This window comes from Anomalospiza imberbis, chromosome Z (assembly GCF_031753505.1).
Source record: "Anomalospiza imberbis isolate Cuckoo-Finch-1a 21T00152 chromosome Z, ASM3175350v1, whole genome shotgun sequence".
Taxonomy (NCBI): Eukaryota; Metazoa; Chordata; class Aves; order Passeriformes; family Viduidae; genus Anomalospiza; species Anomalospiza imberbis.
In genome coordinates, this window is record NC_089721.1 from 67,432,416 (window position 1) to 67,720,773 (window position 288,358).

The 288,358-nt window shown below is 39.6% G+C and overlaps 4 protein-coding genes across 10 annotated transcripts; 2 read left to right on the top strand and 2 right to left on the bottom strand.

Moving 5' to 3' along the window:
- Positions 1-48,229: 48,229 nt before the first annotated feature.
- TMEM252 (transmembrane protein 252) lies at positions 48,230-51,428 on the top strand. Its single transcript, XM_068177384.1, has 3 exons — positions 48,230-49,468; positions 49,890-50,148; positions 51,066-51,428. The coding sequence occupies exons 1-3, from the start codon at positions 48,989-48,991 to the stop codon at positions 51,269-51,271; spliced, it is 945 nt and encodes a 314-aa protein (XP_068033485.1). The 5' UTR covers positions 48,230-48,988; the 3' UTR covers positions 51,272-51,428.
- A 6,340-nt stretch (positions 51,429-57,768) lies between these two features.
- On the bottom strand, positions 57,769-126,147 carry PGM5 (phosphoglucomutase 5). The gene is made up of 11 exons (XM_068177475.1): positions 125,836-126,147; positions 119,334-119,496; positions 116,545-116,691; positions 112,290-112,415; positions 110,035-110,225; positions 108,983-109,137; positions 82,766-82,881; positions 73,979-74,114; positions 72,864-73,047; positions 69,511-69,645; positions 57,769-59,296 (listed from the first exon to the last, which is right to left on the bottom strand). Exons 1-11 carry the CDS (start codon positions 126,094-126,096, stop codon positions 59,207-59,209), a joined length of 1,704 nt encoding a protein of 567 aa, XP_068033576.1. The 5' UTR covers positions 126,097-126,147; the 3' UTR covers positions 57,769-59,206.
- Positions 126,148-137,867: 11,720 nt separating this feature from the next.
- On the bottom strand, positions 137,868-164,131 carry LOC137465395 (zinc-regulated GTPase metalloprotein activator 1A-like). Of its 5 annotated transcripts, none has more exons than XR_010994636.1 (15): positions 163,975-164,131; positions 162,842-162,928; positions 161,891-161,987; positions 160,553-160,644; positions 159,418-159,477; positions 158,325-158,362; positions 150,158-150,204; positions 149,349-149,435; positions 148,460-148,504; positions 145,914-145,970; positions 143,155-143,206; positions 141,183-141,251; positions 141,016-141,081; positions 139,056-139,166; positions 137,868-138,388 (listed from the first exon to the last, which is right to left on the bottom strand). XR_010994636.1 is itself a non-coding variant. In XM_068177420.1 (15 exons), exons 1-15 carry the CDS (start codon positions 164,084-164,086, stop codon positions 138,315-138,317), a joined length of 1,113 nt encoding a protein of 370 aa, XP_068033521.1. In that variant the 5' UTR covers positions 164,087-164,131; the 3' UTR covers positions 137,868-138,314. The 5 variants fall into 5 exon arrangements, 4 of the variants coding, with proteins under 4 accessions (XP_068033521.1, XP_068033523.1, XP_068033524.1 ...); XM_068177420.1 differs by having other exon boundaries at positions 139,056-139,185; XM_068177422.1 differs by lacking the exon at positions 163,975-164,131 and adding an exon at positions 163,598-163,634 and having other exon boundaries at positions 139,056-139,185.
- Positions 164,132-172,096: 7,965 nt separating this feature from the next.
- Positions 172,097-260,059, top strand: DOCK8 (dedicator of cytokinesis 8). Of its 3 annotated transcripts, XM_068177417.1 has the most exons (48): positions 172,103-172,302; positions 189,059-189,161; positions 193,413-193,588; positions 196,583-196,654; positions 199,947-200,070; positions 200,821-201,033; positions 201,445-201,530; positions 202,664-202,730; positions 203,282-203,431; positions 204,063-204,143; positions 204,972-205,131; positions 205,752-205,885; positions 206,107-206,200; positions 207,352-207,514; positions 214,763-214,880; positions 216,517-216,587; positions 217,255-217,393; positions 218,915-219,016; positions 219,763-219,858; positions 220,966-221,200; positions 222,145-222,309; positions 224,074-224,249; positions 225,827-225,922; positions 226,840-226,935; positions 227,730-227,879; positions 230,233-230,346; positions 231,278-231,433; positions 234,102-234,241; positions 234,832-235,001; positions 236,309-236,454; positions 237,127-237,309; positions 238,008-238,143; positions 238,743-238,830; positions 240,529-240,625; positions 241,312-241,446; positions 243,444-243,596; positions 244,656-244,814; positions 245,567-245,667; positions 246,095-246,287; positions 250,837-250,980; positions 251,815-251,946; positions 253,568-253,702; positions 254,256-254,345; positions 254,792-255,028; positions 255,678-255,821; positions 256,749-256,855; positions 257,716-257,883; positions 258,480-260,059. In XM_068177417.1, exons 1-48 carry the CDS (start codon positions 172,250-172,252, stop codon positions 258,541-258,543), a joined length of 6,312 nt encoding a protein of 2,103 aa, XP_068033518.1. In that variant the 5' UTR covers positions 172,103-172,249; the 3' UTR covers positions 258,544-260,059. The 3 variants fall into 3 exon arrangements, with proteins under 3 accessions (XP_068033520.1, XP_068033518.1, XP_068033519.1); XM_068177418.1 differs by lacking the exons at positions 172,103-172,302; positions 189,059-189,161 and adding an exon at positions 190,303-190,467; XM_068177419.1 differs by lacking the exons at positions 250,837-250,980; positions 251,815-251,946; positions 253,568-253,702; ... (4 more) ...; positions 257,716-257,883; positions 258,480-260,059 and adding an exon at positions 246,352-246,682 and having other exon boundaries at positions 172,097-172,302; positions 246,095-246,319.
- The last annotated feature ends 28,299 nt before the right edge of the window (positions 260,060-288,358 follow it).

The window sequence follows — 288,358 nt, forward strand, 5'->3', positions numbered from 1 at the left end:
GGCACAGCCCAGATAAAGGGTCCTCACCTCAAACATGCTTGTCTTCAAACAAGCAGAATTGGCCCATTTTCTCAGGGCAATCATGACTCCATGCATCACCCACAAGGCACTGAATTGGTCAGTAAGTCAGTTGCCCTTTTTTCCTCCCAGGCAGCTCATTTACAATTAGTCATTTACAATGCAAAGGGGCAAGATGGGGCAAAGGCTCTCACAACTTCTCTACTGTCTAGGAAGCCCATGCATGCCTGTCCTTCAAGGGGAGGAGGACAAAGACAGTGCCACCATTCCTGGGTAAAGGCAGGTTCCAGAGGACTGGGGACAGACACTGGCACAGCCTTGGTCTGGTCTCACAGCATCTGGCATGGAGCATGCTGCTCAAGCTGAGATAAAGATGAGCCCAGGAATGGGTTCGATTTTGCCCTTTTGGTCAATGAGCATTCAACTCCAGTTATATGAAAGCCTCCTGCAGAATTGACTTGCAGAATTTTAATTTTTACAGAAATTAAATGCATGGATTCAGCAGTGGATTATTAAAGCAAGTGGGAGACACCAACACAAATTTGACAAAACCCACTTCTACACTGGTATTGCAGGAGCTTGGCTGAAATGGATCCTTGCTTCACAGAATTGTCACTGTCTTCTGATACTGAAAGGGAGAAAATAACATATATTTTTGAAATGCATTTTTACTTTGCTACCTAAGGGATATCAAGAGACAGAATGAAATCTGCTGCCCAGCCCCTACAGTACCAGCAATTTGGAGAGCTGACAATTTTCAGGGGCAGAGTAATGCAGAGAAAACAAAGCTTACAAGTTAGTAATCAGTATAGATATGATTGGCAAAATTTGCCAAAAGTCTAAGTGGCCATATTACAAAACAGATCAATTCTGCATTTATGCTGACTGTAGAATGATTCCCCATGGTTTTTGACCACTGAGCCTTGGCTCTTGCTGCTGCAGGCCCAAGTCTTCTAGAGCACCCAGCTATATGGTACCCAAGAGAGAAAGCAGAGGCCTGAAAGGTGGGAGTGGATTTCTTCTCCCAGGTTTAAAAAAAAAAGAGATTTCTTTACTTGGGTGAAAGTCAGATGTGTGAACCAAAGCCTGACAGTGTTGTTCTAAAAACAGGCAGAAGGCTTAAAGAGTCACTTTAATGTGTTTTATGGCCTTTGATTTTTCCTGCATTATCAAATTTTTATAGCACCAGGATTTTGTCAACTGTATGTGATACCAAGACAGGAAGTTCTGCCAAAGATTTTGCTTGAAGGTAGGGGAAGAAAGAAGAGAGTGTTCTTCAATTTAATATCTGTGATGAGCAGTTTATAAAGTCTGAATATTTAAAGCACTTCGCATTGTTCCTGCATAATTCCAGCCTTGCTTTAGAAGCAAAGACATGACTGATCATCTCAGTTGCATTCAAAAATTTCCATTTCTTGACATCAGCTGACATTTTGTGAATTATTTACAGTGGGACACTAAAGCATACATTCCATGTCTCCTAAAAGCTTAACTCTTCAAGGCAAATGTCTAGAATTCCTGTCATTGGAAAATCTCATCCAAAGACAGCATGCAGAAGCCAAACTCACCCTTATAGCCCCTCAAACCTATTGCTGCCATTTTATCATTCTGCAGATTCAGACAATGTAATTAAAGCACACTGAGCCTTTGAAAATTAGTGAAAACCAAAGACTACTTTTTTTTTCTTAAGGCATGAAACTGCCAGGCTCTCAGTGGGAACTTTTGAAAGACGGATACAGGCTCTGCTGTGAACATCCTCACCAGCTGCAAGTCCTCAAAACTGCTGTACTGAGGAAGACAGTCCAGTCCAGCAGATCCCCACAGTCATGCTGCTAAATGATTTTCAGGAAATGATGTTGAGCTCCTCTGGGAGATGTGGGCAGCATTACCATCTGAGGCACTGAAATACATGTGCACAACAACAACAGAAACCCAAATGCAGGCTTAGACATGGCACTGAGTAAGGATATCTATTCAATGGGGTAGGCAGGGGTTAAGGACTAGGACTTTCATTCACAGAATTACAGAAACACAAAATGGTTAAGATTGGAAAGGACCACTGGAGGTCATATAGTACAGCTTCCCTACTCAAGCAGGGTCCTTAGGATTCTGGACTGTATTCAGGTGGAATTGGAGCATCTCCAGGAAAGGAGAATCTGCAGCCTCTCTGCACAATCTGTTCTGGGGCTCAGTCACATGCATAGTAAAGAAGTTCTTCCTCATGTTGAGGTGAGACTTCCTGTGCATCAGTTTCTGCCCTTTGCCTCTCATTCTATTGCTCAGCAATATCAAAGAGGGACTGGCTCCATCCTCTGACACCCTTCCTTCAGGCACTTACATACATTAATAATAAATCCTCACAGTCTTTTCCAGGCTAATCAGGCCCAGCTCCCCAAGACTTTCTTGGTAAGAAAGATGTTCCAGTCTCTTTATACTGAGGAGCCCAGAACTGGACACAGCACTCCAGGTGTGGCCTCAGCAGGGTGAGTACAAGGCTGAGTACAAGGGCAGGATCACCTTCCATGACCTGCTGGCAGTGCTCTTCCTAATGCCCCCCAGGATACCATTGGCCTTCTCGGCCACAGGGACACGCTGCTGGCTCAGGGACGGCTTATTGGCCACCAGACCCCCAGGTCCTTCTCTGCAGAGCTGCTCCCCAGCAGGTCAGCCCCAGGTGCCTGAGGTTGTTCCTCCCCAGGTGCAGGACCCTGCATTTGCCTTTGTTGACTTTCAGATGGTTCTTCTTTGCCCATCTCCCCAACCTGGCGAGGTCCTTCTGAAGGGCTGCACAGCCCTCCAGAGTATTGGCCATTCCTCCCAGCTTTGTGTTCTCAGTGAATTTGCTGAGCAGGCACATTCCACCTTTTACAAGTCAAGGATGAACAAGTTAAACAGTTCTGGGCCCAATATTGAACCTTGGAGGAAGGAAGGACCCCACCAGTGACAGGGCTCCAACTGTGCCACTGATTTTGACCCCCTGGGATCTGTTGTTCAGTCAGTTCTTGATCCACCTCTCTGTCCACTCATCCAGCCCTCATCTCTGAGTTTGTCCATGAGGATATTATGGGAAACATCATTAAAAGACTTTCCAAAGTCCAGGACATCCATCTGCTACTCTACCCTCATCCATTCATGTAGTTGGTTCATCATAGAAGGCAATCAAGTTGGTTAAGCATGACTTCCTTTTGATGAATCCATGCTGACGGCTCCTGGCCGCCTTCTTGTCTTCATGTTCAGAGATGGTCACCAGGATGAGCCATTCCTTCACCTTTCTAGGGATTAAGGTGAGGTTGCCTGGCCAGTAGCTCCTTATGTCCCTCTTCTTCCCATTTTTGAAGACTGGGGTTCCATTTGCTTTCTCAGAGTCCTCAGGCACCACTTATCTTTATGACCTTTCAAAGATAATAGTGAGTGAAATAGCAATGAAGCTTCAGTTCCCTCAGCATTTGTGGATGCACCCCATCAGAGCCACAAGTCCAAACTTGTGGATGTCAAATTTGATGTAGTGGTCTCTAACCCAATTCTTTTCAGCCAAATGTGAGTATTCCTTCTTCCAAGTCTTCTCCATGGTCTCCTGAGTCAGGGTTTCCCTAGGGGATGGGCTTGGCAGTAAAGAATGAAGCAAAGAGGCATTTGGTATCTCAGCCTTCTCTACAACCATGATTGTGAGTGTCCCTGTTCCATTCAGTAGCAGACCCACAATTTCCCTAGCATTTATTTCATTACTGATATATTTGAAGAAGCTCTTCCTCCTGTCCTTAATCAGATTTAATTGCAGCTATGCCTTGGCCTTCCTCACTGCAATTCTGCATATGCTGACTATATCCATGTATTCATCCTTGGTATCCTGTCCCTGCTTCCACCCCATGTCTGTGTTTTCCCTGTTCCTTGTTCAACCATGCAGGTCTTCTGCCCCTTTTTCTCAGTTGCTAGCCCATGGGGATGGATGTACCTTCCTTGAACCTGGAGGAAGGAATCTTCCAATACTGACCAGCTTGTCGGACTGACTTTCCTGCAGGACCACTCCCATGGCATTCTTCCATGAAGTTCCCTGAAGAGGCTGAAATTAGTTCTCCTGAAGTCTAGGGTTGCAATGTGATGTTCTTCATCCTTGCCGGATACTGAACTCCACAATCCACGGTCCCTGCAGCCAAGGCTGCCTCCAGCCTTTCTTTTTAATTAGTATAAGATCCAATAGTACACCTTTCCTTGTTGGATCCCTCACAGCCTCTACAAGAAAGTTAACATCAGGGGTGACCTGAAAGGAACCTCAGGGATTGTTATAACAGCCTTGCTGTGTTTTTCCTTCAACTGACATCAGGGTGGTTGAAGTTGCCCACAAGAATCAGTACTCATGACTGTGAAGCTACTTCCAGATGTCTGCAAAAGAGCTCAGCCACATCCTCCTCCTCATCAGAGGGCCTGTAGCAAACACTCACTGTAGTGTCACCTTTTTTAGTCTGCCCTTTAAACCTAATACATAAAATGTCACCTTGCTCATCATCATCCCCAAGGCAGAGCTCCAGCTGCTTCCCTGCAGTTCTGTTCATCAGGCTACAGGCTAAGCCTGGGGGGAGCTGAGTTCCCCATCCCTTTTCATGGTAACTCCACTGTAGCATTCAATGTGAATATTAGGATGGTGTAGGTGTTCGCACAGCTCCTTGTGTGTCTCACCAGTAAGGATCATAAACACAGACCCAATTGTCTTTGTGCTGCTTTTCTGTAAGAATAAGTGAATATTTTCACAGGAGGAGATTTGTTGTTAATATTTGTGCCTGGAAAAGAGAAAATCGAAGAGGACAATGCCCAAACATGCCTAAGCACAGATTTCCCTATTCAATGCAAGACTCAGGCACATAGAAGATTTAACACAGCACATTTAACTTCTTTATGTCATCCAGAAAATCCATGTGCCACCTGGGAACTGGGCAGTGACCTTTTAGATCTTTGTGGATGTACACAACTCTCCCACTTTCAATACAAGTGAAATCCTAGACTGGATGCCCTTGTTTAAGCACATGCCTTAGAAAAAGCATATTGTGGGAATCATTCTGCATTAAATGTAGATAATTCAAAAATTTCTATGCCCTACAGAAGACATGCTGTCCAGGGCAACAGCAGCAAAGGACAATAGTTACATTGATTTTTTTGGTGATTCAGGAAGGGCTGAGGTTCAGCCTGAGCTGAAACAGTTGCTTTCCCTTGTATTGATGGGCTACTATACCAAAAGAACAGACCCAGTTAGGCAGATTGCAAGTCTTATCCCACTGACGTGAAAGTGAAGGCCATTTAAGAGTATTGTTTATTTGGATAACACTAGTGCTTTGATGAATGCTTGCAGGGATGTAGGAAATCAGTCATGAAGCAGCTATTTGAATCTGTAGGTGACTAAAGTTGCAGGACAGCCCTTTATCCAGATATCCCCTTCCTTTCTTTTCAAAATGCCTGTTTTCCAGTTGATAGCATTTGCTTAAGTCTCAGCTTCTGACTAAGGGGTTTAATGGCTGAAAAAGTGCCTAAGGGTCAGAATATTCCAGCTCAGTTCATCCTTGGATCACTGCATTGAACCAAGACTATAGACAGGAGCCTGACCTCTCCAAAGTATTTTACGCCTTATAGAGAAATGCAAGTATTGTACTTGATGTATTGTTTAAAAAATTAATTGATTTTAAAGAACTCAGAGTCTCTTGGATGAAGCCACTAATGGCACTGAATGTTGTTATTGCCATTCTAAAATTTGCTGAAATAAAATTAATGCTATAAAGAGCAAAACCCTACCTAGCAGTCTAACTAGGGGATTTTTTTTGTGGTTTTTTCTTGTTTGTTTGTTTGTTTTTTTGGTTTTTTTTTTGTACATCCTGTTCAGAAAGCCTACATGAAAAAGTATGAAACTTATACCCTGCTCTGATGAATCAGGCAATGTGTTGAGGATATTCTGTCAACTAAAGGCCACATTGTCCTATATTCATATCCACACAAAAAAGTGTGTGTGTCTATGTGGTTGTTACCTCTCACCTAAACATGCATTAAAGAGCACATGGGTGAAATGAGGTAAATGCTTGTATAGGTTCAGCACAAGTTGAAGACCAAGCTTTCCATGTGCACGTATACAAAAGAAATCTTGTCTTCATCAGTTTCAGAAGCTTTGCTCCATTTATTCTTCTGCAGGAACAGCAGAAAAACACCTTGTGTATAAATATACTATAATACGCAGACATATAAGAAAAAGGGAAATGGCAGTAAAAAATCCCAAGCAATTTGGTCAATAAAGCATTCTGTGGTATCTCTGGCAGTCTTTCAGAGCACTACAGAGCTGGTTTAACTGGTCAGCCACCTGTACAAAACTTCAAAAACATTTTCTGCTATAAACCATATAATCCGTAGGCCAGTTCCTTTCTGATAGAGCACAAGCTGTGACAGTCCCATATTTTATGCTCAGCAAATCTCCTGTGTTCCTGTAGATCAATCCATCTGGTATAAATTAGAGTCTCTGTGAAGAGAAGTATTGGCTTTTGGTGTTTTTTAATCATCAAAAAGGAAAATGTAAATATACTCTTTGTATTTTTTATTCATCACAGAAGAAAGTGTAAATATACTTTCTCTTTGAAAACTGAACATGGAAAAAATATGGCAATGCACCAAAGGAAAAGCACAGCATTAAAAACAAACATGAATGTATTTTTTTTCCTGATGTCAGACACACCATACAACCAGAGGGCGTGTCATATCTTTATTTTCTCTCAACAGCACAACTATATTCTGCATATAAAGTCCTGAAGAGAAATTACTAATAGAGAAACTCCACGAAGTCCCATACTAGCCTACTACAAGGTGTTTTGATCTGCAAAAGGGGCTTTTCCCAACATCACACAGCACAAATTATCAGATGCAGATTTAATGGCCCAAGCCCTAGCTGCTGCTACTCATGAGAGCAGGATTTGAGCTGTGCACACGTTACTGTACATGCTGAAGCACCAGGCAAAACATCACTCCCCTACAGCTGAACTATATAAAGAAGAGGCATATATATAAGGCATATCTTGTGCCTTAGAAAAAAAATAAGCTTTTGCTGACAAATGCAGCCATGATTATTTTTTGTTGCAGGACAGAGATTAGCTCAGTTGTTTAAAGCATGGTGATTGCATCAAGATTGCAGGTTCAATATGGGCTATTCCCTTAAGAGTTGTGGGTCCCTTCCAAATCAGAATATTCTGTGATCCATGATCTATATCAGAGAATTGCTAAATAATGATTTGAAAACAATGTTAAATGACAGTTTTAAACAAACTCTTTATCCTACAGGTTTTCTAGGCCTAGAAATAGAAAATATTACCTGCAGTTTTATTTTACTCATAGCATATTTTCTCAGTCCAGCAGCTCATGAGAAGCACAACATTGATACTGCTGGGGTAAGCTGTAGCACTTGAGACATTCCCAGATATTTCACTGATAAATGCAAACAAGAATCCCCCAATATTATTGATTTTTAAGGCTGGATACAACATCCCTATTACTAATATTTGTGCCATCATCATAAAAATGATTATCATCTCAGACATAATTAATGCTAACAACAAATTGGTAGCATTGCCACAGATTGCTAAAAGGTATAACTGAGGATCCTGTAACTGACACAAGGGGCGGAGGCATTGCTCCCCTAGAATGGCTGCACTAAGAGCTGCCAACACTGCCACAACATTTCACTGAGGGATTAATGCCTTTTTCCCATTCAGGAAATGTAATTGCCTGCTCTCAGAGTCTGTCACCCAAACAAAGAGGCTGTCCGTGCAGAACAGCTCTCAGAATGGCTAGCCTGGGACCTGCGTGTTCCCCAGGGAGCAAGGCTGGCTGAGAACACAGTGAAGCTGGAGTAAACCAAGGGAGTGGGCTCAAGCATTTACCATGCATCCCTTCATGAAACACATGTGGGGGGAAAAAAACCCTCACATGAACATGCAGGTTTCTCAAAATTGTAAAAGGTTGTCCATGCTAGAAAGCCAAATTTATCCTCAGCTGCATCCAAAGCAGTGTGGCCAGCAGGGCCAGGGAGGGGATTCTGCCCCTCTGCTCTGGTAAGACCCCAGCTGCAGTGCTGCATCCAGCCCTGGGGTCCTCAGCATAACAGGTTATGGACCTGTTGGGGAGAGTCTAGAGAAGGGCCATGTGTGGATGTGACAGCCTGGTCAGAGAGCGAGAAAATTAGGTAAGTTTCCCAGAATCGGCTTGTGAGACTTTAGGGAGTTGAAGATAAACAATGATAGCTTATTACTATAAACAACCTGCAGGTGGTGCTTTCCTACTCTCTGTTTTCTTGTTTTTCTCAAAGATTGTTTATAAGAAAGCTGTTCTGTTAATTACCGATCAGGTGAAATGTATTGATTAATTGACCAATCAGGTCTATCTGTATTGGAACAATGTATAAAAGAGGCTCCAAATTAGAGACATTGGGTGCTGTGCAAACTAGCCTCCTGGTGAGTCTGTGTTGTTTCTTACTCAACAGTGACAGCCATGAAGATGATCAGAGGGATGGAGCACCTCTCCTAGGAGGACAGACTGAGAGACTTGGGATTTTTCAGCCTTGAGGAATACAGGTTCTGAGGAGACCTTCTAACAGCCTTCTAGTACCTAAAGAGGGCTACAAGAGAGCTGGAGAGGGACTTTTTACAAGGGTAGGTAGTGACAGAACAAGGTGGATGGCTCAAACTGAAAGAAGAGGAGATTTTGATTGGATATCACTGAAAAAAAAAATTTACTGTGAGAGTGCTGAGACATTGGAACAGGTTGCCCGGAGAAGATGTGGATGGTCCATCCCTTGAAGTGTTCAAGGCCAAGTTGAATGGAGGCTTGAGCAACCTAGTGGAAGATGTCCCTGCCCATGGTGGGGGATTGGAACAAGGTGATCTCTAAGGTCCCTGCCAATCCAACCCTTCCTGTGATTCTCTGCATTTGTTTTTCTGAAGGTTATAAAACCAGATAGGGTCAGCAAGAAATAAAACCAAAGTAAAAATGTACTAAAAATTGTAGAAAGTAATTTTATGTATTAAAAGATATATTTCTGTCTGTATGTCTCATATTTAAGATTTCCTCCCCACTGCTTGTGGTAATTACACACACATATAGCAAGTTGCAGAGCTCAGGGAAAGCTGCATTTCTTCACACTACTCTCTGCTAACTAGGGTTTTGCAGGTTTTTTGTGTCAGTGTCTAACAAACAGTGTTACAATTGCCCAGGATTCTGGTGAGAGCAGCAGAATACTTCTGCAATGTCACTCAGTGTGGCCAGGAATGGTTTTAATTTTACGGATGAACATTTAACTTATGCAGTGCCCTTTAAATCAATGTACTAGGTACATGCATTAATAATTAATATTGAAACGCAATATAAAATGTGACAATGCTGTACATTTAATCCAATATAGTTATTCCAAAGCTGAGTTTGGCCCATTGTATTGACTTTTGCAGATAAAAACAGAAGCACAAATAACCCAGAAGCTGAGAAGAAAAAAAAGAACCAAATATGTTGCTGTGGGGAAAATATATAAAAAAACTGAAAAAATATAAGTGTATGAAAGATTTGATTAAAACCTGAAATACAAAACATTTATTTCAGTGTAAATACAGCATTTGGAAAGTGCTTGTACAATGCAATAGCAGAATTTGCCTTAAACGTATGTGTGTTGAAGAAGAAAGGCAAAAAACAGCTTGTGGTAAGGTGGGGTGAATGTCAGCAATAACCAGGTTCACTGCAGAGAAATACGCCTAGCAGTTTAGAGTCTTTTGTTTTAATAAGCCCTCTGAAGCTGGAATTTTCACAAGTGCTTTCAAATTAGCTCTGCGCGTTCTTTGTTGTATAAGGATAGCCTGTGTGTGCATCTATTACCCACATGATGAATGTCAAAAAAGGCAAAATGCAAATTCAAACTGCAGCCAATTAAAACTGGACTGGAAGACGTGTCAGGGGACTGTGGAGCAGCCGCAGCTCCCTGCTCGTTACTGGGGAACTCGTGGTCTGTGCTTTCAGCTGCAGACTTGCACGCATCCCCCACCCCCAACAAGTCGCAAAGCAAACACAGCATGCACTGAGAGCTTGCCTCGCCAGGCATCACCAGGGACCTGGTTTGCCAAGTGCTGCACTGGGAGAAAGTGCAGACCCCAGCACAGCTGAAATGTGAGATCTTTTCTGGACAAGACAGTCCCAAACAATGAGTGCTCCCCACCTGCTTGAATGCACAGCTCTGCGAGAAAAATAGTGAAAAAGCCTGCTTGTACTGAGACAAAACAAAATCAAGTAGCTTAAACCACCTTAGAGTCAATGTGGTTGTTTTTGTCTTGAACCCTGTAATCCTGTCATTGACCCCCTGCATCACCACTCACCTTCATTTTCAAGCTTAACACTTGCAAGCAGGATCTGTTTTGATACAGTGAATTACTGGGAGACAGAAAGCGTTGCCCTAGTCAAGAAACCAAATAGTCATATCCCTCAGCTATAATACAATTTACTTCCCACAGAGTTAATAATCCTTCCATGTAAAATTATATATACAAACTTCCCATATTGTGTTTCCTTACCTTATCCCCAGGCATCACATAATATTTGCAACCCCAAAGAGATAAAACATTGCAGCTCCTCCAAAATGTTCAGAAGTTAACTCACAAGAGTCACTGTGGTCTTTACACTTTGTTCTGGAGCTCTTCGTGACACTAAATTGTTCACAGACAAACAAGAGTATGATAGCAAGATTGCAGAACAGAGGAATAGCAAACATGAACTAATCACTCTAAGACAACACAGCAAGCAGCAATTTATTTCAAGAATGGTTTAAACGAAAAATCTTCTCTGCTCCAGACATAATACTTGATCTAGACAGTATTTTGAATTTGGATCACAATAGGTGGAAGAAGAAACCTTTAGGGAATAAACAACCCTTTCCCTATGGATATTTCATATCAACATCTTTTCCTCTACACCTATATTTTGCAATGGTCCAAGCTGTGTTGTACAAGTGGCTTTTCTGAGAAAGGAAATTGCATTGGACAAATAGTCAGAAGCATCCAGGGGAAATCCAGGCAGATTTCATGCCCCTGCTTTACGATTCAATGTTCCCAGGAAGCAGGCTACTGGTGCCTTACCTTGTGGCACAGAGGCACTGATGTCTCATGTTCAGCTGTGAAAGTAAAATTTGCATCTCTTTCACTCACAGCAGCCAAGAAGAATTAGGTACAAATTGATAAAGGCATGCTTAACCTCTTACTGGAAGCAAACACATCATTGCTGTTTGCTCATAGCAGCCCCTACCTTCAGAAAAGATCATCACACATTCACATCAATATATCCAGCTACAGCAAAAGTTTCTGTGCCTTTGTAATGCTGGACATTGCTGTTCTACAGGTGGTAGTAGAAAGTAAATAGAGGAGTACTGGGCCAAATAAAGAGGCCAGAAGTAGAAGCTGGAGGTTGCTGAGAAGGGACAGTGAGAAGACAACGAGATCTGCCTTCCTGGAGGCTACCAGTGGGAGCAAGAGGGGTTACTCGTTGCCGCAGAGACATTTCAACAAAAGTGTCGAAAAGTATCGCTTTCTCTATCCTTCATGAAACTTTGACATTTCCCTTGCTCAGGAATAAGCACTGTTTTTTGAGTGTACCATGGTGGTGCCGTGGGTGGTGCTCCAGCACAGGTTTATCCCATCTTTGGCCTGTCCTAACTGAAATGGAAGATCAGAGTGTTCACAATGAGATAAGAGCCAAACTAGAAGAGAACACCCATGTACACCTGCAAAGCCAAGGCTTCAATATACTTAGTACTCGGGGTGGATGCTCCTGGGGTGGAAAAAAGCTATTTTTTATTGTTTGCAATAATAATGTTTCCACTCCAATCTCCACACCTTTCAGGACTGATTTGGCTATAAAACAAAAGACGCTATCTGACCCTGCTCTCTTCCCACAACTTCTCTGCAATTTAAGGACTCTGCTGTGTGGCCTCCAGTCCCTTGCTGGAACCAGCAGCAGCAGGCCTGGGGTAGGGACAGTCTGCCAGGTCTCACCAGGTCCACCATCGTGGCGTGATGCTGGGGCTCTAGAGGAAGGATGAAATTAATGACACGAGGGCCTCTTGACAAGCAGCAGCTATGAAACAAAGTTAGTACATTGCTGTAGAACCATGGAAAGCATTTCATACACTGTCTGTATGAAACCCATATTGCCATTTTCCCAAAGCAAAAGCTCTTTTTATGAATTTTGCAGCTCCATAATGTCACACAAATAATGCATTAATCCTAGGTATGCTGGTTTTGTCTATGGTAGAGTTAATTCTCTTCACAGGGGCTGGTATGAGGCTGTGTTTTGGTCTTTTGTTGAAAACAGCCTGATAATATAAAAATGTTTTTGTTGATGCTGAGCAGTGCTCAGCCTGCTCAGCAGGCTTTTCTGCTTTTTGTACTGACACTCTGGCAGGGAAGCTGGGGGTGCTTGGGAGGTTGGGAAGAGACAGAAACCAGGACAGGTGACCCAAATGGACCAAAGGGATATTCCAGACCATGTGACATCATGCTTAGGGTATAAAGTGGGAAGAAGAAGAAGAAAGGAGAGGACATTTGGAGTGACAGAATTTTATCTTCACAAGTAACCATTATGTTAGATGGGGCCCTGTTCTCCCGGAGATGGCTGAACACCTGCCTGCTCATGGGAAGCACTGAATAAATTCCTTGTTTTTTTCTGCTTGCATGTACAGCTTTTGCTTTATCTATAAAACTGTTTTTATGTCAACCCATGAGTTTTCCAGCTTTCATCCTTCTGATCCTCTCCCCAGGAGGAGAGGATTGGCTGCTGGTGGAGGAATGAGTGGCTGTGTGGGCTTGACTACTGGCTGGGGCTAAACCATGATATTGGGTCAACTACTGGCCAGATACCCTCTTCCATAGGCCTTCGCTGGTGCCCTACCCCAGACCATCAGCCCCTTATCCATTACACTGCATTTTGGACAAGCTTCCAAAAGCAGTGACACAGGCAACATTCCCGCTGCACACAGAGACAGAGGTTTTAACTAACAAGTTTGTTGTGTACAGTTATTGTTTCTATTGATGCTTTCATATATCCTAAGTTAATATATTTTTCTCCTGTCTAGTACAATGACCTGTATTAAGTTTTTTCATGCAAATCAAGCATCTACTTATTTCCCTCTGCATGTGCTGCCTTCAGCAACAGATTGATAATGAGAAAACATAGACAGAGAGAAATCATATGATTAGGCCTTCATCCCAGAGGACATTGTAGTATCTGTCCTGATTTTCTTCCCTTTATTTCTGTCCTTAAGCAAGGATATCTCCTTTCTCAAGGATAAAGAAAAGAGAAAGGAGAAGCAGGGGAAAAGGCTGGCTTCCTGAAATTTGGCCCATTTGAGAGTTTTTATACTTAAGCTATTATTAAAATAATTTTGTCTACTCACATACAAGGCTACAGTCACACATAGCTGCTTGTCTTGGCTACTACATCTAATCAATCTCCCAAACTGTCCTAACATGAGGTCATGGTGTGTGGTATCTCTTGGCTGGACATGCCTGAGCACTCACACTTAGTGAGCATCATGTTTTAAATATGCCCTTGTGTCCATAAAAGGGAAAAAATAGTTTCCTAACATGACAGTGAAGCCTCAGAAGGATATTCTTTATAGGAAGAATTTGAAGGCAGAGGAAAGGTTAATGAAATGTGTGAGGCAACAGAAAGAATTTTCTATTTGTCTCCAGTGCTAGTTGGGTATTTACACTGAAGTGAATAAAGAAAATTAAAAATTAATAAAGCATTAGATACCAGACATTGAATCAGAATTGTGGCACTGGAGCAATGTTGTCTGGATAATGAAACATTACACAAGCTAAAGATCTGATTGCTGTTGGAGTAGAACATGGATTTCATAGGAGACTTCTCTCTGCAGCACTGCTCCTTTTGTTCACAGTTTGCCTAATTCGGCACTTTTGTTAGTGGGAAAACAGTCTCATACCCTCATTGTTGCTATTTTAATGCACGAGCTTGCACTCCTCAGAGGGCTGGGGGATAGACAACACACACCTGTCGCTGCGTAATTAGGCATGGTGACTTCAGCAGGAGTGATGTAACCCTTGCTACTCATGGCTCATGTCTCCAGTAGCATCCAAGGGCAGGTACCAGCCAGGGAATCACACCTGCCCTAAATAATAAGGGATGGGCCAGTCTGTGCCTGGGTACAGGAGCTGCTGCCTCCCCAGTGTGAGTAATACAAGACACCTCTTTTCTGCTGCACATTGCTGGAGTTGTGCCGTGGATCTGTGCAAGTACAGCAGCACCTGCAGATTAGAAACTTATTCAAAAATGTAAAATGAGAGTTTATATTTCCTGGTACTTCTGTGTTCCCAGAGGGCAGGGAAGATACCTAAAAACTAAATACATGGCTCAGTAAGACAGAAGAATTGAGAAATACAAAGCCATGTTTGATGGGAATGTATGTTTGGCACCTCCTACTAAGGTTTTTCACACCAGGAGAAAAAGGAGGAAAAAGAACATGGCCGGGAACACCTTCAGTCTGGAAACACATAAATCATAGAGCTAAGTGGCTCACAAAACCACCTTTCTTTAATGCTGTTGACAAGAAATCAAGGACTTATCTAAAATAATAACTTACAAACAGTTTGTAACAATGGCTGTTCAAAATTGTTTTGCTGTGTTTCATCCAGCTAATGAGCCTAAATCACTGCTTTGGTCATGGCAAGGGTTAGACTCAGATTGCTGTTACAAATTCATCCATTTAATAATTTCAGAAACAGTTTCCCAACACTGTTGCAAATTACTGACATAATTCCTGCATTTCTGCAGTGTGGAGCATAACCTCCATTTTCAGAGCCAAGCAGTGCTGCTCAGAACCAGTAGTCAGAAGCCACAGCAGTTCATCTCAAACCCCACAGCCTGGCTATCACTACCCTCTACCTTGGGGACCGCCACTGGATGAACCAGTGGGACAGCTGGAGAGCAGAAAGATGGTGTTTCCAGTGTCACGTTGTTTGTTGACTGATTTCCTATGCAGGCACCACAAAGATTACCAGATGGTCACGGAGAGGAGAGATAACACACACACACCTGCTCCTCATTGCCAAACAACCCAAAAACCCAGAAGTGCAGATGTTTAGCTCAGGGGACACTTGCCAGACTCACAGATTGGACCTGTAGGGGGTCTTGGGGTCCCAAGACTGAGAAACAGTGAAACACTGCTAATATTCACATGAGCTCAGATTAACAGAGGGCCAAATATAGAGTGGGATCATTCACAACAGAGACCCAAACCTGCTGATAATTCATGGACTCCAATATTTCTGGCAGTAATTTCATTCTCTGTGTTTTATATAAGATGAAATCTTGTGAAAATGGAAACCTTATGATTTTCTGCTTCTTCCCTCCTATGTGTATATAAAGAATGGCATACTTTAAATTGTGAAACCATTTCTTAAGCAGTTTATCTCATAAAACTCATTATGCAGCTTAAGTTTAAAAAAGAGAATATTTTCATTATAGTGACCTTCTTTAGAACTGCTTTGAAAATTACTGAAAAAAGGCATTATCCAGGAGCTATATGTTCCTCCCCAAAGGGAAAGAGCTTCGCAGGATCCAAAACAATAACTGAACTACATTGTGAAAGATAAAAACTATAATTATGGTAAAACATTTAATTTTAAAAAGCCATGAGTTTTGGCAATGTTAAAAGCTTTCATTATGCAGGGCACACACCAGCTTCCCATCAAATGGGATTATAAAAAGCCTTATTTTCTGGAAAGGTTAATTTATGATTGCCCATATCAGAACCTTTTCATGTGTGTCTCAAAGCTGCTTCATTCATTGCTGAATACTGGTTTAGATCAGAAACTCATCCACTATCACCATTTTCAAGCTCCCACTCCAAACAATTGTAATAAAAAGGAATGCAAAACCATTTTAGATTCTGCTTTAAGAGACTGATTTTTGGATATACTTAACATGCTTATATTAACTGAAGCTCATTTTAACTGAAGTAACTTCAGGATCTTCTCTACTAATCAAGTGGTAACCCCTGTTACTGGCAATGCAGTTGTTGCAAGATGCTTGCCTTGGCCATGAGGCAGACATGAGGGAATGTGTGAAAGTATTTGTTGCACATCCATCTTCAGCTTTGCAGGAACTGTGCATCAATAAAATCACATTTTCTTCAGTACTTGAGAATTAAACACTAGCAACCCTACTGGTAAAAATGGCTAATCATCAGATTAGTTAAAAAAAACCCAGAATGCCATTATTAATGTATCTGATCACACAGAAATACTCAAACTGAATATATGGTTCTCTCTATTAAACCTCTGTATAAATACTTCCTTCACAAACATTTCTCAGTGCTTCATTCAATATTTCTACCATACAAAGAACTAATTAATATTCTCACAGATGTAAAATATTTAGAATACTTTTTAACTTCTGCAGAATTTTATTTTTGTACAGGCATAATTATAATGAAATATTTTTGCTTACTTATTTTTCTACATGCTAAACATAGCTGGTTTTGAATTCCAAAAAATAAACCACTCCAAAAGTCCATTTGAAGACATTAGTGCTACAACCAAAATATAAAACTTGTTCATATTTTTCTTGTCCTGAAGTATTTAGAGCTGAGCTTCAATTGGCAAATGAGTAACCCCCTGTCTTGGGTCACTGTCTCCTATTTAGTTAATTTATTTCTTAGGATGGAAACTCTTCTCTGACAAGAAACTGAGTCTTAGAGCAGAGCTAAATAACACATCTGAAATGAAAACTCCTGTTTGAGATTTTGAGGCATTGGACCTCTGCTAATGCATCTGTAATGCTCATAATGGAAAGGTATGAAAAGGACAAGACTTACGGGGTGGGTCAATGTGACTTATGGGTGCTAGGGTCCTGTGGATATGGGCATGCAGTTGAAATGACTCAGAGAGAAGGCTGCCAGGCAGGAGCAGGCAGGACTGTGACCATTGCTGCAGCCAGCTGCCTCCAGCAGGCTCACAAGCTTCCAGAGAGCTTCCCAGAGGTCGGTGCAATTATTTCCCAGGTGCAGCAGTCAGAGAGCAAGGGAAAGCTGGCACCAGAGAGGCTCACTGCATTGCATCACTTTCCTGTTAAACTGCTGTCATACTGCTGGACTGTAAAGGCAAATTTGAAGCAGAGGAGATGGAGTAGTAGTTTGTGTGGAGGTCTTTGGTGAGGTTTAGTAGCTGAGGACATACTTTTGTCCTTTTGACGTTTTACTCTTTTGTATGGAAATAGCTTCAATCTCAAAAAAAAACCTCCAAAAAGAACCCAAAACCAAACTATCCAAACCAAAACCCAAATAGCAGCACCCCAATATCTGAAAAGTATTTTCCAAATAGTTCCTGCCTGCCTAAAACAAATCTCTGAGAAGTAACCTGTATAATTCCACCTTTTGGCATCTCAGGCTTTTTGTATCCCGTACATTTATTCTGATTTACTTACTGCTTGCATCAAGCCAGTATTAGTCTGGTATGCTTAATGTAGAGAACAGAGAGAGTGAGAATCACCTAATGTTAAACATAAGCTCTATTTATGTGTTTTCAAGTGATGAAGTTAATCTGCGTGTACATCTTGAGTGTGACAGTCACTAGTCTGCCACAGCAGTTCAAACCAACCCCTTTAAAGAAGATATTCTACACCTAGAAGGTGCAGAGAAGTGATTCTGCACAGATCTATGAAGATAACAATAATTGCCATAAGGCTTTACAGAAACTTCTCAACCATAAGGTACCATGAAAATGGAGCAGATGATAAAAGACATTCCAGCCTAGCTTCTAGCAAAGCTTGTGAATGGGTTTTTGCTAAGAAATGTGAAAATGCAGAAGATGATGGCAAAGTAACCCAGAAAGTCTGGATTATAATGCTATTCATATTCTTACCCTTGGTGATAAATTAAGTACGTTTTATTCAAGATTTTCACATAGCTGTACTATATATTTTGAACATAAAAAAATTCACATATTGCCTCCATATAGTACTCCTTCTTAGCAGAGGATATACTGGAGTCTCATCTCACGTGTACAGTTATTTAAATAGGCACAGTTTGTCTAAAATGCTGAAAATAACCAAATTTTGCCTATCTGGGTTTTATTATAGAATTAAAAATAAATGATCCCAGGATTTGATAGGATTTTTGATTGCTGCTTTGGAGGTTTTTTTTGAGACTAGAGTGCTACATTATGAATTTTTTTATCTGTAAATAGTGTGCTATAGCTAAAAAGCTTGAATCTTGACAACAGATTATGTTTTGCAGATGATTTTGGAACACAGCATGAGAAACACTATCTATTTAGAGATTAATAGAAAAGTAGAGTGAAATTTACCTCTAGATAATTGTTCAATTTAGTTGATAAACTATGCAGCAAAATACACCATAGATAGTCATAATTTAATCCTAAAGACTGTAACATATTCTGAATTACTTTTATTCATCTGCCAGATGTGTTTCAGAATGATAAAAAATTCATTTTGTCAAATGTGAACATGCCTGAGTACTAAAGCATCCTCTCACAAGACAGTTATGACTTCTTCCTGCTGCTGAAAGGCTAAGCATGTCTATCACCTATTATATTTTACTTCTGAATACCAGGTCAATTGGAAAAATCTGATTTTGCATGCATTAACGTACACAAACCATGCATTCCTTGGAGAAAAAGTTGGGGCCCAAAGGTTGCTTCAGTACATTGATTTGTTCCAGAGTTAACAAAGTATTTGTTTGGGAACATCTTGTCAAGTGGAGACTGGGAAAGTGATTTCACTCTATCATATATCCAATCTCAGGTCTGATTGCATTTTATGAACAGAATTAGCAATTGAAACAGGTTACTCTTGTTTTATTCTATCCCATTTTTTATTTTGTAGAAAAAGATGCTGACCTTCCAATGTCTCATGTTTGCCATGAGGTTTGGTAGCACTTTTTTATATCCATAATATTGTAGGCTGAGAAACACAGTAGTGTTTGTGTATGCATCTTTTAAGACCTTTGCACCATTTGTATCCATCAAAGTTCCATTTTAAATAGTAATATGAAAATCATGATGACTGAACTTTCATTTCTGAAGCGCAGAAATTATACTTCAGTAAAGATGTATTTTAAGACAGGCAGCAAGGAAGAATTAAGAATTCATATTAGAACCAGTGACATGTAAAATATATGCACTTAAAATGACAGACTGTCCTCTTCCCTGTTCCTGTACCATCTTCTGTACTCAACAACCAGGACAGATGTAGTCTGAATTCAATCAGTCCACAGTAGGAAAGTGAAAATTCCTCTCCATTGTGTAGGGATCAGGCTGTGATCACCTTCCTTCCCCAAGAGGCATCAGGCTTTACCCCGTTTCCTTGGCTGGGGCACAAGGCCTTTCCTCCACACAGCAGACTGCAACTGCACAGGCTCCACCAACAGCATGTTCCCTGAGCTGTGGATTCCTCCCATTTCTCCTCTCCTAGTACACCATGCTGCTAGGCTGGAATTGCTGGGATGTTTGCAAACCTTTGTCTCGGAATATTTCATTGTCTGTACAGATCTTCTCTGCATCAGATGGCATGTTCCCATTTTCCCCCAAACCCTGTGGAATAACACCTTGCTTTGAAATAGAAAATGCTGCACCGGTTGTACAGACACTGTACTGGGCAACAACTGGTTTCCAATAACTGGAACTGGTAAAAAATATTGCCCAGTACAGTGTCTGGGCAAAAAATATTGTTTACCTGAAAGAGAGCCCAATAGACTTTTAACTACAATTGTGGATCTGGCTTATGGGCTTTGGAGTGCTCAACTGGCACCTATATTTTTCTCCCATGTGAAGAATCAGTAAAATTGTACCCTCTGCAAACTTTACTCCTTGAGTCTTACCACAATTTTTCCTTTAACTGTGATCTTTCTATAGGCAAAACTGCACATGTCAGAAGCTTGTGAGAGGCGAACACTGCTCTACACATCTTCTAGACTGAACATAAGAGAGGACACTGCTTGTTATTACCAGACAAAATTCATTAATTTGTGAATTTTACAGACAAATTTTCCTATGCAAATTTTATTATTACAGGCTCTTTCCTTCCATTATTTAGGAGATTGTTTCTAATGGGCCAGCAGCAATTCTCACTGCCACAGCAATCACAGCCACAGTCAGTAATGTATTTTCCCAGACTGAATTTTAAAAATGTGCTCCTGAAGGGAATGTCTTTGAATAGCTTAGTTGCCTTATTTACTTGCTCTAAAGTTAAAGCAGAAATCTAGGCCTTCCTTTCCTGCTTTAGATATAGTGTCATTTTGAAAAAGCTGTTCTTTTCCTGGCAGAAGCACACAGTGCATCAATAAATTCTTTTCCTTAGAGGTATGTGTTACACCTAATTGAAATATACTTCTGAAACATGAGGTGGAGGGCCCTCGATGCTGGGGACTTTTCTTCTCTGTTGTTTTTCCCTACAATCCAGGAACAAGTAGATCACTGTGGCTAAATCCAACCACTACAGCCAAGCACAAGCTGTTGTTTTTTGTTTGGTTGGGTTTTTCTTTTGGGTTTTTTGTGGGGTTGGTTTATTTCTTTGTTTGTTTGTTTTGTGGTGTCCCTTGTATTTTGAGCTACACTACTCCCCAGCACTGCAGTGTATGTTCCCACAAAACAGCTACCAGCTCCTGCGTCCCTTGGAAATTGAAAATCAAGCTGTGACTCAGCAAAATGCCAATCAAACTGGAAAATAATATAATATGCAACCCAGAGTAAACTGCAAGTAACTCAAAACCCACAGGACAATAAATGTGGAAGAAAATCACTACTTTTCTATGGAAGAATATTCTTCATTAGAATGGCGTCATTCGTCACTAGCTGTTACAGCAGTTAAAGTAAAAACAGCTACAAACACATCAATATCTCAAATGATACTGTATTATTCTTTCTTCCTATACGCACAACAAGCTTAAAATAGATAACTTTATTAGTGCTTGATTTTTACAATGCCTTGCTCCTGCCAGCCCACGATTTCACTCTCTAAAAGCTTTTTAAAAGGCAGGCTTCATTTGAGCTTGGCTTTGGTCAAACTGACAGTTACTTTGTGAAATTCCCAAGCTGGTGACTTTAGTCCTTTCCTGATTTCAGACAGCTTCTAGGTAAAGAGAGTTTTAACCTTCCCCTTACCTGGCCACCTTAGTGAAGCAGGATGGACCATCAACAAAGAGGACTCGTGCAGGGTGCATGGTTTACCTTTCCTCTTACAGGTTGGTTAAGAAAACTCTGAGCCTATAGTGAACCCTGGAGGGAGCACAGTGGAAATATTTTTGATCGCACTGATTAATTTCTGAGGACCCTAAGGAAGCCAAAAGAGTTTCCACACAAACTTGGAGGTGCGTGGTTAGACCAGCCTATTATTCCCAGCCACAAGCTTCTTCCACTGATTCTTTTCATGAAAAACAGCACAGACCTCACTCCACGCAGCAAAACATGAACTTACTCCTATACACTATCTAATTAGTCTCATTGGAGAGTGAATCTCAAAATGTCATCTCCTGCAAGTCATGATGACCTATATCAGCTAAGAATCTGCCTTCTAAAGGCTCTCAAGAGGACATTAAATGGATTCCAGTATGACATTCTCCATCACAGCTGTGTGTTCAAGGAGAGCTCTAGTGTAAAGGGTGAATGGGGAAGTTAGTGCAAGGCTCCAAACACTAAGTACTTCAATGTCCAAACATCTTCTAGGATACTTCTATTTCAGCAGTACCCAAGTCAGAACTGTGAGACACAGTAATTTCTCACCCATATGCAGAGCAATCTGCAACACTGTGCACACAACCCCTGCTTTTGTTCACTTTCTTTTTAGTTATTATTTTTTCCTTAAAGTTTTGGGTGATGAACTCAAAGATAAGAGAAACACCCTACTCTATCCAGAACTGGCAAAACAAAACCAAGAGCATGAGGAAAGCATTTACAAGATTGTTCCATTATTTTTTGACATAATGTTCCAGAATGGGTCTCATCTCAGACCATTTCCATACTACCCTGGGGTGACACATAGCTTCCACCAGCCTCCATTTTGTACTAGCAGTTGCCATAGCCAGATACCCAAGTCAACAACAATTGCTGAAAGCCACAGCTGGGCTCCTGTCCCTACTGCCCAGCTGAGTCTCTTTGGATAACTGCTCTTCAGAGTTTGCCAGACTGTCAAGTTTTGCTCCTGCCCACATGCAGAACAGCCATGTTCTTTTGGATCATTCTCAGAAACATTGAAAAAGGACTCTGCTGCTGTGGTTTCGTTATAAAGCATACACCTTGTCAGGAGATGGTGCAGGCAATGTTACATTTGCTGTAACATTTCCCATGATTCCATCATTTCAGAAAAACATCACCGGGAGGCTCTCTCTAACTTCTCTAAAGCACAGGCAGCAGGACTGAGCTGTGCCTGCAACTCTCATCCACCCTGAGTAATAGGATGGGGAAAAGGAAAGGAAGCCCTCCCCTTCCTTCCCACCTGGGTCCCCGTCTGCCTCAAGCCCAGTAACACACTCAGCTGCTTCTTGGTGTGCCCACAGCAAAACTGCTATTTTACATCCATGGGAGATGGAACTAAATCAAAGAGCCCAAACACAGCGCTGAATCCCCCAGGACCATGGTGTATACTGGTCTGAGGTCTTTCTTCCATGTGCCACCAAGGCTGAAGACACTCTGCTGCAATCTAATCCTAAAAAAAAAATGGTAATATGCTTCTAAAATCAGCTAATTTCTTCTCCTTGACTAGAGAAATGAAGGCAATTATACAATTTTTAGAAAGAGAGAGCAAAAAGGAACTTTGATACCCCAGGCAGCAATGCTAAAGCAGATGGTAAGATGTGCTGCAGGGAGAGATAACCACAAGGATTATAACAGCAAACCATGAGCCCTGACTATTATCAAATAACTATTGAAGTAGAAGGATCTGTCTGAAATCCAGTGACATACGGACTAAGGCTGAAATTTATGAAAGCAATGCTTTGTTGATGCTTCCACAAGGAACATAGACACACCAACCACCAGAAAAAAACAAGTCTTGGCTGCGTAGATTCAATAGGCTGCATTTAAAAGGATTTTTGGTGTCAGGTTCAAACAACCAGTTTGAAAAATTGGAGACCTATTACCTCAACAGCTTGTGGGAAATTAGCCTGGATAATGTCCACTTATGTTAATACTTGCACAATGCCCTTGTGAAATGCAGAATGTCCACCCAAAACCTTCTGGACACTTGTGTGGGGGATCAGCAGCAGCAGATGCTTTTCTCTTTTGAGCCAAAGGCTCAAAGCATTAGCAGCTAAGCTTTGCCTGGGCTTCATTTAAATAAAAGAGTGATTTTTACTGGAATCTGCATCTATTGATGCAGGTGAAACACTTTACTGAGATGGTGTTGCTGGCTGAGGTATTGCTGCCTCAGTAAGACATGTTCTGTTCTGGTTTGAAAAGCAAAACCAGTGAGAGACTTCAAGTCAGAAATACAATTTATTAGGAAAAGAAAAAAAACAACTAAATGCATGCAATAATACAAAAGGAAAGAAAACAACCGCTGACAGAGTCAGAATACAACCTGACACTTGGGTGGTGGTGGGAGTCCAGACTTGAATGGCCTCAGTCTTCCTAAAGTGGCAGATATGGTTCTGTCAGATCTTGTAGAAGGGTGTAATCTTCCTCTGATGGTGCAGTGGAGAAACCCCAGCTGTTCCCAGTGGGAAGCTGCCTTGGGTCTCAGGGACCCAGATTATATTCAGTCAGGAAATGCTTGTCTCCTCCCTCTGGGCGAAGCATCCCACAATGGGATGATGTAATTTCAACAGTCATGCGGTGACACTGAATGGGCCATTAACAACAGATATCTTCCCAGGGGGAAAGATAAGAAGATAAGAGATAAGGAGGAGGTAGAAAAGGTAAGAAGAAACTGCTCACAGATGGGAAATTAATAACATCTTGCATTTCAACCTGGGACATGTTCGTAGCTAGGAAAAGGTTGGTTTTGCTTGTTTATATAGATTTTTAATGATATTTTTCAAATAAGCCTACCGCAGACATCGCCTGAAAAGGTCTTCATAGAAATGCATTAACCTGAAGAAGTTTTTCTGGTCACTACTTATTAATTTTTCTCCTGGGATGAGCGTGAGAAGAGCAGGCCCACGTATCCACCTCCCTCTGGTGACTATACACCTGAGATAAGAATAACTGTCTTGAGCAAACAGGAGCAGAAAAGGCCATGCACTGCCATATGAGTGAGTTGTACCATTTGTAGGATTTCAGTGCCTGAGTTAAAAAACAGAGCAAGAATGAGAAGACTAATAACAAATTAAATTTATATCACAAATTAAGACTTCACAAAGTATCTGCATTTCCTCATTTGTTCCTTCAGATATTTGTCTTTTCCAAATCATACTTCTAACAAATATTGTCTACCCCAAAAAGTCAGAGGAGACAATGAAACTGTTCAAATGTACCCTGTCATATTCAGCATACAGAATATGCTAATATAGCAATACAGAATACACATGAATTTTCCTTTAACAATGTTCTTTAAGCAAGGCTTTGTAATTAAGTATTTTATCCTCCTGGTGTGTAAGATTGTATTACATTAGCTCAGGTTAGATGTACAATTAAATCATTGGGACAGCCTCTCCAAGCACACTTTTTGGCCTTCTGCTCTATAGGCTTTTCTAACAAGACCCAAGTGTTGTGCTCATTAGGGAGATTTCTAATGGCATTCACCCCAAACCCTTCTAAAGTCCCACTGCTCTATGCTGGTTTTGGATCCCTTTATTCTACATACCTCTATATCCTTTTTCATGTTTGTCATGCTTGCTGGAGCTGAAAGCTACCCTTCCCAGAAACCAGGCATAGATGCATTATTTGATATCCTATGATATGTATATTTTATATTTTCATTAAAAAAACAAAACAAAACAAAACAAAAACCACCCAAAAAACGCATTACAAGCAGCGATTTCAAACCTTGGTGCAATTTTTGGATGTGAGTTTCAAGCAGATTGGCTGCAGGGTATGTGCACAGACACACACACACTTGGATGGAAAAAATCTGGAGTACTGTAAAGACTTGCTATTTCCATCTGAGAAGTGAATATGTTATCAGAGATCAAGACATAAATCTTGGGAAACAGCTAGTGTGGTTCAGACTTACAAACTTAAAGCCAGGAAATCTGGCGTCTGCCCAACAACAATACTGGCTGATTCTCAACAGGAAGGGAAAAGACTCATAAAGATCAAGGAAACTTTGGAAATGTTAATTAAATGTTGAAGTTAAGATTTTAAGTCAATGCACTTGGCCTGACCCCCTGTTTGCATTGCTGCCTCTGCCTAGCAAGAGACAGCCATCTGTCATGCAGCTGCACCGGCTTTCCCAGGCCTCAACACTTCTCCACAGGGAGACAATATTCATCACCCAGTGCCCACCTGAAGTCCCTGATGGGATGGGGGACACAAACACCTTTGCCTCCTTCTTTTCTTACCCGCCTTGTCTTGGGGTGGCTGGGACAGCTGTCCCGCAGCCTGAGGACAAGTCCTGCTCACCCTGCTCAGGTAAGAAACATTAACATGGAGAGAGTTTCCAGGCTCTGGTTATATTCTTGAAGATTTACCATAAACCAAAGGGAAAAGGAATATCAATTCCCAACTATCAGAGACTCCAATATATACATATGGGGAGACCTTATGATATTTCAGTACTTAAAGGGGAGCTGTAAGAAAGATGAACTCAAACTTTTTAGCAGGGTCTGTTGTGACAGGACAAGGGATTGAGATTTTAAAATGAATGAGGTTCAATTTAGATGAAATTTAAGAATTTTTTTACAATGAGGGTGGTAAAACATTGGCACAGGTTGCCCAGTGAGGTGTCCCTAGTCATGGCAGGGGGTTGGACTAAATTATTTTTAAAGATTCACTCCAACCCTAACCCTTCTGTGATTCTATGATTACAAACAAAAATGTATCCTGTGATGACAGCTTTGCTAAGTGCAAATAATGAAATCCAAATGGAAAAGGATCCTAGAAGTCCACTATTGCAATGAGACATTGCAGTGCCACTGAAAGCCCCATTGCAAAAGGATTATCTTGCTCAAACATCACAGATGTTTTGGAGGTGGTACAGGAGCACATTAGCAAGAAGATTGCTCATAGAAGACAATAATAGATGCACAGTTTCTTACTTTCTTGCTCAGCTTGTCAAGGTTGTGTACTTTATCTAAAAACAGATATAATCAAATAGTATATTCACCTGCAATTGTTATTACAGAGCCCACTTACATTTGTTTAGAATAGATAATTGTAATATACCATGCTACATTGTCCTCCATTAAACATATCCACAGTCATTGTCATCACCTCGCAAATACACATACTACTTTATTTAAGAGTTTGACATAGGAGGAATGCATAAAGGAAGAGTGTGCTAGAGACAAAACAGGCTTCACTGTTAAGCCTGTACCTGAGAGGAGTCTGATCAAACATGCTTTCCCATGTTCTGTATTAACTGGCTGACCTTGAATAGTAAGATAGTCTCTGGGAGTTTAGAAATCTTATTGAATAATTAGTCATAATTTATCAATTTACCACATCAATATATCCATTCATTTCATAGATTGGTAGAAAAATCTGGAGGTTTCTAATCCAAATCCCTGCTTGAAACAGAGCTGATACCAAAATTTCATTAGATCTTTCAAGGCCCCACCCAAAAGGTTTTGTATATTTCCAAGGACAGAGACCCCAGAGCATCCCTCAACAGCCTATTTTAGTGTAAAGACAGTCAAAATGAGGAACCCTTTCCTAGTACATGATCAGAATTTCCCTTGGTGCAAATTGTGTCCTTTTATCCTTATATCTTGAAAAAGGCTCTGTAGTCACATCCTCTATAACTCTCATTAGGTACCTGGAAACAGCAGCTAGATCCCCATCTCTAGATCCCCTTTCAGGCTTCTTACTCCCTGGTGAATGCGGTTCACCTCCCAGGAAAGCCAAATTCAGATGCGTTATGCTGCTCCTGGCCCCTTGCAGAGTGCTTACTGAGGTGAGAGGAAACACATTTTCATTCATCTAAACCATCATTTTTAAGCCAACTCATAATTACAGCTGACAATCATGAAGATTGATTTTAAAAATCAACTTTTTTCCTCAATAACCATGATTCCTATTCTGGCCCCACATCAGGAGTGGCAAAATAACCAGAGCACAAAACCAGTTATTTTTGCTGCTTCTAGCACAGCCAAGCCCAGGAAACAGAGTTTCTCTAGGGACAGGACCACCCAGTGAGTCTGCCAGGCCAAGGAGTTGTGGTTACAGATGGAAATAACAGGAGTCTTCCATGGTATGGGGTTTTCAGAACAGCTTGTGCTTTTTCTACGCCAGTACTGATCTAGTCCTCCTTTTGATTGCCTCACAATAGGAAGATGCTGAGAAAAAAACCTGGGCACTTGATTCATAAGCATTTTGGAGAAAGGACTGCCTTCCTTAAACTTCCAGTACACCAAGCAAACTGCCAGATCTTAAACAAGGGATTCATAAATAAGTAACTGTGTTACTATGTGTATAAGAAAATACTACATATATAAATAATCCTCAAACTTGTCTTGCATTTGGAGCCATCAATGGCTCAGCACTCGTCTCAAAAGAAATCCTGTTAATTTTAACATTGAGTTATGAACACAGGCCTCTTCCCTGTTTAACTTAGGACAGATGAGGCATCTCTGCATCAGCTGTTCACACTGCTGCCTGTGTTATAAATGCCAGGGTGATCAGATTTCTCCTGCTTTTTTAGATATTTCCACTGTAATTTCCTAAAATGATAAAAACATTTTAAAATTATGCATTAGTATTACTAATGATAATCCTTCTTAAAAGAAGATAAAAAACTGACTAAACTGCTTTTGAGATAGCTCTGTTCCAAGCCCTTCTGTTTGCATTGTCTGTACTATTTGCTGACCATGCAAGTGGGTGAGAGCATTGAGAATAACTGCATGCAGGGAGCCCTGTCCTGCCCCTACTTGTATGGGGCTGGGCTGGCTTCCTGTACCGACGCACTCCTGGGAGGCATGAGGAATAGCCATATGCCCCTGTTGCACTTACATCAGGGGCTTCCCACTCTCACACCCTGAATAATTACTCATATTATTCTTTGCAAAGGAAATAATTTCTTGGAATGACAATAACATACATCTATGCCTTATTCGGCACATGACAGGAAAAATCAGGCTTCTCAAAATGGGAACTAATTAATCTCATATCCACTGTAGCTCTTTCTTTCACTTGAGCTTTTTTTAAGCACAGATGAGTGCTAAACCATTAGCCTACCATACAACAGTGCAGAACAGACAGCATTGTAGGTAACCACAGTGTGTACTTGTGGCCAAGAAGGCAGTGGTGTCCTGGGGGCCATTAGGAAGAGCATTGCGAGCTGGTCATAGAAAATGATCCTGTCCCCCTCTTCAGCCCTGCTGAGGCCACGCCTAGAGTGCTGTGTCCAGCTCTGGGCTCCTCAGGACAAGAGAGACATGGAGCTCCTGGAGCAAGTGCAGCGAAGGACTACAAAGATGATTAAAAAACACAAGCATTGGTTTTTAGAGAAAGAGCTGAGGGAACTGGGCATGTTCAGCCTCAAGAGATGTTTGAGAGGGGACATCATCCAGGCCTATATCTGAAGGGTGGGAGGCAAGAGGAGGGAGCCAGCCTCTTCTGGGTGGTGCTGAGCAATAGGACAAGAGGCAACAGGCAGAAACTGATGGACAGGAAGTTCCACCTGAACATGAGAAAGAACTTTATTGTGCAAGTGACCAAACGCTGGAACTGATTGCCCAGAGACATTGTGGAGTCTCCATTACTGAGGATACTCCAAAACTGTACGGACACAATCCTGTGTCATGCACCCTGGGAAGCCCTTCTTGAGCAGGGAGGTTGGACCAGATGACCACAGTGATCTGTTTCTACCTGACTTGTTCCTGGGATTCTATGATTCTGTAACCTTTCAAAAATATTTGTTTTCCAACATCACCATCCACTCATGTTTTGTAGTGTAAGCACCCACTTATGTAACAAACAAACATGCTCATGTGTTAGTATTTTTAATTAAGTCATCCAGAGATCTTGAAGAATTAGGCCAAATTCTAAATTCTGGTCTCAAAAACCCATGAAGATACAGGTCCAGTTAGGGTTTTACTTCAGTTTGCACTTGAGATTGGTCTGTATCCTAAGATCTGTTGCAGCTGAAATTTCTACTTTTTCTCTAACTGGCCCTTATTACAGCACTTTGGTCAACATAGGGGCAGGTTGCTTGATGAGGTTGTGAAATACTCACATCCATCTGTGGAAAGGTCTGGAGAAACCCATGGTTGGTATTGAGTGGGGATTTGACCACAGGCCCCTGGTGTTCTCCAACCTGAAGTCTGCTGTGGCTCTCAATATTGCCTTCCGATTTCCCCAGTTCCAGCTTGATTCCCAAGGGAACTTCTGTAGTCTCCTCTGATATGCACTGAAATGAGCATCACTTGCTCTTTTGTGTGGTGTCCCATTGGCATGTGCCCAAACTCTGTAGCAAAGGCAAATCAGCAACTTCTGGAGATGGCAGGGCTCAGTATCCTTGTTGCCAGCTTTTTGGTCAAAACAGACGGTGGTCAGGGTTAAGACAACAAGCAGAACTGTTTGCTTCTGGGTTTTTTTAAATGTGGGAGGAACATTTATTTTAAAAAATAATGCTGTCTTGATGACTGCATTAGACTAGATTTCAAGGAAGAAAAACATCATCTTCAAGCTGTAACAACCCAGGGCCTAAGCTTGCTTCTTGCTTTCATTGTGGTCAGAGCTCAGCCTGGAGCTGAGGGCAGAGACCTCCCCTATCTTCATGCTCTCTGGCTTTGCTTCTCTTTCTTTCCCCTTTATTCAGCTTCAGACACTCACACACATGTTACTGAAACTGTTATGGTTGCCATAATACCCCTTTCCTGCTCAACTACCTCTGCCTTTTACCCTTTCAAGCTCCCCATTAATAACCCTCTCCATCATGACCCTATTGTAGTCTCCATTATCAGAGATACTGCTAAAGGCTGTGCTTTACTCTGCAGAAATTGAGGAGCTCTTCTCACACTCACATGCCACTGTCTCTGGTTATTCATTTTGATCTTCATTTTCCACGGCCTCCACTCCCTTTACAAAGTTACCATGACAAGAAGTGCAGATAGCGTTTAATCTGAAGCTGTGCCACTCAGTCTGTTCCTATAATGGAACTAGGGTCTTGTCAACAGTGATATTCAGGGGAAAAAAACATCCCTTTATTTCCCCTGGACAACTAGAACCTGTAGAACAGATATTCCAGGGAGCTACACACAATGATGCTTAGTTCAGAAAACAGTAATTACGGTCTAGCTGTATGAAATATGCATAATAATTAACTATGACAGCTCTTTATGGACTGAAGAAACTGGGCCATATTACTGTTGCTGTTGAGCAGGACGGGAACAGAAATGACTCCAAGTCAAAAGCAAGAGAATGAATTCTTCTTCTGATTTATTTCAAATGCACCGCTCTATATATAGAGAACATCGTGCAGACTAATTTCATTGGTCTTAGAGTAAAAACATCTCACACCATTGGTGTGCAGTGAAAGATGCAAGGTGGCAGAACCTATCTATAAACAATGTGAACAACATTAGAGATTAGAGAATTGTTTACATTCCTTCCCAACTGTCTCCCAGGCTCTCGCCTGGTTACAAACCCCTCTCTTCTTCTCTCTTGTGGTGTTATATTTTAGTTGAATGGTATGCTCTGTCTCACCCTTCGAAAATGTATGGTTTATTCCAAGTCTGTGATCCTCCCCTGCAGTATCCTGTGTCTGTAATCCCAATCCTCATTGGCCCAATCTGTTCCGCGCCCACTTTGAATCTCCCTGTTCAGTGTGCCGGGGGAACGTGCTAGGTGCTCTCTCTCTCTTAGCCAGCTCACCTGGCTGGTGCTCTCTCAGCCCCTCTCTCCCCCTCCCCTTTCCCCCCTCACTCCCCTTTCCCCCCTCACTCCCCTTTTCCCCCTCTCCCTCAGAAGCCATGCTGCCTCCCAGGGTAGGACCCCCAATAAACCCTCATCTAATGAGCACCCTCAGAAGCCGTGTGCAGTCTCCTTGCCTGCCTGCTGCTACCGGCGAACTCACAGCCTAGGGGGACACCCCCGGGGACACCCCTGGGGGGTTCCCCCCCGAAATGCGCCACTACACTCTCTGACTGAACTGAGAATATCCACATATTACAGTGCTTTTTATTTGTTTTCCTAATCATCAGTCAAGTCCTGGATAAGGTGAAAAATCAGTTTTCTGTTAAACTATTCAGTTTGTTTTCTATTCAGGCTTTATTGAGCAGCCAGCATTAAAATTGCACTCCTTAACTATGCTTTAGATAAGGGCACCAAAAAAAAAAAAAAGATACTCAAATTATTACATTTTGCAAAAGAACTTTAATAACTACAAAAATGTGATGTTACTTAATTTGGTAGCAGCAGAAATACTTGCAACTCCATATTATTCAGTTTACAGTTACATTTCAAAAAATTCAGGGTGCCATTTACATACTAACAGGGTGCCATACTAACAAGGAGACATTCAAAAGTGGCTCAAAAGGGCCAATTATTATATATATTTCAAAATGAAGTATTAGTTTCCATGGGCCTACATGCTGCTGGTGGCCATCTCTTCAGCAACAACCACCTCTAACGTGCAAGCTAGCTACTTGTAAAGTGGCAGCGGTGCTTATCTGGGAGTCTTCCAGCAGTGATGGAAGTGATGCAGTTTCAGTGTGATTCCATACAAGCTAAGCTTAAGGTTCCTTTTGTCTTCTTCACAATTTGTCAGATGCAGAATTAATTCCACATTGTTTTATTACTTGAAGTCCAAGTAAGGCTTCAGAGATGCTGAGTGGGGCAGTGAAAAAACTCTAGAATCATAGAATCATTTACGTTGGAAAATACTTTTAGATCAGCAAATCCAATCATAAAGCCAGCACTGCCAGGTCCACCACTGATTCATTTCCCTAGGTGCCACATCTACATGTCTTTTAAATAATTCCAGCCATAGTGACCATTTCCCAGGCACCTTGTTCCAATGCTTGACAGCCCATTCTGTGTAGAAATTTTTCCAAATATCCAATCTAAACCTTCCCTGGCACAGATTAAGGCCATTTCTTCTAGTTCTTTCACTTGTTACCTGGGAGAGGACACCAGCCCCATGAAGCCTCCTTTCAGGCAGTTGTAGAGAGTGGTAAGGTTCCCCTGAGCCTGCTTTTCTCTAGGCTGAACATCCACAGCTCCCTCAGCCCACCTCCTAGGACTGGTGTTCCAGACCCTTACCCAGCTCCATGGCCTTTCTCTGGTCTTGTTCTAGAACCTCAATGTTTTACTTAGAGTGAGGGGCCCAAAACTGAACACAGGATTTGAGGTGTGGCCTCACCAGCTCTGAGTACAGGGGGACAATCCCTGCCCTGGTCCTGCTGGCCACACTATTGCTGGTACAGGCCAGGGTGCCACTGGCATCCTTTAGCTAGCAATATGTTTTACAGAGAACAATGGATACTAAAGAGGAATAAGTCTTTGGTGCAATGAAGTTGTGTTTGATTTTTGGTGTTTTGATAGCAATCTGAGCAGAGGTATCTCAGTGATAAGCTACCCCATCTCATGGTATCATTTAAGCTAAATGAGAAAGTTGAACATTTCAAAAGTGATAACAATGGGGTACTGCATAGAAATTCTTCAGCATAACCATACCAAGTTATATGGGGCTTTCTGACACCTGGTTTAGTGGAAGATGTCCCTACCTCTGGCAGGGTACTGGAAACAGACTATCTTTAAGGTAATTTTTAACCCAAGCCATTCTGTGGTTCTTTGATAACCAGAGGTCATTAACTATGGGCCCTCATTTTGATTCTCATAAATACAGGCTGGAAAGACATAGATATTTTTCTGCATTGAACACAAATGACCACAAAAGCACAAGTCATCAATTCTGTGTGCATACAGATCACAAAAAGGCCTGAGAAATGCCTTTTTGTTAAGCTATAAACCACAGACCTCTATGTCTATTGACATCCTTTTGAAACCTTAATCAAGGAATATTATCACTGCATTTGCTGCCTTTCTAAATATGGATTATTCTCCTCACTCTGGAAGAGAACTCTTTGGCAAGAAATGTACAAAGTGTGTACTAAGACCACACCACTCTTTTACAAAGACATCATATTTAATCCACAGATATGAAGAAGATTAATTCTGTTCACCATAGCACAGACTTGTAAAGCCACAAGTAATAACCCTTATTTAAGGGGAAAGATCTGATCTAACTGTGCCTTATCCAGGCTCACAGCATACATCTGTTGTTTCTATCATATTGAATATACAGGGTGAGTACTATCATTGTGGTAATAGGTTACTTCAATCTAACCAAAGAACTGTAAATACAACATATATTTATCAAGTACTGGAAAGGTGTCCAGATTAGCTCAGAGCAGTGCAACATTTAAATGGTGTTATTGTTCACACTTAATTTAACACCTGACATTTTAATTGTGCCAGAATTACATCCACAGCCTGCTACTGCCATTCAGTGGAAGTTACTGATATGACACTGGAACAGCACACAGAGCAGGGTGCCAACACTGCCAAATAGGGAGAGATCCAGAGAGAGAGGTCCGTGTCTATTTCAAGGTTTTGAAAAAGTTTTAAAACATACCCAAAAAAACCACCACAGTTTGTGATAAGGTCTATTGCAAACAAAGAGAGTGTCCTACCACCAAGAGGTTTTCTCTCTCCCAAGCTTTCCTTGCCAGAGGGCTGCTCATGACCCTCATTTCTTGAAAGCCAGGAGAGTGCATGTTTCTCTGTTGGTATGGTAGCAAGGCCCCACAATTAACCAAACTTTTTTTATTTAAACTTAATTGGTCTCAAGAAGGTCCTACAGCAATTTAAAAAACCTGTGGCTTTCTTTTTATCTTACCCTCAGTAATGCTGTAGATCAGACACTGCTTATTTCCAAAACACCTCAAATGTCACGGAGAAAAATATTTTTAAAAGTTGGGTTCTCCAGCTTGTAGTAGAAGCCTCACTACATACCACAGTTCTTTCAAAACCCACTTGAAATAAAAGGTTTGCAAATCAAAGCTGCTGCAAAGCACACAAATCTGTGCAAGAAGACTGGGGAAGAGGGTACTTCTGTGACTGGGAAAGGTACCCTTGCAGTTAATCCATATCACAACAAATTATTATTAAATGATTGCCACACTCTTCCTAGGTTTGGCTTCAGCTGGAGCTAATGTTAGTGCACAACTTTGTGTCAGGTTCAAAAATGATTTTGCAAGAGCTGTTGTTTATCAAGACAGTCAAGACAATCACAGAGGACAAAGGTGTTTCCTAATGAGCATGTGCTGTATATCACAGCGAACTGCAAGTAATGATACATTGCTGTGGTGATGAATGCCCCCACTCACTTACTCATTTGAGTAAGTGCCCAGCAAGGCACTGGCCTCATTAGTGGGGGTGTCAGGATGGTGAGAGATGGTCCTTGCCTTGCCTTGCCCTTCTCTCTTTTATAATGATTCTACTATGCTGCCTGTAAATTAATTTCTACTATATTCCGCAAGTACATGGCACTGGCCTTATCAAAAATATAAATCTTAGGCATTGAAATCATTCTAGTTTGAGGTCAATTTGTCCTAGCTTCATATATAAGTTTTTCTACAAGCAGCACCTTTCCTTCAACAGGACAGTAACTTCCTTAGAAGTTCTGTATGTCAGCCTAAAGATTTCCACACGTGTAAGTCCCAGCAAAATAAGCATTTAAAAGTTTACCCTGCACATATAGGTACATGATTAAAATCATGTTTCCACCTGTGCTAAATGTGAGCCTGTGTTCACCTAAGGAGGTCTAGGATAGAGTGTTAGCAGTGTTATTGCTATTTCAGCAGCTCTTTTAAATGGAGTAACAATGCAGAGTTTGAAACAGGTACTGTCCCCTCTTCCCATCCCACTGCTCTCCTCATCAGGCAAAACCATCAGCAAGTAAAAACCACCTTCTGGATGGGCAGTGATGCTTCATGCCTGTCCATTTCAACAACAAGGCATTCTGCTTTGCATTGATCTTGATCTTGTAAAACACATTGTTAGGTGTGCAGCTAACACATGGTTAGCTTTTGCAGAAGGCCAAATCCTTAAATCACTTTGCATGGATAATTGTCCTCCAGGAAAGAGAGAAAGATTGACAAACCATGACCTCACAAGTTAGCATGTATATCACTGCAGCAGTATCATGAACATTTTTACTGACTCCTCAGGCAAAAGAATGAGGGAAGATATACTCTTTTCCAGAAAGTTTGGGATCCGAAGCACCTGACTTTCAGAGCATAAAAGCCTGTGTGCAATTCTGTCTTATATCCACAGGTGTCAGTGAAAGACCAGCACTTCTGACATTTGTGAGGCAAAAAATCACTGAGTTGGCTTGAAATATAGAAGTTTAACATAGCTTAACTACATGACTGTAGGCTCATCACCTGTAAAACATGCAGTTTTAAAAAGACTTCAAGAGACATTTCCTGGAAAGGTCAGAAAAAGCATTCCTAGAATGAAGCAGGGCTGAACAATTCAGCAGAGCAGTTCCTTTCCACACTGATCTAATCCTTTCCTTTGTAGCATAAAACCCCATCTCTTTTCATTTAATTCCACAGGATAGACACCTCCCATTTCCCTATCCCTTAGCTCCTTCCCTATCCCAAATTCCTAGTGTGTTCTCTCTTCATTTCCCTGGACTCTGCAGGTCTAGGCTCACGTACTCTGTCAGCACTGGATAGCTCTGCCTCATTTGTACTGCCCATCCACCCACCTGGTGCCTCCTGCAGCCCTTCAAATTAAGGCTTCCCAAACTGTTGTTGCTACTCTGAGTGCTACTGGAGGAGTGAAGGAGACAGGAAGCCCCTTAGATATGGTTGTTTCACAGTCCCCACACCCAGCCCAGGCTCATGGCATACCTGGCTCTTGCAGTCGGGAAGGCAAAATGGGTCTTAAGGAGAACTGTTGTGGCAAAGAGAGGGAACTGGTCCTAGTAGCTGTCCCCAGGAACATGTGATCAGCTAAACAGCTGCATTTTGCTTGGGGTCTGCCTGTGCAAAGTGCTGTGCTATTTGCATCTTTGTGATCTCTATTCAGGCAGGGCTCCTTCAGGAGATGCAGGATAGGACATCCCCTTGCAAGAACTACCTGGTACCATTTGGGGATAAACACCTCTTACACATGTTACAGTTATAAAGCATCTCTTTGCAGTGAGGGAGAAAAAGGTGCATAATCCTTCCCTAGGAGATCACTGCTCTGTATGTGAGCATACCCCTAGCTCTGTGAGCAAGTATTTCTGACAGGAACACACTGTGGTGTAAAGTCATCCTCCCTTGTCAAAACAGACCTACAGATCAAGCTGGAAGACTGCTACATGGCTTCTCCAGTCATTTCGTGATGCATCTCAGAGTGACCTTGGCTTCAGATGAGAGCAGTGCTGCTACCAGCTGCTGAGGCTGGCACAGTCCCAGCCAAGCCAGGGCAGGAGGAAGCTCCTTGGGCCAGCACATTCAGCTGCAGGATGAGTCTGAGCTGCTTTGACTCTGACAGACCTGTCTGGAAGGGACGACAGTGCAGCTCTTCCAGACAGCCAGGAGCTAGGATTGCAGTGCTTGCCAGTTCGTGGCCCTTCAGAGGTTTTAGCACTGCAGTTCTAGAAAAACTAATAAAAGGCATGTAAGCATCATCACCCATCCTGTGGAAACTCTCACTTCTGTGAGATCTTACTTTCCTTGATTTAACTTTTTAAATTTAACTTTTATGAAAAATGCAGAGAATTTAAGAATTAGGAAAGAAATGAGATGGATGTTACCAGTGAAACTCATGAAAAATTGCAACTGCAATGCTGTTAGCATGTTAATTGAGAAGAATAATTATGTATATGGTAATTTCTGAAGTGTGAAACTTCTACCTTGCAGAAGGGGATAAGGTGCAATGCTTCAGTCATGCAGGTTGCTTAAAGAAATGAGAAAAAAGTCCTATAGAAAAACATGGGAAATTGTTCCCTGAATGAAGGAAATAGCATATTAAGAAAATTTCCTGTTGTGCAATGAATGTGAACATAAATTCTTGATTTAAAAAAATCAATATAATATATAAATGTGTTTATAAATGCAAATATAAATATTATGCCACTGTGAAAAAATAATGTTTAAATCTGAAGCATGGTAAAAGTTTCCCAACAAAAATGACTGTTAATGAGATTTTATGTCAAGTGTAAGCAGATGTAGAAATACATTCTGCTAACTACTGTATCTTTTGAAAACTCTACTTAACTTTCAACTGTTCAAAAATCCTTCTGATTTAATTGGAAGAGCAACCAAACCAATATTACAGTCTGCACAGATTTACATTAATCTGCACTATTTATTGTCAGTGGTTTCATGCCTAATGATTTACAAACAGTTCTGATTACTGAAAAGCTCTTCAGCTGTCATTCTTCATCATAATCTCTAGAGCATCTACACAGAATTCAAGGGAAAATTCATAATTAATGTATTGTATTGTCCCATTGAGCTAATTTGAGGTTTAGTGGGTTTTTTTTTATTTAGAAGAAAAATGTTCCATTAGAACTAGCTCCAACCCTGTTAGTCTTACAGACTACTCCAATCATGTGTTAAGAAAGAGAAACAATTTCCCTATAACTTCTCTCTGAGGTTGTGTCTGAGCCCTGCAGCTCTGGTCCTTCACAATGTCCAAACAGTGGCCACTTATGTGCAGGTGTTGAGCTGAGCCATAATGCAAAAGTCTGAATCACCAAGCTGTGCACAGCCCTTTCTCACCACCTGGCTGAGTTCTTCTAGGATTTCTAGGGTTCTTTGCACTCATTTTGAATATTTGAAGAATAAAACAACATTTTCATCTGAAGTCATACATCACCATGTGGTTATCTGGCAATTTATATGATTCATATGTCTATAGTCAGTCAAGTGTAAGGAAACATCTGGCTTTTTAAGCTGCTCATAAATATCAAAATACAGCTCACACACCACTGCTTGGGCTGGATAGTCAACTTGGTTTGATGTCAGCTGTGCCCCGGGCACGTTCAACACAGTGTTGCAGAGGAGCAATGCTGTGCACCAGAATGGAGGTACCTGTCAGGGCCACGGCTCGAGCAGCCTACATGGCAAGCACTGCCTGACCAATCCAATGGCTTTCCAAGATGGGGTGACAGCACCAGTGGACAAGGGAAAGGCTACAGATGTCATTTATCTGGGCTTCTATAAGGCCTTCAACACAGTCCCTCACAATATTCTTCTCTCTTAAACTGGAGAAAATGTATGATCATGTTGCTCTCACTTATATTCTGCATTTAGTGTGACATCTCTTCTGCTCAAAGGGGGTTTTCCTCAATTCATGTTTTTGCAGTGCCTTATAATATTCTTATGAGGCCAAATTATCAGGTGAGAAATGGCATGAGACAGAAAGGTGTCAGCAGTATGTGGAACTATGGGTTAAGAAAAGAGGATTTCAGGCTAGTGGGGAAGACAAAGAGATTGACATTTACCCATAAGTTTTACTTTTGTGAAGAATATTACAATCTTTTCACATTGTTATTTAAAAGGTGATGACAAGGAAAGTCATATGGAACCTAAAAATATACATTTACTTCCATAAAAATGATGGAACTACTTAATTATCCATTTATTTCACTCAGTACAGAAGATAAAATACTCCCATGATCAAGTTTTTCCAATGTCAGGGCTGAAGGCACAGTCTCTTTCTTTTGCCTTGACCCGGAGCATCAATTTTAATGTCCATCTTGTTAAGAACAAAATCTTAATTCAAATGAGAAGTCTGGGGGCTGGGGAGTGGGGGTGGTGTTACAAAGCTGTATTTTACACACAGATGAGTAATTAGACTGCAGTGGGTATGGTGGTTCTCCTTTACCACTGCAAGATGACTCCCTTTCATCAGGTAAGTTTGCAAACAGAGCACAACAGAGCCTTAACATTAAATTTGTTGCTAGGCGTTCAAGATGTTTTGAGTTATATCAAAGGAAATAGCTTCCACAGTGAGATCACAAGTTGCATGGTCCAAAGTTGTCTTTGTTATTGCACAGCTGGGGGAGAGATCATTGAAGTTACATTACAAGAAAGTAACAATACAAAATTTAACTATTTATCTTTAATCTTGTGTAGGTATGCTTAAGACAGTAAAGATGGATGCAGACCTGGGGAACAGAAGCACTGCCCAATGGCAAAATTTAAATTGTGTATGAACTGACATAATATTAAAAAGCCTAAATTTTAATACACTCATATGCCCTTCCCTCTTTCTTCCTGACTAAGATCTATATGGAAGTCTTCTAGTTTTTGTGCAGACATTCTATGTTTGAGGATACCAAGAAATTTCAAAGACATCTCTCTTTTCTCTTAAAAAAGAGAAAAGAGAAAATGTTTGTTTACATTTGCTGGGCATCATGAGTCTGACGAACAGCAGAGTTAAAATGCTGCTTATCAGAACTCTACACATATTGAGGTGTTTTGTACCTGAGAATTGAAAGGAAAGAGCAAAGTTTCCAACAGCCAAACCTCATAAAATGTACAGGTGTACTTTTTGTGAGAGCTTTTTCTTTGTCATGCTTCATGTAGAACATCTTTGCTGGCCAGTAGAAATGATCCAGGAGTAAATCAGACATTGAGATTAAATGAAGCTTAAAACAAAGCAAATTGCACATGAACAAAATACTGAATGGTATGTACAGACTTCATCAGCTTTGGCAGTTGCATTCTCAAGGCTTAGAGATAAAGGGAAGAAATATTTCCTTTTTCAGTAACCATGAACAGGACCTGTAGAGTTCAGGAGAGTGGATTGCAAGCAAATAGGATGGAGTCAGTTAGAAAAATGAAAAACAGTGAAAAATGTTGAAACTCAACTGGATATATTTTGTCTCTAAAATGTATTTGTCTTCATTAAGCAAATAACACACTGTAAAGGGGGGTTAGTCTGCAAGGTATCCAAAGTGAGTTGCCATATAATAAACTCTTTCTTTTCAGTAATCTCCCTCCAGGAGATGTAAAGCTGCTTTAGTTTCGCTGCTTCCTCCTGCTCTCACTGGGATGAACAGGAACTCTCTACCTAACTTTTTCTCATATTTCCTATGCTCCAGCTCCAGCTCTTACCACGAGTCAGGTAATCATCCTTACCACGAGTCATTAAACTATATTGATACCTGTTTTATAATCAGATCTTAAAATTGGACACTTACATTCTGCTCAACTTGAAATGCTGCATGTTTTAAAGAAGAATGCAGCATCTTTAAAGAAAGAAGTTGGCTTTGCAAAAAGGATTGGGTAAGGGGCAGGAAGAAACTGGGAGAAAATGGTGAGCATGAAAAGCGGGAAAAAAGAGAGAGAATGAGAAGCAGAGAGCAGAACTTCAATCTGAGAAATAAAAAATTCTAATCAGAATATAGGTAGGAACTGTTTCCCCTTTGGGGTATAATCAACAAGTACACAGTTGCCAAAAGGTGAAGTTGTGCCTTTTTTCCTGACCCAGCTGCCCAATTCTAGCTTTTCTTTCACTTGATGGAGGAGCTGAGCAGCTCTAAGTTGAACTGGATGAGTGGAAAAAAAAGGAGAAAAAAAAAAGTTATTTTCTCTGATTCACACTGTGGCCATTTGAATGTAAGTAAGGATCAAATGGGAAGGGAGCAAAAGAGGGGCTGGGAAGGACAAAAGGCAGTGACTGTGAGCTAGGAGATAGGTACATAATCCCTTGGATAGTGGTTTATGCTGACTGAAGGGCTGCAGCATCATTCCAGAAGTTAAAATACATGTGCACCATGTTCAACAGAAGCTGAGAAGTAAATGCACAGGACTGCAATTCTGCTCCATCTTTCAAGGTTAGATTATTGAAGGCTTTGAATGACACACAACCCCAAAAAATCCAGGAGTCGAGTCTGGATAAAGAATCTGTTCTGGCCATATTAGAAAATACAGACTCTTTAAGCAGCTACATTTTTGATGGAGAAATCTCTGAAGCTGTACTTCTAATATATTTTTAATAGCATTCTATGGGTTCAGTGTTTGAAATGTGATGGTAAAGACAACAGATATCTGGAGCATGGGACATCATACTTATGAGACCTAGCATGGTTCAGGTGGACAGAATCATTCGTCAGTGATGGTCATCTGGGAAGAGGAAGCTGGGAAGGTGACTCCAAGTGACTTATCTGGGAAAATGAAGCATTAGCCATCAAGCTAGCAGGAGGTTCCTGCATGTGTGTGGCTAAAGGTTCACATTTTTTCTTTCTCCAGAGAACAATCAATCAGGAGCAGAAGTGAGTTAAATTGCTGACATGATGAGTTGGAGACCAGGTTCACCTTAAACTTTGCATATAAAATACCTCCAAAAAGCCTTTTATGCCTTCTTGTTTTGGAGGCAACATACTGGGAAGGAGTTTGACATGATTTCTCTCAAAGACTACACTATTGTTTAAATTAGAGTATGTTGTATAAGTTCACAAAACAGTAATGTGGTTCAGATGAGTCTCCCCATTGATTCATTCACACCTCCATGATGCAGTCCAGGCTATATTTTAAATATGCACACATCAGCCTGTGCCATCTCTTTGGCCAGAAAGAGGGTCTGCTCTGTCACTCCACACCCATGGAAGGTCTTCAGTAGAGACTCTTATTTCCTGAAGAACCTTCGTGACCACTCTAATGGATGCCTGGTCTAAGGTGGGAAGTGCCCTTCAATCTTCTCTAAGAGGAAGTCCAGTGATCTACAAAGGAAACAGTGTTTGCACATGCATTGTGAGGGGCTGAAGAGGTTCCTGTATCATGTATAGTAGAGGATCTCCAAATAGTGAGAAGCAATGTCAGTACAGTGTTCTGTAGCAGCCTGCAAAGAGAATGAAAGTGCTTCCCAGAGCATGGAATAAGGCAGCTTTTGCAATGGGACTGCCAGCCTCTGCATGCACATGTGGCTCATGCATTTCACATCCTGCAGTGGCTGCAGACATTTCTCCTTGAATCATCAGGGAGATATCAGTCTCCTGCACTCCATTTTCCTGTAAAGCAGCAAACTAAATGTAGGTCTCCTTGCTCCATGCATTACTGAGCAGTGTTGTGTAGGTATTTCCTGCCAGTATAAGCAGTCTGGGTTATGAACTGAACGTTAAAGAGCCTGGGGGTCTGCTGATGTTTCTGGGTCCACTTGTCAGAATGTAGACCTTCATCTCAAATACCCACCTCCTAAGACAATTATTATTCTGGCTTTTTTTTGTTTGCTTTTTTTTTTGTATGTGTGTGTGTGTGTTTAGCTGACCAGTTAGTTCTCTGTCAGTCAGGCCTGTTCATTTGCACAGAATTGTGCAAACTTTGCACAGTGTAAGCTTCATACATGCCACAAGCTGTAGTTCTTGTCCATGTGCTTTTCCAAACAATTCATATTTCTGTTAACTGCTCCTTAGGCCAATGTGCTTAATTCTCTCTTTTTAAATTGTTTTGCATTTTCTTGTGATATCCACCTTCTTCATTTTTTGGCAAATCAGGTATGCTGCTTCTTTACAAACCTGCCTGCTTGAAAGGTAGACTGTTGACATTTACTGGAGTATTGATTAACTCATTTGGTTCAAATCAGAAATGAGTAGACCTCTGCAAGTAAAATTACATATCAAAGCATGCACTGCAGTTATGGAAATAAATACCAATAACTATAATTTCTAACACCAGATTCACTCTGAAAATAATTTTGAAAGTTATTTTAAGATCTCACTACATGAGACCATTTGTCAATTTTGCATAAAACTCAAAGAATTTCTCTAACCTAGAGCTAGACTTTTGTATCTATTCCAGTTAAAATTCTTAAAAGTTACACCTATGATAATTAAACTCTACTGATGTACAATATTTGAGTGTAGTGTTCAGCCAGCCTGCTGGAATGACATCGAATAAGAAGGTCAGTTAGTTTTCAGGAGGTTAAATCTAATGGTGTTAAAATATTTATCTGTATTTGAAAGCCAATAGAAATCCTTGTTTTAATATTAAACAGTCCAGCACAGCCAAACAGCTAGCTCTAAGCTTTTTGTGCTTTGTTAGATCAAGAGCTACCAGCAGCTCCTTCAAGGTTCACTTTTGATCTGCTTTTGATAAAACTGCTGAAACCTTCAAGCCAAGATAAAATACCTGACTTAGCCCCTGCTGTCAAAGGCAAATAGGCATCAGTGCCAACGGGACTGGTCTTCAGTGCTTCCCATACCATAAAACTAAAGACATTTCTTAAAACTTAAAAAAGTGCTCAAGGCAGTCCTTGCCTTTCCTAGAGAAGAACAGCACTGTTCATATGGGCGGTATCCTATGTTCTCATGCTTATCTGAGCCCTACATGGAAGTATCTATACAGGCTATATGTCTTACTTTGACTCCTTATACAAAAACATATTTTAGTCCTAGACCTCAATTTAAAAATCCTTAGGACAACCATCTTCTGGAGAAAAGAAGTATGTCGCAGGAGTAAAAATTAAAAAGAAGAGTGACAATTTTTGAATGGAAAATAATGCTTGTTCACTTTCTCCCTAAGTAAAAATTTTCCCCAGACATTTTACACTGCCATTAAACCATATAATCAGCTAATTACATATAATAGCACTATTATTTAACTGGTAATTTTTTACCAATTTATGATTGGAATTCTGCCAAAATCCTCACACATGAAATGGTAGAATACAAATCTTTCTGTAAAATGAACATTTCAGCTGGCACATCACTACAGTACTGACACATGAACAAAAGGGAGCTTGTCTCATGTACAAAGGATGCTCATTCTTTGGGGTCAAAGTTATCCATATTTGCTAAGCAGTGCTGTAAAATTGTTTCCTACTCAGAAGTCATGCAGATACAACTGTGCTGGAAGCACCACAAACAGTTGGAACAGAGCAGAATGTAGAGGATGGCCCTGCACAGCCTCTAATCTGCTCAGCCAGGCTGTCACTTTCTTTACCAACAGCTCTGATCTTTATGCTTAAGTAAACAGACACCAAAGCCTTCCATTTTGTGGGCTTTGTTATTCTTGTTTGGTTTGGGTTTTCTTTCATTTTAAAATTTCACTGTACACATGATAATTTGTTTAACTCTTAATTCCACAGAAAGAAGCATAATGTCTGATTCAATAGATGTTCATAAGCAATTCATAGCTTTCCCAAGCCTCTGGATATCAGTCAAGACAAGGTATTTTAAAAGATGTAAACATGAGAAAAATAAGCATGCCAGAGCCTGTATTTTCATTGCCAGAGCTTTTCACTATATCTGCTTGCCAAGAGAAAAAGAAGAGCAGTGTCTACTGTATTTTTTTTTCCTGACACATTCTGGTTTTGACATATATAAATTAAAAGGGAAGGCCTCAGATGTCTTGATAATCCATTGTGTTAATTTCAAAGTTTTACAAAAATGTACAATTCTGATAGATACATCAATAAATAACCTGATAGACCACAGATAATTCCATATTCATTAGGGAACTGTCCCATTTATGTGTAATTTTTTCTGACTAGCCAGTTCACATAATCACTTTAAACTATTTAAAATGATAAAGCTTTAAACTATTAAACTTCAAATTATTGTTAGTTATCACAATTGTTATCAAACTTACTGTATGTCATTATTTTAGTAAATAACTAAAACAATAAAATTTGGAAAGAATACCTGGGAAAAAAGAATATCTGAATCACCAAAAATAAAGTTTAAATATTTGTTACAATATCATCTGTTAAACCTCAAAATTTTTGCAGTGATTTTAAAACTTAGTATCTTAATTCTCCTTATTTTAAGTATTTATTGCTGTTTTCTGTCACTGTATCTGGAGTAAACTATTCTCAACCATTTGGGGAAATCTCTCAACAAAAATCCTGCAGTATATTATTTTCAACCCAATTAGTTAATCTCTACTCTTTTTAAGTATTTTTAGAATGAATTATACCCAGTTTCCTTTATGAAATTCAATCATTCATTCTCAAATAGGAGCCACACCTTCTAAAATCGCAATACCTTTGGATACAAAGAGTAGCCCTGTCTGTGTTCATGCATCTTGTTTTGCCTAGGCATCATCACATTCTCAGGTTAGAAACTGATCTGTGAAATACGATTTTGATGTTCATATTGCATTGACTCTCAGTCATTCTTAAACTTTTCTATGCTCTCAAAACTGTCACTAATTCAGGTATGATTTAGAATAGAGACTGCATCTGCAGAGCTTAAAATCATTTTCCATTACCTCAGATACATATTTTTAAGGAATACTGGAATTACTAAAGAAACCCATTGGCAAATCTGCTCTGAATTATTGACAACAACATAAAAAATCCTTTGAGTGAGTTTTTACAATAAATCATGTCAGCTAAGGGTGCTAGAAAGTCACAGAAGAAAAAATCAAAACTGGTGTAAATTCAGAGTTTTATTAAAAATAATTCATTTCAGACCAGAGTAAAACATATAATCTTCAAATTTCTGGTAAAATATCGCTTTTTAGTAGCAAATGTGACCTCTAATATGGCATTCTCTTATATCATACATGTACTGTGATATGATATGCAGCTGGCACTAACACACTCCAAGTATTTGCATTAAAAGGTCTATTTTTTAATTTTCTGATTATCAAATTTTCCATTTTATTAGTAGTTAAAAAATAAGTTTGTGTTTCACAACTCTCATAAAAATGTGTATAATATCACAAATTTCTTTTTGAGTAGCAGCATAATTCTAGAAATTGGTTTGTTGAAGCCTTACATGTTTCAACAGGATACAAGATAAGCAGTGACCTTTCTAAGTGAAACACAAATTGCCAAACTATCACAATCATAAAATCATCCAGTGGAACACCCCTTAAGTTCATCTTCAATCAGACTTCCTAAGAACTGCTTTTTCTCCATATGGACTGCTACCTTTTGACCTTGATCTGCAGCCAATTCTGCTCAGTAACCTTTACACCATGTTAGTTATTCCCTTTTCCCACCTGATCTCATTAGAAACAACTTTCTTCCTGTTTTGTAAGAGAAATAGGAAATCTGCTCATCCAGTCTGATGCAATCCAAGATACTCACTGCCAATAAAACAATCAAGCTGCAAAATGTTAGGGAAATTGGAAAAGGCCAAGAATAACATTACAGAAAATCTGAGGTGATGGAAAATAAGAAAAATACTGCAACCCTGATAATTAAACAGCATTATGGTGCTATTGTCACCTTTTTTTTTTACCCTTTCCTTTATATATCCGCTGGGTGAGATACAGATGCTGTTTTCAAGGATAATATACCCATAGTCTGTTGCCATAGATGAAAATGACCTCTTGGAGAAATCACTGAACTTCTGCAGCCTACAAAAAAACCCTGCAAATCTCCAAATGCAAAACAAGAGGTAGATATATATCTTCCCCATAAAAGGGGCTCCTATATATGTTGTCTTCTTTCACAGCGTTGCAAGGACTAACCCCTCGTTGTCTGTGACCCCCATCCTCAGCTGCTGGGCAGTGCTGAGCTAGCTGTTCTCTGGTCAGAGCACCTTGCAGCCCCTCCACTGGCCTGCTCCCGCCCCACAGGTGGATTCTGCCTTCACCATCCTCTGGAGCCAGCAGCTGCCACTGACAGGAGTTGCTTACTTCTCTTTCATTTCTTAGGGTTGTCAGAGAAAATTAGTTTTTCTCTGACAAAAAGATTATCCTGCTATCCAGTTCTTCCCTCTAAGTGAGGTGTAACTTAGTCACTGGCTTTTGATTCTTCTGAGAGTTACAATATTTATTTAATCTTTTTAATTTCCTCGTTAAGGATTTTTTCAGACTATCCCTTTTTATCTTTTTTCCTAGTATAGGAAGGGAGTATATTTGAATTCTTATATTTTTTTCACATAGAGAGAATACAATTTTCCATCCAGGATTCCCTGTAACATTTAACTAATCTTTTATCACCACAGATATGATGCTATAATGTTCCAGGTATAAATTTCAATGACCAAACAGTCAAGTGAGTACAGAAAAAAAGAAGTAAAAATTATTTTTATCAACATCATTCTTTCATAAATACTGTCTTGTAGCAGAAGGAATAGGATTATAGCAGATGTGAATTACATTAATTAACTAAACTTTAGGTAGCAGTCATGAATAACTCAGTACTTCTATTTAGGTGAGTTAAGATCTAAAACATCAAAAAACCCAGAAGTAATAAAAAGTATTTTGTAATATAAAGTATGTTTAACAGATATGCAGAAAATAGAAATTATAGAGAAAAAAAAGATTATTGTAAATTCAGCTGTATGTGTTAACCTAGGGGAAAACAAATGGAAGGAAAAGCATTCCTTAATATTTGAAACAACAGAGCATGAAGCAAAGGTGTCCTGGTAAACAGTCCTGCAGCAGAAGGAAGATGACACTGGTGGACTTCATATTAGGCAAGACAGATGTAAATTACTTGCCTTTTGAAACAGTTTATTTTCATGTGTTTTGGTCACAGTACACTTTTGCAGTTACATTTCTGGAAGAGCAGCTGTTGCTGTTGAGTGGGCATCCAGCAGCACTGACTCTACCATTTCACTGTGCTCCACCTGCCTTTCACATTCTCAGCTCCATTCACATCTTCCCTGCATGAATTCCTACCCCCAACACATGGCTTTACCCTCCTGGTTACTGATTTCTCTGTTACAACCGGGCCATCTCTTTCAAAGACCTGAGTTTGGTGAAGCCAGTGCCTAAAATAACAATTTTCCCTGACCAACACCCCACCTCGTCCCTGAGAAACATGCACTTGCCAACCACATGCTGAATGGCAACCCACATTAGTGGGAATCTGCTCCACTTTATGTCTTTTCCACTGAAGCAGGTCTTTTCAGGGAAGTAATCTGTTTGTTGTGTCACCAGTTGCTTTTGCAGTTGAATTTTTTGCTGTTTTTGCAACTTGAACCTTACAAGCCAGTATAGGGAGGTGTGAGCTGGCTGTTGTAATACCCATCCAATAATAACCACGAAAGTCAGGCAGCTGGAGAGAAAGCTGAGAGTGCTCATCAGACCCCAGCATATCTTTGGGGTAACTCCACGTCTAGGAAACCGCTCAGCAAGAAACATTGCCTTCTGCTGCTTCTTCTGGGAGGGAGCTCATAGACACCCCTCAAGGCTGCCCTGTGTCCCAGTCTGAGGTGCTGGACTCCTTTATGGACTGCATAGGTCATGCAAGTACTTCATGTCTGCTTCCTAGGCTCTTGGGACCAAGGTACTGGATGGCAACATGTAGTGCTTAGAGAAGTAAATCCTTTGTTGAGCCTAGATTGACACTTGTCAGACATTAATATTCTTTAGTGCTACCTTATCTTGGCAAGTTAGAGACAAAAGCTGAGATGACATCCTCCCTCAGAGAACAGCAGTTTTTACCTATACCTATTCCGCTCCCAAGTCAATGTCTGCATTTATATGAAGCATATTTTCCCTTCAAACTTTTAATGGGGATTTATGAACGTAATCTTTGCTGGTTGTTGGTTGCTTTTCTTTTAAAGTCAAGTCAAATTTAACGAATACAGGTCTCACTCATAAGCAATGAAGTGTATAAACCACTGCAAATCATGCAATGAAAGGAGCAGTCCAAGTTTACACTCCAGAGATTACAGCAGCAAAGGGATGGTTCAGGAAGTTTCTGCTTCCTTCCTAAAGTAGGTAGAAGGTTACAAATTAATCTCAAAAGAGTTTATAAGTCTTCAAAGAGTTAATGAGTAGGTTAAAACTGCCTGCTTCTCTTAATTGTCTACAGGGCAGTTGGTCCTGTAGCATATAAAGTACCCATACATGAATATGAGAAGTAGAGCAGAGAGAGCCAGCAAACAAACAGCAGACAGGAACAAAGTGCTGTGTCTTCTGTGAAAGATGCCAAAAGGTCTTTTTATTTTCATTCATCTTTTTATGCTCTTACTCAGTTTCTCTACTACTTGCCTGGGAGTACTTTGCATGTCCATAAATTCCTCCATGTGCAGATGTGGAAAAAACAAGCTAGTATTTTATTGCCTGTTAGCTTTGGGGCTCTGTCTCCTTGTTACTGGCATTTTCTGGAGCACTTTCCATGAAGTCCTGAAATATAGGGCCCTTGGCATCTTCATTCAAAATCCCAGCCACAGAGAACCACATGTCTTCACCATAGACAGGTATGTGTTGCAGATGAATTGGGAGGGAGGGATGCTACTTTTTAAACATACCATGGAAAGAAGCAATACAAGGTTTTTGCAAAATGCAAATCCTGTAGCCATTTTATTATTTTTCTGTGGAGAGAACTGTAGTCTCAAATTTTATTTGCTAGAGCAAGCAACAATGAGCAAACAGCCATTCATGCAAACAATACCTAAGGTAAGATATACTACATGAAACAGAGAAAGCTTCAGATTTTCCAAAGCTTCCAAAGCCATGCATGGAGACAGCAGGTGCAGTTATTTCAACTTCATGCAGGAGCATACTGAGCTCCATCTCAGCAGACAATTTAAGATGCTGCTGTGGGGTAGATGCTCGTATAGGTCATCAAAGTTGAGGTATGCAGGGGGCCTGCACTCATTCATCTTATGGCTCCTGCTTATATTTTATTGTCTAATTGTCCCCCTGATTTAAAAACCTCACAAAATTCAACCAGGCTAAGTGCAAGGTTCTTCATCTGGGTTGGTGCAAATCGAAGCACAAACACCAGAGAATGGTTTGAGAACAGTTCTGGAGAGAAGAACCTAGTGGGGGTTTGTTGATGAAGTAGGTCAATGTGACCACGCAATGTGCACTTGCACCCCAGAAAGCCAAATATGTCCTGGGCTGCATCCAAAGAAGTGTGACCAACAGTTTGAGGGAGGGGATTCTGCTCTTCGGCTGTGTCTTTATGAGTCCCCACCTGGAGAATTTGATCCAGATCTGGCGTCCTTGGCACAGAAAGGGCATGGACCTGCTACAGTGGGTCCAGAAGAGCACCATGAAGATGATCAGGGGAATGGAACACTTCTCCTGTGATGACAGGCTGAGAGACCTGGAGTTATTCAGCCCCCGAGAAGGTTCCAGTGAGTCTACAGCACCCTATGTTCACGAAGGGAACTTATAGGAAAGATGGACAGGGACTTCAAAAAACAACATGTAGTGACAGGATAAGGGGGAATGGTTTCAAATGGAGAAAGGTTATGTTTATATTAGATATTAGGGGAAAAATTTTTTGCTGTGAGGGTGGTGAGGCACTGGAGCAGGTTGCCCAGAGAAACTGTGGCTGCCCCATCCCTGGAATTGTTCAAGGCAAGGTTGGATGGACAAACTGGTCTAGTGGAAGGTAGTGCTGCCCATGGCAGGAACTGAATGATCATTAAGGTCCCTTCCCAAAACATTCTGTGACCCTATGATTTTGTTCTTAACCAAGTATGATGCTTTGAAAGAGAGAGTTTCTTACACTGCACTAGGCCTGGCAAAACTCTTTAAGATGGTCACTGGATACCAATTTCTTTTCCTGGACTGTTGTGGAAACCGTACTAGAAACACTGACAATGGGTGTTCTAAAGGCACTATAAAAGCAACATTCAGTAAATTTTGGTTAGATAAGCAGAAACATACCAAATTTATTTTAAAACTGTGGAAAACATCGGTTATTGCAATAATAAATAACTTTGAACACTGATCTCATTCTTCTTCCAAATTAAACTTTTCTGTCACTTGTTAAAATACAAGCACGAGCATTTGTATGCCATCATTGGGAATTTTCATGGGGAAGGCTTGTCTTTTTAGAATGCTGTGTTTTAATAAAACATTTTGTACAAAGACAAGGCAAATGATACCAGTTATGCCTATGTTTTATATTAATGTATTTCATTCTTTAAACACACTTAGTTGTCTGTTTACAGTTAAAGCCTCATCTAAATTTTGGAAATATAACAGATGAAGCATCTAACCAAGCTCTGTGAGATAAATCACAATTCACCATGATATGTTTCTTTTTGGTTTTCTTATTTTAGGCCTGACTTCTATCCTCCCTCTTATGAAAACAGCATAGATCCTGAAAAACTGGTCTGCCCACTGTCATTTGCCTCCAAACCAAAAAAGCAAGAATTCATCAATATTCCTCTGCCTCCATACAGTGAAAGCAGTGCAAGGTTTGTCAGTGAAACAAATGAGCAGGAACAGCCACCACCATACACATAATCTCTGGAGCAGCAGCAAACAGCTGGCCAAGAACCAAATCCCAGAAGCGGGTTAAATTCTCATATATTCATGCAAGAAATCAGTTGCCAACAGGACACAGATTTCCAGAGGATCTCAGGAAGAGCAACAGCTGTCAAAACATGAGAGACAGGCAGCAGTAAAATCCTGCATCTGCAAAGCAGGGAAAAGTGGAAGAAGATTTGTATCAGTGATTCCTAATAGTACCACTACTTAAGGTGAAATTGCACAGGAAAAACATTGATCATTTGTGACTTAGAGTAGAGTTGGAGAGGATATGTAAAAGTGCTAAGTATTTCAAATTAGAATAAATCTCCAGAGAGATAGAAATGCTCAGGCTGTGTCTAGTAGAAATAAGCATCTCTGGCAATAGAAGTTTCTTACACTGCAAGATAAATGAAGCATCATGGTGTTATCAATCTTGAGTCGTGCTTCATAAGGAGTTTCAGAAGTTTCACTGTTCAACCTGACCTTGAATTTTTCTAGGAATGGGGCATGTATCACCTCTCTGGGCAACCTGTTCCTGGTTTTGTTACAGACCAGTGAAACAGAACAGCTATCACACTTTCCAGATGTTCATGTACTGTAAGACTACAAGTTAAGCATTACAGCTGTACATGCAAGACACGGTGGTAGCCATGGCTAAGGCCAGGGAACTGACACATCAATTTTGTCTTTCAAAGAATTTCATTCTTTATGGGAAGAACATATAGTTCTTCAGTTGCTGTAAGCAGAAAGGTGTTGTACTGTGTTTGTTTATACTATGTTAGTACCAATGTTGAATAGATGGTTTATCCCTGTACCCCCTCTTTAACGCTATGGTCCTGCCCGTGTCAATCCTTCCTAAGCCTGCCCTCTGACTTAGCATAACTGCTGATTCATTCCTATATCCCCTCCCTGGTGTCTTGTCTGTCACCCGGTATCCCATCCCAACAGTCTGGAAGCTTCCATCAAGGGCGTCAAGTGATTGGATGAGGACCAGGGGACCCTCCCCTGATCTTCTCTAATATGTTGTTACTCCTATCTATTATCCCTAGAACCACTCCCCAAGTTTATCTCATTGGCTGTTAAGACTTCCCCTCCCCTTTCCACTCCCCCGTTTATAAACTGTTGATGAGTGCCTCTTGGGGCTCTTGCTGGTTGGTGTTTCTGGAAGTTGCTTGGGCTCGTAAGAGTCCCAAATAAACCTCTGGACTTTTACCCCCGACAAGAATCAGCCTCTTTTCTTCAGTGGATCTGTTGTCTGTCACTCCTCCGGAGGCACTCCTGGAAAACCCGAGGGATCCTAAGGGAGTGCCCTCAGCTGTTGTTGTGCCTGTCTGACCAGATCACTCAGGTGGACACTGAGTGGACACGACGACAGAAAGGAAAGAAGAATAAAAAGAGATGGACAAGCTACAGAGGAAGAAAACCCCTTCAGGACAAGTTGAGGATGAGAAATATAGTAAAGTACCCAGAGGGAGAAAAAAGAGTCCCTGAAAGAAACAAAAGATAAAAATATTTTTCAAAGTGTCTGAAAAGCAGCACACCTCAGAGAACAATAAAAATCAGAGGAACACAACACATTATTTCAAAAACAGTTAAAGAGAGGATCTGCTTGAGTGACCTCATTATGTCCTTACCTCCTAGCATTACTATATCCATCCCCCAAAATCTCTTGCTTCTTTACTCCAGAGTCACAGATTCTGAAGATAGCCAGCATTGTGCAAGTATTGGTGCAGGCAACAATCACAGCAGGTAAGACTGATTAATCAGGAGATATCCCATAGCAAAATCCTTGTCCTCTGCATGGTTTTTTTTGGTTTTGGTGTTGTTTTTTTTTTTTTGTTTTGTGTTTTTTTTCTGTTTTTTTTTTTTTTTTTTTTTTTTTTTCCTGTGGAAATCTAACTTTTCCACTAGGTGATATTAAAGCAAGACCAAGAGAGTGGAAAATGGCTAAATGGCTGGGACTACAGTTCTGGGTCATACTAAGAGCAAGTATTGCAGGAATACACCTGAAGTTTGCTCTTGGAGTGGTTTGCTATAGAAAATGCATTCAGAGCATTTTCATATATATTTATGAACAACCAGGAAGGTCTTTCCTTTTTCCCAATTCCACAAGAGTCCCACAGTGCCCCTTTTCAGCACCAGCCCTTTGCAGATGTTGTGAGGTCATAATGGATCCAGAAATGTCAAACTGAGGTTAAATGCATCTTCAACCTGCAGTATGCAATTAAGTATTTGACACAAAAAAGTTACTGAGCTAGAGATAATATTAATGCTAATACCTAATATTTTCATACAATTTGGTTTTCACTTTCTCTTTTCAGCTAATTATTATGAACTTAATGCAAAATGGCAGGGGCAATGAACTCAAAAATGTCAACAATCTTAAGGCAGCAAAAGGCCTTAAACACTTTGCTTTTAATCGTACTTAATAGCATGAATTTATCTTTACCAAAAGTAGCAGCTGGAAATTTTACATTAAAATAAATTTTCTTTTGGCTGAATGATATGAGCTGGTCAAACTAAAGCTTCAGAACAGAACAGATTCAGTGCATTGACAAACAGCTTCCTGACACTGGTGACTGAGAAGCTAGTCTTGGCACTCACCAAGAAATGTGGGCATGTGAAGGTTTTTGCTGCAGGGATCATGAGATGGTGAATTCAGAAATTTGAGAGGAAGGAGAATAGCAAGGAGTGGAACCAAAGTTTGCAGAGCAGACTTTACCATCTTTGGAGTTGCTTAAAAGAGTCACATGGGTCTGGCCCTGGAGAAAAGATGAGTGTAGGATAGCTGTTTAATTTTTAAAGATCACCTCTTTTAAGCTCAAGGAATTGTTCAACCTGATATGCAGAGTTCAAACAAAGGGAGCAAAAGGCCTACATGGATGGCCAGAGAGCTCCTGACTAAACTCAGATATAAACAGGAAATGTATGGTAAGTGGAAGCGGGGACAGCTGAATTAGGGGGAACGCAGAGCCCTGTACAATCATGCAGGGGTGAGATGAGGAAAGCCAAAGCCCACCTGGAGTTGAATGAGGTGATGTTATGGTTTAAGACCAGCTGGAAATTAAGCTCCTAACAGCCACTTCCCTTCCCCCCACCCCCTCCAGTGAGAAAGGGACAAAAAGGGAGAGATTATGGATTGAGACAACAATTTACTGGAAAAATAGTAATAAGATAAGGAAAACAAACAGTTAACAGCAACAATACTAATAATAACAATATATAAAAGAGGGTGATTACCTGCCAAAAATGCTTATGGAAATCCAACTATCCCGTTGGACTTCCATGATTGTTACCATGGCCAGCAACATGCAGCTTTTCCTGAGACAAAGGAGAAAAATGACGGCTGTTACTGCATCCCTGGCAGCCACATGGCTTTTCCAGAGACAAAGGAGGAAAGGCTGGACATTACCACAGCCAATGCGGGGATTTTTGTCCCGCATCTGAGACAATGGAAAACAATGATGGATAAATCTCCCAAGCCAGTCTGCATGGCTTTGCTCAGACCACACCGACTGCACCACTCTGTTTGGCACTTTGCTTTCACAGGTAAAGAAGAAACAAAAATATCTGTCCTTCTACTCTGCCTTTTCTTCTACCCAAAGCCATGCCCTCCAGTGATGACATGACTAGTATAGAATAAATCATCTGTACACATCCATACAGCTCCAGCCTCCTAGACCTTCCCATACCTCAATCGCAGCAAATGTAAAAATAACTCTGTATGGGCTGAAACTAGGACAGATGAGAAATGTGAAGGGTAATGGGGAAAGTTTCTACAGCTACATGAGTTGAAAGAGGACATAGAAAAGGCTGAGGTGCTCAATGCCTTCTTTGCCTCCATCTTTACTGGTAAAAGCAGCCTTCAGGAATTTTAGGCCTCTCAGACTAGAGGAAAAATATGGAGCAAGGAAGACTTATCTTGGATGAAGCAGAAAAAAGTCAGGAAGTACTTGTAAAAATAGGACATACACACATTCATGGAATGACTCAGGATGGCACGCACAGAGTTGAAAAACCTGAGTTGTGCTATTGCAAGCTACCCTCTATTGCCTTTGAAAGATTGTGGGTGATGGGAAGTGGTCCCTGAGGTAAAAGAGCAAATATCACTCCTGTCCCTGAAAGAAGGAGGATCCAGAGAGTTATAGGCTGGTCAGCCTCACTTTAGTTCCTGGGAGGTGATGGAATAACCAGTGCTAGAAACCCTTGCCAAAGACAAGGACAAGAAAGTAATTAAGATCAGGAAGGTTTTATGAAAGGTAAATTGTGCTTAACCAACTTGATGGCCTTCTACAATATTGAAGTTAAACAAAGGGATGTCCTGCCCTTGTGGATGAACAAACTCAGACACCAACACATGCTGGGGCCAGTGGGCTGGAAAACAGCTACACAGAGAAGGATCTGGGGGTCACGTGCTTAACAAAAAGTTGTCAACTCACCAGCAACTCACCTGCATAGCAAAGATAGCAGCTGACATCCTGAGCTGCACCAGGAAAAACAGCAGGAGCAGCTAGAGGAATGTGATCCTTTCCCTCTGCTCAGCACTGGTAGAGTTAAGATACATCTGGAGTGCTGGGTCCAGGTCTGAGCTTCCAAAGCACAAAACAGACATGGACATTCCAGAATACCTCCAGCAAATGACCATAAAGAAAAAGGGACTGGAAAATTTGTCATATGATGATACACTGAGAGAGCTGGGAGTGCTTAGTCTAGAGAAGAAAAGGTTCTTGAAGGATCTTACTGATTTCTAGAAATATTTGGTGGGAAAAAAAGAAGTGTATGGACCAAGGCTCTTCTCAGTGACATGACACGAGGCAATGGGTACAAACTGGATAGCGTGAAATTCCATCTGAACACTCCAGAAAGTTTTGTTTTGTTGTTTGGTTTTTGGTTTTGGCCTTTTTTTTTGGGGGGGGGGGGGTGTTGCTTTGTTTTGTTTTGTTTTTTTTTTCTCTATGGAAGCAGTTAATCACTTGTACAGTTTGCCCAGAGAAGTTCTGGCATCTCAGCCTTTGGAGATAATTAAAACAAATTACACATGGTCCTGGGCAGCCTCCTCTACCTGACTTTGCTGTGAGGTGGGACATAGGTGATTTTAGTCCTGATGAACTAGATGGCCCCTTCCAACCTTGAGGATTCTGTGATCCTGTGGTTCAGGTGAGTAGTATATTGCCTTCCAAACTGTCTCTGAACACAGAGAAAATATGAGGGTTTAGGAAACAGAATGATCCAAATAAATGCTAGTGCAATCACAGCTGAATAACACAGGAATCTTGCAACTTTCAGAGTTGAGGAAGCTGCTAATTAAACAATAGCACAAAAGGGTGTGGGTCTCTGTCACAGTGCCTAGACACTGTGATAAGATGAACAGTATTAATAATAGTTTTCTCTCTACTAAATGTATGGTCTGGTTTTAGGAGCTTTGCATCTTTTTGTAAGTTCATATAAATTGCTTTTTTCCACACATTCATCTCTCACATTAATAATGAAAGGACCTCAAGAAATGCAGCACACTCCCATGAGACTGTGGCTACAGTCCTCTCCCACACCCATCAGATAAAAAGAGCTGTACTTGAGCCTTGCAAAGTTTTATTCAACTTCTTGCAGAGAAAAACAGTTAACTGGTGGAAAATACCAGTAACATTTTATCAGTATCACCCATCACCATAAAAAAGGGATGGTGAGCGGATTTCAGGCTAGGCTAGTTCTGCAAGTCTGCTGTTTAACAGCTATTCAAAACCAGACTCAAACAACCCTTTCCTCAAACAGTCCTTTTCTCCATTTTCCCTTCACAGGTACAACTAATGTTTCTCCAGCCCAGGACAAAGTCAATACAGAGATTTTAAAATATGCCCTTTGTTTATGATGACTGCCTTCATGAAAGTTGACTGCCATCTACTGCAGCTCTAGTGACAGCTTTCTGATAAAAGCACAAATATTCTTCAGTCTTCATCTGTTCTTGAGTCGTCCCACTGCATCCTGAAAGACACCTGGCTTCAGTATATTTACTTTTCAAACTGCATTCTCATTTCAGAAAAGCTTGGCAAATGGGATACTCCATAGTATAAACAGCTAGTTCACTATGTGATCAAAAATAATTTCATTGTCAGAGAATGTGTAAGAAATTTTAGAAATTTTAGTGGACTGACTTTCAGAATGTTCTTTCATGCAACCTGGTACTTTGAACTGTCATAATCCAGAATGTGTCTATGCTTGACCCTGTGTGATCTACTAGTTAGGAGCTTATTATCCTGCACATAGAGAAGTTTAATCCCTAATATAAAATATTATATAAACAAGGTTTCTGTGAAGATAAGTGCTCTTACATTATAAAGTAGTTGTCCAAACTGTGTGAGAATGTCATGGTCATATAAAAGAAAAATCTTTATAAAAAGAACTAAAGTCTTAAAATCTCTTTTGGTTTATGACAACACTTAATGGTAAGGTAGGAGAACATACATCATTTGTTTAAAGTCAATTAAGTAATAATGTAATTGTAATAAAGGCAACTTTATTAGGATGCTTGAAAGTGCAGGGTGTCTTGTCCACAATTATGTATTAAGACAGATATACAGCATTACTCTTTATTGTATACTAAGTGCTATAGCCATTTTCTGACAGAAGTGTTGAAAGAAATTTAAACAATTTTCTTTGCTGCAATATTATATAAATTGTACTAAAATTAGACAACCACAATGAATTGAAATACACTGCAAAGAGGCAAGCTGCACAAAGCCACCTTGACGAATGATACAAGTGATCACACCGTTTCCAAGGAAGCAAAGCTTTCAAGCAAATCACATGCATAAAGTGTTTGTGTTCTTTTTCAGAGAACAGTATCATTTCACAGGCAGAAAAATGCTGATGTCCATATCCCCAACAGCCTTCTCAGATCTATGACGGGAAAATCTCTTGCACTCCCCAAATTTTTATTGCGTGATCCACTGTTACCAAGAATCTAATAGAAACCATGTCCAGAGGGTGAATCAGACTAGTAATTCTATTCAATTGATTACGGTTTAATTGCCTCTCACTCACTTGGTTTGTGGTAAGTGAAGCATGAGTATTCCAAAGACTTAAAAAAACTTCTGTAACTCCTTAAAGAATTGGTGAACTTGCAGAGATTATCTTTCAAACACAGTAAGCACCAGTATCATCTCCTGACATGAGGAATAATATGGAAGACAGTCAGATTCCATACCCGACATATTGCTGGAAGGACAAAATCAGCTTTATAGAACAAAGGTCTCCTTTTGGAGGAAAACAACTGAAGAGTCAAAAAATAAAGAAAATCTAAAGGCACAAGTCACATTGATATGTTTTAAAAGCAGGGGTAAAAAAGTATGGAATAACCCCATCTTTGGGCACAAGTGTAAGTGTGTATACAACACTGCTGTCAGCGTGCATCTGTGAGCAACAGGAGAGGCCTGAGAGGAGGCATGGAGCCAGGGGAGGAAATACACCCCGTGCAAAGCTTAGTACATGGCCCTGTGACTTAGACAGGCCCTGTACACCTCTTCAGAAACCTACAAGAAGATGACAAGAATCCCAAACAATACGCACCAAGTATGTCTTTGCTTTGCAACTCCTCCCTCTCTTCCCCTTACTGAAATTTCTACAACTTTTATCATAGCATTCAAAACCAAGCAGTTGTAATTTTTGGCTACATTACTGACAACATTTGAATGTTAAGGCCTCTTTCTTTGGTTATACTGTTATCAGAAATTATGATACTGCAGGTAAAACAAGTCAATACACTATTGAATTTGGAGATCAATGCAAATGATTACGCTTAATGTTATATTGAATTTTTCTTCCCACCTAACTTTTAATATCATACAAGGCACAAATGGCTAACAAGTTTTACCAAGGTTCAGTCTCTTCCTTGCTGTTCCTCTTTTGGCCCTGGTTTAACAATCTTCTGTGGCTTCAAGTGATGACAGTGGGTCCCTTTCGTCCTGTCCTCTCATGAATCTGAGATATTTTCAGTGCAATTGCTATAAGAGGACTCAGCACAGCCTAAAGATGAAGAAATACATTGAATTACTTAAAATAGAAATATTAAAAGACGTCTTACATTTATAAATCCTTCTTTTAACTGCACAATTATACAATAATAATAGTAAATAATATCAAAAACTGACACAGCTATGGTGTCTATTGCTGTTATACTTGACACAACGAAGTATCATGCTTAGCATATGCTTTGTGAAGTGTTACATTGAGTACACCTAAGCTATGCAGAAAAGAGAAACAGTAAATATATGCTGTACAGATCACTCTCTGTGTAACAGGAAATGTGGAGCTCTTTGAAATCTGCAGTACAAAACAACCCAGAAATAACAGAGTTAGACTTGTTCTATTCTGATTAGGGGAAGCCAAACAGATATTTTCTTCCTAAATACACTTAATATGTGAAGCTTAGGGTCAAAGGTACTGTAACAACTATCTACCTTAACAGAATTCACAGAAGTGTGTTTTGACTAATACTACATGCAACTGTATTAAGAGGATAAATTCCAAAAGAACAGCATGAACTTTCACGTTTTCAGGCTGCAAGCCTTATTAAACAGCCATTTATAGGCCTGAATGGGTGAATACAGATGACAGCTATGATAGTACCACATGAAAATCAAGTAAAATACAATTTTTAAAACGGCAATTGGATCTTCTTTCAGTTCGTTAAATGATGAGCAAAGATAAAATGGCAGAACTGAGATTTGTGCGAAAACTTTCTTTTCAGAGACTCATATATTTGGTTACCAAACCAAACCTAACTCTTTGACCCCTAGAGATTTTCTACAGCTGTCCCTTTCAAATAAACTAATTCCAACTTCACATACATTAGGTTTGAGAATCAAATGAAACAGAACAGTAATTCTGGAGAGCTGAAATTTACAGGTATCTTTTTTTATATGCCTGTATAATCAGTACTTTGAATCTGTTTCAGCCACCTGACAGTTTCTGACAGGATGAGGTGTTTGTTTTATTTATGCAGTCAGACAGTTAAATCACAAGAGTGGAGAGACTAAGTGTGCAAGCAGAATCATGGAATAACACCATGAATGCCATTGGTGTCAACTGAGTTTATGATTAAGCTCAGTTATGCACAAGTGTGAGCAGTCTGACATGTTATTGTTAAAAAAGCTCCATATTTGTAGATATCTATCTACTGAATAATCACTGAAGCAGAACACAAGTCTAGTAAAGTCAAACATACTTAGAGAAGATTAATATGTGTAGCACAAATTCACATCTGTGAGCAAATGCTGCAAAAGTAAATATTAAAATGTGTAAATGTATAAGGTCTGGATGAGACTAAAGCATTTGAAGTTCTCCAGCACTCCCCTAAGAAATCTCTTCCTTATTTAATCTAAAAAGTACAAGAAAAATTAAAAAGCAACTCTCCCGACCCGCTTTACTGGACCCTGCTTTTTTAGGCAAAAAATGCACTCTGAATTTAAAAAAATCCACAAGCAACACTTTACACAATACTGGAACAAAATATGGAATCAAATGAGTTTATGTGACACCCATTTACAAAAGCAATTAGCTTGCCAAATGATTCCAGTTACTACTAAGTATTCTGCTTGTTGCAGTCATGCTTCTCACCAGAGAAAGTCCTTTTTTAATTCTGTCTTTCCACACTTCAATTTATTTTTTACACTTTCTTCATCCAAAATATGTAAAAAAGGCAAAAGTGCATCATAAATGGAATAGCAAGAACAAGACAGAAAAACAAGATACTAGGACTACATATGCCTTTTAAAAATTCCTTTACCTCTGCCACGAATAGTTTACATTTCAGTTGCAAGAGATAAATCTCAGCCAACAATCATTTATCACTAATATTCCTCTAGAAAGACTTCTATATCTCAAGGAGATATTTTAAAAAAGTATTCTTTATTATTTCTGTCTACTTGAGAAAGTGTAAAACTTTACTATTGACATTTCAGCTCTAAGTGACAACTGAAATTACTCTGGATGTTAAATAGCCCATTTATTCTTGGCAACTGTTTAGGACATATGGCATGTTACCCTTTAGATAAAATATAAGAATTGAAAATTAACAGAACTGACTTAAACAGAATCTTGCTTTAGTAATTACAGATCGAAGTTATATCTCTAAAAAATAACTGGGAGGAATGATTACAAGAAAATTAATCAAGCAAGCAAGATATCTAACATCAGGCAAATAGAGATTAAAAGCCTTTTCCCTGGAAATAATCTGTACCAGAGATGTCAGACACATATAATTCCTCTTGGCTCATTAGCAATTTTTATCTCTATGATCTTGCAAGAAAATTCCATACAATTTCCTCTCTTCTAATCAAGGTTGCAGATAAGATTTGTTCCATGATGCATCTGGTTTATCAAAAAGTTAGAAAGGTCTGAAATGTACCTGCTTGCATGTTAAAAAGCTCAGCTTGTGCCTGTACATCCTGCAGAGTTTCTGCCATAAGGGCTCAACACAAAGCGCAGCACAGTGTGCCTTCTTTGGCCTTCCATTCCAAAAACACCCAGAAGTCTTTGGAAAGGTTTATGCTACAGCCACCTGCCCTAAACGATCTAAGGGATGTGGTTCATCATGAAACAAACTGAACTGACTCTGTAATATCCACAGCACTGGTGGTGTTCAGTTGATTCAGTTCAGAAAAACACCTTCCACACACAAAAAGGAAACTGACCTCTCTAGTCGTGTGCATGGTCTGCCTGTTAACTCACACGGAATTACAATGAAGGTCAAGAAGCCAGTTGTTCTGCCTCTGGCAATAGAGGGCAGGTATGAGAGGTGAAATAAACAGAAGGAAAATAGAAACCAAGTGGAGCATGAAGACATCTGTGTTCGCAAAAGATTACTTCTTTTCTAGTATATCCAAAGAACTTTGAGGGAAGATCCGTTTTAACTATCAGATTAACTAATTTCCTTGATTCAAGGAATATTTGATAATTAGTGTCTCATGATTTATTTTTCTTTCCAGTCCCAGTTGATTTAAAATTTCTTCACTCTATAATGTGACTTTGAGAAGAATCTGAAGCTAAATTACCTGAATAGCACAAACATGCTGCATTATCTAAGAGTGTGTTCAAACAGATGTAAGTCTCCACATTCCATGTGTCCTCTAAGAAAATCTTAGGAATTTTAACAGTAAAGGCAAAACTTTTATTATGGTTCAACTCCAGCCAGCAACTAAATATCCCGCAGCTGCTCGCTCACTTCCCTGATCCTGGCAGATTGGTAGAGAATTGGAAAAATGTAAAACCTGTGGACTGAGATAAGCACAGCTTAATAACTGAAATAAACTAAGATACAATAAGAAAATTAATAATAAAAGGAAAAAGGGTGAGGAATAAAATCCAACCAAATTCCCACAAATGATGCATAACACAGCACCCACCACCCACTGACTGATGATCAGCCTGACCTAAGCAGCCATCAGCCCCTCACAGCTAACTCCCACACAGTTAATACACTGAACAAGGTGTTCTGTGGTATGGAATATCCCTTTGGCCAGTTCAGGTCACTCATCACAGCTATGGTCCCTCCCAGAACCTTGTGGACCTCCGCACTGAGAGAGCATAAGACACTGAAAAGTCCTTGACATGGCTTAACTTCTACTTAGCAACAACTACAACATCAGTGTGTTACCAGCATTATTCTCATACCAAATCCCAAACAGTGCTCTACCACCTAGTAAGAAGAAAATTAATTCTAGCCAGATGAAACCAGAACAATTTTATATAATTTTTTATGGACTGTACTGTATGTTCTGATACCTAACCAGAGTCATGCTAAAAACCCCCCAAAAGTAAACAAAGAGGCAATAATTGTCTAGTGCTCACACTGCTCTTGTGCTTAGTGTTGTATGTGCCTTGAGAGAACCATATAGATTCCTTTCATTTTGTCCCAGTGAAGTGATATAGAACCCAGGACTTCTGGATTGTTCATTTCAGTTCCCTGCTCTTGGACCATCTCACACAATAAACAATCATTTTTTATAATCACTCACATATACAATCACATATAACAAAAATTTTCATACACCAAACAAGATCCATGGGCAAATCAGAGGGTTTTTCCGTCTGCTGCTCACTGTTCAATACTCATTTCAGAAATTCAGTGTTTGATGATCAAACAGTGAATTTGATTATTTTAACCTTTTTTTTCGTTTTTTTTTCCTTTGTAATTGGCTTGCCTTTTCCAATAAGAACACAAAGAAGCAACTCCTGCCCCCAAATCTTTCCTTGGCTGCTGCTAATCTTATGATTAGCTAACTAGCACATTGTTTACTAGTCTTCAGCAAAATTAATTGCAGCATTTGTGATTCACTGCATCCCATTTAAAGAGTACCCAATATAGACTGTACACAACTGAGGGAAGTGGCTGATGCAGTTGCAGAGTCATTTGCCTTGATATCTGAAAAGTCACTGCAGTCAGATCAAGTCCCAGGTGACTGAAGAAAGGGAAGAATATTGTACCCACCTTTAAGAAGGGTAGAAGGGAGGAATACTGAGAACTACTGACTCATCAGCCTCACCTCTGCCTGGGAAGATCATGGAACAGAAGCCCCTAGAGCTGTGTACATGTGGGACAGGGAGGTGATTCAGGACAGACAACACAACTGCACCAAGGGCAGATCCTGACTGATCAAGCCAGTGGCCTTCTACAATGGGGTGATGGCATCAGGGGACAAGGGAAGGGTTACAGATGTCATTTATCTGTCATTTTACTGTAAAGCTTTGGCACAGTCCCCCATAACATACTTCTGTCTGGACTGGAGAGAGATGGACTCAGTGGGTGGACTGTTCAGTGGATGAGGAATTGGTTTGACAGTCACATCCAGAGGCTGGTGGTCAATGGCTCAGAGTCTCAGTGGACTTGAGTGACAAGTGGTGTCCCTTGGGAGTCCATAATGGGACCAGTGTTCTTTAGCATCTTCATTAATGACATGGAGGAAGGGATCAAGTGCAGCCTTAGCAGATTTGCAGATGACAGCAACCTGAGTGGTGTACTTGACACACCTGAAGGATGGGATGCCATCCAAAGTGACCTGGACAAGAGAAGCGGGCCCATGGGAATCTCATGGAATTTATAAGACCAAGTGCCAGGTGCTGCACCTGAGTCAGAGCAACCCTGGTACCAGCACAGGCTGGGGATGGGCAGATCACAGCAGCCATGCCCAGAAGGACTTGGGGATGCCAGGGGATGAGAGGCTGGACATGACCCAGCCATGGGCACTCCCAGCCCAGAAAGCCACACGTGTCCTGGGCTGCATCCAGAGCAGTGTGGGCAGCAGGGCCAGGGAGGGGATTCTGCCCTTCTGCTCTGCTCTGCTCTGGTGAGAGCCCACCTGCAGTGCTGCATCAGCTCTGGGGTCCCCAGCATGGGAAGAACATGGAACTGTGAAGCAAGTCCAAAGGAGGGACATGAAGCTGAACAGAGGGATGGAGCACCTGCCCTATGAGGAAAGGCTGATAGAACTGAATTTGTTCAGCCTGGCAAACTGAAGGCCTGGGGGTGACCTAACTGCAGCCTTACAGCACCTAAAGGGAGCCTAAAAGAAAGAGATGAACTTTTTACATGTAGTGATAGGGCAAGTGGGAATGGATTAAAACTGAAAGAGCATAGTTTAGATTAGATACTAGGAAGAAATTATTTACCATGAGGCTGCTGAGGCACTGGAACAGGCTGTCCCGAGAAGTTGTGTATGTCCCATCCTCCATCTTCAAAGTCAGGTGTGGATGGAACTCTGAGCAATCTGGTCTAGTGAGGGAGGTTGGAACTAGATGATCTTTAAGGTCCCTTCCAACCCAAGCCATTCTATAATTCTGTGACTCTATGTCAACACCTATTTATTGCTGACAGAATTCACATAATAAATTATAATGTACTGTAAACAGAGCTAATTAAGTCATTATCAGAATAACTATTAACTACTGATTCTTTTCAGGATGCTTCTCCTGAAACAGTACAACATGTTGTTGAAGAACACACTGGATTTACAAGTACAGCCATTGTGGATCATTTCTTTCTTTGTCTTTGTATATGAAACTTCCTGTTTGAATCTTATCCTAGTTCAATAATACATCCATGTGGCTAAACAAAGAACAAGACATGTGTGGGGATGTACAAATATAAAATATTGAGGTGACCAAACAAAGTAAGGCTATAAATGAAATTAAAGGTCAACAAAGTCTTATTTTAGTAGTTCATGCCCACTGAACATCTCTCTACCTTTTACAACTGTATTAAATTTAGGAAAACTCGTAACTCTATTCACTTAGAAAAATACATGCCAATGAATAAAGGTCCAATTCATATAAGACTTAAGAGAGAAACACGTTGTTTGTTATAATGAACTGAGCTTTCTGAAATGCTAGTTGGATGCCTATTTGAATAGTTAAAAACAAAGAAATAATTTTAAAATATAAATCTTCCATGTAAAAACTATCTGGAAAGCACTATTCTCAGGAATGCCCAGTGATGAGGGGCATCACCTGTGACAAGCCACATCAATTGAGTGGTCTTTAATTCTAGAGCAGAATATTTCAGTTTTAGAAAAGGACTAGGCATTGTTTTCAAGACTTTGTTTTAGATCTAGATTGCATCACTACTCTAATTTACACAATATTCAAATGCATAATACATTGAATTGAATTTGATTTTTTTGAATTGAAAACATCGAGTTGTTTCTGATATACTTTGGAGAGAGTATGATGTTAATTTTTCTTTATTGCTCCTGATTTTCACTGTTGGTACTGGCTTGCAGAAAGAACTGAACGGAACAAAAATAGCAATCCCTTATTTCCCAGGTGTCTGTGAAGCTGCTTCTGCAAATTTCTTTAAGTGAATAATTCTACAGCCACAAGTCCTGGCTATTCACATCTGTCCACGACCTCAAACATAAATTATTGCCATATTTTACCACTTTCCCCTGAACTCCTTTGTTGTAGATCAGGATCTATATCTATGCTTTATTCTAGGTAGAAAGTATTACAAATTAACTGTATGAAAGTTGATATTAAAATATGATTTGGGTGATTCTTACATTCATTAACACCTATGGTGTACAACACATACTGGCCTACATATAAACTGGAACAGAAGGTCAAGAAGGTTCACTTCAACTCAAAAAGTGCCACCATTAGTGTTCCAGAATAATATGCACATCTCAACATGGACATTGGAAAATGTAGTTCAGGTATTTACTTATCTGTGAAAGATTCGCCATCAAAAGCTTCATTGTCAAAGACTGCAGAAGCAAAATGAAAGAACTTGAACACTATTGTAAAGTTGGATGATTAATTTTGGATAAGGCTTTGTCTGGAAAACGAGAGGGAGGAAAAAAGGATGCTGGTATGAGGCAAAGTCAAGCTAATTACCATAATGATTCCACAAAACAGAACCTCCAACATGACTGAGTTCTCTGTCAAGACAGAGATATGTCTTTTCTGTGACAAAATGCAAAAGATATATTGAGATATTTTTGTGTTTCAGCTCAGTTTTTGACTGGAATTATCACCAGGCAAAACCATGGAACAGTGCATTATCTAAAACAATATGCTGGAAAGACATGGTGCAATAAACAGGACCATCTGAATATTTGCTTAAGCAGCCAACCATCAAATAATCTTGTCTTGGTTTATCATATAAAAGATATGGAAGGGAGATTTTCTTGATCAGCTGTTTCAGAAAGAGTGCAATAATACAGAAACCACATACAATTGTCTTGTCAGCTACAGAAAAATATGCATTTATCATTCAAAATGTAACAACATTCTTAAATACCATACATAAGGTATACATAAAGTATACGTATATACTTAACATAGTCCTTTATGTCAGTGCTTTTTCCAATACTGACCACTTACGTATACGCTGTGTTCCTATTACTGACAGCAAATAGGCAACAAAGTGCTTGAGACTTCAAATCTGTCACACCTCTTTTAGATGTGTGCATGTCAGTATGAACTTTAAAACAAACGGAACAGAAAAGGAATTACAGTATCAGGAAAACTATGGCACTCCTTCCTTCCTAGCAATGCTGTTTTCAGAAAAAGGAGTATTTCATTCACATTCCTTTACATACTTCACTGAAGACTATCAAGTGTTCTCCTGGGAAATATTTAGTTATTTTTGTACATGAGGATCTCCTAAAATTTATGCACTGTCTTGAAGTCCGCCATCTTCCTATTGGATACAATCTATGACCTTGTTGTTTCTAATGCACTCATGTTGCTGGAAAAGCATGCAGCTGGGGCAAGGAAAGAGAAGCAGTGGGAACTGTGCAATATTATGCAATGAGAAACCAAATAAAGAATTTATTGTATTAATTGAGATGAAACTTGTATTTATCCCAGATGTTATGCATATGGCAGGAGATGAGGAGGGTGTTTACAGTACCACGTATTTCCTGAGACAGTCTGGATATTAAAATGCTTTCTGCACTGCATAAATGCAGGAAAGTCCCTGTAGCAAGTTTCAAGGCAATGACGTTTCTACCCCTGGGATTATTTATTCACTAGTGAATATCCTGATTAAACAGCCAAAAGTGCTGTGATCTGACAGGCTCTGTTACCAATACAGAAAAAAGTCCATTCCAGCCTTTTTTCTGTCCTTGGGAACAGAAGACCCTTTTGGTGTGCTGAATAGAAGACCAAACTCTGAAATCCTTGAGGACAGTCATAAGCCCTAGTGGCTTTCTTAGGATCTCCTGAGGACCTTCCCCTGCAACCTGGCCAAGGCCCATTACAGCCTGTCCCAGGGGTGTTGTTCCCTGCCTGAGCTAAGCTGTAGAAGTGCTTGTCTCAAGCCTTATCTCTGCCTCTGCTGCCTGGGTGGACCTCAGGCCCATGCTACAGGCAGCTTCTTTCCCTGAAAGACTGCTTGGATATAGGCTGTATCTTGTCTCTAGTTTTGACTTTGACCCTGTCTCCTAAGTAGGTCTACTCATCCTTGTCTCCAGCTTTGTCTCTGGTACCATCTTCTGCTGCCCCAGATGAACCCTGCATCTGATCCATCACTTGTTAAGGGAGCTTGCTACCAGAGAGCTGCCCTGTCCTCCTCACTTTCCTGTTGTAGGACTGTCCCCTGGACAAGGAGGGCACTGCCTGTGGCACAGCAGGTCTGGATGCCTGGCTCCTACTGCCTTGTGAAGCAGACCCATTCCTGCTGCTCCCTGAACACTGTCTGTATTCTGGTGAGATTTCATGCACTTCTCTCAAGCAAATGCAAGCAGAATTTAATAGATCATATCTGCAGACATGGGATCTGCAACATTTGTCTGACAACTGAAGTACTTTTCATGACTGACACATGACTGTTTAATAGCATATGAAGAAACTCACTAAGTTTATGGTCAGAATCTGGTGAAACATCACTTACCTAGGATTCAAATTCATTTGACAGCATATATGTTTTGGTAGATTTGTATTTGCATTCCAGTCATGGAGACACAACTACATGAGACTTAAAACTATAGAGTTTTGGTTTACTACAAGCCAAATGCTTAACTTCTTTCCCATGAAATATCCTTAGTCCTCTCTTGTATACCACAGCATAAAGAACATTTACTGAGAAGAACCTAGAGTGTGAAGTGTGATTTATTTTATTAATTGTATAAGGTATCTGCTGGACAATCCAGCAACTTGCTCTTAACTTTCACTCTTCTTAGGAAAAAGTCTGGTTTTGATATGAGATAATTCTTAGACAGCAGCAAGTCTTTCCCTTACAAGGAATGCCTACATTGTTTAGACTCTGGTATCCATATTTCCTAACTGTACTCTGATTGTAAGGAAACCTTAGGATGCCCTAATTAAGTGGCTCTCATCTGCTTCAAAAATGGTTATCTTATTTTTAAAATACTGTTCCATAAATCAAATCACAACTTTAAAAAAATTCTGAAAAAAATTCTAACTAGAATGACTTCTCTTAACAGACTTGAAGTCATTGCCCAGCATTTAACATGAGGCATCTCAGCCCTTGACATTCCTGTTGTGTTACATTTTACACCAATATATATTACGATTGTTACATATTACACCAATATATATTAAGATAGCTGGTCCTTCCTCAAAGGTGTACACTTACAAGACTAGGAAAATCATCTACAAACACAGTACGTGGGTCAAAGCATTGAGTGTTGCTTCTGAACAAAGATAAAAATCACTGGCCACTGCTATTACTGAGGCAGTGATTTACTTACAAACTTACTACAATCCTATTGCATTACCTGTGGTTCCTTATTGTGTTGGCTAGGATCCTTTTCATAACTCTCTGCATAGATCCGCAGAGTAGCTCTCACATGACTAGAAGCGCTCATTCTGAAGATGAGTCTGGAAGCATCTGAAAAAATAATCCGCAGCCCCTAGGAAAGGAGAAAGAACATGATATATGTAAGGTCACAGAACCTTAACAAATCACCAGCCACTGCTCCGAAATAGAAGTGAAGGGAAGAGTCATGTGGATGCCATTCTTCCTCCTTCCCCACAACTTTGGACAACACACTCTTTTTTCCCCTATGAACACCAGAAATGATATTGTGCATTCCCCCTACTCCTAATAACAACTATTCTTACTGATGTTTTTATTTCTTTTACTTGATTTGCTCTTACTCTGCGTGGCAGAGCACAAAATCAATGGCCTGAGAAATAGGTATAAGATCACTACAGGTAAGTGGCCTACGAAACAGCTACAGAATCCCTGGATCAAAAAATAGTTGTCAGTAGTGAATACAAGAGACAGGACCCACTGCTACCCCTCAAATACTACACATCAATATATAACTGCAAGAATTTCAATAAGTCTAGTACAATTTGGAAAACTTAAGGTGTTAATTAATTTCAAGTACATTAATTAATGCATGTTAACTGTGTGCATAATAAGGAGGATTAATTCATTAATTAAGTAAAAATTTGCTCTTTGCTGCCATCTTCACATCTTTTTTCTTTTCTCCCCCCACCCTGTTTTACTGCATATATGAACACTTTTTTTTACAGACCACAGGCCATAATCTTGGATCCACAGTTTCTGTACAGGAAGGCCATTAAGGCCAGAGGACTAAATTGTACATGTAAATAGTTGTAGTGTTGCAATATTCTACCAGCTGTGCACTAATACATATTCTAATTCCCTTTATATAAATGTTATCCTTAGACTAAGTACAACCTCTGATAAGCCACTGAACTTTTCTTCCCCTTTGTCCTTCTGCTGTCAAAGGTCTAGTCCACAAACTGAGATCCTTGCTACTTCTATTTAAAGGGCAGTAAACCATTAAAAATGAGAGAAGAGAATTAAAAGAAATGCATTTTATTTTTCCAGTTTTATCAGCAGCTTGACACGATACTGATGTTGGAAATGCAGTGTGTCAATATTCTAAAGTATAAGTAAAACTTAAGCAAAACCTTTGTTTTCTCAGATATATACCAAAACATCTTTAGCACCATATAAAGCATTGCTTCATAATCACAGAATCATAGAATGGTTTGGGTTGGAAAGGACTTCTAAAGGTCATCCAATCCTAACATCATCAGGTCATCATGTTCACTGCAGTGGGCAGGGACATCTTCAATCAGATCTGGTTGCTCAGAGCCCCATCCAACTTGACCTTGAATGATTCCAAGGATGGGGCATCCACCATCTCTCTGGACAACCTGTTCCAGTGTCCCACCACTCCCATTGTAAAAAAAAAAGTCGTCCTTACATCTAGTCTAAATTTACTCTTTTAGTTTAAAGCCAGTATCACTTGTACTACTGTAACAGGCTCTGCTAAAAGAATTGTCCTCATATTTCTTATAAGCCTCCTTGAAGTACTGAAAGGTCACAATAAGGTCTCCCTGGAGACTTTTGTCTCTTAGTAAAATGGCCAACTTTTACCTCTCATCCTTATAATTCAAATTTTACACAAAAATGCCACTGATCCTGGCTCGCTGGACCCTCAGGAGCGGCACTGTTATGTGCTGATGTGTGCAAAAACACAGTACAGCTTTAAAAATTAGAAGTCTTCAAGAACAACAGAATGTTTCATTTGATTTTAAGTCTCATTATTGCAGCATGATAAACAATATTAATGGGTTTCAATAAACAGAATTAATTAGAAGCAACAGTCTGTGTGTATTGTTTATTGCCTATTTTCTCATTGCTGTGTTTGTTTTCTGAATATTTTTTTTATTAACACTGAATAATTACCATTACCATTAGCTTCTCATTTATGAGACATTGCAGTTACACTGAATATAAATCTCTCTCCCCTATGTTCTGGGGAATAAAACTTGGCACACGCTCCTGAACACTTAGCTGAAAAATCCACAAAGCCTATGATAGTCTGAAAGAGATAGCTGCATTAGATGGTGAGCAAGCTACTCGAGGAAAATGGCAGCAGTGAACTGTTGTTCATTTTGCATAGATCAATATTCTCTCCAATTTAGTGTGCTTGGAGAATCCCACTGAGGATGCAGACATATGAAGCTAGGAATGTGTCCTTGCCAAAGGACAAACTGGTTGAACTGTACTCTGAATAAACAGGAGCTACTCCCTATGAAAAGACATGCTTTCTGGCTTTATGGGCACCCCTTCAGAGTCTGCCTGAAAACAAGCCAAGTCATGTTTCTCTGTGTTACATGGTGATATGATTAGCAATTATATTCCCATATAGAGTAAGCGCTTTGGACAAAAAAAAATTAAGGGAAAGAAAATGCAATTAAAATTCACAAGCTGCTTTTTGAACTACAAAGGTCACGAGTTTGCCATGTCTGTAATTTTCCACTAGACTTGGATATGATAATGTTCTCATATCTTGTTTCAAAAGTAATATGCAACAAGAAAGTAGCTCAGTGGCAGATAGGCTGCTCATATTTTCTGAATGCAATGATGAATGGAAACTACAAAGACTGAGCAGAAAGGCATGACAATAGTTTTAATGGCTTGTAATATTATTTCCTAGGGTCTATTTAGGTCAAATAATTTAAAAACCAGAGAAACTAGGACCATAAAAACATAAGCAGCATAAAATCAGGACAAACTTTAATAGGAGTCACAGCTCATATTCAAGTTACATATTCAAGTTACAATAAATTTAATATAAATATAAATTTAAACCTGGTAAAAGTACATGGTTACTTTCAAGCACATCATGAATTTCCAAACACTTAAGGCTCAGTTTGAACTGCAGCTCTTGATAACCAAGGAATTAAGTATAGATAGAGTCCAGAAGGAGCTGGTAATTTGGTCTAGGGAAGTCAAATATACCTCCATAGGCTACAACCTTCTAAAGTCTTCTGCATGCTACTGCCTACAATAGATATTGCATGTCAGTTAGGTATTCCTTTCAACAGGAACCTCATCCCATCCTATGTTCACTGTGACACTATTGTGTCAGTTATGTACAGCAAGCGCAAGATAAACTAAAGGTGGATTATCTTATCCAGACTGAGCTAATCTTAAGTAGGAAATGCAGCATCTATCACAGCAAAGGAAACACCATCCCATAAATAAATGGACAGTCTTGCCAGCTGAACTTCAGAAACAACACTGTTGGAGACAATATTACAGCTGTAAAACTTTGCTAATCCATGACTACATTCATACCTGTCTTTTGGTCACAGTGCCATCCACAGGATCTATGTACTCAAAGCTGTCTGTTCTCTCCACGCTGTAGATAGTGTTACCCACAGCAAATTGCTGATGGCTGAATGATTTGTCAGTGATCAAAGCTTCCAGGTCTCTCATTATGAAATACGCTGTTCTGGGTTCCAGTGCTTCATAATCAAACCTTGCACATATATCAAAAAAAAGGTAGAACCAGAAAATAAGTCCCCAGAGCTTTCAGAGACCTCTATATACTCACAATTAGCAATTTACTTCTTACTTCAAAAATCAGAAGTGTACCACTGAAGTACTGATTGCAAATGAAACCAGCACACACATTCAAGTCCTGTGCCATCTAACCATTACATGTGTGCAACCACAGTTCTACACTGGCCACCTGACTCTAAATCAACATAAAGCATCTAGAAAATGCAATTTCTAAAGTAGCATAGAAAATACACAGTTAGCTTTCAAAACTTAATGACACAATCAGTACAGTGCTCAACAGACAAGTGAAACAGAGAAAACTTAGCAACAAGTTTTGAGGAACAGCTGTGTGCAAAAGATCTCACAAATTGTGAACTCCTCTAGATTAAGTCTGGATTAAGAGAGAGGCAGAAGCAAAGATGAAAACGACAGCTAGAACTCACCATATTGAGACCTTATGAAAAGTAAGTAAATGTTTGTATCTTTGGAGGAGTTATCCTGAATTGGGAGCAGGCATAGGTTTCAGTTCTCACTAAAACAATGTCACATGGAGGCATTTACAGAAAAAAATGCAGGAGCAAATCTTGCTGGGATTATGTTTCTTTTTCAACATTATGTAACAAGCTGCACCTATATATTCCACAAGTAAATAATTCAAATCTTTCCGCCATTCAATATTTAAAAATTCAATTACTCATATGCTAGCAGTGACATACACACGTAGCTCCTTTTTCTGACACTTACTCCTCTGGAAAAACCTGTCTCCATAACAGTGATAATCTGTGGTACATTTTCATTCTGTAGGCATAGCGAATGCACGCCTAAGTGCAGTTGAGCACATCAAAACAAGCAGTGATTGTAGCAGAATTCTATCAGCTGCATTAGCTCCTTTTCCTTATTTTTCTCACCTGCAGTAGTAGTGCCGGCCAAATTTTGCCCAGTGATCCCTGACAATCTCCTCCACACTCTGCTTTCGAGTTGCTAGGATTGAAAGCCAAACTAGCACAGCCCACAGTCCATCTTTCTCTCGGAGGTGGTCAGACCCTAAAGAGACAGACATTAAGCACATTATTTGGTATCACTGCAAAGCAGAAAACAAGGTAAGAAGGCTGAAAAAATGTTTCATTTAACTCTGTATGTCACATAACAGTAATCAATAGTACTAGCCCCAGCACCTCTGATATGTTCCAGACAGAAAACCAGAACTAATGTTTAAAATGTGATCTCTTAGCATCCCTTATTTATGCATGACAAAGCCCATACTTGCAAAGTTAAATAAAAATATGTACAAGTACTTGAATAGAAACAATAGCGGTATGAAAACATTGGTAGTCATTATTCCTTCTTACTGATATACAGTGTTTTCACATCTCTGCTGCTGTTTCCCAGAACTGGGCTAGATATGCAAACCCAGCCATGAGCCAGAATGCTCTCCTTTATGAGAGTCAAACTCAACAGCATCTCCTTATCTCTGCAGATGTTCATCTGCAGATGTCAAACTGCAGAGAAAGAACTTCCCATTCCATAAAAATTGTGAATTTCCAGAACGTTCATGACCTCCAGTCAGGACAACAACCAAGTGCTTGAAAAGATTCTTCTGGAGGGGGAAAAAAACCCAAGCAAACCAGAGAGTGGGGTTGTTCCCTTTTTTATATTTATTCTTACACCTCTCAGTGCTAAAGAGGACTGGATGCTCCTATCTTATGAAGAGAGAAATTTTTCCAACAATGAAGACTAAACTACAGTTTTGGAATACCCTACATGATTTAACATATAGTCTCAGATCTAAGTAAGATCCAACACTGCTGGCACTCAGTAAATACTGATGGCAATTATATAAGCTAACAGACTCAAGAAACTTGAAGAGTTATCAAACACGTAGCCATTGCTCTGGCATAATAATACTAAATTTGGTTAAAATTTGTTGGCTGCAGCCTTAGGGTTTTCTGTCTAGTCACACATTATTGAAACCATGAGTACAAAGCAAGTGCAGTAATTCAGAAGTTTTGTTTACTCCATGAAGTACCTACTAATTATGGAGGCAACCAACTGAACTATCTGTCTTTAAAAGATAGTTAACAAAATCCATCAGAGAGGAATCTAAAAACTCTTAGGCTGAAAATCTGTTTCCTGAAACATTCTCCTTCCTCAAATACAAAAATCCTGTTGCAGCAAGACTGCTTTGTACAGTTTGGCTTTACATAACAACCTGCAAGGTCCACACAGCCAGCCATCTGTCAAAATAGCAGTGTTTTGCTACTGGCAGAGGACAGTTCCCATAATATAAATTGATGCATTGAAGCTGTTAATCCTGTGAAAAATCGTCAACATAATAAAGGCATATAAGGAAAATAACAAGATGTGCAGAGAGACACCATGATTCCTAGGGTCAATCACTGCTGTTTCCTTGAACTTGCAATCCCTCTTCTTGGGAGAGAGCGTCAATCAGCAGCCTCTGTTCATATGGATTTTCTAAGAGCCCGTTGTGCTGGGTCTGCCACAGATCTGCCTGCCACTTATGCTTCTTGTGTTACATTCTGCCTCAACACTCTTTATCTAACATCAATCTTAACATTAACTACCACAGAGTTAAATAAATGCAAATTACTATTCAGCACAATATTGAAGTTGGATAGGAATGATTATTGAACACTTGTTGATGAGGATAAAGATTTGCATGAAGATATTGTTTATGTCTGTATGTTAGGTATTACAGAAAACAAAAACACTGTAGGTAGACTTGAGAGCTGAGACAGTAACATGCTTTCACATTTGCAAAGTAACTGTCCTGATAGTAAGAATATCTCTTTTTTGCTACTTGTTCTGTAATCTGCAAGCTCTCTGCAACAGCAGTGTCCTATTACAGCAGCCAGAGTTTAGGGCTGGTGCTTGAGGAGCTGCTGCAAGAGTAGCCACAGCTCACTCTGATCCCTACTCCAGTACTGTGAAAGCATGAAGTGCCAACCAGTCAGACGAAAAAGGGCAGGGTTATTTATGAGCTCTCAAAGCTTTGCAAATAGCTTTAGATAAGAAAGGAAAACAAATGTCCCTCTACAGCAAGTCAGTCCTTCAGACACTCAGGCAAAGAATCACAGAATTGTCTGGGCTGGAAGGGACCTTAAAGGTCACCTCTCACTTCTTCTACTCCCTCACTGAATTAATATGCTAAATCAGCTTAAGGGTATCTTCTACAGGAACACCAGTAATATGTTCTATGGTTAATAAAGTCAGCTTACTTGTAGGCAAAGCAGGCAGCAGAGTCACAGTCATTGTCACCAAAGCCAAGAGTCTGTTCCCAGATAAGGCTGCAGACCTCTGCCCCTCCAACCAAAAGAGAAATCTAGAATAGTGCTTTCACTTCCCCCGGAGCATATATTGTTCCTCCTCCATATATTCTAACAGCAAGGAAAATCGTCACATCATCACAGGGGCTGGGGACACTCAGGGGACTGGGAACAGTAGGGCATGAGCAGCCAGGGCCTGTCCTGTCCCAGCACCCCCACAGCAGGGCAGTCGGGAGCACCAGGACAGCCCCAGCTCCAGGCATCAGGCACTTCCTGGGGATGGGAATAGGGCATTGCCAGGCCGGGATGTGGGAAGCATGGACAGGCCTGGCTTTGGGGAACCCCTGGCCTGGCATGGCAGGGCTGTGGGGAGCTGGACACTGGCCCTGCTTCGGCATTGCTGGGGCAGGGGCTGACAGCCCTGGTGCTGCTCCTGGGCAGAGTGAGGGAGCCCCAGGGGGCCAGGCAGGGCCCTGGTAACAGCAGGGTCATGCCAACACAGCTGCTCCTTTCCCTCTTAACCTGCATGCATCTGCATGCCTCTCCTTTCAGCCATTCTTTCTTAGCACAGAAAAAATTCCCTTTTGCCTAAAGTGTCATCTCTGTTGCTGATTTTCACTAGCTATTTAAATTACTTAAGTGTTTCAACAGACACTTAAGAAGTGGAAACACGGAACCGAGCTTAACCCTTCAGCAATTTGCTCCAATATGAAGGATCATTTATTCTCCTGCTACATAACACTCAGCAGCAGACTGATTTGCAGGCCAGCAAATCATACAGCAAAGAGCGCTGCAGTCCTTCAGCAAAACAGTCTACATCATGACAACAGAGGAACAGGCTAAGCTGAACATTAAAGAGATGAGTTCTGATTCAACAAACACTTTAAGTACATTTCACTGAACCAAAACGTTCTAGTGAAACAGGGACAGAAGCATTTCTGAAGAGCTCTTTGCTGTATTCTGAACTTTGTTCTGGTATGGCTTAAGTGCATAAATCTATATGAGGAGGGCTGAATGTATTTTCTTCATATACATTTAGCAGATTTGGCATGTTCTCTGTCCTTGCATGTCCCTCAGAGGACATATTATATTGTTTCTTCTCTGCTAAGAGAAAGCAATGGAAGAAGACATCCAAGACAAAACCCTGGATATCTAGGATCTGGATATCTTGATTCTGTTTCAGAATCAAAAATCACCAATTAAAAATACTAGCCTGATACAAGGACAAGGACAATAACCTTGTGTGCCCAGGAAGTGTTTCAGTTTGTTAGTATTAATGGATTTAAACTAAGAACATCCATCAGCTTGGTTACTGCATACATATGTGTTGTTGTACTTACTGCTCTTCCTTCTTCCAGCAAATTAAAATCTATTTCTGTAATTTCATTACTCTGATTTTCACCTGCTAACAGTCATCTGCAGGTGCCTTTCCTTCCTCTTTCTTAACTTAGTCCTACTGCCCAATTCTCATTGTAGAAACTCTAAGGAGGGACTTTACTCTGCTGCCTCAGTTCAGCTAACACCATTCTTTGCTCCACAGACCCAATTAATTTGCAGAGGCAGACCTGTCCTGTGCAAAGGGAAGAAGGAAAAGGTACCTAACAGCTCAACAGCTCTGTATTCCTGAAGTTGCAATACTAACACCACCTCCAGCTTTCTCAGGACTCTGAGTAACCTCAGGATGATTCTCAGTGCTACTTTTAATTGAAACATCCCGGAATTAATGAATTCCTGAGCTGAAGCAGAGACAACAGATTAACCCTTTATATTTAATTTGCCATTGGTAAAGGAAATTATAATAACTGCAAGTGTTTCAACAACTTATTTTTAAGTTAATTCATTATTTCTCCATATAACAGTAGGAGAAGTTATTTTTTACTGCAGTAAATTGCTATGTTCAGACTCAAGAGTGAACAACCTAGGCAAAACACTCAGAGCATGCTCCCATTCATAGAGAAGTACTCCACTTACACAGTCTTAAACTGAAGAAAAATCTTCAGAGGCAGTAGCTTGAGAAACAAAGCAAAATCATGCAAATATGTTCATATTATGATTTTTCTACTATGTGAAAGTTATCTAACTTTGTATCTGAGGCATCCAACTCTGATAGGGAAAGCAAACCTTGTGGGTTATATGCATGGGTAATTGCTTTCCCCTAATTTAGTAATCCCAGTCTATGATACTACATTCTGTAAATGTGATTTTAAAACAAGAAAATCACAGGAGTTCACAAACTTAGACCAAATTGTTTTGTTTGCACATACTTGAGTCTTACAAATTTATCATCAAGCTGAAACTTAGCAATATTTTAGGCAAATGGAGATTTAGGGGCATTCTGATCTGATAATTTTTTCAAGTTCATAAGATTATTTTAGTTTTGTATTACTGCAACAGACAACCAAATAGTTCCTTTGTGGCTTTCATTCCTGTCAGCAACCATACATTCTTATGTGGAAGAAGAACTAGTGGAGAATATAATCTTTCAGGAGAAGGGGGTTGATGTTAACAGAATCTGGGAATTTGGAGATGAAGCAAGCAAATTTAAGAAAGTTGTAGCAATTACTGAAATGGCTTAAACTGTAGAGAGATAAATCAGCCACACAGTTCCCCTAATCCTGATTAATAACTTGCTGATGAAATTTAGAAACTAATTGCTGTTGCCGAGGCCTTCCTTTGAACTGTGTGCTGGATATTAGTCATAGAACCAGAAAGCTACTAACCTCATCTGACAAGCTCCCCACACTGTTACAAAAATGGAAGAAGTTTTTAAAGCGTTGGTTTAGCTCCAAGATCAGCTGCCAGAAAACAAGTTTGGGAAATACAGCTGTATAGGATGTTTTCAACATCTTTTCTCCTTTTATAGCTGAAAATTTGCTTTTATTTACTTGCCAGACCAAATTCCCTTATGTTATAAAACCAGGGCTCTGTATTACTTGGAAATTTCAGCTGGGCTTTATTACCTGGGTACACAAGCAATTGATTTCCAATGCAGTTTGATGACAGAAGGTGGATTTTTAAAACTCCTTTCTCTTACACAGAGCTGTAAATTTCCCACTCTGATCACTGTATCGTACACTTACATGAATCTTCCATGCTGAAATCTAAAGAAGTGCCAAATTTCAGTTCCCTAAATTGATATGATTTGGCAAAAGCTGTAAAATTGATTCAAATGCCCAGTACTAGCAGAAACATGTGAGGGTAACACAGCAAAGGACATTACTAAAAGATTTGTAATAAGGTAAATATTTACTGCTAAAAACAGATCACATTGCTAAAGTACTGCTCATCTACAAACCAGAACATGTCTTAAAAATAAACCTCCTGGCATATGAAGGCACTTTTCAGACATCTGCATTGAATTGAAAGATGATAAGGAAATTGAAGCAGTGAGAAAAACAAACTTTAGACATCATGGTCATTACATAATTTGCCCCAAAGTACCACAGGATCACAGAATGGATTGGGTTGGAAGGGACCACAACAGGGCATCTGGTTCAATCTCCCTGCTCAAGAAGGCTTATCGCAGAGGACATGGCACAGGACTGAGTCCAGACGGTTCTTGAATATCTCCAGTGAGGGAGATTCCACAAGATCTTTCGGAAATCTCCTTCTGTCTCATACTTTTTTACACAGTAACTACATACGGACTGAGGAATTCAAACCCTGTGCTCAAGTTCTCTGGATGCCCATGGGATCAAATCTCGAGTGTCCAGATTTGTCTTTAGATGGAATTGGATAAAACTGGAGGTCAAGAGGCTTTCTGCACTGAAGCGCTGCAAGTACAACAAAGTTAATTGGATCAGAGCATATCAGGATGCCAAGATATTGCTGTAGGCCAGCTCTCCATGCTGGCCAGCAATATGTTGTTCAAGCACTCATTTACAAGAGTCAGGATTTATGAGGAATCTGAAGAATTGATGATAGGATAGAAGAACCAGATTAATATAAGGAACACAGAGTGGTAAGGAATGTAGAGACTAGTCTGAAGTAAAGTCCTACAAATATGGAAGAGAGGCAATTGTTTTAAGGCCTCATGGAAAGATACAAGCAAAGAATAATGTCAATGGCAAGCAAAGAGAAAAGTCAGGGTAATTTTCTTGCCTATCTAGAACAGTCAAACCCTAGAGGCACTTCCTTGACCTCCCTGTTTCTCTCCCCAAATTCAAATACTATCAGATACTCAGGATAATAAAATTAGACCTACAGAGATCACAATGTCCTCATTGTTACAGTTGATCAAAACACTTTATTTTCATTTCTGTATGACTCATCTCCAGGGCTAAAATCCACCAATACTTGGGACACCCTGCTTAGCAAGACTGAACACGCTTTTGCAATGTGAAAGGGAAATCTGATGTTTGTCTTTTTTATAACTGCACCATAAAATTGAAATGGCAAGTTTCGTCAAAGAAGACATGGTTTCTATTGAGCACAACCAATGATTACTCTCTTCTCCCTCTGACAGACAGCATCTGAAAGAATCCTACTCAACACCATCAGATGAAGATGGTCTAGGAAAATAACTTCCCAAGCAGAGACAGAGCTGTGGCAGTGGTTTGTCATGACATACGGCACAGAGAGGCCACTCCTTGTCCTGTTGGTTTTACATACCTCTACACATAAGCCTACATGCAGCAGGAGGTGCTGCACTCTGTAGGCTAAGGTATCTAGATATACTTCAACATATGGGAACTCACCATCAAAACTCTTACAAGCTCCTTCTAGTTAAAATCCTCACTTAACTTTCTTCAGCATGATGATGAAGCCAGGAGTTTTCTTCCAAATAATTTTGTGCTACTGAGGTCATATTGATGTCTTTAGAACCACCCAAATTTCATTAAAGTATCTGGTTTTGCATAAGCAAGAGGAATTTCAGTATTTAGAGGGAAGATGTAAAGAACTGGCCCAGTGAAAAAGAATTAAAAAGCAGTAAGAGTTGAAAACTCCCCAGTTCACCTCTCATGGGTTAATGAAGATGCAGTTCAACAACACACCACAACAAACAGCAGTACATTCTGAAAGGTACAAGATATTCCTGCCCTTCTCTCCCCAAATTACATCTCCCTCAATGACCTCATAGAAGACACTGTAGAGGAAGTTTCTATTCAAAAGATATAGTCAAAGCAATACAAACCTGTGCCACTCAGAGCAAATAGTGAAGGCATACAGTTTGCCAGTCATGGGACACTGGTTCCCATTGACAACAAAAAGAAAATTATCATTAATTATAAATTTAAATTCTCTTCCTTTTTATATGTAAGACCCAAAGAAATATAACATATTTGTGATTCTTGCATCATAGCCCATTCAGATCTATAGAGCAAACAAGAAAATAATACATGAAGTGCCATGTCTATGGCTGCTTAAAGGTATCATTATTTTTTTTAAAAAGCAACATTCTGCTCTAACTGACCCTAATAAACAAACTTAATACTTAACATAAATCAATTAAAGCAAAATGAAATTTGTAATCAAGTTTCACTGCATGGTAAGTAATTTTCTACAAAGAGCTGCAGCCAAGGTATCATACATTCAAAATAGAGAACTCCATATAACTCACATCAAAATACAGAATAAACTATTAGCAAGGCAAATTATTAAGTTATTCTGGTCTGTGCTTTTTCAAAGACTTGTAATACAGCCCCACTGATGAAAAAAAGGGAAGAATTTCTGTGCCAGAATCCAGGAAACTAAAAAATAAACACTCTGAAATTTATTCCATTATTCTCATAAACTAAAACCACATTTGTGTACATTTACAGACTATATAGTTCAATTATTTGCTCTATTTCCTACTGTCAATACTATATTTCTGATGGCTCAAATTTGTCATTCATTCTGCATTCTGTTGTTTGATTGGTTCTTGGGACTGATAAGGCAGAAATACCTAGGGAAAACACAAATGCTCACATGTAACTGAATTTCTTCTACTGATGGTTTTATCTGACACTTGAGCAACTGTGATGTTCCAAAAAGGAAAGCCTGAAAGAGTTTTTTTTAGATGTACCATCAGATATGTCAATCCTCTGTACACCTAATCACATTAGGAAACAACATGTGGTTTCCATATAGGCAAAATCCCTACAAATGCTGCTGCCATATGTGAAGACTTGCAGAGGAACCAGTCAGACTTTTTTGCATTATGTTCAAGTCAGAAGAGAATGCCAGGCACCTCCAGAAGCTGTCTGGACAGTAGTAAGATTGCTTGCCTCTGCTGAATATCCATTTCCCACATTTTTCATGCCTTGAAGTGCTGAACACCACACTTAAAAGACAAACCTCAAGATGTGAACAACAGGAAGTTCTCTGTTTCAGCACAAGACAGAGCTAATTTGCTGATTGTTCTGGATTTGACTTGAGATATCCAGGATAAATTAAGTCTGTGGTAATTTTTGATTATGTATTACTTACCAGTGCCAAAACTCTCCTCACCACAAAGGGAACAACGTCCAGAGTCCATGAGATTAGAAAAATACCTCCATCCAGCTGGTGTCTCATACACAGGAACTTTCATTACTTTTGCAACTCTGGAAAATATACAATAAAACATCACATGATTAGGATTGTGCTTTTTTTACATGTGATCTGAGGTCAGTTGAGGAATATTCTAAGTCTATTACATCTTCTGACAGCTGGGCTAGAAGTAAAAAAATAAAACACAAAACCAAGAACAGATCAACAATACCATTCAAAACTGATCCGTCTCAGCACCTAACTTCAGCCAGAACCTAAGTATGTTTATACATTAAGTGTATTATTTGGAAAATGTAGGATCTCAGTTCAACAGGCTTTACCAGTATCTTTCTCTTCTTACTTACCAAGAAACAGCTAATCTAAGGATGGACAATTTTGTTATACTAATTTTTAATGGAAGTTAAAATATCATGTTGAAGCACCCCCCTTTATAGGTAGTCAAATATCAAAATGCTTGAAAGATACTTTTACTTCTTGTAATGTGTTCAAAGACAAGACAATACAGGAATGCTTCCATTTAGCAGTATGTTCTCTGAAAACCTTTCCTAGCCTCAACTTATTTTCCCTGTCTCCTGGCTCATGTTCAGCTGCTGTCACCAGCACTCCCAGGTCCTTTTCTATGGGGCAGCTTTGCAGCCACTCTGCCCCAGCCTGTGGCACTGCCTGGGGCTGTTGTGACCCAAGGGCAGGACCCAGCACTGGGCCTTGTTGAACCTCACACCATTGGCCTCAGCCCATGATCCAGCCTGTCCAGATCCCTCTGCAGAGCCTTCCTGCCCTCCAGCAGATCAGCACTCCTGCCTGATGGTGGTATCTGTGAACTGACTGAGCTGAATTCTGTCTTCTTATCCAAATGATTGATAAAGATGTTAAACAGGACCAGCACCAGCACTGAGTCCTGGGGAACACTACTAGTGACCAGCCACCAACTGGATTTAGTTCCATTCACCACCATAAGTGGCGGCACCACAGTTCAGCCCTTAAGTATCGTCTCTGAAATTTTTACACTGTTAGCCTGCACTGTAATGTAGTCTCCAAATCAACCTTTCTTTTATGTAAGAATATCAGTTCTCTAAGCTGTCTCCTATTCAGCCTAGGTATTCATATTACATCTAAAATTAGTGATTTTTAAATGAGATAGAGTAAGAATTGCTGATGTTTATTTGAAAAGAGACAAAAATGTTCATGAAGAAAAGGTTATTACCAAAATTTTTAATCCTGAACTTGGATTTCATACCTCTAGTTTAGAGGTAATGGTGGGTACGTACCTCCTTGTGTTTATACAGCACTACATATATTATTAACCCTTAGAAATGCTGTTCCATTAAGGAGGTTTCAGAGGGCATAGCTGAACAAGTTTCTGTCTGGTTGTTCAAAAAATCAAGAACATAAAAGAATTTAATCTCTGTGTGACACTAACTTCAGGCTGAAAACAGGACTGTACTGCCAAAAAAAGAGAAAACAATAAACCAGAAGGCAATATCTAACATGCTGGCAGAGCAAAATCAATTCTCTTAAGGTAGCCTAACAATACAGTGGAATATGTTTGCTAGCAGAAATGTCCCCATATCCTGGTACAGTTTTTGGAGAAAGAAATCCTTCCCCATTTACTTTTCTATATTCCTCTAGCTGGGGAACAAATAGCCTAGGATGGATTTATCCTGACCAGCACTAAAAGCTTCAAGAGGCTGTAGCTGTTTTCAAAGATTTCTATGTACTACATTAGCAAGAAAATACAAATGTTGTTTCTGTTGGCGTGTGGGCTCACTTTGTACAATGTTTATAATACGAATAGTTTATAGTAGGAATATGGCAGATTGTTCCATGCACCTTCTTTATTTCTTGTTGTTTCTGGCTTTTAACAATTCAACAGAGTAAGTAAGTAGAAGTATATTGAAAATTAAGCATATTCCTTATCGACATTTTTCTGAAATAAAGAATCATCACTGGAAGTCTCAAGAAATGCAGAATGTGCCTTTATGCAGCCTATAGACATTCATGGTGAAAAATCACCCCAGAACACATTAAGAGGGTTCCCATGGAAAGTTGTAAAAATTCTCAAATCTGCAGACTGAGAAAAAATATGCTGCATTAGATCAAACACATAATCACACAAAATACAGGAAAACACCCTCAGAGGAAGGAAACTAATATGGGATGGTAAAATTACTAGATCTTCAAAGCCAGGGAAAATAGAGATTAGATGCATAGATGCAAGAAAGGGGAGGGGTTTTTAATGCTCCTACATATACATCTTTCTAAACTAAAAATATGACTGGGTATTCAGTAGAGAAAAAGTAAAAAAAAAAAAATCTTCATATTACTTTTTTTTTCACTCTGTATTTACCAATCTGCTTTTTAATAGACAAAAATCCTAAATCAGAGCTTTCAATCATTGACACAGGAAGAAGCTAAGTATTTTTTTAAAGAAGTTCCAATTGAGACTGGTAGAATTCCTGTGGACCAAAATTTGTAAGTTAGTTTCTGTATTCTGCTGAACTGAACATTTGCAGCACTATTTAATGGAGCATATGGCTTCCTGACAAGCTTGATAGATGCTAGGCAAATAAATGCTTAGGATAAGGGTTTCAGGAACTTGCAACTCTGCAAGAACTGCTGATGAGTCAAAGTAAGGATTTTTATCTTTAATAAATCATAGGTCCATTAATTACATTTTACAATGTTTTTATAAGTACACCTTCACAGAACCATTAAACTAAGACTTTTTAAGCTTCTTTTTAAGTCACTTTTTAAGTTTCTCTTCTTTCTGTGTACTCACACTAGAATCCCCAAATTTGTGGAGTTAGAAATGTAAAGTCAAATAAATGTAAAGAGTTTTGTCTGTATGAGATCGCTTGATGAGAGAGGATAGTACTTCTCTCAGGAAGTGAGTCTTGGAACTGGTACTGCAAGTGGTATTTATCTTGCAGAAGTCTCAGATAACACAGTAAATTTTATATGTCCTTATATATGTATAATGCATAATCAACAAGAAACTGATGTAGCAGTGCACCTGTAAAGGTGATACATCAGGCTCTCAGCTTTCATGTTGTAGGTATTGGCTGTTAAAAGGCCTGATTTAATGGATGGAATATACTTCCAGAGCAATTAAAAATAAAAAGTAGGAAAAAATATGCCCTAAAAATAGGTTCATTTCCCTAGTCTATTTGAAGTAATGACACTCTATTTATGTCTAAACACACAGCTGATATACCTGTGTTTATATGTTCCATGATTATGAACTAATGTTGAAAGAAGACAACAAACCATAGACATTCTGGTTCTTGTCATCTTGGACATTTAATGGGACTGACTTCAAACATTGCACTTGCTTGCCTTCTTTTAGTGTAAGTGCTCACTACCTCAATGAGATTGTACAGTAAAGCTTCTTCCATCTGTGTTTGGCAGTAATTATCCCTTGCTAGACTAGGAAACAGAGTATTTACATTTGGAACCAAACTGAAAGGTAACCTTAGTTATAACCTTAGAGTAACTTTAGTTAGTCTGCCCATATCAGAACTAACAGCATTTATGTTCCCAAGATGCTGAAATACTAATTAAGGAGGAAAAGGTTAAATCAAAGAAGAGTGGACTGTACTTTTTGCAATTACACGTTATTTAAAATTATACTTTGTGAATTTAAAAAAAGCAGGAGCAGATGCTTTTAAATGTGGAGATAACAAAATTAGTGAAAATAGGAATATAAAATATTATACAGTTCCATAGTTAAATTTACCTTCCTACTGTTTCACAGTTTCACTGTAATTTTTATTTTGAAGAGCTAGTCCCACACTACCTATACCGACTGCCCACATTTTTTCAAACATAAGAACATCATACAATGCAATGCTGAAAAGCAGTTTGAATTATTTCATTTCTAGAAAACAGTATAATTGGAGAATTTAGTACCAACACAGAAATGTGAAGCCAATTCTTGAACTCCACAATAAGTCTCACTTAAGTATGAGCGGGACAGCTCATAATAAAGGTACTTATTAACATAATTATAGTCTTCTAATAAAGATTAGAATTTTAAAAAATTTCCTGACAGAAGAAAAAATGTAACAGCTAGTTCTAACATTACTCCCGAAAGACCTAACAGCCTAACATGGAAACCTTTACCAGGAAACTGGACTACTTATTGTACAGCTTCACATCTGAATATCCCAGGTCTTCTTCCTTCATAGCCATCTACATGTCACCTAACTAGGAAAACAGAGGGTACAGGACCCTTGATAGCCCAGATTATTTTCTTTGGAATTCTAAAAATATTAGCCTGCTAAACTGTGTAAAAAAGATTTTCACTTTTATTTAAAAGTGCTAAAGATCCTTGTGATAACTTTCTTTCATTTTTCAGTAGACACAACAGACTATTTTTCACAGATAGGCTCATAAACAAATACCTATGACACCAGCAGAATGACCCTGACTTACATTAACAAGAGTCAGAGGGAAGTTTTCTCCAATCTAATCTCTACAATGCCACAAAACATCCCGATGAATATAAATCATTCAAATACAACAGCCTGCAGCAAGCTGACTTTCTTGTGCCAGTGAAACTCTTGTACCTTCCAAGAACAGATCAGTCAATCAGACAGAATCATCCTGCCAAAGCTGTGATGCCTATTCACCACAAAGATAAAGGTCACAACACTGGGGGAAGAGCTTTCTTTGACCAGTCTCATGAACTTTTACAGATGTAAGTGACTGGCTAGAGTTTTGTATTGTAGGTGAAATGCTGTCTAGGGTAAACTGCAGCACCACTTTCATTCTGGAGTCTGAGCTTGGAGGAAGAAATAGGTATTAATGAAAAAACCACTAGAGAAGCAGCTATAGCATGTCCTTGTCTCTCATTTTCCACCACCTGTAGCTGATATGTGAAAGATGCTAATAGGCACCTGGGTGAACAGGCTTTAAAACACTGGCTAGTGTTCCATGGATACACTTATTTTCAATCCTGCTCCTCTCTGTGGTGCCAGAACTAAGGTAGACAAGGTGCTATAATTCAGAAAACATCACGTCTTCCTCTGCAGAAGGGTAAGCACTGACAGGCACTAACAATCAGGAACTGAAGGAATCTGTGGGACAAATGTGGGCCACTGAAGGATAGTGTGTTGTAGCAGCACTCCAAAGGAGAACAAAGCTCTGTAATGGTTTCTTTCGGAGTTATGGCTATAGGAGGAAAAGGTTTCTCATTAGGTCTTCTAAATCTCTACTTAGCCACTGAAGTAGTCTTTGTTATCTAATCTCCAGCTGATAAAAGCCTCATTTGATTTTAGGTCTGAAGCATATTTTATTTCAAAGACAAGACTATTATTGGACTGACACTAACAGACACTTTTTGTCAAAGCATATTTTATTTTAAAGACAAGACTATTATTTGACTGAAACTAACAGACAATTTTTTTCTTTCTACTTCTGTAGTTTTGCTTCATGCAAAGGATTAAAAATATCTCAATGAGGGATCTGCATCTGATTTATCAAGAAGGTAATTTCTCTAGCTGAAAATAAGTCTTCACACAGTCTAACCTTAGCCTACAAACCTCTGTATCTGATATTTTACTGCCTGAGTTCTGGTCAGAATTTTTTTTCTAACACTCTGGACACTTCTGAGATCAACACAAGTGATTTATGTTTGCCTACATCAATTTTGCTATCCCTTTATTAAAGATATTGGGTTGGCTGTTTTCTAACCACATACTACAGAATTTGTTTTAAGTGTACTTTTAACCAGAACCAAAATTTAATGGTTTCATTCTTTTGCAGCACTCTCTTCAGCATTCAAATTTCTTCTGCAAAAAACACCAAACTGTTTTTGACTTTCTTGACACCATATTCATTGCCTGATTAGTCACCAAGTCTCTATCCCATTCTCACTGCATGGTATTTCCACTTGTTCTCCCTTTGGTCTCTTCTTCCCAGTGCTGGAGAGCTCTTTGCTACTTCATTTTTCAACTTCTGAAGTCTAATTAATCTCACCTTTGGTCAGTTCTCTCTTCATTCTTACTATTTCTTAAGATGCAAGAGTCATTAACCAAACGGTTATAACTTTTTTTTAGTCCCATCTCTAAGTCTTCACTTTTTATCTATGCAACTGCAATAGACTGTGAGAAATTCACAGTAGTAGCAATGACAGCAGGAGCACTGGCACCAACTTTAACATGAAATACATGTTCTGCTTCTGGATGTTTTCACTCTGCCTGCACCACCTTCCCTTAAAAGGTTTCAACTGCATTTTGTGCAAGGAGCAGAACTAAAACAGTCACCTCCCTTATATGGTCAAGTATTACAGTGTTAGTCCTTCCCAGTCTTTTATTTATTAAGCAAAAAGTAGTGGAATGCTGAGCCCTTGCACAGAACACAGATAACCAGGACACACCACTTAGGTAAGATGCAAGCTGTAGTGTCTGGCAGAGAGGCTGTCAGGACCCTACGGCAGTGAAAAAATGGGTAGTAGACAAGTTCCCTTCCTTTTTGCTTTCTAGTATGCTACATCTCACAGAGAACAGTCATAGTAAAAGAAATCAATACAGAAAAAGTATTTAAAAACTTTAACTAAGTTAAATTTAAAAAACTTTAACTAAGAAGCATCTAAAAAAAGTTAGGATTTGTTTTGTTTTCCTTCCTCCCAACCCCTGCAATATTTTAACTAAAATACTTACACAGGTGGAGTAAAGGTATGTTGAACCAAGCTCTGGTGTTCAGGGGTAGTTTCTCTCTTGAAAACTGGCAACTTCAGGTGGATTTTTTTTTGGCTGACAGTAGTCCTGAGTAATGGATTGCTAATAATTGCAGAAATCATCAATAAATTCTAATAAGTACTATGTGAATTCGCTTTCTATCAATGGAGCCTCCTGGCATTCATGTAACCTAAATTGTGTCAATAAACTGTTCCAGTATTTTCTCCTGCCTCTCAGTCTCACATTGGCCTTTCTTTGTTTTTGAAATCTTTCAACAGCAAAAAACTTAAAACTGCTCTAGCAGAAAGACAAAGTCACAGAATCACAGAGTCGCAGAATCATAGGTTGAGCTGGATTGCAAGTGACCTTGAAAATCATCTAGTTCCATGTAAAGATGGAACTAGATGGGATGGGCAAGGATGCCACCCACTAGATCACATTGTTCATAGCCCCATCCAAACCTGGCCTTGGGCACTTCCAGGGATGGGCTGTCCACAGCATCTCCAGGCAACCTGTTTCAGTGCCTCACTACCCTCACAGTGAAGAACATCTCCTAATTTCTAATCTAAATCTCTCATATTTAGTTTGAAAACATTCCTCCTTGTCCTATCACTATGTGTGCATGTGGAAAGCTGCTCTCCATCTTTTCATAAGCCCTCTTTAGGTACAGAAAGGCTCCCTGGAAGTCTCCCCAGAACCTTCTCTTCTACAGGCTGAACAACCACAAGTCTTTCATCCGGTCCTCACAAGAGAGGTGCTTCAGACTTCTGATCACCTTCATTTGGACCTGTTACAACAGGTCCACACCATTCTCATGCTGAGGACCCCAGAATTGGATGCAGCACTGCAAGTGGGATCTCACAACAGCAGAATCCCCTCCCTGACCCTGCTGGCCACCCCTCTTTATGATGCCATGTGGGACCATGTCAGAGGGATAACACAAACTTAAGTATATGACATCTATCAGTCTTCCCTTGTCAGCCACTGTAGTCACTGGATCATACAGGGCCACCAGGCTGGTCAGGCACAATTTGTCCTTAGTAAAGCCATGCTGGCTGCCTTGAATCACCTCCTTGTCTTGCATGTGCCTTAACACTGCTTCCAAGAGGATCTGTCCCATGATCTTCCCAGGCACAGAGGTGAGGCTCACCAGTCTGCAGTTCCCAGTCTTCCTTTCTCCCCTTTTTAAAAACAGGACTGATGTTTCCCTTTTTGTAGTCTCCAGGGACTTTGCCTGACCACCATAACTTTTCAAATATGATGGAGATTGGTTTGGCAAAAATATCATCCAATTCCCTCAGGACCCTTAAGTGTAGCTCATCAGCATTACGGACATGGGCTTATTTAGCTTCATCAAGTGGTCTCATACCTGCCCTTCACTGTCAATGATATGAACTCGACTCCCCCAACCCCCACCTGGAGGTTCAGATACTTGACAGCTGTGGAAAGCCTAACTGCCAGTGAAGACTGAGACGAAGAATTCATTGAGTACCTCAGACTTTTTCATTTCTGTTTTCACCATTCTTCCTTCTCATTTATCATGGCCTTTACTTTTGGCCTTCCTTTTCTGAGCTATGTACTTATAGAATTATTTCTTGTTATTCTTCACATCCCTTGCCAAGTTCCATTCCATGTGTGCCTTAGCTTTCCTGACCCATCCTTATACATCCAATCTGTATCTCTGTACTCTTCCCAGGTCACCTGTCCTGCTTCCATTGGCTATGCACTTCCTTCTTATTCCTCAGCTTGAGAAGCAGATCCTTGCTCAGCCATGCCAGTTTCTGTCTTGCTCTCTTTGATTTTCTGAACACTGTGAAGGAAAGCTCTTGTGCTCAAAGAAAAGTGATCTTAAAGAGTTGCCGGCTATGGACTGCTCTTCAGTCCTTAAGGACAGTTTCCCAGGGGATCACATTCACTAATTATTTAAACAACTGGAAGTTTGCTTTTCTAAAATTCAACATTCAGTCTATGTTCCTTGGCAGGCCCATGTTCCTTGGGATCATGAACTCAACCCAGGCATGGTTGCTACATTCCAGTCAGTCTCTGATCTTAACCACTCTAATGAGCTCATCACTAGCACTAGTCCAGGGCCAGTAATGCTTCTCCTTTGCTCAGTTTAGCTAACAAATCCATGAATACAATCTACCTGGCTTGTGTCTTGTAATACCACAGACACATACAAGCAACTGAGCTACACGGAACTCTTGTTCAGCACAATCACCACCATGCCTAAGGAATATTGTGTGGCAAGTCAGACACTTAGTTTTAAACCTCTAAACCAAACAAATTTAAAACTTAGTATCTCCCTTTGCCCCCTTGAAGTTCACTGGACTTCATCTGTCTTCCTTAGGAATAGACCTGCACCATCGCACAGATGATTAAAGCACTTATCCCAGAACTCAGGCTCCCCAGTAGCCACAGTGAGGCCTCACAGTCAATCGTATTCCTTGTTGCCTGCCACCTGTAGGTCATGGTGTGAACAGACAGCTCCATATTTCACACCATCAAGTTTTCCTACACAAGCTCTGCAACACCTCAGCCAAATGTTACAAGCACCTTGTGCAACACACAAAAAAGCACTCTTAAAAGTACTTGAGACACTTTACAAAATAATGGAAAACTAATTAGTGTTCCAATCCCCACAGGTAACTTTCTGATTCTATCCCAAAGGGTAAAAGTAAAGTCATATGCCTAACTGCATAGTCAGATACAGAGCCAGGGGAGCACTGTAGAACTGAAGTGCATTTGTAAGCAGGTCAACAGCTGCAGCACAGCCCTAATGAAATCTCTGAGAAAGGACTGCAAAAGGCCACTGTCTCTTCCTTACTCCTCAGGGAGTTAAGTGGTCAAAGTAAAAATAGCCAGAACAGCTCCTTGCTGAGTCTGCCTTTGCCTTCAAAACGAATGTGATAATCCTGTCCACTGTGGGCAGGAGGTGCAAGGATACTTTTATGGACATTGTACTCTAGCCTAGTCTAATCTATGACAGAGTGAACTGCCACTGACGCAGAACTCACTGGTGAACAGAATGGTAAAGGCACCTTTAAAAAACACATGAAGCAGATGGCATGCAAAGCTGGGATTTATCACCCCACAACTGCAGGTGCTGCAAATAGGTTACTGTTGTAGTGACCAAGGTATGAAATTACTGCGAGGGTTAAAACTACCAAGTGAATGCAAGCTACACACATGCTATAGTGAGATTGTTACCATCCCATATTTGGGAGCATTATGAGCCATTAAAGAATCTGCTTTCTGGAAAGTTAAATCCCTTTTAGGAATTTACACTGGTGGAGTCCTCATATGCAGGCCTAGGTTTTTAAGGCCTTAAGTACAACTTTGGCTTGTTCTCCTCTGTAATCTGGATGATAATACAGAGTTCTAACAATGAGATTCCATTGGAGAAAACAGTTCTCAGAAGTGCTAAATATTTAATTCAATTTAACTGAAGTTTGTACATATAGAAACTGAGAGCTATCCCTCCTTTTGAGGAAATTCAGCCTTAAAAAAATCCTACTGTGGATTTTATGAGAAGCCCCTCACTTCAGTCATGAAACTGGCCAGTAAGTCTATGGCATCTGCTTCTGCTCAGTAAGAGTATTATGGTATGGATACTGCTGTCAGCTCGAAAGCAGGGTCAAACTACAGAATACACAGTTTCTTGCAGTCTCCAGAAAGTAAAAAAAACATCACAACCTAAACCTATTCTGTCAGCTTTTTAAAAAAATCACAGCACAGATTTTAGCATGGAGCAGATCTTCCAAAAGGAATCAGAAATGGATGCAACTCCTAGACAACAGCCTTTGGTACAATAATAATAAAATGTAATTGAATAAATACTGACTCAGGTGGAGTTTTTCTATGAGCAAAGTTACTAAGGAGCACTGTCTTGTTCATCTCTATTAAATACATTGTTAGGTCAAGCGAAAACCCAACATTCCTGCGTTTTTTTTAAAGAAAAGTTTATTTAATCATAATGAAAAACCCTTAATTTCAAAGGAAATATTTATGCTGTCATTACAAACAATTAAATCAGTGAATTTATTTTTAACTGCTAGAAATTACTCTTAGTTACCTTTTACTAGGAATAAGTGGATTGTAAAATTCTTTTTCCAAACTATTAATAAGTTTAGCCTTTTGAACTTATCACACTACCAACACTTATTTCTTCTTTCTCTTCCATTGAATGTTACAATTCAGAACGGATCTCCTGTGTTTAGAACTAACCCAGGCTGTCAACCTGAATGCCTGTATCTGGACTGAGTATCTGTATCTGAGTTTGCTAAGAGCGTTTATTTTAAGTACAGTATTTATAATAGTGTTCTTTTCTGCTGTGTGTGCAGGAAAACACAGACATGGTAAGATGAGAATAAACAAGAAAGTAGACTAGAAAAAAGCGTCCTGCATTTCTCAGGGGCAGGTCTACAAAGATCACAGCCAAACTTTTTGTGGGAGGACTAGTGATTTAAGTCCTGCTGGATACTCACCCACCTTAGGCACCTTTGACGATTAATAATAAGTGCTACACTGAACAACGGAGCATGGTGCAGGTACCTGTAAGCTCAGGGTGAAGGAGTTAACCTGTTAAGCAGGAAGCAGTCTGGGCCCATCAGTGTGGCACTGTGCCTATGTTGGCTAATCTCCTTCACAGGCCAGGTTTGGTGCTTTGCAGGCACAACAGGCAGTGGGACTCTACAGAACACCTCTGCACTGCCCTGCATAGATACCATGTAAGCATATGGGCTTATCCAGGCTTCCACAAAAGTCACCACACTGCGTGAAGAATGTGTAATTCAGGCTTTGATGAATATGTTATCTTAACTGCAGCAGTGTTCAGAATGTTCACTAGCTTTATGTGATTTCACACTACACTACTGTCCGTGGACATGTAACCCCACCTTCTGAGTTGTGTTCTTCAGCACTTTTCCCCTTCCATATCTTATGTCCTTCTGGCCCAGCTTCAGCATACCACCCACACTGAGATTTATGAAGAGATGCAACCTAGGAGGTTTGTGCTGGGGGATGCTGACTCAGGCACAGAACAGCTTCAATTTCTCCTTTGCAGAACAACAAGTGTTTTGTACAAGGGTTCAGTGCCAGAAAGAAATGAGTAAATAATAAATGGATAAAAATAAAAAACAAGTAAGTAATAAAAAACACAGTACTTTCAATCAGATCTTTTTTTCTATATTCTATACCCATTTATTTTTTTTAATAAACTTCTACAAAAGGCTTTCTTATTTCCATTCAAATATCTAGGGGTTCTCATGAGTCCAAAAGTAAAATGTGCTTAATTACATTGCTTAACTGGTACCGAGAAGAAAATGTCAACTATTTTGCTTTACTGAGTATTAAACACCCATTATAAAGCAACATTAGTTATGTGGACTGTAAGAGCAGTTTCCAATAAATCTGTTAACAAATTGAGTACCTTACAGACAGAAATACCACTCCCTGTGAAGAGGGGAAAAAAATTATGCCAAGGTGAATAGGTCTGTGTATAAATAAAAATAAGTTGGAAGGTTTATTGTTTAAAAAGGAGGGAAGAAGCAATTTCAAAGTACAAAATTGAAGTGTTCATCGTCTTGCTTCTGATTTCTCATGATCGTTTTTCATCTATACAAAAAAACAGGATGCTGTCAACACACTGTATAAACCAAACAATTCTGTACTTTAACATCTAGCTGAGAGGCTTATCTGCACTGAAACTACAGATTGCATGGGTTCCTCCTGCCTAGCCCCTGCAGAGTCCTCCCTTGCCTTTAAACAGAAGTACCAATAGGAAAATTCCAATTTCTACAGGAAAAATTCTAATATTGCACTTAAAGCCCATCAAACCAATTAGCTTGACCAAGTATCAGTCACCACTACTAGCTACTAATTGTAGCTGAGATGGACTTCAAATACTGCAGGAGGAAGGCCAATTTGTCAGACCCACATGAGGAAAGAAAACCTCCTAGAATAAACAGCTACTGAATCTTAAGAAATTAATTTCCTTCACTGAGACTCTACCCATATAGATTCCACTAACTTGGTATCACCTTCCAGCACTCTCCCATTCCACAGGGTAATGTTTAAAAGATTTAAAGATAAATAACTAAGTAAGGAGCATGTAAAACAGCTCTGGGGCATGAGGAGGAACAGGCAGAAGAGAAACACAGTAGACTCCTTGCCCACTTTGCCTCAGGTATGGAAATACTCGTAGACATGCTAATGCATTGCCAAGACTCTCATTCATTAGTAACAAATTTTAATGTTCTGAATGATTCATTTGAAGAATTTCTAGAAAGGTTACTGCCAGGCTTTCCACAACTCTTTCCAGTGAAACAAAGAATTGATTCATCTGATAAAAATGAAAAAAAAAAAACCTATAAAATATGACATGTGGGCCTTGATACATCCTATATTTAATGGTGGCTGTAAAGATAGAAATGGAAGGGTCTGATGGGTTAGTTCAAGCTGCAATTCAGTATCATTACAGTAAATTCAGCAGGACAGTCAAATACATCATTGCAGTGAGCTACAAGAACCTTAATTAGCTCTCTAATTTTGCTGGCTGAGTGATACCCACCACTGTCGGAACTCACCCCTGGTTGGGGTGAGACCATAAAGGTGGAAAAGTCACTCCTCCAACCCGTGTCTCCAAAGAAAGACTCAGTAGTCTTCAGTCGTCCGGTCTCAAGGTAGTTTATTGTATGTTATCTAAAAGATTTCTCCCTGAGCTGCTGCAGTCCGTTCAGCAGTCAGGCAAGGGCACACCCTGACACCCAGGGGGCTGGTGCCCTCTTTTATATCATACATTACGTATTAGATGTTTACAGTTTTCCCCCAATGCCCATCACCTATATTGAACAGTGACTTTGTACTCTAAACCAATCTGTGAGTGTTAACATCACCAAGAACATGGAGGTTAGGATGAAGAAAGAGGACAGGGCACACCCAAATCCCTCCATCTTAGAACTTCTGACCCCCATGTACAAAACTCAGACCCCTCTGTACAAGGCCTAAAACCCCCCTGTACAGCACTCAAAAACTCTTCCTTTCACTTTGTGACTACTTCTACTATAATATCTAAACCTTTGTGATTTCTTGTTCGTCCTGCAAGGTTGGTAAATTGTTCCATGGATCAGGTTCAAAGCCACAGGGGTCTGTGGCTGCATTCCAGGGTCTCAAATGCTTCTGACCTGGGCCTGGAACATCCAAGAGTGTCCAAGGGACATTCTGGGTTCCGACACACCACAAAGACAATTTCTGCAAAGAAGCAAAGTCAGATTGAAACTGGACAAGGAGCATACAGCTCACGGTCTGGTAATGATGTTAGTAAAATCCTCTAAATTGGCAAAAGCAAGAATGAATCAATCATCTTAAGTATTTCTAAATGCTTAAGGAGGAGAAAAACAAACCTTATTTGTACAGAGATTTGACAAAAATAAGCAAATAGAACTTTAGTTGTACCTAATAGGGAGTTGATTTATTTGAACAATAGAAAGTACTCTTAGAAATCTATAAGCTCACAGCAGTGCTCCTGAGACCACATTAATCTGATTTTAGACAACAATTTCTTGTGTTTCTGAAGAACAAATTACTCAATATTATTTTAACTAGGAAGGGTGTAAAATTAGCTCTTGATTCTGGAAACCTCAAGACCTCATAGCTGGTGTGGACCACTGCCCAAGGGCTAAAAACCATGCTGACTGGCCCACAAAGGAGCTATCCTTACAGTCCCGTCATGTTCCATCTTCTCTAAGAAATCAATTTGCACTTGGGAGGAAAGATAATGAGAAAAAATATGACACTGGATGATTGCAGAGATAAAACAACTCAGCAGACTACTCCAGCACTGAGTGATCAGCCAGTCAGGAGCATATCCTAAAGAACTTAATTCTACAGTTTACAAAGAGAGGTCTGACTAAGCTAATTTCCTAATACAACTCAGCAGTAATTTTATGGAGACATTTGCTCTATCTATATTATTCCTCTCTGGAATCACAGAAGGACTTTGCAAGCCAGTCAAACCATCCATAACTACACATACCATACCTCAGATCCACAGTACCAAATGAAATAAACAAAAAAGAGCACTTTTAAGGAAATGTACAGACTATGGCTTAGTTCATTCTGTAATATTCTGGCAACCTCATGATGTTGCATTAATGGTAATAAATGCTACTTGGACAGGGAAATTATAGTAATTTTCATCAACAACAAAGCCCATACTTCTTCTCATAGACAAATGATGCAATAGATAAAAGTGATGAAAACACAAAAATTCTCACTGGGTTCCCAGTCAAACCAGCTAGGATAAAAAACTATTTATGCATTACAGTTGCAAACAATATATATGGGCAACATATCTTCTCTTTAACATAAGCTACACACCCCTCTACATAGAATACACAAGTTTGTGAAAATGCTATAGTTGCCTTTCAAATGTACGTTTCCACAAACCCAAACTTACAAGTAACTTCCAACAAAATGTGTTGGAGCAACTAATGTTGTTTCCAACTGTTTCTCTTGGTTACAAATGAACTGGAAAGCTTTGCACTAGATGCAGTCTGTGTAACTCTTTCTTATTAGGGGGTTGTTTTCCTCAGTGCGTGGGATGTTAACAGGTGTACTCATCATAAAGTTCCACACCAAATGCTGTCTCATTTTGCTTTAGTCATCAGTTTGAGATTCAGATCCAAAATGCATAATTTCTCACCCTCTTCTGCAAATGTTTCAAGAGTCAACTCCCAAAGGAAGTATAACCTTCAGGACAGCGTGCCTGTGACTCCACGTCTTATGAAAACCTCATTGTCCTTTTCACACAAGCTCTAATAGAATGATTAAAAACAGCTGTTGACATATACAGTCTTCAGCTATGGCTGGGCTAGAAGTAAGACAAAAGCAAGAGACAAAAGCTGCTTTGCCACAGACAACTAGCAAATACACACACTTCTGTGACTAAAATGAGAGAGATATGTGCTTTGGCAGCAACATACTCCAATAGAATTTTGTCTTTCACATAATAAAACCAGCTGGCACAGTGCTCTGAGTCCTTGTGAGGTGAAATTAGAATCGTAAAATATCTCAAGTTGGAAAGGACCTATAAGGATCACCAAGTCCAACTCCCTGCTCCTCACACAATGACCTAACAATTAACCATATGACTGAGATCACTGTGCAGATGCTCCTTGAACTCTGACAGACTTGGGGCTGCAACCACTTCCCTGGAAAGCCTGTTCCAGTGACAAACTGCACACATATGTACTGCATAACCACAGAGAATGAGGTTTGATTGCAGAGTTCACAGTAGTAATGAAAAAAAGTCCAACCAGCTGGAAAGCATGCAGCCATGCTCTCCAGATGTATTGCAGTAATCCCTAGGGTTATTCATGCCCTTCCTGGCTGAGATACAAGAACCACTTTTCATTATTATTTCAGCATTCATGTGCTTATAGAGTAAGTTAACTCCTCATCATCAGGACAAAGAGAATGCCAAGTGATCAGATATGATGACTTCTAGCATTCTGTGAACTTTTACAAAACAAATGTAATTCCTTTAAAAATTCCAAGTTTATTTTAGCCTCCTAATTCTGCCATGACTAAGCAGCAGGAAGATTAAGCCCTGTTCTAGAAAAGACACTGTCCACTTCTTTGATGGCAACAACTGACTTAGTATTAGACAGCCTGTCTCTGCCCCATTCCCATCTGCATGGCCTGTGATGAGCTAAGCACAGTGTGCAAAAGCAGGGTTTTTTGAACATACATACAGAAAAACAGCTGTCATTTCTGTGCTGTAGTACCCTGTGTTAACAGCCTGACTTGTTGACGGTGTCCTGAGTAAGACAGGAGACCAATCTTCTTAATGTATGGAAATAACAGAAACAAACAAAAAGGCTGATTAAAGCAAGCTGGTCCCCAGAAAATGAAACTTATCTAAGAATATAAGAAACACTCAAGCACAAAATGACACAAATGAATTTTATTAGTGGACCTCATCTCATTAAGGAAGAACTTTGTGTTTAGTGCAACAATGAAATATCAGCCAGGTCTGTAAGGAACACAGACTACAGAAAAACAAAAAAATCCAAAAGCATGAACAAGGAAAAAACAATACTTAAAGCCAGTTCCCCACTGTTAAACACCATTCTAGTCCCAAGTCCTTCACAGTCACTGCTGCATACAGAACCCATGGGTTTTTCAGCATACAAAGGTCTATGAAGGCAAGGATAAATGCTTTGTAAGTTTTCTAATTCTATAGCAACTTTCAGGAAGATTTTATTACACCAGAGAAGAAAACTGGCATGATGAATTATAAGGTGTAATAAAGAGGTATTCTCCTTATGCTCTTCTGCAGATACTTAATGAGGTGAATAACATCATAACTAAAGACTGGCAAGACCCAGGGTCTCTTTCAGGATATGCAACAATCTTATTAACTAAGCACAGGGAAAATACCCTCCATTAACTCAGGAGTACAAGTCTCATATTCATTAGCCTTTCCTGGCTTACTACAGTGAGGTCAGCTGGTTCACTGTGCCTATGCTCATTGACAAAAGATGTGAATATATCTACTACACATTACAAAACTCTGTATTGACTGTGATTCAAATTGGGTTACCAGTACTCTGAATTATCTGAATAATAGAGAAAGAATGGCTTTAGGTACATATCAGAAGTTACTGATTGCCTCCCCAGTTGCTTCTTCACCTCCCAAGTACTATAATACTACTTCCATCCTCTCATGCAGAGACAGCAGGATAGCTCAGAAAATGATCAGGACACAAAAAAATGCAGTTTCTCCAGATGGCCAGTTCCTTGGTTTTGAAGAAAAAAAATAATATAAGGTAACATAATTTTTTTTTCTATAAAACACCTTGCTGCTACATAGTAACTGCAAGAGTGCAAAGGTGCAGGCAAGCTCAACAATCTTGGTGGTGTAAGGGCTTTCCAGCAAAGGTCTTTTCATAAGGACACAGTACTGTAACTTAGATTGGAAGTGACCATGGAAGGTCTCTTGTCCAAACTCCTGGACACAAAATTTGCTTCTTTCAAATTTCTTTGCCTCTTGTCCTTTCACCATGCACAGCTGAGAAGTGCCTGGCTCCAGCTTCTCAACAACCACTCTCCGTAGGTTTGGGCAGCTGTTGTTAGGTCCCACCAGAGAAGCTGTCCTTCTCCAGGCTGAATACAGTTCCCCAGCCTCTCCTCTTAGGGCCTGTGCTCCAGCCCCGCTCTGTGTTGGTGATCCTATGCTGAACTCACTCCACTTTACTGATGTTTTTCCTATAGTAGGGACCCCAAACCAAACAAAAAACAAAATCTGGGAGTGGTTTCACACATGATAAGCAGGGAATGATAACTTCCCTCACTCTCTGCACCACTCTCTGCACCACTTTCTTACTCTTACAGCCCAGAGTGTCACTGGCTTCTTCTGATTCCAGAGCACACAACTTCTCAGACAACTGTCCCCCAGGATGCTGGCCTGTAGCTGCAGAGCTGCTCCTCAGTTCCTCTGCTGCAGTCGGCATCACTGTAGGGCTCTGCCTTTCTGAGGGCGTGGTTTGTCGCTGCTGAATTTCATTAGGTCTTTGCCATCCATTCCTGCCAGTTGTCCAGGTTCCTGTGACAGTATCAAGAACAGTGTGGCCAGCAGGGCCAGGGCAGAGATCATCCTCCTGTATTCCTCACTGGTGAGGCTGCAGCTAAATATTATGTCAATTTTTGGGCCATTCACTTCAAAAAGGATTTTGAGGTTCTGGAACATGTCCAGAGAAGGGCAACAAGGTTCGTGAAGGATCTAGTAAACATGTCACATAAGGAATGTCTGAGGCATCTGCATTTGTTTAGTCTATAAAAAAGAAGGCTCAGGGGAGACCTAATCACCCTCTACAATTTCTCTGCAAGGAGGTTGTTATTTGGTGGGGGTTGGTCTCTTCTACTGTGCCTACAGTGAGAGGACAAAGGAAATGGCCTTAAGCTAAGATAGAGGATATTCAGATTAGATACTAGAAAAACATTTTTCACTGTTACAGTGCTCAGGCACTGAAACAGGTTGCCCATGGAAGTGGTGGAGTCACTATCCCTATATACGTTCAAGAGGTGTCTGGATCTTGTGATAGGTTTAGTGGTTTAGGGGCAACAGTGGCAGGCAGTACCAGGTGAGTGGCTGGACTGGATGATATTGTAGGTCTCTTCCACCTTGATGATTCTATGACCACTGGCTCTGCTCTCCAGCATATCAACGGGCACCACACACACAATTTGGTGTCATCTACAAAATGGGTTTGTGTGTTCTCCATCTCCTTCTTCAGACCACTGACAAGTATGTTAAACAGGACAGGTCACAGAACAGACCCCTACAGTACCTCACTTTTTACCAGTTTTTACCAATTGCCCATGAGTCTGAGCATCAAACCAGACTTTTATCTACCTAGCTCTCCACCCTTTATATTCAAATATAAAGTCCTGAGTTGGATACAAGAATAGCATGGGACAGCTTCAAAAGCCTTGCTAAGACGGCAGTAAATTACAACTACTATCTAACACCATCAATAGATTCCATCGTTTCATCAGCCAGGCAATCAGGTTGGTGAGACATGATTTATTCTAGTAGCTCCCTAATGATGCCATTTAGATTTAGATTGCCTGGCTTACACCAGTTTTCCCTTCTCTCTCTCGCAAACTGTTCAGTAGATTTTAGAGACTGAAAATTAGTAAGTGCTCTTATTGGTTGTAGGACTTATCTGGGAAGGGAAAGGAAGAAAGCAGTTTCACAAGTACATTATAGTGCTCATAGAAAAAAAATACAGAAAGAAGAAGAAAGTATAGTATGCCTTAGGTATAGACTGTTACTACAGAATCAAAGAATTGTTGATGTTGAAAAGATTTTCAGCCTCTTTCATTTCCCCCACAAAAGGAAACAGGAGACAATGATTCTTCTCCTTCAAAATTAATATAACAATTCAAGTGATTATTACTTAAAGTAAGATCTAGTCTAACAGGACTCTCAAGCTTCTTAAAATAATTTTAAGTTCCCTGGCTGTGCCAGTCTTATAGGGATCTTCAAAACGCACAGAATGTAAAGAACCATTAATTTTCCTCTTGATTTCTATGCAACCTAAGAAGATTATACTTTAATACACTCTAGAAGTAGAATTTTAGATACATTGTTTTGAAATTCTGTGCCAGAAAATTTTTCTTTTAAATCAGCAGGAAGCGTTCTCCATGAAGGTCACCCATTAACAAAAAAAAATCCTTTGATGGGAGAGGTTACTCTAAGGTTGATACCAGCTGTGCTTTCTAGCTTGGACAAAACATGTTCAGACATGCTGATATACCAGGGAGCCTTTCTACGCTGAAGCATATAATAAGATGGCATAAAACCTGAAAGAAAAGGGCCCTTTAAATTTTAAGTAGTCACAAAGTCTTCTGTAACTTTGTGATTTGGATGCAAAATTCCTCAGACTGTTTTAATTGCAACACTTTTAGACTTTTTAACAGGACATTTGTAGGAATTCCTGCTGTTTATTCATAGCCATATATGTTTTGAGATGTAAGACATGAGGCACTAAGAATCTGTTACTTTCTGTTACCCACCATCAATCTACTGCACACTGCCTGCTCCAGGCATTTTGCAATGCATTTCCTTTTTTCAGATAGTTTTTCAGATACAGCACATTAAGCTTAGACAAAAGTCTCTTTGTTTGTGAAAACTACAAATACACATACTTCTGAACAGGAGTCAATCAAGGTTACAAAACATACTTATTTCTCACCAAGCACCAAATCTTCATCTCTCTAACTCTGGTTGACAAATGGACTTAATTCTCAGCCAAAGATTAAGCTGGAAACAGAGCATTGCATAGTTTTCAACTCATCTTTTCTTCTTAAATAAAGAAAGCTTTCAAATCACCTTTATGTATTCAGTCCTGCAAGTTTCACATTGCACAACCAATGAACCTAGTCATTTTAACTTAAGCAGCTATAGCAGTCCACTCCATACACAGGCCAGAATCCAGCTACCTTTGTGTAAGAGTAAGAGCTGTGTGTTGTGTCAAGCTGCTATGCAGCCTGCCATTCTCAATAAGGAACAGCTGCCTTCAGGCCCAGAACTGGCCATGGAATCCCTCTCAGATCCTAAAGCTAAAAGCCATGGGATTGCTTCGCTTCTCTTGCTATTAATCAATAAAGGACAACTTAGATATTCAGATATGGCTAAAATATCAGTATCCTACTGATATTTCACAGGATAGGACACCAACATGTTTTCTGTCCTTTTCTTCACATGCAGCCACTGAAGAACAGAAGATTAATTCTCTCCTGTAAGTATCAAGAGCATGCAATAGATTGATGTATACTCATTCTTATCTTTCACTGAAAAAGCATTTTGAGTATCCAACTGCCATTGTCCTGTAAAGTGTTGAGAATAAACATTTACCTCATACAAATTTAAAATGCAGCCTGTCATGACTTCAGCATGTTTTGACCAGTGCAGGCTAGGATAAAGAAACACTGGATAGTCAAGCATATGGTGGGTTTGCAACAGTCAAATAAGCCACATTATAGTAAAGCATAACAAATCCACCATCAAAGAAAACATAAAGACCAAGACAACTCCCTAAGGATATCTTTGAAAATGTTTGCAATGATAAATTACCTCCTTAAAAAAACATTCAGGGACGAAAGGATAGCAGCTACATTACAAGCACATTGTAGAGAGGCACAGCTATAGAAAGAACATTAGTGCCTTGTAATGATAGTTGGTTTTTCCTCCACAAGTCTTCTCAAACATGTCATGTTTGTGTAAATAAGACATTTAGCTGTAGAACATATTTGAAAGCTGATACAGAAAAAACCCTATTTTTTTTTACTATATATACAAGTATACAAAGGATTTATATGGACACTTTTAATATTGCAATGTTAATTTAGAAGTTACAAATCCTAAACACCTTTCCAATCACAGTGCTCCCCAACTTTATATTACATTTCAAACATGTTAAATTATAATCATGAAGGTTTTATGCAGTTGTCCTTCCACAGCATTCCAGAACACAAATTGTCCTTCTGCTCTAATTTAAAAACTGCTTGTATGTGACATGCACTAAGTTTGACAGAGGTGTCTTAAAAATTCACAGTGAGCCTATTTCAGATAAGAGACAGTGAGACTGAATTATCCTGCTGAAGAAAGATAAAAGGAGTAAGGTCATGGCTGGCATAACTGGAACAAAGCACAATCACAAAGTGAATGCAGTATGAACCATGTAGAAAGACATATTTATGACTTGGAGAAGCCTTTATGTTGAAAATATCCCTTAAACTCAATAGTACAGGGTGTCCATGCAGAGAAAAATAAGCACACAGTACCTATCCTGCTTCTGGCACAAACTTTTTCAGATGAGCAACATAGAAGAAATGCACAAGAAAAAACAGACAAAAAAATCTATGCAGGATTTGTATCTTAAGAATTCAAGGAAATAATGACAAAGGCACAAGTGGGATGTGGTGTGTTGTGGCCTGAGGTATATATTTGAAGAAAAAGAGGAGACACTGAGTGGGAAGGAAGTGGGATAAGAGGAACAGGGGAAGAACATGGAAATGTGGAAGATAAGAGAGAGAACAAAGATAGATGAAAATAAAGGAAGTGTTTAGCAAAAGAAGAAAAGAAATCAAATGTGTAAAAACAAGAGGGAGGGAGGGAGGTTTGGACTTCATGATCTTATTGTCTTTTCTGACCTAAATGTTTCTATGACATAAGCAAAGCTTCTTGGTGTGCTTCGGACAAAATGGACCACATTCTAAAGCACAATGTTTCTTGCTGCCAGGGGCAGCCTCCTTAAGGCAGATTGGTTAGAGCTCATAGCATCGTTGCCCTCCATTACTACAGGACATAAACAAGCCAGAACATTTATTGTCACCACAGCCCCCCTTAAAAGCTGTCTCTAGATGATCAGACAACAAACAGACAATCAGCAGACAGAACACTGATGTGTCGAAGTTGCATTAAGAGATAGGCTCCCAGATGTAAAATGGCAAGGTACAGCGCAGTAAGGTGCTTAGCTTTGCCCAGGCTAAGTGTAATGAAAGCACTTACATGCTGTTGAAAGACCCTTGCTGTTGAAACAACCTATCAGATGCTAGTCTGAGAATACACTAGTATTCTCTCAGAAACCCATTTCTCCAGTACCATCTTGGCTGTTATTTTATACACACACCCAACTTCGTATTTCCTACAGAAACTATTTTTATTCACCCTCGTGATTCTCATTTTGTACACTGTTAGCTAACATCTCAGTATTTCATTTCCTTTCCTGTTATGCAGGCATCAGATAAATCAGAATACAAGGATATGAAACAATAATAGTTTTTTGAACAGGGAATACAGGTTCACATTCCCCAAAACAAAAAGAACACCAGTCTATGAGTACATATTGCCAGAGAATTGATGTCTGGAGACTTACTGCCACAATCCTGTTGATGTTGGAGCATATTAAAGCAGATGTTTCCTGTCAAGTGTTATCCTCTCCCTACAGTACATACTAGTATATTCCATCAGTCACTTCAAGCAAACACATGCAACACTGGTTAAATATTTTGAGTGAATTCTCTTGTAAGTCACTGCTCCATTTGTTAATGCCATATTCCTAAGCAACATTTAGAGTCCTTTGGATTATCGCTTCCTTCTTTTTAAGTTTAAGAACGCCCTTTGAAAAAGTCTTAAGCAACACATTATAAACAAAAGTGAAAAAGGAACAGATTTTCTAAATCCTAAAGTTACTGTGCATATTTCTTTTTCTATAATAGAGCTAAGGGAAAGCTCCAGTTCAATCATTTAGGCTAAACTGTAGCCACACAATATGGACACACCATAAAAAGAGGTGGTTTTCATTTGCTGTCTAGCAAAGACTTCAGGTAAGATCTCCATTACCTCAGAAAACAGTAGCCAAGTGGACAGGAATTGATCCAGCTCCCCAACAGGAAAGCCACTTTTATTAACAAGGTTCAGAAGCAGGCCAAAGCTCAGTGAACATCCAAGGAAGGTGTCTATGATACTTCTTAGAGTGTCCTAATCCATGCAGTCAGCCCACACACACCCATCCAAGGACAGATAAGTGGCTATGGAGAGCTTATGGGTCAGGATAAAGGGAGAGCAGTGACCAGAAACATTACAGTGAGTGTCTGCCACAGGCCACCTGACCAGGAAGACCAAATGGATAAAGCCCTTTACAAACAGATAGGAGCATCCTCACATTCACAAGCCCTGGTGTTCATGGGGGCTTTCAATCACCCTGGTATCTGTTGAAAGGACAATGCAGCAGGGCACTCAGAACCCAGGAGTTCCTGGAGTACGTGGATGAATTTTTTTTTTCATCCAAGTGACAGAGGAGCTAACAAGGAGACATCCTAAGCTGAACCTTGATCTCACCACAATGAGGAGCTGGTGTGGAATGGGAAGTGCACTGACCATGAAATGGTGGAATGCAAGGCTGTGAAGAAAGCACACAGCAAGCTCACTAGCCTGGACTTCAGGAGAGCAGGCTTTGGTCTCTTCAAGGATCTGCTCAATAGAGTGCCATGGGACAAAGCCCAGGAGGAAAGAAGGGCCCAAGAAAGCAATATTCAGGGATCACCTCCTGCAGGCTTGACAGAGATGCATCCCAATGAAGAGGAAGTACTGCAAAAACACCAATAGGCCTGTGTGAATGAACAAGTTGATCCTGGACAAACTTAAACACAAGAAGAAAGCCTAGAGAGGGTAGAAGCAGGGACACGTAGCCTGTGAGGAATACAGACTAATTGTCCAAGTAGCTGGGGATAAGGCTAGGAAAGCTAAAGTCCTGATAGAATTATATCTGGCCAGGGATGTCAAAAGCAACAAAAATAGTTTCTATAGGTACACCGGTGATAAAAGGAAGATTAGGAAAAATGTGGACTCTCTCCAGAAAGAAACAGGAGACCTGGTTACTGAGAGCATGAAGAAGACTGAGGAACTCAGTGGCAGTTTTGCCTCAGTCCTTACCAGCCACAGTGCTCCAGCCACACTGCCCGAGATGCACAACTAGTGGAATGTATCCCTGCCCATGGCAGGGGGTTTGGAACCACATGATCTATGTGAAAACTGCATGATCTACACAGAACTACATGACAACATTTAACTCCTAAATCTTCAAGAAAACAAGGAGAATCACAAAACAAAATAAATCAAGTGTACTGGATACAGACTGAAAAACTTCATAACAATAAATATTTGTAAAAATGGAAGGGAAAATATTTAAGTCCTTCCATCATTATCAGTTGCTCAGTTTTATTTAACAATCACGCTTAGCTCCAAAAAACTAAATAAGGCAGTAATCACCATGAAACAGTCTCTGCACCAAAACATCAAGTGAACATCGCAAAGAATATAATTCAAACAGTCACAGTGTATTGACGGGGACTTGTGTTCATGCTTTCTGAGTATTCATCAAACTTTATGAAAAGCAGACAGAAAAACAGGTTTACATGTCACTTTTTCTTCAGTTCTTACAGAAATGTAGATATGGTGTTTACATACAAAATGAATTCTACTTATACCATATTTCAATATAACGATAATGAGATTTTCAGACTGCTGAACAGAATAAACAAAACATATCAAACACTGACCTAACAGTATTTCCTTAAACTAGACTATCTACTCACAAGTAAGGAATATATTACCAAAGACTCTGTCAATCATTAGAGGGAGCTGCAAGCTCTGAATTTAGTAACATCTCAAAACTTCCTGAATAGGCAAACTGTAGATACAGCAATCAACCTCTCCATACAACCTACCTTTCACTTTAAAATTACTATTTCCTGATTAGACACATTTAAGGAGAGCAGCAGATCACTCTTGTCATAGTAAAGCTATGCAGCCAGATGAACTGAGACACAACTGATTTAGCCAAAACTTTTCCAAACAGAATATATTAATGCAATAACATGTAATCATCTTTGATATTTACAGAAAACTCAGGCCTGGATGAAACTTGTTCAAAATTCAGCTGCTAACACAAGATGCTCATATTTCCTCAGTTTGAGGAGGGTTTTGATTTTTTGAATACTTGTTTAGTACTGAATTATTACTTCATCCTTTTTAAACTTCCATGACTTTTGTAAAAAGGCCTGCCAGATTAGGCTGTAAACTATTATTTACTATTAAAAAGAATAAAGTTTTATGGAAGAATACAGTCAAATATCTGTACATGAGATTTACCAATTTACTTCTTCTCCAAACTGAATTAAACTCTTTTAATGCAAGTAAAAATAAGAAAAATTAATCTAGGTAAAACAAAAATCTTGTCAAAACCAGTTTAAAAAATAAAGCACGTAAAGATTGGGAAAATTAGAAGCTCTTATCAAAAGACTTCACAAAAGACTTCACAATTTCGGAATTGCTATGTAATAAAAAGTAGAGATAACTAATGTAATGATGAAGGTGATACAAATAAATATTTCATCTTACTTGTCTAGAGCTGTGCTGGTAGGCATGCTTCTGCCAAATCCTCGGACACCCATCTGACAAAAGTATGGAATGCAAGACAGATTGGCAGCAATTATTGCCAGTGAATCTGATGCATTAACAAAGAAACCATTCTGGCCAAGGATCATGTAGCGGTCCTGGAGAAGAAAACAAATTTAAAATAGCATCCTAAATTCCATGTGTTCAGGACACCTAATTTCTTTTCCTAGATCCACTGGAGGTAGAGAGAAAAAGACCAGGCTTTGGGTAACTCACATCCCTCTTTGGGCAGAAAAAATTACTGGCATCATCCTGGCATGTTTATAATCTCACTATCACACCATCACTCCCTCCTGCCTTGCAAATCAAAGCTCCAGATCAACTTCTAGCTTCTGCCTCCTACATGTCATTTCAGCAGCTCTGCTTCTGCCAAGAGAATGTTTGTGTAGGAGAATCTTTTTGCCAATGGCACGCACTATTATGGGAGAAGGAGAGTGTTTTGTGCTTACATAGAATAGAAAAGAGCTTTTGTTCTTCAGAATCTTTTAATCTTTTTCCCACCTTGTCAGGGCAGAAAGTTCTTTTGTAATACATTGCTTTTTATTATGCTGATAATATGACATTAAAAATTAAAATAAACAGAGGTTATGATTCAGTGCTTTATTTAGCTAAAAAGCCCTTAATTCATGATGCTAACCAAAAAGGACTTAACACTGTCACTGTTTACTGTGACAAGTCTGTATTATCTATATGCTGTGTGCATCTAACCAAGGAAAAAAGTATCACACTGGCACAAGACAAAACCACCCTGATACTTAAATAATTCTCATTCTGCCTTCAAATTCTGCTTGATTTTCAGTCATCTGCAGAGAAAAATTACAACATATGTGTCTGATTTATGGGTTGCAAATGTTACCATCTGTACCTGAAAGTAATACCACTTTCAGCTTCAATGGGTTACTGAAAAGCAGATAAATTATACTTACATGTCCCCTATCTGACCCCACACAAAACAACAGCTACAGTGGAACCTCAAGACAGATCTAAATACTTACTCCATCAGCATCAAAAGCAGCTCCAAATCCATACTCGCCACCTTTCATAGCCTCCAGCAAGGCAGTTGCATATGTTAAATTTGGATCAGGAGGCTGTCCACCAAAATCCTCCAGAGGAATACAGCTGATGGCAGAATTTGCAGGAGCTCCCAATTCATCACACAAGATTCTTCTCACATAGGGTCCCATAACTGTGAAAACAGAAATCTGCCATGCAATCACAAAAGCCTATGCTTGACATTCAAATTTTTCACAGCACTGTGGACATTGCACACAAAACATACTTTCAGCAATTCTATACATCTGTCCTTGCAACAGCCCTCAAATTATTATTTTACAGAGGAATATGTGATTGTCCTCAAAGTAAATAATTAATCAGTATGAAAATAATTGATTCAACATGAAAATCACAATGGTGAAAGACACACAGGTTTTTTAACCCATTTTTAAGTACAGAAATTAAAGATGTTTTTCTCAATAAAATAAAAATAAACCACTATTCTGTGTGTTTAAATAACACATAATAGCAAGAAAAATTAACAGTAGGTGAATACATATGGGAAATAAACCTACCTTAAGATTCCAGCTCATGTGAAAATTGCAATAGATTTGTCCACCAAAGAATTCTACTACATTTTAGTTGCTACCATGCAGAGAATAAATTAAAATTTTCTCAAAACTAACTCCAAAATATTTGTTTTGTTAAAGATAAGACCAACTAAAACCCCATGCTGTTACATACCGTAATTATTACATGCATTTGGTGACTAAACGGTCACCACCTGAGCACTCTGCATCCCTGATGCAGGTGTCAGCAGGTCACTCAGAGGTAAAAATGCATGAGTGACTGCTCTCTCTTTCTCCTAACTTACTCCTAAATCTTGCTAATTGAAGCAGCGGAGACCTGAGGTAAAACTGTGTGAGTGAAACTTCTTTTCATGAAAATGTAGATGTTAATTCTGTAGAATATACCATGATTCGGGTTCTTATCTAAAGCGGACTCCTATCAAATTACTCCTTTTTCTGCCAATGTTAAACTACCAGCATGTACAGCCATAAAAATATATTCCACTTGTATACACTTAAATGTACATGTACTTTAAATTATAGATATCCATCTCTAAACCAAAATGCAAGGTCATAAAGCCAATTCTCTGTCACCTTGTAAATAAAGAAAAGAAGCTAAGTCCTTTATAATATTTGTGATGCATGAGTTTTTCTAACCCTAAGACAGACTATGTGTCTTTTTGACAACATGTAAAAATTCTGAATGGTCAGTAACAGACCTGAACATGAGAGCTCCAAGGTATTTTACTAACATTCTCTCCAGTATGGTACATGACAAGAGGCAGTACCTTCCTCACTGCTCCCTCTGCATTGCTAAAGGACACTATCTGCCCTTTTGACACAGTCTGGCAAAACTGGGTGTTCACAGCTATCACACTGTACTAGATAAATTGCTTTACAGAAGTTTTCTAAGTCTGTCCAGCACCTTTTATGGGTCTGTTTTTGCAATCCCATTAAAGAATGAAATCTAGTTTGCTTGATGTAATCTGTTTTCCATAAGATAATGCTAAACAGTCTTACTCACACTCCTATCCTTCAACTTATTATCTGCAGCAATCCTTATTATATATTCATAATGTAGCCTAAAATAGATCTTATCCTGACCTGTGTTTCCCCAAGTGACACAGCTTATATTTTTTAATATCAGTACACCATTGATCCCCTTGCTGTCTCCCATGAATCTTTCAGCTTGTCCACACTTTCAGCTTTCTGAAATTTGTTCGCTTTTAACATTAGTGAGAGAGAGGTCTCAGCTAACTCTTTAATTTATTTATTCAGACTTTACTAGTTTTGGACCATTTATAATTTCCTCTTATTAGAGACTGCCTTGTAACCTTCTCAGTCACTGGACAGTGCAATACACTTCATCACCCTGTCATGGCAAGAGTACTTCATCCTGCTTGTTTCCAAATGCAGAAAGAAAACTTCTATTGGACACATATGTCTTTACTTACTTATCAAGTAAGATAAATCTCTTTGCCTGGTAAGAAATCTAACCCATTATTAAGACTGCCTTTGTTGTTAGTGTAACGTGCAAATCCTTTCTTATTACCCTTAACTTCTACTACATGAAAGTCCAACATTTATATGCTGTATTGTTATTGGGAAACCACTGCAGTTCACAACTTTTATTGGGAAGTTATTTCAGTGTACCTAGAATTACGTCCCAATAGCACTCAAGTTCATACCTCCATTCATGGCATCAATCCTTATTTTAATCTGATTGGGTCCAGTCAGCAAATTTCTGATGGCATTGAAGTCAAAAATACTTCGAAGGAGATTGAGGTAGATTTCCACAGAATCCACAATTTCCACTAGAAAAATCACACCAAAAAAAGTGACTACAGCTCACCCAAGTGAAGTTATATCTTCCAGCTCTCTTCCACCCAACAGAGCTGAAGTCAGAGCACACAACCCCCATATGACACGACTTTGCTTTGAAAAGAGGAAAAGTCTAAGGCTCCCACTGCCTTCAGTGTGGCTACTATCAAGCTTTAAGCCTTGAAAAGATCAATAGTTTTGCCTGCCAAAAGACTACAGAGATAATGTTAAGTTGACAGCTCCTATTACATTGAAGACATTAATGGGTGTATGTAACATCAAAGTAAACTCTTAATAGATCGTTCACTAAACCACTGAAAAACTTTGCAAGCTAAGCAGATTTATTCTCAGAGGAAAAGGATGGTAATTACAAGCTGACACCACTCAACTTCTGACAGCAGTATCTATCTGCATGATTCCTTCAAGAGAGACATACATAGGTTGATTTTCTAAATTCTGGCACCAGAAATACCTGTGCTCAGTTTGTTGTAGATGGACAACTATACTTTTGCATTGTAGATCTCATTGATTTAGGAAAGCAAGGCTCAGATACAACATCTGTGTTTTTGCCAAGGTCTTGCTAACTTGAAATTTAAATTCATAAAAGGAGATCATTACAATTTTTCAAATTCTTTTGGATATAAAACAATAAACAAAAATGAATTAAGGAAAGTAAGTCTGTCATAATGAAGGCAGCAACCAAACAACTGTCAAAAGCCATGCTTCTCAGTCATCTTGGAATTAATCACATTTCCTGATTAAATTAAAAAGCATATGTTATACAAATGTCTTTGCATCTGGTTTAATGAGTATCTTGAAATATCTTACTTGTAAGTTAAATTATTACTTAGAATCTCATCCAATTTTGCTCAGAAACACTGACCTCACACTAATGCTCTCCTTTAGAGTAACATGAAAATGTCACAGACATTTTTTGAGCCTGAGAAAAACACTTAGAATAGATTGTGACAATATGCTTGAAGAAACAAAAAGCAGTTCTCAAGGCTGAAACATGATCTGTAAAACCTACTTGAAAAAGAGTCAGTTCTATGGTATATGCTGGAAGTTTTAAACACTTACAAGGATTGTATTATTTCATGTCTTCTATGCCCTGCTCCTAACAGCATTTTAGTACTCCTTAAGCTTTACACATATGAACAAGTGCGACAGTGTGGCAACTCTGGTGGAGCTGCTCACACATGTGAATATAAAAAGCATGAAGGATTAAAGTCTAAAAATTATTTTAACTCCTGCCAAACCCAGCCTCAGTTGTTCCAACACCTCTGTAGCCTTGATTCACAGGAGTTAGGTCATACAAGTGAGGAAAAAGCAGAAGTTTCAAATACATCAGATAGTATCTTAAATTACTTTTAAGATTATTTTCATTCTTTTTGCACCTTCAATCTGCATTCAAATCTGTGTAAACTGTATTTATTCACGCACTTATAAAGCAATTACATTGCTTCAGTAGGGTTCCCTTATAATTCTGCTGTCTCAGGTTGATGTATTCTTGGAAGACATGATTGGGAAATTATTTTTTTCTTAGAAAAACATACAGGAAACCTGAAAATATTTGTATGCACTTTTATACATATCTGGGGGGAGGAGTGCCTCATCTTCCTTTTAAAAATACTATTTGGAGAGATTAAACTATTTAAAAACAAAAATTTAATACTGTAGCAATTCCATGATTCCCGAGTGGTGATGGAGTTGAATTCTCTTTGCTTTTTGTTTGCCTAAAAAAGCCAAACATTTTTTTACAATAAAATAAAATACCCCAGTAAAATCAAAATTTAAAGACTTTTTTAAATGAAAAATTTTATTTTTCAAAATGTAAATTGTCTCGAAATGAGACGTTTGAGTGAAAAACAAAATGTCTTTAACTCGAGGACATAAGGAATGCAGAAAGTTCTTGAGGCCACATTGAGTTTTACAGTATTTGAAATACATGAAATATACACTAAGTTTGAAATACATGTCGGGACCTCTTAATTTGTTTTTGACTCCTTCAAGAAAGCAGCTGTGTTAGATAATTTTAAATCAATTGTAAGCATAAAAGTATTCACTATGCCTAAAATTAAACATGTGCTTAAGCAATCCCTTTACATTTGGAGTCACTGGATGTACAAATCCCACAACTTTTCAGAAAGTGTGTGCAAAAATGAATAAACTGAGAGTCTCGCTTACTCTTTTATTAATTAGACTTCGATAAATAAACCATTCCTAGACCAAAAATGTTTGTGTTTGGAGTTTAACTACTAGCAAGCATAAATTTGGCAAAGACACTTGGCTAAAAGATGAGGCCTGATGCACTTAAAAGTCTGTAAGCCACATTCCTAAAGTGCAAAACGAACGTAACGCTTACCTATAAATGCACACAGCATTGGACACAAGCAAAAGGAGTTGGAAACCATGGTGCATTTAGAAAACTATGACCTAACTGCTATCACAGAAACATGGGACGTGAGTTACATGACTGGAGCACTGCAGTTGAGGACTACAAGCCTTTCAGAACAGACAGGCTGTGTCTTTTCAGACAGACTGGAGGGGTGGGGGTGTTGTGCTCAATGTTAAGGAAGAGTTAGACTGTGAAGAGCTGCCTCTGATAAACAGCCATAAACAGACTGAGACCCTGTAGGTGAAAATCAAGAAGCAGATCAACATAGGACTCTGTGGTTGGCCACCTGAAGAACGGAGTCTCTTGATGAGACCTTTTGCTTTATGGGGAAAAAAAAAAAAACCCTACCTCCATTGGCAACCTCAAACTTCACTGCCATCTCTCCTCCAGGTTTCCTGGGACTGTGGCTAGCTGTTAGAATAATTCCAGCAGCTGCTTTGATCTTTCAAATGATCTATGATAGACCAGTGTCATCTACCTAGCCTTCTTTAAGGTTTTTTGACACGGTACCACACGGCATCTTATCTCGGAATTGGAGAGACATGGACCTGATGGATGGACTATTCAATGAAAAAGGAGTTTGCTGGATGGGCACAGCCAGATTGTTGTGGTCAATGACTCTGTGTCCAGGTGAGGAGTGGGTTCCCTCAGGGCCTGGGACCAGTCAGTACCCTTCAATATCTTCACCAATGACATCAACAGTGACATTTAGTGCTCCTTCAGCAGGTTTGCAGATGACAAACAAAGCTGAGCAATGCAGCTGACACAACAGAAGGAAGGGATGCCATCCAGAGGGACCTGGACAAGCTTGAGAAGCGGAACTGTGAGAATGTCCTGAGGTTCCACAAGTCCAAGCACGATGTGCTGCACGTAGATCAGGGCAGTTCCAGACACAGGTACAAACCGGGAGAAGAACTCATTAAGAGCAGCCCTGCAGAGAAGGACTTGGGTGTTCTTGGGAATGAAAAGCCGGACATAACCCACAGACCAGAAAGCCAGTTGTGTCCTGAGCTGCATCCAAAGCAGCGTGGGCAGCAGGGCTGGGGAGGGGATTCTGCCCCTCTGCTCTGCTCTGCTCTGGTGAGAGCCCACCTGCAGTGCTGCATCAGCTCTGGGGTTCTCAGTACCAGAAAGACATTGACCTGTTGGAGCAGGCCCAAGGGAGCACCACGAAGATGATCAGAGGGATGGAGAACCGCTCCTAAAAGGACAGGCTGAAAGATCTGGGATTGTTCAGCATGGAGAAGGTTCAGAAGAGACTGCTACCTTCCAGTACCTAAAAGGGAGCTAAGAATTTTGAAGCAGGCAAATAGTGTTATGACAAGGGGGAAGGGTTTTAAAGTGAGGGAGAAGATTTAGATTAGCTTTTAGGAAAAAAAAATTATTTATTGTGAGGGTGGTGAGGTACTTGAACAGGTTGCCCAAAGAAGCTGTGGATGGCCCATCCCTGGAAGTGTTCAGGGCAAGGTTGGATGGGACTCTGAGCAAACTGGTCAATGAAAGGTGTCCCTGACCATGACAGCACAGTTGTAACAAGATGATCCTGAAGGTACTTTTCACCACAAACCATTCTATGATTCTATACTGCATCGTATTTTGATAACTTTTAGAAAGGCATCTAGAAGAACTGAAGTTCTGCTTATATAATTACCCGTTGTAATTCTGCAGCAATACTAATATTTAAACTCAATGGACTTAGCATGAGTAAAAGCACACACTGATACCTCGGAAAGGTTTGAATTTGTTCTCCAGATCAAATTCTTGTCTTCCTAGGCGTGATAAATCAACTCTGAGATCAGGACAAATTGCATATTCCTCCAAGGTTTTGCTGATTTGATAGATTTTTTCTGAAACCATGTCTGGAGCAGGTCCTAAAACAGAAAATAATGTGGTGGGTCATTTCTTTAAAATTTTAAAAGAAATTAAATTTTTTAAAGATTTTAAATACTTCAAAAGATTTAAGGATTTTAAATCTTTTAAAGATTTCCTATTTTAAAAATGAGTGTTATGCCAAACATTTTTCTGAATATATTTTAATTACTATGGAATAAATAAAAACAAAGTATTGTGGTAAATAAGGTCTGTTCTTTCCCCACAATACATGTTTAAGACATTCTTCAAAATAATAAAACATGGAAATACACCGCATTACTCACAATATTTTGATTGACATAGAATATTTAAATTATCCAGGGGCAGGAAAGATGAGATAACCACAATCATATTTGTTTGGACTTATTGGTTAAATACTGATTTTTTTTCACTCTGCAAGGAATCTCAACATAGCTATCAAAGGAAAGCCTGTTCTTCAGCAGCAGGTTCTGGTATTTCACAGGACTTTCTGCAAATGCACACCTGTGAAGATCAGATAGCTTGGTGTTCCACATTATTTTATTAGAAAAAAATACCAATTTTAGAAATCTTACCAGTTTGATAGTGGTGCTGTATTGCAGTTTTCTTCTACTACCTGAATGAAACTTATCCTTGTTGGAATTCAAAATACCTTAATTGCTTAACAATTAGCAATTACGACCTGGATTGGTTACGTCATTCAGAAACAGAAAACACATCTTACTTGTGAGTTATTTTCATTGCTAAAGCTTGAAAGATGGCTGTGTTTTCAAAGATTTACTGTGAATTAAATTAAAGTTGCTGGCTTGATGTGAAATTTACTAAAGGAACTGTGCCATATGCAGTGCCAAGGTTGAGTCCGAGCTACCACTGAGTGTGAATTGCAGCAAGTTCCTTTCTGGCTTATCTGACTCTGCACCACTTATATTAAAGCTACACTTCTACTCTAAAAATAATTTCTTTTTACCCTCTGTTGTGTTCTCTCTCCTCATCCAAAATGTCTTTGAAGGCTTTTTCAATATGAACTTTCCATTTGACTAGCAATGCCACTAGTCAATATTTGCCCTATATGCAGTGCATTGCTGCATAAATTAGTGTCTTCCATCTCAGATCCAGTGTACCAGATGGTCCAAATCACTTCAATAAAAACCAGCGACTTAACTCTTCATTTATCTTACAAAATGACTTCTTACTCATCTAATCCAAACCCATCCAAAGGGCGAGGACACCATTAGCTACAGATCTTCCTTGATAGATGGATGTACTGTCTACTGATATTTCCAGCTAAGGAGATCCCACATTCACTCTACATTCTCTTCTACAGCTACAGAGACAAGCCACTTCTGCTTGACCTGGATCTGCAAAATAGACTGGTCAAGAATATAGAGCAACTATAACCTTCCCTAGGAGCTTATTGCTGTGCTTAAACACTGTCTTCAAGTTCAAACACCTTGCCTAATACTTAACCCACATTTTCTCAGCTGGAATTTAAACCAACTACTTATCATAATGGCCCTACTGATTAACATAAATAATTAAACCTTGTGACCTGTGTTTGAGGGGTGTTTCATACATAAACCTTAATAGCCTTTTTAAATTCTCTTTAAAAAGGCAAAGCACACTAGAAAGACCACATCACCAACTGTTACCCATTTATCAAGCAGATTTTAGATGCACGTGGTGTTTTAAAGTTCGTAGGGTGCTAATTCATCTAATGGTTTCGCCCTGGTATATGTGTGCTGTGACCCTGGCTTTCTTACTGGCTGACGTGACATAGTCCCTGTAATCCCTCTGGGATTCAAGCCTCTTCTGTTTATAAAATCACACTCATTTAACCATGCACATTTTTCAATTACACAAGAAAGAAGGGAGAAAGCACCCCCATCGCAAGTTCTCCCATCTTCAAAATGGGGAAGGAAACATTTTAAAAACACTTTCAGTTCATTTTTTTTCAGATGGAAAGCACTCTACATGTGTGAGGTATACAAGGTGTCAGCAACCTCACATAATGTTATATGGGTGTATACACAGATCTATAATGTAAACAATACAGAACCTATAACATACACAGGTAAGTTAGAACCCATAACAACATGTTAGTTGTCAATTTTGGAAAACAAGACTTTAGCTATATACAAAAATTCCCTTGTTCAATGGAGGAATTGCAGTGGTAAAATGGTACAACTCTCTACCTGGATAAGTTACTTCCTGGGTAAACACAAGAAGTTTTTCATGTGCTTTCTTCCACACAAGACAATGAGTTACACTGGCTACAGTACTTCTGAAATTATATGCTTTAAAGTAAATGCCAAGACAAGCAACACAGAAATATGAGGAAAACAGAGCTCCCTCATAGGCATCTTTATAAAAGGATCGGAATTGTTACGGTAATCTGGATGCCTACATAAATGACTGTAAAAACCAGATGGCAAGTTGTTTATAGAAATCTTACAGCTACCCCAAAGGCTTCAATGGACATGTAATGCTTATTTTTCAGACCCATGTACACAAATACACTTATATTATTTAAAGAAAAAGAGATGTCTAAATTCTTCAGAGTAAATTAAAAACACTAATTACAGACAGCTTGTAATCCTCACAAGCCATTTCCAGGATACCAAGATGCAATGCTGTAGTGTCTTTAAAAAAAAATAAAACATACCTCCATTGGCAACTTCAAACTTTACTCCAAATTCTCCTCCAGGTCCTCCAGGACTGTGGCTAGCTGTTAGGATAATTCCACCAGCAGCTTTGATCTTTCGGATAATACATGAAACAGCAGGTGTAGATAAGATCCCATTCTGTCCAATAACCAATCTGCCAATCTACATGGAAAAAAACAAGCCAAAGTACTCTGAACAGTACTAAATTTCTGAAAATTAGTATATAAACACAAAATAGGCATATATGTACAAGGATAGAAATGGTAAAGTCTTGGTACAGAACATACTCGTTTGCAGAGAAATATCCATGACTTGGTTGCATGCTAACCTGGAGCACAGACAAAAAATACTGTAACCTGGCACAGTTTTTTAACCCCAGCGGCCTGGATGTGACAGTAAAGCAAGAGCACAGTGATCATAAGGATTTGCAAAGCTCCCAAGCATAACACTAGGATATTATCCTGCTACCAAAACCTGCCAGGTAACCCCACAAATCAGCAAATCCTCTGAGATATTAGTATAGTTTACAGCTGACCCAGTGGATGCATTTACAGGGCTGGGGCTTTAATAGAAAAAGAATAGAAAGCAAACTGCCTTTCACAGAGCAGCCTTTCAGTGTAATCACAAGTATCACTCCGCATTAGGAGTGATGACTAGTTAGTCACTTCTATTGCCAAGACAACCTTGGATGTCCTACCCCACAGAGAGAACAGCTCCTCCTTCAGCTATCAATAATTCCTTGGTTATTCCAAATGAACAGGGTGTGTTTCCCAGGGCACAGATGAGCAGGGGAAGTTCCCACCATTCTTAAAATTAAAAAAAAACTTTTCAGGCAGTGTTATTAAACACTGACTCAATGTGCTCGGTATTATGTGCAGTTCCACTGCAAGGCTCCAATTTCAAAACCATGCCTTTATCCCCGACGCAGATACTACAGTTTCAGTTTAACATAAATAATCGAGGAGCCAACAAAAAATGTATTTACAAAGAAATACAAGACAGTTCCAATTTCTGGGGAACACAAAAGGAAGACACAAAAAAACAAGGGGAGAAGGGGAGGTTAAGTATTACAGATTAGAACTGAGGCAGCTGCATAGGGAGCTTAAAAGGATACTGTCAAAATCTGGAATTTCTTAATAACATCAATATTTTAAAAAATCAAATAAACCTCCATCACCACCACCACTACTACACAGTAGCTTGGGAAGGAGCAGGGCTGTTAGGGGAGGCAGAGGGAAAGGTAGAACACTGAATCCCTCCTACTCCCCATCTGAAAGCAGACTGGGAACTGAACTTCAGACTTCATTCTCTAGTTTGAAAGAGATTTGATAGCTCCACAGTCCGTTTGGTGAAGCAACAGCACAAGAGGTGTCACTAGCTGCCTCCTGTCCATAAAGAGCTGTTACTTCATATATAGATGACCTTCTTCTGGGCACTCACAAGAGTAACATTAATGGTTACTTAAAAGTGTGGGTTCAAATAATTTCAGAAGAGCAAAGGATTAGGAGATTATTATTTAATCTGCTTTTGTAAACTATTTTAATTTCAAAAGTTAGGATTACAGAGAAATTATCAACTTCTACCATAAATTACTTTTTTGATAATTCTCACTAATCCCAAACTATGCCTAGCCATTTCTCTTTCAGTAAGAATCACAGGATCTGCTTCTGAATTTAAAAAAAAGTGCAGAAAATGCACTCTTCTATCTGAGATTTCTACCTCAAGCTCTGATGAAAGAATAATTGTCTACCTGCTTCTCTTTTCAGAGTTTTTGCAGATAATTCTGAAGCCTATGGAATATTGCTAGAAAACAGGAGAGCCAATAAGCTAAGAAACAAATAAAATATTATTGTGAAAAGAAAAATATGATTTTAAAAAACTTGAAATTGTTTGTTTTGAATATTGTCCTTCCCCTTTTTTGAACTATGAAGCATGTAGAAAGCTAGAGCAATGACTCAATCTTCCAAATACAGCTGTCAGAAATGGGTGCCAGCTTTTAAAACAGTATTGTGTATGAGTAAACAAAAGGAATATGACAGCAGTAACATTTTACAAAATGCTTGAAAACAACACTCTGAATCTATCTGAAGGTACTCAAGTATAAACATATTTACACTTGCATGCAAGCTTATCACAAGCATGGTTTTGGTATTTCTAAATCTAAAGTAGTGAATTTTAAGTTTCGGTCCTCATGCACATCACTGTATTTTTAAAAGTTAGTAGAATACTTAAATTATTGAGAATGCACAAATTACCTAGGACTATCTCTTTGCCATATTTCATTTCTTCCCATTCAGCACATGTTGCACAAACCAGTTTTCCCATTTTGATGCAATAGTATTTTATTTGCAGGTACTACTAAAGTTTCACCTTTTATTAAGGCCATCAGTGGTTCTACAAAGCTCCCCAAGGCCAGTTCAGACCTTGGAGGCATAAATGTGCTATCCATCTTCCTTTGCTGTTTTGATTCTGCAGGAATGCACAAGGTCTCCTTCTCTTCTCAGAATCTCTTCATTTTGAATCAAATGCTAAACTAGCATTTAATTATTTCTTTAATTAATTTAATTAATACCTGTTTTTACAGACTTCTCACAATCTGAGCTAAACTGTACCCAAACTGTACCCACATACTGGGTCACAATTAAAGTTCCAGTAATATCCTTCTGAAAATCTTGGACAATTTCATAACATGGAAAAATTATCTCTGGAATTCAAAAACTTGCATGGCTACAAGATAACAGGCATGTAATATCTCTTCTAATACTGTGTCCCTATGCCACATTCTATTTTGTCCCTGTACTTTTAGTAACAACAGCAGAAACTAAGATCCTCAGCAAATAGTTACAGCTGAAAGAATAAAGTACCATAAAAAGTACTTTACAAGAACACTTTTATGCAATATTACCATTTGCAGCTGTGCCTTTTCAGACTATTCAGCTGATTACCATAGAGTCACATAATGCTTTTAAAAAATATTTTTCCCAGTAATCTCTCACATGCCCCAGTCAAATATACTTGAAAGAACACGAAGCAAGCGCATTACATCCTGAACAACTTGGGGCTGTGCCTTCCTGTATTTTACTATAGTATCCTAAAGATGACTGAACACTGCACTCAGTGTAGAAGCAAATAAATATCACAAAGACCCAGGGAGGGAGGGAAGATTTGCATGAAAGGCCATGGAAAATAAAACCAACATGGTTTTATACATAGAGACAACCAGTAAACTCAACCCTCTGCCATCTCAAACTTCTACAGCATTAGTAGCAATATTCTGCAGTCTCTCTAGCATGTTGTCATGACTTTCCATATTCAGTGTAACAGCACTGCCTTCTGATCTGCCACTGAGATTCACAAATAACAGCTTCTCATTTAAATGTATCCTAAACTTTCCATCAAAAATGAGACACCCCATCCAGTTGGTGGATCTAATGGAATATTTCCATCTCATACATAGAGGAATTGTATTGCAACTACTCTACCCGAGTTCTTCCAGACATTAAGGTTGACAGACATTACTTCCGGCACAGCACAGGTGAAAAGGGAAATAGACCCTCGAATACTTTCCTCCCACCTCCACTTTGTCAAACTGCTTCTTGCAACCCAGAATGGCACAGGACCTCTGTCTGGCCTTCCTCACATTCCCGCACCTTCCCATGATACGCAGTCCCTTACCCAAATGTGTTTGCTACCATCCCAGCTGTGTGCCCACTGAAGGGTAACCTTGGTCACCCTCGGCTCTGAACAGAAGGAGTTGGTGGCACATGTGCTGCTGGCAGCTGCAGAGTATGGGCCAGCCTGTAGCTGCTGCCACCACGGGAAGGCTGTGCAGGCTGTAGCTGTGGTGCATGTACCTGCCACCCAGAGCTGGAGGGCATGAGCCAGCAGCACCGAGGATGAGTAGAAGGTAGGCCAAGCAATGGCAGCTGACTGAACGGGGGACCTCATCTCATTCCTTGTACTGGAGCCTATGCCAACCGTGCTAGGCTGTTTAGCACAGGAGGAATGTGGGATGAGTCACCAAGTTAGAACAAGAGGAACCTAGCAACTCTAAAGGGCAATCCATTTACAGATGATAATAGAAAATCACTTTTATTTTTGTACTCAGCCAGAACAACTAGCCATGGCTCTCGGTATGTGTCTTCCAGCAAGGAGATTAAAGTTCAGTTTATCAGCACTGTTGGCACTCACGGCAGCTGAACATTTTCAATGCACCTTTCAAGTCTTCCCCACGTTTCATCTGATCAGCCTACATCAGTTCACTTCTTTCCCTTGATACCAGCTACATGTTTTCTCATGATATTAGCCTCATCCAAATTGACAGATCTTTGCTTTCATGAGTCTTCTCCTCTCCCCCTATTTATACAGCACAGCACTAAACAATGCTATCAAGAAGATTTAGATATTTTCCCAGCAGGTGTATTTTAACAGCCAAAAAATTAAACATACAACTAGTACTAATGAAGTAAATGTGAAACTTATGCATTTACATTGTGCTTGAGAGAAACAGAGGTGAAGATGTTAGAGAGGGAACAGAGCATTAGAACATGGAAGTGGGAAGCCCTTTCAATAACTCTCTACCAGCTGGGCTGCTGAATTTCTGAGGACTGTGTCATTAGCAAGAGAATCATACATGAATTCAGATATTTGTGAGAACTGTGAGCAGAAACGTTTGGGGTTTGGCTTCAGAAAGCACTAGGGAGAAATTGTTTCTAAGAAACTTGCAGTAACTTAATAAAGGGTTGCTGCATTATTATTATTATTACAGCAAGGTGACAGAATCATCTCAAACTGGAAATCTCCTGAGGTCAGAAAGATATTCCAGCAAGAGAGGGAATGTGACAGAAGCAGTAGGAGGGAAGTGGGCTGACAGGAATAATTAGTCAGCATAACTTGGATGAGAAGCCCCTGCTTTTCTAAATCCTAAATTTCTTCAGCACCTCAGTTCCTGTGGCCACCCTGCACTGAAACCCATTCTTGTAGCTCCTACCAGCATGCAAGGACCTCAGACTCTGCAAGGCAGCTCTTGCTGCTGGGCTCTTGCTTTAGCTGTTGCTGCACTTTACCACACCTGGTCAACAGGTACAATTCCATCAATGAGACTGTCTCCACTGAGCTACAAGGGCAATGGGGCTAGGGACCAGCACTCCTCCATGTCTTGTCTCAACTCCCCACACACCAGTCCACTTCCTCTGCCCTACAATCACTCCCTCACGCCCCCTTCCCTGACACTGCAGATGGAACCACTGTGCAGATGGAACCACTGTGCTAGTCTCGCCACTGTCCCCACTTTCACCAGTGTCCCCCACAGAGCTTTCTCACACCCTGGGCCACACAAACCTTGGCCTCTAATAAGTCCCTGTATGAACGGTGATTTTGCACTAACTAGACAGTATGTAACATAGTCTCTGAAATCTTAAGGCATCACTCAGCATCTGCTTGATATTATCAGCATATTGAGAACATGCTTTAGAAGTAAATTTAAAATATTCATTATTCATACAAGACTGGTTGGTCTTGTACGTGAAAGCAAATCAGCAGGGAAAAATCAAACACATATGGAGACTAATTTCAAAATTGAAAGATCTTTTAAAAGGAATGCCTTTAAAGTACTGAGCTTTTGAATTAAAAAAAATCCCTATTTAAAAAAACCCTATAGGATTATATCACTCCTTTTGCCAAACCTAGAGGATCAGTAGGCATCATAACAAGAGACAGCAGTTTCAACTCTGCTTTGAAGTGGGAACTTCAAGACTGCATTATGTGGTGTTTCCAGCTTTCTGTACATACACATCCACACATGAATGTGGATGTATCTAGCAGAAGACATAAGTTCTCTTCCTCAGTTCTTTCCTACTTTCAAAACTGCACAAAAAAATTTGTATCCTGTCTGACCAGAGGTTTCTGCCACTGCTGTCCTCCTGCATTTTATAATTTGTTAGTAAGTGACCAATAGAAAAGAACTATTATTTTCCTAAGGTTGTGGGTAAAATGCTGAATTCCTTTTCCTTCAACAGTACCGTTTTCCTCGATTTATTTTTAAAATCTCTTGAGCAGCAGATACTTGTCTGATACCTTTGTCTCCCGCGCACTTAGTTTTAACTCTGCTGCATTTTCTCCTGCAGAGTGAGCCCTATGTTTCGGCTCCCATGCTTTCCTCCATCTAAAATAAGGCGTGAAACAGCACGGCACGGCTTTCAGAGGTTGCCGCCACCCCGATGGAGCCACCACCTCCCCAAGCACGGCCGCACAGCCCAGGGACGCTGGAACGGGCACGCGCGGGGCTGTCCGGGGCACCTGACGCGCGCAGCGCTGGAATACAGCCGCACGCGGGCTGCTCCGCTTTATCTGTGCCTCGAGAGCTGTCCGGGTGATGACATTGGAAGTTCTGCCCCGCACTTCCCGCGGGAGCGCCGGCGCGGGCAGGGCGCGAGTGCCGCTGCCATGGACGGGGAGCAGGGGCCGCCGAGGGGCGGCGGGAAGGGTGAGCGGACAGCTTACCCCGTTGGCCGCGGCCATCTGAACGACGATCTCGATGGCCGTCTTGCTGAAGTACCTGCCGTCACTGCCCACCACCATGGTGCAGCCCTGCCGGTCGCGGAGGTCGACGGAGGAGAGGAGGCTCTGCACGAAGTTGGGCAGGTAGTTGCGCTGGCTCTCGAAGAGCGCCGTGGGCCGCCGCAGGCCCCCTCCTCCCGTCGGGCGCTGGTCCTCGTAGGGTGCAGTCTGCACGGTGAGCACGGGGATGGGGGTCCGCTCCATGGTAGCTGCCGCTCGCCCGGCTGCGGCTCCGCTGGCGAGCGGCTGCCCCGGCGCACGCTGCCGAGCCGACGGTGGGAAGCCCAGAGGCGTTCCCCGGGCGGGGCCGCGCTGGCTCGGCCCCCGGCGGCCCGCGGCCGGAGGCCGGCGTCGCGGGGAGCCGGGGCGGGCGCGGGGTGCGCGTCGCCCCTTCCCCGCCCGCCCCGCCATGGGCCCCGCCGGCGCCTCGCCGCCCGGCAAGGCGCCCGGGGCTCGCCGGCTCGCTGCCATCAGCATGCGGCGGCCCCGGCCAAAAATAACCCTGGAAAGCGAAGCCGAGAGCTGCGGGCTCCTGCCAGGGATGTAACTGGAGGCAGCGAGGAGCGGGCGGGCCAGCGCTGCACACTTGCTCGGGGGGATCACGGTCTGTCAGCGCCGGGGCCCCCCCGCTGATCCCCGCCGGGCCCCAGGACCGAGTACCCTGGGCGCGGCGACAGCACCCTCCGGCCGAGGGCAGCACCCACACGTAGCGGAGAATCCCGGCTGGGGTGAGACCATCGCAGTGATACATTGCTAGGGTTGGCAAGGCCCAACAGTTTAGTTTAAACAAAGTAATCCATGTAAGCAGATACAAGAATTCTAGCTCTGTTGGCAGAATACCTTTAAAGTGGGCCATATACTGCAGCAGAGGGCCAGAGCACATGCAGGAGAACAGTAATCTCATTTCTTTCGTTAGACCTCCTAGCCTGTAGTCATGATTGTGGCTTCCTATACTGATTCAGAATGCACTTTAAACAGCAAAAGGGGAAAATCTGCCCTGTGGAAACGCTATTTCTCATATCCCTAATATAAACAAAGCACAATTTAAATGAGGTAGCTGTATCTTAAATAATTTTGAGCACTGCCAGCAATGAAACCATGACATTGTGTTAGTGTGCATTACTGAAAGCTGAAATAAAATCAGATAACTGGTATCTACCAGAGCAAGTATGCAACAAGGAAACAGCAACAAAGATGGAAAGCGTTAGAAAGAACAGATAAGATCCCAATAAAGGAAAACAAATGACCAAAGTAAGAAGAAATGTAATAGTCTTTGAAATAAAGAATTTACTGCATTTTTCACATGGATAGAGGAAATGTGTTTTTCCAATGTATTTGGAAAAAAATATATCAATTTGAATCAATTTAAAAAATGCTACAAACACTGACATTCTCAGATTGTATATTTTAAGAGGGACAAACAATGACAATTTTCCAGAATTGCTTGTCTCCACCTATGTCATTTATGTAAAATAATGAAAAAATGTATTTTACAGTATTTTCAAGCATTGCCTTCACAATGGCATTTCCAGAAATGTAATCCAAAAGTTTATGTAACTTCTCTTTCATTATGATTCTTGTAATACTTTGCAAAACTGTGTTGTAAAGTCATGCTATTTCAGGGGGACCTTAGGTTTCGTTTTAAAAAATAAAATGCCAGCCTTCACAGGAGAAGTGCAAAGAATGAGGAGGTTAATGCAGAGAGCCTGAACATTTTAGTACAAAAGCTGAAGAAAATGAACATTTTTTTTACTTTTTTTAGTTCTGTTCTTCAGTTTTCCAGCACCCAGATTAACATTATGTTGATATATTTATCTATGGGTAAGTGCTTCAATTTCTGTTTTATAGCAACACAGTCCTGTTCTTGGCAGATGTCATTGAGAAGTGGAGATCTCTGTAAATGGCCAATACTGCAGTGCATTAACTGATTACTGCTGTATAGCTTCAACAAATGAATAATTATCAATTTGGGGTGATATCAAAAGTCTGGAATGTCTTCTTGGGAAACAACAGCTAAATGTATTCTTACTATTACCAAACTGTGTTGTGAGTGAGTTTTTTAAAGGCTGTTAAAATAAAAACAGGCTTAATGGAGTGACAGTTAAATTTGTTCAGTTTCAAACTAAAACAATTAGCTTTCTGAACACCAGTTTTAAAATCTTGGTTTGACATATGCAATCTAGTTCAGGAACATTTTCACCCCCTACTTGGGTTCATATTTGATTCTTAAAGCTTTTTAATTCCTGAGCCTTAAAATGTTTACCATAACTCATTTGTCTTGTGACAACATGGCAGTGTTAATTACTTAAAAGTTGTATTTTTGTGTTTGCCCATCTTTTTTTTTACCAGCATTGTACTAGTGCCTTTGTCCCTTTAGGTCCAGTTTTTTCATGCACTGAACTGGGAATTGGGTTGTTGCCTGTGTGGACTTGAAGCAAAGAAGTTTGTCCCATTGCAACAGAAGACCTTTATAGCCACACAATTACTTCTAATTCAGTTGACCTGGTGACTTGAAGTGTCCCCTCTGCAAGATGGCAGAAAATACTAATGGATTTTCTTGAAGGTAGATTATGGAAGCCCAGCCCAATTCTGATTTGATGCCACCGTACAGGAAATTGCCATGGACATGACACTTCCTTTCTGTTAAGGAAAAATATTTTGCATCAGCTTGCAAATATTGCAGAGGAATTGAACTAAGCAAGTTTTGCCTTTTAAGTTCACAATTCATCACTAGTATAATATCTGAGTTTTAGATGGAAACACATTTTTACAGTTGTTTCATGCAATATGTGTTCCAAATAGAAATGTGGCTACTCAAAATTAATTCAGCCTTTCCCCATGGTGCCATGTTTTGAGGTTCAAATTCTCATCTTCCACTGAGCTGGATACTCCAGTTCCTCTTATAGTGCCGTTATCATATAAGGAATAGCATGCACTTACTGTAAGTTGTTAACTTGAGCTACTGAAACAAAAAAGTTCTAAAAATACAATGTCTATTTATTTAAACCACTCCAAAAATTGCAATTAAATTAATATATTGTTTTATTTCTTTAAATAAAATTATATATTTTTATTTGTATTATTATGTAATAATAACAAAACCACTTTTAAACCCAGTGCTTCCAAATGGGGCATTTTCTACTTTTTTCTTAAACTTGCAATGATTTTGTTTCAAAATGTAAATTACCTAGGAGTCAAAAGAAATTAAAAGAGAAAATAAAATTGAAAAATTGGTGGATATTTTGACTGACTTTATCTGTCTTGTTTTTCAGTTCACAAATTAAAGCTTTTCCATATGAGCATTACTATTATGTTAGAAAAGGCAGAGAAAATGTATTTTATATTTTTATAGGAAAATTAGTTCCCTTGATGCAGAGTTTTATTGAGAATTAGTATTTATGAATTTGTGGATATCCATCAAGTTCTTTTCTGGAAGTTTTATTTAATCCCTAGAAAGGCTGTATTTCACTACAGCTGCAAGTCTGTAATTACTGTGAAACAGGGTGATTGTTTTAAGGAACATTTTCACACAAACTTACATGCAAATTGATTTACAAAGCCCAAACAGGAAAAATTCCCTGAAAACATATTTCTCATGACTGATAACTGATTTACTGCTATGCCAGCAACTTACAATGTTGTGTAAGTCAGGTCTGACTTACAAAATTGCCTGTTACTATCCATCTAATCAGGAGAAACAAGAAGGAAGAAAAGGATTGAGAGAAGGAACCAGGACAATCATCAATCATTAACCTAACAAAGAAAGCAACTCTTATAAAAGGAACATTCTCCAAAAAGTCCAAAGGATGCAGAAAGTTTATTCAAATAGTTTTGCCCATTCTCAAGTGAGTGGTATTCTCTTTCTAACTGAAAATAGCTTAGGTAATCTTACTTTATGTAAAATTAAGTGTGTAGTCATCACAGTCTTGTTAGACTGTGTGACAGAGATAGATATGTTTTGTTTAACAAGCTGTTTGTACTGCCAAGTAAGCGCTGTGTTGTCAAGGCCTGATTTAGCAGGAACTTATTTCATAGACACTGTGGAAGCCTTACACTTCCATTTATGGTTATTTACCAATTATGTCACCACTTAAAAGTGGAAAGTTCATCCATATGATTGTCATTCCAGCACATGATATGCAAAGAATAAAACACACCTTCCAAATTGTTCCTACTGCTGCAGATCTGCAGATTCCCAGTCTGATTTTCAGAGGTGCAAGAAATAGCTACTGCCACTGCATCCAATCGGAGTGACATACGACAAGACCCTCTAGGCTGTAATCCTCAGATGGCACAATGTTCTACAATGTTCTGCATCTTACAGATACTGCCAACCGAATGGCCTCTTTCGCATCATCACCCACTTGAGCACTGTGGGTTCCTGGCAAACAAATTACTTCAGGGTCTAAAGTCCCCTCCTTACAAGTAAGCATGTTCTTTGTGTATCTCTGTCCTTCCGGGAGTGGAATTACTGAGTAAGATGAAAACCTCAGCTGAGACACAATGGTTTGATGCTGGGCGCTGGGCAGCGATAACACAGAAATGGGACATGCATTCTCAAATTTATCCTGCCTATCTATCTCCTAGCCCAGGGATGCTAGGTAGTAAAGGTTGCAGAAATACTGCTGGTTTTTCTTGCCGTACTAATAGATTAGTACATGAAAGAGAAACTTAGTTGATAGCAGAGATCTATTTTTCATCTATTTTAAAAGCCCATGTTTTTTAACATTAAGTCAAAGCACATGAAAAGTTTAAAAACACGGAGAAAGAAATGTTCCCACAACACCTCTTCACCAACATATCTGAAGGAAGATACGCAGTCAACATAATGATTGATAATGATTGATTCCTTGCCTTATATATTTTTGCCCTCTACAACAATAAAGCAAGGGAATAAAAGCAAAAATTACTCTGCTCTGAGTTGTAGCATGTCTGACAAGAAATCAAAGCTAAAACTACTCAGGAACACAAACACACAAACACAAACAAACAATAAAGCAGCACAGAAAAACAGCTCCTTCAAATGGATGAGGATTTTAATAGCAGCTTTATTTCTGAGTTTTTGGGAAAGACACAATATGTTTAAGTCTCAGTTCAACAAACAAATTCACTGGCTTTTTATCAAGCACTTTGACACCTAAGGATTAAATAGCCCTGTTTTAATGAAGAGTCCCAGACAGAATTCCAGTAATTATTTAATAAATGTCAACATCATTGTATAGATCACGTTGCATAGTTGCTTAACCATTTGCTTTGGGGTTTTTTTGCACCCACTGAGAAATAAGTAGTTAACTTCACTGTGCCATTTGTATCTGACTCTGCCATTTAAGGGAATACTATTGGATGAAGCACTTGAGATTTTTTTTTTTTCCTTTTAAGAATTCTTCTCTTTCTCATGTCAAGGGTCAAGTAATTTTTCAGCACACATAGTCTAAATTCTACCTGACAAATTGATTCTGCCAGGGAACTTGTTTTATCTTCTGACAATAGTTGATGAAAGGAAGAAAATTTCTCACAGTAACATACCATGTCTGCTAAACAACCTTTCCATATTCAAGTGACTCTGATTGTTTCTTCTGGAAGATTAGACAGACATGAGAACAGTTCTTTAAAACTATAAAAATAGTCCAGAAGAAACCTTTCATTAAGGTCCAGGGAAAAATCATACAAAAAGAGTCAAAGGTGTAATTTCATGATACCTCAAGAGATTTGGATCCAAGTCCTGGCTAGCAGCTGAGGACTCTGGATGACTCACAGGTGCCACCGTGAGGTGTGGAAAGTGGTGGAGCAGGGCCTCCTTCTGTGGGCATATCTGCTCTCTAAGCCTCTGCAGAGCTCTGTCTGCAGCCAAAGTCTGATTTCTCTTTTGTAACATACCAAACCTTCTGGCTCATCTCTGAACAGTTTACTCTCACTTCCCGTGACCTGCAAGCCAGGAAGGGTGCTTAGTTAAGGATATCCATTAGTATGTATGCAGTTTGGAAAATAGTTGTCAGACAAACTAGCCTTTTTCTTTTGGTGTGTCTTCCATTCTTGTTTTTGCCTGAACTGTCATCTGGTTCTGCAGCCTACCACTGCAAAAATTAATCTGTCATTGAACTAATTTGTACAAATCTGTCTTATTTAGACCACAATGCTTTTAGAGAAGTAATACACTAACTTAGTTACTCTAGAATTACCAGTTCTTTTTCCCCAGGATGCTCCTCTTGCACAGAAGGGAATGGCTATTTCTACCCACCTGTTTAACTGAGGGTGCAGGTTTTACTTGCTGTTGTTGACTTTTGCCTGTCAGGTTTTACTTTGGGTCATATTATGTCAATTATGCAAATTCCCATACAGTCACTTTCATGGCTATATAATTAATCAGCAACACTGTCTATCCTGTAGCATCAGGAGTACCTGAGGGGTGTGGGGAGGTAAAAAGAAAATCCCCACCAAACTAAAAAATGTCATGAAGACAGCACTTTGCACTCTGACCACTCTTTTTGAAGAACGTTATTAAAATTATCTCTCTTTCTATGGTGGTGGGGCAGGAAAGCTAAAACTTACCTTCTCAGGCACTTTTGATATTATAATTCAGTCTTGCAACTGTGTCAACAAAGTCCTCCATCAAAATCATTAAGTCAGTACTATCTTATTTTTAGAAGAAAGAGGAAAGAATTTGCAGGAGGAAAAAAAAATCTCACTCTGATTTTAGAGTGAACCATCAGTCTAAAGAAATACAGATTTTTATTTTCCACAATCTCTCTCCTTTATTAATTAGAAAAAAGCATAAGACCAAAATCAGATGGAATTTCCTAGAAGACTACATCATCATTGTTGAACAGCTGTCAAAGTTGCTGAAACAACTGTTACCGCTAGATGACACTAAATACTCGTTTAATGTGACTTTTCCTACCTGTGAGTAGATCGGCTACTAGACGGGAAAAACAAAGAAATGGAGCAGCTGGAATAAATGCTCTTTTGAAACAAATTTGGTTTCCCCTGGAAACAACAGCAGAGTTCTTTACTGAATAAAATTTGCTTACTTATTGGATAGTAAAATCTTTATTTCAGCTCAAGGTAATATGCTGCTTTACAGTCTTAACTTTGAGTTGTCCTCTGAGATATGACTTTCTAATATTCCAGTTTGCAAACCAGAACTCCAGCAACTGTGTCAATTTTCATTTTTACTCACCTTCCTCCAATTCCTCTAAAGCATATGCTGATCCCACAGGTATGTTTTCAGAAACAAGTAGCAGAACATTTACAAAGAAGCAAATAAAAACACTGTGATTTAAAAAGTTTTGTTTATTCAGGCTGTGATTTATAAGCAAACTGGTCTAGTTGAAGATGCCCCTGCTCAGTGCAGGGGTTGGACTAGATGACCTTTAAAGATCCCATCTGAACAAAACTATTTTATGATTCTGTGATTCTATGGTTATGCTTAAAACCTTATGGAAAGTACAGCTTAAATGTCATAGGAATGTCAATCAAGCCTTTGATCAGGTAGCCTCCAGTACATTGATAGCAGCCATCACAGTTTACAACAACCAGGCCCTTTCATCTTGTTGTAACATTAGAATGGCATTACATTGTTATATATTGCTAGCAGTAAATTGTAGTATATATGTAGGGGTTTTTAATAAACATTTGCTATAAGATGAGATTCAATACTGTGATTCTGACCAGCCCCTTGTGAATTAAAACAAAATTCTGCACTGGTCAAGACAGAGAAATGTAGCCTGTACTATTGCATTTAAGTGAAATAATAAAAAAAAAAATACCAATTTTAACAGTATAAGATTATTATTAGCTGCTCATTCCGATTAAAACAAAGCTTGAACATTTTAAGAACAGTACAGAGAAAGCAATAAAGAAACTAAATAACAAATTAGTTGTGCTTGTCAATTGAAATTATAAAACTGAAGGAGATGCAACAGATTTGAATCTTAAGAGAGCAGTGTAAAATTAGGAGGTATTTCAGACTAGCTGAGTGAGGACAGAAAGATCAGTAAGTCCGTTCTTCTCAAAGACTGGAAGCACTACAATGAAACCACACTTTAGACCAATATTTTAAAGTAAATGCAAGTGACAAGTGTTTTCCTTATTTCTTGATGGGTAACAAACATTCTAGATTGCATGATTCTTGATCTGTTACAGCTGTATTCTTTTCTGAAAATTTCTGTGGACATTGGTGTGTGCAGGACTGAGGCCAAGGTGGACTGGAGTCCTGATGCCGGTGTCTCTGTGAAGCTGCTGGCCACAGCCACACTTGGATTTCCCCTTTGTTCCCTTTGCCTGCATGTACACAGCTGGAAGAGCAAAGGACTGTGTGTAGGGCATTGGGATGGGAACATAGCCTTGTCATCCTGCAGGATGCCACTGCCACTGCCAGTAACAGGCCACAGGCTTTGCACTGAGTGTGCAGCACCTCAGGGCTGAGGTTTGCCACACCTGGTCTGGCCAATCTTTTCCTGACCTGCCTGAAGTCCTGACTTCTTCAATTTGTTTGTGACAGCAGTTTCTCTATCTAGCCAGGTGTAAATTGCTAATTTGTTTAACTTTTTTATCCTTGGATGTTACAATCACATTTTTTACAGCTAGTAGTAATAAGCTGCCATTCTGTGTAGGATGTTATGCTTATGGCTTTAATGTAAAGATACAGCATAGAGAAACACGACTGATACAGTATCAGTGGCCTTGAGAAGTGGAAACAAGGATATGTTGTAGAGGAGTACAGGCATAAGAGGTGATAAGAAAGGCAGCACAGGCCTAGCACTGGAATCCCACTGCTATAAACAATTCACCGACAATCAGTTAAAACCATGCAGACCTGGACCTGTATGTAGTGTATATAATGTACATGCAATTTATATGACAAATTTGGGTGCAATGTGAAGCTGTAGAGCAGTGCAGGATGAGCAAAGCATGGTTGCAAGCACAAAAAAAGCTCATGTGGACTGAGGGAGGAATAACAAACAATGAACACTGTTTGGGCCAATATTCCTGGTAGCCTGAGGAAATGACCCACAAGGAGAGGCTGATGCTGTTGCTGTGAGCTCTGCAGGGCAGCTGGGCTAATGGCAGCAGTAGGGAAACAGGGTGGCTCACAAGGACAGCAGGTGGCTGGGACCCCAACCCTATCCATCCTGTCCCTTCTGGTCACATCCTGCCTACAGACAGGAGTTGGAATGGAACAAGGACAAGATGTTCCATGCTCCAGCAGGTGGGAGGTTATACATAAGGATTAAAAAGTAAGAATCTAGTAAAATACTACCAAATTCAGAACAGCCTAAATTTTAAAGGGCATAATAAATTAAACCATGATCACCCATTCATCTTTCCAGGTAATTCCTGAAGATTAAACCTAACAGGTGATATAAATAAATGGCACAAGAGTGCAAGGATATATTTTTTGTTAGTTTCAAATTTAATGGAGCTCCTGGAAACATGTGGAAAGTAGAATTCTGTGGGGGAAAATGCCGCTTTGTAAAGTCTATTTCTGTAGATGTTCAATATTCGTGAAGGCACAGGAGTGATCAAATCATTGCAATTTGCCTCTAGGACATAAACTCTTCAGCCTCTGCTAGGGAACAAAATGTGTGGGGTTTGTTAACAAGATCACTTCCTACCTAGAGCTTTGTGTCTCCTGGTGTAGGGACTGAAGGAACATTAGTGGGAGCTATCTGGCTGGGAAATGAGCCCAGGTCTAGATGGAAATCATTTCTTCAGAGAAGGTGTGGCTGTACCCCTGTTGGAACCTGCACAGGAAGAACTGCTAATGCTTGTCTTCACCAGATCCCTCCTCATCCCAACCTGAGCATCCCCTGGATGCCCCACCACCCACACCACAACCCCAAGATAGGGCTGAGTGGTGTCTGCCTGCCTCTTTCACCCTCCTCCATAACCTCACTTCAACCCAATTCCAGTTCCTTGGAGAAGGCCATTCTTGACATAGCAATTACACAAATATAACAGTAATTTCACAGCTTTTACAAAGCTGTCTTTATCTTTCATCCTCTTTTGGTTCTGGCATGATGCAAAGACAAGACTTAGCACCCCAAGTTGGGTGTGTAAGACCAGACCAGAAAATGTGGGTTAAATAAATATCCAAGAAATGTAACCAGTGGTCTTCTTGGGAGATGAGGATAAAGATGAAGTGCTTGGCATGTTTCCAGTGTTATTATGCATGAACAGAATAGAGAACAAAGCACTGGGGTATCTTAACAGCCAGCAAGAGGAGTACAAACTCCAGCCCTACTGAGGAGCTGCTTGCCCTCCATCCCAGGGGATGCCTTGAAATATGCAGGCAGTTTAGAAAAGATGAGCAAAGATGTGCATAGTGACTAGAGCTTCTCTGACATTAGCATTGCAAGCAGTGCAGGGAAAGTTCTAGCAAGAAAGGGTAAATGGTACCAACATGAGTATACAGAGTGCAGAGCCACTCTCTTCCAGCTGCAGATACCCTCTACAGCAACAAATATCCCCAGTATATTGACAGAGATCATGAAAATTTTAGAGTGTGGTGGGTGAACAAATATTAAAAAATAAGCATCCAAAAATTGATTCAGTGTAAGCCATCCCTGGCTTTTTCCCTTATGACTTGTGGTTGAAGCTCTTCTTATTAGATCTCTGCACTTTTTTTCCAAACTGAAAGTTAGTAACACTTCAGAGATTAATCACTTCAAAGAGAACAGAGTTCCTCCATTACATGAGGCATTTATAAGATAAGAGGTTATTGATCACTTTTCCTGTGACAAATGGAAGCAAAAGCACCAAAAATTATAAATGTATTATCCACAAATTTAAATTTATGTGATCTTATTATTCAGTGAATAACAGTGATGGCAATCATTTGACAAATTTTCATGCACAACTGTGTGTCATTTATGCAGTTCAAAACAGTGTGAGAACATGTACTAGTTTTAAAAATGAAGAGTTCTAACAGTTAAGGTAAACAGTATCACTCAGCTACACCAGTTCACTCAAATGCCACCAAGGTCTGGTAAACAGAAAGCAACATTGTGTAAGCAGATTGTTCTCTCTTTATACCTTGCTGTAGAGAAAAAATTAAGTCCCGAAAACTACTTCAACTTATCTAAAACTACTTCTAATGTGAGGAATGAAGTCAAGCCTGCTGATGTATCTACTGGGAGAGTAATTCTATCTTAGCTAAGATACATGACTTAAATATTTTAATCAACTGAGACACCAGCTCCGGGCAGTGAAAGATTAATGTCTTCATCCTCAGATCTTTTGAAAACATATTCCAAACTCATATATTCCAGTAGAAGCAAAGTGAAAAAATTTAAGACTGCTGATACCGGCTGAAGGAGAGACTGAGGGAATGGCCCTTTCTTTTCTTTTTAATGTTAGGTGTGAGACAAGTAACACACTCCTAGTAGTGAAAACGAGTTTCCGCTTACTCAGACACGTCACCAAGCATCCACAGCAAGCACTATAGCTAGAAGTCCATCCTTCAGAACTGCATGTTCCAGAATTTTGTTTGCAAACATTTTTAATTCTACATTATCTTCTTGCATTGACTCATTTTGCTTTCACACAGCAGTATTCAAAATATCCCTCTAAAGCTAAGAAGTGAACAAAGAGTACTGGAGAATGTACAGGGCAGGAAGTTCAACTCTAAATTGTAGTAAGTAGAGAGATAAAAGCTTCAGACTAGGTTTTTAAAGCAGTGTCACAGAACCCCATAACAATCATGCAGAACAGCCTGAACACGGCAGAATTGTGCCCAGATCCCCAAATCCGGAACTGGCAGGGTGATGGGCTGGAAGACCGAAAAGTTCAGCTACCTCTTTCAACTGCTGACTGTGTGACCAAACACTGCATTCACAGCTTTTGTGTAAACAGCATTTACTCCAAGTGATCTTGTATCTCTGCTACCTGTGTATTTTTAGTTTCGTTATACAACAGGTTTACAGGTACAACTGTCCTGGGATGGGTGCACACAATCAAAAATCACAACACAAGTGGAAAGAGATGGAAGACAGTTTAATAATAAACACTAAACATTTTGTACTGTGGCAATAATCACTACTGATTCATTCCCAGTGGAAGAGAGTTAGCAAGAGAAAGCACTAGGCTTCAAACATGTTTCCCATACCCCTAAAGTAATGCTTGTAATGCTTCATGTAGAACATAACATCCTTTTGCCTATCTCCATTTCCTCACAGTTACATGATGTTGTTGACACAGCTTCAGCCAAATCCAAAATAGGAGAATTGTGTTTGATTACAGACCATAAGAGCTAATCTTAAAGCAGTAGGTCAGCTGGAATTCTTAGGAAGACTTCAGGGTTCAACTGTTGCATAAACTGCAAGAGGATATAGAAACTACTATAGTCCATGCCATTCAGTCTTTTCTGCCATAAAATCCTTGCAGGATTAAATCAGACATTTAATCTTATTTATAGTTTTGTGTCAACTGTTTCCTCGTTCTTCTCTCACAGTGGCTATGAATACTTCTTTGATGATCTCCTTATCCAAGTTCCTGCCTGTAAAGAGAAATAAAACATCTAACTGTATTTTACAGTGCATTACAAAAAACCACATACAAGTAGCTTCTTCTAACCTAAGGAAGTGTTTATTTTATCAATCAGTGAGAACAGCAGTATTAAAATTAAAGCCACAACAGACTCCAAGATGCACAAATAAGGGAAAGGGAAAAAAGTAGGTTATTTCTGGTAATAAAACACTTTGCACAGCAAGCAAATAAATAGAAAGTAGAAACATAGAACCTCAGCACTGCAAGCTTTTCAGAAACAAAACTGATTTTAAACATTTTAAAGCTATAGTAACCTTCCTTACAGTTACTAAATATTTGATCAAACATTCAAACTATTCCCATCACCCAATTTATAACTACAGATTTTAGAAATAACATTAAATATGCCAACATAATTTATGAAAGCTCAGTGTTTTATTGATTTGATTTGGTTTGATTTTGGTGGCACTAATAGGGATAGTGTAGACTCCTCTCAGCTGCAATTTTGAACTTCAGGAGGTTTTGATGGATAAGCCTTTGAGAGAGGGTTATGCTGAACATACTCACTGCACTAATTCTGGCCAGTGTAGCCTGATTGCTTTTCACTGGCCAAGTCCGTGAGACTGTCTGCGAAAAAAACAGCTTCTTAAACAAGGAGATGTGTAATTTCCTCTTACCAATTAGGACCAGCCTGTTTGTTCTCTTTTCATCTTCTTTCCAGGCAACTGAAGTCTCTTCTAGGTCATAGAGTTCATGGACACCTTGGACTATCACTTGATGAGATTTGCCTTGAATAGATACCAGTCCCTTATCAGAAAAATAACTGTTAGGGTATATAAACCAAACTTTAAAAATAAAATATGTAAGAAGGGAAGCAAAACTTTCAATCGAGTTCAAGCAGGGAATAGTACTTCTGGCACCTATGCACTTGTTAGTCAAAATAAACATATATTATCAATCAATACATCTACTCATAACATCCATTTTCAGATCTCCTTATTTTGTTAAAGGCTAAGAATTACACTTTACCATACTTTGCCTTCTGCTCCTCATTGGTCAGTGCCTACTAGGCCTGCCCAAGCAAAAATTAAATGTCATCATCTACTATACCTCTTTGAATACATGGTGTTTGACATGGGAGTCCATGAAAGCCTGCCTGCCAACAAAATGATGTAAAATGAACAAAAATGTTTGATTTCAGGTTAGTCCAATTAAGCTCTTAAGCTCAGTATATTTACTTTTCTGAAACAAAATCTTTGAATATTGGAGAAAGAATAAACATTTGTGAAGTAAAACAAAAGCAACAGACTTAGAAGGGATCACAGTCAGCGTGAGTCCATTAACCCACATATCAGAAGCTCTATTTAATCAATTTTCATCACTTCATAGCACAATGTTCTAAAATATTTTAGTGGAACACATTCTGTAAAACATGTCTTATACTTCCTGGAAGTTCCTCCCAGAATTTGCTCTAAACCAGGACACTTCCCTAAAGAAGGAAACAGTTAAAATACTTCAAAAATAGGTCTCCATTTGACCTATTAGTTGGAATTCTATGACTATTACTACCAAAAAGGTTACGACTGCAGATAAAATATAAATATAAAAGCAACAAACTCTGGAACCTGTTATGTAATTAGCTGCCTGGAGTTCATTTGCTTTGATGTATTTTTCTGTGACTGAGGGACATCACATGTATTATCAAAGGCTTCACATCTCATAAAGGATTAATTTGATTCCAATGCTCAATACACCAGAAATGTGTTTGTGCGTGGCATTACTGCTTTTCAGGCAGCTCCATATACATCAGTGGCTAGTCTCTTCTATGAAGACCAGGATATTCTAATTTTGTTGCTGAGAAAGAAAGAAAACAACTTTCCTTCCAATAAAACTAGAATAATTATATTGCTATCTATGATGTTCAAGTGTTCTCAGGAAACAAACCAGAGCTTTACTTTCTTATATTTCTTCAGCCTGACAAATGACAGGATTCTCATTATTTACTTGGCTGCTTGGTATAAGGTAAGTGAAAGTAGATCCTGAATTGTCACCTCTACTCCTCTCAAAACCAAGCAACTGAAAAACATATTAAGTGTCCATGAAGATGAATACTTATGAGCTGCATCTTTAAAACTACAGCCTGACAATACTGTAAGAAGCTATTAATTGTAGACCACAACTACTATTGCATCCCTATGTTACGCCAAATTGAATTTCTGCATATTGTGGCAACAATTTTAAGTACACCTAGCAATCTGTAGGATCCAATCTACAGTATCCTAACCCTAGATATGTGAGATGGATGGTGTATTTCAAAGCAATGGAGGTAGAAAATTAAAAGTGATTTAAATATGGCTTGATTTTTAACCCTGCCACTGATGTTTGGGGACTGTATGTCTGCCCTCCCCACTCAAAACAAGTATGATCAATGTTTGCTCCTCTGCCAGCTATCTCTTTCTGAGTCACCCATGGAACGACAACTTGCTACTCTCCATTTCATCTGCTCTGCTACAGTGATCAGCAGCACCTCTGACAGGTCTTTTTCACTGTACTGCCATTTTGTTGACAGCATAATGCAGTTTTTTAGGTGTAAAGATGAAAAGTACAAAACAAAGAAGCTGAAAATTTCTGACTAACCTTCAGTCTTATGACATCCATGGTGCATCCAGTCTTATCTTTCACATTCTTTTCCCATAGAAGATTCTATGAAAAGAAGAAGTTGTTTCAATAAACAAAGTGGCATGGGATGAGTTTCTAAAAAAAGCTACAATGATTTTTTGAGTTGACAGTGGTATATTACTTACCTGAATAAAGAGATTTAAGTTTTCTTCTTTTATATTTCCTGGAACGTCAAATGTTACTGTAATTATAGCCTGCAAACAGCAAGATACTTATTATTACCACACTGAATAAACATCCCATAACAGTAATTTCAAAAAGTGTTCTTTATAACTTGGCCTCATAAAAAGGCAAGTATATGACAACATCAAATTAAAAAAAAAAAAAAATCTCTATTTCTGTTCTGCTCTAATTTGCTAAATTAGGCTCTACTTCTTGTTTCTGTTTGGTGTGCACTTATAGGGCATACACAATGCTTTGAACAGTTTAATGCCATTATGCTGCTACCATGTAATTCTTTGCTGTAGAGACTATTATGATCAAGCTTCCAAATATGGTAAACAATGCTATTTTTTTGGCTTACCAATCTTGACAATTCTATCAGACAAAAAATAATCAACATCGTTTTCATAAAAGGCAAACTGTACTTGCCTCATAAGAAAAGCTGTTTATAAACAGACTATGTAGGAATAGATTCAGAAAATCAAGATGTCTGAAGTTAAGTTTTGTGCCAAAGCAACCACCAGCTAACTGCTCAGGATCAATTATCAAAAAAAAAAAAAAAAACCAAGGAAAAAAAAAAAAGAAAAAAAGAAAATGAAACATGTAGTTTAAAATTAACAATTTATTTAAAGACTAAATAATGCATCTAAGTATTTTTGTCACTATAACTGCTCAATGGTATGGAAGAACAGAGAGAGAATTACTTCCTGTAATGCTTTCAAATGACTACCTTCTGAGGACTAGTCTAAGTTAAGGAAAAAAAAAATAAAGCAACAAGCAGCAAATGTTTGTCTAAGTAAACCAAGTAAACTTACCTAAACTCAAGAGCTAGCTTTCTGAGCAGCTTCAAAACATGTCAGACCTAAGTTCACTGTGCTCCAAGCACAGTGCAGTTTGTTTTGGTTGACCTTCAACATGAAGATAATAAGCACACTTTGTCTTACAACAAGAACTTGCAGCCAACTGTGAGACGTATCCCTCATTATGCCTCAAATGTCTCAACAATCATCTTAAATATGTGGGTGTTAAACTAAACACAGATAGTAACAATAAATTCTGTCGAATGGCTTCGCACTACAAAACTAACAATAATCTCCTTAATAATACAAGGATACTATAACTCATAACATTCAGGAAGGATACTATTTAATCTTTCCATCTACTTTAGGGATCTATTATGATGTTATAACTGAGCATATTTAAGAATTTTGATTAGCAAAAACTATCAACATTGTCCTTGTAATTATAATTAAGCATGAACTGATTTTGTATTTAATCTTTAGTTCCAAAATTAAATTATAATTGCCTTTTCCTGTTTTCAAGACTAGCAACTTCACGGTAAAAATATGCAGTTTAAGAAGAAAAACACAGGCAGTGTATGCATCATATTTTAACCTGAAAATTAAATTTAATCATAGAAACCTTCTGCAGAAAGCTCACTTTTCTAAGACACCTTAAAAAGAGAAGTTTTTACTTTTTTGCAGCCACTGAGGGGACTGGTGGCCTATGGGTGAACCCCACCCACCCAGGGACAGCCCAAGGAGGACTGTTACCACAATTCAACCACAGAGATTTTGTTTTGGACAGAAAACCTACAGGACAGACTGGCTGCAAATTTAGAACTTGTTTCTGTAAATACCTAAAAAAAACTGTAGTTCTATTTGGTTCACTAATACTCTCCATGGGACTCAACAAATGACATGACTGTCTGGAGCACTGGAAGCTTATAAGCTATTTTTGAAAGTGATAATATAATATAGCCATTTAGAATCTATCTACAACAAAGCACATTCCTTTTGTGCAATCTAGGTCATCTTCCAAATACCTTAGAACACATTACTCCCTAACTGGAACATTCTGAAACGGTAACAAATCAGCATGCAATATTGAACAGCCCTGTTGCAAAAACATCAAAGCAGTATTTTTGGTAATTACCTTATCTAGATGTGCATGTGTTGTCTTTACATGCTCAAGCTTTTTCTGCAAACTGAAAATAAGTGAAGTTACATGTCACATTTGAGTAGGGTTGGCAAAATGTCATTATTTCAAAATTTTAAAAATTCCAGTATTGCAGAGCAAAGCTGAAATATCAAAGATAGACCATATATTCAGAATAAGCTTCAATAGTTAATTAATTTTTAACCTCAAAATATAAATGTTTAATTATATTTGTTTGATATAGTTAATTGTGTTAAAAAATTAGGCTTTTTAAAACATAAAGAGAATTATAGTCCTGATTTGCAATATCTTCAGCATTAAAAACATTTATACTTCAATGAACACAACACCCTTGATTCTCCTTTCTGCAAAAAAGGCAAACTACATCACAAAAACAAGCAAGAAAAAATAAACGACTAGAATTTATCCAGTTAATAATGTTTTTTTAGAAAACTTTACAATTATTTGAAAATCAAGAAGAAAAGAATTTACAAAGCTGTTGCTTGAGAGAAGGAAATCTGTAACATGATTTGAAATACTGTATACCAGCTTCCACTTCTCAGCTGTACAGCTCACTTCTACTATGCAGTGTGCCTGCTAACTTAAAACAGATACTCTCTACTCAGTTAGATCCTAAGTTCAAGTTCTACATGGGAACTTTTTTGTAAACTAATATTTAGGGTCTTACTGCATCTTTTTGTGCAACAACAGAAAATTGTACTGCAGCTTTAGATTTCACATCCCCATCTGCCTTAATTAATCAAGACAGCACAAAATTTCTTCAAATACCATCTTCTGTACTGTTTCTGTTTTCTCTCTATATTGTGAATAACACCCAGAGAAGAAATACTGTAGCACAAGTTACTATGATGCCCTCTGCAACTTCGGAGAAGCTTGCTCATAAAAATCCCTCCTATTTGATGACTGTAAAATTTTAAGAAGCCTTTATGGTGGGGAAAAAAGGCACTGTCTGCTACAGAAGTAATATTTCACATTCCTACTTCTCCTATTTCCTCTGCTTTGCTGTGTTCTTCTCATACTGCCCTTCACAGAATCCAGAATTCATTATGTGTTTCCTGTGACTTCAGGGTACATACAGACTACAAGGTCCTATCACACATTCACACCAAACAGATGTTGTATCTATCTGCTGACAGAAATCCTTCCTGAAGTATGCCATTAAAAGAAAAAAATTATGAATGTATTGTGGTGCTGGATGCAAAGAGTTTTTCTGCTCAAGTGATGGCACTGAAACCACCACTAATATTTTATGTAAGAATTTCTGTGTCTAGGGACTAAAAACAGGGTAAGCAATTTTGCTGTGCTGAGTTCAAACATAAACAAAATAAACTGAACTTTATTTTAAGTAGTTTACAATCTTCTTGGCAATTTAGAATTTGTCTTTAAATGCTGACATTTTAGAGTGTTTCCTCTGTTTTAATACCAAATATTGAGAAGCTCTAAGTAACTGAGTGAGATAAGAAAGAAGACTAGCCTGAGGAAAGCAATAAAGATTTTTTTTTTTTGTCAGTTCCTTAAGAACTTTCTCAGATCTGTGGAGTGCAGCAAACTAGTAAACTTCACAGAACACCACCTAATATTACAAGTAATCAGATCTAACTGTGAACTGCTGTTAACAGGATCAGGAATCTTTTCCTGGTTCACATATTTTTACTGCTTTAACTCTGTTGTGAGACTCCAGCATGAGTCAGTTAGCTGATACATTATAAGAATTTGGAACATGGGTTTATGATCTGGCTTACAAACTAATAGTTATCTATTGACTCTAAAGGATGTATCAGTCTCCCCCCTCTCTTAACTTTGTTTTGGATGCCTAGTTTGGTATCTCCCTGATGCTGCCATTGGTAGAAATCTTGAAACAAACACTACAGTATTTCACTGATTAGACAAAAGCCAGTGCCAGCAAAAAAAAAAAAAAAAAAAAAAAAGAAACCTATAATTTTGATAGTACTGTACCAGTTCAGAGGGACACAAGCATGTATAATCTAATAGAGGTTACTAATTTGCATGTCCTGCAATTTCTCCCTACTGTGAATAAGGAATTTGCTCCATTCCATTATCTGAAGTGAAAGGTTTGTATCCAGGAAGAAGAATAGATACTGCGCTCTTTTTCCCTCCTTTCCTTTATGATTGCTTCAGTACTCCTCACTCTCTTAGCTGTGCTTCAGCACACACAATGAACAGAAAGACCTTTCCCCCTTCCTTCCCATTTTATGTCTGCACCCATCCAGGATGCTGAATCATGCATTCAGCATTTAAAAACCCCAGGAATGACAAACACAGTTATCAGAATTTGTAGAGCCTTTGTTTGCTGTAGAACGTCAGTCCCTCATTCTTCTGTGTGAAATCTACAGAGGCCTCCATTTCATCATGATATAAAGGAGAAAAATTTTGATATGCTTTAAGAGAACCAGAGAAGTGTACAAATCTACTCTGATACTAAACCAAAACTTGCATTTTGGGGAAAAAATCCAACCAACCACACACTTTGGCTCATTTAACTTTATAAGGTCAAAAAGGTTTTTGCACGAATTTGAAGAAGAAAGGAATTCTATCTGATATTACCACTTATAAAGCAATAACTTTTAAAATGAGGCTGTCCTGGTCTAGACAGGACAGACTAAACTGGAATTTCTAACAGAAACTCAGACGCAGATTTGAGCCAGGATTTCTGTGAGACTGTTTCATACACAGGTATTTTTATCTAATAGAAGACAACAAAATTATCACCATACCTTCCTCCAGATAAACTGTCAAAAGCATGTAGGTCCAAGACATTAGAGAGATCAACTCTAAAGAGAGGTGAAGAATGAAAGCTTTGTATTTTTCATGTATTTAAATGTCAGGTTTTAAAAGTGTTCACTGAAGCAAATGCTTCTTTTCTTGTCTATCAGACTAATGCCACTAATACTTAGCCTTATATTTGGATATCAGTGGTTGGTACTGTCTTCTACAAGGAAATGCTGTGTTTGGTTGCACAGTAACATGTAAGCAGAGAAACAATTTTTTTTAATTTTACTGTTTTACAGTAAAATATAAGGCATTTCCAAAAATATGATAAAATCCCTTATACTGGATGCCTGAATAATACATTATTTTCCCTGAGCGGGAAAAGGAACCTTGAGCCTCTCAAGACAGATACAAACAGCTGGAATACATGTAGCTTATACTGACACACTGTTAGCAAACAAAACTGAAAACAGCTTTATGAGGGAAGCACTACTACTAGGAATTTCAACTCTACAATTTGAAACAGACAGAAGAAAAATGTAATATAGAATAGGCAGTACCAATCATATCTGCTTACAAGAAGTTTACCTATAAACTTACATAAGAAACTTTTCTTCACACAGCAATACAGACTACAGATTTCACTGCTAATAGCAACTGACAGCTTTTCAGATGCAGTTAATGACATGTGGCTAAATAAAAAGAACAAGACAGGTAAAAAAACACCCACCTCTTGAATAGAACCAAAATCATTAAAGTTTTACATTCAACAGCAGTTGTACCAAGCAGTTTCTAAGATGAAATACTTATAGTGGAATACACAAGAAATTCCTGTGTAAAATTCATGACCAGCTCAGTGTCAGCTGTTCTCAGCAGTGTTCTAAAAAATCACATAGTAACCCTCCCTTTGAAATGTGAGCTTTTGAGGGACGAACCCCTCTTAAAAAGGGTATGTCCTCAAATAACATGCCAATAAATTAATTTTGTGCTTATTTCACATTTGGAATGTTTAATAATGGAAGAGAACGTATGTCTCATTTACAAAAGAATATTTACAAGTATCAAAGAGTTGTCATGGAGGACTGAATCTGAGGCCCACTTTATCTCATATTGAAACATAGTCCTAGCTGGCATCAGACACCATACAATATGTGAAGAGATCACATGTTGAATCTTCCCCTAATGGACATTTAAAACACAAATAATGTAGTTCAGCATCTTCTTCAAAATTGGTCCTATCTGATCACCCAACAACAGCAAGTATTTTTCTCTACAATTTCCAACTACATTTGACAATAACGTTAAAAAGCCAAGTATACTTTATTAAAGTTATGACTATTATCTTCCCTTTAAATTTGTTTAAATCAAAAACCTATATTTTATGAACTTTGACCACAATAATTGATGCAAAGTGCACAAATTAGTCCCAGCAGTCTGGAAGATATACTGCACTCCTAATGCTCCTGGGAATACAGTATCCATTTAAGTCCTTATTAAAGAAGAAATCTGAGTCAGAATTCCAAATAAAAATAGCAAAAACGAGTGCAATGATTTTTTTGTTCTTGCAACTTCCTTCCACTGCTTTCAAAGTGATTTTGTAGTAACAACTTATTTGCAGCAGCAATGAGAATGGTATTTAAGGAATAAATTAAAGGAAAACACTGTAGTGCACATGCCCAGTTATTAGCTCAAAACCAACCTGGCCATGCAAGCTGCTCTTCAATCACAAGGTTGGTTCACAGTATAATTTGTGGCCAAGAAGGCCAAGGGTGTCCTGAGGTGCACTAGGAAAAGCATTGCCAGCAGTTCATGGAAGGCAATCCTGCCCCTCCAGTCAGCTCTAGTAAGGCTGTGCCTGGAATTCTGTGCCCAGTTATGGGCTCCTCAGCACAGGGGAGACATGCAGGTCCTAGAGGGAATCCAGGGGAGGGCAACAAAGATGTTTAAAGAATTGGAGCACCTCACTAATGAGGAAAGTCTGAGGGAGCTGGGCCTGTTCAGACTCAAAAAGTGACTGAGAGGGGATCTCCTCAGTGTATAGAAGTATGTGAATGGAGGGTGCCTGAGGATGGACCAGGTTCTCAGTGCTGCCAGGCAACAGGCAGAAAGTGACACAAAGTAAGTTCTACTTGAACATGAGCAAGAACTACTTTACTGTGTGGGTGACCAAGCACTGAAACAGATTGCCCAGAGAGGCTGTGGGGTCTCCTTCCTGGGGGATATTCAAGAACCATCTGGACACAATCCTGTGCCATGTGCTCTGGGATGACCCTGCTAGGCAAGAGGGTTGGACAAGATGACCCACTGTGCTCTCTTCCAACCTCACTCATTCTGGCATTCTGATATGAACACTAACAAAGAAAAATATAAATTAAAAAAACATTTTTACTTCCTCAAAAAATTTTTTCTAGATGCTTATTCATAAAATAAATATTGGATTAAATATTTCTAATTCAATAATTTTCCTTTAATAAAGCTGATTTAATACAACACTTTAAACTGTCACTAAATAAGCAGGATCTAGTACCTAGTAATAGTGGCCATTTACTACCTTGATCTTTGTGTCTCTAGAATTTTAACAAGTCCATTTATTGACCTAAAATAAAACAGAAAAATCATTAGTTAGATGAAAATATAACCATGATATATTGTCTGAATATGTTAACCATGGACAGCATCATGTGAAATAGCATCCCAACTATGTTATTAGCTTGTTAAATAACTATCAGATATGGGCTGAGATATTTGGTTTCCACTAACAGCTGGGGAACTTCACAAGTTCTGACAACATGATACCACCAGTGAGAACAGCATTTTCCTATCCAAAGCTATTCACAATACATTCTGCTCACTCTAAGCATTTTTATTTTCATATTTCAAAAAACTAATATAGTTGTAAAGTATTTTAAAATGTTAATGTTTAATTTGGCTTATCATGGTATTAATAGAAAAGAGTAATGTCTTCGATCATTAATTTGATTCAGATCATTGGTTTTTCTGCTCCCATGACAATTGTTTGGGAATTCCTCTATATATCTTTGCATTTGCTAGTGAACTCATATTTACCAGCAGATTTTTTTTCCACTTCTGCTAATTCTCAAAGATGGCAACAGCTGCTCAGAAATGTAAAAACATAAACACTTAAGACAAAGGCCTGTCCTTAATACAGGCCCATCCTTGTGAATAACGTCAAGTATTACCTAGATAGACAAAATGCTAAGATTGTGTAAGTACACAGAAGTACTGAAATATCTTTAGCAAGAGGCAGTCACTTTTCTCTTATAAGCTTATCAATTTTTGCCAATCCAATAATAAGATCTAATTTTTATTCAAACAGCAGTAAAGAAGTAACTATGTTTAAATTAATTTTTGATGAAGTAGTTTTACTACTAATTTTTCATGAAGTAGTGCTGGCATTAGTCATGCCAAAAGTTTCATACCTCACAGATGTTCTGACTTTATTCAATTCTTCCTCTGAAACCAAATCTGTTTTATTGATGATTATAAGATCAGCTAATGCAACCTGCCTATGTATTAAGAAAAAAAAGAGAGAAAAAGACATAATAAACAAATACTTTATCTGTAAGGCAGAAACATCATCGCTCCCATGGCCCCAAAAGATAGTATGAACATTGTTCGTATAGAAGGGCAAGCATTAATCAAACTAGAACATCATGGAGAATGATTAAAGTACTACCGACTTCTCCTCAATATGTTCTTCTGTGCCCTAACACATCAAATCAAGGCTTGCTAGATTCTTTTATTTCAGGGTTGTTGTGTTTGTTTGGATTTTTTTTTGTCATCTAATCCAAAGTGGTTAGTGATTTAACAACTTTACAAGTCCCTATTTGCCTTGCATGTGGTCCTTGTAATGCAATTCTTGAAGTCTCTTTGTTTTATGAAGACTTCAACTGTTACAATAACCCTTAATTATTGTGGCCTCACATTTATTAAAAAGTATTCCTCTATTGCCAGTTCTGCTTCAAGCATGGTGCATCCTAACATGAAATCTCCCCAACACAGGTGCTTCTCATTCACTTAAATAAAATCCCATCACTATTAAAATAGAAGAGTCCGTTCTTGGCAGAAAGATCAAATGAAGCATTACAAACATTTTACCTCATTACACCAATCTACCTCAGTTTAAGCAAAGCAGGAGAAAAAAGCCCTACAAAAAATCCATTTCCAATGAACTTTTATACAGTGCAATTCGCAACTTGATATATAAAATTAATTTCTACATCCATACCGAGATGCTTCATTAATAAGGCCTTCTGGTTTCTCCTCTGTCAAGTGCTAAACAAAAATTAAAAGATTTGGATTAATCACATTCAAATTAAATTTAAATTCATTTGCAATTGAAGAAAGTCACATCCAATTCAGTTGAGGTCTGTTTTTCGACAAAGTATTGAGGAAGATGGCATCTAGAATATTTCTGTTAAATGATAGTCAAAAAGTACATTTATACATTCACCATCATAGAGATTTATAATTAGCTTAAAGCAAACTCTTCTAAACTCGTTTAACTCTTCCAACTCTTTAGCATTATTATTAGAATGCTAAAGAGTTGGAAAACTTTCTAATATTTGTTTTAATTACTTTTCAGCTTTACAATGAAGTTAAAAATTTACCATGACATTCAGTAACAATGAAAAAATGTACCTGGAAGAAAATGAAGGCTCAGTTATTTTACAAATGAGTGTGAACTCAACTAACTAACAAAACACAGGCTATGCTTGCAACACAGCATTTCATATATGTAACTTCACATCATTTTCTCTGGAAGACTGTACAAAACAAACTGTACTTTGAGAGTAAAACTGGTAACTTTTTCCAGGTTCATATGAATAAACCACTGCTCTTTGGGAAGTCTGTCCAAAATCAGAAGCTACAAGAGTTTCAGTATCATCTCCACTTGTCTGCCCAAGCTAGTGTCTTCACAGAAGAATTAGTGAACGGGAAGAAAATACCTGCACCTCAAGCAGCAGCAAAACATTTAGCAAGAAAAAGGCTTACTTAACATAGGCACAGCAACAGACTACACTGAAGCAGCAAAAGTCCAGCTACAAGTTATTTTCTTCCCATTCTGCCATGGAGGTTGCAATCTCTAGGAGAGAAATATCACAGACATCTGAAGGAAGTAAAACTTCAAACTGATGCTGTAATATTAATAAGAACTTGGCACTTATGCTTACATCACTAGGAAAGTTAGAGTCCTATGCACTCCTTCATCAGCTCAAAGTGTACCAGGAATATTACTTTAAAATCTCAGTTTCAAGTTACAGAAATACCAAATTAAAAGTGGAATCAATTGTTATGGGAAATATACAGTTTTTTTTAAAACCTAGAAAATTTTTTCTTTATTGGAATTATCAGGCATCTAACAGTATTTTACTTGTAGAAAAGCAAAAATAGGTTATTGCATACTGTGAGTCTATCATGTAAAAAGAAACAAAACTGTTTCCTGATTGTGCACAACCTAAGCAGAGAATAACAAGATGACTCTCAGGAATCTCTCCTCTAACCTTTTTTTGTAATCCTCTGTGTATTGATTCTATTCAATTTATGTTTAGGTTTGTTGCCCTGAAAAGAGCAAATGTCAGTAGTCCAGATGTCAGGTCCTGGAAGCTGAGGACTGCAACTTCAAGCTGTCCAACTGTTTGCCCTCGATTAAAGAAATTAGTATTTCAGATTGCTGTGTGACAAACCTGTTAGATTGATAACCCATAGCATCAATTAGCACAGAGATGGTGGTATGGTTGGTCACAGGGGATGTTTGTTAGCTTTTCTTGCAATGGGTTGGTTCTTTGAAGCATGACATACTTAAATTGCTGCCCATTATCTCAATGTCATTACCTGTATGGCTTTCAAAGTTCTTTGAATAATAAGCAGCTGTTGAGGTCAGGCTTTGCAATCAGAGGAACTAAACAAGTTAGCAAGTCCTTCTGTACCAAAGTTTACTTAGTATACACCTGAGAAAGTCTGAAGTTCCTACTATTCTGAGTAGATATCAGTTTACTGATTAGATAATGTATGTTTTCAATGAGCTGCCACAGGTAATAGTAGATAGAAAATTTGAATGTTTCAAAATATTTTTGTATTGTTTCTGTTATATTACTTGAAAGTCTAGTATTTGAAAAACTAATTTTCAGTAATAATTTACTGCTGCTGTGTGCAACACAATTATATTTCATCTAAGACAGTAATTCAGCACTGCATGAAGAAAAAAAAAATAGAACAACATTTCTGCAAGCAATAAAACACATCTGAATTAGTATGAGGGAACCCAGCTGAAAAGGGGCTGACCTAAAACATGATATAATTTCTTGTGATAGTTGAACTGATTGAGAAAGATAGTGACTGCTTGGAAGGAGTCCCCTCACTCTTCTACCAACTTCTCTACAAAAGTTCTTGCAGAACACAATGAACTTAACTTGCCAAACTGCTTTGACGTTAGATTTGTTCTCTTCCAGTCCAACACAAATCAATGAGAGGACAGGACTGCTAACCTGATTTACCCTTTTGGTAAGTCATCCTTTGATAAGCACAAATGAAAGGAGAAACCCAAGTAATCCAAACAAAAAATAATCTTATACAGGAAGAACTACTCTCTTATTTTTTAAACCATTATTTTTCAGTTCTCTGAGCCACCTGCAGCCATTTTAAATGCAGAAATATTAAAAACACTTCCACAGCATGGAACTTTTATATCATTGTTATAGATGGGCAATGCAGTGGCTGGCTCCTGCAATTAAAGGATGAATATTATGTGTATGTTAAGAGAAGTTCTATTAATGTATAGTTACGTTATTGTGATTTCTTGTTTGGACATTCTCTGTTCTCTCCACAGTCCCCCTTTCCCCCCTGTATGGTTGCCAAGAGATGGCCTTGGTAGCTGGGACATGTGGAAGGAGGGCGTGTACCTGTGCCCCTTGCATGGGGCGTTTGGGAGGAGGGCAGGCTTGCTACTAGGAGGCGCAGCACGACAATACCTGACCTTCAATCAAGTTGCAAGGAACTAGTCTCCACCAATGGATGGCAAAGGAATTGACTGACAGACTTTGCAAGGGGCCGGGGTTGGCTGATGCAACAACAAGAGTATAAGAGGTGGAGCAGCCATTTTGTGGGTGAGCACATGTGGTTTAGTTCCATGCTCCCAGTGCTGCTCTTTCTCCTTATTCGGTCCTTTTGTTTTATTTTGTTAAGGTTTAATAAACCTTTGAAGTTTTCAAAATGAGCATTGTTTCCCACAAATGAGGGCTTGGTCCAGGATATAAAACCTCATCTCTGTGGCCCTAGAGGATTTTGTACAAGAGGCACACCTCTGCTGGGTTTGACAGAATTGCTGAGTTTGACCTCTTCTGGGACCATTGGTGATTGCAGGTTGACACCCTGGAGACAACAAAAGACTGAATAATGAAAAAGAAGATCGTGAAGATAAAGCCCCCTGAAAAAAACTGCAGATGAAAGTGCATATTGTGTGTGTGTGAGACAGAGTCTGGGAGTGTGCTTGGAGTATGTGTGAGACTCAGGCAAGCAGGAGGGGGAACTCAAGAGCACCTGGGGAGGACAGGTTGAGAGTTACCAGATTTAGTGGGTGTTAGATCAGCGGGAACTGCCGATCAGTGGAGGCCACTAATGTACTGGAAGGTTCCGGGCACACAGGGCCACTGGTGGTGGGAGTCACCAACTGCGGGAACCGCCAATAGGATCCACATGATGATCCCGCAGGTGGGGCTGTACACGTAGACTGGAAGGGAAGGTTCCGGGTGCGCAGGGCCACTGGCAGCAGGAACAGCTGAGCAGTGTGGACCACCTGACTGAGAGCGTGGGACCACACGGGTACCACGTGACAGCGGCACACAGCGGCACTTAGTGCAATAAGCTTCTAGTGCGTGCTCGGCGTGATACGCTTCCAGTGCTGCCAACCCAGGTGAGGGGGGTCGGTGGCAGGTTGGAGCACACTAGGTGTGGTTGCGTACAGCACTGCTAAACTTCTGCACTTGCTGACCCAGCGGAGTCTGCTGAACGAAGTTTGCATGCAGTCCTGCTGAGAATCAGGGGCTAGGTCAGTGATCTGGGGGCCACACAGATGTGAGAGCCCATGTGAGTTGCTCCCGGTGGTTGCCCCACACTGGTGCTCTGGAGGGCACTGGGCTGTGGCCGCTTCCCTGTGATCTGCCAGCATAAGGCTGTGTGACTCCAGGAGCCCAGAAGGGTGGCTTTCAGCAGTTGCCCTGCACTGCACCAGAAGGCACCAGACCATGCCAGCTTCCCTACAGTATCCGCTAGCATAAAGCCATGGCACTGCAGGAGGCCACCTGGGTGGCTTTTGGCAGCTGCCCTGCGCAATGCCAGAAGGCATCAGGGTGTGAGACTGCAGCAGTGACAACTTGGTTATATGGGACCACAAGCAGGTAGTTTGTTTGCTTTTGCTTACCAGGAAGAAGGTTAAGGGGTTTCTTCCTTTCCTTTTCTTTCTTCTTTTCCTTCTTCTTGCTGTTCGGAAAGCGGGCTAGAACCTGTAGTTGGCTGATTGGGAAGGTGGGCCTTGCGGGAGGATTTGTGGTTGGCTGATAGGGAAAGTGGGCCTCGTTAGGAGGGCCTGTGATTGGCTGTCAGGATAGGACTAGGAGCAAGTAGGGAATCCCCAAAGGAAGAAGGGGAAGTGAAGAGATATCAGCTGGTATACCCTCAAATAGTCCCCTGGGAAGAGAATTAGCCCAGTCGAAATATGACCCCAACACCAAAGATAAGGACGAGGCTAAGATGACAGAGTGGACTATAGGAGAAATTAGGCCCAATCATGTACTTTGGCCAAGATATGGGTCAGAAAAAAGGGTGGATATGTCGGGCTTTAAACATCTGTGTAAGGGCTAAGAAACCATTTAATCAGGGAGTGACTACGCTGCTTGATGGGAAGAAGAAATCTCACCTTCAAGGGTGGGCGTGTTTAAAGTAACAAAGATTAAAGAATGGGACCCATGAGACTATTTGCCCCCAACACTTCCACTGGCACCAACTGCACCTCCCTCGTCCTTTCACAGGCCTACTCTAAATACTAGAAACAGAATGGCACAGCAAGAGGAAGACAGTTAAAGGGATGAGAACCATGCAATGAGATTATCTCCTCTGAGGGAAGTACTGCTGAGCAGGCCATGATGGGTGTAGTGGCGTGTTTTCGGGGGGAACACTACAGATGGTGCCCAACGTGGGGTGAATGGGGGTTGGGAGATCGGAGTGACGGGCACTGAACCCTCTGGGCAGGACAGGGAGTGGTCACAAGAGCGACAGTGCAAGCTCCAACAGTCAGGGACCCGGAGTGAACAGCCACAGTGGGGGGAACAGATACAGGGGGTGCGCAGGGGTACACAGATCACAGCTAGCTAACAGATCAGAACCCCTAACCTAAACCCCAAACTGCGATGCAATATATCACTGTTTTTTAATATATAAAGAAGATTTCTAACTGCAGCACTCAATTCCTCTAAAGTGAGTATGTTCAAGAAAGAGTTAAAAGGATTACTAGAAGACCCCATTAGATTAGCAGAACAGTTAGATCAATTTTTAAGGCCAGCATTCATATGTGGCATGAAATGCAATCAATAATGACCATGTTATTTACACCAGAGGAAAGACAGATGATCTGGATGGCTGGGATGCAGATATAGGAAAGGGAGAACATGTAAGGACCTCCTGGGGATCTGAAGATGCCCACTATATGCCCTATTTTGGACCAGAAGAATCTCAGGAGAAGGCAAAACATGGAGGAAAGATTATAGAACTTTAATTGTAAGGGATATTAAAGAGGCAGCCCCGCAAAGCCAGAATGCTTTTAAGGCATTTGATGAAGAACAAGAGAGGGAAGAAACCTCAATAGAGTGGCTAGAAAGACTGAGGAAAAATATGAGGTAGTATTCAGGTATCAACCCTGATAGAGCAGCCGGATAGACCTTGCTAAAGATATATTTCACCACCCATGCATGGCCAGATATATGGAGAAAATTAGGGAAGTTGGACAGTTGGCAAGAATGGGGATTGGAGGATCTCTTAAGAGAGGCACAGAAAGTGTATGTCAGGAGGGATGAAGAGAAAACAAAGGAGTAGGCCAGAGTAATGTTAACTGCCATTAGAGAAGAACAGATTTTTTTTTTATTGTAAGAAAAATGGACATATCAAGAGAAATTGCTGCCAAAGGGAAAGGGACCTGAAGGTTTACGAGAATGAGCGAAGAGGGGAGACGGAAGACTAGAGGTGTCAAGGGCTCTACCTATTGGGAACAGAGTATCAGGAGCCCTTGGTAACCTTAAAAATAAGTCCCCAGACAAAAGAATTTGAAATTTTGGTAGACACGAGAGAGCTGAAAACACTTGCGTTTGTAAAATTCAAAAGGGATGCAAGAAGAATCAAAATACCATGCAATTAGTGGGCGCAAAAGGGGAAAGGTTTGAACACATTACCCTTCAGTGGGGAGGTCCCTTTTCAGGTACTAACCACTGAATCAGCTGTGCAAACCACAGAGCAGGAATGGACTCATGTCAACAGAATTAAAGGCCCGATGGAAGAACCCAAAGAATGGACTATAACATCCAGACAAAGTAAGACAAGATTGACTCTTAAGCAGAGACCAAGAGATAATCAGAGAAGCACTAGGATGTCCAAAAAGTAGAGTCACACTTCCACCAGCCAGCTTGAGGACTGTTTTAAGTAACACTTTGGGTGTTTGAATTGTATTGGTTATTGATGTAATTGTCCTATTTTAATGGGTGGGGATTTCAAGTGTCTGTTGAGGGGAAGTACACAGGGAACAGTGTGAGGTGCTGGGGTAGTTTGCTTGGGCATTGACAAGTAAGACAGGGACTAGAGGGCAAGACCAGGCTAGCCCCTGTGCTCGCCACCAAGAAGATTATATAGCCCTGCTGCGGGCAGCAACCCTGTAAGCATAGTAAGGTGGAGACAGAAGCCACACCAGACCTCTATCATTCCTCAATTGTCTTTTCCCTACAGAATCCAATACAGGTAAAATTGACAAATAGAGTACAACAGGGACTAGAGGGCCAACTCAAGCTGGCCTCTATACTCGCCCCCCAAGATACACCTGCTATGGGTAGCAACCCCATGGGCAGGGTAGATGAGGGTAAAAAGCTATACCAGACATCTGTGATTCCCTTTTGTCTGCTCCAACCAATTCATGTCAACAACTCTACCAATCATTTTGCTTAAGCAAAACCTGAGGTTTTATTTTTTCCCTGATCCCACTGTCCTCACTCAAATCAAGAGATGCTATTATGACTCAACCAAAATTAAATTTGACTCAAGAGAAGAGTAGATCATCAAAATTAAAAATGGGAATTAATTGCTCGAGCCAAATGACTTACAGAAAAGAAATAGGGGGGTTTGGTATATATGATTAATGCAATGGTTGGCTTTCACAATTAAGAGATTAATATTTTATGTATGTTAAGAGAAGTTCGATTAATGTATAGTTACATTATTGTGATTTGTTGTTTGGATATCCTCTCTTCTCGCTAGAGTCCCCCTTTCCCCCTTGTATGGTCTTTCTCCTTATTCAGTCCTTTTGCTGTATTTTGTAAAAGTTTAATAAACCTTTGAAATTTTAAAAGTGAGTGGCATTTCTCACAATGATGAAGGCATTTTTTCGTATGGTCACTTTTTTTTTGAATCCTGCAAAATCAATACCCAATCAAAGCAGTAACCTCCTAAGTTATTAAGTTGCAAATAGTTATATTTACACCCACCTATTACCAAAAAAACAAAAAAAAAAAGGAAAAAAAAAAGCTGAACTATTTGATTTAATCACAATTTTTCCTGACCCAAGCTTACTGTTCTATATGCCTGTTCTTACATTATACTTTATATACAGATTACTCTAATACCTGCTCTTTTTGTCTGCTTCCATATAACATTTTAATGTGAAGCAGTACCAGGACACCTGTGCTCTCATTTATCCCTTCCACAGCTACCATTACATTAAGTACCCTTCCCAGACCAAGCCCTAACTCAGGGGTTATACCACACTGGTATAAGACATCAGTTCTTAGTCCTCTCCTTTCAAATAACACAGAGCAGTGACCAATTTCTCCATTGTTTTTACAGCAATCCAAATGCCTATTTGGATTAAAAGCAACATTCATGAGTGAAGAGATAGATCTAGAAGAAACCAAGAACTTAGCAACCTGGCAACTCTTGTCACTCCTGTTGCTGTGTCTGTAAGAATCTCAATTCCTGCAAAAATCAGTAATTCCTTGTGCCCATTCAAAAGATAGTAATAATGAAATACATCCTCATTCAATCTAAGAATTACAGCTATTGTTAAAATTAATCCACATGAACATTACTGCAATAGCTGTTCTAATGCTGCAGTTTTAAAACATGTAACAAATCTAGTAACTTACCTGCAATCCGTGTTTTGCATCAACAACAGACACAATACCTGAAATGTTAAAATGGAATAGAAATGTGCTGAAAGCAGCTGACAGTTTAACAACTTGCAAACCTCCTGTACAAAGGTAACAAAATCATCACGTTTACAACTAGTTATAATAAACTGGAAGCACTGAAAGTATGTGAACATTAAACTTATTACCTAAGTATTTTTTTATTCATTGTCACATCTGTGATAGTAAAATGTCTACAGAACCAGGTGAGATAAATTCTCACAAAGTAGATGCCTCATCTTCCACAAGAGGAAATTGTCTGAGGTATGCTTTTACATAATATTGAAACAAATTAAGGTACTGACTGCTGTATGCAGCCATTCTGATGGTAAATTACCAGGAATTTGCAAGTCTGTGGCAGAAACTTAGGAAGCTCCTTCTTATTGAACTCGATGTTTCCTTCCTTGGTTAGATGGGTATTTCACAGACTGACCAAAATGTTAGCAGGGCATTTTTTTAAGCCAAAAAGTACACTTCTTTTCCTACATTAAAAAATTGCTCTTTAACTCTATATAGTGATGACTTATCTTTCAGTAATCTCATGTTTTTATTAGAACACAGCAAATATTAAAGCCAATGAGTACAATAGGCAAAGAAAGCAAAAAACAAAAGGCAGAAACATCCAGGTGTTGAGAAGTTATGAATTCAGAAAAATAGGAAACCCTTTAGGAAACACTGCATTTCAGGAGAAGGGGGGGAAGGAAGAAAGAGGAAAAATGTACGCTGTAATATTACTCCTAAATGAGGTTTTATAACATATAGCTAATGGGATTTTCCCTGTACATCACTATCAAGAGCTGTCCATACCTGATGCCTTAGAAAAGCATTACACAACTTTTTCTTGATTTAGCAAGATTGAGCACCTCACCAAGTAAATAAACAAGCATCAGAATAAGCAGGGATACCTCTGTGATCAAAACTGGCAGTGTGAAAACCAAATTCATACATTTCAAACATTTTCTGAAACCTTGTCTTAAAACACCAATAATACACTACTCCAAATCCAGATATGAAATGCCAATACACAAGAAAATAAACTTGCACTTCTTACCATCAAGATAGATGTCACTTCCCAGCTCAGAATCAACCCAAAACATGGAGGCCACAGCTCCTAAGAAGTGTAGTATATACACAGTTGCAAAATTGAGATTTTTCCAGTAAACTACCAACATTGAGGTATTTAATAGAAAAAATGTATTTGCTGTGCTAACAATAAGATTAGTGACTAAAGTAATTCCAGCACCTGAAACTGTCCACCTGAAGTGATACGATGCAGTCCTTCAAACACCACTCTGTATCAGACCCAAATACCTGTCAGTTGTTCTAGTGCTTACTCATGCAAGATATAGCAGGGATCACAGCATGAAATCGTTTTCTGGTATCTATTGATTTTTTTTTCCAAATAGCTTAATAGTTTTCAAATTTGACTCAGACAGAATTTGTGTGTAACAGAGGCCAAATCAATGTCCTGTCCTTTGAAGAAAATTACTTTACAATAACAACTATTTAGCTTTGAGCTGGAAAGCACCAGTCTCCTAAAGGGGAAACAATTGAATTTCTGGTAAGAATTTCCTTCCCTCTCCATCTACAACAGATTTTTAATGTGGATGGTTTAGAGGAAACTGTTTTGGATAGCTATTCCTAACATGAGCTCAAGTTTCAACACTTTTTTAATAACAAATACTACTAAAGAGCACAGAAGGATTTTGTAAAATCTATTACTGCTCTTTAAGAAGAATGTACTAGTCTGTTTCACAGTATATTTTATGACTTCACAAAATATAAGGCCTATCACAACCAGTGTAACAATACAACAGATGCTAACTATTTAGACTTTAAAAGGAGGAATGTAGAACATCAAAACTGTACTGAAAACTACTACTTTCATTGTGTGCTTCTCTTTGCTAAGCCCACTGTTTTCTCTAAGTGGAAATATATTTTAGCTGGATTACTACGAAGCTTTAGATTAAATTTAGAGCAAGTTCAGCAACAGAACCCAAACAAACACAACTTCATATCTGCACCTTGAATCAATTCATTGGAGTCTCTACCACCACCAAAGCATAGGCACCTGACAACTCACCACTTTATATTACAACAGTCAAAGTGAACTAACTGGTGAGCAAATAAGCACTTCATAAAAACAGAATAATTATCATGGTTATGAAAATTGTAATGGGAACTACCTGGATCTGCCAAACCAGTTGTTTCTAACAATATATAGTCAAATTTTCCTCTCCTTTGCATCAGGTTCTCAATTGCTTTCACACCATTGTCCCTGTAAGAAGAAACAATTAAACCTGAGAACAGAGAAAACAAGCTAAACATGTATTTAAATGTATCTTCTGATGCAGAACACAGTGTCAGTATCATCAAACCAAAAGTTTTGAGTCAGGACATTTGCAGACTTACAGTCTTCAATGAAAATTTAGTTATCTGCTGGTATATTATTAGGCAAATTTTAGTTTTCTGCCATTTAGTCTGAAAATAGCATTTGCCTAATCCCACCAGGCAACTTAAAGATTCGTTTTCAAACACTGAACAACCTGTAAAGGACAGTAAGGCTGTGTAGATATGTAACTATTTGGTTTGGCAGCTGATATATACAGAAATAAGGGGTGAGGTAGAAGTGAAGCATACTGCCCTGCCTTTCTACCTCATCTACACTAAGATTAACGTGCCATTTACTTAAATTAGAGCTGATGAAGTCAGCCTGAAGCAGAAATGTATAGCATGTACATAAGAAGCCAATGTACATAAAACATAGCAGCATGTAAAAACAATAAAAAACCAACGTATATAAAACTTTTATGCTTCTCTTAAGACAGCATCCCTTACACCCCAGAAAAACAGAATCCAATAAGATCCTCCATTTTCCACTTACAATCTATTACTATTTAAGGCAAAAGATCAGTTCTCCCAAATTTTCAGGACAAACAGGCCACGACCCTTATTTACAAACTCAGCACAAACAATTCAGCATTGAAACAAACAGGGTAAAAATAAAACATATCAAAGGAACAAATACTCTCTTGCTCTTTACCATGACCATCAGCTTACAGATTTGGATACTGTGTTTCATTAGGTCACAAAAAGTTTTCCATTCATTCTTTTTGATGAATTTAATATTGAAGTAGTAACCAATGTACAAAGAAAGAAGCAGACTAAGTGTTTTGTGAGGAAATTGGGAAACCTGAGTCCTAATTCCAGCCTACCTGAATATTCAGCTCTCTACATGGAAGTATATTATATTAACAATAGAGGGATAGATCCCTACCCTACAACAGCCCCATGGTGTATAAACTGGTATTTAGATTACTTTTCTGAAAGACATCAATTCCAAATCCAGTAAGGCAGCAATAGAAAATAAATTTCTACCTCCCAAATTCCAATTGTTTTTTCCGACAAAAGAAGTCTCAATCAATTCTACCATCAGTTTCAGGAAATCAATTCTGGATGTCTTCTCCCTTCCTCAATTCCCCACAATATCCACTGTAAGAATTTGTACAATAGCCTTTACTCACTTTACTGAACAGCACAAGCAGCCATTTCTGAGCTCCAGCCATTCTTCATAGAGCTCTCCCCCTTGACTGACTGCCAGAGATTTCTCCAAGGCACTTCCTGAAAACACAAGTAGTGCTATATTTTTAATCTACAATCTTGCATGACAATGCCTGTAAGAGAGAGATATGCGGATTACATTCTTTTCTCCTGAGCCCACGTTTCTGACATGTTCTTAAGAAATTTGTATTTTTTATTTTATGAGAAATTTAAAAGCCAAGACAAAGCTCATTCCACAAAGATCAAACCCCACTGGATGATGGTACATCCTGAGTGCCACAAACTCTACTGAAAGAAAGAGACACCAGCCTGTGCCTGCCTAACAAATAAAGGCTCTGTCTGTACATTTTATTTTAGGCTCTGTGACTAGAAAAGCTACATGCATCTTTATTGATGAAAACAAACCAACAAAAAGCCCCCACCAACACAGGATAAACTGTAAACAATGTAAGCTTCTCACTATGGTACAGATATGAAATTACAGCTAAAGCAATTAAAAATCCTGAAAGCAAAGAGTTCAAAGAACCATAGCCATCAAGCACACATCTCCCCATTTTCTTGGTGATGTGCAAATAGCTGAGGGGAAAGGAAACAAAAGAAAATATTACCTACCAACATATTATTTTAATTTCCATTTGCTTGAAACTGAGCGGGACAAATGGAGGTATAGCACTTTCCAACAGGGTGATGTATTTACTCACTTTACTCCAAGGGCCTACATTTATGTGCAAAATAGATTAATTCATGTCATTATTTTATGAAAACCAGCAAAAAGACTCTCTGCCCTTCTGAAGACTATGAGGTATGTTAATAATTTCAGTAATGGATTTAAAATTACAACAGTTTTGGTTTCCAGCAGTTTTATGTACTTGTTATTTTGTGGCAAAGAGGAAGATTTCTGTACATTTACATACCTTCTCCAAATTCATTCAGAATAACTGCTATTCTTTTATTGTGCTGTTCTGTCAGTATGTAATTTAGAAGAGTTGTTTTTCCAGCTCCTAGAACACAGACCATATTTCTATTAAAATGTAAAAAAACAAGTTTCAAATAAAAACTAAATACTGTTATGCATGCACATGCACACTTCAATTCTCTTCTAAAGATAAGTTTTCATTCTAATATCCTACATTCTATTCTTATGATGTAGAAATTAATTTGTAGATATATTTCAACCCACAGAACTATCAGGACATTAAATCTCAGTCTTAAATGACTCACAGATTTTCCATTCATTAATGTCAGTACTTGATAAACTTACAAGTTCCCTACTAACTGGGCAGTTTTTTCCTACAAAACTAACTTCTATGCTTCTCTTAACAAAAAGCAAACTTAAATCTTCTCCCTCTTACTGCCTTTTCTGACCAGTTCTGCCATTAGTAACCGTGGATGTGCTACTAACTGCCTTTAAACGGGGCATTGTTAAAAAACACGTTCACAACCCTTGCAACACCACCTTAGGAGCAGTTTCATCCCATGCACAAGATCACAGAATTGTCAAGGCTGGAAGGGATCTCTGAAGATCATCTAATCCAAAGCAGGTGACCACTGTAACAAGGGAACCTTTCTTACTTGTCCTTAAGACGTTTTTCTATGCAACAGTGCGATGCAGTTCAAAGTTACAACTTTTAGAACAGTGACGGCGATCCTAAATTTAACCAGATCCTTACAGTCCATCACTCTGTGTAGCACACAGTAACTCTCCTGGACGAAGAGTAGGGGGAAAACGTCGAACCTCACCTTTTTCAGAACGCAACGCAGTGTGCATTAAACTGAGCCAAATACGTTGCGCTATTCTCACGCTAAGTGACGAAGAGCCGTTTGTCAATCGTGACCTGAACCAAGCGGCCCCTGAAAGCAGGGTGGTGAAAGCAGCAACGGGTGCTTACACCGCTGCTCAGAGTGGCCCTGCAAATCCACCGGAGCGGCCGGAGGGCCCCGCGCTGCACACCCGGCCCGTGGCGCGGAGGCCCCCGCCCGGCAGCCGCCCGCCCGGGCCTTCCCTGTCTGCACGCAGTCCCTGCCGCGCGCCGCTCCCGCTCCTCACCTAAGTACCCCGTGATGATCGTCACGGGGATCTTCCTGCCGGGGCCGCCATCGGTCTGCTCCGCGCCGTCGGCGCCTATCGGGACGAGGTCCGGGCAGTCCTCGTCCTCCATAAGCGCTGAGGGCCCCAGCCCGGCCCAGCCACCCACACCGCCAGCGCCCCCTGCCGCCACACTCCTGACGTCGCTCGGGTGGCGTCACCGGGTGACGTCACCGGGCGGTGTCACGCGCCGCCGCGCCGCGGCCCCAAGGGGGCCTCCCCGGCGCGGGGTTGCACGCAGGCGCAGCTCGGTGGGCGGGGCGCGGCGGGGCGGGGCGGGGCGCGGCGCTCGCAGCCGAGGGAGCCTCCGTCGGCGGGGTCTCGGCGCGGAACGCGGGGCGTGTGTGCGGCAGCCGCCTTGCTCCAGCCGGGACTCGCAGGGCGCGTGGCACAGGAGTGTGTCAGACGGTTCTTGAGTATCTCCAGTGGGGGAGACTCCGCACCCTCTCGGGGCAGTCTATTCCGGTGCTCAGTCACCTGCACAGCAAAAGTTCTTCCTCAGGTTCAGGTGGAACTTGATCAGTTTCTGCCTGTTTCTTCTTGTCCTATTGCCCGGCACTGCTGAGAGCCGTGCTCTCCTGGCTCCATCCTCTTGCCACCCTCTTTCAGGCGCTGGTAGACACCGATGAGGTCCCCTCTTCTCAAGGCGTTTCTTCTCGAGTCTGAACAGGCCCAGCTCCCTCAGCCTTTCCGTGTAAGAAAGACACTGTCCTTTAATCACCTCTCTTGCTTTCTGTTGGACCCACTTCAGGAGTTCCATGTCTCTCTTGTCCTGAGGAGCCCAGAACTGGACACAGCACTCCAGGTGTGGCCTCAGCAGGGTGAGTACAAGGGCAGGATCACCTTCCATGACCTGCTGGCAGTGCTCTCCCTAATGCCCCCCAGGATACCACTGGCCTTCTCGGCCACAGGGACACGCTGCTGGCTCAGGGATGGCTTATTGGCCACCAGACCCCCAGGTCCTTCTCTGCAGAGCTGCTCCCCAGCAGGTCAGGCCCAAGCCTGGTTCAGACACAGGAGCACTGAAGGAGCCCCAGTGTTATTAACAAACACAGTGCAGGGTGCATGTGCTGTCATGTATCTATAATCAAATGACCAGCAAGATGAATGTTGGCTTTCTCTGCTCTCCATTAGAGACTGTGAGGGGGCACACACCATGTGTAAGACACAACTACAGTTAATTTTAACAGTGTTACGTGCTCCTCAGCTTTGTGTGGGCCAGAGGTTTAGCATATAGGTAACACATTTCTCCATGTCAGAAGGTGTAAATGTAACAGCATTGGGGAGGCACAGAGAGGGGATTGGCCTGATACATGCTTATACATGCACACACCCAAAACCCAGGTGGGGTTCTCTGCTCTCAAAATAAGGTTCAGTAGTACTAGTTTAAGTGCTGTTATGGCAAAATATGCTAGGCTTCCTCTTGTTTGTCCATCTCATATGGCTTGACTCTTCCTATTTATTCTTGACTCTTCCTACACTTGTGTAGGTTAAAATATTTAATACTGGTAATATTTGATGATATTCCACTCTAAATAGTTGGCATCTCCTTTAGTCATTCTAATTTTAACAAGCATGTGAAAGCCTGGTTTAAGAAATTATAAAATAATTTATTTAATACATTGATTCAGCTTGTCCGTGGAGATACAACCATATTTATTCCAACAGAAATACCCACAGTATACACGCTGTTGATTTCTAGAATTTTAGCACCAATGCATTATAAAACACATAATTTTGCATTCTTGTTTCAGTGACTCAGGTCACCTTGTATGGTGCATCCTATTTTAGAGGAAAAATCTTATCAGCTTTTCAAAACTGTATCTGCTACAACCCTGCTTGGTGGTAGGTGTTTTTGCTGTCCTGGAACTGCACAGCTTTATAAAATTTTGTTGTTAAGGCATTGATTTAAAAAAATTACAAGATTGTGTAAAAGAGGAGAAGGTCAGAAAGGCATTGGGAATGAGCAGTTTTGCATTGCAACACACACTAAATAATGGGTGTAAGTTGTCTTTCAAAATGAGACCATTTGTAATACCAAAATTTCAATTACATGTCAGTGAGACATCTGGTATTGGGAAAGAAAGGTGATTAAACCAATGTCATGGTTGCTTAAGTGGTTCTGCTTTTCATCAGCTCACATAACACTGCTTATTATTTTTGACTATTGAACAAAATTACCTAAAACAAATACTATGGTTTCTGGGTTTTCTTTTGGTTTCTTTAAAGTTTGTATTCAAATACTAGAATTTTGCTATATTAGCTGTCCTTTCTTTTCTGCTGAACCATGTAATAAAGTCTACTTTGTAAAGACAGATGTAAAACCTGTGTATTTTACTGTGGTAGCAGCCAAATGAGCATTGCAAACTTAAATCTGGGTGGCACAGTTGAAGCGGTTGTAGAAAAAACATACAACATCAGAAAGCAGTCAAGTGTGTCTGGGTACCAGGAAGCTGTGTTTAACTATTACTTTAGTTGGCTGCACTTGAAATAACTTACTCCCTTTCCTAATTCTGAAGATCTCAGTGCAAGCCAAGCCATTTTAATGATGGACCAAATACTGGTTTTAATGATGGACTAAAGTGCTTAAGGTTTTAGCATAGAATTAGGGAAGAAGACTATAACAGGAAAATAAGGAAGAGCATTGCAACTTGCTAACTTGCTAATTCCTGATACAGTAGCAAGGGGAGCATGATCTGAGCAAAACAGCAGGAGAACAAAATCATTGGTCTTTCAGTATTATGTTCAATTTGAGTCTTAAAGCATGATAGCCCTGTGAGAAGGAGATTCCTGCATGTTCCTACTAGTCAGTATAGTACAATATAGTTCAGCAGCTCAGAGAAAGGAATTGCAAATTCATACAATGATAACAGTTAACCTGCAAAACTATAAGGAAATGGATATTAAGTTCAGTTTTGTGATCTCAAAATATAAGCTGGTATGCAGACACATAACTTCAGTCAGTATGATTTGCATATTCCCCAGGGTACATTTACTTCTTTCTTGTCTGTTACCTGTTAAACTATTCCTATATTAAGTTATTTTTATTTTCTTATCTGTACTTGCATTGACAGTTTCTCCTGACAAGAAGACTTCATTTTTCTTTGAAGAATGCAGGTTATTCACATGCCATTTAAGAGAAGGAAGATCTTACTTCAGCTAGTGCACCTGCTTTTTAACACTGCTACTTTTTATGGCTTATGTTGTCAATATGCTGATATAATCTGAAACTTAGTGAAACTAGGAACATTAGAGAAAAGGCATGGTTTACAATCAGAATTTAAAAATCAGACCTCATCTAGCAAGTTGCCTCATTGTATGTAAGAAAATTATGTCAGTAAGGGAAAATTTTGTGAGTATTGTTTCTACTAGAGCTTTGTTCACTGTGAAGGTGAGCATACATTTCTGTTTGAGAAAGTCAGATGTGAATTTGGCCAGTAGAATTTGTATTTCTCTAGAAGAATTTGCACAGACAAGTGGAAAAAGAGGATATGCTTTCACATTGACTGGTTTTCTTCTTTTAGACTCAAGTGTTATTAAAAAAAAAAGGCTGCAAAGTGATCTAAGTTCCCTTTCTTCTGCTTCACCAACACAAAACTGAAACTTAAACCTAGGAGTAACTTTATTTTTTAATGGGAGTTCAGTATTTCCTTCAATCTATTTAAAACATTAATAGAAATAATGGAAAATTATACTCTTTTTTCTGAGGGTTAGTCTACTAAATTTCGTATAGCATTTTTTGTTTAAAGCACGTTTGACTAAATTACTTAGATTTTACTGGATACAGTTGAGATCTGTGACAGAAAAACCACTGAACTTGATGGCAGCTTCCTTTAATGAAAGAGTGCCAGCTACAGTGGCTACATTACACTCTTCTGATGTGGTAGGAAGATGGAATATGAGCAAATATTAACAGGAATTGTGTGTTCCTGGCAGGTTGCAAACTGAGATCACTACAGTTTTCCTCTTGGTGTGAACCTCCAGATATTCTTATGGGGTCATCAAATCACATTTATTCATTAGTGAATTCACCATACTACTGGTGTTTTTTGCCAAGGATGCATACTTAACATAAAAGATATTGATGAAACTCCTATGGATCTATCTCAATTGCTGGTCAATCATCCCCTACAAATAAACAGGTGACACTTAAGCAGGGCTTTGTTGGGATACAGGCCATGCTTGTGGTGGGATGAAGTTGTGTTTAGCAATATTTATGGTGCCCTGATACTCAATCATGCAGTAGCATTCCTCACAGGGATACTGCTACCAATGAAGAAGTTTGGAAATGTGTGCCTTACAAGGAAAAAAAAAATTCCTTGGTAGGTGACATGTAGACATGCCAGCATGCCAATCGTTGTTTCTTCCAGTGTTTCTTTAATCCCAACCTTCAAACCCCTTCAAAACAATTTGCAGCAGTATCCATTCTTCCCAAGCACCTATACAGAACTGGTGCTGATATTACCACCACTCAGCTGTTCTTTGTGGCTGGGCCTGCATCTCCTTAGCCTGCCCAGGTACAGCATCCAACCTGCCATGGACCCAACACCTCCCAGTCAGGTGCAGGAGGTAGACCAAGTTACAGTGAGAGCATTTGAAACCCAAGAAAAATTACAGGAAAGCATAGGTTTTGACTGATTCTAGGGCTGAGGTGGTGAAGCAATGAGGTGGGTAATGCCAGCATCGTTTCCACTGTATCTAATACAACACCTAATAGCAGCTACTGACACCCAAGCAAGCTAGGTTTGGAAAATGATGGTCTGTTCTGAATTGCACTGTTTTCTTTAATTTTGATTTTTTGATGCCTTGACTGTAACCTGGTTTGATGAAATTTTTTTAATCATCTGACTGGAAAGATCTTGTTTTACTTCATGTTATAAAGGAGGGTTTAGACTTCATTGCTTTGTATTGGTAGGTTGGTTTGTTGCAGGAATTCAAACAATACTGTTTGTTTAGCAAAAAAACTGGAGCACACACTCATACTGACAATATTGAATTGGATAAGATAGCTTAAAAAACTAACTTCACCAGCTTCTCATCTGGTAGTGCTCCAATGAGTTTAAACCATGTAAACTTTCTTAATAGAAGTCCTTTTCTATAAGGAAAAAAGCACTTTTTCTGTAAGGAAAAAAGTACTTTTTTCTTGTTTTTTTTTTCCCCCTTCAAAAAAGGCAATGTAACTGCTGATATAATAGATGAAATGAGTATTTGATGAGTTTTGCTGCTCCTATGCCAAAGTAGGGTTTCCAATAATTTAGTTCATAGAAAAAGATGAGAACTCTAAATTATCTGTTCGTCCTGTATCTGCTGAATATATATCCTGGTTTTGACTGGCTTGGCTGCATTTTGGTAGAATAAATTTTCTTCATGGTAGTTGGTATGGGGCTGTGTTTTGGATTTGTACTGGAAGAAGTGTTGCTAACACAGGGATGTTCTTGTTATTGCTGAGCTGCCCTTGCGTAGCATCAAGGCCTTTTCTGCCTCTCACCCCAAACCACCAGTGAGGAGGCTGAGGGGGCACATGGAGTTGTGAGGGGACACAGCCAGGACAGCTGACCCCAACTGACCACAGGAATATCCCAGACCACATGGCATCATGCTCAGCATAGAAAGCTGGGGGGAAGAAGAAAGAAGAGGGGCCTTTCAGACTGATGACATTTGCTTTCCCAAGTCACATTACCCATAGTGGAGCCCTGCTTTCCTAGGGATGGCTAAACACCCAACTGCCCATGGGAAACAGTGACTGAATTCCTTGTTTTGTTTTGCTTGTGTGCACAGCCTTTGTTTTCCCTATTAGACCAGCTTTGTCTAGACCCACAAGTTTTCTCACTTTTATCTTTCCAATTCTCTTTTCCCTTTCCCACTGGATGAGAGTGTGAGACATAGTTGCCAGCTGGGGTTAAACCTTGGCAGCATTCTCTCTCTCAATGTATATACATACTTGCCAAAACTTTAAAGTTTTGGAAACTTTAATTTTGCGTGTCTTCTCAGGCATTTTTTTCCTGCATGTGGCTAAACATTTTAGAGCAATCCTTTTGTCCATGCTTACCAAGACTATATGAAGCTGCAAAATAAACAGTTGTATCATTAATAAATTGATGTATTTGTGCTCATTGGTATGTTATCTGCATTTCTGCTAGCTCTATTACTATAGCAAGATTTAGCAATCAAGGAAGGTCTCTACTTCATGCCACATGAGCTATTAAAATGAAGCCTGGATTCTTTTTTATAGCTTCAATGAGGTAGTGTCTTGCCAGACCCAGTATCTATGGCATTCAAAAGTTTTTCTTGTTGCCAATACATGTTGAACTGCAGCTAGATATCAGTGATTTTTAATTAAGTGATATTTAAGTTCAAGTTACATGTAGGTAAGTGGCTTTAGCTTTATCTTGGTGAGGTAAAGAGATGGGTGTGGTGGGTAAGTTCCAAGCAATAAAGTGTCCAATTTATTCTTCCCAAAGCAAATATTTGTTAGGTAGCAACATCCTATTAATAATAGATTTTAATATTTTCACTCATAAATTTCTCTGAACTATTTCAGATCTTTTTCTGCTGTAGATCCTTGTGGGTTTTTTTCCCAAAAACATACCCATATTTGTTTCAATTTTTGAATTTTTATTTACCTCTGTTTTCTTAAACCTCTTTGGCATTTCTACATTTCCCTAGGGGCCCTTAGCCAGAGGTTAACCTAGAGATTAACATTCATATTTGAGACCATGCATACTTAACAGTACTCTAAAGAATGGTGAATCCTACAGAGAAAAAGATAATTGTTAGTAGAACATTTTAGGCCCTCACTGTTTGACAATCTTCTGTTCCATGCCTCATATCCCACTTTTTTCCTCTAGACTCCCTACAGCTTACTAGGAATGGAGAGATAAGCTATGACTGCCTTCAATGAGTGAATCCTAATGTTGTTGCCATCAAAGCACAGGTTTAATAAAAACAAGACAATCTAAAACTGAACTGCCTCTACTACCTCAAAATTCATCTGTAGAAACCATGTTTGGCTTTTGTTTCCCCTTTCAAATGAAGGGTGAGTTCTCCCTATCTGCAGCAGCAGTGAAATCTACATCAAAGCAGAAAGAAAAATACCAATCAGGAAACATAATTTTATAACACAACCACAAGATACTTAATAAAAATGGCCTTTTAAAAAAGCTGAGCAGTAAGTACTGGTGAATATAACAGCAGTGCCAAGCTTTGTGCCAAGCTGAGCTGGTATCTGGTTTTGTTACCTCTGAGTTTTTCTTACACACACTGTTTAGATGTAAGAGAAACAAAGATCCTGGGTGCACAGGTGTACTGGCAAAATATTGTCCCAGGTAAAGAGCTGACATGTATTTACCTTTCACAACTTGCTGTCCCCACTTGCCCAAACAGCTCCATCTATGCGCTGTTGGGGCCGAAGGAAGGTGCCTGGCTATCTCTGACCCCTGTGGGACAGTGGGCGCGGTTTTGCCCTGCTCGGAGCAGCTCCGCCCGATCCTGCCTTGCCCGGCCCGGCGGCCCTGCCTGCTCCGCCTGGCAGGACGGGCTGGAGCCTCGGCGCCCGGGGCCGGCCCAGCTACGGCAATGGCTAGCGGTGCGCAGCAGTGCCCGCTGCTTCTTCGCCGCCCCCGCAGAGCAACCCTTGATCCCCGGCGGGCGTGCATATGTGTGTGGGTGTGGTGGGGCGGAGGCGGAGGTGTCTGACAATCGCACTGCAGTTCCAAAAGAAAAAGGGTCGTGAGGGATGTGCATGGATTCCCGCAACTATGCGTGTTCAGTTGTACACGGTGCCTTCCATTCCTGTCCGTGCCTAAGCGCTTGCCTTCCCCGCTGCTTCCCTCCAAAATGCCCCCGGAGGGCTCGGGGTTAGCCTCTGTAAAAGAGGGAGGGGAATTCCTACTCTCCCCCAGTGCCTGTGGGCGCCCTGGCCGAGGCGGACGGCTGGTGGAAGCCGCCGGGAAGGCGCAGGACGCCCGGGGCGCCGGGCTGGACGCTGCTGGCGATGGGGAACCCGCGGCAGGGTGAGCAGTCTGCTGTGCACTAGGGCAGATCCCTCCCACTCCGGCCAATTTCAGTGAGGAAGGTAAAATGCGGAAGTTGCCACCCAGAACTGTCAGTGGATCGTCGGGTTTTTAGCCCGGAGCACGCAAATAAGAAAAACAAATAAATGAAATAAAGCCGCCCTTCGTGCGTACAGCCAGTCTCGGTACTCGTCGGCAGCCGACACCCACGGCTGCTCGCCCGTATGGCGACGTTACCTGCTGCAGACAGGAGGGCGTTCGCCCTGAAAATCAACAGGTAAGCGGCTTTCCTTGTACCGGGCAATCACCCCTCGCCAGTCTCAGCCTGGCCAAGACAAGCGGGAGGGCGGCGAGAGCAGGGCGGGACGGCTCCTCCCCCGGAGACCCCCGGGGCGGGGAGCCATCTGACAGCTCCAGATAGCCGGGCTGGCCAGCCTTCGACGGGCGCTGCTCCGCGCCGCCCGCTGCTCCTGCGGGAGTTGCCGACCTGGCTGCACTTCTGCTGTAAGGTTTGCTTTGATGAAGGGTACTCACACGAAGCCGACTGTGGGTCCGTGTCCTCTGGCAGGAAGGAGACGTCCAGTCTCACCCCAAGAGTTCGTTCCCTATCTGTTCTGTTAGAAGAAGTTCCGAGTTCTTTGGAGGGGCTGCTCGCTGGCGATGGGGCAGGGAATTTGGGTTCCCCTTCACAAGAAGTGGCAAAATTACCTGATCCCTCTAAATTAGCACTCCTGGCAAATAAGCAGTTCATGTAGGACATCAATACTGCAATGGCATACATCCCTGGGATTTTTTTTCATTCTTTCATCTATGAAAAGTCCCCCAATGACTGAAAATATATCTACCTCCTACATTCCCTCCCTCAACCAAATATATTAGAGTTCGGCTGTTGGAACAACATACTCTTGAGACTAAACTTGCTGTCTGATAGACTTTGGTGTCTTTTCCCAGAGAAGTCCTGACTCTCAGCTTGTCTGTGCTCTGTGGTGGCAATAAGAAACCAAGACAATTATTTTCATATTGTTCGGTTAAAGGAAAAAACAGGCCTCCTTTTCAATAGTCTTGTCATCTGAGACAAAAACTGTTTCCAGAGTGTTGGTGTAAGTAACAGGTACTTGAGTTTGCTAACACATAAAAGAATAAATAGCATAATGGTAATATAAACTAAGGATAAGTCTCTGTGCCAGAGAGAAAAGTATGCAGAGAAACTCCGCCTCCTAAGCAATTTTTTGGAAGACATGGGGTTTGCAGTCAGGGAGGATAAAATTAGCTCCTCTATGATGTGCCTTTCTCATGGCAGAATATGCATCAGCATACCTTTCTGTATCCTTTGGGAATTTATTTTAAATTTATGGTGGAATATTCACAAGAGTGAGACACCATATTTAGAAGCCATCAGATGAGCAGCTCATGAGAGGAGCAGGCCACAATTCCTGATCATTTGGAGACTTGCTTGAACAGAAATCATAACTAGCCAATGGTTACAGAGTTTATTTTCTTTCTTCCCATTTTTAGGGTCAGCTTTTTGGCGTCTTTTCCTAGCTTTGGTGATGGTCACTCTTCATCTCTATGACTAAAGCCTTACAAAGTAGCAGATTCATAACAATTAGTTCCGCTTCATTTCATGAAGATTCACAGAAGTTTTGTTAGTAAGAACTGTTCTGAAATTAAATTAGCTATATTTTTTTAAATTTTCTCTTTTTCTTTTGAATCAATAGTGAAATAGTATTTTTCATAGCAAGTTAAATGTTGAAATATATTATAAACATATTCTGAATATTATTCCTATTTAAGAGCGTGCCCTTTTATTTTGTGAACATAGATATTCTCTTTTACACTTACACTTTATTCTCTTTTATCAGTATAGTAGATATTTTTTAGAAGGATATTTTGTTTCCCTTTCTTCAAAAGCAGCAGGACATTTTTACATGCCTCCAATGCAGTTTGTACTGCTGACAGAAGAGTGATAGATGTATGCAAGAAGCATTTTTAATGTGGTAGTTTGGGTTTTTTAAAGTAATTTTTAAAATCAGAGGAATAATAGGTTAGTGGGTTTCTTGACTGTACACAAAAGGCTAATTTACAGCTGTAAAATTTTGTTTCTTCTTTTCAGAGTTTGTGACTTCTTCAAAATGCTACTTGTATTGAGCGTGGAACATTACTGACAAGGCAACATTTTCAGGAGTTAGTACATTGACTCTATAATTACTTTGCATTCACTATAAATTTGCACGCTTTTTTGTTCACTCTTTCTTTTGCCAGTGATTTATGTAAGCTATACACTGTTTTTACGAGGACCAGTAGAATTTTAGGTTCTATTCTGCCTAAACTCAGCCACCTCCCTGCTAGTAACATAAGGTGTACCCTAGTGTGTTTGGTGAGCCATGACAGATATCTTATTAACCTATGAAATCTGTTCTGTAAAAAATCAGCAATAACATGATAGAAAATATCTTAGTGGTCTCATTATGTTTTAAATTTAGTGCAAGTTCATGAGCACTCTAGTTGCAGATGTTTCAGGAACAGCTATTACATGACAAGCAACATATTTGTTTAAAGCTAGGTCAAACTTTAAAAACAGGTCTTCAAATGCCTTCAAACTCTTGTATGCAACCTGCCCACATAACCGTGTTTTCCTATCACTTTATTCTTCCTTCCACTCATGTGGTGTCTGTTGCCCCAACCTGTTGCTTCCTGCCTTTTTTAATCCTGCAAAGACTTGCACATATGCTTTTAATGCATGTATGTAAGTGGTTCCTTCTGCATTAATAAGATAGGTTTTATGAATAATGATGTTCATTCCTATGTATAAGTGAAGGAACAAATTTTTAGTGTCTCTCAAGTCAGGCAGCTAGAATTCAGCATGGGACGCAAAAAGCCAGATCATCCTTGCTGAACTTAATTCAAGATAATAATTAGAAGATATTTGGATTGTGCAAAGTAACTGTATCTATTTTCCCATCACAGTATTTATACCCAGGAATCAAGGAAGTTAAAAAATAATTTTGTGAACCACTGAGGAGAAAACAACTCATCATGGCTAGAGATGAGCTTAATTCAAGATAATAATTAGAAGATATTTGGATTGTGCAAAGTAACTGTATCTATTTTCCCATCACAGTATTTATACCCAGGAATCAAGGAAGTTAAAAAATAATTTTGTAAACCACTGAGGAGAAAACAACTCATCATGGCTAGAGATGTGTGCTCTAATATGTACCAGCTGAGCAGTGTAGGTTTGAGAGACCAGAAAAACTGAATTTTAATCAGTTTGTCATGACAGTGTGTTAGGATAAACGCAACATTAGCAGAGAGATATTATATTTTTATTATTTTTGCTTACCTAGTGTAATTTACTGTCTTATCTTTCACATAGGTCTTGCAGTAGTAATTGTTTGTTTTGACTTCAAGTGAAGAAAATTGTGCTTCAAGCACCTAGCTGGGGCACTGGTCACCAATACTCTACATTCAAAGCATTTCAACACACAAATTACAAAACATAAAGTTATCAAGAACAGCAATACAGGTCCCTAACATATCACCTAACTTTTAGTAATTTGTCTCTTGCAATTAAAAACCCTCCCAATAGGCATACTCCTCAACTGCCTCTACAGACAACTGTTTTCTGAATTTCACAAGTATTACATAAGAAATTTTCAACATTCATTTCTGTAATTTCATTTCCTTGTCCCTGAAATTGCCCAGTTGTGCAACCAACTTAGCTTTTCCTATTCTCGTTTTAAGATGTATACTTAAGGATGTGTTTACATGCATAGACTTATATTAAAGAATAACAAATTCACACTATCAATATTAAAGGAAACATCTAAAGATTTCAAAATTTTAAAAGCTTACATTAAAAGTCATACTCATACTCATATGAAATTCTCCAGTTGTATCAGGAATTCCATTTTACTTTTTTTTTTAACCTGAAATGAAACTATCATCTTAAATCATAAATTGTAAAGAGTGTTGGGTCTGAAGATTCACAAGAATTTAGCCTAAATGACAAAGGCTGTTGTGGAAGAGTTAAGCACAGTGCAAAAATTGTCTTCATTTCCTAATACTCTGAAAGTAGATTGCTGTTCATTGCAACCCCTTCATGGGACTGAGACTATCATGTTTTGATTGAATTTCAATAAAACCATTGTTATATGGATGTAGTAAGATGTTAACTACTTAAAAGCATTGACCAGACTTCACTGTATACACTAAGCTATTTATTTTCATTACTTTTTCTTTTCAAACTCTAAATATATAAAAGAATCTCCAGAGAGGACCTCAGTCTCTTGTATGTACAATAAGTTTATGTAGTAAATATAAAAATCTACATACATGTGTGAAATGGTAATGGTTTTGTACTTGGTACACAGAATATTAAATGCAACAGATTAAAGAGAAAAAGTAAGATCAACATGTTTCATATGTTAGGTATAGCAATGTAAGGAGGCAGACTCCACAATTTCTTTGAGCAGCCTGTGCCAGGGCTCAGTCACCCGCATGGGAAAAAGATGTTTCACATGGAATCTCCCAAGTTTCAGGGCAAGCCCATTGCCCCTGGTGCTGTCACTGATAACCACTGAGAAAAGCCTGTCTCTGTCTTCTTTACTCTCTCCCTTTAGATATTTGTATAAATTGATAAGATCCCCCCAAGCCTTCCTTTCTCTGAACAGTCCCAGCTGTCTCAGTCTTTCCCCTCTGGAGAGACACTCTGGTGTCTTTGTCACCTTAGTCACCCTTGGCAAGTGTCTCTCCAGTATATCCGTGTCTCTCTTGTACTGAGGAGCCCAGTCTTGTGTAGAGAACTTAGGTATGTCTCACCAGCATCGAGCAGAGGGCAAGGATCAGCTCCTTCAACCCACCGGCAATACTCTGCCCAGCACACCCTGGTGTAACATCTGGCTTTTTTGCAACCAGGGCATATTGCTGGCTCATGTTCAACTTTGTGGAAGTCTCAGTCTCCTAGAACCAATGTAGTCGTGGTCCTCTAGGACCTCTGATGCTTTCCTGCAAAGCTGTTTTCCAGCTAAGTGCCTTCCAGCATATATAGGTGCATGAAGACAATCCAGGTGCAGGGCTTTGCACTTTTTGAACTATACAAGGTTTCCATCAGTGCATTTCTCGAGCCCATTGAGTTCCCTCTGAATGGCAGCATGACCCTCTTGTGCATCAAGAAGGTAATGCTGCACTGTCCTGCCACTTCTATGTCATCAGTAAACTTGCTGAGGGTACACTCTGCCCTGTCCTCCATATTATTAATGAAGGTGTTAATCAGGATTGGATTGAGTATTGACCACTGAGTTTTACTGCTAGTTTATACCGTCCACCTAGACCTCTTGCCACTGATCATCATGAACTGTTCAGGAAGTTTTCAGTCCAACTCGCTGTCTTTTCATCCAACTTATACTTCACCAGCTTTAGACATTATTCTTTTAGACATATGAAGAACCCCATCTCTTTACTCCAAGCTGTTTTTTCCGTTTGTGGCATCATTGTCTTGGTGTCTTCTGGATTTGTATTCAGCATAAAGAATAGATTGTACATGGCTCTAAAGCAGGTGAAGAGAGGGGAAAGAAGACAGGGTGCTCTGCAACTGCATATACTACTCATAAAGACCAGTCCTCACTGCAGCTTCTGCACACAGATGCTTTACCTTCCACCTTCCCACTGCTTGAAATCAAGGCAGTATGAGGGAGCAGAAAAGATAAAAAGGACTCAATACCATGGTTTCATCTCTGTTCTATCAGTTACAAGTGCTCACAGCATGTGAATAACTAAATAGTTATTAAAAGCCTCAGATGGCTCTTCCTCTAGGCATATTCTGTGTGCCATATTCTGGGACATTTTTACAAGTACTCCTCCACTATAAGGGAGAGACGTAAACTAGCAAAAGTGGATTGTAAATCAATTATGGGAGTAAACTGAAGAAAAAAGCAGCGTCATAGGTCTAGATTGTGCCATAGGGTAATAATTTATATTTTTGTTTAAATTTCCTGTAAGCATCTCCTCATTTTTTAAAGGTAAGATTATTCAGGATGATGCCCTTACTACATTTGGTATCATAGTGTCAATCACAAAGACTAAAAGCCCTTTCCTCTGCCATTCTCTGCAAAAATTACAACATTTAATGCCTAAAATATATGTAACTTTTAGGAAATGGAGAAGAAATGGCAAGAGAATGTCCTCATAACTACTTTTCAGAGAGTAGTGGTGCCTTTGGTTATTCACAGTGACTTACTTTTGGTTTTTATTGATTACCCTTTCTGGAGTCATCTGCCTGCCATACAATGAAGGTGATAGTAGCCACTTAAGTAGGAGGTTGATGACAAACACAGGCCCACCCAGCCATATCGCTGTGAAAAATTACAAGTGCAGGAAAGATAGGCTCCATAATACAAGGGTACACTTTATCAACTGGTAGGCAGCTGTAGAAACTGTGTATTTAGAGAACAGTTGGTCATGCAAGCAGAATACTGTTGTTACAGTTGAGACAGATGTTATTGACAGCTAGGAAGCTCTCTAACTGCAGACTTGATACTCAAATAGGGTTTAAAATATGGCCATCTATTTTCTGTTACAGTTGCTTACGCATAGTATTATACAGCACTTACATATGTGCAATCATTGAACTCAGGTGTAATAATCCCTGTTACAGCATTAGAGAAATGGGATTTTTGCTTTTTCTCTGGGAGATGACTGCTGAGCTTGAAACAGGCTTTAAGCTCTGAGCAGAAAAGCTTAGGAAAGCATTTTAACATTCTTTTTTAAGATCTTATGTCCCTCAAGACTTCAGACATATATGTGCATGGTGAAGCCTGGCATGCAATTTATGATGAAGTTCTTTCTTTCTTTTTTTTTTTTTTGTATATAGTCAAAGAAATCCTAAGCTTACCAAAGGAAAATGTAGATGCAAATAAGAAACATTTTTGCATCCACCAAGTCCTGAGTATGAATATTTCTTATTTATTGTTCCAAACAGTTCTCATTTTCAAACATGAAGTGAAAACCAGCAAGAAAGGAATATTTTATACCTTCTACCATTTTCAGGTTTTATAGTCATTAAAAATTACAGTTAATGAACACAAGTCTATATGGTTGTCCTTTTTTCTTATTCTGACTTGACTATTTTTTAAAATTGATTTGAGGAACCCATACCAGACTTTACCGTTGTCTGTAGCAGTAGGAAAAAGGGTAGTCTGAATGAATAATTAGTGTAACACAATTACACTAAAAGTATGCCATCGTAAATGCAATTACAGAATAATAGGCCAAGGCTTAACCAGCTCTTGGACCAAGTTCACACAAAAAGTCCCTATGAGTTCCTCATGAGTTTTGTAGAATTATACTTGCACATGATGAATAACAGTTCTCTGAGCCTAGGTAATAATGGATATCTTTTATAAGGGAGTCAGCACACCTAGACTCAATATTGGTATTTTTCCCTAAAGTCAAGCAAACTGAGTTAGATAAAAGAATATATTATTTCAGTTGTTACATGATCTGAGCCTTACAAAGATAATAGTATCAAGTCCTCATATTTAGAACACTGAGCAAAATGTAACATTTCTCCAGCTTGAAATTTTCCAGATATTTCAGTTTGTAACTTATGATATAAAATGTCTTGCATAATCCACATGTGTTTGTAACAGTGTATAATAATGAAATTTGTACATGTAAAGAAAACCAGAGATACAAAAATATATTATTTTTAACAACAGCTTTTAATATTTGCCAAATTCTGTGAACACTTTAAGAGTGTGAGCAAAAGACCCAGCTTTCAAATGTATCTTAGATACGACTTTGGCTCCTGCTGAAGTTGAATCAAAATTCCCTGTTCTAGAAATAGCAGTACCCCTTCATGTGCTTGAAAGTGGGCCAGTTTTTTTTTTTTTAGGCATTTTTGTAAATGATCCTACTTTTTCTAGTTCAACTTAGCTCTAAAGAAAAAAATGTTGCCCTAAGAAGTGACTGGGAAAAAAACTCTCATGTTTTTTCCATATCAGAAAAGTCACACTGAAGCTCCACAAATCTGTGTTCTTAGTAAATGAGGGGCCAAAATATTAACACAAATTATTTTTCCAGTTCTGTTCCATTTGCCTTATTTCCTCCTCTGGCCTTTCCTGTACTCAGTATTAAAGACCCTTTTATTAATATGGTGAATTTATTTGAAACTGACAGCAATATTTTTTGCTGGTTGATAAAAATACAGATTTTGACCTTGATAAAGAAAATAAAATAACCCTATAGGAGCAAAAAGAAAAATGTCCCTTGAATAACATGTACATAGTCTTTATTTTAATATTATTTATTATTGCTGTTAATGTCTGAATTCTTCCACTTAGTGTCAATAATTGTTTCTTAGTAAAAAAGTGAAAACAATGCACAAGTACCATTAAAGTTGGTACAGGATTTACAAAATTGTCAGTATTAGTAGCATTTTCTTAGTGAAGCCTTTTGGATACTCAGATAATACACATTAGCTGGAATATAAGTCTTTGCACTTATTTCATAATCACTTTGTTAAGAATTGCAGGAACAGTGCAGACAAAACAAAAATCTAGAAGAGCAAACTAACATTATTCTATTACTTTCAAATCACAGTATAAGGAGAGGGTGGCACATGCAATCATTACTGGCCTTGAAATTACCATTATGATTTTTATTGTAAAGAATGTAAGCTTTTGAAAGATTTTAAAATAGTTTAGGAAAAAAAAAAAAGAAATAAAAAAAGCTATGCCATAACTACAGTTTTGCAATGGAATATAGACCTGTGTGTCTCCTGGAGGCTGTTGGGGCATATTTGTTAAAAAGTATTTCTTCAGACATCTCAATTAACAGAAAATAATAAGGCACCAATGTGAGCTTTAGTGCTTTTCAAGCAGAGAGGCTTCTGAGCCAAACACAGAAAATTGTCCTTAGATAAACTGAGGTTAATCCATTCAGAATGAAATCTCTGTGTACATATTGCAGTGTGCTGGTGGATATTAAGTCAATGGAGACAACAAAAGAATTCTGGTGTTTACACACATATTTATCTTTTGTTAGCATCAGTAATTAGCATCAATGAGATATTAATTACAAATTTTCTATTGCATATATAAACTATCACAACCAGTCTATGTCTATAATAGGATGGCAGACAACATTGACGCTTTCTGCTTTCCAGGAGGTACCACTAAACTATCACACCTAAAACTACTTTCATTGCAAGACCCAGCAGTCAACAATGTATGCACATTGTCTTCTCAAATGTTATTTCATAGCTATTCCTATTATCCATGCAGTGATTAACAGCAAAACAGAAAGGCAGAGAAAAATCTTCTCTGAATAAATATCATACATGACCTGGGAAAGAAATAAAAATTGAGCTCTTGCCCATTTTACTTTGTAACAAGCTGACAGCATAATTAAGTCAATAGTTTCCTCTTCTAGATTTTTTTCTTTCTTCCCACACCATCCCTTGTAAGAAAATTGTTGTTAAATTTCAACCATCTTGAATAGGATCTTTATTGCTTTAGCTGATATAGAGTCTTAATGTGGTAGACCCCAAAGTGGGTGTATGCCAGAGGGTGTACAGCCTACCTGAGCCAACAAGGAAGCAGCAACAGTTCAGATCGACCACTGCCGTAAACAGTAACTAACACAGTGGAGCTCTGATGCCTTAAGGACTAATTAGAAACTTAGAAGAAAAACAGGCAGTGCCACTGGCAGTAAGAACAGGAGATCTAAGTGAGATTCCCATATTTGCTAGTTAAAGATCTGGATCATTGCCCAAAACTTTGTGTGTGTTTGCGTGTGGGAGTGAAAGAGAGCGGTAGGTAATTGTTATATTTTTCTCTTCTAGAGCTTTTTAGTTGCTCGTTTTCAGTTGTAACTAGAGAAGTTTCATCTTAGGCTCAGAAAAGAACAAAAGCTGGTCATGAATTTTCTTTGTCAGTGTCAGATGAAAGGGATTACTCTTCAGGGTATCTAAGACTGAATATTTTACCTGTTCAGTAAAAGTTTTCACTTTTTTTTTTTTACGATTCTGCCAACTGTATACATTTTAGTATGAATGTGTCTGTCTTTAGGGATAGTTCTTGTACTTTCTATTTATTTATTTATTTTCATATTTCCTTTCTGTCTAATTGCGTATGCAGATTTTGCAGAAGACAACTTCAGTCTTCTGGAAGGGGTTGTGAGGTTGTTAAGGATTACCCTTTCTGCCTCCCCTGTAATAGTAAGTAACTTTGGGGAACTTCATCCAGTAGGCATGTGAAGTGTGCTTTTAAAATCAGATCTTTTCTTATGAAGTTTCTGATTTTCAGGTAATTGGTGATCTTTAACACTGTTCTCTTTCACTTTTATTTTTAAATTGTTTTTCTCTGTTTAAATTTTCATATTATATGCATACTAAAAAAATGCCCATTGTGCCTGCTTTAAATTACATATTTCAAAGACATACATCATTGAAATATGGCATGCAGAATTTACAGTGAAACTGCAAAACCTGCTTTATGCATTAGAAGCATTCATATAATTTTAATTATAGAACTAGCAATGTTCGGCCATAAATGTCACATATGTTAGAGGAAGAAAATAAATGGCTGTTTTATCTTCCTTTCCTGATACCTCATCTGGGCCCAACTAATAACCCAAATCTCCAAGCTTACAATCCTTCAGTGAGCTCTGTCCTGAGAAACATTCCAGAATTTGACCTCCAAGATTAATTTAATTTTAAGAACCTCCAGGTGTAGTCTGTAACTTTGGTTACACTGTTAATGTATTATGCAAACTGAATGCTTTGCATAGGAGAGTACTTGTGAAATACAGACTATGTCTCAGCTGTTTGCTAGCAATTGCTGGAGGTTTATATCTACCTGTGGGACAGACACTGGTGAAATTGAGATTGAGAAGCACCAATTTGGGGTTTGGGTTTTGTTTTGGCTACCCTTCAGTCCTGTCTGTGCCGATCAGGAAGTTTGATGAATTCCAGCTTTTTCAAGAATTGCACCAGATTGTATGATTGTATGCCATCATCATTCAGGGCCCAAGACATCACAGAGTGGAAGAAATACTTCCAATTTATGTTCTTTTGTTCTGACTCTGTGGTTCAGCCAAGGACCTAAAATCCAGAAAATCCTTAGTGTGCTGTCATCTGCCATCTTTGTACACGTTTATGCTATCTTTCTACATTCATGTTGACAAACTGAATTTAGCAGTGACCTTTGTGGAAAAGTCTTCACCTTTTTTTTTCAGCCATTAACACTGCTGTGTCCCACTGGTCTTTGAATGGGTTGCAGTTGCCCAGATGCCATTTTCCAGGTAGTTCAGGGACATCACAAATGGGCTCTTCACACTAGGCAATCATGAGATGGCTGCTTAGAATCACAGAATGGTTTGGGCCAGCAAGTACCTTAAAGGTCATCCAGATCTAACTGTCCCCTTTATGGGCACGGACACCTTTCAATAGGCAAGGTTGCTCAAAGCCCCATCCAACGTGTCCTTGAACACTTCCAAGGTCAGGGCATCCACAAATTCTTTGGGTGATGTGTTCCAGTACCTCACCATGCCCTATGTAAAGAATTTCTGCCTAAGATCTAATCTAAATCTCTCCTCTGTAAGTTTACAACCATTGCCCCTTTGTCATATCACTATTTGCCTGTAGAAAAAGTCACACTCCCTCTTTTTGACATGTTCCATTTAGGTAGTAAAAGACTGTGAATGAGGCCTCCCCAGAGACTTCTCCAGGCTGAATAACTGCAGGTCTCCCAGCCTTTGCAGAAGAGATCCTGCAGATCCTCATGACTCTCCTTTGGACCTGCTGCAACAGGTCCATATTTATTGTGTCCTAAGGACAACAGACCTGGACTCAGTACCCCAGGCAGGTTGCAGAAGAGCAGAGTTCTTTGCATGCAGCCCAGGATGCAGTTGACTTTTTATGCTGTGTGCACACACTGCTGGGTCACTTCCAGCTTTTCACCCAGGAGAGCCCCCAGGCCCTTCTCCACAGAGCTGCTCTCAATGAGTTCTTCCCCCAGTATGTACTCATATCTGGGACTGCCCTGGCCCAGGGACAGCACTTTACACTTGGACTTGTTGAACCTTCAGAGATTCCCATGGGCCTACTGCTTAAGTTTGTCCAGGTTCCTCTGGATGGCATCCCTTCCTTCTGTTGTGTTACCTGTACTGCTCAGCTTTGTGTCATCTGCAAATATGCTGAGGGTGCACTCGATGTCACTGTTAATGTCTCTGGCGAAGATACGGAAGACCACCAGTGCCCAGATAGAGCCCTGAGGAACACCACTCCTCACCAGCCTCCACCTGGATTGTTCACAAGAGCCATTGACAACAACTCACTGGCTGTGTTCATCCAGCAAATTCCTTATTCACTAAATACTAAATCCATCATAGCCATGCCTCTCCAATTTGGAGATAAGCTGTCACGTGGGATAATGTCACAATGTCACCTAGCTACACGACATCACTAAGTCTTTTGTTATTGACCTTTGCAGACACTCCCTCATACAGGGCCACCAGGCTGGTCAGGCAAAATTTGTCCTTAGTAAAGCCATAAAGCTGCCTTGGATCACCTCCATGTGCCTTAACACTGCTTCCATGAGGATCTGCCCATGATTTCCCAGGCACAGAGGTGAGGTTCACCAGTCTGTAGTTGCCTCTGTGTTCCTTCTTTCTCCCCTTTTTAAAAATGAGAACAATGTTTTCCTTTTTTCAGTCAACCAGGATTTTACCTGACCACCAGGACTTTTCAAATATAATAGAGAATGGCTTGGCCACAACACCAGCTAGCTTCCTCAGGCCACTTTTAGTGTCCTGCTGCTGTAGCAGTGGGAACTTTCTTCCAAATACTTTACTAGAGCTTTCTTGTTTCAATTTAAGCACATTACTTATTCTTCTTCCCTCTAGGGACATGAACTGTTCACCATTTTCTTTACTTTTTGCTATCTTCTACATAGTCAAGGACAACTGCTGTCTCCTGTCAGTCTCCCTTTTTGTGACACAACTGATTTTTTCAGTCTTTCCTCCTGGGTCATCCTTGCCAAAATTTTTAGCCTTCTGACTGCTCTCTTTTGAAGCCTTTTAAAACTGATTGCATCTTACTCTGTGTTGTTATAAGTGTGTTCATCAGCCCGAGTATGTCTCATTGACTTCTATTAGCAGAAATAGCATCAGTTTCTCCTCACTGTGGTAGTTGCATTGGTAAGTGTCCCAGTATACTCTCTCAGTGTTTCTTCTGTGATGTGGCTAATTTTTTTTTTTGACAGTTAATTTACTTTTTGTATTTCTGCAGTTGGCTTTTTTCTTCCTATGTTTAGAGGTTTACATTCATTTTTATTGACTCCAGCTGTGCTGATTTCAGACTGTTTCTAAAATACTCACAATTCCACCTGGGTTGATGTGATCCCCAGATTTTAGTCCTATGTTACCTATATGATCATCCATGTTGTAAAATAAAGTATGGACTGGAATTAGATTGAGGAAAAATTAAATTGCTTCTCATTGTAAAATTTTCTTGCAATTGTCTTTTGAACCAATGATGACTATGGCTTGAATATGTTTTATTAGCCAGCTGTGAGCTCTTTCGGAACCAGCTGTGATGATTCAATCCAGCCACTCTCTCTGTTTATAGGAATGTCATGAGGGACAGTATCAAGACCCTCACTGAGCCAGTTAAACTGTCACAGAAGAGCATTAGATTGGTTTTATGTGACTGCCCTTAGATAAATGCATATTGTCTGTTCATCATCTCCTAATAATTGCCAATAATATACCAATAATTGTGAAACTTTTTTTACCAGAATTTACTGCAGTCCATATTTTCTATTTGCCCACCATACACTTCATCATCAGACTATTAATAAACAGGCATGTCTAATGTGATATACATTTTAAAGTTAAGTCCAATTTTGTGGTCCCCTTGCTTCAACTGAATGGAAACCACAGAACTTTTTCTCATACTTTTCAGTGACTGCTTTGCATTTATCCTTAACCACTAGCCTTCTTTCCTTCTTTTTTAACACATAGACAGACCATTGTTGCTGTCAAGTATGACTGTAAAGCTCTCCTCAGAATCAGACAGGCCTTTTGTACAGACAAGGAGGGCAAAAGTATAGCCAGGCATAGATGGACTGCAGCCTCCATGAAAGCTAAGACATGACATGCACTAAATGACTGTGAACTACCATTTTCCTGAGGGTACACCAATAGTGCCCAAGGCAGCTCTTTGATCAGGAAACAGGCATGTCACAGACAACAGTCATTCTAGTATAATCAAAGAGCCATCTAGTAGGACCTCTGTTTCCACAGTTCCACAAGTTTTCAAAAGTTTCCATGCAGATCCCTGACTGTTACACCCACCTTTCATCCATTTTGGTGTGATTAACTTGTGCTTTTGGTTCTTTTAGCAACTGGGACTTTCCTTTATCTAATCCTAGCAAATCTAGGCAATAATTTCTGAGTTGGTTCAAACCAATTTTGCTGAATTCTCTTATTCTTACTGTACTTTCTTCCTTTAGTCATTGCAAAACTGTGAAGTCAGTCAAATGAACTATTCTTATCTGAAAGTCATCATTAGAGATTACAAGGTTTGTCATCTATTGGACTGATTTAGTTTGCAAGTTCTTTCTACTGGTGAGACACTGGAACTAAATGATGACAGTGTTCTTGAGAACTGTATTTGCTCTCAATTAGCTACATTTGCCCAGGCTTTTACCAGACAGCAAATTTGGCCCTTCATACATATGTGTGCTTCCTCTTGTACTGAAAATTCATGTGATTTCCTCTTTGAAGCATCTGATAACCCCATATTAGATGTAATTTAAAGATGTCTTATATCATTGTTTACAGCAGCAACTTCTGCTGTAGACTGCAACAGTCTACCTCTGCTGCTACCTCTACTATTTCCATCAGTAATAGATGTTTTGGCATAGGGTAGAAACTGCCTCAGTTTGCAGTAAAATAATAATTTTGAATAATTTGAGTTTTGTACATGCATTCATTATCAGAGATTATTTGTAGTGGGAAAATGAGTAACAATAACCCTGATATACAAGAAGGTTTTCTTTCTAAAATATGTCAAAGATAATCTACGGAATGCACAGACTTTGAATCTTTCCCTACATGGCTTCTTGCTTATGTAATCAATGAATAACCTTTAAAAGGTCTTGGTTTTGAGTTTTGGAATACCACTGATGAGTAGGAAATCCTCTTCCAAATGGATCTCTTTACTTTCTCTATAATTCTGGCTTTTTTCTGTATCGCAGCCTGCGGCCCCGGGGGTCCGTCTGCCCCTCCGGGCAGCTGCCGCCACAGGTGTCCCAGATAGCGCTGTGCGGATGAGGCACAACCTCTCTGGGTCCCTCGGGCTAGCTCCCAGCCGCAAGCAACCTAAGCGAGCACTATTGAGTGATTCCAGCTCTGTGAGTTCAGCTCTTAGTGATTGCAGCTCTGTGCTCGCAAAGGTGCCCCGGCAGACGCAGGGATTGAGAGAGGAGAAGCCTGTGTAGAGTTCCGCAGCGGTGTCTTTATTATCAGGGTCCTGCGAAGGGTTCCAGTGACAGCTCTTCCACTGAACTGGGCAGAGATGGGGGTTTATGTAGGCTGCTGGGGTGTTGGAAATTGTCCAATGGCCAGGGTTGAGGAGAATACGACCTATAGCCTTACAGAGAGATAACAAGGGTCTGAGGATGGAAGAGGAGCTACTTTGGTCCACTCATCGTGACTCTGCATTTCTTGTCTTAGGTGGGTAACCGCCAGGGAGGCCTTGCAGGGCCTCTGCCTGCTACAGTTCTGTCTACAATTGCAGTTGACTTCAAATGGCAGCAGCATTACACTCACGTCTGTGAGTGTCTTTTGACCTAAAAACATCTCATTTATGCAATTTTTATTTTCTAAATCAGGCCTAATACCTCTAATACTTTGAATACCTTCTGTCAGGTGCCTGTTGCTTCACATGAACAGAAATGTATTAAGTGAAATTCAGGGTTTCGTCATGCTCAAAAAAGCTGTAATAATTGTCACAGAATACGTACAGTCATCATAGGAATCAAGAGGCCACAAAGGAGAAAAAGTACAGTCAAAACTGTCCTGTGGTGTCTGGTAATTCTAAAATGGCTATTAATGCTTGCTGAAGTTGAAAGAATCTCATGTGGAAGGGAGTGTCTTCTTACCTCTGTGTTTTACTTTTCCCCATTTGACTGCCATGGTGGGCTGCAAGCTATTATTTTTGCTTGGAATCTGCTTAACTGCATCTTGTTTTAAAAGTCTTGTCCTGCACCCTTATGGTGAAATATAGTGTAGGTGTTTTTTTACATTTCATGGCTGATTATTCTTAAACTGATTATTCTAAATTATATTAAATACTAATTGATTAGTTTCCATGAAAAATCACCATGCTACTCTGCTGTCTTTTCAGACTGTACATTACCACCCTGGGATTTCTGAAGAATTCAGTCCTGGGGTCTCTCTACTTCAGTTACTTAGGACTTAAGAAGTTTTTTCCTCAAATGTTTAGCTGATACAATAGGCAAATTTGTTAGTTCCTTCTTTGGTTTGCCTTGGGCTTTTTACAACAAATTGCATTAGTAGTGTAAGTCTGGGGTTACACTGTTTAGTGAGTGGTCTTGTTTTTATCCCTTGATCAATTAAAATATTTGCTTATGTGATGTTCATTTTTCTTTCTCTGCTTTATTAATGTATTTTTGCTTTGAAGAACTGAATCTGCAAGTATTGCTATGAAGGTTGCAGTTGCACTTTACTTAAGGCCAAGGTTATTCTTTCTCGCATAGCATTTTCCAGTTGTGACGGCTGCAAATAATGATAAAAATCTGTTGGAAGAGTGACAGAATCTTAGTTATACAGGACTGCAAATGTTTTATGAAATTTGCATCAACTACAAACCAAGAGGAGTCTAGACCATTATAAAAATATATTTCTAAACACCAAGACCAGAGACTAAATCAGCTAAATGCTGGCATTTGGAATTTGTAAAGGGATTATTGTAATTATAAGGATTTTTCTCTGCTTAATTAAAGGCACTCATCTGCAGAAATAAGAAAACAATTTACTCTTCAACCAGGCTTTGCACAGTTCTGTCAACGAAGCTTAAGTACCCCTGGCTTTTCTACATTTCATCTGGTAAGTTCTGGATTTATTCTTTTTACACAGGTTTGGCATGTACATTACTTAATCATTTTAGGGTAAATTAAATGATCTTCAAAGTTGTCTTGCATTCCACTGGCTTTTACCTGAAACTGTTAAAAAATACTCTCTGGTGAGCTGCGGAAATGATGCCTTTGAGAAATATGAGACTGTTCCTTGGAGCCTGGAATAGACAGTCCCTCTACATATTACTATGAATCAAATTAGTAAGTGTTGGAGTATATTACATTCTTTCCCTGATGGAAACATTCAAAAACTTCTTCAGATAAATGCTTTGAGGGGTAGTCCTTCTTCCCCCAGTTTTATATACTAAGCATGATTCCATGTGGTCTGAAATATCCTGTGGTCAGCTGGGGTCACCTGTCCTGGCTGTGTCCTCTTCCACCTTCTTGTGCATCCCATCTCCTTGCTGGTGGGATGGTATGAGGAGCAGAAAAGGCCTTGGTTCCTTGTAAGTACTGCTCAGCAATAATGAAAACCTATTTTACTATCAACACTATTTCCAGCACAAATCCAAAACATAGCCCCATAATATTTACTATGAAGAAAAATCAACTGTATCCGTGCCAAAACCAGCACGGATCAATGAACAAAGAAAAAAAAATCAGAAAGGTAGAGGCTCAAAAAGCTCAACTTAATATAGTTTCCAGAGCCAGTAGCAAGGACAATATGCTGACTGTTTTTCAGTGCTGTAGAATGTGCATGTTAAGTGAGAAATGCTGAAGCATGTCCCAGTTGACATAGACATAATTGAGTCAACTGTTATGTGTCTCCAAATCATCTTCAGCCTTCCGCGTTAATCACCCTCTAAAGAAGTCAGGTCATATGACAGTGCCCTTATGACAAAGGGAAAATTGTCAGATCTTTTTATTGCCTTTCAGGAGGATGAGTGTTCTGCAAACATACTATGCCATAAAAGAAACTGATTATGATTCTGGTCCCTATCCTTTTAATTTCTGATTCTTTTTGTGAGGCCTGATAAGTAGAAGCAGGAAGAGTCTTTGTGCACCAGTGATTGTGAAAATCTAGATGCAAGTGGGTGCTTCCTGTGTCAGGGCCTCACACCACTACTCACTTCCTTAATCTGAGGTGCTGTGATCTTTTAACTTGTTCCTTGTGGTTACTCTGCCTGACGAGGCCAAGTCCCTTCTTCTGCACACAGATAACCGCTTGTGCTACCAAAATACTTGGTAGCATTTCATTTACCAAGTATTACGCCGTAGCTGCCATTTTGTGTGTGCTGTCACTATCTACATGCTTCTAATTCATCATCCTTAAAAAGGTATGTTTGCAGTAATGGTTTGTGGCATTTTCTGTAGAAAAATTTTTGCACGTTTTTATGATATGTGAAAAGGAGTGCTGGCTTCTTATTTAAGCCATTTTTTGCGTTTCCTTTGAAAAGTTGCACCAGTTGTTAGAGAGCTCATTTCCCTCCACCTGCATTTTCTTTTTACACTATCTTTTTTTACATTTGTGTCTAATTTACAATAGTCAAAAGTGCATATTTCTAGTGATTAAAGATTATTGTTAAAACTTGAACTAGAAAAAGAGGATACAACAAAATGCAATGGATTTGACCTGACAGAATGGAAAAGTGTGACTTCTGAAAGGAAGTGCAATGGTTAATCAAAAATTAGATTGTATTAAGCAAAACTATTTTGCATGAAAAACATTGTATCTTCAGCAACTGAAAAGATGTAGTACGCCTTTTATACTTTAAGCTGTTTTACTTTAATCTTCTGTGAATGGCTTTTTTTATTAGATCTAAATATATGTTTTATATATATTTTTATATATATATTTATAGTTGTAGTTATCACACATTTTTTATTTTTAACATATATATTTAGATTTAAAATTCTATATATGGACCTATTTATATATCTATGTATTGATATGCTGTGCTTTACCTACTGACAGTACAGTATGTGAGCTTCAACCATATTATGCTGATAATTAATAAAAAAACAATAGCAAATAAGGTTTACTATTTACTCATAACTATTGATCCAGCATGTTCAGCACTACATTGGATGCAAACCAGAGATAGTGCTTAAACTAAAAACCAGCAGAGTATTTTTCTTCGGCTGACTGCCTGATAATTTGATGGACTTGCTGGTAATGTTAAGTTCTCCTTTTGGCTAAAAAGAACAAAGAGAGGGAAAGATTTTTCCCAGAGACATTTTTGATAATTTAGTTGATGCCTTAAATGTAAAGGCAGAGGAATGAGTTCAGAGACTATATTTGTGCAGAAACCAATATAGTTTCCCTTTAAAAGGGGAACCCAAGGTAGGGGGTGGTACTTGGTTGGGTTCAAAGGTCTCTACTTAAATATTTGCAGGAGTATTTACCACATCTGGGGTTGTTTTTTTTTTCAGAAGATTAAATTGGTTTGCTTCTACTAGATGTTTCCAGCACATTTCTTCCAAATATGTTTAACTTCCTGAGAGATATTTCTGGATTTTTGTTATCTGAAAAACTTCCTCAACTATATTTCCAGAACACAAAAATCATTCCAAACCTTGCATTTACTATTAATTGTTTTTAACACTTTTTTTTTTCTACTGTGGCTAATGTGGCATATTAAGCTCAGAGCCATTTTAGTTCAAAGTTGCTGGAGCTTTGCCATTGTTGAGTCTCTATGCATGTTTCATACATTAAGAAATTTCTCATTGTCCCATTGAGCTAAAACTCCTGATGTTGTAGATAGAACAATGGTGTCACTGGTGTCACTTCATGCTCTGATGAAATTCCTGTTGATTTCCATGAAAGCCTTGCATGAGCACGCCTCATTATTAATGACGGAAGCCTTGCTGATTTTGACACACGGATTTTTATTTTTTCAGAAGAACACTGGAGTATGAGGATAGCTTAACAACACATTGGCTGAGACAATAGGGAGAATAACATGGAATATAAAGGCGTGTTGATATGAGGGACATTGGAAGCCTTCTTTTCCCCACAACACATCAGCAGCACCTTTTTTTTTTGCTGGCAGCTTCAGAAAAAAGCCTTGTGAAAGATATCTGGCCAAATCAGTGCAATACAATCCTCACTCTTTACAGAAAGGAGAATTTATTTGCTGGAATTCTAGCTAATTTGCTTGAATTTTTCCTCACAGTAAATAAGTTATTCCAGTCCTTTTATTCTAATGCTGCAACTAATTTTCTTCACTTTTACAGTGATGAGGTGTCATCAGCCTTTCTGGAACACAGAGAAAATAAACTAGAGATATTCTAATGCTGTATTTTTTAGATCTACTTTTTACTTGTCAAGAAAATCAATGATAAGAGATTCTAGTCTCTGTACTCAACTGGACAAATATTGTATTTCCTAAAGATATACAGGGTATTTTTATTTGCTACATAGCAAATAAAATAATTTTCAGTTTTGTCTATACATACACTTTTAATACATGAAGTCACGTTTATTTGTATGTAGAACATCTCTAGGAGACAAATAAAACAAGAGTTTCTGCCTCTGTTTTTGACACTAAACAGATAAAAGCAGACAATTTAATGGCATGCATGAGTTGTAGAGCTTGTAGTTGTTTAACTTTGTTCTGAGTGGACCTTCTATTTGAGAATGATTTGAGAATGGCTAATTAAATGTAATGAGATACAACTGCTATCTATCAAGGTGCAATGCTGTGAGCTGTAGAATTGGGGAATATCTAAGGTTTGCAGGAATAACTTTAGTAGTTCCATATAATCTTTTGCAAAATCACAGTACAAACCCTTGAAAAATATGATAAATTAGGAACTCAAATAATACAAAACCCAGTAACATTCAGAAATGAAAAATAGTAAAATTTTTCCTGATTTTGAGTATATATTGTCCTCAATTTTGCTTGCAGTTGAAAACACGGAACATTTCTATTAGTGTAGTTCAGGCACAGCACCTCGAATGAGTGCTTCTTCATGACAGCAGCAGCTACGATGCTTAAGTTGGTCCTTAGCTCCGTTACTTGGGGTAACTTCCAAGACTTGGCCTTGTTATTCCTAGTGTATTTTGTCTGCTGTCTCCTGCTCATTGGCATTGCCTGTCACTGCCATTCTGATCATCTCCCTTATGCCCTTTCTTGTTTCTAGGTGAGAAGTTTAGATGTTTGTTTCTTATGTGTAATAAAGAATGGGACAATTACAATAGTTAAATAAATAAGCCTAAATTACACTATCAAGAAGAACCTTCTGTTGCTAAAATAAATGCTTCTTTATTTCTCATTAGCCTTCCTTTTATGATGCAGTAGACCCAGTAGATTTTGAAGGCTTCCTGATGACACAGCTGAACCACCTGGACTTAGATCTAGCACAAGAACTTGGGGACTTTCCTGAAGATGATCTGGATGTTGTCTTTACACCCAAAGAGTACAGGACTTTGCAACCCTCTAAGCCAGAAGATGGGTAAGGAAAATGTCTCTCCCTCCAAAATGCTGCAAAAATAATTAAAGTTAGTTTTGAATAGTTAAAAATAATTTTGAAGGTGCTGATCCAACAACACTCTTCCACCCATCCAGCCATTACGCAGTTCCTGAACAAATGTTTGAACTTTGCCACTGGCTCTGTTAGGCTTCTTTGCACACTTAAAATTATGCAAGTGTTTACACAACTTCCTTCGGAGCGGCGCAAGTGGAGTAGGCATCAACCAGGAAGAAGAGTAAAGAAGGACAGGAGGATGGTGCCAAAAATTATTTTTGCAACTGTGATGCCAGAGATAAAAGTTGATTCTGACCATGTAACAAGCACAGTATTTAGTTTTTTGGATTTTTTTGCCAGCTCTGTGTCACATGTCATTGATCAGATCACTAAGAATCTCTTTCTCAGTACCTGTCTTGCTTAAATGGGAGGAAATGGTTCACACTTTACAAGGTTTGGGAAGGGGAGTGAATGTTAATTTCTATTGTAGAAGTCACATGTGGTTTTAGGTTGGCATTTCTGAAACAATTACCCTGTTTTAAATAGCTAATATAGGTAGCTTGTGGTGACACTGGTGCTCAATGGTCCTGCAAATATATAAGCTGGTTTGAAAAACAGGCATGCTATGAGCAAAAGAATTTTTCAGAATTAGGAAATCCATCAGGGAGTTTTCAGATGTGATATTAGAAAATCTATGCATTGTATACAAAATACTCTTCAGGGACTGATTCGCTGTAAATGGTACCTTTAAGTAGAACTCCAAAGGCCTGTTGAATTTTGCAAGCAGTAATGGTGACATAAATGTGAAGTCAGCACCATTTAGCCCCAAACTGCTACATCAGCAGAGATGGCTAACTATACAGTGTGTTTGGGATGGGGGCTGGCTTCTTGCAGTGTATCCAGGAAATGAACAGCACAGGCTATATTCAGTGCTGTGCTGAACCAACACTCTGAGGGACAAATAGGCTTAGTTCACGTTGTCTTGGCTCACAACATAGACCTGCATCCCTCTCTGTTCCTGCAAAAGTTGCTACACACTGCTCTAGTTTTTACCAGACAGCTGTTCAAACTAGAGCCCAATATAGCAGCAGTATTTGTTCAGTGTTTTCTGCCTGACACACCAAATACAATGAGGCTAAGCAGGAAACACAGTTTGTGTGATTTTTGCCAGCTGTAGACTAGTTGAGAATCCTCTCTCTAAGCAAGGTTTCAGTCTGCAAGTTTCTTCTTGGCCCAGTGCTTCTCTCAAGAAGTTCAGGAGAACAAAGAGATATGTAGAGATGAGATGCCATGCTAGGTTACCTGAGAACTCATTGAATCACACAGCTTCAAGGGATTTTCTAATATTTGCACAATATGTGATTTTCAATTAAAGTTACTAATAGAAACATCCCAATCTTTACAAGGTATTCTTGTTTTTTCTGTGGATTTGAGAAAGAGAATGAATGTGGGAGACAATGAATGGGGTTTTTTTACTTGAAGTAATCTTTTATTTAAATGATGGACAAAAATATTAAAATAATTATTCAGCTTTTGAAATTACATCTAAAATAAGGCCATTTCTTACCAATTTCCAAGGTAAGAAATAGGCACACTTCCCACCATGCTTGATGTTTAAAACATCAGTTACCTATTTGTTTTTCCAGTAGAAGACCATGCAGGCTTATGCTGTACAATCAGTTTTAAACCTGATTTGCACCACAAAACATTAAGACTCTATAATGAGTCTTAATCCAAAAAGCTCAAATAGTCAATACCAACAAATGTGCTTTCAGCAGATTTTTTTACGCAGCAGCTTGCTGCTTAGCCATTCACATCGATATCATTAATATTAGTGTTTTTATAGAAAATCCTGAACAAGGGTGCCAGGATGTGTTAGGGAGGATGAGAATACAGGAGGGGCATGCACCAAGGATGGGCCTGCACGCAATGCAGTCTTTGATGTCTCTGTGCACTGAGAGCAGGAAACAGGTACCACTGATCAAACTGGGTTAATGTGCTGCCTGCCAGCAAACACACCTCCCACCTGACCCAGAGGCAGGAACCACCAGAGGCAAGGGCACTCAACAGGCTGGCATCAGCCAAGGTTCTGTACCACCGTGCACACACAAACCCAAACAAGCTGTTAGCCAGCCTCACTAACCAGTTGCAAATCTCTTAGGAGTTCTATGTGGAAAGTGCTAAAAATTATCATACCTTTCACCTGTTTCTGTATTGAATGTGTATCCTACCTACTCTTTTACTCACTTGGATAGGAGAATGCTAGAAATTATTTTGGAACATGTCATTGAAAATTTTAAGAATGGGCATAGGGGAATTATGCCACAGCATCATGATGTAAAGTTCATGGGACAATTGTCATTGGCCAAAAGACCTGTAGTTCCAAATAGTATCCAGGCTATCAAGGAGCACTGACAATGCCCTTCATTAAAGGAGACTTATTTGAAAAGGAGAAAATGAAATTATTATGTATTCTTAGAACTTAAAGTTTTATTATGCTATCTGATTAAAAGCCTAGGGTTCCTTTTTAAGATTTTCTTTGTTTCTGTGAGAAGAGAAAATTGCACTTACATAAAAACTGGGTACTTCCAAAAGTCTAGGAGCGGAGGCCTCTAAAAGAATATTTCTATATCTTGAGATTTGTTATCAAGTTTTGAAAATCCCAAGGTTGGTTATGTTTTATAATTTATTTAATTTTACTATATTTTATAACAATGTTACTCTTATATTTATAAATAGATAGTGTGGCAAGTGGTTACCTCTGTTAAATGTATGTTTGTATGTTTATCAGCACAGTACCAAAAATCTGCATAAGGGAATTCATGGAGTACAGAGGATTTTTTTAAAACCTCAAACAATAGTTTAGCAGTAAAATAAATACATGGGAGAGGACTAACAGAGAGGCCTTTATCTGACTAGCATGTTTAGATAAATTTGTTTGTCCTGAAAATATGACTTAGGAGCTGAAATATTTTTCCACAGGGTTGAACTGGACTCACACGTCAAAGACTGTGTTCAGACTTACATCCGTGAGTGGCTGATTGTGAATCGAAAGTAAGCAACATAAAACTAAATATAATAAAAATTACATTGTGTCTTACTTATCAGAGAGGAGGTGTTTGCTGTTATAAGTAATCCTAAATTATAATGATTTTAGTCATCGATTGAAGATAAGAACTGACTTTTCAGTACTATAAATAACCATATTGTTTTGTTTGAGATGGTGTGCATTGCCAAATACTGTTGCATCTGCTTCTTAATTATCAGGCACTCTGGAAATGGATGAGAAGTTGATGGGAAGAAATTCACATCAACCCTCTGTAGTGATGATTTATCTAAATCAGGAAAATTAGTACTGTTTGATCCCACCAAAAGGAAAGACAACAGGGATAAAGATTATATTTGCATGCTTTTCTCCTATTCATGCCCTAAAAATTCAACATGATTTGATTTCCAAATGTGTCTGAAAACTCAAGGATTATAGGCTTTCCCAGCAGTGACTGAGTGTGTTCATGGGATTATCCATGTTATACCCAAATTGACTATTTTATATCAGTAAATGATTTCTACACATGAGCTCAGTGTAATTCAACACACAGAGCTGAGCCTGTAGTCACTATAAGTGCTTAATTTCCTTTAGTTTAGTTCATTATATTTTAATTTTATTTTCTTTTATTCTGTCCTATTCTGTTTCATATGTAAAATGTGAAGGGGACTCGCAGTCAGTGCTCTCTGTTGCAGGGATGTCTGTTTCCAGACTCTTAAGGGAGTCATGTGGGGTGTCTTGCCTTCTTCCCCATCATCTCATCCTTTTCTTCAGAAAGAGGTTTTTGGAGCTCTGTTTTGTCTGTAGCACTTCCTCTTCATCCACTCCTGCACTCATGCCCAGCTCTTGAAAAGCAGAAGGAGCAGCAGGTGGTTGAGTGCTGACACATTTGCTGCCATTTTGTTGTGCCTCTTCACTCGCCCTTGTTACTCTGTGTTTTTCTGATGTACATCAGCAGCCAGTGCCTTATGGGTTTACAATGGTGATTATAGAGGAATTTGCACTGTTTAACTGTGCAGCTTGTGCTCCTCAGTGGAGAAGCTGCTGGGGGTTATTAAGAGACTTCCTCTAGGGGTGCTGATGAAATTGATTGAATTCTCAGAACTGCTCCACAGTGAGTCACTAAAAGTATGCTAGTGGGTTTTGTTGGCTCTCCTCCCTCACCACTCAGAGCAGAGGCACTAGCTCTTTCACACAGTGCTGTTCTGTATGCTGTAAAGAGCCAGTGTGCAGCTTGCTTTGTGCAGAGGAGAAGGGAGTAAGCAGTAAAGTAGGTGAAGTGAAAAATAGAACATAGCTATTTTTGCATTTATGTGTGCTGGTAGAAGTGTGAATGGAGCCATAGAAACACACATATGTGGAAAGTTTTGCTGAGTGTTTTACTATTTCATTCGGTTGAGTGAGGTAAATTTGCATTCAAAATATTTATTGAGCAGTTGGCTCTGTGGTAAGTATGATCGTGGACTCTGCCAGAGAGCTGAGCTTTGGTGGCTGTGGCTAACAATGCAAGCAAGTTATTAAAAATTGCAAAGAACAAAACCCTAACAAATATGCTGCAGTGTCACATAATCCATAGATTGTTATTGATAGATTATTATTGGGAATCTCATATTATGCATGGACAGCATTTTTTTTTTCAAGATAAGCATGAGAGGAAGAAAAATTATCAAGAGAGAAATGAGAAAAAAGTAATTGTAGAAGGTTTTCCATTGTTTTGAGAAAGGCTGGAAAAACTGTAGCTGCCTATTTGACAGATGTTATAGAACAGGTTGCTGAATATATTGTCTGGTGAGCTATGGGTGAGAGAAGTGTGTGAGTGACTTTGATCCACTCATGAATGTGAAGGCTCAGAACAGGAGATTGAGGAGTCTCCAGAGCAGAGGTCATCCTCGGGCCCCAGGACAGAGAGGTATGTGGCAGAAAATCTGGGCACAGCTGGAGTCTATGTGGACTTACAGGAGGCTGAATGGATAGCTTGTTCCTGTGCCTATATCTCCTTTCAGTTGTCCTTTGGGGTTTTTTCCTCAACTCATTTTCTTAATTCAGTGTATGCCCATTAAATTGACATATGTATTAAAACCACGGTTTGCCACTTGGTGAGTTTTAATTGCTGTAATTCTTTTTAAATTAATAAACAATATAAATAAATTTTCCAGGAGTAGTTTAGGGGAAAGGCATATTTAGTGTAGTTTTTGCGCCACAGGGAAAATGTGACCTCAGGTACATACATTTCTCCATTAATCATTTGTTTGCCACCAGAGGTAGGGAAAAATAATCTATGCAACCTCTTTTGGATTCTTAAATGTCTTAAAATCATGCAAAATTTCTGCCTTCCATTCTGGATAATTACAGTTGTTCCAAAACAGGGTCACATCCAAGGAGAGCTCAGATTGTCTTTTTATGACCAGTTTTCATTGCAGTGAACTGGCAAACGATTAAAATGCAAACAATTAAAAGTAAAACACATCAGAGCATATAATTCAGTTACTCCCAAAATGTAATAAAAAGGTGTCTCCCTGATCAATAATTGCTTATTATGTCTTCTTGATGAAAGTACTCAGATGCTCAGTCATTTCTTTGGGAGTGTCACAGAAAGGAAAATGAATTAAGCAGGATGTTGTAAATAAGGAGATTGATTGTGAAAAGACCATCACAGGATTTAGCAAATTGCATACTAAAGTGAAAGAAACAGAGCTCTGGATGTATCTAACATTTTTTTTCCATCTGCCTCAAAAATGTAACTTTAAATTTCAGGAGAATTTTTCAAAGCTGCCAGCCTGGAGGGTTACATTGTGGCATAGAAATAGCCCCCTTCAAAACCAGGCCTTTTCTTGGAAGGTGTAGATTGTTGCATGCAACTTGGGATACTAGCTAGGTCCAGGATAAAAGCAGTAAGAACTTTGATGTATATAACTGAAGAAACCAGTCAAGAAATAAGTGATCCTGATTCGTGTTCTTAAGGTCACTGAAATAACCACCATGTCTGATGAGTAGATCAGAGCAGATTTTCTACCTAAGTCAGGTTTTCCGGCTGTCTCAGACTTATACTCTGTAGAAAAAATTATCTGAGTTATCTTTTTTTCTTTTTAAAATGTTCATAATATACATTATAGAGTTGTAATGCTGCATTAAAACATGTTAAAGTTGTGAAATATCACATTTTTACATAAAAGCTGTGCTACACTGCTTTTTGCAGAAAAATCTTCTGGTTTTAAACATTTTTTAATTTGTCTTTTCTGTTTTATTTTCCCTTAATACCGCTTCATGTTATCCTGACTTTCTGGGGCTTCTCCATAAAAGAAACCAAGGGAATTCAGATACTTGTAGCCTGAAAAACAAGGGATCCCGAAAAGATTTTCACAAAACACTTCAAAAACAAACATTTGAATCAGAAACCTTGGATTCTGGCAATGCAACTCTTCAGGTACATTTTCTTCACTTTGGGAAAAGTGATCAAATACAGCAGCTTCCCTCAAAGGAAGCATCTGGTGTGACCTCCCCCTGAGTGTTGTTTGCAGTTTTGGTCATTGCAATATAAGAGAGATATGAAGCTATTGGAGAGCATCCAAAAGAGGGACACAAAGATGGTGAAGGGCCTTGTGGTGAAGCTGTATGAGAAGTACCTGTGGTTGCTTGGTCTATTCAGCCTGAAGAAGAAGAAAGACACTGAGGGGAGACCTCATTGCGGTACACATTTTCCTTGTGAGGGGAAGAGGAGGGGCAGGCACTGATCTCTTCTCTGTGGTGAAGACAGGACCCAAGGGAATGGACTGAAGTTGTGTCAGGGGAGGTTTAGGTTGGATTTTAGGGAAAGGCTCTTCACCCAGAGGGTGGCTGGGCACTGGGACAGGCTCCCCAGGGACGTCATCACAGCACCAGCCTGACAGAGTTCAAGAAGCGTTTGGACAATGCTCTTGGGCACATGGTGTGATTCTTGGGGGTGTCCTGTGCAGGGCCAGGAGCTGGACTCTGTGATCCTAGTGGGTCCTTCCAGCTCAGCATATTCTGTGATTCTGTGATCTGTGATGGCATCAAGCAGAGCACCATGCTCGCCATTAAGCTTCATGGCAGAGGATTAAGAGGCATTAAGATCCCCCCTGCCAGCTCACCAAGAGCCATTCTGTGATACCCTGATGCCTAAGCCACACCTTGCCATTTTCCTCTTTTCAAACAGGTGGGACCACAACATGTGCCTGCTCTCCCGGAGGAAGCTTCCAGGACAAGCCTGGCCTGCTCAGACCCGGAGCTGCGCAGCCTGCAGCCGGACCCACGGCTGGAGCACCTGCTGCAGCACGTCAGTGCGGAGGAGTTTGAGAGGCTGAACGAGGAGGCACGCCACACCAACAGGCACCCTGAGCTCCTTGCCCTCTACCCCTCCATGGATGAGGTGAGCTGGAGGCCGACTGTCCTGCTCGTCTTTCCCAGCCAGCTGTCCTGCTCGTCTGTCCCAGCGCACCTGAGGTTAAAGTGGCACCACAGTAGATAAACACCACACTGGTCTCAGTGTGGGCCAAGCCACATGCTGGTGATATGGCTATGTCAGATTGTGACCTTTCATAGTAGCTTGTACTTGGGGTCCACAACTGTAAATAGTAGGTGTAAATGCCAGTTAGGGGTCAGAAATGTAAATATTCAGAAATAATAAATCTATTTTCTTTCATCTCTGGAGACATTAACTGCCCACTGAGGGGGGGAAGATGCTAGTTTGTAGCAGTAGCTCAGCTACTGTCACATAAATATTTCATGCAAGTGTGTAAATTTACAGTTGTTTTAATTGAATATGACTGTTTAATGATAGGAAGATGCGGTGGAGATACGGCCAGTGCCAGATTGCCCAAAGGAACATCTGGGCAACCGGATTTTGGTGAAGCTGAATACTCTGAAGTAAGTAATCCTTCACAATCATTGCTCACCATTTCTGAGTTCACAACAGCATGCAGCTGCACACCTTGTTGCACCACCACAGCTGTCCCCTACAACTGCATTCACTGCTCAAGTGTTCTTTCTTAGTATAGCAGAGAATTTTTTCTATCCATCTTTACAGAAGTCTTTAACATGCCAGGATGAAAATGAGTTGGGAGTGAATGCAGATTAAATATTTAAAAAAAAAAAAAAGGTGATTGGTGTCCTATGCACTGCTGGACTTTTGTTGTGGTTTAACCCCAACTAGCATCCAAGCCTCACACAGCCATTTGCTCACTCTTCCACCAACGGGACTGGGGAGAGAATCAGAAGAGTAAATCTGGAGAAGTCGTGGGTTGAGACATAGACATTTTAATAGGGAAAGCAAGTGGCACATAGATAAGCAAAGGAAAACAAGGAATTAACCTGCAGGTTCCCAGTGGTAGGCAGGTGTTCACCCATCTCCAGGAGAGCAAACCCACACGTAACATGATTCAGGTAGACAAACACCATCAGTTCAGATTCCACCCCCCTTGCTCCTTTTACCCTCCATTTGTATTCTGAGCATGGTGCCGCATGATCTGGATATCCCTTTGGTTATTTAGGGTCACCTGTCCTATCTGTGTCTCCTCCCAGTCTCCCACACATCCCAATCTCCTCACCAGTGGGAGGAGTACCAAAAGCAGAAAAGGCCTTAATTTTGGGCAAGCCCTGCTCAGCAACAGCAAAAATATCTTTATATCATCAACTATGTGTTCATCAGAAATCCAAAACCCTAGTCCCACTCTGAAGAAAATTAATTCTCCCCTAGCCAAAGCCAGCACAACTTCATAAACAGGAAAAAAATATGATCATTTTAACTGATCTCTGAGACCACCTTTCTGTCAAATTTAAGAAACACATTGCACACAGTCTACTACTCTTCCTCTCAAAATCATCTAATATAATGCACTATTAAAAAATCCTCAAGACTTTGAGAGAGCTGAGGTCTGGAGCTAAATATTTATCTTCATTTTTTAATGAAAGTGCCAGTGAAAATATAATTCCTCTTTTTTTTAATACACAGCCATACGGCTGCAGTATCAATCAGTGTCTTGTGTGTCTTTCCCTAACAGGTTTGATATAGAGATAGAACCTTTGTTTGCTTGCATAGCTCTCTATGACATAAAGGAAAGAAAAAAGGTAAGTGTATACACAATATTTTTGTTCCCTTGGCCTGAGTTTTTATCTTCAGAGTAATAACTTAGGAAAACTTACAAAAAATTTGCTACTTTTTTACACATGCAGTCTGATTCAGGATTCTTGTTATTCAGTCAGTCATATGTGTCACCAGAGGACACAAGGAAAAACGACGCACTACAGTTCGGGTCACCATGAAGAGACTAATTTATTTTTTCTGACTCCAATCATTTATAGTTCTCAAAAGGTGCCAGTGGATTGGAAGGTGAACGTGCCACCTCTCCAACGACACTGGACAAACTACCAGTCTATCAAATTTCTCCGCCTCTATGAAAGAATGCAAAACAATAGGTTGTTTACAAAAAGTTGCATGAGAAAGTTCTCTACAAGAATGTAAATTCAGAAGGCTTTAGAAAATCCTAAGAAATCAGGGCGACACATATGTTTGCAATTATTTATTTTATATATTTATTTTCTAACTTTTTATTTGTTTTAAAATAAAATTATAAGCATTTTTGCTTTACAACATATTTAACCCCTTTTTTCTTTTCAAGATCTCGGAAAATTTTCATTGTGACCTCAATTCTGATTCATTGAGAGGATTCTTGCGTTCTCATACACCCTCCATTGACTTGTCTACTCAGGCAAGATCAGCAATATTTTCTGTCACTTATCCCTCATCAGATATATACCTGGTAATAAAGGTACGTTACAGTGGTACTTTAACACCATTCTGCCTGTTCCCAGCTGTTCCTGTTGTCTGACTTCATGGAACTGACAAACACGGCTTTTGTCTAGATGAGATGAATTATGACAGTTTTCAATAGTAGTACGTGAGCAGGTGTCCAGTGGTATATCTCATTCTCAAGCTTTGAAGTTATATTAGTATCCTGTGTACCAGTTCTGCTAAGTACATAGAATTTCCTATATCTGCCTAGGGGACATCAAAAATATAGTGAAATAAGGCACTTTTAAACATTTTGTTTACATTCTGTGGGGTTTTTTTGGCATTGGTTTAATGCACTTCACATCATTTTGTTTGCTTAATTCTGAAACTGAGTTAGCCTGAACCACTTCATTTGGAATGTCTTAATTATCCTGATTTCAGTGAAAATGCAGTAGTACGTGATTGACTGTGTTGTCACATATGTATTTTCTGCTTTCTAACAGATGGAAAACTAGAAGGTTTAGTATCAGTTACTCCATAAAGACGGTTTTAAGACATTATGTACAACTATATATCTAGGCGAGCTCCTTCAAATTGCTAGAGAAGCAACATGTTACTATTTGGATGACATTTTTTCTTTAATTGTCTTATTGTATTGCTTTTTGTAGATAGAAAAAGTGCTTCAGCAAGGAGAAATCGGAGACTGTGCAGAACCCTACATGGTTCTTAAAGAAAGTGATGCTGGGAAGGTAAGTAAATAACTGTAAAGAATATTTAGATCCAAAAAAATATGCTAAAAACAAACAAACAAACAACAAACAAAACCAACCCAGAACGACCAGACCCTTTGAAATAAGATGAAATACCAAAAGCACTGGAGGAAAAGCTGGTTAGATCATCCATGGTGCAAGCAGTTTGATGTCTGTGGCTGACAGAAAGAAATCAGGAGAGGGCAAGGTGCATTATTGTGACTGACCCCTTTGGAAATCAAAACTGACAATCTTGAGTCATGAAGCAGATAGGGGTGAGCAAAGGAAATGACTGAAATGTAGAATTAGCAGAAATACTTGTACCTCAGAGATATGCTATTGATTTGGATGGGCAGACGGCCTGTTGTAGTGTGCAGCTGTCCCATTCGGTACTGTTGTCCATAGATAATGCAAGTTCTGTTCAAGGAATTCACAGTCATTTACCTCCCTGGAACAGACTGACAGTGTTTGCTGGGCTTTCACACATCTCACCTTTAGAACATTGCTTTTAATAAAATGTTTTTTCTATATGTGATGAAAGAAGTAGAACCTGCTAATATTCCATGGTGACTGTTCATTCTAGATTTGAATATTACTACAAAAAGACTGACTTTCTACATTTCTATAATGCAGATGAACTCATTGAAAAGAAATTGAAGTGAATGTACAAATCAAAACAGCTACCATTCTGTCTGTGATGTAGCAAGAAAATATGAGATACCAATACAAATTATTTAGTGAACTGTAAATATGTAACTTACATTTTTATCTATGATAGCATGCAATAACGGATTGCTTTTGAAACAGCCAATATTTCCTTTGTTTCAGACAAAAGAAAAGATTGAAAAACTGAAAGCACAAGCTGAATCCTTTTGTCAGAGGTTAGGGAAATACAGAATGCCATTTGCCTGGATTCCCATAAGCCTAAGTAATTTCTTCAACATTTCAACACTTGAACGAGAAATACAAGAAGCTGAAGGTTTAAACGGTACGTGTCTAACTTTTCTAAGGCAAAATGACTCTTCAGGAGGATTGGGTATAGGAAACAATGTTATTCATTCTGGCATCAAAAGTGAATCACAGATTCAAAGTCATGTCTTGTCAGCTTTCCTTTTCAGTCCTACAAACACTTACAAATTAATTGTGCTCACCTTGTTGTCTCTGCATATTTATTTTTATATCAGCTAAATATTCTTTTATGGTTTAGGCCCAATTTTCATTGAACACTGGCTTTGTAGAAGTAAAATTCCCTTTGCCCACGGAGTTTGCTAGCAATACTGGGCAACCAAGATACCAAACATATCAGTTTGGTAGGCAGGACCATTGTTCAATATGCTTTACAACCCATGAACTAAAAATTAAAAAAAAATGTGCTCTGCAGCAGAAATAATGTAACTTCAAAAAACTCTTGCTCTGCAGCAGAAATAATGTAACTTCAATGTCCTATTTCACATAGTCTGAAATAAAAGAAGCAGAATGTTTTAGGTGAGGTTTTATCCTCTGATGTTGGTGAGATTTTTCTGTGATTTTCTAGTGTATTCTGAGAATCTTTGTACTGCAGCAAAAAGCAAAAAACAAGATGATGACACAGTTAATTTCCCTTTGAAGGGAAAGATTCCAGTAGTGACAAGAAGGCAACACTGCAGCAGGCAAGAAGGCTTTCTGAGAGATGTTTCAACTCAGAGGATCCAGCATCAAACTTCAAAACAATCTCTCCAACCCTTAACACCTTCTATAAACAGGTACTGGATTCTCTTTAGTTCTGATTTTTTACCTATGTAATATGAATTGTGTTGGGGAAAGCTACCAGTTATATTTGTGTGGGGACAGAGGACAACTGCAGTCAAGTAAATAGTAACCCACTTGCTTTGTATGCCTCAAGGACATGGTTGACTCCTGAACCTTTTGTCCATGTTATGAAGTATTGTTACAAAGGTACTGATTTTTGTCTTTCTCTTGGTAGGAAGGAGACAGGCTCAGTGATGAAGATCTGTTTAAATTTTTAGCTGATTTCAAAAGATCATCTTCCTTGCAAAGAAGAATTAAGACTTTACCAGGTACATAATTAATTTTGGATGGAAGGTGTTATATGCATTTTTCTCCCCTAAACTGTTCTGTAAATTCCAAACCCAAAATGTATTTGACTTGGGTTTAAAGCCTATAATGTGCCATTATGGAACTTCCTGGGTTTCTGGTGTCTACCTGAAGAAAGATGATTTTGATTTTTTTTTCCTGCATGAGTAAGTATGGAGATTAAGATTTAGCTTGATATTTTTAAATTATTTTTCTCCCTAATTTACAGTGTACCTACTGGATATCTTTTGTTATTATTCAAATGATTTGAAGACAGGTCTTTAAAGCAAATTTCTAGGATCCTTGCTACTTTCCTGCAATGCTTTGAAATGGTTCGTATTTTATAGAGAGAGATTAAAATATGTACACATTTCATCTTAGCTTGATATTAGAGTCAGCATTAGTTAACAAAGTAGAGAAGTATAGGCAGTGTTTAGCTACTGTCTAACACCTGACCAGCTTAATTTTTCTTTTTAAGTAAATTACAGTTCAACCTCTTCTGCATTGTGGAGGAACCTTAAAACTATGAACCGAGGGCAAAGCTGTTTTTCCTTTTTAGTTGACTGCCAGAAATGACAAGTCTGAGCTCCACAACCGGTTTTAAATTACCACAGCAGAGAATTTAAATTGAAAGTCTGTTTATAGTGGGGTAAATGTTATCAGTATTAACTGTGTAACTGCTCACCACAGAAAGCCTAGCTTTCCTGGTGGGTGGTGCCTGTTTTGTCAGAGATTAGTCTGAGCAGAATCTGAGGGGGAGGGGGGAGTAAGGGAGAACTGTATTAGACAGCACACCTTTTGTTTGTCTCCCAGAAAAATGCTATACTACTTGTGTTTGAAAGACTGTAGAACATCAGCCAGCATATAATATGCCTTCTTTTTTTTCCTATTTTCTTTGAAAAAGTACAGGGTAGACTTAAGGAGCTATGTGTTGCCCTGATTGTGAAGGGATGTGTGTAGGCTACTTTCTCTGTATCCTTCTTATGTACCTATTATTTCCTTCTCATGCAGCTCAAGAACCAGTTCTTTTTTCTGCACTGTTGCTATGTAACCTTACATGTTGTTTTAATTTTTCTTTTATTATAGGCTGATCAGTTTTAAATTTTTGTTAAGATTTTTTGATTTAATTTTAAAGGAACACTTAAAGTGGAGATTTCCCCAGCTCCAGAAAACATTGGTTATTGTCTGACACCAGAACTACTCCCAGTGAAGCCATTTTCAGAAAACCGTAATCGCCCTCTCAAAGAGATTTTGGAATTCCCTGTTAGAGAAGTGTATGTTCCGCACACCATTTATAGGTAAGAAATAACATATATTTTTAACATTTATTTGAAAAATGTGATTCAGATTCTTTTTCAGAAGTAGAAACAAAAAATATTTTTTAAAAAGGCTAAAGACAATGTGTTGGGCTGATGATTTAATCTTCCTAGCCATTACAAGATAAAATACCTGCACGATATTCCATAATGTGTTTACTGATCTAATTGTGCTGTCTTTTGAAAAAATTTCTATAACATTAAAAAAATCTCCTTTAACAATTGTCATTGATTTGGCATCTATCTATCTATCTATCTATCTATCTATCTATCATCTATCTATCTATCTATCTATCCTCCTTTGTGTTTGTTTGGTTTGTTGGTTGTTTTTTTTTCCCAGTAGATCTAATTATAATTTTTAACACTTCTGGTAAATTTTTATGCTCAGTTGTTTCTATTGCTAATTTGAGTCATCTGAGTATCTGAGGAAATAATGTGTTGCTCTATGAACTTTTTAATTATGATGAGCACTCTACGCTATGTAATTTAATTTCTTTAAATCTGTTCTGTTATGATTGTTTCAAGGTGAACACAAAACTCAGTAGCATGCAAGTGAGACCAATAATTTATTTCTTAATAATCTGGAACACCTGAGTGTCCTATAGGAAATTAACAGCAGAAGAATATGTTTCAAGATGTTTGTGCAGTATTTCATTGCTACTGAGTGGTGTTGTAGCAGTAGCTAAGAGTAATTCTGATGGGGCATATTGCAGTATTATAGATACAGAAATATCTTGAAATAATGGCTTTCATCAGACCATTGTGTTGGTTGAGACAAGGGAGCTTCTAACGAAAATAATACATTATGCTATTCTAAGGGGGATTTCTGATCCCTAAAATAGTAGCTAGATACTGTATCTATTAATGGCAAAAATGTGACTACCAATAAGGAATCACAGAATGAAGGCACAGAATAAAGCGATGTAAATTTTACTCATTTCTTGCAGTGGGAATTAGCAAAGAGGCAGCTCTCCCACCTGCTCACCTGACCCAACCCAGGAGGAGAGAAAAACAAGACTTGTGGTTCTGTACAACTCAGAACTGCACCATGGCGAACTATTATGTTCCGGGGAGATAATCCACACCTTCACAGTAAACTAGAGATCTGTTTGGCTGTTGGTGACACCTGGATTTGTGTCTCAGCTTTAAAGGAAAGCAAAAAGAGGAAGTGGCAAATCTTATCTTACAGTAACAACTTGCAGTGTGGTGTCAGCAGGAAATAAGTAAGCCAGTTTGGCTATAGCCTTATTAGAAGTTTTGAAGGAGTTACTCCTGGGCTCTGCCACAATTCAGTGGTATTCAATCTCCCAAGGGCAGCTCACAGCACCAGTACACTAAAATGCAGAGTTATGGTACTTCTGTGTATCAAAGATAGAATTGGATGGTGGTAGAACTTTAATGCAGACATTTCTATAAGGAAAGTAGTTTTTATAGAATTGAAAGTGGAAATGTAAATGAATGTGTGCAAAGATGCCTTTTTTTAGTTTAATGAAAAATATAAGACAAAATTTTAACTTTTCTACTCATTGTCTGGCCCCAGTAACTGTCAATTCCAATGTGCAGTCTCACAGTGTCTGAAGGTCTGCTTTTTGACAAAAAACCATTAGTAACTACTGTGTTTCTGAGCTGTAACAACAACTGAGTCTGCACAGAATATTCTCCCTTTAGTTCTCATCGGGTTCTCACTTCTTCAGCCGGACATAATGAATATCAAAGCCACCATGCCAAAAATTAATTTGTGCTTCTCCTAAAGCAGATTTGGGTGTCTCTACACCATCCTTCCATTGCCAGGGTGTCTGCATTGAATACATACATCCACATTAAAGGAAATGCCTGCTATCGCTCAACAGTCACACTCTTTCAGCAAGAGTTCACACCTTACATGCCTAACCTTTGCTTTTAAACCTCCATTTTGATTTTCACCCTGAATAAAAGTCATAGCAACAAGACGAAGTAGTATTTGTTCAGCCTAACTTGTAATAATGAAGACAACATCGATAAAGAATAGTTGCCTTCATTAATCTTTATATTAATTAGTGAATCAATGGTAATGACATGGCTGACAAGCATAGGTGATGTAGGCAATGAACATCAAGTCCAACTATAACCTGTTACTGCCAAGTCCACCACTAACCATGTTCCTTAAGCAGCACATCTACTTATGACTTCACAACTTCCCTGGATAGCCTGCTAATGCTTGACAGTCTTTTTGGTGAAGAAATATATCTTAATATGCAATGTAAAGCCCCCTGAGCCTCCTTTTCTCCAGATTGTACCCTTCCAGCTCCCTCAGCTGCTTGTCACAGGACTTGTGCTCCAGACCCTTCCCCAGCTCTGTTGCCCTTCTTTGGACACACTCCAACACTTCTGTATCCTTCTTGGAGTAAGTGGCTCAGAAATGCACACAGGATTTAAGGTGCAGACTCACCACTGCTGAGTATGGGAGGCCAGTCCCTGCCCTGCTCCTGCTGGCCACACTGTTGCTGGTACAGGCCAGGATGCCATTGGCCTTCTTGGCCACCTGGGCACTGCTGGCTCATGTTCAGCTGCTGTCACCAGCACCCCCAGGGCCTTGTCCTGTGGGCAGCTTTGCAGCCACTCTGCCCCAGCCTGTGGCACTGCCTGGGGCTGTTGTAACCCAAGGGCAGGACCCAGAACTGGCCTTGGCCCAAGAGCAGACCTCACATCACTGGCCTTGGCCCATGATCCAGCCTGTTCAGATCCCTCCATGGAGCCCTATGACCCTTTGCTTAATTTAACTGCCATGCAATTCTTGTTGCTTGGTTTTCCACACAGTGAATACCATTTTGAGTCTGAGATTAACCCATGAGGAGTAACTCTGAATTTGTAATAGAGCCAAATACAAAGTGTTTGATGTTATTTTATTTCCTTTCTTCTCATCAGAAAAGTAGAATCATCCTGTCTTACTTGAGCAATTTGATACCATTTAGTCATAGATGTGAGTCATGGCTTGCTAGGGCCTTCAAGGTGATTTAGTATTTTCTAATTTTCAGATATAAGTCTTCAAATCATAAGTGCTATACATGTAGACATTGGGGGGAGAGGTTGTCAAAGGTATTTCAGAGGGATGAATTTTTGTTTTGTTTTGTTTTGTTTTGTTTTTTTTGTTTTGTTTTGTTTTGTTTTTTGGGTTTTTTTTTTTTTTGTTTTGTTTTGTATTGTTTTGTTTTTTGGTTTTTTTTTTTTTGGAGGGGGGTTTATGTTGGGTTTTTTTTTTGGGGGTTTTTTAATAGCTTTTTCCTTTCTGAAAGGAAAAATGGAGCCTTCTGTTATAGTCTTTGAACTCAGGTCTTGCAAGCTTTTTTTTTTACTGGTGTAATGCCATTATTTTAAATTATGCTATTTCTGATTTATGCTAGAGATATCAGCCAGCCCACTTTCTTTGTGCACTGTGAAATTGAGCACTTCTTTTTGTTGTGTACTTACATTTCTTTAATAAAAATATTTCCCTGAAATTGTCAAAACATTCCAAGATTTATTTCTTTCATACTCCTCTATTTTTAATAGGAAAAATAATATAATTTAAAGTTTGTTTGTCATTTTATTTTCTTATTAAATATTAATGAAAATGATGCTGTTTACTGCCACTATGAAATGTTGGTGCTGAGGAAGAGAGATTTGTCACATCACTTCAGCAGTAACTCAGCTTAACCAGGCACAGGAAGTCCTGCTTGTGATAGGGGTAGTACCTAACACCTAGAGGATTTTTGAAGAAAGGGGAAAAAAACCCTTTTCTTTGCAGTTTCATTTCATTTAATTGCAAGCCACTTAGCAATGTTCTCAGACTTGCTGTAGTCTGCAGTGTGAGCTGGAGGCCTATGCTTTGGTGGTAATCATTCTACCCCATCCTTGGCTGGTTTGAGGTGAGGAAAGGTTACTGATGAATGATGGTGTCTCACTCCTGTTATTCCTCTCACAGTGTTATTTACTCTTCTCTGCCTGTGGAAACCAGAGAGAACATGTTTACTACATGTGAGTCTTCTAAGGGTCCTTTGGTCTAGTTTTACATCTGTCCACCAACTCTTCAGATGATTCAAAATTTTAGCAATGTGAGAAAAATCATTCAGACTATTTTCCAAATTACTCATCCTAAAATATGGAATTTATGACTCATACGCATCCTCTTGTTGAAGTTCTGTCACTGTGCTATTTACCTAGTCAATGACTGACTAGAATGGGTTTCCATGTTTACTTAAGCATTTGTGATGTGCTTTTTATTTTTTTAACCATTTTTTACCTGAAGACTCCCCACCAAAATTGTGAAAGAATCAACAAATATTGAAAATTATAACTAATGGGTGCATCAGTGTCTAGTACCATAAGTTTTAAATGTCAATGTTGACATCACTCCTCACCTACAGAACATTCAGCAGTGGCTACTTGCACATATGTTGAGTTTTGCTCTGTATGGAATTCTCATCATAATCATCAGTGAAGATGCCTAATATTCATATGACATTTGAGATGCACGTGCTGACACCTCATACAAGGTGTAATCTAGCAAAGAGAAGGATTCTTTTATGTGCACATATGCACAAACAGTATTTACAAACACTAAATAAGAATGGTCACAGACTTGAAACTCTGAATAGATTTTATTTTGGCAGAGGATAAGTCTGTGTTGCTTTGCTCATGGGAAGTGATTAAATCACTGCTAAGTCCCATGAAAATGTAGGAAAGTCAGTAAATTTGTATGAGAATTGCCATGTGGTGTCCTTTGTCAGGCTAAGGGAACCCTTAGCTTTCCCAGCATGTAACTGATTCTGAAATAGTCTCTTACCACTCTTCTGAGTCATTCTCGGACCCTCAGAAGCTGTTGGCATCTGTGCCTCACCCAGGACTCTGCTGGCCTTTGGGACTGTATTCTCAGTGACATTGGGTGTTCTGCCATGGCTTTTGTAGACTCACGCTGTCTCTTGAATAGCTCTTTTGTTTTTTAAGCATATCTGGCTGTATCTGGAGGTAGAGTCCTGCACTTTCTGAAGGGAGAGTGAGGGGAGAAATTTAATCACACTGACCAGAAGTATTTGCTGTGACATGTTGCTACAGTTCTGCTCAATGCAGAACCTTGGGGAAGATGCACTGCCTTCTGCAGCCCACCACATTTTTATGGGCATCCTACTTGTCCTATTATTTAAAAGACAGCAGTATTTGCTTCCCCAATGCCCCTGCTAACTGCCATGTAAAAATGCTCCTTATCTTTGCTTCTCCTCAGGCTTCTGGAGTGTATGGATGGAGTGCAGGCAGTAGTACTAAGGCAGTGGTCAGCACTGGGTTTACAATTCATACCTGTGTGAGGGAACATCTTTTGATTATCGTCTCACTTTCCTGATGTAGATGTCAGCCATCATTTTCATCTCTGCAGAATATCCAGAGTCAGCATTTGCCTCTGTTCTTCCTCCATGCTGATGAGTTTAATACACATGTAAGCAAGATCCCTAAAACTACTTCAGCATAAATGGCACAAGCTTTAGCTTTTCAGTCCAGTACTTGTTGGAATAATGCTTCCTCGGTTGTGTAGTCAGCAGAGAGGTCTCTGTGTTTTTACATATCTTTCATCTCAAGTCACTTCTAAAACTAAAATCCAGTGCTCAGGTACCTTACATAGATTTGTGACATCTTGTCCTAGGCTGCAGATTAATGAAGCAGTGGCTGTATTATTCAGCCTTCCCTACATGTATTTCTTCACTTCTGGCAGATGTAGTATTGACAATATCCTTCATTTAATGTCATTCCCCCAGGTATAATTCAGTAGAGGTTACTGATATATTTCGCTCTTTCACTTAGCTTTCCTTAGCATCATCTGGGAGAGAATTTGGCAAAGCAAAATTTGCACATAAGGTAGTAAGGAAGAGAGTGCACTAGTGTGACAGGCAGAAGTACCATTCTGAATGAAGGGAAAGGCAAGTTAAAAGCAAATTTTGTACTAAGGAATGTCGTGTGCCATGTAGCACATGTTGGTTGAAAAGAGTAGCTTGGACTGAGTAATTGAATGGTACTGTCATGTTGCAACACATGGAAATCAGAAGAAGAAACCACAGTTTTCCTAGTCTTGGGATATAGTAAATGGAAGATGGACTGTCTGACTTACTGACAATATTCTCCAAGGCTGCTTGACTTTTTCAGCTGACGGTGGTACTGAGGAGGTATCTGTGATGAGGACAGTACAATTCTGTGTGCAGCTTCCGACTGCCACAGATGAAAAGAAATCTTGAAAGTTCATGAGTAATCCTCATTGTTTCTCACTGAAAGCCAGCATGCTTCCTCAAACTCTAGTGTTATTCCTTACACTCAGAGGACAAGCAGTGAGAATCCTGTATCAGACTGGGAAAACAAGACAGTAAACAGACATAATCATAATTCCAGAATCTGTGTATAATCCAGGTCAACCTCAAATCTCAGATTTGCCATAAACTTCACCAGAGAAAAATCTTTCTATTAATATTTTTACTCTTCTATTGGAATTATACATCAGAAAACCACCTATGCTGTCAAATTCCCCACAGAAATTAAACGTGCTTTTTATGCTTCGTAATATGTTCATGTACCGATGTTAGTAAACAGCAAAGTATGCTATATTTCAAAGCATTATTCATATTCATTACTAATAAGAGTAAGTAGCTTATTTATTATTATTATTATTATTATTATTATTATTATAAATTATTACACTATATTATTATAATCACTACTAATAAGAGTAAGTAGCTTATAGAATTATTGTTTCAAATTTTCTTATTTGTATTTACTCAGGGTCATTGATACTGCTTTTTGGTTTGTATAACCTAGAAATAGATGCCTTCTTTTTTGCTATAAGCTATGAATGTATGAACCTCAGTTGTTGATTTCCTTGTTTTTATCCTCTATGAGTGATTCTTTTCCCCTTCCAATATCTGATTATTCACATCTGAGAAAGGAACTGCTTTCTTGAGAGATTCCTGCTTTTCATTACATCAAGCAAAGATATTTGTTTTTTTGTAACAGAACATAGCTTAGTGAAGGAGAAACCTTAAACATAGGATGTTCTATGTGTCACACCAAGAAATTTTCTTTTATGTGTGGACTTCTGAAATTTAGTTCTGACAGATCTTTCACTATGTAGGTGGTATTGAAAGACAGGGAGAGGAATGAGCAAGATGCTAATTTATGTGCTTAATTTTCAAACAGGAATGCTTGACATTTACCAGTACTTTCTTATCTTTCTTCCAGAAATCTCCTCTATGTTTACCCTCAGAGGCTGAATTTTGCTAACCGACTGGCTTCTGCAAGGAACATTACCATCAAGATCCAATTTATGTGTGGTGAAGACCCATCCTGTGCAATGCCGGTAATAAATGCTGAGATTTCTTAGCAGGCTTTTGTTTACATGCATTCCTGAGAAACCTCTGACAAGAGAAGTCATTATTTACTTCCCATCAACACGGTTTCTAGTGGGGCCTTAGGAAGCCTAACACAGAGAGCTTGAGAAGCTTTTATTCTCATCCTAAAGCAGGTCTATACTCCTTATGCACAACAAAAAAAGACTTGTGATTCTAGTGCAACCAGAGGCATGTTGCTCTCTCTTATCTAAATCTTTGTACCCTATTTTCAGAAGAATGACATAATATTACATCAGTATCATGCTGGAATTTCTAAGGGTAAAATTCACAGAGCTTCAGAGACCTTTTAAGAATGATATAGTCTGTTTTGCAGGGTAACTCCTCTGCATGCACTATGTTTACACAAGTGCTCAGGTATTACACTGGAAAGTAAAAGTTGGGATCTTCATCCCATATGCTCATTATGCCTGAGCATAAATGGATGCACAATCATGCTGCATAGGTAGAGATTTCCATGTTTGAAACACACTGTGTATTAGGGCATACATGTATACTACTAGCAGAGCAGACTGTCCTATCTAAGTTCAGGTTATTCAGCATCTCTCACTGTAAGATCCTCTATTCAACTTTACCAAGATTCAGAGGTTTGGTTTGAAGTGTTCTAACCCAGATGCCTGCATCAGCCTGAATTTTTTTTCTATTTTCAAGACATTGTTTTTGGCTACTTGAGAATGACATTGAGAGAAAAATCTTCTGTGATTTTATGTGTTGGAGAAGGAAAACAATGAGTGGAAATATTACTTTGAGGAAACTTTAGTCCAACAATCTGTTGGACTTTAGTCCAACTAATGTGTTGGACCTGAAATCAGAGCATCAGCAGTGTTTCCCAAGCTACATTTCTTTCAGAGCTAGAGCTGTGTCATGTGAATATAACACTTTCTTTTACACAATACTGCATTTTTTGTTTCCTTAAACTCTACTTGTGTTATGATTAGGTTTTGAAAAATGGTTAGGACAAACAGAGTTCATCTGTCTTCTCTCTCCACTGTAAGTGACCTTCCTCTCAATACATACATAATAACTTGCACTGTGCAGAGATTCTTGTCTAAGCTCATCTACCAGGGCTCTCTATAAATTATTTGATTTCAAGGCCTTACCATAGACATGGGTCTCAGAAAAGCAAATCTAGCACCAGAAATGCCTATTTTTCTTCATTGATTTTAAAGGTACTTTGGACCTCTAAGGTAAGGTGAGATGTATCTCACCTTGAATGAGCAGGTCACAACTGGAAAACAAAACTCCTAAATATAGATTTTATTTAACTTTTTAGCACTTAGATAAAGACAGTGTTACAACATGTAAGTGTCTTACCACAACTTTTTTCCTATGATTCCCAGGCTTTTAGTTCATGACTAAAGAATGTGATGTGAAGTAGTCAGTGGCTTAGAAATAACTCTGCTCCATTTTCCTGGTGTTTTACCCTGAATGGAGTGTGGGAAAGGTGCTTGGTAATAAGGCATTTATGCCAACAAGCTAAGATAAAATTGCAAAGTCATTTTAAATCTTTAGAGACTGTCTTAAAATTTAGACAAGATGATGACAAATAAATGCTGTAGTCCTGATTTTCTATTCTTCTTAATATAGGTAATTTTTGGGAAATCTTCCGGTCCAGAATTTGTCCAAGAAATATACACAGCTATCACATATCATAATAAGTAAGTGTTACTATCTATTCACATGACTTCAGAAGTATTCATCATGTCTCTCCATGTAATTGTTACCCTACATAGTTCATCAAGGAATGCCATTTTAAACATTTATGTTTTTGCAATTTTTCATATCTAATTTGGATTGCTACTTTCATTTGCATAAGTGGCTGTTGTAGAAGCGACCTTTGCTTTTCTTGTTTGAAGCATTTTAGTAGTTGAGAATATTTCTACTATGAAGATTTAGGAACAGGAAGCAGTGCAACTTTTAAAGTCATTCACTTCAGTGAATTCATAGATTCAAAAGAGCTGAAGGGACATCTCATTCTCACAAATGAGAACTTGGGATTTAGGATTTGCAGAATACTTATGCAAAAATAGAAAAAGAGATTGAAACCTAGAGATGCATGGAAGCTGAATCTGTCCAGCTGATACTGTTTGCTTCTGATTCAAAGCTGTAGATTGTTCATAAATATAACTTCCAGATTCATAATGCATAAAAATATTTCAAGTTCATAAAAATGTGTGTGTATATATATGTATACTTTGTTTAATTCAGCTCTGTTTTCAGGATTTATCTGGTTTAATAGTCATAGCATCTAAAAGCCAACTGGCAAATTTGCCTCTTGCTCAGTCTTACACTTACATTGGGAACATGCTTGGCATTTTTTAACAGATGCCCTGACTTTTATGAAGAAGTGAAAATTAAGCTGCCAGCAAAACTCACAGAGAAACACCATCTACTGTTCACATTCTATCACATCAGCTGCCAACCAAAGCAAGGAGCATCTGTCGAAACCCTCCTAGGGTATTCAGTAAGTTCCAAGTGATACATAAGAGTGGGGGTGTGTGGGTGCGTGTATGTTCATGTCTATGTGTATCCCATGCAGACTCTCTGCTCATCAAGAATTTTGTCATTTATTCCTTTTCTGGTTATGGCAATACATCAAAACCAGTGGAAGATCTTAGTGTGAATTCATAGAAACTAGGTGCCACCTGAGATATGTTACATCTTCATCCTACAATTTTACTGTGTTAACTGTCTTTGTACGTAATGAATTCACTTGAATCAACTGAAATATGCAACAGCAACTAAATATTTGCAACAGCAATGCTTTATAGCACATAATCTCATTCTGTTAGATTCTATTTATTGGAAAAAAAAACAAACCCTAAACCATACTTAATTACAACTATTACTATTACCATGTTCATACATGAGGTAACAGCTAATGTAATATTTTCATTTAGGTTTTACATGGCACTTCATTTCTGTTCTAAATTGTCTTTTATTCACATAAAAATTTAAAAACCAGAAAGACTCCAAAAGCTAAAATGTAATTCTCTTGCCTTCTTTATCTTCATGTTGAGACTAGAATGTCATAGGTTAAGAAATACATGTTGTAGCATAGTCTCTCTGATCTTTTTCTTTATCAAACAGTATTTTTAAATGGAGAAAGTTTAATATAAAAGGAAAGAATTGAAGATGATGATGCTTCAGATTTGAAAATGTCCTAGAGCTTTGGTCAGCAATTGAGATGTGGAGCCAGACAAGTACTTTCCATGTGTTCTTGCTATGAAGTTTGGGAGGCTATTGTATTTGTGTATTTTTAGTTGTTTACTTGTTTGTTTCTTTGTTGGCTTTTAGAGTTTTGAAACCACAGTACTGAGAATCCTTTCAAATGGGCTTTTTTTTACGGACAGTTATAGTCCCAGAAATGTTAATGGGATTGCTAAGAAATAAATTAGTTCAGGACCAAGATTTGGCATAGATGATGACTTAATTTTCAAGTTTTTGTTCACCTAAATTCAAAATGTTTCTACCTTGTGATACTCAAATGCCCAGGCTCTTTCAGACTTGAATAAAAAAATTAAATGTGTCTGAATATCAATGCAAGGATATGACAAGTCAGTCTGGCATGGTGATCACAAGGAAGATGTTCAATTTAAACCCAGAAAAACTTTAACTGTTGATTTGCTTCAATACCAAGAATCGGTGTATTCAAGATACATGAATTTTTAAATCAAAATGTGGATTCCACTAAATCCTTCTGATAGAATGTATTAGAAAAATGTGTGAAATACATGAGAAGCTCTGTGTTTGTTTTCTTCAAAAGAGATGCTTTGTAAAGCAGTCTTGTACATTATACTACCATAGCTATCATCTATCTTTGAATTTTAAAATACAAAGAAGTTACTGTTAAATGGGTTAGAGCAGAGAAGCTTGGGTCAATATCTCATTTGTTGTTTTGTTGACTGTATCTGACAAATTAAATAAATAGGCCTAACCATATATCATTAGGAATACTGCTGTATTTTCTCTTAATTTGTTTCAGTGGCTGCCAATTCTACTAAATGATCGTCTTCAAACTGGACATTATAGTCTTCCTGTTGCATTGGATAAACTGCCTTTACATTATTCAATCCAGTCTCCTGAGGTAACAAGCAAAATTATTAAAAGATAGTATTTTCCTAATGTAGGAGAACAGCATAAGTGTTTTACAAACTAACATTGCTGTCAGCTGGTATGCAGTGCCTCTTTTTGTTCTTTAGAAGGGGAAAGTCTGAAGAAAAGTGTTGGTTTTTTATTATTGTCACTGGTGTTAATATTTTATATCATTATACTGTTTTTTAACAGTATATGCAAGCAAATTCTTGTAAATTGTCTAATCAGGGACACATTTGTTTCGAGAGTGTCAAGGCAATAATTTGATTTCTTCCACAGGATAATTTGGGTTTTTTTTTTCTGTGACTTTGTGGGAGGGGAATAGAAATGGAACCAGGTGGTATTACTGGAGCAGAAAACTCCGCCCTCTCAGAAAACATGGCATGTCAGAAACTTGTCCGGGAGTTTAAACTGCACCACATCACCATGGAATGCCTTTGGCAGTGCTTTGACTAGGAAATTTTAGCCTTAACAATATCCCATGAGATGATGTATACTTACATGGTCTGTGCTAGACATCAGCTGAAATTCTCTAAGTATCCCTGTTCAGTGCACCAGCTTCTGTCCAAAAGTCTGTGAAAACAAGGAGATGCTTAGCTGTCATCCTCTGTGTGGCATTGAATTTGGATGTCTAAAATGAAGTGAATAGTGGGAATACCCTATAGACCCTCATGTAAACAGACTTTCTGTTTGAGCATTAAAAGGAAGATAATTCCCATATTTTTTTTTCCATCACAGAAAATTCCATCTCAGACACCCCCTATAAAGTGGGTTGAAGGACACAAGGGCGTTTTCATTGTTGACGTTCAAGCTGTGTCATCTGTTCACACCCAGGTAATGCATCAGCAGTAACATACAGCTGTATTTTCATTTCAAAGAAAATTCAGATGTCCAGGCCAATTTAGCAGGTTTATGAAACTGAGGTGTTTCAGCCCACACAGTTTATAAAAAATTTAGGAGCTACGGAAATAACCTGATATCCTCCGTGAATGAAATCCTTTGGAGAAATTAAATCTGTTGGTGGAAGTGAACAAATGAGCAGTCCTGGCAGCAAGTCACATGGAACAATAGGGAGCCTGGTGTCCTCTCAGCTCAGCAGGGGTCTGCTCAGGCTGTGATTGAAAGGCGCTGGCAGGGCACAGTCCCAGAAGATGCAGCCTGCATCTTCTGTTCTTCAATGCTAGTTCAGACAGTGTGTCCACTGAACTAGACAAGTGAACTAGTCCACTGAACTGTCCAAAGACACAGCACCTTCCCGCCTCCATTCACATGTTATACACGACCAGTATGTGTTAAGCAGCTCACTTGTCAATGCCATGTGCTTTGGGGACACAAGCTTAGTGCTGGGTGAGACCTCAATGATTCCCATTGTTTAAATGCCATAGGAAATTGGATCTTTGCCCATCTTACTGAGATGCTGGTTTGAGGCAGATCAGCTTTGTTTTGTTTCTGCTGCTTTTCAGTGGCTCTTATCCCTTATCCCATTCTAGTTAAGCCTGGTAAATATGTCCTAACAGCTAAAGGCTCTGTGTTTAAAGCAGGTACATCACTCCTTTGCAGCATGTTTTTTAAATACAAGTAGGGTGTACTCATATGGCACATAACCTGTAGGTAGCTGGAACTCAGGTGTGAGTGGCAGATGGACTATAGCATGACAGAGTTTTATCAAATAGAAGGAAAAGTGTTTTCATTAAATGAAGTGATCAGTTTAGTGAGGGCAATAACTTTCCTGCCTTCAAGCTGGTCTCACCACAGTCTGAATTTGAACCAGATGGATAGGAGCAAACAAAGCACTGTGACAGCTGCTTTACAAGTTGATCACTCAGAGCAGCCACTACTGAAAGCCAGAAGGGCAAAAATCTTTCCTTTCATCCCATGAGGTAGTACGATCAGGCTTTTCTTAGCTAGTACTAGCCTGAAATATATTAACTGTATTTGCAGGACAACCATCTGGAGAAGTTCTTCACCTTGTGCCGTTCTCTGGAAAGCCAAGTGACATTCCCCTTTCGAGTGATGGATCAGAAAATTACAGAGGCTTCACTGGAGCATGAATTGAAACTCAGCATTATCTGTTTGAATTCTTCACGCCTTGAACCTCTTGTCTTATTTTTGCATTTGGTACTAGATAAACTTTTCCAGCTGGCTGTACAGCCTATGGTCATAGCTGGCCAGACAGGTATTTACTTGTTCATGGCCTTAAAGTGCTTTGTAAGCAACCTAGATATGTGGAGGAAATGGTTGCAGAAATATTCAGGCTTGGATTTAGTATTTAGTCTAGCACACTTGAGAAAGAGTTGGGCTGCTCAAGACAGAGTCTCACTGCATAATTTAATCAGGCTTAACAGAGTTGCTACTTTTTCTCCTTTCCCCCTGCACTTAAGACTCTTAGTCTCTGGTTGGAAGGTACATTAAACTGTAGTAATTTACTTATCTGAAAATGTAGGTCAGAAAGTGGGTTGTGGTTCAGCTTTGTTTGGAATTGAGTTGTTTTGCAAATACCAGCAAAATAATTATCCTACAACTGACACTGCTGTCTGCATCATATCCTCTGCCCAAAGATCTTTAGACAGAGTTGAGTGACCACAAGACCAGAGAATATAATAGTGAACACTGATGTTTGTTTTAGTGAGATGCCAGTTGCCCATAACATATGTTAAGTCTGGAAGAATGGCATACTTGCATACAGTGGTGTAGGTAATTTCCTATCTCATTCAGATAATCAACATCTGTCATCCACTACAGTATTTCTGCTAAAGACTGCTAGCTTGTATTTGTCTGTCAGCTGGAGAGCAATGAGTCTTAGTATTCTGCAAGAAGATAGTTTATAGGAAATATGTGAAGGCTGCTAGAAATGTAATTATGGGTTACAGTCTGCTTTTATGTAGCACAAAGTGACAGAATGCCAGTGATTTGATTGAAAGACAGTGGGTCTGCTAAAGAGTGTTTATTAGCCTATATAGACTTTGGGTCTGGTAAGGCATAGCAATTGCTATCTAAAACTCTGAATTTGTTAAGGACTGAATTGAACCTTGCAAGATTAGTTGTTGCTACAAAGAATGCTCTCATTTAATTATGTTTTACACTTCAGTGCTAACTCTAATTCTCGCCTTTGTTTCACAGCCAACTTCTCACAGTTTGCCTTTGAATCTGTGGTTGCAATAGTGAATAGTCTCCACAACAGCAAAGAGTTGAGCAAGGATCAGCATGGAAGGAACTGCCTCCTGGCATCTTATGTGTACTATGTATTTCGTCTGCCAGACCCACAAAGAGAAGTAGTCAAACCAGGTATTGTTGGTGCAAGGGTTGCAGAAGTTTTTTGGGTTTTTTTTATTGATACATGCTGTTCAGCGTGGCGCTTTTGAGAGAAGGATTTAAGGCACTGACCTGTAAGATAGCAAACACAACTTCTCAGACCCAGACTGTGTACCATTTAAGCACTGCACTATTCTGATATACTATTTTTCTCAGAGGTAGGTCATAAATATCAGCACTGCAAAGAACAAAATAGATTTGCCCTCATAATCTCCAGCCCTCAGTTATTGATTTAAGATGAAGGGTTGAGGTGAGAGGTTTCCACAGCTACAAGCAATGTTGCAGCTTCATGAAGATGAATGCAAGAGAAATTGCCTAAACTTTCCTGAAACTTTTTCTGGAAGAATTTTTTTCGTAAGTTAAAATGGCCTTAAGATGCCATTTTTTTACTGACCTGTACATAAATAAATTACTTTCCATGCAAAGTAACTTACTGCCAAGTGGTATAGGGCCAAGCTCACCCAATGTCTCCTTTGCATTAAGGATGACATTAGAGGATAAAATACTGTATGACCAGCAGGTTTAGACAGGTGATCTTTCTCCTCTTCTCAGCCCTGGTGAGGGTATACCTGGAGTGCTGTGTTCGTCTCTGAGCTCCCCAGTACAAGAGAGACATGAAATGTTGGTCAAAGACGTGCCCAAGGGCCATAAAAATTACAAAAGGGTCTGGAACATCTCTTCAGTAAAGAAAGGCAGAGAGAGCTGGGCACTTCAGCCTAGAGAAAAGAAGCCTCAGGGAGGATCTTCAGTGTACACAAAGAGCTGAAGAGAGAGTGCAAAGAAGACAGCCTGGTTGTTTCCAATTGCACCCAGTGACAAGATCAGAGACAATGGCATCACTGAAACAGAGAGAACATGAGGAAAAACTTCCTCTGAGGGTGACTGAGTACTGGTACAGGTTGGCCAGAGAGGTTGCCCAAACCTCTCACCTTGGTGATAGTAGAAGGCCATCTAGTTGTAGTCCCAGGCAGCTGACTCAAGGTCACCCTGCTTGAGCAGAGGGGTTGGACTAGATGGCCTTCAGTGGGCCCTTCCAACCTCAACCATTCTCTTATTCTGTTGCAATCATTATACTAAAGCCTGTAGGATTCATTTGATTAATTGGTATAGGTTCAATGATTTACCACAAGCAGCTGTGCTGTGGGAGCTAAAGGTATGTAAGCCTTTTTCTCTTTTGAGTATTAATTTAAATCCCCCTTGACACATTTAGACTGATGTTGAGATATGCAAAAATCTGTAAGCTCACATACATTTGGGAATTCTTTGTCCTGGAGAAATAAGCTCTGTGGTGAAACTGAAAACTAGATATCATTTAGTGAAATTCCTGATGGCAGTTCTCCCCACTTCCTTGGATACTTCAAACATGGCATTAAATCATGTGTTGAAGGTGGTATTTTGTGTTTGGGCCTGTGAATATTGTCTTAATCTACAGCAAATTTAAAAGAACTGATGGGAAGAAAGAGCTATTGTAATAGTGGTGCTACTTAGGTAGTCCTATTAATCTTTTGGTACTGCTTGTGCAATGACCCTGTTAGCTGTTGACTGGGATAGTATCTGTAACTTCTCTTTCAATGCCTGTGTAGATTGTTAATGAAGCAGTTGGTAGTGGGTTTTTCAGGAGATATATTCTTTTCAAAATGCTGATGTTATAACACCACTGAGCAAAACCAGCTTGAACATGATGTTTGTCTCATATATATGTCCTTCAGTCTTAATTCAAACATCTCACTGTGGCAGGTGGAGGCAGCAGTGCCATTTTGACAGAATCTCGTTATTACACCTTTGGACGCACTTCCGCAGTGTCTGTTGGAAGTAAACTCCTTCAGAGCCGAGTGATAAGCTGCAGCAATCCTGACATCACTGTTACACAAGCTGCTACTGATGAGGAGGTCAAAAACATCATGTCATCCAAGGTAAGAGAATAAAGTCAAATATATGAAGAATGGTATGGTACAAAACTTAATAATCTAGATTTTGTCTTACAGGGTTGGATTTGCCCCTTGTAAATGAACTGTATGTATCACCAGAAGTATATTCTGTTTATCTGATTTGGCATAAAAACATTTTGAATCCCATTGCTAAATTCTGATTCAGTGGAGAGCAAGAGGTGAGAACTCTATTTCTTGTTTGTAGCTTAGACACTTCATAGAGGCATTTGCCTTTTTTGACTTGCCTCACTCTTCTTCCAGATTAAAAGAGTAAGTAGTCAGTTATATGACAGCAGCCCCATAGCTTTATATCAGCTACAGTGCAGATGTTATGTGCATGATATGCACATGGATCTTTCCAAATACTTCATTCAACCACAGAGTGAAATACAAGCTTCCTCTGCATTCTCATCCACTGCTACATATACCACCAATGGCTTGCAGGACAGAACAGTCGACAGCATCCAAGAGGAAGGATCTTGTTTCCCTGATTGGCACCAGATGCTTGCTGGTCTACAGCATCCCAGCCCATCTCAGAGCTTTATGAGGATGTCTGTGTGTCTGGGAAAACCAAAACCTAGAGTTTGCCACTCAGCTGGAGCTGGGAAGCTATGCCTCTGGCAAAAGCAGGATTTTTTCCCCTGTGCAAGGAGCCTGTTGCTAGTTGCAGCCCTGGCAGAGCTCTACAGCAATACATGTGATGAGGGCTGAACTGTATCCCCTCCTCACTTTTCTTTGAGTGTTATATATGTAAAATATTGCTTCTCAAGTAGGTTATTTTCAGAAATATTTTGAAGTCTTTTCTCTACTGAATGAGAATGTGCCTCTCCATCTAAAATGAATAGGTACTGGTCTTCAGCTAATTAAATCAGAACTAGTAAGATACACAGGCTTTGACAATTTATTTTATTTGTTCATATGCGTATATATATATCCATCCATAGCAATTTTTACTAATGTAGATTTGAATTTTATGACTTTTGCTCTAATGTACTGTGTCCTAGGGAAAAAAAAAAAGCAAACCAGGGGTCAAGGCATTTCTCCAAATTAATACAAAATTAAAATGTTTGATATTACAGCTTCATCACATTGATAAATGTAGAAATTTACAATTGGTTACTGCCATTTCACTGCATCTTAAATTGGCATCACTTTTAATGGAAGGAAGAACTTCAAGGTGCTAATTATTTTCGATGTAAAGCCGGGGATAAACTTACACTTTTAAAGGGCGAATCGTATCCTCCAAAGTACAGCTGCAATGCTGCCACTGGGCACGCGATGGCAGTGCATTTGCACCCTGCTGCTGCTGCTGCTGCTGCTGCTGCTGCTGCTGCTGCTGCTGCTGCTGCTGCTGCTGCTGCTGCTGCTGTCAGGTGGTCTTCGGCCTTGAGTGGGAAGGGGGATGGAAGAAGGAAACAGAAGAGCTGTTTAGATGAATGTCTGTGCGTATCTTAAAAAAAAACCCAAACAAACCCCCAACTGTGGGTGATTTCTTCTCTGATAATTAGATTAAGTCAGTTATGGATTTACTATTATGTATTTCTTCGATTTGTGTGCCCCAGCCTGTGGATCACAGCTCCAGTCGGATGTCTTACTACATTGAAGGAACAAATGATATGTCAGGCCTTTGTGCAAGCACAAGACCCTCCAATAAAAAGGTAGGCTATGGGTACACATGAGGGAACTCCTTGCAGAACCTGGAGCAACCTGAGCTAGTGCTAGCAATTAGCATTCTAAATGTGGAAAGAGGAGCAACAGAACAAAATAGCAACCAGTTTTATCAAACAAGGAATTAGTGATGAGATATTGAATCTGTGGGTAAACATTGCTCAAACTTTTTTTCTTCTGCTCCAGAGTCTTTAGGTTCTTTATCCAGGACAGATTTAGACAAGAAGCAGCCTGTCTAGATCCTCCCTTTGCTCTCTTTCTCAAGGTCTTGGAGCCTCAGTCATTTTCCGCTGCTGTTTACCTTTGGATACGTGTCTTTACATGTTACAGTAACCTCCATTCAGAAGTATTTGCTTCCTTTTTCTTCTGTAAAGAATTATTTTCTTTCTCCCTTTTTGTAGCTTTTAGAACCAAGCTTTTTGTAGTCCAGATATGAATTTCCTAAAAATTTAGATAATTGTGTTTATATGTCTTGTGTTTAGATGTCACTGTAAAAAGTACTGTCTCCAACTACAAATGTTTGTACAATGTCTGCTGTGGTTATTGCTCTGTCCTTCTCCTTCTTTCTCTCAGAAAAACATGGATGTGCTAAATAAAAATGCTTAGCAGGTAGTGGGAAACATGACTGCTCCCTATCATGTACAGACAATGACCTGAGAATGGTCCAAAGGCATTTCCCTCTTCAGTTATAGCAGTACTGGATCCACAGAAGAATGGGTGCCAAAGTCTATTTGCCAACAGCATTCACTTTGGTGAAATCTGCCTTCTAATCTTGCAAGGATGCCCATACATCCCCATTTGGCTGCTCACCCTCCAGTATGGAAAAGTTTCCCTCAGGAAAGATGTTGAAACTGAAAGATGAGTTGATTGAAAAGCTATTTTCCAACAGTCTGTGTTTATTATGTAGCATTTCCATGAGGAACTGGCATTGCAGATGGTGGTCAGCACGGGCATGGTGAGAGAATCAGTCTTCAAGTATGCCTGGTTCTTCTTTGAGCTCCTGGTAAGACTCGACAGTGGTATTTTACAGTTTGTTAATGGTAGCATGTAGTAGGTGCTCCAGGCACAGATTCAGTTGGGTGCTGACCTCTTCAGTTATTCTGCTCTTTGTAAAGGAGAGGTCTCAAAGAATGAAAGTGCAAAGAGTACAAAATAAAGAGTTCCTCATATTCACCCTCCTTCCTCACTATGACAGTGATGGCAAAGTTCTGCATGAACTACATGAGCAGTAGTCCACAGCTTGCAAAAGACTGAGAGACACTTATCAACCAAGCCCTTCCTTTTTGGTGAATATCTATTCCTATCTTTTCCTTTTTGTTAACAACATGGGAGCAGTGACAAAGCTCCACAAACTCACAGTTCTACAGAGCCCTGCAATGATGCATGTCGGTGGAAAAACTATACTGATTTCCATTATCAGCATGTAAGTAATGCAACATTAGAAATAAGAATTCCACAAGTGTCACTCATTGTCTGTCATCATAAAGGGCAAAAGTGGCAAGCAGCAGCATTTCAGAAATCCAGATAAAGGGGTTGCAGGAGGGTGATTCTGATTTCAGGTACTGAGGGTATTCATGTATTCACATGAATATGAGCAGGAATCAATGTCTGTCTGTATTGGAGCCTTAGACTCTCTGTTGTCATTGCCATGTAGGATTTATCACAGCAGCTCTGAGAAAATGAGTGATTAAATTCAGGGAAAAGGAAGTAGGAAATCTTACTCTTACGAACCAACTTAAAGCTGTATTTTATCTCCAGTCTGGGCATTTTTTTAGTATTCTTTTTTCTGCTTTGCAGATAAAGAGTATGGCTCAGTATGTTCACAACACAGAGAAGCCAGATAACTCAAGAAGAAGCCGGTTCTCCGATCGTTTCAAAGATGATATTACCACTATAGTTAGTGTGATTACTTCAGAGATTGCTGCACTTGTAGTCAAACCACCCAAGGTAAGTGGATTAAATAAGCACTGTGGATCCTTGGTACTCATCCTGTGTTACACTGAGCTACATTTAATCTCATTTCAATATCAGTAGTGTTCTAGAATTAGGCCAATATTCTCACACTGACCTTAAGTGAGAGTTGTGGCACTGTAGAAGGCAGCCTTGTGGTCTCTTAGCAGGCTGTTTTTGTTCAGCTCAGTTCCTCAGCCTGCTTCTCACTGTGGCTGCAGTGTACAAGAAGAGAATTCCCTTTCCTATTGACAGGAAAGGCTGGACATCCATTTTCAGTTGTAGTAATTCTTTATGCCATGTTAGCCAGCACATCAGACTGCAGTTCCATCAGGACTTCTTCCTTTTATACCCCCTTGCAATTTCCCTCTATCCTGCTGCATTTGTTTAATTCCTCATTTGAGTTCTCTGTAGCAGTGGAATATGCCTTAGGAAGGCAGTGCTCCTCGTGAGTGTTACAAAAGCCAGCCACAAGTGATCTAACCCTTGATCTCTTTAAAGAGACACTGGTCACTTAAAAATTGAAGACCAGAAATAAACCTTAAGTCCTATGAAATTCTTTCTACTTTTAACAAATTGCACTGATTCCACAGATTATAAAGTTGAAAGAACCACAAACTGTAATTTATATTTTAACTTTGCTACTGCCGGCCTGTATATCTGATACCTCTTTGGACTGGCCAGTAGAAAAAGCTAAGGCACAGAAAGGCACTGAGAGACTGTTGTTCATTCAGTTGTTGTAATCAACTTGTTTTCATGCCCCAGAGCTGCCAAATGCAGCTAGCCCAGCAGAGTGCTCTGCAGCAGGGCAAGGCAGAGAAGCCTGGAGAGCTGGTCTGCCAGGTCACTTTTCAAGAAGCTCAGTTTCATAATCCACTTCTTCCAAGTGCTGTTGAGGATTGGAAACCGGAAAAGGTCAAGACCGGACAAACTGGGGCAAATAATGACAGAATGGATTGTCAGTGTTCACCAAAAGTTGTTCTTGAAGCTCAATCCATTGGTGTGCTTCTGTGATAGTCACATGCAGAGAAATAATTTCCACAGAAATGTTTGGCTAAGCCATCAGTGCCTTTTTTTAATACATTGTGAAATAAAAATTTGTTACAATAAAAATGCCTTAACAGAATTGTAGACTTTGCAAAGAAATTAGTATTTATGGCTTCCTCACAAGAAATACACAGGTTTTTGTGGGCTGTTAATTTAATTCTCATTTTGATAGAATGAGCATATAGAACCTTATTGTGTGTGAAAATCCCACTGTTGTGTTTTTGGAATTAGTGCCACTGGTTAGGTGTACAGAGTAGTAGGTAATATATGGCTGATTTTTAAATCCAAGAAGTGATAATTGATGTTTCAATACATGGTTGAGCATGTCAGATTGCCCTGGATTTTTACAGCAATATGTCTGGCATATGCTTGCCTGCCCTATAAGGTAGTGTAAAACCAGGTTTTTCTTCATTGTAAAAAAATATTTTCCTGTGTAAATTCCAGATTGTAGAGAATGTATATATTCCTGAACAGCAACAAAAATATTGAAAAATGAAAAAGTGAATTGTAGCCACCCTGAGGTGCTGCACACCTGTTCTCACTAACCAGAGGTGCCAGTACAGGCAATATTTTTCTCAGTCATCTCCTTTGTCAGTTTTGAGCATTAAATGTGTGCAGATTCCTCAGGCATCTTTGCTAATTTGTCTTGGTGAACTACATAGGCTACTGAGAGTTTATAGTTTAAATTGGTATGTTTGAAGTAACTGTAGCCTCATTTTAGAGGGTACATGAAGTTCCTTGTGATTCTTACTTGAGGCTGTGTAACTCTGGTAATCAGGCCAATTCCAAGCATACAAGAGTTTAACTGCTGGATGGTGAACTCCACAGGTTTTTCTTACCAGTATTTTGTTACTATCAGTTTTACATTTAAAATTTCTAAACAAAATACTTGGCATTCCATCAGCAAAACCAGTGCTGGTTTTTCTTAATATTTTACATGTTTTAAGTTTCTAAACCAGCATTCTATTATATTCAATAGGAAAAAAAGTCATGTGCAGTACTGCAGCCAATAGGCAATTCAGAACAGGTCTCAAATTCATTGTTGTCAGCCCAAAGGAGTATACAAATGAACTGTTCATCCCATGACATTTCTCTGTGAAACAGTTGAAATAATTTACAGAAGTGATCCTGTGCAATTTTAACAAGACCATGTGAAATGGAGAATTGAAAAGATCTTATCCTGTATTTTCCTCGAGATGGCTCTGGGAGCTGACCCCTGCACTATTTTTCATTATTCTAAAAAGTCTTCCACCTTTATGTAAGTTTTATACATAATAACTGGAGTTTTTTTCTTTTTTTTAAGGAAAGTGAACAAGCAGAAAAAATTAATATCAGCCTGGCATTTTTCTTGTATGATCTTCTTTCTTTAATGGATCGAGGATTTGTGTTTAATCTCATCAAACATTACTGTAATCAGGTAGGCACCATGTATGATTGGGATTGCATTTGGCTTATGTGTTTTGTTCTGTTTGATTAGTTTATCCATCAAGATCTTTGAGTTGTGTTAAAGGTCCGGGTAAATTTCCTATTTCCTATTGCATATGCAATGATTTTAATTTGATTTGTGATCTGCAGGGAAAAAATTGAGTGGAGGTAAAGTCTCTTTTAGAAATGTCATAGTTTGCACTGCTGCAAAACATCCATGGAACCATTTTTCTTCCCTTATTTTTTTACTGCCCTTTGCAGTAGGATCTGCAGATAATATAGATCAACTTTCTGACTCCTGTTGAGCGTTGTGAGGACAGTATTTAGCTTTCAGGGAATCACTCAAAATAATACATTTGTCTTCTTGCTTCACAAGTCTCTGAAAATTAAAAATAAATCGCGATGCAGGATGTTGTTATGGAATTATTTGTTGTATTTAACAGGGAGCATTTTCCTTCTGTTTTGTGACCTGTATTTGTGCAGGTCATTCAGGTATCTTTATGAATTCCTTCACTGATGTCATTGTTGATAAGAAGGGAAATGATGAGACCACCAATGTCCTGTGTTGCTTAGCAGGACATTTTTTGAGTTTGCCACAGACTCAGAAAAGTTTCATTTGTTTTTCATTTTTGTCTTATGCAAAAGACAAAAATATTGTATATTTTTGTTTTGGGAGAAAAGAAGAAAGAAACAATTTGTTATCTCTTGGGAAGTTGAAAGTCAGCTGGGGAGCAGGGAGAGAAACACCATCATTGTCAAACAAAGAGCAGCTAATGTATGGAAACTAGTTAGGTACAGTGAGCATTTTAATGTACACAGGGCTACGTGTCTATGTCCTTTTCAGGGAGCACGATATTTCACTACATGGTAATTTAAATAATACTAGCCCATCACTTGACACATTTTTTGTTTGTTTTTCCTAGCTTTCAAACAAGCTGAATTCACTCTCCACCCTGATTTCCATGAGACTTGAGTTCCTGAGAATTCTCTGCAGCCATGAGCATTACCTCAATCTGAACCTCTTCTTCATGACATCTGCATCTGCTCCAGCATCTCCCTCTCCCTCCTTGTCCTCCCAGGTGTTTATCCATTAGATAGGTATTGCATGAACGTCACATGAAGCACATGTAGAAAAATACTTACATTGCTCTGTATTCAGATACTTAAGTTAGAATCAGCCACTGTTGGATCAGGGAGAAAAATTTCCCACTTGAGAAAAAGGGACAGAAGAAGAAAGGCTACAGGAATGCTACTGCAAAACTGCATCTACAGGAGTAAAAGTTGAATGTGACACAGACATTCGCTCCCCTGGAAACATGCACATGCACATTCACAGAAAATTACTGTTGAGGTCTAGACATGAGGTCTGAAAGGAACACAGCTCTGAAGGCCAGTTTACAGGCACACACTTATCCCATCCACACACAACCAGAAATATGTATTTCAATATCTGTTTTGGAGAATTATGGCATGCAGCAGTGCACACTTTCTGTGTGTTTGCCTTCTAATGGAACTTCTTACTTCCCAGGTGGAAATAGATTGTACCAATATCCAAGTTAGTGACTTACACTACAATTTTCAATATCTTGGAATAGTGAATTTTTGTTGAGCCTTCATGTTGCTTAAAATAGGATTATCATGCTTTCTTTTTCCAATGTTCTTCCTTCTGGGTTTCTCCCCCACAGTAGTACAGATCATGTTATATCTTTGTTCATAATTCTCTGTGGTTTTTTGAACAGTGTTCTCCTTTTAATTTAAACTATATTATTTTCTGTGTGGAAACACTCAGGTGTTCTGAGTAGACCAAGCAATCTGCATCATATCTCATTTTTCCAGAAATTTTTCCAGATTTGGTCTGATACTGACACAGCCATAGACTTCCTTAATGTCAGGAGCTCCCATGATCTTCCTGACCACAGAGTTCACAAACACATCAAAAAAAGAAATTGTTGATTGGCATGTGACACACTATTTTGGCGGTCTTGTGCTCTTCTCCTTCATTCTCCTCTACATTCTATGGAGATGGTTTTCTACAATGGGGCAAACCTCCCCTGCAAAGGCTGCCCACATGTCTGTTTTCCACCTCAATGGTCTTGCAGAGGTCAGGACTGGGTTGAAGCAATGCTCCATAATTGCCACAATGCTTGGAGGCAAGGGGATAGAATTGAAACAAAAAATTATGGGAGGTACAGAAACAGTCTCAGTAATGGAGCAGTTCAAATTCGTGGTTTCTTTTTTGAGTGTCATTGCCAAAGAATTGGTTGGATGCTAAGATGTACTACATCTCATACCTTAATAAGGGTTGTCAAATGTTTGTTATAGTAAATAAGATTTTCTTGAAGTTTTTCCTAGTCCTAAAAGCAAAGCATCACAGTACATTTGGTTAATATTAATCCTGGATGCCAAAGAGCTATAAATATGACTCTTCTGCTTATGGGGGTAAAAAATATCAGCATAGTTCTTGTAACTAGTTCTAGCAAGTCAGAACTTGGCTGACACCAGTTTAATTATTCTTTCCTTCAAGCAACATCATCAGCTCCTTTAAGAGTAACTTACAGTGTACAACCTGTGCAAATCAATAAGGCTTTTGTGGCCCTTGCATGATTTAATGCACTAGCTGACCACCCTTGCAGTAATTTTGATCAGTCTGCAGGAGTGCAACCTGCTTGAGTTAGACTTGCAGTAGAAATATGGTCTTGTGAATAAATCTTGTGAAATTTTTTGAGAGAAGCCAAACTCACTTGACTGAGTGCTCTACACATTGACTTTATTTCACACAAACATAGTACAGCCAATGCCTGTTTGTTTGAGGTTGAATGGGAGTGGGCCTAAGTATAGGGATCCAAAATATGGGGCTGCTAAGAGACATGGGATTCATTTGACCCAATATATTAGAAGATAGCTACCACAGTGTGGTATACTGATACTTCATGTGTTTGGTCTCTGAGACTATTCACCAGGTGACTGACAGAAATATTGGAAGGAATACAGAAGAATATAGATTAAAAGCAAAATTTGGACTCATAAAACCCAGTAGCTGCAGTGGGAGAAGAGTCTAAGACTTATGCTCACCTGAGCAAGGGACAAGAGCATTCCAGGTGACCTGTGGCACACACCTATGATTGCAGAAGCTAAGAAGTTCACAGTACATATATAGCAACAACTTTCTATTCCTGGGCTGGCTGCATATCAGTTATAGCCATAAGTTAGAGCAGTTTGAAGGCTGGCTTAAATTATGCAAGCTGCCAGCAAGCTCAGCCAAAGATTTCGAGGGCAAAAGGAAACGTGGTTCACATGTCTTTCCTGACCTAACTTCCATACTAGACATCATGGAGACTGAAGAACACACAGTGAACAGCTTCTGACACCTAGGTCCCTCTTAATGTAGAGGCACTTGCTTGCTCTGTGGTAGCTAATGGCTGCTCTGCAACAATAAGAGCGAGAATGCTGAAAATTCTGACTTTGTGTCCTGTCCAAAATAATGAATACAGGGTAGGAATTTTATGTCTCAAAAAGTGTAAAATGAGTTGCTTGCACAGAATGGAAAGCATGAAATTGTATCCTAAAGAGCTTTTATTTTCATACACAGATGTCTTCCTCCAAAATGCCCAACCTTATTTCAAAGTCTGTAGTTTTCCTCTGGTAGAGATTTTCTACAGAGTTTGTTACATTGACTGTGACTGTGATCCCTTTAAGAAACATTGGTTTCAGTGATCATTCTTTAACACTTCTAATATATTTCTGCAGAACTCCAGCTCCTGCTCTAGTTACCAGGACCAGAAAATCACTGGTATGTTTGACCTCTCAGCTGAATACCGTCAGCAGCACTTCCTGACTGGTTTACTTTTCACTGAATTGGCAGCAGCACTGGATGCAGACAGCGAGGGGTGCGTATCCTAATTTGCAGGTTTTAGAATGGGATTAGGTCACACTGTTATTCTTGGCAAGGCCACAGTTTGACTCCAGGATAGTCCTGCTTCCCCCATGCTTTTCAGTGAGTCACTCTAACAGAGCAATGACCCAGTCATGATTTTAGATGCAGTATGTTTCTCTCAGTTAATAAAAATATGTTATTTGTGGTGGTAGTGTTGGCTGAATACAAAAATCGAGAACACAAAATTTCCATTGCCCTTCCCTCTAAAGCACCTCTGTCTTTGTCTGAATTTAAGTGTTTAGCTAAACTTTGGCCAGAGTTTGATGCTGTTCCTTAAGCATCTCCCTTTACCACAATGAATTTTTATGGGAAGTTTGAAAGACTTGGGTGCTCTTTGATTGTGGTAGAGTGTCTTGGAGATTTAAGACAGCTGTCTTTTGCAGGGAACGGGAATCTCTGCTCAGAGTGAAAGAGATTATCAAGTGCATACTGGCATTTATTATTTGTTTCGTTCACCTCCTTTCTATTTATTAAATCTTTGATTTATAAGTGATTTGTGCATGATCCATGAATGGAACTCATGGATAGTTTCTGTGTTAACAGGATTGGCAAGGTGCAAAGAAAAGCCGTCAGTGCTATCCTTAGCCTGTTGAGTTCCCATGACCTAGACCCACGTTGCTCCAAAAAGGAGGTGAAGATCAAAATTGCAGCTCTTTACCTCCCTTTGGTTGGTATCATTTTGGATTCACTACCGCAACTCCATGATTTTACAAGTAAGACCTTTTTACTTTTGAATTTTTCAACTTCTAATAGGGACTTGTCTAAATAATTTCTCAAACATAAGAGATTAATCTAGTAATGTAGAATATTTCTTTACTTAGAAATAAACTGGATTTTTACAAACAGGAAAAACTTCAGTGTCTTCACTTCATGAGGAAGTGATAGACCAGAGATACATCTGTAAGTGCTCCTGAATATCTCTTGGTATAAGTTTTCTGACCTTCCAAATAAAGCCTGCAAGTTCTGCAAGAAATATTTAGCTCTAGATACATTCAACAGTAGTGAAAATATTGATAGTGATACTGACATCATGTTACACCACAATTATAGAAATTAGACTGTATTCTATTTTTCTATTGCTTTTTTGCTGCTATTAACATGATACCAAAATTAATTAAAGGTATGAACTTTGAGGAGTGTATTTTTGTCACTGGTTCTGAAAATATTTCACATTTAAATGTCTTAACAAAAAACTTTCTAGTATGAACTTACTAGTTGTTTATCACTTTCAATTGGGTAAGGTGAAAGCATTTACTATACATTGGCTAATTAGATCTCACACCATTATTTTAATCTAAGTATTATCCTTATACCATAGATGAAAAGAGTTATTATGAAGAAGCCCAGGTATACCAATATGCCTAGGTTTAGAGTGTCTTCCTTTGAGAATCTGTCACAAGAGGCTGTGATCACATTCTGAACACATGGGGTCCAGCTGATCACTCAGCTTCTCTGAAGAACAGAACTTGCAAAACACAAAATGGATGCTCAGAATCAGACAAGATTTTTACAAAACTTAGATATAAATAACTTCATTTCCTGAAAGTGATGTCAAGAACCAGCAGTTAGAAGCAGATACCTGCCTGAAATAAAACTTGTCTTTAAGTCAGCAGACAACACTGATCTGTCAGCTCTTAGCAGACTTGCATACTTTGTTGAATATTATCAAATCCATGTCTAGTTTCTGTGCTTATCCTCTTGACTGAAATTAACTAGAACTGGATGGTTCCAAGTCTTACAAAGTACTGGCTTGGCTTTGAACTTCAGAGGTAATCTCATGTTTGCTACCACCTTTTATGTATTTTATGTATTTGAATCATTTGGCAGTCTTTGCAGATGGCTGCAATTTCTCTTGCTGATGCTGTGCCTCTTTCACTGCTTGGTACATCAGCCATAAAAACAGCCTCAGGGATGGAAGTGCCAATTGTTTTGCTCAGTTACAGACTGATGGAAAACTGTGACATGTGAGCAGAAGCAACTGGATTGCCCCTGAAGTTCCAATGGGATATTTCAATTTTAGTTTCAGATATCCGCAGCGGAAAGGGACGCACAGGAAACCCAGAAGAAGAACAAGAGTCCTCGGGTGCAATCAACCAAAATGTGGCCCTTGCCATTGCAGGGAGTCAGTTCAACATCAGCAACTCTGGTATACCTCTGGTATCACTGGTATGTTCACTTCTCTGCCAATCTCCTTTCTTCTATCTGTTTTCATCTTCCTTTTTTTATCCTTTTTTGCCACTAATAGCTACAGTAATGAGAAATAGCATTCTTGCAACCTCTCATAGTCCTTGTGTCATCTTCTCCTGTTCTGTTCTAGTTATTTGCTGTTTTAATATACATTATTCACTTTTTTCTCTCACATGCCTATTTTCATTTCCACACCAAATCTAGACTCCTGCCCAGATCAGCAAATGCCACTATGGCAGCCCCACTATTTCAGTCTTACCTGAATCCATGGATGTAGCATTCAGATGCTTCTTTTTCTCTATGTATGATCTTTTTTTTTTTAATCTACTATGCAATTGGGCTGACACAACTACATGGCAGAGGGGAAGCAAATGGTTACAGAATCTTTTCCCTACATTTTTGTAAGGAAACTATTATACAAGCATGTAGCAAACTGGTGCTTCTCTCAGTCTTTCACTTGCATTCAACTGGTCCTTTCACTAATTACATGTACAGTCAAAATTACAATAACTATCACCTGGAAGATGTTAAATTTACTGAAGTCCAGTCCTGAGATTCGATTCCAATGATATTTAAATAAGATTACTTCACCCAAATGACCTTCCTCTCCTTTTTCTTCATTCAATTGATATTTACTTTATGTGTTCCTAGCCCTACAGACAGAGTGCCACATTAGGTCCTGATACTACTCGCAACATTTTGATCTGTTTCCTCTGGATTATGAAAAATGCTGATCAGAACCTAATACAGAAATGGATTGCAGACCTTCCATCCATGCAGCTGAACAGGATTTTAGACCTCCTCTTCATTTGTGTTTCATGCTTTGAGTATAAGGTAAGTGAAGCAAGGCATTGTTTTGCTGTCCTGGTTTGGATCAATTTTCTTCCTTAAATTCCAGCTGTCCAGGGGACATCTGTTATTGACAATGGTTAAATTAGCACTTACCTAATCTACACAAATTACTTCAGATAAAATAACTGACAATAGCCTTCAAGCACAATGCTGCCAAAACTTTTGAGGAAGTTCTATGAAGGTAACATAAGTAGTTTATTTATTTTCTTTACCTGGGTATTTGGGGGCTATTTTCGGTGGGAATTATACTGACAGCTCCTGTAAGTACTGGACAGGATGCTAAGGATGACACTTTAGTTATGAGCAGGGACTTGATGTCAGTACTTCTCTTTCTGGGAGGATCTGTCTGAAGTGGACCAAATAAACTTCTCTCTGAACTTCAATTTCTTTCTCAGTAGAACTGAACTACATCTTTAGCTACATCTTTACCTCTGAACTACAGATCTGAACTACATCTGAACTTTACATCTGAACAACATCTTTAGTTTCTAGTAGCAGTACACATTGTACCTCTTTCCTCATTTGCAACATTTATTAGACTTTATGTATAAATCAATCATATTCATTGCTTTCTGCCCCCTCTACAGGTCTCTCCTGTTGTATCTTATTCTGGAGATGTAATTTGGTCTCATGATCAAAAATGGAGGCATTGGTAATGATTGCTTTAACTTTACTTCCAGGGCAAGCAAAGCTCAGATAAAGTTAGCACCCAAGCACTCCAGAAGTCACGCGATGTGAAAGCTCGATTAGAAGAGGCTTTACTGAGAGGAGAGGGAGCGAGAGGAGAAATGATGAAGCGCTGCAGAATACCAGCTGGTACTTCTTATCATTGCCCCCCATGCCTTTTGAGAGGACCTCAAGTGTCTATAGACATAAATGAGTTTGTTGGGTTTGTGCACACTATCCATTTTCATCCTCATCCATCTCACCCCCTTTTCACCCACAGTCCATTCCTTTGCAGACCATTCTTGGTTTTGCATAGATGAAAATATCATTAGGTTTCAACTGTCCAAGGTGTAGCTAGGACTGAGTTCCTCTCATGTGAAGAATATGAAGGCAAGAAAGAAGTTTCAAGATACTCTAAAAAGTTATGTTAGTATCTAATCAAGAGCCAAGAAATGGTATCAAAACTATCACTAAAAACAAATCGTTCATAGCAAAAAATGTTGCTTCATTTAATAAATGGAAAATCTGTGGGTCGGTTTTTGTAGGTTTTTGTAGATATTAAGTAAGTTAATGCTTTAAAATCCGAAGTAAAAAAAAGTGATGAGTCTTTCACTAGAGCCCTGAACCTGTAAGTTGAACGGTTTTAGTTCTGATAGAATGCTACAGAAATATATCTCGTTCTTTTGGCGAGCTGTCAGACTTCAAGTGTCTCCTTTTGTTTTAATCTCTGACATATGTTGCACTCTTAGGGAATGACAGATCAGCAGGGGTAAATGAAAATTTGCGCTGGAGAAAGGAGCAGACGCAGTGGCGGCAGGCAAATGAGAGACAAGATAAGTAAGTAGTTTAATTAATGCATATTGATTTTATTAGAACCAAGCTGCTTAGGGTTTTTATGTGTTGTTCTTGCTCCCATGATGTTTTATTACAAAATGAGTTGTTTCAATCCTTTCTCTCTTTTGTCAAAGAGAAAGAAAAAGAAAATATTTCTGTAGCAGAAATATCCAACTGTTGCTGTAACTCAATGAAAAAGTCACAACTACTAGAAGGAGAATTTTAAATATCTATCTACACGTTTCTTGCTTCTTATTAACAGTGTGGCAAACATGAGTTAGTGGTAGAGTTGTATCAAATACACCTCAGAGGCTTGCTACATTTATTTTGATGTTGCTCCTGGCTCCTCAGTACATACAGTACTGTGGTACTGTGTTATATATATTGTCACATTAAATCAGCTATCTGGGTTTTATATGCTATATTAATATTGAGAAGCTCTGTTAGCAGGAGTCAGGGAAGATAATGCTTTGGGATTGTAGCAGCATTTATAAGATATGTGTCATGCCAGAGAAAATCCAGTCAGCATGTGGATCAAAGCTTAGTGGTTGCTGGAAATAGTCCAAACACCTGTAAAGTTCACTAAATTTGTTCAGTTCTTACTCTTACTGTGATTTCTGCCCTTATTATAGCGCTAAAGTTTTTGCAGTCCCTTCTGGTTTTTGTTTCTTTGAGTCATTGTAGTTATTAACCATATGACTTCCCTGATTTCCGTTTCTTAGCCCTCCTCAGAATTATCTGTTTGTGCACTAAAGGATGGCTCTTTGCTCCTCTGGTTTTATTTTGGGTAAATTAATGTAGCAAAGCAGCTATGTATTTTGAAGTCACTCAGAAGTGTGATTATAAGGGTGTTGCTCCAGCCACAGAATTGCACCTTGGGAGCTTGGGCCAAAGTCAAAGGATCTTTAATCTCAAGCTCTAGAAAGCAGCCTTTAGCCAGGTAACAGCACTTTTTTGAGCAGCTTAGGAAAAAAAAATGCCTCTTTGTGTTTCTGGCATGGATGTGTGAAAATGCGGTTTCATTAGTAGCTGCTCCTATTCTTATTCAGCTGCAGAGGGACTGTGTTCCAGACCTTGTTCTTAAGTCTCAGCTAAGAAGGTATCATGTGTTGCCTTACCACTACCTCCTGTCTTTTATCAATATTTCAGTCCTCTTAAATAGCCTGGGACACTGCTGCATGGACCTGTTGTCTTTTGTTGTCAGCAGTCTCAGGAATCAACATTTTAAATTGACTACACTAAACAATGCTTCTATGGCACTGAAGAAATTTCCACTTTGGTCTAGTTTACTGTTTTTACTTCTTTTAATGAAATTGTCAGATCAGTTATCAATTACTCCATTTTGGAGTTTTGTGTCCTGCTACAGGCAATGCATTCAGAAATTACAGCATATATTACTGAACAACTGAACATTATATTAAGTAGCCATTATGCAGATGACTATTAAGGAAGAAAAGCATCTATCTAAACTGTCTAGAGGCCTAGTTTTCAGAATCCCCTTTGTGACTGCTCTTCTACGATAGCAGCTTTCCTAATTTCACTCCATAGTTTTTAAGAAACACTTCTGAGCACTATTGTCATTGTCTGCTCTCATAGGATCATTCAGAATAGTGTGCATTTGTATTCTGGCTTTGTTTAAGCAGCAGGTCATCAAACTCTTGGGATACTCTCTGCTTGCTTTAATTAGAACTCCTTTTGCAGGACGAAAGCTGAGCTAGACCAAGAAGCTCTGATCAGCGGAAATCTGGCAACTGAAGCTAACCTGATCATTCTTGATATGCAAGAGAACATCATTCAGGTGAAAAATAGTACAGTTGGCTTAGTACCAATCCCTGCTTCCTCAGAAGCCAGTGGAAGCAAGATTATTTTTTCCTTTTGTTTCTTAGACAGTGCAAAATATTTTGAGATCTTCTGTAAACTTATATAGTCTTGACTAGAAAAAAAATCATAGGGAGGAGAAAACTTCATGCTTGAAAACTTGTTAGTAGAAAAGCATTTTTCTGCTAGGCTTTTGTTGTACTGGACATTACTTTTACATTACACCACTCATAGCACCTAGTCTCCCCACTGTTTTGGTTGTGGGTTTGATCAGAACATACCAGTATGTCTGTTTAGTCTAGATGCTCAGGATATCAAGGATGCAAGGGAAGGAATGGTGCTTGCCCACCACAGGATCAGTTCCTAACCCAAAGTATACATGAAGAATTGGAAAAAACAGAAGTGGAGCTTCAAAAAATCACTGCAGGAACTCACTGAGCTTAAAAGTGCATTGGAGAATCTTCAGAACTTGGAAAATATTTGGGACTGTTCCCCCTCTGTCAATGTGTTTTGAAATGTCTCCAAAGCAGATGTTAAAAATTAAGAAATTGCAAATTCCGAATTACTGGATGTCTCATGGGCTGAAGAGTAGAACTTCAGTTTCCTGTGTGCCAGTTCATTGCTGAATTACCTCATACAGTTATTGTTTTTCTCCCTACTATGTAGGCGAGCTTTGCAGCAGAATGCAGAGATAATCTCTTGGGAGGAGTTTTGAAGGTCCTGGTAAATTCTCTTGGCTATGATCAGAGCACAACTTATCTGACTCATTGCTTTGCCACACTCAGAGCACTCATTGCCAAGGTATGTTCTTGATATACTTTTGTTTTCATGCTTCCAATCAAATTAATAGAACAGCATTTGTAGAGCAGAGCTGTTTCCATTCACTTACCACTTTTCTTTGACTTTTATTAAGCATATTTTGCATATGTAAGTACAAATTACTATCTCTAGGGTTGTTACAGGATTTCTACATATGTTGTAAGGTTATTTCACTGACCACACAAGATGGAATAATTAAATCTGAATAATCCTGTGGGTTTAGCAGTCTACTCTTAAACATAAAAGATTTACTAATAAAATGGTAAGCAATTCCACACACTTTATTTCAAATACATTCTGATTTTAATTAGGAATCTTAATGCCAAGAACTGCACAAGAATTCCATAGAGTCAAATTTAAGTTGTTATATCAGCAAGACTAGGTTCCAGTCAGATGGGCAGCAGAGAAATCAAAACTCATGAGACATTGAGGGCATCATTCTATGTTTCTATTTCTAAGATGGGTTTCAAAATTCTAAGTAGATTCTAAGAAATTGATAGTTTTCATCTTTGTTCTGCCTGAAATCTAAGCCAAATCCTCATCTCTCTTCCACTTCTGTATTACCAATAAAAAAACTCCAGGTCAGAAAAAAAACAATAAAGAAAAAAAAATAACCCCCCCACACACACACCAAAAAAAAAAAAAAAAAAAAAAAAAAAAAAAAAAAAAAAAAACCAAAAAGAAAAACCACTTGCAAACTTCAAACCATATAAAGCATATATGAGGACAGAAATTAACCCAAAGTTGTTTTGTTTATTTTTTTTTTTTTTTGTAATAGAGGTCATAAGGGATTGGGTGCTTCATAAGGACTCTAAAATCTTTTTAAGATTAATTCTCCTACAAAAAAGAGCAGCTCCACTAAGGAAGAATCCATGAAATGTTTATTTTCCCTAAACTATTCTAAAATACGAATAAGAAACAGGATACTCCTGTCCAGTTAATGCTTGTGTGCTCTTAAATGCAGATTGGCTGACAAAGCCTAATTACAGGGTAGATATTGGAATAGTTATGAAACTAATAATTATGTTTTCATTTTACTTTATCTTTAAAAGCTAACTTCCAATTAGAGTAATGAATTTTGTGAAGCAATTGTTATTGAAATAGATCTTGTAGTTAAGCTGACTCTGTTCTGTGTTTCATGAAGCAATCAGTCCAATTATTCCTATTACACTGTAAGCATATATATGTTATTTTACAAATAAAAGTGATAAAACCCTGTGCCAGCAGGCTTGTAATATAAATTAGACACAAAACAGTGAGGGGATGGACTGAAGAAAGGCTAGAATTGGGAAATTGGTCTGCAAATTGGAAACAATATCTTGCATTCACTCAGACACCTTTATCAGTCCTGTGTATGTAAATATGGTACTGGTGCATCTGTGCTGTCTCTGCTGAGAGTTTCTTTGGATAGACATCCTGCCCCCTGTATTTATTGCCTGCTATGTGTATTGTGAAGACACTGTAAAGGAGGGTCTGCTATGAAAGCTTGGCAGTGGAAGTTTTGTCACACATCATAGGAGGAAGAAGATAATGGAAGCCTGGGGAAGGGTAGGGCGTTGGTGCAAAGAGCTAAAAATTGCTCTTAATATACTTAAGGAAGTATTTGGATGCTTCATCAATCATTATGTATTCTGAAAATAGCAAATCTCCATACTTCTAAGAATTTTGCAATATTTGATGTTTGCAAAAACTCCTGGAGCGATCATACTCTGAGTTTATTCTGTCTCTTTCTCTTTTTTCCAGAACACAAACCCTTCTTTTCGAACCCTTCTTTGTAGAAAATCTTCTTTCTTGTAGAAAATCTTAAAAATGGAATCTGCAGCTTCACAGGAATCAGAAATCATTATAAAAAGAAGTATAAAATGTAGTTTTTGAACACTTTGGACTTTTTGTGAATCCTGTGACTTTTGTGCACTAAGATAATTATGTTTTAATGGCTAGAAATAAGAGTAATAAATGTTTTCTTCTCTTTCCCTTAGTTTGGAGATTTGCTGTTTGAAGAGGAGGTTGAACAGTGTGCTGACCTGTGTCAAAGAGTTCTCCATCACTGCAGCAGCAGCATAGATATTACACGCACTCAAGCCTGTGCAACTCTTTATCTCCTCATGAGATACAGCTTCAGCTCTACCAGTGTAAGATTTTGAGAACAGCAGTGTATTTTGTGCCACCTTTTTTTGTGATCAATAGAAACAAAGACTGAAGTTGCAACAGCAAGTAGAATGCATGTGCAGTCACCTGGTCTGCTGTTTCACACATTTGAGCCAAGAGAATTGCTAGAAGTGCAGGGGGAAAGTAGCTTTAATTATTGTTCATCGCTTTGATTCAGGAAACATGACTCAATATTGTCCTGCAATATCTAAAAATGCAGCTTCAAACAGAGCAGCATTAGGCCTGTGACAGTAAAGTCTATACAATGCATAAGCAATACCCTTCAGGCTTTTTTCTTTCATTCCTGTGTCAGAATGACTCAGTCTAGTTCTATGCTAATACAATTGCAACCTCAGTAGAACTCCTGTATACTTGTATTAATGGGAATTCTTCGCCAGCACCTTGGTCTTAGAACTAGGCTCTTATTTTTGCCACACATGTGGAGCCAAATACATACATTATGCATGTAGATTAAAAATGTTCTAGCACAAAAGCATATGCATTAGCATTTTGGATATCATCTGATCTTGCACAGAATTTTCTTCAGTAGTTATTACTTTAAAAGTCGTGGATATGTAAAAAGTTTAAGCTCTGCAGAAGGAAAATATACTGCAGCCACACCGTGATCATCAGGGTGTAAAGCATCCCCAGTTGAAGCTCCCAGAGGCCTTTTGCCTCCCAATTTTGTTTCCAGAATGTTTTTCCAGTCATTCTTCCTCATCTGTTTCAGTGTGTGGTCTGATCCACACACCCACTGGCCTGTGCAAAGGAGGAAAGGGGTGTTTCTGGCTTTCTCCTGTCTCAAGCAAGCATGCGTATTCCAAGGAATATTGTAGCACCAAAGTACAGACATGTCAGAATTAGGGATCTTTGGCTTAAGTGGGTAAAACATGATTAGGTTTGATGCACCAGAGGCCACTTTTGTGAGCGGTGAGTCTACTGCACTCAGTATGGACAGGAGAATCACTTTCATAGAGGAGGTAGACATGTGAACTGCAGTTCAGCCATCATTCTTTCATGCTTTTGTTTTTTTCTTCCGGAAGAATTTTTCAAGAGTGAAGATGCAGGTGACCATGTCGCTAGCTTCTCTGGTTGGAAAATCACCTGAATTTAATGAGGAATTCCTTCGACGATCCTTGCGAACCATCCTGGCCTATGCAGAGGAAGATACAGATATGCAGGCAACACCATTTCCCATTCAGGTTAAATCTTTTATGGCATCTGTGGCTTTTATCGGGACCTTTCACATAGGACCATGCTTGAAGCAAGTTCTAGATCTTGGTCCTTCAAAGCAATGAAAATAAGAGATTATTACATGAGTTTATGTCTAGCACAACAGTAAGTGGGGAAGAAGTGGATATTATTCTATAAAATAAACTCTAAAGAATTTTCCATGAAATCACATTACAGGAGAATCATCTCTTGGTTTTGAGTTCAGCTTTGTCCTAGACCCCAGCGGGAACTATGCCCTCTAAGATTTTCCCAAAATGGAATTTGATTCATTATGTTTTCAGACAAGTGGCACCTGGGAAACTTCTCTCTGTTTGCCAACTTGTAAGGTGTCAGCAGCAATAATGAGAAACATGTCAGACAACTGTCAAACATTTTGTTAAAATTCTTAGAGTAACTCAGGCTGTGCTGAAGACTTACAAAAACATCTGGTTTCCGATGTAAGATCAACTAAAGCTGAACTCCATTAGCACATTTGTTTTTTTTTTCATTCAGAGATAAATAGATCAAAGGATTTCAGCTCATTTTGATCAATTAAAATGTGTGTGCGTAAGATTTGCTATGTTAGCAGCCGTTGCTGCATTACATAGAACTGAAGAAAACATCCTGACATTTCCTTGGGTAAAAGAGGCTTAAGAAGAGTAACATCATCTTGTGCAAATGCTGTTGTTTTTCCAGAAGGAAAAAATAAACACATTGCACATTGATCTTTGCATTGCTTCAGGTAGAGGAGCTACTGTGTAATCTGAATGGTATCCTGTCAGACACGGTGAAAATGAGGGAATTTCAGGAAGATCCTGAGATGCTGATGGACCTCATGTACAGGTGAATCCATTTAGAATTGCTACTGAGAAAATTCTACAGTGAGGTGAGCTGAACTATGCATTTCAGGGACAAGCTGTAACAAACTATCTGTGCACATTTCCTCTTTAGCAGAGCTGGTCTTTAGCAGGAGGCCCAGGCTGCAGCAGTAAGCACATTGCAGTTCAGCCTCTGGGAGGTGGACATAGACTTGGGCAAGGATAAGAGTCAGGAACATTGAGGAGCCTTGGATGCAGCAGTTTTACTTTCCTCATAGCCTCTCTATCTCCTTCCCACCCCTGCCTAACAATTTCTTTTGCTTTCTGTTTAATGAATCATAGAGAATAAAGACAGAGATGTCTTCTTCCATTCATCCCAGGGGAAGAATTAAAAAGGTATTTTTGTTATTTGAGAAGTGATCATTCACACCTGTTTTCTGGCCTGTGTTCAGAATTGCAAAACGATACCAGACATCGCCGGACTTGAGGCTGACTTGGCTGCAGAACATGGCAGAGAAGCACACCAAGAGGAAGTGCTACACAGAAGCAGCCATGTGCCTGGTCCATGCTGCAGCACTGGTATCAGAGTACCTAAGCATGCTTGAGGATTGGAACTATCTCCCTGTGGGCAGCATCAGTTTTCAGGTAAAAGGCTTTGACGGCGTAAGGCAGCTCTAGTGTGTTTGTTCTTGTGCTAAGCAAAGCAGAGGTGCATGTATGGGGCTGATGTTACGATGGCAGTCTCCAGCTTCTATTTCCAGCAGTTTGATAATGAAATCTCTCATTTGCTAAGTAGAACCCCTCTATTTTCACATGCTTTTTCTAGGGCTGTTACTTACCAACTGTGACAGATGCATCTTTCAAACTTCTTTCTCATAATCTAGATAATTGGAGCTGCTCAGCTCTTTCAGGCGTGTTCTCCAATCCTTTGACTGCCCTCAAGTGACTAACCAAACCCTTTTGATTGATGAATAATACAATCACTGCAGTCAATCCAGTATATCCAAGTCAAGTAAAAATATCCCATAAGTTCTTTCAGCATGAGCTGTAGCTGTCACATTCTCTCACAGTCTCTCTGAAGACTTCACTGATTCTTTTGGCATTGTTGAGCTCTTTACTCAGCAATAAACTGATCTTTTCCCAAAAATTTTCTTGGGTTTAGTTTTTCATCTTACTTTTCTACATTACATAGTTGAAAGCATAAGTCCTTGTGGTTAAACTTTTTAAAATGCAGATATATATACACTTAGTTTATCAGATTATGCAGTTACCTGAACTGACTTCATATGCAAATTCAATTATTTTAGTGCTTTTCTCCACATTATTAAAAATAAAAATGGTCTAACCTTTAATTTATTGCCATGTATTGATAATTTCTCTTATGTCATGACTCTGAAACCAGTGAATTGTTGGCTGCAATGATTAAAGTAAATTATAAATAATTTCAATTAATTAGTGGAATATTTTGTAGGATCACCTTAGATGTTATATAGACATCTACTGTTTAGACAATGTTACCTTTATTAGACTGTAATCTCTTTCTTTAGAAACTATCAGGCTTGCATATCTGGTGTTGATTCAGGTTAAGTACAATACTTTTAAGATTTTCCTTAGTAATTTCTTATCAGAATTTCCACCATTTTGTCCTGGTGTAGTCTGATAAACCTACCACCATCTGCTCATCTTGTACACTTTAAAGTAGACGATCCCCAAAGCATATTTCATCTTCTGGAACCTCCCCAGTTTTCTAAAACAAATGGCAGCTCAGGATTCACTGCTTGAATACTCGTTTGCTTAGCTTTTTTGATCTGTTGTGGAGCACATTTTATTGTCAAAGTGAGTTTGAAATACCTAACACTAATATTTGGTGCATTCATCATCGCTTAATAAAACCATACCACCTGGGGTTTTTCCCTTCAAAACAGTAAATGTGAATGTGATTGAGCCACTTGGCATTTTGCATTGAATTTAGTTTGTTGGGCATTACTATTTGCAATTACACTTCAGCAATTAGGTTATGGACAAATGTTTACTCTTAATTTTCTTTAATATCAAAGTAGCTGTATATGCTCTTAATGGCTAAACTTATGGCCATGGATTTATACTTCTGCCATTTTGCATTCTTTATCAATTTTGTATACCTTCAAACTTCTAACTTCCATGCATTACTATTATTTACCCTTCTTTTCTCTCTACTTGTTGGATACTATCATCATTTGGATATGAGTGAAATCTGCATTTCCTCCCCAATGTCATCCTGCTCCCAGGCTGCCTTGAGTGCTTGTAAGCTCACACACTTGACCCTAATGCAATTCCTCCCTCCATTGCTCCTAGATTATGCAGGTTGCTATAAATGGATATGTTTTCATTTATGTTGGAAAATTGAAGTCTATTGTGCAAGGCAGAAGGCAAGCGAAAACTTAGGAGTATAAAAGCAGCAAATCAATTTCTCTCATCAATATGCTTGTGTAAATACATTTTTTTTTTAATAGTTGTCCCATAGGAGAGAGGTAATAAAATGCCCTAATGACAAGGTCCCAATTACACAACTCTTTATCTGACAGGACAATTTTGAATTTCAGTTTACTCAATAACAGTAATTAACTATAATAACCCTTTGCATTTTTACATAGGCTTTCAACAAAAGGTTTTCCATTTATTACAAACAGGCTTATGTTTTATGGCACCTGTGGAGATCTTATTCAGATGACTTTGTTAAAAGAGGGAAACACTATGCAGACTGGCTCAGCTTTACATGTAGTTACAGGTCTCACTCCCTGACTCTTTCTGTGATCATTTCTTCATTTGGCTCAGATATGAGATCAACTAATATTGGTGATATGCATTTAGTTGTGGAATTGAGGGTGATAATAATGTGAATAAAAATATTACTCTGGATGAGTAGAAGTATTACCTCCTTTTTACAGATGAATAAAATGAATCAGCAAAGGATCAAGTCAGTTCTGATTTTGATCTTCTGCAGTGAGTCTGTTAGCATCCAGAAAACTGATTGTCAGTAGAGTAATACTTTTCCTCATATTGTACCAGACAAAATGTTTCACTATATGCAATCAAAACTATCACTCAAAATCAGAGTGGGGCCACTTTCAGTGGGATTCCCTTTGAGCTTAATTCATATTTACACTAAATCCCCTTTACAAACTGTAAAGAAGAATTAGTGAGATTATGAAGTGCATAGGGACTTACTTTAAAACCACTTTGTATTAACACAGACAAGTACTTAGTGTGTGTGTCTACCTGCTGAGGTACATGGCTCAGCAGCAGCCTAATTTGCCTGGGCTGTTTGGGCATCTAGGTTGCAGGCCACCCTGGCCTTATTTAACATGGTGATAAGGGCTGGGGATCAGAGGGTTTTTTTAAGTTCACAGAAGTACTTATTTTCCTTAATGAAAACTAGGCTTGTGAAATTCAATATAATTGCTGATAAAATACATGGTGATTTATGTATTGCCTTTATTATATAAGGGATATGTAAAATTCTTCAATATGAAAGGTAGATAAAGGCTTAAGTTGGGTGAGGCATGTCCATTTTGCAGAAGATCATGCAAGCCCCAGGAGTATGTCATGCAGACTCTCTCCTCTTAGAGTGCATGGACTGTAAAACATGGAAGTACATTCCTGACATTAGTTATTAGAGGCATAAAGGTGGAGAAGGAATAATTTGTGTCCAAGACTTTCTCGTTACTTTTGTATATAAATCACTTCTCTAGACTCTCTTCTATTTGCTAAAGGAAAATAAAAAATAATAAAAAAAAAATTAAAGCCACCAGAGTCACATGAAAACAGTCCTTAATGGCTGCTGTTACAGAAAAGGAAAACTTGAAATTAATCTGCATGGCTTGTGAGTTTCTGCAGATATGAGCCAGTGAACCTAAGTCTGGTTGAAGTCACTCTCTTCAATGACACTGGTCGGTAAAAAGTGGCATAGGTGTGCTAAATGTGCTGTAGTTCTTCCTCTGGCCAAAATTCAGATGTATTCTTAACTCCTGTGAATGCTATTCTGAGGCGGTGCTCACCCTTCCAGTGGTGCTGACATGATGTGCAGACTAGGCAGTGTGATGGCAGCAAGGTTGGAGTAAATTTCACCCATGGAGAAATAAATACATCCATAAAACCCAGAGGGGAAAGCCCAATGCTGCTAGTGGTGTGTGATGCCAATTCTATATCTGAAGTCTGATCAATAGTAACAGCCCTCAGTGTCTCTGCTATTTTATAAAGATGCCTTTAAGGACTCAGCTAGCTAGCCAGCTGGCATCCATCCTGCACTCAGACAGATTGTCATTGCCAGTTTCTGCTGAAATGAGATACTATGCCACTAATTTAACTCCTTTTAATTAATAGAAAATCGAAGCTTAGCCTTTGTGCTGCTGCTGAAAGTTACATATGCCGGTCCCATACAATATGTATACATATTTTGCTGTTATTTTATACATATTTCTATATATTATAAAATTTTTTATGTTGATGCCACCCAGTGTCATATATTCAAAGAAGTCCTAAAGAACTGTAAACATGTTATTTAAAGGTCTAGATTCTCAAGAGAATGACTTCATCTAGTTTTATTTAAATGCACAGTGGGATCCATAACATTAACAAGAAACTCAGTAAATTCTGCAGGTGTGAAGTGTAGTATGGCAGAGGATGAACCAAGAAGAAGCAATCAATTATTGTGGTTTTTAGTATGACATTGTCTGTGTCCTACTTCTCCTCTGCTTAGAAAAGGTGGATAAAAACCTGAAAGTTCAATTTATTCAAGTAGGTGGCAGGAGGTCTGGAGTGCAGTTTGGAATTTCCCACCCCTAAGTGCCAGCACTAGGAAGGGCACATTGCTTGTGACCCTAGTAGTATTGGGAATTGAGCTCACTGCAAGCTCCATGGAAATCCAGCCACCAGAGAAGAGCTAGTTTGACACCTACAGGAATCTGCATTTTAAACCTGAGGCTAGAAAGAAAGCTCATGATTCTTACAGTGAAACTCCTGATCTGCCATCTATGGAGATTTATGATGTTACTTTCACTTCTAAAAAAGAATGTAACTATGTGTCTCCTGGTTGCACCTGAAAAAACTAATTCCTCTTCCCATCATGTAAATATGTTGAAACAATTTCTTCCTCAATCTTTGTGAAGTACTGTTGATTTAGGTTTTTTTATTTGTGTGCTTTGATGTATTTTAGAACATTTCATCCAATGTGCTGGAGGAATCTGCTGTTTCAGATGATGTTTTGTCTCCAGACGAAGATGGCATATGTTCTGGGAGGTATTTTTCAGAAAGTGGACTGGTAGGCCTGCTGGAACAAGCTGCAGAGCTCTTCAGCACGGTGAGTGAGGACCGGAACCACCAGGAGGGAATGGATAGTGGGCTACCTAAGCCAGATCCACAGCTTCCTTTCCTGCACATGAGGAAACAATGTAGTACTCCTAAACCAGGCATCACAGACCTGCCACAGTCCAAATAACAAAAGGACACATTTTTGTCTGTCCAAATACTGCCTCAGTCGGATTGATTAACCTGGGCTTTTTCAGCCCAGCTCAGTCACATACCCACCTCTACTGTGCAGACCACTGGCAACACCAACAGAAAGTGATTGTCTCAGACAGGAACCAAGATTTTCAGTTGCTATTATGATGAGATAGTACATTTAAGAAAAAGATCTTGCATAAAGTATATATTTTAGGAGGCATGTGAGAGTTACTCCTATACTTTTATAACACATACAACCAAGATCCTCATAATCTCCACTTACTATATAAGGACTTGTGATTTAGCATCTCTAAAGATATCACTTGGGTCCCTTTGTCCAGACACAGCTCTGGTTGCCCTGAACCATACATGACAAACAAATTCATTTCCTGCTGCTAACCTGCATTTCTAGTTCTTGTAGCCCTGAGGCAGAAACCAGGGCTTTACACAGGAATTTGAGCTCAAGAGCCGAACAGATCAGAGATCCAAATTACATCCAGTTCATTGTTTGCTGTTCAGAATGGCCCATTTACTATTACTAGTTTTCAGAACACCAAAACAAGCGACATAGCAGATTAACAGATGAGTCCTATAAATACCCTTTTCTCCATTGATAGAAATATAGTTTCTTTTCAGAGTGCATGAAAACTCACTTAGTTCCTTCCTCTTTTTTTTTTTTTTTAATTCTAAGGGAGGTTTGTATGAAACTGTGAATGAAGTGTACAAAATTGTCATCCCCATACTGGAAGCACATCGAGACTTCAGAAAGCTTACCTTGACACACAGCAAGCTACAGAAGGCCTTTGACAGCATTATTAATAAGGTACTTTTGAGGCAAGGCACTGCTAGCAAGACACATTGCTGGGTTGCACTATTTGAGACTGCTGTTAATAAAACTGTTCATGTCTATATTGGGTTTGTGTGGCCAGGGTTTGATAGTGGAGGGGGAGGGTTAAATAATGTCAATGAGAAGCTGCTAGAAACTTTACCCATGTCCAACAGAGCCAATGCCAGCTGCTGGCCAGGGCTGGCCAAGGCTGAGACCATCAGTGACAGTGGCAACACCTCTGGGATAATATATTTTAAAAGGGAAAAAAGTTACTGACCAGATGTAATTGTGCTCAGAGGAGAGACAAGTGGAAAATATATGAGAGCAACAGCTCTGCAGACACTAAGGTCAGTGGAGAAGGAGGGGCAGGAGATGATACGGGTGCCACAGAGAGATTCCCCTGCAGCCCATGGTGCAGACCAGGGTGAGACAACTGAGGCCCTGAAGCCCATGGAGATCCACAGAGGAGCAGAGATCCACCTGCAGCCCATGCCAGAGCAGGTGGATGCCTGAAAGAAGGCTGTGACCCCATGTGAAGCTCACACTAGAGCAGGGAGGAACCACAGGCTGGAGGAGGAGAAGGATTCCTCTCCATGAGCAGTGGGAGAAGCAACATGTGATGAATTGACCATAACCCCCATTTCCCTTCTCCCTGTGCCACTGGGAGAGAAGATGTAGAGCCTAAGGAGAAAGGGGGTAAGATGCTTTTAAAATTTGTTTTACTTCTTATTATCCTGTTCTGAGTTTGATTGGTAATAAATTCAATTCATTTTCCCAAGTAAAGTGTGTTTTGTCCATGATGGTAACTAATTTGTGATCACTCCCAATCCTTATGTCAGCTCATGAACCATTCATTATCGCTCTCCTGTCCAGTTGCAGGGAGGGATAATACTGTGGCTTTGGTGGGTACCTGGCATCCTGCCATGATCAACCCACCAGAATTTGAAATAGTTCCATTTCCTTTTTTCACATAAAAGCTTCCATCTGTTTGGGTCTACCTACATAGCTTACAGTGTAAAAAGGCTCTCCATACAAAAAAAAGCAAAAATGAATATAAAATGGGTATAGCCAACCATATCTGTGTCCACCTGGCCACATCTGTTTAACAAAAATAACTTAATTGTGTGATTGGTTAGTGTTTGTGGTTGTAAAACAGAAGAGTGTTTATATTTATAAAACATATTTCGTAAATATGAAAACCCATCTGAATTGTCAGCACTCATACCGTCCCTTCACTTTCTTCAGAAGAACCTTATTGCTGAGCTTAGTCAGCTTCAAATTCGTATCAATTTTCATTGTAAATTTGCAAAATTTTAATTTTGTTACATGTATTCAAAGGAATTTAGAAATAATAAGCTATTTTGTTTTGTGCAACTTCCTTCGTGATCAGCTTAAATTTTAAACTAGATTGCAATCAAATGTCCCCTTAGTTGTATGCTTTCTCTCCTGTGCTTCTAATCCATCAGCACTGATGACATATAGAAGTGGCTTTGAAATGGGGAAAATGTAGGACTAGTGGATTTTCTTATACATCAATTGGGGGGGAAAAAGGCACCCAAATACTACAATATCCACATAAAGCAGTTGTAAATTTCCTCTTCTTTTTATGAATTAGGGTCAAAAACGAATGTTTGGAACTTACTTCCGTGTTGGTTTCTATGGATCAAAATTTGGGGACTTGGATGAACAGGAATTTGTTTATAAGGAGCCTGCAATTACAAAACTCCCAGAGATTTCTCACAGATTAGAGGTAAGGAAAAACATTATGTTAATAGGACCTCAAATGGTATATTATACTTTTCAATTAACCCACAAAATCCTGATATTATCATTGCTATATAAAAAAAAATCAGTAACAGACTGATTTGTGCCATAGATTATTTCCTTAGTGTTTCCTTAGTATTTTCTTAGTGTTTCCATAGTATTTCCTTTTCACAGTATCCCTTTTTAAAGCATAATTATGTAAGGGAGCCATTCTTTTGAGGCTGTGTCTCTTTCAAGCAGGCCTGTAAAACATTGAGTGATTTTGAGCATGCCAGATATTTGCTTTGGTATCTTTTCAGCTTTTTTATAGAATCACTGTGTTCCCTTCTGGTTGTTTAACTTCAAGTTCTGTGATTGTCTGAGCAATTCACAGTGATCTTTGTCAGAAGATCCCTTACCCTGGCCAGCTGTGGTTTGTGGAACAGTATACTGACTGTACAAAGCCCAGAAATTGTCATGGTTGTCACTCCTTTCTCCTAGAATTGCATTAGCATTGCATTAAGGACTAAAATTCTGGAATAATTCTTTTTCTTTTCTAGGGATTTTATGGCCAGTGCTTTGGGGAGGATGCTGTGGAAGTGATTAAGGACTCTGCTCCTGTAGACAAAAGAAAGCTGGATCCCAATAAGGTAGGGAAAGTACTACTGAGAGGGTTGAGTGCCTTGTCTCACAAGAGCAATGAGTAGAGAAGGTCCCCTTTGCAACTCTTATGCTCAAACATTAAGACACTAAAAGAAACCACCCAACTTGGTGTCTCTGTGCCCAGGGGTATTAAAACCTCTGTGACAGGCTTAGCGAGGTAGCTTGTCACAGAGTATAGAAATTAAAAGTTCTGATCTCTGATCCCTGCCCAGGTTCTGATCCCCAGGGTTAAACTGTGACCTCCTAGATGCAAATTTTGTTAGCTCTGAATAAGAAAATGACCTCTGAAAGATTATCAGCTCTGTGTTTTTCCAGACCATCCATTGCCTACACATCCTTAGGCAATGTGTACTATGGTGTACTTCACATGCGCCATTCCTTTTACATTCCTTGGGTTGTAAAGTACTGTAATGGTTCTTCCCTCTTTTCTTAGGCATACATACAAATAACTTTTGTGGAGCCCTATTTTGATGAGTATGAGATGAAGGACAGAGTCACCCACTTTGAAAAAAACTTCAACATCTGTCGGTTCATGTACACTACGCCTTTCACTATGGATGGGCGTCCCAGAGGAGAACTTAGTGAGCAATACAAGAGGAACACCATCCTAACCACAATGCATGCTTTCCCCTACATCAAAACTAGAATCAATGTCATCCAAAGAGAAGAGGTAATTGGATTTTGAAGAGAGATCTAATTTCTCAAGGACTGAATGAATCACTGGATGGGAAGATTTCCAAATTTATGCTTGACAGAAAAAAAGAATGCTGAATTTCTCAGACATTGCTCTTGTAAACTGGACTATCACAGAAGGGACAGACAAGGCAAGATAGAGATATACTGTGAAGAAAAGACAATAGCCAATGTACATTCTTCTTTTAACCTCCTAGCTCTAATGCTGTGTAGGAGGATATGTGGAGCTCTGTAGCTATACTTCTAGCTGGTAAAGCAGATGTAGGATAAGAGTACAGTCAGAGAATTAGATTGGGCTTAGGGCTGGTTTAGAGACGGAGAAGCTTTATAGTTAGAAATTACAACACCATTTCAGGCATGAAGTAACTTAGAATAAGAATGAATTTATGACAACAGAAGGTCTGATTCACACCTATTTCTGCAAATGATAAGACATCTAAGACCTTTGGATCAGTTGCACCGTCTACCAAGATGACCATCTACCAAGTTAGATTGAACAGTGTTCCTGGGTTTCACAACTACTGCTTCTGAAATAGGACAATGATAGTGATATTGTCATATTTAGAGTAGGTCAACTGCATGCATGATTCAGGTAATGAACCATTTTTTCCTCCCTTTCACTTTAGTTTATTTTAACACCAATTGAAGTTGCTATTGAAGATATGCGTAAAAAAACACAGGAACTAACTGCAGCCACCAACCAAGAACCACCAGATGCCAAAATGCTCCAGATGGTTTTGCAGGGCTCAGTTGGAGCCACTGTAAATCAGGTAAGGGATCCAAATAAGCCAGATGAAGTGTACTTTTCTCACTATGCATTCTTTTTTGCACTCCGATTTCTTGCACTGGAAGAAGTACATCTAGTCAGACACATTTAGTCACTGTGTGTATTTAAACTTCATCCCTTGATATTTAGTCACTGTATACTGTTCATTAGCTATGCTTTTGGTGAAAGTGTTCATGGGAAGCGCTGTCCTGGCTGTAGGAGCAGAAACTCATAGAAATCTTGTGAATGCATCCAAGGATTTTTCATTTCTAACATGCTAGCTATCTCAGCCATTTTGTTAATTCCAGATTTATCCTTGGGGAATGGGAATAATAATAACAATTTTCCTGTGGAACCACCACAAACTCAGTTTCATGGAAATTAAGTCAATACATGAAGTCAAGTCCTGAGTGCCCCAAAGTAAAGCTGAGATGCAATATGTATAACATAAACATACACACAAAAAAAAAAGTCCAGGTAATTTAAAAAAAATTAAAATGGAATGATGAAACCATGGCTGAGCAACTTGGTGCTATGCACAGTTTCACAGAATTTGGGGTTTTTTTCTGAAAGCCGAAATACTCTGTTTCCAACCAATGCATCTATGATGAAATGTTGTAAGCTTTGCAAAGAGTGACCTTTTTTCAGTACTGGGCTCCTCTCTGCTGAGTGGAATTTGTTCCCTTTGTTGTGGAACTGGAGGACGAATTATAACAGGAGAGGATAAGATATGATGGGCAAAATTTCTGCTTGCCAAAGGAAGTACTGTGGGAGAAAGGGAGCTAAAATCCATCCTGTTATGGTAACTGTGCATAGTTTTTTTTTCTTTCGTAATTGCACTCATGAAATAACAAACAGCTTTAAACAAATGTGTGTTCCGTTTTCAGTCTAAGCAGGTGGGTTTCACATTTTCCTGTGTTATTTCTATAAGGGACCACTAGAGGTAGCGCAAGTGTTCCTGGCTGAAATTCCAGCAGACCCCAAACTTTATCGACATCACAACAAGCTGAGGTTGTGCTTCAAAGAGTTTATAATGAGGTCAGTAAAACAAATTTGAAATGCGGAATTACATCAATACATTCAATATTAGCAATACTGCAATGATAATATAACTGAGTAATTACCTATGCAAGTTAGCATGATGAATCCTGGCATCTCACACTTTGAACACTTGGACCACACTTGTTATTTCTGCTTCACATTAATGCCTAGGTCGGCACTGCATTCTCAAAGGGAAGAAACGTTAACACTCTAAACTAATAATGTAGAAATTAAGATCTTCCATTTGTTTTGTCTTCTGACATCTTATAGAAATCAAACATCAGACTATTGCCTTGATTTGATTTTTAATAAAATTACATTCTTACTTAGAAAGCTGTTCATAAGAAAACTCCATCTGTCAAGCAGACACAGTGGTAGTGGCAGACGTGTGTCCTTTGCTTTAAATACATTTGTAAATCTCAACAAGAATATTCACATACAATGATACTCATCTCCTCAGTCCAGACTATCCTCCTTGCTAAAGGATAAGTTAAATAGAGTCAAATAAAAATAAGTCTTATACAGAAGATACAGCTTCTAAGTATTGCTATTGCCAATTTTTCTTTTTATACAGTAAGTAGGCAGCTAGCTCAGTATTCTGCAGTCACTAAATTTGCTTTTTATTGGTTCACTCATGCTTTCCTAATTTCTTTAAAATATCATCTCAATTTATGTACTTGAAAAAAACAGAACTTTCTTATTAGTTCATTATCACTTTAGTCTTGACAAGTTACCAGAGGAATGCCTAGACTAAAAGAACTGGATTCTTGTCCATTTAAATTACCTAACACAAAACGAGGGAGTTTAACAGAAGTAGATTATGTATGTCATGTCTTTTTTTCTTTCATTTTGTCTAGGTGTGGTGAAGCAGTGGAGAAAAACAAGCACCTTATTACTGCTGATCAGCGGGAATATCATCAGGAGCTCAAAAGAAACTACATGAAACTGAAGGAGAACCTTAGACCCATGATTGAGAGGAAGATCCCAGAGCTGTACAAACCTGTAGTGAAAGCCCATAGCATAAGGTATAGTTAGGGGAGGTTATCTGTTGTGGCTATACAAAAATATGTCATTTTTTGCAAGGAAGAAAGGGAGTTTTACTGGAGCTAAAACCAAGCCAGAATATACACTGCCAACTCCAATACTGATTAAAGAAATCTGCTGACTTCCACTAGAGATGATTGTAGTGTTAGCTGTGTTTTTAAATCTCTGCATTCTGGGGGTAGAGGATTTATGTAATTTCAATGCATTGTTAGATAAGACTTCCCTCTCACCCTAACAAATTTACTGGAAACATCTTGTGATTTTTCAACCTTTGAAGCCAGAAAGGAGATAGAACATGTATGGTACCATGTGGTGTTAGACAGCATGAAGCCATCCTTTCACTACAGAAAACATAATCCTTTTTAATCACATGACTGACACAGTCTAATGTACTTTGATTATGACTATATGCTTCTTCACAAAGTCACTGTGTCCAGTTTGGGGTGGGAGAAGAAGAAATGACAACTCTGACCTGCCAACACATAGCAAGTTTCAGCAGAGCTCCTTTTCACAAGACTGGTATTTCTTTGATTGTTTTTCATTTGCCAACTCTATTTATGAATCTGTTTCATTGCAGGGAATCTTTTCGTAACCACAGTTTTAGGAAATACAATGCCCAGACTTCTTCCCAAAGCACCTAAGCACTAGCTGGTTTGGCCATGGAAGAGCTTTATGCTGCAAGACAGAAAAGATGGAGTATTTATTCCACATCTATGAAATCAGAAATCTCTCACAAGACAGCATTGTGCACTTTCTGGACAGCATGCAGAAAAGCATTTACACAAGATCACTGAATGAAAACTAGGGGGAAAATCCTAATCAAGCACATATCACGAGGGCTTGGAAAGGAAGGGGATGCTTTTTAGATACTTCTGTATATATTGTACAATAATGGCCTAATGCAGAGGGGTGGACCTTAGAGTGGCCAGTGACATGAAGCCAGTCATGACTAGGTAACAGACATAGAACTTTGTGTGGTTTGATTGAGGTGAATCCAAATAACATGTATAAGGAATAACAACAAATTATATGTGTTTATAGTCCTTTACTAAGACAGCATTTAACTCGTAGAAGCACATTCTACAAGTCAATCACATGCTTAAATTTTGTCTTAATGAGGAGGGACATAGTTACCTGCTCAGTGTTTGCTGGGCAGGCACTCTAGGGAAGGATCATTTCCTCAGTCAATTTCTGAATGGATTCTTGTCATGGCCCTTAACTGCAGGGAGTTCTGCACAAGTTTTCTCAACCAAATCATGAAGATCAAGAAGTAACAATAGACAGTTCTTGTAGATCTTCTAAAGTTTTTTCTAAGTATAGGGACATGCAGTATAGTGACTTGACATGCAGTTAGTAATCTGTGACATATTTAGCAGAGCTAACAAGCAATAGTTTAAAAAGAAGATGCTAAGCTATGAGTGATTCTTTATTACATAAAGCTCTTACATAGATAACCTTATTGAAAATTAACTACAGAAGCTCACAATGGGGATTTCTTGAAAATCACTTGACTCAGGCTTTACTGCAGCTTAAGATAAATTAGCACATAATTTATAATACCTAGTGCTTGATATTTTTTGAGTCCTAAGCAAATGTCTTACTGAGTAATCTTTACACCACTTGTCTGAATTACAGAAATGTTATTACAATTTTTTCAGATGAGGATGCAAAGAGAAAGGAGAAATTAGGACTTTGGAACTCATTTAGGACTTTAGGAACTCCTTTAGTGAGGCAGTGGAAGAGCTACAATTTTTATTGTGACTATGCTTGCCACATAATGTTTGTATGTTGAAACAAGGATCTGTGAAAGCATTGTAAGTATTAGTTCATCTCCTGCACCTCTTCAATGTTTTGGAAATGATACTTTAATGCTGATTAAAGCAACCAATTCCATTTGCCCAAGCACAGAATTTAATGTTAAAATTCAAGGAAATGGTAGGTTTTTTTCCTTAATGCTTCATATTAGAAAATTACAGTGAACTTTTTCAGAGCTGAGGCCATATGTTTCAAAAGGCAAGGCCTCTTTGATCCAAAAGTGTAAGGGAGATTGAGGCTGTTGCTTTTAGTGGAAACATTTTGACTTTTTATGGTCACCTGCAGCCTTGCAATTTGATAATATGAATATTCCAAGCACTTAATTGACATTTGTATCATATTTTGAATGTGCTTTGTAGAAGATTAGCACAGATGATCAAAAAAGAGGAGATGTAGAAATAGGTGAAATAAACCCTGTAGTTACACAGCACTTGGAGTGTAAGAAAATAATTTCCATCTGTATTCATAGTATTGTTAAATGACATATTCAGGAATAAAAACTCCCTGACTTTGAAGTGAGCATATCCAAAGTACATAAGCAAATGGTATAAAAAGCTCAAAGCAAAAGATACCTCTATGTCAGAGTGGCTTCTCTATATTCAAGTTGCTTTGAAACAGTTCTAGGTTGAAAAATTACTGATTTCCCAAAGTTTTGAAGCTATGAGATCTCTGCCTATCAGAACCTAGCCCTTTCTCTATTGTTTTAAACTTCCAGTTGAGGAGAAAGGTCACAATTTAACATTACTGTTTACAAGATACTTATCCTTTACAGCCTAACTAGCAGGAACCTCAGGTAAATAAATCCCCTAACAAGTGTACAATATACTAGATAAAAGTAATGAAGTGGTTCCTTGAACTGAAATAATACTCAGGATAATATAAATACTGTCAGACTCTTCTCTCCCATTTTACAAGTTGAGCACCTTGCAATCAGATGGCCAGTCTTGCCCTCAGCTTGCATTTCATGTTGTCCCTTCTGCAAATGGAACATGGTTGTACATTTATTTTAAGAGCTGAACTATGTGAAACAAATTTTCTATCTTACAATATTCATTTTGCAATAAAGTAATTGTTACACAGTATATTTTGAAGTGCCTTTGTGTTACATCTTATATCTCAATAGAATGCAGCTGGAAAGAAAATTTCAGTGGGAAGAACATTTTCTTGTAGAAGCATCATTTACCAAAAAAACACATGTATTTGGGCAGAGGATGTGTTGGTCTGTCTTTAAGATAAATTGTGACTATTGCAAGGATTAAAAGCAACAAGTTGCTTCCCAACTTCTGTTTTTCATTCAGTGTATGTGAAAAATGTCAGTGGGAAGCTCAGCGACAGTAGTGCCCTTCTTTCTTCCCCTGGTCTGTAGCTGTAGAGCAGAAACATGCCTGATTCCTGAATTCAGCATGTGGATGATTCAAGACTAGGGAGAGTTTTGTGCATCCAAACTAGGTAGATCCAGGGCTAAACTGCTGAGGCTGTCAAAGGGGTACCAGCAGATAAGCATGACACCATCCTAGATATTTAGCTGGGAGTTCACCGGAGCTCACTCACCCCTTGCATTTACCACTAGAAAGCTCCAGCTTTAAGGAGCACGCTGCTGAAAGCAGCCAAAGCACAGGAATCCTCTAGCTCAGCACCAGCCTCTCTCTAGTGACACGTCAGCCATGCCCCATCCTGCAGCAGCACATGGGTGGCAAGGTAGTGACCAGCTGCCTCAGGTCTGGGCACAGCCCCACTGCCCCAGGAGAGCACAACCAATCCAGAGCAGGTGTCAGCACACACTTGCACATCTGGCAGATGTAAGGAGTCAATGCCGAGTATGAAAAGGTCAGCAATAATGCCCGGAAGCATAAATATCAGTGCACTTTGAAAACATTTGAATAGTCAAGGCAGCTGCTTTTGGTCAGAACTACAAACCCTACATGGGCAGCACTGGATTTCCTAGTTTGCAGAACAGTATCTATACAGGGAGCACACCTTTCATGCTACATGAAAAAAACCACAACATCAGGAGGTGATGGACTGAACAGGCATGACCATGAGTAGGAGTAGCCACCTTTGTGCTGAGTACAGAGAAAATCAGTGTTGTCACTTAAAATTGGCAGGTGTGGGTTATTTGACCTCTCCTGGGAAGTTGAATGCTTTCTCATTATGTTTCATAATTGTGAAGGCTGGGGAAAGCAAAAGCAAACATTTAAACTCTTTTTTGTTGTTTCTCTTTGTCCATTGGAAGTATCATTGTCTCAAATATTTCAGAAAGGGCAATTAAAGCTTAGCAGAGAGCCTGACACAGAGCCAGCTAGGACTCTTGTAGGTGTTTCAATCTTTCAAAGCAATGCTTGTTATGAAAGTGAAGCACACAGTAAGTGTTTTACTGGGGTTTACTGCACTACACTGCTGATGTCTTCCGATAGAGAGGAACATGTACAAGGAGTGCTCATAGGGTGCTGCCATTAGCAAAAGTCCCTTCTGATTACATGAATAAAGACAATGCACTCTCACAGTAAAACTCAGTTTATGTTTTGGAAAGCTACAGTAAATTCTGGTATTCATTGACCACTTCACATACTGACAATGTTTCTGTCGCTTTTTATGTTCTTGCTGAGGGATTCGTTTAAATTACTCATTTTCATTCAAAACCAGACTGTTTTGCAACATTATTATCACTCAATATTGATCAGGAAAAGATCCTGAAAACATCAAAGTGTTTAGCTGACCAAACCATGCAAAACTGAACCCCTGAAGATGCTCAATAATAACTTTTATAAGAATAATTTAGAAAGCCTTGAAAGTAGTAACATTTTGTTCTGCTTGTCTGTTCTAAGCAATTTGATGCTTTGCACCCTTCAAAACAAAATTTTCTCTTTAGAAAAAAAAAATTGAATTTTACTTTTTTTTTAGTTTCTCTTCATTAATTTAAAAGATACCTAAATCATTACACACCCTTTTTTCTATGTTCCTTTAGAATTATGTCTTTTTACAGAAATAAGGTTTTTCACTATCAGCCTCTATTCATGGAATATTTCTAAACATGTAACTACTGCTAGGATGCAAATTACAAAATTAAATTAAATAACCAAAGGGACAAGGTGTTTCAGCTGGATGGCAAGAGGACTGAGTCTTGTGCACTTAATAACCATGTGTAAAACAACTGGAAGGGAAGATTTCCAATCACACATTTCTGACTTTCCCAAATGTGAACATCTGGGCAAATTTCTTTTCCCCAAGAAGAGCTCAATGAAAACAAACAAACAAAAGCAAGATTAGCACTACTTGTACATCTAGAATTTGAAAGTGCCAGAAAGCCATCTTAAAACCTTAAGAACCTCAAGCAAACAAGTGTTTCTGGACTTAACACATAGCGAAGAAAGGAAGTATGTAGAAAACCCTATCCCTGTGTTTATTGGCAGGCGGCTTTTCAAGAGATGAACAGTTCCTTTTCAGGTATCAAAAAAAGGTTGGAAGTGCTCCAAAGGAGCATGTTCCTTTTTGACTTAAGGCATAAAATCCTGGGCTCAAATCTAAACCCTTGAGGAGATGTTTTTCCCAGAGGAAGAAAGGGAAGGGAAAGAAGAAGGGGAAGGGATTGTGAGCAAGAACAATTTTACAAAAATTAAGTTGATAGCACTTCTCTCAGAGGCTGAAGATTTGTTAGCAGCCTGGAAGGATGCACTGTAATTCATACCGCCAGCTTTTAATATTGGGAAAATAATATTAAATCAACAGTGTCTAAATATTTCAAAGAAGTTGGTTTATGTAAGAGGCTTCAATAATTGATTAAATTAGGAAGAGCAAAACTCTTGTAATCTATGGCAGATTAAAGAGCATGTAGGATGTGTAAAAAGATTGCTCAGCTCAGGTTGTAGGGAATATCAGTTGCGCTCAAGGCCCACTGCAGCCTAGAACAAAGGATGCAGTTGAGTGAAAGAAATCCATCCATTAATAAGCAATCAGAAAGGAAAGATCAAAACACCAACACTGTTGGGAACAAAGGGAGCAGTACTTTAAAAGGGCAGGGTAAATTGCTGAATACATCTCACTTTCTAGACTGTGTGGGGCACTCAGCACCAAAGTGAGGACTGTTGTGCACTAATGGCAGCTATCAGGCAAAAAGTAATAACAAAATATTTAAACAAATAAATAAAATAGAGAATTTTTTTCCTAATAAAAGCATTCTTATTTTTTGTGGGGCTTCTGTGAATTTAGTGGGCTGTGTTTGTTTGTTTGTTTCCTTGTTTGTTGATGTCATGGGTTTTGTTTTGTTTCATTTTGGTTTGATTTTTTTTAATGCTGACTTCCTGGATTTTGCCAGTTTACACCAAGAACTGGGAAACTGCAAAAGCCACGAACAAAAGGCACACTGCTTTCCCATCCTTCCTTTGAAGGAGACAGAACAAACTTGGGATTGTTGCTTCCAGGAGAGGATTCGGGCTGTTTAGGAGGAGTGACACACCCCTTCACATCTCCTGCAGTAATGACCAGTAATGCCAGGAGCAACCACTGGTTCCACATCCTATGCACAAAAGGGGTGCTGTGGACAGAAATGACATAATTTGGAAATAAAGTCACAGACAGGCATAGTTTGAGGAAAAGAGGGCACTGCAGCATGTCCTGTTATTCCCACTAGTTTTGGTTCACTGGTAATTTTCTGTATTGCTAATTGGTGGAGGATGCACCAAAATATACCCCCCCAGTACCTTTGCGCTCTGGAGTCCTGCTCACAAGGGAGGCACCATCACCAGGGCACTGGCCCTGCAGCACCAGCTGCTGTGAGAGCACTCAGTGTTTCCATGGTGAAGAAAATCTTCCTAGAAAGGCTACCTGAGCCTTCCTACAGTGCTGATCATTCCCACAGCCTGGGAAAGAACTTAACATAAAGTAAGTGTGATTGTAAAACAGGAGCTTGTTTAATCCTCTTTTAATTTCAGCAGTTCTCTTTCAGATAGTTCCCATCCCTGCTCTCCCTGACTCACCACCTGCACAAGATCCCTTTGCCTGATTACTATGAACCTATGTGTGGTTTAAGTTGGACAGCCCAGCATAGAAGGGAGTGCCCACAAAAGTAGCGGAATGGCTCACAGCTCCATAGGCACAGCTGCAGGAGCACACTACAGAGACCATGCAGCAGAGCTGGGACACACCAGCATGCAACACTGATGGAGCTGCTCAATGCCACTGCTGGAAAGCTACCCTAACCCAATAAGTCATTTGGGGAATAACTTATTTTCTTGAATCCTCAGCAGTGCTCTGCATTAATAAATAGTACCAAAGTGCATTCCCTGCATCCAGGAATGCAGGGAACTGCACACCATGTATTAAAAACTGGGACTCTTCATGTGTTCCGGGGTAGTCTGAGACAGTGAGAGGATGCCTGTATCCATACAACAACTGCCAGGTCCCAGATGAAGCATCTGGCTAACAAAATGAAGCAATGGTTTAGTTTAATGGATCAATCTCTACTTACTACCTGTACCAGCTTGGTTTGCAGTAGGTACATCTGAAGGCTGAAGGCTTACACTGCTAGCCATAAGTTCACTGAAACACAAATACAGTACTTTTATGCCAGGCATTTTGCACCCCTGCTGCTGCAAAAGCCAGTATTGCATGATTCAGAATGAAAAATCTTTGTGAGTTATGGGAGAGGATCTACACCCACAACCAGTGTTATAAAGCACAGATTAATCAGCATGGCATGCATTTGAAGAACAAATAAACTATCCCCAGCCTCTGAAAGCAGTTTCACACTGATGTCTTCCAAACAGGAACAAAAGGTCAGTTGCCTTCTTCAGCTTGACCTTTAGTGTTGAGAATCATCATTAAATGACCATCAGATGGGCCCTTATTTATTAAATCAGTCAGTAGGTGAGAAGAACAGAAGATGGGTCCACCACTCTTCTCAACAAAATGCCGAAGTACATCAAGTTTTTTCTTGCATTTTTACAGTTATGGTCCTCAATATCCTAATCACATTTCTTTAAAAAAAGCCTCTAAGTTAAAATACTCTCATGAACTTGAAACTAGAATGAAGGTTGAGGAACAACATTCTAGGAGGACAGTTGTCTAATGAATTTGATGAAATCAAATAATCATTTGTACAAAGTAAACCAATTTATCTATGCAGGAGAGAATAGGACCTACCTATATCTTACCTATCTCCACAATGAAGGAGAAGCTACTCCAATGACCTATGCATGAGGGAAACAAATGCTGGGGTCATTAGTTTCCTCATTCTGCTATTCCTTGGCATGAACATACATAAATTTAGGATTGCATCAAATGAGTCTAATTTAGGGAGTTGATTTTATAAATTTCTTGTTCCAGCAAGAAATTGCCAATGGTTTTTCTGTCCTGAGTTCTTCCTACAGATGTTGTTTTGCCTATTACTATAGGTCTCAAGTTTGCTTCTGAGGTGCTGTAAAATGTTTTCTCCCTGCCCTGGCATGTAAGACAGTCATCCTGTGAATATCCAACCTCATTCAGGCCAACTCTGCCTCTCATGAGCTGTCATGCAGACATGCTCATCTTTTACAGCACAGGCATCCAAAGAGACCTTTGGTGATAATTTTAGGTTTCAGCATGATTCTCCAATGTAGTTCAAAACCCCATATCCATTAAGGGAATTATTGTATTAATCGCTCAGATGAATCACGACAGGCATCAAGTCAAAGTAAGGCCTTTTGCAGAGATTGAACTTGGTTGTACAACTTCATTATACTGATGATACAACTATATTAAACTGCAGTGGCTTCCTCATCCTGCTCAAAAATTAAGGTCTGGGAGGTCTGGGCAATCAAGCATTCTTTAAAATATTTCAGGGACAAAAGTTTGGTGGCAACTTTTTCTTCTGTCATATTAGAATTGCTCAAACCTTGGGGAGCATATTTTGACACTGCTTCTCCAAAGGGAAGTGCTACATTTCATCTAGTAAATGATTTCTGGAGTTGCATTCTTGTGCATTCATGCACAAATCAGGAATGCTGTTCTGCCTCAAATATCCATAGGCCTAATGGTGAGATCCAAGACAATGTGTGGTAAACAGCAACACATACCCTCCAGCACTGAAAACTCTGATGATGGAAAATCAGGCATCCTGCTGCATTCTTTCATCTCACTCCGGACTCCCAGGCAAGCATATGGTATTTTGTCCCTGCTGCCATCGATGTGAGCCATGAACCAGGGTGGAAAAAATGCCCTGCCTTCTTTTGTGTTTGTGTAACATCCTTCCTTTGCAGATGGGGCTCTGCAGAAACCAGCCACGCAGTGTGAACTGCCAGTGATGTCCTGTGCTGAGAAAAGAGAGACAGAATGTGCATCTAGTGAAACTACTGCATCTCTAAAAGTAAGTCAGGACAGCAAATGCACAAGAGAGAAAAAGCTGAGCTTTTACAGGCTTGCAGTGGAGAGGATGACTCTGCCCCTCAGCTGCCATGCCCACTGTGTGGGGTCATTCACACCAGTGCAACGCATTACCCCTGCTCTTACTGTGGTATGCAGAATATTCACAACAGCAAACGTTCAGTATTTTTAAATAGTGTTTTATTTAATTCCTTAGGCTGCTATCCAGCTTTGGCATTGGCAGCTGCCCGGCAATAATCAGCACTTCACAGTGTCCTTCAGAGGCAGAGGTGCACCAGAGGCCTTTGATGGGTGATACTCCAGCAGCACAGCCCTGCCCTGCCCTCTCTGTTTGACACACCACAAAGGCAGGGAGGACTTGAGGGGCAAGGGTGGGAGGGTCACTCAGTTCTGGTCATTCTTAGGTGGGTGCTTGAACACCATTTCCTACATGCCAAATCTTCCTTTTGGATAAAAAAGAAATACATGTTTTTTTCAGATAAGTGGTATTTCTAGAATGGACAAAATAAGGCATAGGAAAACATTACCATTTCCTATGGAAAGAACATTTCAACAGTTTGGGTTTTTTTTGGCAAAATCATAATTATTCCTTTTATAAAATTTTCATAGGATTGATGTTTTTTATACATCAGGACTGTTTCCACTACCCCTACAAATCAGGTGAAGTTTACTGTGGCTTAAGGAGCTTTCCTGAAGCTGTGGGACTTGTGGAATTGTCAGCATCCTATTTTTTGAGGTTGGAGAAATGTGGGAGAAGTGAAATTATGCAATTTATGAGTTAGGGTGCTGAGGAGCTGCTTGCTGTGGAGCCATAGACATACATTGCAGTTTGAGAAAGACCTAAGGCAACTCATCTAAGATAACTGTGGCCTCTCATGCTCCTCTACAGTGGCAGCAAAGAAAAAAAATTGCTGCCAAATACAGCAGCAGAGAGAATGTCTGATGCCCCTCCTTTCACACTTTTACAAAAGTGGGCCACAGCTGGGTGCAGGGTTGAAGCAACCTGCCTCTAAATTTAGCTTGCAGATCACCTGCACTCAGGTGCACTTGCAGCACAGAGGATGCTGATGTGACTGACCCAGTGGCTCCTGAGTAAGCTGTGAGGGATGTCCAATAATAAACAAGTTTCAGGCATGGAAAGTGTTAAAATCCAGAAGGATGGGGCTTGAAAATCCACGAGAGCTCACTCTGCCTGAGCCTCTGTTCAACCCATTGCAGAAGGGCAGGATGATTTCTCTGAAGTCCTTCTTGTTTTTAACACAGGCTCTATGTGTGCATAGGGTTTATCTGTATTGTGAGCAATCTGAAATGTCTGTCAAAGCATACCAGAATATTTATCTGGACCAGATAATGGAAAAATAAAATACGTTATCACTCTTCAAAGTATTACTTTTACTTACTTCCAGACATGCCCCTTATGATTTCCTACTCACAGACATGGAGCATCTGGCTTTTTGAAAGAAATAGGTGGGTTTGGGATTTTTGGGGGTGGTAGGGACTTTTTCCCTAAATGATTAATGGTCCAGAGTTCCTACCATCAGAGCAGATTACAAATAAAAAACACACAGGGAGCTAGAAAAGCCCTGCAAAAGCACCTATTCCCAGGCCAGTGTCTCGTGCTGGAGCTTAGGCTGAGCAAGGCAAACACTCACTCCCACAGCCCCAGGTGGGAGCTGCACAGGCATCTCTGACAGTGACAAAGCCAGTGCCAGTGCCCAGCTGGGAAGGAGGAACCTGCTCCTCATGTGAAAAGGAGTAGCACCTGTGAAAGAGTAGCAACACATTCACATCTTAATTCCCCTTTCTCCTGGAGGCTTTGGCTGGGTTAATTTAGACAAGTTTCTCTCTTTGGTGCTTGACAGGGTGGGGTCTCTGTTCCCTCTCCCAGCCTTCCTTATATGCATGTGCAGGGTAGATGGCAGATTGGCAGACTGGCTCCCCTCACCTCATGCTCACCTGTACATCCCTCTGCCCCATTTGGCAGATCCCGGGGGCTCCCAGTTAGTGCACTCTGCAAGTCCTCTGCAGGGCCAGACTAGCCCCAAGGAGCAGAAGGGTGAACCAAGGCCTGCCGGTTTTAATTGCACCATCAAAGAAAAAAGCCCCATCCACTGCATGATCACACCCACTGAAAGACTTCTGTCATTCTTACGTAGGTAATGCAACAATCGACTTCTTTATTTAATTTCACTTGTTTTAACTGTCAGGAGCTGGCAGCTCTTGAAAGAAAGGATTAAGTGGGAGAAGTGGAAAGAGTCCTATCTGCTTGCTCTGTACACTGCCGTAGTCTGAGTGCTTCCATTCTGTTTGTACAGTGTTATATGTAACAGGTATAATTCACGCCATTTTCTTGCATTATATATATATAATATTAAATAGTTGTTAGGATGTACCCTTTGGCACTAGAAGCCCCCCCTTCTCAGGCAAAACCAAGTGTGTGTTGAAACCTGATTTACAAGCAAGGGGATGTGGCTCTCCAGGAGATGGGCCGTATCTAAGGCGGTATGGAGACACCCAGGCGCTGATCATCGTGTGAACGACCCGAGATGGACATCAGGAACATCCCCCGGGCCAATACATGTGAATACTCTGTTCCTGTAAATTTCATCAAGAATTTCCACGACACCGGACTTCGAATTTTTCTGCCTTGTCGCCAAGAAGGAAATCTCATCAACTTATGGGACTTTGAATGAAACAAAGGACCGAATGCCGAAATCCTGGCTTCAGGCAAAATTTTCCCTATAAAAAATCGCTTGTACCGGGATGGTGGGGTGGGTGCATAGAGTAAAACCTCTGCTGAGGATGATCTCTCTGTCTTGCACCCAGCGCCGATCCCGGGCTCGGCACTGTCCTTTTCCGTGTGGCTGGCTAAGTTAGATCCCTATTGCTACAATAAATTATTTTTATTTTTTAATTTGGCTGGATCATTTTTCATTTATAGCAATCTTGGTGACCCCGACGTGATCCGGTTTGGGGTATCCAGGGGGTTCCCTATCCTTGATCCGGGTGGCGCCTCCCTGAGTTCAGCGGCCGGACGGGGAGGAGGAATCCCACAGAACCAATCGGATTACGAAAACCCGCAACAGCCACAGTAAGGAAAAAAAAGGTGGGCCCAGAGCTCTCGGAATTCGGAGCCTAAGTCTCCGAGGCTGCAGCAGAAATTTTTTCACTCATAAAATCAACGTGCACAAAGAATCCACGTGGGAAAAGGAGCCATAAGTATCGCGTGGTTGAGTGAGGCGTGAGTGGGTGTGTGTGTGAGACGTGACTTCATCACGGGGTGAGAGCGGACCCCAATAAACCGCAGTTTCACTATCCTGCGAGGGAAATGGTCGGCTACGGGGGAAGCGAAAGAACTCGGGTACACTCACAACACGCATACGACCTGAAACTTGGGGGAGTTACGGGGATCCACTCACCGACAGGTCAGGGGAGGGAAGGTACGTTCTCGTGGGTTCGAGAAATTGGTAAACCTCACCGACTTCTGGACTCGGGGAGTCCAGGGAAACAGGTAAAAGAGAGCTCACCCTTCTTCCAGCTGAAAACCCACAGAGCGGTTCACTGTGCAGCTACTAAGTTGGCAAGGTTCGGTCGGGGACAGACCGGTTTAAACATTTGGTAAGACTCGGTCTGGGACAGGACTGGAGTTAACATTCTGTCCGGGACAGGACCGGAGTATACATTTAGCACGCGAGTTACTGACTTCTTGGAAAGGCTTGCGGACACCAACTCGGAAACACGGTAAGGAAAAACTTCAAACATGGGACAAAGGAACAGTAAAGTCCAGGGGAGAACTCAAGAGAAGAGTATTAAATCCGGAAAATAACTTAAAATCAGGGAAAAATAAATCGGGAGGAGGGAGGACGGGTTGCCCAAGGTTCCGAGGGAGGGTCCCCTGGGCTGGATGTTGGAGCGCTGGGAGGGCTGCTTCTTGGGGCGGGGGAGGTCCGGAGAGGAGATGATGCACTACTATGTAGAGGTATGGGGAAACAGGGAAGCTGGAGGATTCCTATACTGGCCCATTTTTGGTACCTTTGAGGGTGGGTTTTGCCAAGCACTCTCTGAGCACTTGTACGAGGAGGGGGAGTGGGATGATGGGGAGCTGGGGTGTGCCAGGCTGTGGGAGTGTGCTGGCGCGTGGCTGTTCCCTATTGAGACCTCCAGCAGCGAGGTGGGTTCGGGTGGAACTTGGGAGCCCCTGGAAGACCTGCCACCCCCATGCCGGGTTCCTCCATCATGGGCGCGGGTCCCGGCCGCCCCACCAACAGCACCTCCAGCTCAGTCTGCATCGCCACCTAATGCCCAAATACTGGCTGCAGACGCACCGGGACCTTCTCAACCTCCCCTCCCCACACAACACGGGGTCACAGACACACAGCCACTTCACACTGGGGAAAACTCATCTCCTCCCGCCAGTAGAACTTGGCGTAAAGCAAGGAGAGAAAATACGGAGGACAGTGATGATGAAAGGGACAGACCTAATCTATACCCTTTAAGGGAAGTCCCAACCGCCCCCAGAGTCATCGGATTTGTAAACCTTCCCATCAATACGGGGGATGTAAGGGCTTTTAAAAAGGAGATGGGGAAACTAATAGATGACCCGTTGGGGGTGGCGGAGAGGTTGGATGAATTCTTGGGAAATAGTATATACTCATACAATGATATCTCAGCCATATTAAGATCCTTGTTTAATGCAGAGGAACGAGATATGATAAGGCAGGCTGCCATCAAGGATTGGGAATTCAGAAACCCCCAGGCAGGGGTGAGTCTGGACGGTGCGGGGGCCAGCACGGGCTTGAGGGCCCTGGGGAGGGCCAGGACCTACACAAGGGGGGGACAGGCAGGTGGGTGCCCCTGAATGCTTTTGCTGTGGGAGGGGAGGTCACTTCAGGAGGGACTGTGGAGGAAGGATGAAAGATGAAGTGATTTTTCAGGAGGATTAGAGGTGTCAGGGGCTCTATAATTTGGGGTTGCAAACATCTGGAGAGCCCTTGATAAAATTAAAGGTTGGACCCCAAAAGCAGGAGTTGATTTTTTGGTTGGTTCAGGAGCAGAGAGAACCACAGTCTGGCAACTACCTCCCAGGTGCACAAAAGGTAAGGATTCTATGACCGTAACTGGGGCAAAAGGGGAACCCTTTCAAGTCCCTGTCTTGAGGGATGTAGAAATAGAATCTGAGAATAAAATCTGTGTGGGGGACATTTTATTAGTAGAAGAAACAAAATACAATTTACTGGGAAGAGACCTGATTGTAATGCTAGGAATAAGCATAATTACGAAGGACTCAAGACTCAAGGTAAGTTTCTATAAGCTGACCACCGAGGATGAGGAAAAGATTGATCCCAGGGTTTGGCACACTCCGGGGGAAGCTGGAAAATTAAACATGGAACCCATCCACATCAAAATTGAGAGACCAGAAGATCCCATAAGGATCAAACAATATCCCATCCCTTTAGAGGGAAGAAAGGGATTGAAACCAATAATTGAGGATTTAATAAGGAGAGGCACATTAGAACCTTGCATGTCAAGACATAATACACCTACCTGGGCAGTTCAGAAACCGGATGGTAGTTACCGATTGGTACAAGATTTAAGAGCAGTAAATCTAAGAACAAAAACCCTATTTCCCATGGTCTCTAATCCGTATACTTTATTAAATAATATCTCCCCAGAAGATATATGGTATAGTGTGATTGACTTCAGGGAATTAAAGGAGACCCTTATGGCAGCCCCTGTATTGAGTCTCCCTGATATAAAAAGGCCCTTTCAGCTTTTTGTAGATGTTAGCAATCATACTGCCCATGGAGTTCTAACTCAGGACTGGGCAGGGGCCAAGAAACCGGTCGGATACCTATCCAAGCTCCTGGATCCTGTCAGCAGGGGGTGGCCCACTTGCTTACAAGCAATTGTGGCCATGGCAATATTGGTAGAAGAAGCCAAAAAGGTAACATTTGGGGCTTCATTAACCATCTACTCCCCCCACAATGTAAGGAGCATTTTACAGCAAAAAGCTGACAAGTGGCTGACAGACACTAGGCTTCTGAAATACGAAGCCATTCTAATTCATTCCCAAGACTTGGAGCTAAAAACCACCCCAGCACAAAACCTGGCCCGATTCCTATTTGGGGACGCTCCAGGAGACCTGTCTCATGATTGTGTTGAGATGGTGGAGCTACAAACCAAAATAAGACTGGATTTAGAGGAAGAAGAGCTCGAGGAAGGGGAAAAATGGTTTGTGGACGGTTCTGCAAGGGTAATAGAAGGCAAAAGAAAGTCGGGATATGCGGTCATTGATAGGCAAAGGGAAAAGTGATAGAGTCCGGACCCCTGAATGCAGGATGGTTGGCTCAAGCCTGTGAGCTATATGCTGTATACAGGGCATTGCTGGGACTTGAAAAGAAAAAGGGGACGATTTTCACTGATTCCAAATATGCATTTGGGGTAGTAAATACCTTTGGGAAAATTTGGGAAGAAAGGGGACTGCTAAATACCCGGGGAAAGGGGCTAATTCATGAAGAAATAATTAAACAAATATTAAAAGCTATCAGAGGGCCAAAGGCAGTGGCTGTAGTCCATGTAAAAGGACACCAAGCCGGGATGCACTTCTGAACTCGGGGGAACAACTTAGCCGACAAAGAGGCAAAAAGTGCAGCTTTGTTAAAGGTAAGTATCCCGGAGGTTGAAAGGGAGGAAACCCAGGAACCACACCCCCAACCCTCCAAAAAGGAGATAGAAGATTATCAGAAGATTGGGAGGCATCTGGAAGGAGGTAAGTGGAAGTTGCCAGACAGGAGGGAATTATTATCGAAAGAATACACTAGGAAGATTCTAAGGAGATTGCACCAACAAACACACTGGGGGACCCAAGCACTAGCCGAGCAATTCCTGAGATTCTTTGGCTGTAAAGGGATATATGAACTGGCTAAGCAAGAGGTACAGGGGTGCATAATCTGCAAAAAAATAAATAGGGCAAACTCCTGGAAACTAACACTGGGGAGTCGCCCAGCAGCTTATCGACCTTTTGAAAGAACCCAGGTAGATTTCACTGGTAGATTTTCCCCTAAAGTCGGGAGAAACAAACTTTTACTAATCATAGTAGACAAACTAACCCACTGGGTGGAGGCTTTTCCAAGCTCCAGGGCTACAGCCCAGACAGTATCAAGGTTCTTATTAGAGGAAATTATACCTCGATACGGGTTAGCAAGCTACATTGATTCAGACCAAGGAACACATTTTACTTCAAAAATTATTAAACAATTGGCAGATACCTTAGGTATCAGATGGGATTATCACACCCCGTGACACCCTCAGAGTTCTGGGCAAGTGGAAAGGATGAATCAAACATTAAAGGCCCAACTAGCCAAACTAATGTTAGAAACAAAAATGTCATGGATAAAATGTCTCCCACTGGCCTTATTAAACATAAGAACTATGCCTCATTCCGAAACGGGGCTTTCACCTTTTGAAATGTTATATGGGATGCCTTATACTCATGGTATGCCTGTAGGGCATCCGAAATTAGAGGATGGGCAAATACAACCATACCTGATAACATTAAATAAGAATCTCGAGGAATTGCGAAAGCAGGGGGTAATCATGCAGCACAGCCCCCTTGGCTTCTCAATACATAAGATACAGCCTGGGGACAGGGTTCTCATAAAAACATGGAAGGAAATTCCACTATCCTCTCATTGGGAGGGACCCTATATCGTTCTTCTAACTACAGACACTGCTATACGCACTGCAGAGAAGGGGTGGACACACGGGTCAAAGGTGAAGAAAATTGACCTTCAGGACCGAGCCCCGGAGTGGAAAGTCACCTCCTCCCCTGGAGATTTGAAGATAACTTTGCGCCGGCCTAGTAAATGACCGAGAGTAACTTGGTCAGATGTTCTGTACCAGACTGTAACTGTTACCCCTTTGCATATTTCATTCGCAAATACTGTTATAAGAAGTGGGTTGTTCACTGTCGGAGAGGAATAAGACCTAGTGGGCTGTGTGCAAAGTGCTTTAAACAAGAACAAAAACAAAGCCATTTTCTGGTATTGGCCACCAGGCTGAGACTGATTCAATTGGATTCAATAATTTGAACAGATTCAATATCAGAACAGATTGAGGGGGAAATTACAAACAAAAGCTAAAACCATTATTGTTGAGTGCCGTAGGTTGAACAAGGTACCCTGCAGTGCAGATCCTGTTGAATTACGCTGGTGCGGCACCTTTAAGCGAAAGTATGCAGCTCGGTCTTGGTACGAAACCACTGACAAAGATTCCTGCTGCCAAGAAGATGGTCTACCCTGCCGCTGGAGGCACCCCAGTGGGCGCAGGGAATGGCAGAGGAATCCTAGCAGTGGGAGTAATCCTGATGAGCCTGAGTCTAGCCACATGCCTCAGTAACCTTCCTAACCCTGAAACAGGGGAATCCGGTGGCAGGTACCCAGGAGGTCCAGTGCCCCTGACCCCATGGAACTGCAGTAAGGGTAAGCCTAATAAACCTTGTTCTAAAATTAACACTCAACAGGGGGCATATAAATTCAAGGAAAAATTAAAATACCTCAAAAATGGACAGTCAGCACATAAATTGCACCGAAGGAGCCCAGGGGAAATTTCCATCCCAGCCTGTAGCAAATGTAATCGCACTGTACGGATTGGTGGGAAGCAAGAGTCAATTTTTGTTGCTTACTTTCAAGGTAATTCACTGTGTTATAACCCCGATGAACTAGGTATGTGTGTGATGGGGGAAAAACCTACTGGGTGGGAAATAACCTGAAGTATGAAAATAAGATACCTCTAAAAACTGAGCCAATTATCCTGGACCTTTTAGAGGACCAGGACAACAGGGTTTGTTTACACTATGACAAGATATTCTGCTTCACAAAGGACAAAGAGGGAGTGGACCCAGAAGACAGGATGAAACAGGTAATGCAAGAGGTAAAAAGACAGGAGGCTGAAAAGAGAAAAAAGAGGGTGGAACAGGAAAGATTGAAAACTCTAAGTGAGCAATATGACCAATTGGAAAAACAATACACAAAATGGGGATTACCTGCTTCAGATCAGAATCTATTTGTGGATCTGATGCAGGAAATTGCCACGGAACTAAGGTTGTCGAATTGCTGGATCTGTGAGGGGGCTAAAATCTGCTGAGAAATGGCCTTGGAAGGGCGAGGATTTGACTCCTGAACAGCTACTAAAGTGGAAGGCCGACTGGACCCCCAAAATAATTCAAAGACCACAGGGGTGGGTGCTGGATAAACGGGTAATTGGAACTTTCTGTTTTAGCAGAGAAGGTGGAGATTACTCAGAAGTTGTAGGCTCTGTAACCGTAAGATAAAATAAAAACTATAGAAACTAGTAGAAATAATAAGTAGGGCACGAATTAATGGGTTAATATAAAAGGTGGGGGATTGTTATATGTAACAGGTATAATTCGCGCCATTTTCTTGCATTATATATATATAATATTAAATAGTTGTTAGGATGTACCCTTTGGCACTAGAAGCCCCCCCTTCTCAGGCAAAACCAAGTGTGTGTTGAAACCTGATTTACAAGCAAGGGGATGTGGCTCTCCAGGAGATGGGCCGTATCTAAGGCGGTATGGAGACACCCAGGCGCTGATCATCGTGTGAACAACCCAAGATGGACATCAGGAACATCCCCCGGGCCAATACATGTGAATACTCTGTTCCTGTAAATTTCATCAAGAGTTTCCATGACACCGGACTTCGAATTTTTCTGCCTTGTCGCCAAGAAGGAAATCTCATCAACTTATGGGACTTTGAATGAAACAAAGGACTGAATGCTGAAATCCTGGTTTCAGGCAAAATTTTCCCTATAAAAAATCGTTTGTACCGGGATGGTGGGGTGGGGGCATAGAGTGAAACCTCTGCTGAGTCTGATCTCTGTGTCTTGCACCCAGCGCCGATCCTGGGCTCAGCACTGTCCTTTTCCATGTGGCTGGCTAAGTTAGATCCCTATTGCTAAAATAAATTCTTTTTATTTTTTAAAATTGGCTGGATCATTTTTCATTTATAACATACAGTTTCTGGTACAACATGGTCCTGACCCAACTAATCAGATGAATAAACTGATGTTAAGGAGTTGTTTGATGGTCTGAATATACTTTCTTTTTGGTTGTTAATATAAAAAATGATAAGTGGTGCTCACTGTTATCTCAACTACTTCTTTCATCAGTAACCCCTTTTTTTTAGAGTTGGTAATTCAGCCATTAAAAAATAGCCTCTGGATGGGAAGTTAACAGTCAGGATTAATAAATATTAGCATCTTAAAGAGCTGCAGAGCCTGTTTGCAAATTTGGACTGCCAATATTTCCAAAAATACGAGAGTTTGAATTAAAATGTACAAAAGTCCTTTTTTTTTTTAATAAAAGTTCTGTGGTTGAGAGGTGGTTTACCTCAATGTCATAGGAGCTTTACTTAGGAAAATACTAGATGTGATTTAATCTCTAAAATGTTTTAATGGCTTCAGAGATTTCAGAAGAAATACTGGAAATTATTTAGATGGAAATGTCACTGAGCCTATTAGCTTTTTATAGAATGAGAAAACCCTAAACTTTTTTGTCTACCATTAGTTGAGTGTGGTCCATGAGGGAAAAAAACACAACAGAGATTTTCAAATTTCCTTAATATTCTTCTTGGTCTATTCTGGAATCAATATTCATTGAGAGAAACTTTGGTGGTCTCCATTCATGAATTTCAGGTATCATGTCTGCAAAAAAAAAAAAAAAAAAAAATCTGGGACTATTCAGAGCTTCAGGAGAATTAATCAGGGAAAGGCAGAAGAAAAGCAGAGGAATTACACAGAAAGAAGGAAATTGGAAGAGATCAGAAGATACCAGCATTTCATAGCACACTGCATGTAAAACCAGAAAAAGCAAGGAGTGTTGCACCACAGCTGTGTCCTTTTGCTCTGTGAAGTAACTCACAATAATCACTTTGCAGGGTCCAATATCCAGAGCTGGAAAAGAAAACCAGGCATTGTTTTCTGGACGTTCCTGACTTGGCTGAGTCTCCTGCATCTTACTTACTCCTAGCCTGTGGATTCTGATTTTTATTTGTAGGGACTGTCCTGTGAAACCTTTCCTGGCATCACCACAAAATTTCTGAATCATTTTCTCCCGGAGACACTGGAGCCCTGGGGCAATGGAGATAGCTCTTGAGATAAGAGTGGGAGGAGTGAAAGAAACACCCATCAATCCGTTCCGAATATTCAAACCCTTAAGCGAAAAAATTCAAGGCACACAAAAAACGGGACTGCTGTATACTTTCCCAGCTGAAAAGGCTTTAGATATGGCCTGTTCTGACCGGTAAAAATAAAGGCACAAGTCTAAAAACTTTGTTTCTAAGCTGAGGTTCACAAAACAATGCAGAGAGAGCTGATGCCCATTTTGCTCTTTGAAAGCCCTGCCGAGGACCCCATCCAACCCAGTGTAGCCGGAGGGCACATTCTGCCGAGGCTCCAACATGAAAAAAAGGGCTTCACGCGAGAACCTCCACTGGGGAATCCCAATCCCTCGACACTAGACTGCACCAGCCTCGGACAGGTATCGGGATCTAACCCCATTAATTGGACCTGCTGGGGCCAACACTCCTTTTCTGGGCTTTCGAACCAGTCCCTCCAACCTGCACACATCGCGGACTCCACTTGGAATAGCCTCCGGTAAATTTTCCCAAGGATGATTATTTTTCCAAGATTTCCAGGCGCAGCCCCGACGGTAACCTCCTCTCCCTGACGAGGAGCTCCCGCATCCCGGCGAGCCGCCGAGCTAGTCTCTTAAGCGGGGGACAAGAAAACTCCTCTGTGCTGCCGCCGCCACCAGCACTCCAGCGCACCGCCGGGGCTCCCCCGCCACGCCGTGTACGCAGCCCGCCTCACCGTCCCGCGGCGGGGTACAGGGGCTGTCTCGGGGGATGCACGGGGGGCAGGCGACCGCGGCCCGGGCCCGGGGCGGGACAGTAGCCGGCGGCGCCGTGTTGGTTTTGGGCAGCGCGCAGCCGCAGTGCGGCCGCCGCCGGGTACAATGCGGGGCCGGAGCGCTCCGCGGACTCGCAGCGCGGCAGCGGGAGGCAGGCAGGGAGGGAGGGAGGGACGGGGGCTGAAGTTTTGCGGCGTCACTGGAGCCCCTCCCAACCTCCTCGCCGGGACGCGGAGCCCGGAGGTGAGCGGCAGGGGATGAGATTGGGTTGGGCTGGACGTGGGCGCTCGGGCGAGGGGCACCCGGCAGCAGCTTCGCCGCCGCTCTCGTCGAGAGGAGCAGCGCAGTTCCCCCCGCCCTGGGGGAACGCCTGGGTCTGTAGGAGCGGGGAGCGGACGCTCAGCCACGGCGCTGCCCCGCTGGTAGGAAGACGGCGGTCTTGGGAGACCAGTCTGTGAGCGTGTCGCGAAGAGTTGTTGATCTCCCTCCCCGTTTTGAGTAAAAATGCTTGATTATGCCAGACGAGGTGCGGACGCGCGTGTTCCGTTCCTCGCCGCATCCCGCCCGCTCTCGGAGCCGCGAAGGCGCGACCCTGCCTTGCGCTCCGCCGGCGGCTCCTCCGGCCCCGAGGGAAGCGCTGCCAGGTGCGGTGGGAAGTACCTGGGTTGGGGAGAGGAGGGGGTGGAATGGGTCACATGTGAGAGCAGCGTTCACCGGTGCTTTGTTTAAATGGACTGTCACTAACTTGTGAGCCGGCACTTCAAAAGAGTAGAGAATTTTTTGGGGGTAGGGGGATGGGAAAAGGGGAAGGTCTTCGGCTTTGATGCTCAGTACATGAAAGTGCCTTAACTTTGACTGCTCTTCACGAATCTCACGAATCCTCTTCACGAAATAAGAAAAAAACCCAACTCACAAACTCTTAAAGACATCCTGAAGTGTTTGAAAATAGTCTTATTTTTTCTGAAACAACGTTGTGGGACTCAATAGCTTGATTCATATTTACATGTAAAAACTGATTCAGACGTAATTACAAGCTTCAGTAATGATAGTGACTTTCTTATGACTACTTTGTCCCCGAGTTACACGTAAGACCAAGCTGAGTTAAACTTTTCTTGTACCGATGGTAAGGTCAGGCACAGTGTGGTTTTTATTAAATCAAAGTTCTCAAACATTTAAGTAGCAGCTAAGCCAGTTTGGCATATCAGTAGGATAGCTGACTACCTTGTATCTTGGCAAACCATTAAAGATACTATGACAATTTGCTGATTAAACATATTGGCTATATCTTATCCTTTTATTTCACCCCTTCTCTCAGAGTGACTTCTTCAAGGTTGTGTGGGTGTCTGTTGGGAAGGAAGGAAAATGTGGGAAAACTGAGAGGAGGCTGGTCTGGTTAATGTGTGAATTTTAGGAAGGTCAAACTAATTTGGAAAGTGTTCATGATGTGCTGAGAAAGCCCTGACATTTTTGTTCAGGTGGCGTATCAAGTCCTTAGAGGTGCTGCTTGGGTCTTCAAGTCCAGAGTCATAGACCCACTCCAAAGGGAGTGGGTGCCAGTAGGGTGCAGTGGTGCTGCCTGACAGGACTAGGGCTGTAATCCCAGGCAATCTGTTCTGCAAGCAATATCTTTGAAGTCTTGTCTCTCTTCTGGCTGGGAACATCTGCCATGTATTAGTGACTAGGTGGAACAGGATTCCACCCCAAAACTGCCTCCTTAACAGGAGATGAGATATTGTCATATGATGGGACAGCCTGTGTCCTTCCTCTGTTGGTTTTGAGTGAGAGAGGTTGCAGCTTTGGTGTGGGATGATGGGGGTGTGGAAAAGTGTTGCATTCCACACAGTGCTGAGTGTGGGTCACACCGGTGCCAGAGGCAGTGGCACAACCCCAGGTTGTGGCAGAGTGCAGCTTGCGCTGAAGGATAGGCAGATACAGACTCATGTGTGCCTCAAAATCTGTAGCTTTGCTGACCATGTGTTTAATGGAATTTGGTGTTACATTTGACTCTGTTTCATTTGTCTGACATCACAGTGTGGTTTGTCCCTTTGTATTGCTAGCAATCTAACTAGAAGGAAATTCATATTGTAAAGTATTTTAGTGACTACTTCTGTAGCAGTCCAGCCCATTAGGGAGTACCTAGTGTCTTAATTTTTAAATTTGTGCATACCTGCTTTCTTTTAAGATTGGGCTTTACTTCAGAATTGCACTGGAGAAAGCCTTGATTGAACACTGAATGTGAACTGGTTTTAGGTGTCAGTTCAGTGTGTCTTTAAAAATCCCACCTCCTTGGGAGAACCTGCTATGGAAGTATTTCTTGTAGCACAAATGACTTCAGTCTGAGATGAGTTGCCTTTTCTCACTCTAGCAGTTTTCTCAGGTTTGTAGCTTCTGGTACAGCTTGTCGTCTCAATTTCTGCAGTGCACTGCATGTCTAAATAATAGATGATGAAAGTGAAATGAAAACTTCCAAATGAAGAGTCAGTTTTTCAAATGATGCAGAGCTGCTGTGAAGAGCTGTCGGGAATGGGCATCTGATCGTGCTTTTAGTTGCTAAAACATTAGTTGTTAACTGAAGAGAGCTGCAGATTTTCTCGTGGTGTCAGCACCTGTTCAAGTGGTAGGTCATGGAGATGAAGGATTTTTTTCCCTAGTCATTTAGCTAATGGAATTGACTGATGGGCCAAAGGAGGTGTTTCAGGCATCACTGTTTGTACTGTTTATCCATTCAAATTCTCCTCTGCACTTTAGAAAGTGAAGAAACATAGTACTTGGAAGGTCGCTTGACAGCTTTGTGTGTATGTATGTGCACAAGTATGAATTTTATCTAAAATTTTTGTGGGTTGTGTCAAGATGGCATGCGTTAAGTTGATGATTAGGTTTTCATGTTGTAATGATGAGGAGGAGTTCATGTGGAATTGCAACAAGAAATAGCAATTAACTACTTCCAAAAAACTATGATTCCACCTGACTTCTTAAAGATGCAGTAAATCTAGTTTACAGATGACTTGAAATGCCAGCTGTTACTTTTTACAGAATTTAATTGAGAAATCTTTTGTTTAAACTGTATAAATATATCTAAAAATAACATTGTGTTTTTATAAACCTTTTGTATATAGCCATATTTCACAAGCCTTTATGAAACAAAAATATTTATGAACATTATTAAATAAGTTCATCTTGACTAGAGATTGAAATTTATGGTGATGTTTATAATGTGTTTGAGTCTAGTGGGAAGTGATTCATTTTAAGTATCTTAATAGTATCTGCTCGCATGGTTGAATAATTGGCAGTGCTGTAAAAAGGCATTTAGGCATCTCAAGGGAAGCTATTTAGGCTTGTCAACTCTTAACACTCCACAGTTGTCTCTTGCTCCCATTATAGAGGCTATATATTGAGGGGAAATAACATGCAAATTATATGACTGTTCCCAGCTATCAAAAGACTGGTACCTGAAGAGAAATAAATACATGTCAGGAATGAGCAATTGGCATAATTGATTTTTTTTCCAGTTTATATATTTTCCTAGCAGTGTTGTATTGTAAATTATACTTGTAAGGTCTATCTAGCATGTTCTCTAATTCTGAATTGTGCCCATGTATTTTACTTTGGGAAACTGTATCTGCAGTCATGACACTAGTGTTGAGATTTGTGTTTAAATCTGAATACTGATTCAGGCCATGTTTATATTTGTACTTCACCAAAGGTCCATGGCAAACTCCAGATAGCAGAAAGATGTATGTGATGATAATAACTTTTTCACCATTAATGGTGTACTTGTCCATAATGAGGCAAAAAGGAAATAGCTTGTGATGTGCTGTAGTGAATATGGGAAATGCTTTCTGAGCTTTGATAGTAATGAAAAAAATCTGTCATTCAGGAGGGGTGGCAAGAACATCTGATCTCTCTTTTGGGCTGCCGCAGACTCTGGGCTCTTAACCCTGTATTAAGCCCAATGACAAGTCTGGCTAAAGCATAACTTAGAAGGCGACATCCTGTTGGACTTAAAGCACTCCCACAAGTTTCCCTTGTCAGTTAGTGCCAATTTTTTTGTGTTTTTCTGAGCTCAAAAATGTGTTTCTGATTTCTAATTAGAGCTGTACTGAGGAAGGATAGCTGGCAATTAAACATGAGTCATGAATGCGTGTTTTGAATGTCCCTTTAATTCTTTAGAGATGTGAGTAGACTGAAGACAGAGGAGTCAGACAAGATCAGTTGGAACTTAATTGTGGATAAGCATTATCAAACTGAGTCTGTTCTGTTCAAAAGCCAAACTGCTGTTCACATGCTTTTCTGATGTATGGGCTCCCTATTGCACTCAGGAGCCAAAAGTAGACCCAGATATCTGCCCTGATGGGTTGGAGGTTGTAACTACCTTTCGCTAAAACAAGGCATCTTCAGAAAATGTTCTGGTGAAGGAAGGGGATGGTGGGAGGATGTTGGGCACTGGGGGTGCCCCAGCCTGCTTTGGGGCTTAGGGATAGTGCCTGTGTCCCATTCCTCACACAGACAGATTCTGTGCACTCTGGGAGCACTGGGATGTTGCTGTGTGACATACAGAGCTCAAGACAAAGAAGTGTCAGTGGGGGAAGTCTCCTACATGCATAATATGTCTGTTTTTCCATCTTCTCTGCAGCCATGTATGCTGGGAGCTACAGACAGCTTTTTGTGGTGTTTGGGGGATGGTTGGTGTCCAGAAGGGCAGTGGGGGTACCTTACTGGGTTTCTTGGACAAATGTTTGTGACGCCACACATCGGGAATGGATTGGTGGACTGTGCTGGCCTGGTGATGTATTAAGCCTATTTCATCGTATGTTAATGCTCTGAAGTTGAGGATGTCCTTCCTGCCTGCAGATGCCCTAAGCTGCTGGTTGTGGAAATCTAGAAGGATTGACTGTTGAGTTCTTCATTATCTAAAGGTACCCTTTCCTCATCCCAAGGACATTGCTTTTTCTTACTGGTCTGCCATCATCTGAGCCCAGAGAGTTCAGTGCATTTACAGGAAACAGTTGTGCCCTGGCAGGAGCGGGTTACACTGCTGCTAAGGTTTCCAAGAAGATGCAGACAGTCAAAATGTTAGTTATTGGACAAGGCATTAGCCTTAGTAAGGCTGCTTTGCCTTGAGAGGTTCTGTACCAGAGGTTTTTATCGAATGTGTGGTACCTATACATCTGAGACTGATGAGGGCTAATCAATCCTGTATGTCTTGTATGAGTCTGTAATTAGTTATCATTGACTTTTAAAATCCAAGTCCCTCGACTTTTTTTCCTACTTTTTTACTATTTCAAGTAGTATTCCCAAGTTTAGCTCCAGACAGGGCTGTTACCCACACAAATGATCAGTCCTTCTCTTGGTCTCACTCAGCTGATAGCCTTTATGGCTGCTGTGCACTGACAATGTGTTCTGTAGCATGTGTGCATACATTTCAGCCCCCTAATTGTATGGCTTGATCAACACATCTTAACATAAGGATAAACACTGATTTAGCTGTTATGCACCGTCTATTATTTTACATAATCCAGCAGCCCGTTCCAAATAATGTAGTTTGGTCTGTTAAAGATTGAACTTCTTTTTGAAGAAGCCTCTTTTCACTATTTATAAGTATTTCTGATCCCTTCCTGATTCTACAATGTCATTATTAAGGGGGACGATGCTGCCCAGATTAACTCAGATAATTTTGTGCCATGAATTGCTGAGTGGCGCCAGAAATGCTTCTGTTTTGTTCAGCAACCATGCCAGTCTCCACACCTCGTGGGTCTTTCCTTTTGACTCTGCTGTGCCACAGGGAAGCCTACAGGGGTTGCAGGTAGGCAGAAAACCTGTGCCTGGCTGAAAGCAGCGAGCTCCTGTCTTGCAGTTTTGATGCCACCTTCTTTCTGTTGGTGCTAATGTGGCTGTGGGACAAAACAGACTGGAACACTGATCTGGCTGGAAACAGATGTGCTGGAATACCTCCCTCCCTTCCCTCACCCCCGGCTATTTGATGTGTGCACAGTGTCCCATGGGCTGTGCCAACATAGTATTAGAGGGGGGGAAGCCTCAGCAGTAGTATGGGGATGTGTCAGAAATTAATAGGCATGAAATCATGGTACTGTGATTGCCACCCGAGCCTGTGAGTTGGAAATCCATGTGATGTGGACTTCCATGTGATGTGGTCCATTAGAACCTTTTTGGCAGATGATGATCAGAAGCACTGATCATCAAAGCCCTGTTTTTTGGGTGGGACTGGGAGAGTTCCTCACCTTGCATTTTCTACTCATCATGATACCAGCCTGCAACCTGTTAGTCTCAAAGATGAAGAGTTTAGTTTAAAACTAAACTAATTATCTGTTTAAAACTAAACCAGTTATCTCCCCTGAGCTATTCTGATCCTTTATCTTTTTTTCTTTTTCTTTTTTGACCATAACTATTTTCCCAGTTAATGGCTAGAAGTCTTCCCTGAAGTGAGACAATGTCAAGAGGTTGAATGTGTTTGTTTAGGTGCATAAACATGGCTATGCATGGTGGGGCTTCAGTCATAGTGTTTTCATTCACTTCATGAGCTGTTAAATGAGAAAAGTATGGTGCTCATTCTTGAGCTGTTTTGGAACAGCTGTGTCAAAAAGCCCCCAAGGACCTCGGACAATAGTGAACTCTCTGTGAATGATGTTCTTTTCATCTCTGTCTCAGCATATCTAGACGCAGAGGATCTCTGACAGTTATACCAAGCTAATCTAGCTTCGGTAGGGAAAGAAAGATACATACACGAGTGTGTGTGGCTCTTTTATGTGGCTCTTCAGTATTTCTCCAGACGGAATTTGCGAAGTGTAGTGACTGGGGAAAGTAATATTTAGATTCAGACTAGGGAACCTTTCTCTTTATTTATGTAGACACTTCTGAGTGTTTTAAACTTAGAATATTATGAGTAACAAAGAACAGTCAAGATACTGATAGTGAGACAAAAGCAGGGGCACTTGACTCATGCATAGTTATTAAATGAAACAATATTACAGATTTTTTTTTCCCAATTTCCAGACTTCCAGCAGAAGAGAAATCAGAATGAAAGAGTTGATAGGTCTTCTCAGTTTTGCAGCTTGGCAAACGCAATTTAAGGTTGTTAGTATTTTCTGACCAGTGCTTTGTTAGTAACCGACTTGTTAGTAGACAGCTTGTTTCAATCATTAAGATGTAATCTACTTCCCACTGCAGTTCAGCTTTTGGAGGGCTGCACTAGAGTAGAGCCTTGCTGCTTTTTTTTGCTTGCTTTTTTTTTTTTTTTTTTTTTTTTTTTTTTTTTTTTTTTTTTTTTTTCCCAGGGTGTATCTACCTCAATAGACACAGCAAAATACCTGCTAAGAAAAGATGTTTACTTTAGCTGAATATTTCTTCAGAGTAGAAGCTGGTGTTTCTGTCAGGGTTGAGTCCTACTCTGGGGGATTTGTTTTTAAAGGAGAGTGCTTTAGTGGATTATGACTAATTTGCTGGAATCTGACTTTTCATTCCAATTAGCCACAGATACACCCAGATGTACCCGCCGTTCTGCAATAGATAACTTCAGTGTGCATTGCTTACATTTCAGATACCAAACCGGGGTGAAAATCAGGAGCTGAGCGTGAGTCCACATCCCTTCAGGCTCCATTAGCATGATTTAACTTTGTAATTGGGTTTCTGGGGCAAACAGGGACAGGAAGCAGAAGTAATTTGGCAGGCCAGGCTTAGCTTTTTTGTTCTGTGTGTTGTAAGTGCACAAGAGAGCAGAAGTAAAAGATGGGTGCAGAATGGCTGGAGACATCCTAACAAAGCAGAGGACTGTTGTAAAAACTTGATCTGGATGTTAGAGAATATCATGCAGCTTAACCAAGGTGGGACTTTACAGCTATATTGAAGCAGAATTTTTATAGCCTCCTGTGATTTTCAGAGCCCTTCTCTTGCTGCTCTGTATTTTTCACCTGTCTGGCAGTAGCACTTTGCCTTGTAGAGTCTAGCAACAGAAAACTGCTTGCTTTCAACAGAAAATTCAGGCTTGCTGAATGAAAATTGATGAACTTAATAGAAATGTAAGTTTTGGAGTTGCTCTAAACTCTGTTCATAATACCTAGTTTTGCACAAATAAACCAAAAAAGAGAGAGGGGGAAAAATCCAAACCAAACTGTAAAATGCTAGTGTTCCTGAGCAGGGGAGACAGGTTTTGGGTTTTTTTCTTCCATTTTTTAAGGCACTGAAAATCATCCGGCTCTTTTCAGGTGTTCAGTTTGGATTTACAGGAACATGATTAGAATTAAGATGCTCTATGGTAATTTAAAAAAAAAAACACTTCACAATTTTCAATTAATAACTTCACTTTTAAAACAATAGTCTTTTTCCCAGAGTAATCTTAAGACTCAGAAAATGCAGTACAATTAGAGATTTTTAGCTTAAGTTCCATTCCTTCTTGATATGTGGGGCTGAACTTGTTCTTAAACTTTCAAGTTTCTGCTTTTTTTTTTTTTTTTTCTTTCTTTTTTCTGTTGATAAGCTCCTGAAGGGTTTTCTTTCCTTAGATGAATGCTAGTCTTGCTGTGGCATTACTGACCATTTTCTCAACTTACATTTTACCAGCAGCCTTCTCAGGCAGTTTTCTGTGCGTGACAAGTCAGTAACATTCGCAGATGAGGTATAATCACCTGCAAGACCAAGGTGAGATCTCTCTGAAACAAAGAGGTGCTGGAAATTTTGTAGGCATGATTAGCCGCAGTTTATGTATCTTGTCAACAACGTTTAACCGGGCTGACAAACTTGATGTATGCTTCTTACTTTGTTCTTGTGGTCTTATGGGCCTCTTTACACATGGAGTTTTTCTGAGTAGACAAGGGTTCTGATGTGTGTAATGGAGGTTGCCTCAGTCCTGATCCCTTCTGTGATTTAGTACTGAGTCTTTGTCTCCTCTGTGTTTATCTTGCAGTTTCTCATCCCATCACTACTGCTGCTTGTGCCCACTATCGTGTTTTTAAGCAGTGTTGCAGGATCACATAAACGAAAATACTAGTGGCTGCTGGGAGCCTTCTCACTAAGGAAATTTAAGGGAAACAAACCCCTCTTTGTATCTGTGCACACATCATGACTGTCACGAGTTATGCAGGGTCGGCGTGCTAAGTAGGGTGCAGTTGGTGCTCACTCCAGCGAGACCCAGCAGTAGGAGGTGCATCTCCTGGGAGGCTGCTGCTCCAGCCAGATAGGCAGTGCTGTCACTTAGTAGTTGGACTGGTATGTGAGGATCAAGAAAATGTGGTCGAAATAAAATGGAGTTCTTCAAGAATCTTATTTATAAGCAGTTGACAGAATATTGTTCACATTGTAAGGGGTTGTTGGCTTTGGCTGAAGCAGATTTGAGAGGGTTT

What these genes read in the sequence shown, in the direction of transcription:
- TMEM252 (XM_068177384.1), top strand. Translation starts at nt 48,989, where the DNA reads ATGCCAAAAGGTCTTTTTATTTTCATTCATCTTTTTATGCTCTTACTC. An exon ending in AAACAATACCTAAGGTAAGA is followed by an intron (nt 49,469 to 49,889) that starts TATACTACATGA and finishes CTTGCACCCCAG; the next exon opens with AAAGCCAAATATGTCCTGGG. An exon ending in CAGCCCCCGAGAAGGTTCCA is followed by an intron (nt 50,149 to 51,065) that starts GTGAGTCTACAG and finishes GATATGTTTCTT; the next exon opens with TTTGGTTTTCTTATTTTAGG.
- PGM5 (XM_068177475.1), bottom strand. Translation starts at nt 126,096, where the DNA reads ATGGAGCGGACCCCCATCCCCGTGCTCACCGTGCAGACTGCACCCTAC. An exon ending in ACCAGCACAGCTCTAGACAA is followed by an intron (nt 82,882 to 108,982) that starts GTAAGATGAAAT and finishes TATATTTTCCAG; the next exon opens with AGTTGCAAAAGTAATGAAAG. An exon ending in AACACAATAAGGAACCACAG is followed by an intron (nt 59,297 to 69,510) that starts GTAATGCAATAG and finishes CTTCATCTTTAG; the next exon opens with GCTGTGCTGAGTCCTCTTAT.
- LOC137465395 (XM_068177420.1), bottom strand. Translation starts at nt 164,086, where the DNA reads ATGGAGGACGAGGACTGCCCGGACCTCGTCCCGATAGGCGCCGACGGC. An exon ending in CTAGAGACACAAAGATCAAG is followed by an intron (nt 145,971 to 148,459) that starts GTAGTAAATGGC and finishes ACCTCTCTTTAG; the next exon opens with AGTTGATCTCTCTAATGTCT. An exon ending in CACATGCACATCTAGATAAG is followed by an intron (nt 141,252 to 143,154) that starts GTAATTACCAAA and finishes TGCTGTTTGCAG; the next exon opens with GCTATAATTACAGTAACATT.
- DOCK8 (XM_068177417.1), top strand. Translation starts at nt 172,250, where the DNA reads ATGGCGACGTTACCTGCTGCAGACAGGAGGGCGTTCGCCCTGAAAATC. An exon ending in TCAGAGCACTCATTGCCAAG is followed by an intron (nt 241,447 to 243,443) that starts GTATGTTCTTGA and finishes TCTTTCCCTTAG; the next exon opens with TTTGGAGATTTGCTGTTTGA. An exon ending in TTCAAAGAGTTTATAATGAG is followed by an intron (nt 256,856 to 257,715) that starts GTCAGTAAAACA and finishes CATTTTGTCTAG; the next exon opens with GTGTGGTGAAGCAGTGGAGA.